Below are 288,358 nucleotides of genomic sequence, written 5' to 3'. Positions count from 1 at the left end.
CCTGCTAAACGAAGTAAAACTCCAGTTCATGTTTGGTGGAAAACACCTCGAGATAGTAGATAGCTATGTTTACCTTGGTATAACATTCCATAGAAATCGAAGGATGATAAGCGCTATCAATCTATTGCCTCTGTTGCCAAGAAAGCTATGTTCTGTCTCCTGAAGAGAGCACGAAATATTAATCTACCTCTCGATTGCCTTATATCGGCGTTTGATTCTATGGTATCACCTATCTTGTTATATGGTTCAGAAATATGGGGATACGAAAATTTACAAATTATTGAGCGTGTACATTTAACATTTTTAAAAATTGCTTAAGAGCATCAACTCTAAACTTTATGGTTTAAGGCGAATAAGGCAGGGAACCTCTACGCATAACTATCTCAAAACGTGTAATTAAATTCTGGCAGAACATCGCAACACCTATGTGTGATAAGAAACTGTCACAAATGATTTATCACATTGTTGAAAGGAATCATGATGTAAGCAATCCCTGGCTAGAACGGATTAAAACTATATTAGATAACTGTGGCCTAACACACATATTCTATAACCCTAATACCAATAATACCACATGGCTGGTTGCAAAGGTAGGCTAGATACTACAGGATCAATTCCTACAAGAATGGAGATGCAATATGGCATCTGACGACAGAAAACCAAAATTTGAAAGATACCTTTTAATGACAAAAAAATATGCATATTCCAATCTTAAAATTCAGAACATATAACAATAATTTACCTATTGAAATCGGCCGTTGGAATAATGTAAAGAAAGAGGATCGTGTATGTGAACTGTGCAACTCTCCTTCAGTTGCAGACGAATTCCATTATCTGTTTAGATGCCAGGCTCTGTCAAAACATAGAGTTGTATACTGACCAACTGCTTACCAAAATAAATGGTCTAATTTGTATGCATTTAAGAGGTTATTGTCCAGTCAAAACATTAGAAATCTTAAGAGCCTATCGAGATTTATTGATGAAATATTTAAAGCAGTAAGAAAATACAAAACAGAAAAGATATTTTAACATATCCATGCATGACGTACTGTCATCTTGTCACATTGATATATTGTTTACATGCTTGCTCTTTTGTACTCTTTTGTACCACCGCCGGTGGTTTGGAGAGAAATAAACTGTTCAAAGTGTTTGAGATCACCTTACGACATGCACGGCATGCTGGAGACCCACTCGACCAGGAATCCCCTGGTGATGTTCGTACGTAGATACTCTTGCGGTAGGTGGGTGGCCCTACGACGCCGTTATTCGCTGTACAGAGTTCCATTCCTTAGCTGCGCCAGGATCCACTATACGTTCACCTATGTCATGATCCTTGGTTCCTCGGCAACTTAACCGCGTCAGTATCCCACACGAGCTTCAGGAAACACTTTATTCCTTGACTCTTGGGCATTTTGACTAAATGTGGTGACCACTAATCTACTAGTATTGTTTGTTTGTTGTTTAATGCCGCACTCAGCAATATTCCAGCTATATGACGGCGGTCTGTAAATAATCAAGTCTTGACCCATCTTCCCGAGGCAAGTGAGTTAACTGACTATAAAAGTCCAGTTTCCTCCCTTGCCGAACTAGGCTGGTATTATTGAGTTAAGCTTTTGCTGGACTAAAGAGTCTTTGCATCGTCCAATCAAAATCGCGCACCGAAATCGAAATCCGGTTCGTAAACTTTCGTGCAGATTTCGGTCGATTGCAAGATTTGCAAAGCATGTGCACCGCCAACTCGTTGCCAAATTTTCCAAATCTTTTCATAATTTAAATCAAGGTTTTTACGTGATTTGATGCACTTCGCGATGTAAGACCCGTTTTATCACAATATAGATCTTGATTATCGAGCAGATCGACCTGACTCGCCGCCGCCATTTTGTTTGAAACAAATGCAAGGGATACGAGAGGTGGAATCTGATTGGTCCATAGGAGAAGCTTGGAAAGGAAATAACTCGGTGGAAACTGGACTTTTAAAGTCAGTTAACTCTCTTGCTCGGGAAGATGGTCTGGACCAGACAATCCAGTGATTGACAACATGAGCATCGATCCACGCAATTGGGACCGATGACATGCATCAACCAAGTCAGTGAGCCCCCCCCCCCCCGTCGCGTTAAAGATTATATAGCGCCGTGGGGCGGACGTAAAATCTCTTACTTAGGCCACGTGTTGGGCCGGTCATTTTGTTTACCCGGGAAGAGCTTTTTCACGTACAAATGTACTGAAAACAATTATCCTTCCTTATACTTGTCATACTTAAAAATAGGATCATAATATAGCGGACACTATTTTCATGACCCTCTCTGAAACGATAATTTGCAAAAGCAATATTAAAAAATACCACTATGACGAAATACCAAGATCTCGATTGAGATTTTTTTTTCAGGTTGATCACTTTAATTCAAATTGGTAAATTCTATTTGCACTATGCTTGGTTTGTTGTATTCCAGCTATATGACGGCGGTCTGTAATTAATCGAGTCTGGACCAGACAATCTAGTGATTGACTCCATGAGCATCGATCTACGCAATTGGGATAACTGACCACCCGATCCCGCTAGTCGCCTCTTACGACAAACATTGTCGCCTTTTACGGCAAGCATGGGTTGCTGATGACCTAGTCTATCCCGGATCTTCACAAAGTAGAGCTAGTTTTATATAAACTTTAGCGATTTGGCAGCAACAAAATAGGACCGGGATATAAAATATTCTATATTGTGTATGCATAGTATTCAATGTTCTAAACAACATGACATGTATGGACTGAAAAGCATTTATTACATTGCATATACAAACCAAACACAAGATGAGCTGCCATTCTATTTTATAGTAATTTTGAAAAACAAATCCACAAGACTGAATTTCATGTAAATCGAAATTCTCTTCACAGGTAAAACTATTGAAAGAATAACACTTCGTCTTTGTAATATGTGTGGATCTGAGAGTGATGATCCAACGTTCCATATATATAATACATTATTCAAGAACATCGGTGATTTTCTTAATGAATCTGTAATAATATGTGGGGACTGGGATCTAGTTCTTGACCCGTCACAAGACTTTGAAAGTTATAAAAACAGTAATGATAAAAAGCTAGAAATACAGTACTGAACAAATAGAAAACATGACATGATAGATGTATGACGAGAACTAAATGAAAGTGCTCCAATATTCATCTTGTCGATTAATGTCCAAACGACAGTCTCGACATGATTTTTAGATGATTTTTTTTTTTAAAAATACAAGAATTCTTCGCGTAAAGGCTCTGGAATCCGAATCTCGGAAGCGTGAAAATATTCCGGATTTTATCAACTCCGGCAAATGAAAGTATGGTCTTAGAAACTTATTTCTATGATGAAACTTCGGGGAACGTTTTTAAGAAAAGTACCGATATGCAATCCCTGCACCGACGAGGCTATTCCAAAGGGGAAATGATAAAAATAATCCAGAGAAATCACAACATTGATCATCGAAAGTCTGCCGCTATTTATGAAATCTTTATAATACTTTTTTATATACTTCAGTGTGAAAGACCGAGTTTTCAGAAGTTGAGAAAAGTGATGTTTCCATTGCTGTGAAAAATAACAATTGGTATGTCACTGCAGTGAACATCACACTTCGACGGAACTATTGACAACAATGAATAATAAATGATATCTGGCACACAGTATGCGCCAATATCTGCCGAATATGTGGAATCTGCCATACACTTGAGAATCCGCCACGGATCAGGGTCCTACACATGTAATTTAACTTATGAATCATTCATTCTACCGGGTTGTGAATCAGGTCAGTGTCGCCATGTTAACATTGTCTAATGCCAACAGCCAAACTAGGGGCAAAGGTTACTGGAAACTGAATACTTCACTGCTCCGAAACGAAGGTTATATGAACCCTGTACCTAAAATATCAGAAGAAACAAAGAATATGCTGATGAAAACAACAACTAAACATCCGAAATACGAAAAATTCACCAATGGAAATCACAGAGGAAAAAAGAGAAAATACAAAACAGTTTGAAACAAAAAATATGTACTAGAAAATAAGTATTCAACGTATTGATGAAGAATCTTTTGCTGTATATCAAAATACAAAGCAGATTTAGAAATCAATAAGTGTGGAAGAATCTAGAACGATACAAATTTGAAATAAAATCCAGTGGTATGAAGAGGGTGAACAACATCTAGTTAAAAACTTTGAAAACAGAAATGACACAAGTAAACTCATAAATGTGCTAATTATTGACAATGGAGAGGTAATAATTCAAGGAGACGTGCAAGAGAATAACCAGTTAAGATTATCCGCCGAAACAGATTAATATTTGGCGTAAGGCGCAAAATAGCTGTGAAATAGGTGTTCTCGAAAAGGATAAACATGTCCTTCCCCACAGGTATAAAGCACCCGCCATTCTCACAATTTGCATTAAACAGTAGGCACTTATCGCCAGGCGCCGCACAGCAGTGCTTTTACTGATAGTGTTGAAGCCCATAAAAACGATGTGTTAATTGTGAAGTTACGTTTGTTGTGAACAAGTGAATAGATTTTCTTATGAATAAGGAAAAAAACAACAGAATTTCAAGAAATATCAAAAGGAGTAAAAACATAAAAAATACAAATACAAATAGCCCGGGTAATCATGGCTTCCGTGTCAATCTCTTACAACTTCTTTAGAAAAGATTTAGACATTTGTGTCTACAGATTTTTCAAACACAAAATTAATAACAATAAATTAACCACAATGATTAGTAGGAGTGTTATCACACGTATCCCATATCAAACAAGGACAGACACACTTTGAAGAATTGGCGGTCAATATCTCGACTTAAGCTACTTTATAAAATACCAAGTACGTGTACAGCCAACAGTATGCATCTAACTCTAAATACTATTAATTCATGGAAACCAGACAAGTTTCATTCCAGGAAGGTCACAAAATCACCAGTTACCAGTGATAACATCAGACTGTTTGAAGCAAAAAAACGAGAAACCAGCTATTATCTGTTTTGAAAAAGTGTGTCCCAAAAGTAATGATGAAATAATTTGAAAAATATGGTTTTGGCCCTCAGATGTATTCACATATTAACTAATAATACTACGTCATGTGTAATATCAAATGGTCATTTGTCATCTATTTTTTAAAATGAAAAGGTCTGTAGACAGGGTGACCCAATATCACCCTATCTTTTCATCCTGACACTTCGGATAATGAGAAGAAAGGATAGGACTAAAACAGAAGAAATATAAATAAGCACAATATCCAGGTAACACAGTATGGCCACCGACCTGCTCACGCCTCATTGAACACAGTGTCCACACAGGGAATTGCTTAATCCCTCATGATAGAGACTCTAAAACTCTTTTGTATCATTCGGCAAAAGTGGTTATTCCCAATGTGGCGCTTCTCTGTGTGACCCTTTGTCGAATTGCACAGAAGGGAGCTTAGAGCCTCTCGTACCAGGGTTGAATCAATTCCCAGTGTGGGCACTGTGTTCAGTGAGGCGGGCGGGGACCGCAGATCGGCAAACAGGTTAAATAAAGCGGAGGTCATTTCATAGTGGATGTGTTGAAACGAAGGCGGCCATTGCCCCTAACACCCCCTCACGTGACATCCCCGTCTACCTGTTCAAACGAGTACAAGAGGAAAGAAAGCCGAGAGCATTTCAAATATGGACCGTGGATAAAAAAGGATTGATTACTAAAACAAGGTAACTCTATGCCTCCTTGCAGTGATGTTTACAGAACTGTAACAAACTGTTTTCCATTTTGAAAGTATCACAAATGTTTGAATGTGTTATTGCATGACATTTTGACCAAAAAATGGCAATGCGCTCTCCAAGGTGATCGCATAAAGCAATTAACTGATATTAACTGATATTAACTGAGTGGAACCGCGCATATATCACCCGTCTTCACCCGTCCTATCCTCAAGGTCACACGCCTGTCTCTATCGATCTCTACATCAGTCGCAGGCACGGACCATTTGATAATCTCAGAGGATGAAGGCCAGGTATTTTATCAAAAACAATATATTGTCCCTGAAATTGCTTGAACAAATATGCTTCAGACTGTTAAAAGAAATGAAATTGTCTGGCAACGTTGGTAAATGTTCAATGTTCTAATTTTGCTTCACTGTGCCAGTCTGTCGCGCATGTTTGTCAGTCGACCGATACATACGATGCACAAAGCAATATCACATACTACCCCTGCTTTGATTACGAATTATGACCCCGTTCTTACCTTGACTTTGGGCATAAAGTAGGGAGTTCGAGTATTATTTATTAAGTACTATACAGGCCACAGACCCTTTGTACAAACTGTATGACACATATTTATGGCGACAATCACAATGATAAAATACGTGTTCTTTCTTCTTTACTATGATACTGATATTTAGCGATATTAATAATGAGCTTTGTGTTAGTTGTAGATAAAAGAATATTAAACTAATGGACATTTGGGTGTAGATAATATTTTGAAGGAACATAGAGATGGCGCAGGTGAGTATATGCAGGGCACACTAGCAGGAAATGAAACTCGTCTTCTATGAGGCCAACTTGACATAGTTTGCCAAATCTTTCTTCACGAAGGATGTTAAGTTTTCTACCGGCTACTATTTCCAGCAAGTGTGCACTGCATCAAGACCTTGACCTACATGACCGGAATTTACTCACGGTTACACAAATAGACATATTCTTCACACTTCAACGTTAATTTAAAATGAGAATAGGACATTTTAGAGCTATTACATAAACTTCTGTGTCCTGGTTGTTGGAAATTGTCGTTCAAACATTGCAAAAACATCGAAGTAAATTCCTGTACATTACCGGGTGATTGTGATAACCAAAAATGACCGAATCCGAGAGAAAATAACGTTGTTCTGATATTAGTAACCCAGTTCTTCTTTCCTTGACTATAGTATAGATACATCATTTCATAACACTTTTGGGGTAAACGGGTACCCGGCATACACATTAAATGTAGCCAATATTTAAAAGCTCTAATCTTTGCATTGATATGTAAATTGAATTTGCCACATTCAGCCAATACACCGCTACTTGATGTACACTGTTTAACATTCAATAACCATTTACACGCATATAAATGAACTTTCTCAACTTCTTCTATTTTATGAAATGCCCATATTTCTGACCCATACAATAACATAGGTGATATCTTAGAATCAAATAATCTGACACGAAATTTTGGGGAATAAGACTGTTAACAATTAATGCTTCTTAATAGGTTAATTAATACAATTGTAGCTTGAACTGCCTTGTTACTTAAAGCTTGTGTCCGTGACAGCCTGCTGCCTAAAACAAACCTAAATATTTATACCCTTGTGTGAGTTCCACAAGTTGTCGATTCAAATATCATTTTTTACTAAAGTACTGTCGGAAATGCTAGAAAACTGCTTTTCTGGCTTCTTTTAATAAATACGAGTCATAGGACTATAAAAAGAGCATATATCAAAATAACGCAAATTGCCCTAATCTGGCCTATCCTAACTGACACTGTGATTACCCTTCAAATGTACTTTTACAGGTAAAATGATGATAAACTTAGAAAATATTCGTGTGTTGTCATGCATGTATGAAATGGCCTATAACCTGAGGTAAATTACCTAATACCTGTCCCGAGGTGATGACCTCACACAGTCCCGTGCATTCTCCCAGGTGCAAATGTCACCGAGTTGGGGGTGGTCTCAAAATATTGCTGTTATTGTACTTAATTGACATGCGTTGATGAGGTAGCAATTTAGGATATGTACTGCATTATATTTGCTTGGAAACATGATGGACCAGTTAAGAGCTATGAAACTGGATGAGTATTGGAAGGTTGCGGTTTTGGAATCCAGAAGTAGTTGTTGTTCTACAGATGGTTTCTTGAGGTAGCATTTATCTCCGCTGATGACGTATGTGAATCTGTACTTTTGAATGTTGTGTTATGTCTTGCCACGAAACCTGTACATTTAGCCAAGATAAACACAACAGGGTTGAGCTCACAATGTCTGACTGCCGTACGTAAGACAACGTAACCGTGTTGTGCCGCCAGCACATATGTCTTGTACTTTACTGGTTTCTTATTCAGCCGAATTTTCTCCATGAGTTGAACTTTCGGTTTCATATGGTCTGAAGTCGAGCAAAGTCATATGTTCCTGTATGGTCGCCTTCAGACTACTCATGGTTTGGGCGACAGTATCTGATTCCCAGACGTTATATTAACTGGCGTTATCCATGACAATCACACTGGCGTTGTTTAAAATGGGCAGTAGCTGAAGTTCCAACCAGTCTATGAACACATCACCTCCTATGAAAATCACCAGTGTTTTTCTTCGCCTCGAAAACATCCATCAATAAGCCCCATATCATGGGTTGCAGCGTGCACAACAATGACACGATTACATTTACCTGATGGTCTATGGGTGCCTTTTGTCCATCTGCCAATAGCCACATGTAGTCAGTGGAATGATTCACCAAGGTAAATTATCTGGACGCCCTGACTGTGATAGTTATGAATGGTTCGGAGATAATGTGACCTCACAGACAGGATGGAATATTTTCCCCTGAAAAGTGCTCGGTCATCGCCACGCGCAGTGTATCGAAATCCCAAGCAATAGTTAGTGCAGTCCGGGAAACATTACTTGTATCTTTAATTCCTTCCAAATTTTACTACAAGGGTTACCTTCTGCTCATAAAGCTTGTACACTATACGCCTAATCACCCTCTATCAAAGCTGTCTAATATCCTTTTACGGCCCAGTTTTGTTTTTGAGACCACCCCTATACCTGTTTAGTTTTCTTATCATACCGTAGACTTGATGGTATGAATAGAAAACCCCATAGCTTGGGCAGTTCGGTATTTCATCCTATCTCAATTAATAAATGGTTTCCCTCTATCACTCTAAAGTGTAAAGACCTTGTATGCATATCCAAGTACAGATTCCATATCGTGTACCTTGGTTATGGCTATGCAAGTGTAACGTAACATGCATCATGGGAGCAATGTTAACCAAAAAAAACGCAGCGTCATTTGTCATTTTAAAAGCTGCACTTCTAAAATTTTCTCAAAATGATTTTTGTTTGTGGAGTAGATGTTTTATGAAGACTACATTATTATCATTGTAACGGAGTCACGTGCGCATATTTCTATAGTCCGTTTCAGTCTGCCATCATTGGACTTTGAATAAATGTAAAGTTCCTGTTTTCGTTAGAATGTGTCTCCTGTAAACTTGTCGATCGGACTCCTTGTGACTAAAATACTTCAAGCCACAGGTAGGGCGATCGGCAGTTACTCGATATTTCAATAACAACAGTCTGTGAAAAATTATATCCCTTTTCAACAGGCAAAAAGCAGTTTTCTAGCATTTCCGACAGTACTTTATTATTCAGCCGCCCAGAACAATTTTAGTTTTTTCAATATTAACTGAAACAATATTAACCAACATACTCCAGTCCACACAATACTTATAATCCCCTAATAGTGTCTGAAATTAAAATCAAATCATCTGCAAAGAGCAATAAAAAAAACCTTATATAATATCAGGATGTAGTACTTCAGATAACTGCTCCTGTTCTATTGTGTGTAAACATTCGTTTATGAAATTGTTCACACAATGTGGAATATGGAAATCATCTCTACAGACTTGTAATACGGTTCCCTATGTGTGTTTTGTCAATGAATAACGCTCCATACAGTCTTGGAATCATATTATGACATATGAGGAGCTTTTTAGAAATATAAAAATATGAATATGTTCCACATATATTGAAACGGTTCACATGACTACGACATGGAGCTAACATTTTTCTTTGGTTTTGCGGAATTTAGGTTCGATAACCTACCAAGAGTTGTAAAATGTATTAAAGAATTTGAACCAATCATCAGTTTCAAAATAGTATTATACCCTCATTTATACATATTGTGTTCCGGACATTTAAGTTGATATGTTTTTTCTAACTGATCAAGCAAGCTGATGTTTCAGTACAGAATATTAAAAAAAACCCATGTCGGTTTCATGCCTGAGAATGTGAAAAAAATATCTTGTACTGAAATATAAGAATTTACACACTTTCATAAAAAAAAAAATATTCATGATCAATGATATTTTGTTCAGGATATTATTATTGAATTTTCTGATTACATTCATATTTTTCCAGGTATTCGTCGATCATTTAAAAAAACGTATGTACCAAATGATTATCAACTCACCTTGACATGACTTTGTGATGTATTAATTAAATATCTACAGGCTGTCACAACAGCACTGTTATGTGAAGACAATTCGTTTTTTCACAACCAGTACTGTTTTCACAAACAGTGATACCAGTTTTAAATTGATGCGTTGTTAGGTATTCACGGGGGGTGTTGATGGATTATACATACCAAGAGTATATCTACTATCTAGTGCGGGTCTAACTGTGAATATGTACCGGGGATGGAGGGTTGGGGGGTTAGGGGGTATGATCTGGTTCTCCGGGTTATCCGTACATACACGCATCTATCTGATGTCAAAGAGATGACTGACAAATACTGTTCCTAAGACTGGCTATTGGATATTCGGTATGGAGATGGGATATTTTATTTCGATTATAACTTAGTTATACTAATGAGCCTTGATTTTTATTGTTTGTTATTTTAGACAAAAATATAACCATTTTCGATTTCGATGATCGATTTCGGTTTCTATATTAAAGTGAGCATTTTACTTTGTAAACGAAACCAAACGTGTCTCGTCAGAAATAAGATTTTCAAATACAGCTATTTCAGATGGAAACAAGTAGTGAGCACCAACGTAGCGGTGCTTAAGTATGTACTAGGTGTACATATAATATTTGCCTGACATAAAACAAACACAAGGGCGGTGGGGTAGCCTAGTGGTTAAAGCGTTCGCTAGTCATTCCAAAGACCCATGTTCGATTCTCCACATGGGTACAATGTGTGAAGCCTATTTCTGGTGACCCCCGCTATGATTTACTTAGAATAGAATGTACCACTGAAAATCAGTGATGACACCAGGTGTTCGCAAAGAGGAAAATCAGTGATGACAGCTGTATATGTATTTGTTCTTTTGTCAAATTGCGTTGTCGTCAATGTACCCTAATAGCCTTTTGGGCTCGATAGGTGCATGTGAACAAGGTCGTAGTTAACTTTATTTGACTAAGATTTAAGATTATTAATTTCTTAATCAAGTTAACTTTCACAAGGAAAAATGTTTTCCATAAAATATCCAGGGGGGGCAACTGACCCCCGACCCCACCCCACCCCGGCTACGGCACTGGTGAACTAATCTGTAGCACACATTGCACGGGTTTTGAAATACAGTCTGTTGTTCACAGGCGACAATAGGGTCGTGACAGGCGACAATTTGGGCCGTATGGTGACGCTCGGTGGCTTGGTTTGTTGCATGTCCTCGAACCCTGACGGAGCTCCCTAGGACGTTATCGGATATCTAATACTGGTATGAGTGGTCCTGACCCGACTATGTCCAGACTGCACTTGGTGTTAGCATACTGAGTTCATCAACCTAAATCCTCTCTATTTGAAGCCAGGATTGACATCTGAAGTTATGATTATCGCAAAATATTTGCCAGGGTATTCATTTCATAGATATTATCTTTACGCATCCAATAGGACAAAACAAGACAAGACAAGACAAGACAATATATTCAGTATGGAGGCCAATGGCCCAAAATACAGACACATAAAGGTTTCATTTCTTAGCGTTATTACATCCACACACACACACACTGTATGTATGTATGTCTGTGCATGTTTTTGACAACCTGGTACAAAGAACACTACTATATATATATACACACACACATACACATACACGCATGTATATAGGAGAAGTACTTAAGGGTGCAATTAGTAGTGTTCTTTGTACCAGGTTGTCAAAAACATGCACAGACATATATACATCTAGCACAGACACACATATCGTATGTTGCATTATTGGAAAATGGGTGTGGTATTGAATATGTTTCTTATTAGAAATAGGCGTGCTAGAAACCTGTAATAGCTTGTTGGGATCCCCGTGACGACGTGTCGGGTTGTGCCAGCACGATTCCTTTGCTCGTGGCTTTCACAAAAGCGGTAAACGTTTAAAGCGATCATTACTTCGAGCTGTTCAAATAAATAACTGCGACAAAACATTTCCACATTCATAAGATATCTCTGCCGAGTCCATTGTGCGAATCCGATTATATCATGAATAAATGATTAGGAATCTCTATAATATCGTGATGATAGGAGATCTCAGCACCCAGTCAGCAGCGAGTGCCCCGGAAATCCCCCCGAGGTACCGGGACACAACTGAGATCACACTCACGACCGGCTAGCTCCGGGGTGGGGCCAGACTGAATAGGGGTGTGGCCAGACTGAATAGGGGTAGGGCAAGGGCAAAGGTGTGAATGGTGTCCAGGTAAATTTTACGACACTTCACAGTGACTGAAAGTCACCAGGACTGTGATGACACAGCCAGTGTTAGTTTCAATTTTTGGAACGTTTCAGGACTTGTATATAGGTTAATGGACAATGACCTACATCAGTATGATATAATTGGCCCCACAGAATTTGGGTCACTGACCATGATTTATCAGAAATATTTACTGAATATGAGTATGTGTACAAATGTGCAGACAAATTAGCAGACCATGGAAGACTCCCCGGTGGAATTACAATTTTGATTAAAAGGATGTCTTTTAAGTATCTCATCTCTATTAAGATAACAGAAAATGCTATTTTCTTTGTATTTGACAGGTCTATGTTTGGTTTTATCACAATTTCTTATATGCATGTGCTTACATCCATCCAGAAGGTTCCACATGTTACACTAAGATGTCAGCAGATTGTGAAAATGGAATCGATATATTTCACGAGAATCTGTATAATATTTTAACATCTGAAAATTACATGTATATTCTCTGTGGCGGAGACTTTAATGCCCGCACAGGAACAAAGGCTGACTTTATTGAAGATGTCATAGTTGAACAAACAGAAAAGCCTTGCCAGTCGCGTTACGACTTCATACTAGATTATTTTAAAGAAACACGTTACTCTGTGGATAAGAACATTAATGCCTTTGGTAAATCTTTACTAGATTTGTGTTCAATTTTCAACGTACATATCATGAATGGGAGATGTGGATCAGACTCAGGACGTGGAGATTACACATTTATTGGATCACTCTGTGCCAGTCTTGTGGACTATGTAATTGCATCATCTTTCGAGATTTCATCACGTGCTGACTCTCCACATCTTCCAGTTTCTGTGACTTTACGGACGCTTCATCCTCACCCATGTAGCAACAATAGTTCTCGTAGTGATAGCGTTCCTGATTCTAAGTTTGTTTGGGATGTTCAGCACTGTGAAACTGTCAGAGTAAATTAACTTACAGATGAGGCACAGACTGTGCTAAACATGTCACAGGAAGAAGTGTCCGTCAATATTAATAAGAGTATCGATTATATCGAATTGAAACGACAGAGGTGTAAGTACCTAAATAAGTTTAGACAACTTAAAGACAGGGATTCATTACAACTTTATAATGCAGCAAGAAATAAGTACAATGCCATTTGTAGACAAAAACCGAAATAACTACTTCCCAAAATAAAGGATACTCTTAGCAAACAGTATAGATGACTCAACCCAGTTCTGGTCAATATTAAGAAAACTTAGAGGAAAATATTCCCAAGGCAATGATATCAGCTCAGGAGAATGGGTTTCTCACTTTAAAACTCTTTTCGAATCAAATAGTAATGATATGGGTATAGACCATGTACATACTACAGAGTGTGACCGAAATCGTGAAACTGATGATGTCGTAACTGACATTTTAGATTCTCCAATTTCTTTTCAGGAAATAATGAATAGCATAGATAATTTGAAAAAACAATAAATCGCCTGGAATTTACAAAATGCTACCGGAATTATTCAAACACTGTGCAGATATCATAATACCATATTTATCACTTGTTTTTTATCATATTCTACAGAGTGGGAATTTCCCCGAATCATGGACGGTTGGCATAATTGTCCCCATCCATAAACATGGTGATATTAACAATACCATTAACTACCGAGGTATAACACTTTTAAGCATCTTTAGTAAATTGTTCATATACATTATAAATAAAAGATTACAGAATTGGGCAGATATAATGGGAAAATTAGTGAAGCACAAGCTGGTTTTCGACAGGGATATTCTACCATCGATAATATTTTTACACTACAGAGTCTAATAGAGAAATGTCTTAGTAAAAGAGGTGGAAAATGTTATGCACTTTTCGTTGATTTTTAAAAGGCGTTTGACAGAGTAGATAGAACAAAACTATGGACACTGTTAGAATCGCACGGGATTAGCTTGAAAATGAGTAATCTTTTGAGAAGTATATACACCAATGTTAAAGCCTGCGTAAGAAATAATAACGAACTGTCAGAAAGTTTTACTATTGATTTAGGTGTTAGACAAAGCTGTATAATGAGTCCGTTTCTATTTTCTTTTTTCATTAATGAATTAGCTACTCAAATACAAGAAACTTGCTCCCATGGTATACAGTTACATCCAGATCTTACGGAATTATTTCTGTTGCTGTTCGCAGATGATGTCATACATTGCTCCACGAAAGTGATTGGTTTGCAAAGGCAAATTAATGAACTTGAAAAATTCTGTAAAGAATAAAACTAAGTTGTAAATACAGAAAAAAACAAAAGTTATAGTCTTTAAAAATGGGGGAAAACTAGCATCAAATGAAAAATGGTTTCACAATGGAGAAATTTTGGAAACCACATCTTCCTATAAATATCTGGGTGTTTATTTCACAAATCAACTTTCATGGTCTTTTCACGTCAGTCAAGCTGCTATACAAGCTAGAATGGTTTTGACTGGTATATTAAGACAGTCTCCATTTCTAAGAGTCATCTCATTTAGACCATATTTTAAAATTTAAAAGATAATTCCAATACTACACTATGGTGCTGAAATCTGGGGTATAAAAATTCATGATCAAATTGAAAAAGTACATTTGTTTGTGTGCAAGAAATATTTAGGAGTTAAAAATAGTACGTCCAGCATAATGGTATATGGAGAAACGGGACGATATCCGCTGTATATTCAATCCTACTTAAAAGTTATTAAATACTGGCTTCGCTTGATAAACATGAATAATGATAGAAACCCCAGGAAGTGCTATGATATGTTATAACTCTACGACAGTACTGGAAAACGAAATTGGGTAACGAACGTAAAAGAATTATGATTTATCACGGGTTTTAATTATGTGTGGTGTAATCAGTGTGTAGAATTAGAACCGCTCTTTTTAATGTCCTTCACCCAGAGACTAAAAGATATGTATTTGCAGAAATAGCTAGACTTAATGTCCAAATCAAATAAATGTTTATATTATAGAATCATGAAAAGTAATATTGAAATTGAGGCGTACCTCTGTAAACTTGAGTTTAAAAAATTTAGCACGATTTAGATGTTCCTCTCACAACCTGTATATAGAGACTGGTAGATATAATCACACTGATAGAAGAGACAGAATATGCACGTTGTGTAACACAAATTCAATTGAAGATGAGTTTCACTTTCTCCTGGTATGTCAAGCTTACAAACATTTACGTGATGAATATTTGCCATCTTTCTACTCTGTAAACCCGAATGTTCATAAGTTTGTAGATCTTTTAACTTCATCTAATGATACTATGTTATGTAACCTGTCAACATATGTTTATCACGCTATGTCACATAGAAACAGAATTGTTAGTTAACAACCACGTCACCTACATGTAAATACGCATTGTACTATAGACCTGTGGCATTTTAAGTACTGAATAAACTGATTGACAAGATAGGAGATCCTACGAACCATCGATATTGTGCCACTCACTCACTCACTCACTCACTCACTCACCATAATATAAGCCTGTCCTTCAAACTGTGTAACGTAATACCTTTGAACGACCATCTTTATGGTCCAATATTATTTTTTATTTTTTTTATTGAAATTTATTATTATAATTGTCTTTGCTTTTTCTTACTTCACTGAAAACGGTACGTTTCACTGTGTCTATGTCTCATTCTGGTGTTGTCTACTTTACAGGCATCAGCTGTAACGACAGATCAAGTCAGCCTCAACCAATGATGACGATGCAGCGCCGGAAGCCTTTTGTCCTTATGATGCTCACTGGCGCGTGCATCCTGCTGATCCTAGAACACGTTGTGCTGCCGCCTTTCACGAGTATGATGGGAGGTGATACTACGTCCAGTCCTAGAAAGACGTGGGAGAAAATTGACTGGGCCCAGCCCCGCTCAAGTTCTGGCAAGACGCAGGTGTACAGATTCAACGGTAGTCAGATGCAGAAACTCCACGAGTTCTGTACGTGGACCGTTCACCTGGACTGCGTTCCTCTGAGGACGTCGTCGGGCGCGATACCGATACATATACACGACGTCGTGGTCGACAGGTTTGTGTCCAAAACTTTAAAGGAGGTTGGGACATGGGAACCAGAAAATATAGATCTTATTGGCTCAGAATTGAACAAGGACCCTGAGCTTGGCTTCATGGATCTAGGATCTCATGTTGGCGCCTACTCCCTGTCTGTGGCCAAGTTCGGGAGGAAGGTGGTATCTGTGGATCCGCTCATAGAGAATGTCCAGCGACTGTGTAAGTCCATTCAGAAGAGTGGCTTCACAGACAGGATGACCATCATATTCAACCCTCTCGGGGCAAACAATAGCCTTGTCAATTTCAAACGGGAAGTGGACAACGTTGGCGGTACAAACGTTGTGGCGTCGTCGGGTTCGTCCCCTGCATCACCGTGCGAGGAATCAGCAGACTCGTATACAATAACTCTTGACGACATCTTGCCCTATCTGCCTTTCAAGAAGGCAGTTATAAAAATGGACATACAAGAGTACGAATACTATGTTATCTCAGGTGCCAAGAGGTTTTTCAAGGAGATAGATGTTCCAGCAATTCTTATGGAATGGGTGCTTATGAAATCAGATGTCAATGGAAACAGACTGGTAGATTTATTATTAAGTTTAAATTATTCTGCCTACGAGCCACGTATTGGGGGCGAAAAGCTCGACCCGAAGCTATTTAAAACTTGGCCATATGATGTTATATGGAAAAAATAGATTTTTTTACCATTAATCTTCTGCCACGACCACTACTAATACTAACGCATGACCATCAATGGTGTATACACTCATGTGCCACGTGCTTGTCACCTAGCCATACATTCCCAGAGTTTTCTGTGTTATTTCAGTGTAGAATAAGTAGATACAGTATCACCACATAAAATAGTCAATCAATATGTATATAGTAAATGGAAAATAATTATTGCCAGTTAAGTACGAATGATTTTTGTTACGTATTTCAAAGCATATTCTATACAGTTAAAATAAGAAAAAAATACACATTTTCCTAGATTGTTGGTGGCTCAGTCGTCTAAGGCCAGGTTTACACAGTGCCGACTATGGCTCCGAATTCAGATCAGACAGTGCTACGACACGGAAAGAGAAAAAGTCGGATTACTATCCACAATGATCTGGAATGTCCTATCATCGTCTAAACGCAGTCGTATACATTCGTAACAGAGTCCTACGGATCGGGAAAGGTTCCGAGAGGTCGGCCAAGCACTCCCGACAGTATGTTGCGTCCCGTAATATTCGGGAAACGATTTTGTCTAGTCGGAATACAATCGTGACTATGTCGTGACAGATTCTGCTGAATCGGATCAAAATCGTAACAATGTCCTGTGTTGTCCAGACTACCTCCTGTGAGCGGGGCGCTGTCGTGATGAACGGGTATGAATTGTTCATTGCCGTTTCTTGTCGCTTGAGTCAGATTGCGTCCAGATCTTGCCGAATGGCGGTTCACTGTCCGGTCACTGTCTGATCTCTGTCGGATCGCATCGGGAGAATCGGGACGCTGTCGGGACAGATTCGGTCGTTTTTGACCATGCGGAAGATACAATTCGGGTCGGATTGAGAATCGGTACGAATTCGGGACTCTTCCTGAACCATATCTGATTGTTTGTGAATTTCCCGCCACGAATCACAGGATCTTGATCAGACCTTAGACAAATTTTAATCGGGAATGGTCCTATCAAGGACCAGTAAAAATCCTGAAAGTGTGACTGAGGCCCTAGGCACTGCAACACCCTGTGCAGAGTAGCGTCCCCGATTATGTTTCTAGGTTTGTCAGCACCATACCCGTGCTCGTCGGTTTCACCGAAACGGTAAACGTCTGAGACCTGCATCACTTCAGGCTTTCCTCTCACATTAAGCTGACACGTTGTGATATAACTGGAATATTCTTCAAAGCGGCATTAAATTCAACTCACTAACTCAAAGAAAATATATTTATTTCGCATCGGCAATATTTGGGACAACGCGACGGTTGGGTACTGTGCTTCTTTAAGTCTCATTATGATAACCATGATCATCATCCATCATCATGTATAACATAAGTTCCAAATATGTTCGAATGAAAATCAATTCAACATCGCAAAATATGAATGCACTGAGCGTCTTAACTTGTACACAAAACATAATCTATCAACAAGGATGAAAAGTAAGCATATTTAATATAGACTGGTATGAGAATCCATGATATCTATAAATATATTTACTTTTCATGACGAATGTATTAAACATACTTACTGTTCATCCGTTTATAAATATTATGTAACTTGTGTATAGTGCTACGTGTCGATTCCCAAATTGAAACAATATGTTAATCCAGGAATCTACGTAAAATAACTTAATGTGATGTGATCTAAATGCCTGTCGTACTAATTGTGCGGGAGATGCGGACACACACGCTACTCTCCCCTTATATACAGTCCGACTCACTTCCAAAAAACAAGGGGGCACGCGATTCGCTGTGCAGAGTTGCTCACTTGGGCACGCCAGAAACCTATGATTGTGGGTTCGAATCCCGGTTCGCCCCGATTATGTTTCTAGGTTTGTCAGCATCATACCCGTGCTCGTGGGTTTCACCGAAGTGATAAACGTCTGAAACCTGCATCACTTCGGGCTTTCCTCCCACATTAAGCAGACACGCCGCGATATGACTGGAATACTGTTAAAAGCGGCGTTAAACCCAACTCACTCACTCACTCCAAAAAACAACAGAATATTCGATACCACCCCGCGGTATACCGGAAGTTAACACACCACACTGGTCTCTAAATATACTTACTTCCTGACGACTGCTAAGATTAAATGGCACTTATTCCCGACGACTAATCACTGCCCAAACACAATGCAATGAGCGTCTACCGGTTCTCAACAGAAACAATATAAACACAGTTACAATCATTGTTCGACAATAAAATACACTGCCATGTAACAAGAGATTGCCAGTTATTAACACTGACCCTTTATTCACTAATTACACATTTATACATTGTTTAGATTTAAGCCTTGGAAAGCCCAAGTGAAGGCTGATGTTATGTCATTGTAGCTTGGCTATTTGTCACTGCAAACTTCAGTAAACTACATTCATAACGAACACGCTTATACCGAACTGTTTCTTGATGCCGTCCATTTTCTGTATAGATGTTGTACATATAACGTACTACGGTTATAACGAATTAAAATTAGTGTCCCTCTGAGTTCGTTATAACCGTAGTTTACTGTAGATCAAGACAAAGTGGTAAGTTCCCTTCTGGTTGTGAACAAATGTGCCACATATTTGAAACTTAATTGTGTGTGCCATATCGGCAATATGTGAAGTTCGTGCATCAAATGCATTGCAGTGGATTCTGTTCACTGACAAATTTAATTGATCTTGTTGAGACATGAGAGAATATTTCAACATGAAGTAAATGTAATCACTGATACTTGCTCTTTTTGTGTCTAATGTGATGTTTGATTAGTCTGCCAGAATTAAATTATTTATAAATTGCTGTGTGATTTCTCTTTGTTGTGTATGGAGACTGTAGAATGGTCCAGTACATGCATGTTGCGAGTAGCGTTATCGCTGATATGCATGTTATGTTACCCTGAGTATCATCTAGCATTTCGCGAGTGCGTCCGTTCGTTTGACCAGCACTTCAGCTGATAGGGACAACGGTCAAGGAGCATCTTCACGGGAAGCATTCAAACACTGCTAGTACCCTCCATTCGCACTGACAAATTATGCTCTGATATCTCGATATAAGGGTGGAACCCGATGTGTGCTGAGTGCAGTCAGACGTACGGACATGTCTTCCTCTGGGTATAGGACAACAGGCCGACACCCGTGTTACTGAAGTCTCCTCGAGGCCGTTCACAGGGAATTCCCAGCAAGTAAGCACCTAGGTTTTACTTTACAAAGTAATTGTACATGGAAAATTCATTGATGATACTGAAAGGAAATGTTGTCCTCTGGTTAATTGTTCCAGAAGTTTTTGGTATCGTCTTTCCCGAACTACCTTAGAAACTATGCACAAATCATTTATTTTACTCTGAGACCATTATTGTTTATTATCTATATCAATGACATTGTTGAAGGAATAAATAGTAATATAAGACTATCTGCTGATGGCACATCTTTGTATGGGATCATAGAAGATCCCGATATAGCTGCTCGTAATGACTTTGACAGAATTTAAGAATGGGCTGCTAGATGGCAAGTTAAATTTAGTCCCGATAAAACCGAATCTATTTAATTTACCCGTATAGTAAACCCTAGCCCCAAACTGAACTCATATATGAATGGCACAGAAATAAAAGATGTACAAACTGATAAGCACCAAGGTATTAGTTTACAAAGTATCTGTACATAGAAAATGCACATTGATGATATTCAAAGGAAATATTGTCCCCTGGTTAATTGTTTAAGAAGTAATATATATCGTCTATCCCGAACTACCTATCCCGAACTACCTTAAAATCATTTATTTTACCAATTTTGGATTACTGTCGTCATATTTGGGATAACTGAAGTAATGAACAAATTAACTTACTTGAAAAAATAAACTTAGATGCTCTTAGAACCATATGTGGCGTTGTCCGGGGTACGAGTCATCAGAAGATTTACAATGAAACAAATTGTACGAGAAATTGGTAATGTTTTACTAAATGAATAATTATTTCTCCCTGGAATATCCGTGTAGGCTTATTCCTAATACAGTTTCGGAAAACACAAATTATGACTTAGGGGGGTAAAACTAATCTTCAAACAGTGAAGTGTAAAACAAAAGCTTATGCAGATTCATTTATACCGGCTACAACACAACTTTGGAATATGTTACCAGAAAACCTAACGGGGACAGAGACCGTTACACAGTTTAAGAATTTGCTTCATGTAAGGGGAGATAATGGTCTACACTGAGATTTAAATTATGGAGACAAGTTATTCACAGTCGCCTCAGGCTTGGCTGCAGCGATCTTTACGCAGATCAATATGATAGATATATTTTGGATACTAAAACTTGTTCCTGTGGATATCATACCGAAGATGCTTTACACTTCTTTTGTGTATACAAATTACTTTGTTCTCCGAAATGTAATGTATTTTTACCATCACGGCTACTCTTTACAAACAGTGTGCGGAAATTCGCATTTGAGTGAGGAAGTGCAAATCCAAACATTAGATTCTATTCAAAACCTCACATTAAAAACTGGCAGATTTTCTGGCAGAAGTAAGAGGATTGTTCAATGTGAACTGCAAATGTATCTATTATATATTCATGCATGTACAATTCCTGTGTTACATCTAACCTTATTTGATGTATTTATTGTATCATGTCTTCTGTGTAATGGAGCGGTATTAACATAAGGGCTTCCCTTGTTTACCAATCCATTTTCACATTTTTGTGAAAATAAATATGTTAAACTCACTCACTCACCAGTAGAATCTGTTTCGTTATCGAGACTGGCTTTTTTTCTGGCGTTGACGATATATATTTTACACGAATGCATTTTCGGCCGGTTTTGTTTGGATGGGTACATCTAGGACGTTCTCATTATTTTTTTCTTTCCACCCTGGCTGAAGCATGTAGACGTGCAGTTTCACTTTAAACCACATGAAGGAACAGTATTTCCAAAATTTATTGATGCTAGTAAATGAACGTGTAACCCGAGGTCCATATGAAAAACAATTGGAATTTTCGTATCATTTGGCCGCCAAATGTGAACATATTAACGCCGAAGTCTTTGACGGGCATTTAGAAGTTGGAAGATCATTAATAAGGAATACATGACACTCTAAATGGATAGCAACTTCTTTCATTCTTTGTCACGACGTTTCAGAGCTACTTCTTGCTTCCTCATCAGGTGAATGCTGAGTGTATAGAGTTAGAGTATATATATTAGTGTTTCAATATGTATCATATGTTTACACAACACAAAGTGTGATGTTGTACAAGGATAACAATATAGTGACAAACAATCTCATAAATATCAACCAATTGGCAAAGTGAGGGAATATTTAAGGGTCTATCGTGTATCACTTCTACATGCCTTTCAAAGACTTGTTATCGTAAACCTGCCCGATTAAACCTCCTCGTGTGCCCAACAATAGAATGGGGGCCAAGGGTGATTGTCCCATGAAACTGCTTTTTCAAATCCGTTAACCCTGAAAACGCTATAAATAGATTCTTTGTGAGTTACAAGCCTGATTTGATTTTAGATAAAGCGTATGGACAGACAAGTTTAATTTGTTTCACTCGTAGAATACACTTATATAATATAAGATATAATATATCAAAAGAAGTATAAACATAAAGTCCTACAACCAGTCGCTAGACGACTTACAAGAGACAATATGTCATTAAAAATAAAGAATAATTATTTGATATTCGGCTGGGACCTGGGGTTTTGTTTGGAAGACTATATATCTGTTCAGCTACACCTGCAATACCAAATATTCCTTTTTAAAATATGAGCCTACATTTTATTTAAAAGCACCTTTGAACGATGGTTTATTTGTGGCAGACAATTTGATTTTTTTCAGTCTGCGGCATATAACTGTTTTTCAAGCATTTTCGGGGGAAAAATGTACTTTTCTCGATAAAATCCCTGCAACCCATGCTTGTAAGGGGTGACTAACGGGATCGGGCAGTCAGGTTCGATGACTACGTTGATGCACGTCAGCGTATCCCAGGAGCGTATATCGAGGCCCAAACCATTCTTGTATACGTGAATCAGCATAATCGTTAAATGCTACTAAACTTATGTTGAAACTCGTTGACTGCAGTCTACCAGCTGAAACATCGACCCTGTTCAAGTAATACAAGTAGAGATTGTGCAGAGCATCAATTGTTCCCTGCCATATATTGTCATATGCACAGAAAGGAAGTGTAAGCAATGAGAGGAGAGGATTGGTGTAAAGTACAATTTGGTTAAGTAAGGATAAGATTTTATGGATGAACAACTTCTTTATTACATTTAAGAGCGACGTTTCGGGGTAGGTTCTAACACCGTTATCAAGCAAGCAGAACCTACACCGAAACATCGCCCTTAATTGTAATAAAGAAGTTGTTCATCCATAAATACTTATCCTTACTTAGTACTCCAACTTCTAAATGCCTGTCACAGAAGTTACAAATTGGTTGTTATTAATGTAGTTTCTGGCCCTCGAATGGTAGCTCAGGGTGGAGACGGAAGACAAAACTCAGGGGTGAAGTTTAGACGACAGCAGCCATGTTTATTGACGATGGGTGGAATTGGTCGAAAAGGTGGTTATAACTTGACAGACCCCGGGACAGAGTGGCCAGTGTTCCTGGGTGGGTGTTCGCTCTGTCACTTACACGAGTCGATCTTCTGGCTGTCTCCCTGACTGAACATGTCAGTCGGGTTTTGTAGAGCGAGGTATTACGTAACATGTGGCTAGGTCATTGTCCCACGTGTATGTATGGTACCGTATGTATATACGTAAGATCCGGCGACGTAAGGAGGTGTTAATTGAAATTTATAGATAGCGATAGAGATTAAGGGTCCTGCCCGGAGGGGCTTATGACAAGAGGGGATACGCCGAATGTTTGCTGAATATATTAAACAGACAAAGGGCATAGAATTTCAGTGCACTTGGAAACATATTAAACCAATAAGGTATTTAAGACAAATGAAATTTGAATTTTTTTGCACTCTTTTAAATAAAAGTATTGAAATGATTGCACTATACAGTATCTTTGGAATTCACAATAAAAGAAACAGTATCTTTAAATGTTCAAGCACAAGGAAATCCAAGGCAAGAAAACATATAACTGGGCCTGTCAGTCAGAACTTGGTATATACCCACTAGTAGTACCAGTAATATATAAAATAATTGATTACAAGTCCTATATAGATAACATAAGAAATGTCATTCTTAAACATGCTTTAGCAGCAAATATAAATCTTTCTGGTCAAAATGTTGGTTGTGTTAAATAAAACAAACTTTTGAAATAGTAAACACAAACAAATGTATGAATCCTCAGTAGATAAACTTCAGTCCAAATGTAAACATATGTTCACGCATTCATTAAGGGATTCCAATTTATCCAACAACAACTTAAGGTCATACAGGTTTGTCAAGTCATCTATAAATATTGCGAATTATCTTACATATTGTCAAAACAACGCTTATAGGTCACATTTCTCAAAACCTCGCTTAAGTAATCACAAACTAAATTTGAAACTGGTAGATATACAAAAAGATCAACCCCACTGGGACAACGTCTCTGTGAAACATGTGTTGTCTCAGAAGATGAACAACTTCATGCAAGGTCTTGTATAAAATACAACAAAGAAAGAGAATCACAAATAATCCTCAATCATAAAAAAACGACGTTGGTACACTCTATTAAAAGGAACATTTCTTTATAATTTTTACCAACAGTTATACAGAAACAATTTCCACGATCGGTTATCATATCTACAATTATAAACAAATTCCTTGTATGTTCAACATTACCATAGTTTTGCTCAATTCTCACAGTGTTTCCCCTGAACATTTTTACCTCTTTTAAAATTAAAATGAACATATTGCATGGGTTATCTACATTACAAAACAATACTAAATCGCAGCATGAGAAAGGCGATTGGTTAAAACATGTCTCATTTCATTTTAAAAACTCCAACTTGTTTAGAGAAACCAAAATGGCGCTCTCCTTCAGTCAAAATTAAGCTAACCCTTATACTTAACACGTCAAAGCCAGAGAAGAATCAGTCTCAATTATCTGCCGAAACAGATTCCACTCGTGATATTAACACTGTTAGGGAAATGATGACACTGATAGGGAAATGATGACACTGATAGGGAAATGATGACACTGATAGGGAAACAATGACACTGATAGGGAAACAATGACACTGATAGGGAAATGATGACACTGTTAGGGAAATGATGACACTGATAGGGAAATGATGACACTGATAGGGAAATGACGACACTGATAGGGAAATGATGACACTATTAGGGAAACAATGACACTAATAGGGAAATGATGACACTGATAGGGAAACAATGACACTGATAGGGAAACAATGACACTGTTAGGGAAATGATGACACTGTTAGGGAAACAATGACACTGATAGGGAAATGATGACACTGATAGGGAAACAATGACACTGATAGGGAAATGATGACACTAATAGGGAAATGATGACACTGATAGGGAAATGATGACACTGATAGGGAAATGATGACACTAATAGGGAAACAATGACACTAATAGGGAAACAATGACACTGATAGGGAAATGATGACACTGATAGGGAAATGATGACACTGATAGGGAAACAATGACACTGATAGGGAAATGATGACACTGTTAGGGAAATGATGTCACTGATGGGGAAATGATGACACTGATAGGGAAATGATGACACTGATAGGGAAACAATGTCACTATTAGGGAAATGACGACACTGATAGGGAAATGATGACACTGATAGGGAACAATGACACTGATAGGGAAAGGATGACACTGATAGGGAAACAATGACACTGATAGGGAAATGATGACACTGATAGGGAAATGATGACACTGATAGGGAAACAATGACACTGATAGGGAAATGATGACACTAATAGGGAAATGATGACACTGATAGGGAAATGATGACACTGATAGGGAAATGATGACACTAATAGGGAAACAATGACACTAATAGGGAAACAATGACACTGATAGGGAAACAATGACACTGATAGGGAAATGATGACACTGATAGGGAAACAATGACACTGATAGGGAAATGATGACACTGTTAGGGAAATGATGTCACTGATGGGGAAATGATGACACTGATAGGGAAATGATGACTTTGATAGGGAAACAATGTCACTATTAGGGAAATGACGACACTGATAGGGAAATGATGACACTGATAGGGAACAATGACACTGATAGGGAAAGGATGACACTGATAGGGAAACAATGACACTGATAGGGAAATGATGACACTGATAGGGAAATGATGACACTGATAGGGAAACAATGACACTGATAGGGAAATGATGACACTGATAGGGAACAATGACACTGATAGGGAAACAATGACACTATTAGGGAAATGATGACACTGATAGGGAAACAGTGACACTGATAGGGAAATGATGACACTGATAGGGAACAATGACACTGATAGGGAAACAATGACACTATTAGGGAAATGATGACACTGATAGGGAAACAATGACACTGATAGGGAAATGATGACACTGATAGGGAAACAATGATACTGACAGGGAAACAATGACACTATTAGGGAAATGATGACACTGATAGGGAAATGATGACACTGATAGGGAAATGATGACACTGATAGGGAAATGATGACACTGATAGGGAAACAATGACACTGATAGGGAAATGATGACACTGATAGGGAAACAATGACACTGATAGGGAAACGATGACACTGATAGGGAAATGATGACACTGATAGGGAAACAATGACACTGATAGGGAAATGATGATACTGATAGGGAAACAATGACACTGATAGGGAAATGATGACACTGATAGGGAAACAATGACACTGATAGGGAAACAATGACACTGATAGGGAAATGATGACACTGATAGGGAAATGATGACACTGATAGGGAAATGATGACACTGATAGGGAAATGATGACACTAATAGGGAAACAATGACACTGATAGGGAAACAATGACACTAATAGGGAAGATGAAACCCATTTCCTCATTACCCGTGACTTTTATTCTTTTATTCTACTGGAAAAAAAGGATTTGGTACTTATTCAAATAGCCACAAGTTAACTTACATTACTGCTTGAGGCATCACCTGGGTACTCTATAAACAATGAGTGCGCAGTTAATGACCGTGGACCATGTGTGCATTTTACTATATAGGTATATTGAAATGTTTGGCGGGTATTAATATAACTCATATGTTTTAATCATGTTTTAAGAAATGGCTGGATAGTGTACACTTTATTGTTTAAATAACATGTTATACTTTTATCATATACAATATGTGACACTTTATAAAATATGTCTCATGTTATGTTATGATAAACGGTCCCTTGAATGTGTGAGGGCCTGATGGAGAATGTGATCAATCTGCTTCACACTTGCTAATAAACCCTGATCATATGTGTCTATCTTTGTCGCGCACGCGCACTAAGAACATAAAGACTTACTGGAAAAGCAACAATTCCACATGAATGTCAGTTAGCAGTTTATACTAAAGGCTTAATTAGTAATTTTGAAGCGATTCACGTCCATTACAACATTAAAGAAACATAAACCTTCCTTTCTAGAAATATCATACAATTGTAGTTTTATTCAGTGCGTGTGTGTCTGTGTGTCTGTTGTTGTTCAACGTGTGAGTTTTGGTTTTGTCCAGAGTGCTATATTCAATGTGTTTTATTCAGAGTGCGTATGCGTGTGCGTGTGTTAATTCTGTGTGTCTGTGTGTGTGTCTGTGTGCGTGCGTGCGTGTGTGTGTCTGTGTGCGTACGTGTGTGCGTGCGTGCGTGCGTGCGTGTGTGTGTTGTGGTTCAATGCGTGCTTCTCCCTTTGTGCACGGTTTTGTTCATTGGTTTCGTCCAGAGTGCTATGTTCAATGGGTTATATACAACGTGTGTGTGTGTGTGTGTGTGTGTGTGTGTGTGTGTGTGTGTGTGTGTGTAGCGCTAAGAAATGAAATCTTTATGTGTCTGTATTTTGGCCTCCATACTGAATAAATTGTCTTGTCTTGTCTTGTCTCGTATATGTGTGCATGTGTATGTGCGTGTGAAGATGTGTGTGTGTTCGCGCGCGCATGTGTATCCGTCCAGTTCTGATTTTTGTTTTTCCTTTTTCAAGAAACAACAGAAGGCAAAGAAAATGGATATCGCCATCATTGGCGTGGGATGTCGATTTCCGGGGGCTTCCTGTCTGGGGGAATTCTGGGATGTCTTGGTCAAGGGAGAGAACCATGTGATAGAAATACCGCCCGACAGATGGAACAGGGACACTTTCTATGACCCGGATGTAAACGCCAATGGCAAGTTCTACTCCAAAAAGGCGGGGTTCATACAGAAGTAAGTCTGTAGTCGGGTGTGTTTCGTCTCCACATTCCTTCTACCAACCCATACGATACAAACATTGAACATGAACGTAACTCGGGGTTGTCGTCACGTCCTCCTTTGTTTTATTGTTTTATTGTTTTAAACAATTTAACTTTGTTATTCTAGTTATGCTCACTTTGACAACAAACTGTTCGGTATCAATGAAAGCGAGGCTGCCCAGATGGACCCCCAGCAGCGCCAAGTGTTGGAGTGCACGTTCATGGCGCTTGAAGACGCTGGAGTCACCAGGCAACAGGTAGCGGGCCAGAAAGTCGGCGTCTACATAGGTGAGTCATGACGGCGGTTTGTAAATACCCGAGTCCTTTTAGCCGCATCTTACGAGAAGCATAATCGCCTTTGACGACAAGCATGGGTTGCTGAAGACTAACGGTCTCGGGTGGTCAGGCTGGCCGACTTGGTTAATGCATGTCATCGTATCCCAAATAACGTGTATCGATGCTCATGATGTCAATCACTGGACTGTCTGGTCCAGACTCGATTTTCAGACCGCCGTCATATTTCTGGAATATTGCTGAGTGCGGCGTTAAACAACAAACAAACAAAAACAAAACACTTACTCTGTTAAGAACACGTGTGATCACTGATGCCTGCCAATAAAACACAAGCAATCCTCTCTACTCCAGGTGCCATGAACAGCGACTTCACTGTGCGGATGACTGCCAACTCTCACGAGATCGACCACTACTCTGTTGCTGGTCTCGCGGGAAGTGTGTTAGCCAATCGCGTGTCCTACGTCTACAACTTGTCAGGCCCCTCCATGGTACTGGACACTGCCTGTTCCTCTTCCCTCGTGGCCATACATCAGGCAGGCTTGGCCCTCCGAGCAGGTGCGTGGATGTGTATAGCACAGCTCATATAGTCACAGTAATAATCTTGTGATATTTACGGTTGTCTACCCAAAGGTATATTGTATTCTTCTAAGAAAATATATATCATATATTTACCAACATTAAGTATGTTAATATAACCCCCGCAAAAGGAAACACAAACCATAGAATCATAGAGAGAAGTATGTTCGTTAATAAGAGATGTTTTCAATGTGTACCACTTGATGACAAAACTAACAATCTGTCAAGTGTAACCAAGGTGTCTTTATTCTCATCACGATATGCTGCACGTGCTGTCCAAACTTTGTACGCTAATCCTGCACGAGACAAATGGTGCATCTCGAGCCATTGGTCTATGGCATCACATGTGATGCGTTCATGAGAATCGATTCACACAACATACCAGTATGTTCGTTTGTACGTCGAACCAATAAAATATCTTTTGAATATGAGTGATTCTTCTTATAGTAACCAACATAAGGTATATATAAGAATGCAAATACAACGTATTTTGTGATGTAAGGTATATAACTTTTTTCTCAGCGATGGATCGCGTAATACCGTGAATAAATAAAATACATGTTTTGTAAATTAGATTTGTAACTATGGTTAAGAAGTGTTCATAATGACATTATTTCCTGAAGACATTGTATGAATTCAAATATTTTTACTGGTCATATATAGAGGATATTTCATGTGTCGAGTGAAATATCATGTTTCTCTCATCGAGTGGCGGGGGGAAAGGAGATATTTTCACGAGTGACAGTCAGTCGTTAATTTGCCTTGTCAATGTGGACCTAACTTAAAAAGAACGTCAACAGTTTGTGTACGGGCTGGTCACTAACGACAAAGGGAGACTATTTAAGGGGAGGCAACCCTTGTTTGACAATAGTTCCAGAGAAATATCAAGGGTTATGTTCACTGCAATGAAAATATCACTTTTCTCAACTTCGGAGAACTCGGTCTTTCACACTGAAGTGTATAATAAATACATGTACGTGTGTATATAATTGTCCAAGGTAGTAGGGCAATATCTGAACATGCACGTATTCCTCATTTATAACAACCCAATGTCCTGTGTGTCCAGGCGACTGTGAGATGGCGCTGTGTGGGGGAGTGAATCTGCTGCTTCACCCCACAGTGTTTGTCCCCCTTAGCAAGGCCCAGATGTTGTCACCCAGTGGCCAGTGCCACGCCTTCTCTTCTAACGCCGACGGATACACCAGAGGAGAGGGGTGTGGCATCGTCCTCCTCAAACCACTTGCACAGGTGAGTTGGTTTGGTTCCTCGACGCTTTGAACAATACTTCAGGTGTATCACGGCGAATCTGCTTGATGTGGAGGAACTGATATATCTTAGATGTTTACCACCTTGATGAAACCCCGAGCTCGTGTATAGTGCCGACTAACATAGGAACATAATCGTCGTTAAACGGGATTCCAAAACGCGATCATAGTTTACTGCCACATCTAAGATGTAGGGCTGTAACGATTCACTGGTACCTGTGATATCATTTATACTAAGGTACAGACGATACTCGAATACACAGAACAGAAACGGATATAGCTATCCCCCGTTGTTGCGGAAGCAGCAGAGCACAGCTTGTAAACATGGCGGAACACGAGGACGTGGTGATAGAGGACGTGTCTGCTATTAAACTATTACATTTAATAATCTTCCCTTCATTCTTGTTCTTGTTTCTGGGATTATAATAAGTAAATGTATGAATCCAGAGTTTTTAGAGTAACTGTTGTATTTCAGTGATTTCACTTTTATTTACCTATTTTTGGGTGTATAGTGATACCAGTAGTATCGTTAGTCTGTATCGCAAGATACCAGGCGATACTCAGCTCTAGTAAGATGAATACTGAACCTAAAAGCTGAACTGAATCAAAATGTGCGGACAGACACTGTGGCACATGAAGTATATGTTATGTAGAAGCAGGTGAAATAAATAGTGTACGTCCGTGTTCAAGGCACTCCGTGACGGGGACAACATTTGGGCGACGGTCTCTACTGGCGTGAACCAAGATGGTCGAGCAGCCCAGCCCATCACAGCGCCATCTGGTGGCCAACAGCTGCAGCTGCTCCAAGACCTCTATCGGGCGTATTGTGTGGACCCTCACACTGTTGAATACATTGAAGCTCATGGTGGGTCTCTGACTTTTTGTTACACTTTACTCTAATGGCGTCCATTGTCCTGCCAAGGATTAATATATAGATACACCATGAATACATAATATGTACTCCCGAAAATTACAGTTAGTTAAAGGTTTAGGGTCACTGATTTTAATATTTTCGGAGGTTCAAATATTCAGCTTTGAATCTATCTGATCTGATTATCATTCGCAGGTACTGGCACGAAGCTGGGTGACCCTATCGAGGTCAACACATTTGGAGAATTCTTTTCATCTCCTGGGAACCAAAGGAAACGTTACATGGGTTCTGTGAAGACCAACATCGGCCATCTGGAACCGGCAGCAGGGGTAGCAGGTCTCATCAAGGTCCTGCTGATGATGAAATACAACACCATCGTGCCATCTCTACACTTTGACAAGCCAAACGAACATATAGACTTTGACAAGTTTCAGTTCATCATCCCACAGCATCCTCTACAATGGACATCAGTTTCGAAAGTAGCTTGTCTCAATTCATTCGGTTTTGGTGGAACTAACAGTCATGCTATTTTACACAATTACAATAAACCACCATATGCTAGCAGGTCCAACTTGCGTTCTTCGCATATCGTTTGTTTTTCAGGCAGCTCTTTAGAGACACTAAAGAAAAGTCTTGAGAATTTCCTCTCTTGTGATCATCTCACACACGATGACCTGCCAGCAATGGCCTACACATCGACAGTTAGAAGGGAACATTTTACGTGCAGAAAGGCTTTTGTTGTGAAGAGTGTTAATGATCTGAAACAGCAAGCACAGATAGTAATGAAGAGCAGAAACATTGTTGACATTAACACAAGCCCTTTAAAGATCATCTTCGTCTTTTGTGGGATGGGCACTGCTTGGTCAGGAATGTGTGATGGCTTCATGAAAATGAACAAAACTTTCAGCAAAACAATCAACATGATTGATGTGTCCTTGAAAAGGTTCGTGTCCTGGTCATTGACCAAAAGGCTGAGAAGCGGTTATGACGTAGAAGACCCTCTGTTTGGTCCAATCGCCATATTTGCTTGTCAGGTTGCGCTGGCCAAACAGTGGGAAGCTTGGGGAGTGGTGCCAGCAGTTGTTGTGGGCCAGTCAGTGGGAGAGGTGGCTGCAGCACACATGGCTGGAATCCTGTCCCTGGGTGAAGCTGTGAGGGTCATCTACCACAGGACTCGAATCCTGGCTGAAGCCACAGGTGGTAAGATGCTTCTTGTCAGAAACCTTAAAACGGACAATGTACAGGAAATTTGTGATGACGTTGCAGGCGTGAACATTGCACTTTCTTACAGTCCTGTGTCGTGTGCAGTTAGTGGTGACTCTGCCGCCGTGGATGATTTGAGGTCACGTCTTCAACTTTCTCACAGCAATCTTACACTGACTGATCTTCATGTTGGTGCTGCGTACCACAGCCACCACATGGATCAGAGCAAGATGCAGTTGGACAGCGTACTAGCCAATCTGAAGTCGTTACCGGCAAGAATACCTATGATATCAACAGCTGATGTTCACCTCACAGAGAAGGACGTTAATTCATCAGAATACTGGGGTAAGAATGTTCGAAACCCTGTTCAGTTCGCATCAGCAATAGCAAGATCTACCTCTGACAATCATCTCAATGTATTTATAGAGATTGGCCCTCAGCCAGTATTGAAAGCTCACATGGGTGATATTTTTACAAAAGGATCGCCATCATGTCTATGCCTTCCTTCCTTGACAGTTAAGTTTAGTGAGAACACAATGCTCGTGACCCTCTCTGAGCTGTACCAGCTGAAGGTGAACATAAACTGGCAGGAAATATTCACGCACACAGAACCTCCAACACCAATGCCGTGTTATGCTTTCTCGCACAAGCACCTAATGATCCTGCCTGTAATTACAGAAGAAGAAGTGTTTGGATCCAATGGAAACTCTGGCAATCATCTCTTTGTAAGACTGTCATCTTCCACAGACAAATGCATGCTGAACATCCGCCCATCTACGTTTGGAACTGTCTATGAACACAAGATCAAGGACATTATTGTTGTCCCAGGTGCAACCTACGTCGAGGCAGGGTTTGGAATCGCAAGGTCAATGAATACTGCCAATGTTAGAAATCTGATCATATCAGTCAGCTTTCTGAATCCAGTTATTTTAAAAAAAGAAATGTCTGTTCAACTAGATGTTGAGGTTGAGGATCACATTGCGAACGACTGTACGAAAACTTTCACCATCCGAAGTACAGGTGTTGCCATTGCGAAGGGGAGAATACTGGTGTGTGACAGTGCACCTGATGAGGAGCGGATGGACATGGAGGCCATACAGGAGAGGTGTACCGAAACAGTCACCGGTGACGAGGTGTATCAAGCTCTGAAGTATTCAGGATTTACATACGGTCCTAACTTTGCAACTATGAACTATGCACTGAGGGGGAAATCTGAAAGTCTTACAAAGTTAACAGTTGGACAAAAGCTGAAAGAGGAGATGACCAACACTGTAATTCATCCGGCAATACTCGATGGAATGCTGCAGTCAGCTGCTGCGTTCAACATGCAAGAAAAAGAATTTCTTCCAGTCGAGCTTAAGAATGTAACTGTCAGACATTCAGTGAAGACTGAAATGTTTGTTTATGCAAGAATGACAGACTCCACCAGATCACACACATCATTTACCTTGACACTTCTTTCGCCTGATGGATCTGTCATAGCACATGTTGAAAGATTCTCAACAAAATTTATAGGATCAGACACTTTTGATATTCACAATGCAACATTCAAAACAAGCTTGGTTCCCTTGGGTTCCTTTCACGTTTCTCAGAACAATGTTGACACTGGATTAGTCATCTTCACCAACGTAGATCTAACCAATGTGGATCTAGCCTGTGTCATACATGAATTGGATCACATGGGAGTTGAAGGCACAAAACGTGCGCTTGACTCTGTCATACATAACATCAAGCAAATCTGCTTTGTCTTTGCAGTAACTGACCTCAAAACAGACACTGGAGAATCGCTGCAAAAAGAACTCACAAGGAGGATCATGTCCTTGCGACTGATTGCCCTTTACGCTGCCAGCAGAGGAGTGTCTGTTCCACTGGTGATTATTTCAGAGATACGAGACGCAGGAGATAATGCTGCCAGTGGCTGTCTTAGTGAAGCTGTCAAAGGTTTCATGAGGTGTGTCTTGAGGGAGTATAGAGCTCTCCACATTCAGCTTGTGGATGTTCTAGTCGACAATGACGAGAAGTTCTTAGCAAGCCTTCCAGGGATATTATCACAAAGCACATCCGAGGACTTCATAAGGTACCCTGAGATGAAATTCCACAATGACAAAATGTACATGCACACAATTCTGCCACACCCAAATCCACAACCTGTGTTTCGGACAGTTACAATGGATGAACACACTGAGGGTTTGCTCTGCTCAAAATCAAAAACATCAATAGTTAATCCATTTTTCTATCCAAAAGAAAAGACAACAACTTCCACAAAAGATATGACTGATATTGTTGTGACTTCTGTGGTGGTGCATAGCCCTTTGTTGCATGGACTTCACAGTGGACGCCCTAGAGCATCCACAACAGATATACACCCAATTCTGTGTCTCGAAGCAATTGGAAAAGTATCAGCCAAATCAAGAAGTAACCATCCTGACAAAATTACCCTCTTTCCTACACACGTTTGCAAGAATATCAAAGTTCCAAAGAGCTGCACCATAGATGCAAGACACGTGCCTGGTTATGTCCCAAGTCAGCTAACCACACTGTATCTGATGTGGTCGATGTCCATTCACACAGCAAAGAACAATGTAGTCATTTTGTATTCAAGCAGCAGTAAAACCTTTGCAAATGCAATGTCACACTTGCTTCTTTCACAGGGGGCAAAACATGTGTCATTAGTCAAACCATATGAAACTGTACTACAAAGAGACGATTTTGTGACATTGATTCCTACAGTTTTACTGACAGAAGTAGAAGCAAAAAGACTTTGGAAAATGTTTACAAATGTAAGGAAAATCATTTGCTTTGAACCAATCACAAAACAGTCTGTCCTCCAGAACCTGTTTGGGGCAGTGCAAGACTTTCAACTTCAGGTCATACGACCATTTGAAATATTTTCTCAGAGAATAATGCTTGAGACAGTACCCAGAATGATTAAATGGATCAAATCCCACAGTGAAACTGTCTTCAAAATATGCGACAGCTTCAATGACTTGCGGGTTTCAAAACTACAGGGAACAGTCATCCCACTAAACATCTCAGAAGTTCTTAATAGCACCGAGTTGTCCTTGTCTTCAGATAGCAACTTTGACATGGAAATCATGATGACACCAAGTACCCACCTGTTCCAGGACACAGGTTCTTATGTGGTTGTGGGGGGACTGACAGGACTAGGATGGGAATGTGTGACATCCCTTGCAGCAGGAGGCGCTGGAAGCGTGATCATTCTGAGTAGACGTAAACCTAACCCTGAAACACAAGTGGATATGGACCATCTATCTCAGCAACATAACTGTCACATAACATCTATTCAAACTGATGTCACAGTCTACAAGGATATAGAAACAGCTATATTAAAGATAAGGAAACACCTGAAACCTCTCAAGGGCGTATTCTACGGGGCAGCTGTTTTACAGGACGCTTCCCTCGCTGAAATGACAGAGGAAAAACTTGTCACAGCCATGGCTCCAAAGGTAACTGGTGCTTGGAATCTTCATATCCTGACCGCAGATCTTCCTCTTGACTTCTTTGTCCTGCATTCTTCTGGGGCAGCTGTTCTGGGGAATGCTGGTCAATCAAACTACGGAGCTGGTAATGGATTCTTGGATGGATTGGCAGTGTACAGAAGACAGCGTGGAATGAGTGGCCAGAGTATCAATTGGGGACCTCTCGATCTTGGGATGCTGGAGAAAAGGGGATCTGTATTGAAGAAGTTGGAGAGTCAAGGGTACATGGTCATTAATAAGAAGGATATCAGTCAGTGTCTTACACACATGCTGATGCTGAACGAGCCCCAAGCCTTGGTGTGCAGAATAGACAGACAGAAAATGGCAGAACAATTACAAAGGGATAAAGAAACAACCTTGATGATGCGATTAAAGACATATTTGGAACCTGCCATGAAGATCCTAAATGAACAGGCAACATCAGAAGAGGGCAAACGATCTTGCGATGTTGACAAACTACGTACCTGCTCAGCGGAAGAAGGGCTGCAGATGCTCCGGGAATATGTAAAACATCTTGTGTGTGATAAGGCTTTGTTGGATATAAACAGTTTTCAGATGGACGCCAATATGAAGGATCAAGGTGTGGACTCGATGTATGCCATGGAAATTACAGGTGGAATCTTGTCAGACATTGGAGTAAAGCTGTCCACTCACGAAATACAGCTTCAATCAACATGCAACATTGCCAAGAGAATACTGGACATCCTGTCAGGTACAGAGAAGGAACAGGCACAGGCCAGTGACATGGAGACTGTGATCAGTAAGCAGGCAATAAGCATGTCAATCGCGAGGTCAGTCTGTGGATTTAGGGCAGACTGTGAACACAACATGGGTTTTGTAATTGTCAGCACTATTTCAGTACCGGATGTGGTAAACGTATCGACATTGATTGCTGTGGCGAAAGAGTGTGTGTCACGTCATCCAATCACTAGAACAACTTACATCTTCAGCCATGAAAATGTCTCCACAAACACGTTGACTTTGGAGAATGCCTTCGACTTTCGTATATTATCTGGAGATGACATGTCTGAGGTCAAGAAACATACAGAAGAGCCAATACATCTTCAACACCAGAGTCCATTACGATTCATATTCCTTGGAAGATCTTTACAGCTCAGAATGGTTTTCCACAGACTTGCATTTGATTTAAAAGCAATTACAATCTTGGTAAAAGAACTTGAAAACATGGCCAATGCAGTACAACAGGGTAAGCCCCTGGTAGATGTTGTAACTGACACAGACAAGGATATAGCAAAGGAAATACAGAAAATTCTTGCTCCAAACTTCAAGAGAGTAAGCCAGTTTTGGAAAACGAAGACAAAGTACATATCATACAACAGCCTTTCGGAAGGTCCCACAAAACACAATGTACAAAATGACCACATCTTCATCACAAGAACAGTCAACAATGACCTGTACACTAAAATATTGAAGTATGCGAGAGATATGGGTCTCACACCCTTTGACTATCTTGCCAGTATCTACCAGCTCTTTCTTGCCTTTGTCAGCAGCAAAACAACATCAACCATCACAACCTCGGTTGACCTTCGGGGCCTGGTTCCTGCTCTGACCAGATCGTTGGGGAGATGCACGAACTTCATCCCTCTAATCTGTCAAGTGCCAGAGGAAACTACCACTGTGCAGGAGTTCCTACAGAGCAACAGCAAGGCTATACAACACTTCACAAAGTATGCAATATATCCATCGGAAGAAATCAAGAAGCTTGTTCCGGAGGTCAAAAATCTTGGTACGAACTACTTCATATATGAGACTGATATCATCACCAGTGCATCCAACCAGCTGACAGTAGACATGCCGGTTATCTTTGATTCTTCCACTGAAACATTCATGTACATCTGGCAGAGGAAGGAGACGAGGCTCATGGAGATCAAGTTTCACCTGAGGAGGGACCTGTTCACAACCTCCAGAGCAGGTGGCCTTGTGGAGGCATTCCTGGGTCTTGTGGCTGATTCTTTGAACAACCCCGTATCAACTGTAGGGCGTCTAAGACATCAGAGGTACATGACCTTGGAAGAGAGGGGTTCCAATAAGAGTTTCTTGTCATCAGTGTGTTCTATGATGTAGCACTGTAATGTTTCTTGTCATCGGTGTGTTCTATGATGTAGCACTGTAACGTTTCTTGTCATAGGTGTGTTCTATGATGTAGCACTGTAACGTTTCTTGTCATCAGTGTGTTCTATGATGTAGCACTGTAACGTTTCTTGTCAAAGGTGTGTTCTATGATGTAGCATTGTAACGTTTCTTGTCATCAGTGTGTTCTATGATGTAGCACTGTAACGTTTCTTGTCATCAGTGTGTTCTATGATGTAGCACTGTAACGTTTCTTGTCATCGGTGTTATATGATTTAGCACAATCACTTTACTTCCAAATAACTTGCATGTATTGGTGTAGATATCTCATTTCTGATCTAAAACGTGAAGTGGAACGTATGACAGTTACACCTGCAATAGATGCTTAACTGTAATCAGTGGCCAGTAACATTATTGGTTGTCAACTTCTCATTAAATACTTCTATTCTGTCTGGTTGAAGAGTCAAGCTTATACTGATTTATACATCCAACAACTACTTCTTTTAGTATCAAACTGGGCATCTAGTCACTGCTGGCAAGTAATCTCTACTGAAATATAGTACAATTGAAGCAGTCCTCATGTTTTCTTACTTTGAATATTGCACACACTGGAAAATTTGGTCCTTCTTTTACACATTTTGTTGGCAGATGTTAATACATAACACTAACTACTTTACAAATGTATATTTTTTTATAATATAATTTTTTTGGTTAAGAGCTAAATTGGGCAAACTGATTTGACAGTCTGCAAGGTCAAAAACTGAAGGAAAGAAAAAACGGGACAGATGTCAAGGTTAGCATGACAAGGCATATAGTATGTACCAGTATTTCAAAGATGACGAATGTTTGCCACTTTAGTAAATACATTCAAAATCTCGATTCTAGAGGGGCCGTCTTGTAACTTGAAGATATCAGTACATTCGCGATAACGGGGTTCAAGATAATGAGGTTTGACTGTAGAACAAAAGCTGTGTATCATTCAGTATTATTAATGATACTAAGCAGTAGTTGGGGTGCTAGGTGTTACCATGGTTATCTTCTGTGTTGTTCTATCAGTAGAGGTTTTTTCCATCCCCAGGAATCCGGAAGCTGTTAGTACATAGACTGCATTCGCTGTTGGTGCAGATATTTGAAATAAATGACAGTTGAAATGTTACTGTCATGAAAATATCCACAGCGCCAAGTCATGTTATATATGACTACAATCCAACAGATACTTGACAATAATGTTCAACAATCCATGGCTCAATAAAATGAATTATTCTGTATCTCATTGTATGGTTCTGCTTAACCTGTATTTCACTCAATATAGCCTGGTTGACCATGTGATAACCAGCAACTCCCTCATATCCAGCCAATCATCTTGTAGAGTTATTCTTAAATGTAGGTGGGGTAGCCCCAAACCTGGCACTGATATAACCTGTTTTGAGTTGATGTGTTCCAGGTGCACTTCAGCTACCACTGCAACTCCAGCTGTCCTTTTGAGGAAGCTGATAGATAAACTATTTGTAGACAAACACAAGTGGTTGAAGGGTTTGCTCGTCATGCCAAAGGCCTGGCTTCGATTCCCTACATGGATACAATGTGTGAAGCCCATTTCTGGCGTTTCCCGTCATGACATTAATGGAATATTGCGTAAAACGTAAAACCAAACTCACTCCCTTAAATCTATGAATTGGCCTGAGATGTATTTCTGATACCTCAACCATGAGACTACCTGAATGCCCCTAGGATGAGTCTTTATTGTTTACCTCTGCATCAGCAATATTTACACATGGATCACTGTGGCTCTACTGTGGTCTTTTAGCACAAGTTGAAGCACTGGTTTTGTGCTAAAACTGATCAAAACAGCATCAGCCCCATGATATGATATGACACCAAGGTGTACAACCAGGTGGGAAGAACACCCTGTTCTGTCTGTGATGAGTGGACACACCAGCGCCCTGCCTACCTCATAGCCTCTCACATACTGGAACATCAACACAACATCAGCCCCATGATATGATATGACACCTAGGTATACAACCAGGTGGGAAGAACACCCTGTTCTGTCTGTGATGAGTGGACACACCAGCGCCCTGCCTACCTCATAGCCTCTCACATACTGGAACATCAACACAACATCAGCCCCATGATATGATATGACACCTAGGTATACAACCAGGTGGGAAGAACACCCTGCTCTGCCTGTGATGAGTGGACACACCAGCGCCCTGCCTACCTCATAGCCTCTCACATACTGAAACATCAACACAATACTCTTTACAAAAACATTCACTTTATTCATCATTCGTACATATCTGAATACAACTCCTGGCCAATACGTATATACTCGTCCTTCTCCGCTGGGGTCATTTGTTCCACCATGTCAGGGGTCACTTCCTGGTAGGGCACCTTGCGGATGCCAATTGTTACCATGGGAACACTCTCTTCTTCATCATCACTGTCCATTTCTTCAACAACTGGGAAACAAAACAAAAAAACGTCTTCAGTAACTTGCATTACAATTTACACTTAGGTATCATACTTATAGATTATGTACACATGCAACACTCATAGAGTAAAATATAGAACAATTAGTTCACAAGTCACACCAAATGGAATCCTGAGAAAGGACCGACATTTGCTTTCAGTGTGGTACCGCAGTTTGAAGAGTCAAGTATTTAGTTCATGAAAAAATAAGACTTCATGTGACGTCATCATGGTGATGTTTAAGTGAACCCATTAAGAGGAGCTAGGTAGATTTTGTTCACACGAGGAAATTTATATGCATGATGAAAAATATTTCACTATTATAATTAATCTTACCCAATCAAATACCATTCAACATATTGCCTGATAGGTCCTACATTATTTGATGTGCTTCATAGACATACAATAAACTATGTTTATAACAAACACGCTTGTAACGAACAGATGGATATAGCCAACTTAATTTTTGGCCCGGCCTTTTGCTGTATATTTGCTGTTTATAAGTTTATAACGAACTATGGTCATAACAAACTAAAATTAGTGATCCCTTCGAGTTCGTTATAACCATAGTTATTCTTTCATAGAGCTATCCAATAAACAGAGATAACCAGGCACCATCAAGTCATGAAATGTTGCAGGGTGATTGCAAAAGTGTATTTTTGTTTCAAATCTCAACGAAAACAATTTACAAAATTACTCCGTGAGGTAAATGTCCGTAAGTTTCAACATTACTCCAACATGAGTAAATGTTGGTAAGTTTCTCTGATACAGTGACACAAACATACATACAACATTACTCCAACGTGAGCGATGTTGGCAATTTCTCTGATAGAGTGACACACAACACACACATACAACATTACTCCAACGTGAGACATGTTGGCAAGTTTCTCTGATACAGTGACACACAACACACACATACAACATTACTCCAACATGAGAGATGTTGGCAAGTTTCTCTGATACAGTGACACACAACACACATACAACAATACTCCAATGTGAGAGATGCTGGCAAGTTTCTCTGATACAGTGACACACAACACACACATACAACATTACTCCAACGTGAATGATGCTGGCAAGTTTCTCTGATACAGTGACACACAACACACACATACAACATTACTCCAACGTGAGAGATGCTGGCAAGTTTCTCTGATACAGTGACACACAACACACACATACAACATTACTCCAACATGAGAGATGTTGGCAAGTTTCTCTGATAGAGTGACACACAACACACATACAACAATACTCCAATGTGAGAGATGCTGGCAAGTTTCTCTGATACAGTGACACACAACACACATACAACATTACTCCAACATGAGAGATGTTGGCAAGTTTCTCTGATACAGTGACACACAACACACATACAACAATACTCCAATGTGAGAAATGTTGGCAAGTTTCTCTGATACAGTGACACACAACACACACATACAACATTACTCCAACATGAGAGATGTTGGCAAGTTTCTCTGATACAGTGACACACAACACACATACAACAATACTCCAATGTCAGAAATGTTGGTAAGTTTCTGATACAGTGACACACAACACACACATACAACATTACTCCAACATGAGAGATGTTGGTAAGTTTCTCTGATACAGTGACACACAACACACACATACAACATTACTCCAACATGAGAGATGTTGGCAAGTTTCTCTGATACAGTGACACACAACACACATACAACAATACTCCAATGTGAGAAATGTTGGCAAGTTTCTCTGATACAGTGACACACAACACACACATACAACATTACTCCAACATGAGAGGTGTTGGCAAGTTTCTCTGATACAGTGACACACAACACACACATACAACATTACTCCAACATGAGAGATGTTGGCAAGTTTCTCTGATACAGTGACACACAACACACACATACAACATTACTCCAACATGAGAGATGTTGGCAAGTTTCTCTGATACAGTGACACACAACACACACATACAACATTACTCCAACGTGAGAGATGTTGGCAAGTTTCTCTGATATAGTAACACACAACACACACATACAACATTACTCCAACGTGAGAGATGCTGGTAAGTTTCCCTGATACAGTGACACACAACACACACATACAACATTACTCCAACGTGAGAGATGCTGGCAAGTTTCTCTGATACAGTGACACACAACACACACATACAACATTACTCCAACATGAGAGATGTTGGTAAGTTTCTCTGATACAGTGACACACACACATACAACATTACTCCAACGTGAGAGATGCTGGCAAGTTTCCCTGATACAGTGACACACAACACACACATACAACATTACTCCAACGTGAGAGATGCTGGCAAGTTTCCCTGATACAGTGACACACAACACACACATACAACATTACTCCAACGTGAGAGATGCTGGTAAGTTTCCCTGATACAGTGACACACAACACACACATACAACATTACTCCAACGTGAGAGATGCTGGCAAGTTTCCCTGATACAGTGACACACAACACACACATACAACATTACTCCAACGTGAGAGATGCTGGCAAGTTTCCCTGATACAGTGACACACAACACACACATACAACATTACTCCAACGTGAGAGATGCTGGCAAGTTTCCCTGATACAGTGACACACAACACACACATACAACATTACTCCCAACGTGAGAGATGCTGGCAAGTTTCCCTGATACAGTGACACACAACACACACATACAACATTACTCCAACGTGAGAGATGCTGGCAAGTTTCCCTGATACAGTGACACACAACACACACATACAACATTACTCCAATGTGAGAGATGCTGGCAAGTTTCCCTGATACAGTGACACACAACACACACATACAACATTACTCCAATGTGAGAGATGCTGGCAAGTTTCCCTGATACAGTGACACACAACACACACATACAACATTACTCCAATGTGAGAGATGCTGGCAAGTTTCCCTGATACAGTGACACACAACACACACATACAACATTACTCCAACGTGAGAGATGCTGGCAAGTTTCCCTGATACAGTGACACACAACACACACATACAACATTACTCCAACGTGAGAGATGTTGGTAAGTTTCTCTGATACAGTGACACACACACATACAACATTACTCCAACGTGAGAGATGCTGGCAAGTTTCCCTGATACAGTGACACACAACACACACATACAACATTACTCCAACGTGAGAGATGCTGGCAAGTTTCCCTGATACAGTGACACACAACACACACATACAACATTACTCCAACGTGAGAGATGCTGGCAAGTTTCCCTGATACAGTGACACACAACACACACATACAACATTACTCCAACGTGAGAGATGCTGGCAAGTTTCCCTGATACGGTGACACACAACACACACATACAACATTACTCCAACGTGAGAGATGCTGGCAAGTTTCCCTGATACAGTGACACACAACACACACATACAACATTACTCCAATGTGAGAGATGCTGGCAAGTTTCCCTGATACAGTGACACACAACACACACATACAACATTACTCCAATGTGAGAGATGCTGGCAAGTTTCCCTGATACAGTGACACACAACACACACATACAACATTACTCCAATGTGAGAGATGCTGGCAAGTTTCCCTGATACAGTGACACACAACACACACATACAACATTACTCCAACGTGAGAGATGCTGGCAAGTTTCCCTGATACAGTGACACACAACACACACATACAACATTACTCCAACGTGAGAGATGTTGGTAAGTTTCTCTGATACAGTGACACACACACATACAACATTACTCCAACGTGAGAGATGCTGGCAAGTTTCCCTGATACAGTGACACACAACACACACATACAACATTACTCCAACGTGAGAGATGCTGGCAAGTTTCCCTGATACAGTGACACACAACACACACATACAACATTACTCCAACGTGAGAGATGCTGGCAAGTTTCCCTGATACAGTGACACACAACACACACATACAACATTACTCCAACGTGAGAGATGCTGGCAAGTTTCCCTGATACGGTGACACACAACACACACATACAACATTACTCCAACGTGAGAGATGCTGGCAAGTTTCCCTGATACAGTGACACACAACACACACATACAACATTACTCCAACGTGAGAGATGCTGGCAAGTTTCCCTGATACAGTGACACACAACACACACATACAACATTACTCCAACGTGAGAGATGCTGGCAAGTTTCCCTGATACAGTGACACACAACACACACATACAACATTACTCCAACGTGAGAGATGCTGGCAAGTTTCCCTGATACAGTGACACACAACACACACATACAACATTACTCCAACGTGAGAGATGCTGGCAAGTTTCCCTGATACAGTGACACACAACACACACATACAACATTACTCCAACGTGAGAGATGCTGGCAAGTTTCCCTGATACAGTGACACACAACACACACATACAACATTACTCCAACGTGAGAGATGCTGGCAAGTTTCCCTGATACAGTGACACACAACACACACATACAACATTACTCCAATGTGAGAGATGCTGGCAAGTTTCCCTGATACAGTGACACACAACACACACATACAACATTACTCCAATGTGAGAGATGCTGGCAAGTTTCCCTGATACAGTGACACACAACACACACATACAACATTACTCCAATGTGAGAGATGCTGGCAAGTTTCCCTGATACAGTGACACACAACACACACATACAACATTACTCCAACGTGAGAGATGCTGGCAAGTTTCCCTGATACAGTGACACACAACACACACATACAACATTACTCCAACGTGAGAGATGCTGGTAAGTTTCCCTGATACAGTGACACACAACACACACATACAACATTACTCCAACGTGAGAGATGCTGGCAAGTTTCTCTGATACAGTGACACACAACACACACATACAACATTACTCCAACATGAGAGATGTTGGTAAGTTTCTCTGATACAGTGACACACACACATACAACATTACTCCAACGTGAGAGATGCTGGCAAGTTTCCCTGATACAGTGACACACAACACACACATACAACATTACTCCAACGTGAGAGATGCTGGCAAGTTTCCCTGATACAGTGACACACAACACACACATACAACATTACTCCAACGTGAGAGATGCTGGTAAGTTTCCCTGATACAGTGACACACAACACACACATACAACATTACTCCAACGTGAGAGATGCTGGCAAGTTTCCCTGATACAGTGACACACAACACACACATACAACATTACTCCAACGTGAGAGATGCTGGCAAGTTTCCCTGATACAGTGACACACAACACACACATACAACATTACTCCAACGTGAGAGATGTTGGTAAGTTTCTCTGATACAGTGACACACACACATACAACATTACTCCAACGTGAGAGATGCTGGCAAGTTTCCCTGATACAGTGACACACAACACACACATACAACATTACTCCAACGTGAGAGATGCTGGCAAGTTTCCCTGATACAGTGACACACAACACACACATACAACATTACTCCAACGTGAGAGATGCTGGCAAGTTTCCCTGATACAGTGACACACAACACACACATACAACATTACTCCAACGTGAGAGATGCTGGCAAGTTTCCCTGATACAGTGACACACAACACACACATACAACATTACTCCAACGTGAGAGATGCTGGCAAGTTTCCCTGATACAGTGACACACAACACACACATACAACATTACTCCAACGTGAGAGATGCTGGCAAGTTTCCCTGATACAGTGACACACAACACACACATACAACATTACTCCAATGTGAGAGATGCTGGCAAGTTTCCCTGATACAGTGACACACAACACACACATACAACATTACTCCAATGTGAGAGATGCTGGCAAGTTTCCCTGATACAGTGACACACAACACACACATACAACATTACTCCAATGTGAGAGATGCTGGCAAGTTTCCCTGATACAGTGACACACAACACACACATACAACATTACTCCAACGTGAGAGATGCTGGCAAGTTTCCCTGATACAGTGACACACAACACACACATACAACATTACTCCAACGTGAGAGATGCTGGTAAGTTTCCCTGATACAGTGACACACAACACACACATACAACATTACTCCAACGTGAGAGATGCTGGCAAGTTTCTCTGATACAGTGACACACAACACACACATACAACATTACTCCAACATGAGAGATGTTGGTAAGTTACTCTGATACAGTGACACACACACATACAACATTACTCCAACGTGAGAGATGCTGGCAAGTTTCCCTGATACAGTGACACACAACACACACATACAACATTACTCCAACGTGAGAGATGCTGGCAAGTTTCCCTGATACAGTGACACACAACACACACATACAACATTACTCCAACGTGAGAGATGCTGGTAAGTTTCCCTGATACAGTGACACACAACACACACATACAACATTACTCCAACGTGAGAGATGCTGGCAAGTTTCCCTGATACAGTGACACACAACACACACATACAACATTACTCCAACGTGAGAGATGCTGGCAAGTTTCCCTGATACAGTGACACACAACACACACATACAACATTACTCCAACGTGAGAGATGTTGGTAAGTTTCTCTGATACAGTGACACACACACATACAACATTACTCCAACGTGAGAGATGCTGGCAAGTTTCCCTGATACAGTGACACACAACACACACATACAACATTACTCCAATGTGAGAGATGCTGGCAAGTTTCCCTGATACAGTGACACACAACACACACATACAACATTACTCCAACGTGAGAGATGCTGGCAAGTTTCCCTGATACAGTGACACACAACACACACATACAACATTACTCCAACGTGAGAGATGCTGGCAAGTTTCCCTGATACAGTGACACACAACACACACATACAACATTACTCCAACGTGAGAGATGCTGGCAAGTTTCCCTGATACAGTGACACACAACACACACATACAACATTACTCCAACGTGAGAGATGCTGGCAAGTTTCCCTGATACAGTGACACACAACACACACATACAACATTACTCCAATGTGAGAGATGCTGGCAAGTTTCCCTGATACAGTGACACACAACACACACATACAACATTACTCCAATGTGAGAGATGCTGGCAAGTTTCCCTGATACAGTGACACACAACACACACATACAACATTACTCCAATGTGAGAGATGCTGGCAAGTTTCCCTGATACAGTGACACACAACACACACATACAACATTACTCCAACGTGAGAGATGCTGGCAAGTTTCCCTGATACAGTGACACACAACACACACATACAACATTACTCCAACGTGAGAGATGCTGGTAAGTTTCCCTGATACAGTGACACACAACACACACATACAACATTACTCCAACGTGAGAGATGCTGGCAAGTTTCTCTGATACAGTGACACACAACACACACATACAACATTACTCCAACATGAGAGATGTTGGTAAGTTACTCTGATACAGTGACACACACACATACAACATTACTCCAACGTGAGAGATGCTGGCAAGTTTCCCTGATACAGTGACACACAACACACACATACAACATTACTCCAACGTGAGAGATGCTGGCAAGTTTCCCTGATACAGTGACACACAACACACACATACAACATTACTCCAACGTGAGAGATGCTGGTAAGTTTCCCTGATACAGTGACACACAACACACACATACAACATTACTCCAACGTGAGAGATGCTGGCAAGTTTCCCTGATACAGTGACACACAACACACACATACAACATTACTCCAACGTGAGAGATGCTGGCAAGTTTCCCTGATACAGTGACACACAACACACACATACAACATTACTCCAACGTGAGAGATGTTGGTAAGTTTCTCTGATACAGTGACACACACACATACAACATTACTCCAACGTGAGAGATGCTGGCAAGTTTCCCTGATACAGTGACACACAACACACACATACAACATTACTCCAACGTGAGAGATGCTGGCAAGTTTCCCTGATACAGTGACACACAACACACACATACAACATTACTCCAACGTGAGAGATGCTGGCAAGTTTCCCTGATACAGTGACACACAACACACACATACAACATTACTCCAACGTGAGAGATGCTGGCAAGTTTCCCTGATACGGTGACACACAACACACACATACAACATTACTCCAACGTGAGAGATGCTGGCAAGTTTCCCTGATACAGTGACACACAACACACACATACAACATTACTCCAACGTGAGAGATGCTGGCAAGTTTCCCTGATACAGTGACACACAACACACACATACAACATTACTCCAACGTGAGAGATGCTGGCAAGTTTCCCTGATACAGTGACACACAACACACACATACAACATTACTCCAATGTGAGAGATGCTGGCAAGTTTCCCTGATACAGTGACACACAACACACACATACAACATTACTCCAATGTGAGAGATGCTGGCAAGTTTCCCTGATACAGTGACACACAACACACACATACAACATTACTCCAATGTGAGAGATGCTGGCAAGTTTCCCTGATACAGTGACACACAACACACACATACAACATTACTCCAACGTGAGAGATGTTGGTAAGTTTCTCTGATACAGTGACACACAACACACACATACAACATTACTCCAACGTGAGAGATGCTGGCAAGTTTCCCTGATACAGTGACACACAACACACACATACAACATTACTCCAACGTGAGAGATGTTGGTAAGTTTCTCTGATACAGTGACACACAACACACACATACAACATTACTCCAACGTGAGAGATGCTGGCAAGTTTCCCTGATACAGTGACACACAACACACACATACAACATTACTCCAATGTGAGAGATGCTGGCAAGTTTCCCTGATACAGTGACACACAACACACACATACAACATTACTCCAATGTGAGAGATGCTGGCAAGTTTCCCTGATACAGTGACACACAACACACACATACAACATTACTCCAATGTGAGAGATGCTGGCAAGTTTCCCTGATACAGTGACACACAACACACACATACAACATTACTCCAACGTGAGAGATGTTGGTAAGTTTCTCTGATACAGTGACACACAACACACACATACAACATTACTCCAACGTGAGAGATGCTGGCAAGTTTCCCTGATACAGTGACACACAACACACACATACAACATTACTCCAACGTGAGAGATGTTGGTAAGTTTCTCTGATACAGTGACACAAACATAACAATACACATACCTCCATGTGAGGGGCCAGGTTTGGGGGCTTCGTCTTCCGATGAACTGCTGGAGTTGTCTTCCACCCTGTCTGTGGGGACCCGGAGCCCAGCTCCCGGCTTGGACTGCTCGTGAACCAGCAGGGCGTTCATCACCTCATCATTGGCATTCAGCTGAGACAAGTCCTGAGATGGACCGGCCTCGTAACTGCTCTCCATCTAAAAACATGGAGGGAAGATGTTGGCATTATTTCTGGTGTATGTTGTGCTGCTCTCAGCAAGATTCCAGCTATTTCCTGACAGCCTTTAACTAATGTGCTCTGGACCAGGCATTCTAGTGATTGATATTGGGAGCAACAATCAACATCATCGGTGGACGATGACATGCTAGTGATTGACATCATGAGCATCGATCCACGCAGTTGGGATATGATGACATGCTACTACAAGCATGGGTTGCTGAAGACATATTCTAACCCGGATCTTCATGGGTCACGATGACATGCAATCAACCAAGTCTCTGAGTTTGACCATGTCACAAGGGACCTATTGTAACCTTGAATCTTTCCTCCATCGTACAGGAGGGCCACAGGGGACCTATTGTAACCTGGAATCTCTCCTCCATCGTACAGGACAAGGGGCCTATTGGAACCTGGAATCTCTACTCCATCGTACAGGAGGGCCACGAGGGACCTATTGTAACCTGGAATCTCTCCTCCATCGTACAGGAGGACAAGGGACCTATTGTAACCTGGAATCTCTCCTCCATCGTACAGGAGGGCCACAGGGGACCTATTGTAACCTGGAATCTCTCCTCCATCGTACAGGACAAGGGGCCTATTGGAACCTGGAATCTCTACTCCATCGTACAGGAGGGCCACGAGGGACCTATTGTAACCTGGAATCTCTCCTCCATCCTACAGGAGGGCCACAGGGGACCTATTGTAACCTGGAATCTCTCCTCCATCCTACAGGAGGGCCACAGGGGACCTATTGTAACCTGGAATCTCTCCTCCATCCTACAGGAGGGCCACAAGGGACCTATTGTAACCTGGAATCTTTCCTCCATCGTACAGGAGGGCCACAAGGGACCTATTGTAACCTGGAATCTTTCCTCCATCGTACAGGAGGGCCACAAGGGACCTATTGTAGCCTAGAATCTTTCCTCCATCAGACAGGAGGGCCACAAGGGACCTATTGTAACCTGGAATCTCTCCTCCATCCTACAGGAGGGCCACAAGGGACCTATTGTAACCTGGAATCTTTCCTCCATCGTACAGGAGGGCCACAAGGGACCTATTGTAGCCGAGAATCTTTCCTCCATCAGACAGGAGGGCCACAAGGGACCTATTGTAGCCTAGAATCTTTCCTCCATCAGACAGGAGGGCCACAAGGGACCTATTGTAGCATGGAATCTTTCCTCCATCAGACAGGAGGGCCACAAGGGACCTATTGTAACCTGGAATCTCTCCTCCATCAGACAGGAGGGCCACAAGGGACCTATTGTAACCTGAAATCTCTCCTCCATCAGACAGGAGGGCCACAAGGGACCTATTGTAACCTGGAATCTCTCCTCCATCGCACAAATAATTCATGTTACATAAACATGATAAAAGGTATGGAATGTTTAAAGGTTAAACTACTACGTAGAGCGTTCAGTGAGACAGTATCTGGTGATGATGTTACCTGTGAGTCAGTGACTGTGGCACCCTCCACCGTGCTCTTGGCCATCCATTCTGGCACCTCCTTCTTCTGCACTGTCGTCTTCTTTTCATCCTCATCCATGCTGATGGTGATGCTGTTGTCTGTGTAGCCGAAGCGGTTGTTCCGAGACAGTTCCCCACTCCAGACCATCTTTTCAGCATCAATGTTTGGCCTGTTCTTGTCACTTGGTGCCCTGCAGGTCATGTAAATTTCCATGAGCATCACAGTAATCCATATATGTTGGATGTTTTCCCAAACCATTTTATATCCTTCAAATCTCAATCTCATTAAAATCAGATCTTACTTCTTACATGTAGTTCTCGCTACCCCTAAACAAAGATCTGCGAACACCCCATTACGGGTCACGTCAGACCAACCTTGCACGAACTATGACCGACCAATGGAATGACGGACAAGAAGTCGACATTAGCCAATCGGAAGGCAATCTCATTAAAATCAGATATATGTTCTCGCTGCCACTAAACAAAGATCTGCGAACACCCCATTACGGGTCACGTCAGACCAACCTTGCACGAACTATGAACGACCAATGGAATGACGGACAAGAAGTCGACATTAGCCAATCGGAAGGCAATCTCATTAAAATCAGATATATGTTCTCGCTGCCACTAAACAAAGATCTGCGAACACCCCATTACGGGTCACGTCAGACCAACCTTGCACGAACTATGACCGACCAATGGAATGACGGACAAGAAGTCGACATTAGCCAATCGGAAGGCAATCTCATTAAAATCAGATATATGTTCTCGCTGCCACTAAACAAAGATCTGCGAACACCCCATTACGGGTCACGTCAGACCAACCTTGCACGAACTATGACCGACCAATGGAATGACGGACAAGAAGTTGACATTAGCCAATCGGAAGGCAATCTCATTAAAATCAGATATATGTTCTCGCTGCCACTAAACAAAGATCTGCGAACACCCCATTACGGGTCACGTCAGACCAACCTTGCACGAACTATGACCGACCAATGGAATGACGGACAAGAAGTCGACATTAGCCAATCGGAAGGCAATCTCATTAAAATCAGATATATGTTCTCGCTGCCACTAAACAAAGATCTGCGAACACCCCATTACGGGTCACGTCAGACCAACCTTGCACGAACTATGACCGACCAATGGAATGACGGACAAGAAGTCGACATTAGCCAATCGGAAGGCAATCTCATTAAAATCAGATATATGTTCTCGCTGCCACTAAACAAAGATCTGCGAACACCCCATTACGGGTCACGTCAGACCAACCTTGCACGAACTATGACCGACCAATGGAATGACGGACAAGAAGTCGACATTAGCCAATCGGAAGGCAATCTCATTAAAATCAGATATATGTTCTCGCTGCCACTAAACAAAGATCTGCGAACACCCCATTACGGGTCACGTCAGACCAACCTTGCACGAACTATGACCGACCAATGGAATGACGGACAAGAAGTCGACATTAGCCAATCGGAAGGCAATCTCATTAAAATCAGATATATGTTCTCGCTGCCACTAAACAAAGATCTGCGAACACCCCATTACGGGTCACGTCAGACCAACCTTGCACGAACTATGACCGACCAATGGAATGACGGACAAGAAGTCGACATTAGCCAATCGGAAGGCAATCTCATTAAAATCAGATATATGTTCTCGCTGCCACTAAACAAAGATCTGCGAACACCCCATTACGGGTCACGTCAGACCAACCTTGCACGAACTATGACCGACCAATGGAATGACGGACAAGAAGTCGACATTGGCCAATCGGAAGGCAATCTCATTAAAATCAGATATATGTTCTCGCTGCCACTAAACAAAGATCTGCGAACACCCCATTACGGGTCACGTCAGACCAACCTTGCACGAACTATGACCGACCAATGGAATGACGGACAAGAAGTCGACATTAGCCAATCGGAAGGCAATCTCATTAAAATCAGATATATGTTCTCGCTGCCACTAAACAAAGATCTGCGAACACCCCATTACGGGTCACGTCAGACCAACCTTGCACGAACTATGACCGACCAATGGAATGACGGACAAGAAGTCGACATTAGCCAATCGGAAGGCAATCTCATTAAAATCAGATATATGTTCTCGCTGCCACTAAACAAAGATCTGCGAACACCCCATTACGGGTCACGTCAGACCAACCTTGCACGAACTATGACCGACCAATGGAATGACGGACAAGAAGTCGACATTAGCCAATCGGAAGGCAATCTCATTAAAATCAGATATATGTTCTCGCTGCCACTAAACAAAGATCTGCGAACACCCCATTACGGGTCACGTCAGACCAACCTTGCACGAACTATGACCGACCAATGGAATGACGGACAAGAAGTCGACATTAGCCAATCGGAAGGCAATCTCATTAAAATCAGATATAAGTTCTCGCTGCCACTAAACAAAGATCTGCGAACACCCCATTACGGGTAACGTCAGACCAACCTTGCACGAACTATGACCGACCAATGGAATGACGGACAAGAAGTCGACATTAGCCAATCGGAAGGCAATCTCATTAAAATCAGATATATGTTCTCGCTGCCACTAAACAAAGATCTGCGAACACCCCATTACGGGTCACGTCAGACCAACCTTGCACGAACTATGACCGACCAATGGAATGACGGACAAGAAGTCGACATTAGCCAATCGGAAGGCAATCTCATTAAAATCAGATATATGTTCTCGCTGCCACTAAACAAAGATCTGCGAACACCCCATTACGGGTCACGTCAGACCAACCTTGCACGAACTATGACCGACCAATGGAATGACGGACAAGAAGTCGACATTAGCCAATCGGAAGGCAATCTCATTAAAATCAGATATATGTTCTCGCTGCCACTAAACAAAGATCTGCGAACACCCCATTACGGGTCACGTCAGACCAACCTTGCACGAACTATGACCGACCAATGGAATGACGGACAAGAAGTCGACATTAGCCAATCGGAAGGCAATCTCATTAAAATCAGATATATGTTCTCGCTGCCACTAAACAAAGATCTGCGAACACCCCATTACGGGTCACGTCAGACCAACCTTGCACGAACTATGACCGACCAATGGAATGACGGACAAGAAGTCGACATTAGCCAATCGGAAGGCAATCTCATTAAAATCAGATATATGTTCTCGCTGCCACTAAACAAAGATCTGCGAACACCCCATTACGGGTCACGTCAGACCAACCTTGCACGAACTATGACCGACCAATGGAATGACGGACAAGAAGTCGACATTAGCCAATCGGAAGGCAATCTCATTAAAATCAGATATATGTTCTCGCTGCCACTAAACAAAGATCTGCGAACACCCCATTACGGGTCACGTCAGACCAACCTTGCACGAACTATGACCGACCAATGGAATGACGGACAAGAAGTCGACATTGGCCAATCGGAAGGCAATCTCATTAAAATCAGATATATGTTCTCGCTGCCACTAAACAAAGATCTGCGAACACCCCATTACGGGTCACGTCAGACCAACCTTGCACGAACTATGACCGACCAATGGAATGACGGACAAGAAGTCGACATTAGCCAATCGGAAGGCAATCTCATTAAAATCAGATATATGTTCTCGCTGCCACTAAACAAAGATCTGCGAACACCCCATTACGGGTCACGTCAGACCAACCTTGCACGAACTATGACCGACCAATGGAATGACGGACAAGAAGTCGACATTAGCCAATCGGAAGGCAATCTCATTAAAATCAGATATATGTTCTCGCTGCCACTAAACAAAGATCTGCGAACACCCCATTACGGGTCACGTCAGACCAACCTTGCACGAACTATGACCGACCAATGGAATGACGGACAAGAAGTCGACATTAGCCAATCGGAAGGCAATCTCATTAAAATCAGATATATGTTCTCGCTGCCACTAAACAAAGATCTGCGAACACCCCATTACGGGTCACGTCAGACCAACCTTGCACGAACTATGACCGACCAATGGAATGACGGACAAGAAGTCGACATTAGCCAATCGGAAGGCAATCTCATTAAAATCAGATATAAGTTCTCGCTGCCACTAAACAAAGATCTGCGAACACCCCATTACGGGTAACGTCAGACCAACCTTGCACGATCTATGACCGACCAATGGAATGACGGACAAGAAGTCGACATAGGCAATCGGAAGGCAATCTCATTAAAATCAGATATAAGTTCTCGCTGCCACTAAACAAAGATCTGAGGACATCCCATTACGGGTCACGTCAGAACGACCTTTCGCGAACTTTGACTGACCACTGAAATGACTAAAAAGAAGTCGACATCAGCCAATTAGAAAGCAGCTTTCTCGAGCTTTACGGCACTCGTTTCAACCTGACGACTTCCATTTCAGACTACGCTTGAAAAATATGTTGACACAGTTCTTGATTAAAATTTTGAAAACAACAAACGAACATTCCGGAATGTCTAATATACGGTTGAGATTGTATGGCAGTGTTTCCCACGAACTGTGCAACGCCTCCTCCGTTCAAATGTTAATCCCACGGCAGCGAAAGATAGACGATAATTTTGACAGAATCAATCGTACGGGCTGTAACAGTCGTTCGGAATACACTGTGTTAACATTTTCGAGTTTGCGTGATTAGAAAACACATTCCGACTGTCACTTTCATGATCTGGTAAGCAACGCTTTGATTGGTCGGATGAAAGGTCGTTCTGACATGACCCGTAATGGGATGTCCTCAGATCTTTGTTTAGCAATAGCTTGAACTGAGATCTGATTTTAATGAGATTGAAACCTATACAAAAGAACATTCTGGAATGACTAATAGATGGTCTAGATTGTATGCGTTCAGTCGTTAAGCCCGCAACTATCGTTCGGAATACCCGAAGTTAAGTTTTTGAGGTTGCATGATTAAAAATCACATTCCGACTGTCACTTTCATGATCTGGTAAGCGACGCTCTGATTGGTTGGATGAAAGGTCGTTCTGACGTGACCTCTAATGGGATGTCCTCAGATCTTTGTTTAGTGGTAGCAAGAACTAAGATCTGATTTTAATGAAATTGTTCAAAACTAAACATGCTAAACACAATACATCATGATAACCAATAATCACAATCTGCAGTCACTATATCATGCATACGGCTGAGATGATGCTGATGCAAAGGTGATTTTAACACAAAATGCTCAAACTACTCACAGGAACCTGAATATATTTATATTTCGTAATCATGGTAATCCCACTGCATCAGTAATTATGGTTCCTCATGTTCATATACCTACCATGAAACCTCTGCCTCTCTACCTCTGCATTAAAGTCATGAAATATTGATTTCAACCTCGTGAGTGAGTGAGTAGGGTTTTACGCCGCTTTGATCAATATTCCAGCAATATCACGGCGGGGGACACCAGAAATGGGCTTCACACATTGTACCCATGTCGGGAATCGAACCCGAGTCTTCCGCATGACGAGCGAATGCTTTAACCACTGGGCTACCCGACCACCCGATTTCATCCTCGATATCATGATTATCATTATGAATATGACCATGATGACAGTAAAACAACACATGCAAAAAGGGATTATTGACACATAACTTACCTTGGTAATAACTTTGTGATGTCAATGGGTTCAGGTTCTAAGATTTCAGGTGCAAGTTTGATATCCTCACAATCCCGTAGTAAGTCATAAATAACCTGAATCTGTTCATTAAATTTGGCCATGGTGGTGCGAGCATCCTTCTTCGGCATGGAGCTCTCATCCTCCTCCACCTCTGTGTGGCAGTAGGTGCACTGTAAGGAGCCTGTCATTGGGTCTACAAGCTGCCCAACCTCCAAGTCAGTAAATGACTTTAAACAGTTCGGACATTTAAACGAGGCACGACTTGTGTTATCGCGTTCCTCAAGTTCAATCTTTCTTCTCATGTGGTCTAGTTTATATTTGACCACATTCACAAACACATTGTAGTTGATGAAATAATAATTGTGTCTTGTGGTTTTTCCTTCTCTATCAGTTTCAACCCTCATCCTCACTTTCAGTATTTTGTCTACTTTCAAGGAGTTGACAATTGCTCGAAGTTGTTTCCTCTCAAACTTGAGCAACTCCAACATATCATCCTCCTTAATGCAGGGATTCCTCACCAGCATGTCTATAACAATGGCTGTTTCAACTGTATAAAATCCCCGCACTATCAGCCGGATCAGTCGCTTGAGGGAGTCCGGAACTTCAGTTGCCACATCAGTATCCATTATGGAATTGTTTGTACTCTACAAAAACATTCAAGTAAAGTTAGATCTTCTCATCCAATTACTCAGAAACACTGACAAGCAAAACATGTGTCTGATTCACAAAAGCCCTTCAGATAAATCACTTGATACTGACCGTTTTAAAGTCAACATGTGGTTATAAAATGCTGGGCAGTATATGCCTGTTATCAGTCACGTGATTATATTGTTTAATGGCAACAATTATCTAGAACTTTATTGTTTCACTATAAGCATGATAAGTGACAAATGTTCACATTCCTTCTGACTTTATACGTTTGCATAAAGATAGAACTTAGTCAATATCAGTGTATGCATGACCAGATCAGTTTACACATGTTCCATCTAAATTTATTTTGAAAGGAGTACAGTCAAACGTTTCCCAATCAGACATTTTGTACCCATCTCTTGAGACCTACAGCGGGTACCGGGTAGTAAATTTGGAATCGTCCCAGCCCTAACTTGTTTAGTGTGTTACAATGTATGATTTCATGACAAGTGTTTTTCAACAAAGATTAAATTGCATTGGATTTAATCGCAAAGATAAGTGTTTTTATGATATATGTATCATTATATTTTGCTTCGGGCGTGTTTGTTTTTGGTAGGTTGTGCCTAACTCTCCACCACAGCAGCCGCCGACAGATAGGAGTTAGCTCCTGAGATAAACTTGGAATGTTTTAAATATCCTGATACTATTTGAATCCAGCCTACTTTTGTGTTTGTTGTCGTGGAAGCTCCAGGGGTGAATCCTTTTTCTACTTTCACGACCTTCGCCTTCGCAGTCGATCACATGTAAATTTAAAAATGGGGTTGTGCTGTATATTCCAGGAGAAGGGTCAAAACAACAAACAATAACTTTATGAAAATATTTCCCGCAAAATAATTTTCGACGCCATTTTGAAATTTGTGTTACCTCCCTTTTGAGGTTTTATCAAAAACCCATCGCCCTGTTTTGGGTGGAGGCTGGGGGAATAACGTGTATTATAGGCTTTGCTGGATTAGCGCTGGTGATAAAATATTAAATATTACATAGATTATTTTAGTTATATGGATGATTCATTCTTATCCACTATAAAGGAAATAATAATTTCCATGGCATTTGCACTTTTCGATAACCCGTCAATTGGATATTCACCACCGACCTTTGGGTATCCATACTAAATCAGCACCACGACCTAAATGACGCATCGCAAATTATTCATAACATCTTTGGCACAGCTCCGCCGTCGGTGAAATAAAGAGTGACGATCTTGTCTGAACCAAAATTTGGTGCAATATAACATAAGTGTCCTTTTATTTCTGAAAAGTAGATCTTTGGAAGTAAAATCCAAAGTTTTGGGCATGCACCAGATTTTAATCAATTACATTTGTTGAACATACCTTTTTGAACGCCACAAAACGATGCGAATTCTATTACCAATTTTAGAAACCTATATATGTTAGCAGTTCAGATTAATGAATCCAAATAGCGACGTTTTAAGCAAATAACACGATGTTAATTTGATTGGTTGCCGTTTTAGGCTACGCCACTCACTTAAACACCCGAAAAGTTACGAGACTTTCCGAATGATGAAGTGAGAGCTCCTCGCACCACGGATACTAACCGAGGCCAGAAACGGGAAGTAGGCAAGATGGCAGCGATAGACAAAGTTAAAGTTGTAGTGGTCGGCGATTCTGGTAAGATGACAATGAACTTGACGGTAGACTCTACATATTCTACTCAAGCTCCAAACCAAACATTACCCAAATTCTGCAAAGCCGTATGTCAACAGAATTTGATTGCCACGTCAGCAAGAAAAGTGAATAGTGATACGTTTGGGGTTATTTCCCTTTGGCTGTCTGCTAAATCGATGCAACTGCGTTTGAGTAAGATAGCTCTGAACAGTATTTCAGTTACAACGGACTATTACAGATTAATCAGAGACGCAGCTGATTGACCTTTAATCGTTTCACTGGATTCTGATCAGAGTGGATTTAGGGTGTGAACCTATGGTCAGCCTGGATTTGGATCCAGACACTGGCAAGGGATGTAACTATACAGAGAGATGGATACAGGTTTTTGTGGAAAAAATACAGTGGGTCACAAATACAAATCTTGAAGTGAACAAAAAATAGTAGGGGAATTGACACAGGTTGTCACATAAGGGCATGCACACACACTCTGATAGAATAGTTTGCAATATTGTTAATTTTTTATCTTATCCCATGCCCATTATCTATGCCAGAGTGAAGATTTTGATGTCTACTTTCCTGCCTTCTAAGACATAACAATTGGGAAAAAACCCACTTTCATCTTGTTCTTACATTGTCACTGTAGCATTGCTCTGTGAGATTTCATACAAATATAAACTTTCTAACTTCCTATCCAGTTAGATTATGCATATCAGAAATCCATCTAAATCAAAACAAAACCAATCCTATTACCTGTAGTGAGTGAGTTTAGCTTATATCGTTGCATCAGCATCACAAATTATTCAAATAAATTCAGGTTACGTCTCAGATTTAATGGAAAACAAACAAAAAATAAAAGTAGGTACCCGGTACACATTTCAGAGTTGTGTGCCTGACAATGAGTTTGAAGAAACAGGATGTGATGGACCTGTGGAATCTAACAATGTACCCAGCACAGCACACCCAAGTCATAACTGTTCTTTATTGCAGGTGTGGGTAAAACATCACTAGTCCATCTGATCTGTCACAATGAACCACAATCAAACCCCTCTGCAACAATTGGCTGCTCAGTGGAAGTAAAGGTAACTCAACTTTTGGGGATGAAAGTATTTTGTTTACCCGGTCTGTTTACTTATTACCAAAGTACAGATACCCAAACTCCAATTGCATTGATGTTTTTCAGTTAGAAATCATCTGTATAATATTATGCCAGGCATGGAGTGTTGGGGATTAAAGACAATCAAATTATATTCCAGTTACAATAATATTCCTTCCGAAGTAGGAATGTAAGGACCTGGATGAGTATTTTGACAGTTGATGACAATGATTGATTACGATTGATCCAGTGATTACTTATGTGGTTAGGCTACCTAAATTTCATCTACAGGAAGAGAGAAAGCAATTATCAAGTCAGGAACATGTCTGTATGTTTTGCATGCCTGGTCTGGTCTGAATTTAAGAACAAAAGAACTGTTTAAAAATCCAAATTTTGAATAAAACAACTATTTTTTCCCAAATTGCCATGGCAAGGGAGTTAACTGACTCTAAAAGTCCAGTCTCCATCCTTGCCGAACTGGAATTTGGATGCTCGATCGTAGCACCACCAGTGGCAATCACAAGTTATGTCCCCTCTATATCCCTCCTATTGACCAATCAGATTCCACATCTCATGCATTTGCGTCAAACAAAATGGCGGCGCCGAGTCAAGACTTTCTGATCAATAATCAAGGTCTATTTTGTCACAAAATTAGCCTTACCTCGCAAAATACATCACATCACTTGAGCACCTTTATTAAAAACATGAAAAGATTTGGAAAAATCTGTCAATGCCCAGTTGACAATACACACACTCTTCAAATTCTGCAATTGACCAAAATCTAAATGGCAGTCGCCATGTTGTTTTTGATACGAGTGTCGTTTTAGCTATCCGATTTTGATTGGACTATGCATAGACTCCTTAGTCTAGCCAGAATATAACTCCATATTTCCAGCCAAGTTGCGCAAGGGTTGAAACTGGACTTTTATAGTCAGTTAACTCCCTTGCCTCAGGAAGATGCCAAATTGCTATGAATCCTAGATAAATCCCTGGCACTGGTCTCCTTCACTGTTTCACTCGCATACACTTTGTCAGGGGTCACATGTGCTTGTTCAAGTGTGCCACAGAGATGTGTATGTGTGTCTTTTATAACGTAAATATACTGACAAGAACAAGAACAGGCCTGTAGTTGTCCTATAACTTTTATATAACTCTTGAGAGGAAATGAACAAATCGCCACAATTGAAAACAAGCAAGTGTTTTTCTCTGGTTAATAAAATTCTGTCAATAATTTAGAATAGCAATGTTACTGATAACGTCAAAAGAAAACTCCATTGATCTTCCCAACATGCATCATTCTGCATACATGTACCGGCTTTTGTTGCTTAATCCTCAGCTTCATGAGTATAGAGCGGGACTGCCCAATGAGAAGACGTACTTTGTAGAACTGTGGGACATCGGGGGGTCTGCCAGTCACCAGAACAGCCGATCCATCTTCTATAACTCAGTAAACGGTATGTTTAGAACGTGATGATTCTATACAGAGTACAAAGTTTATTGCACAAGATACTCCCTTTACAATTTTAGTGGCCGTCTTTAGTCCTTCAAAACAATTGCACTTCTATAGCGATGTGCATGCTGGTATATAGAGCTGACCCACTGAAATACTATGCTGCAGATTTAACATGGATACCACACTCAGAAACAGTGTACTGACTCCGATCCGGCCATCCTTGTTGTATCTCCTTAATGCTGAGTGCAAAGACAGGGAAACAACAAGTACAATCTTTTAACATCTTTTCATTTGACATAGCTGGAGATCGAACTGTTAACCCTCTACAGGGCAGACGCTTCACCCACTAGACCATGGGAGCATTCTTATTTACAGGTGTGAAATTCCCATGGGGGTTTTACCATGACTTACAAAGTGGGGGTCGAGGGGACCCCCAATAATTAATTTTAAGGGTAGTATGAGGGTCCTGTAAAAAATGAAATGCTGTAGTGTAATGTGTGGTTAGGTAATTTTTAGAGCCTGGAAAGAATCACTGATCATGTGGACAGTGGTCCTGACTGATGGATGACAGACACCCAATACAATGAATATTATTTTGCGTCCCTTGGGACACAGTATTTTTTTTTCTGCGTCCATTCTTTACATTTGTGCATCACGTAAAACCAGTCCCATTAGTACCAGGGAGATCTGTAATGAAGGATGTTCTCACGGTTGAGCTGCAGTTCTTCCTTGTTGACGGAAAATAGTTGAACTGTTCTAGAGAACCACTGATTTAAGTCATCAGGTGCAGATTTATGCCCCTTTGAGGTGCCAGGATCTGTAAATTTGCCCTTGAACTGTCAGCACCATACCCCTAGTTTCAGCAAAGTTGTAAACTTCTATGACCTGCATCACTCTGGGCTTCCTGCCACATGATGAGCCCGGTGATATCCAGCTGTATCGTGCGTTATGTCATGGATAAAAAAGGAAAACAGAACACCTCCCCAGGGCTTGATTTAACTATATAAACATGCAACAGTGCAACCTATTATTGCAAAATGCAGCCTAATAGTTACGTCTACATGCACCAAGTGCATGTACAAAAATTTCTGCCCCTTACTTGTCCACACACATAATCAATCGTGGAACACACTCAATGCCTCTAAAATTTATTTACCATACTACATCACTAATTCCTGTGTTATGTGTAATTTGTCATACTTTCAGGGGCTGACAGGGTTAACCTCTTTGGTCATGTGGACAAGGCGTCCGACCTCGGATCAGAAGGTCCGTGGTTCGAATCCCATCACGGGACTTGGAAATGTTATGGCCGCTACAAATGCATCAGTAATTTATGTGATCCTGGCAGCTGACCAGCCTATGTTTCAACTGTGATAAGTTTATGGGACCAGGGTGCAATCTAGTTTGGTTTGGTTTGCTAAGTGTACTAATGTTCACAGCAGTATTAAACCCGACTCACACACTTTCCTATCGATGTTGGCACAGGCATTATTCTGGTCCATGACTTGACAAACAGGAAGTCCCATCAGAACATCAGGAAGTGGCTGGCGGAGGTCCTCAACCGGGACTCATCACAGAAAGGCAACGGGTGAGACATTTAATCCCTGCATGCCTGGCGCGGTGTCATGTGAATGACTGCAGATATCAATACACGTGGGCAAGGACACTAGGAGTGCCAGACGCGGGCTCTTTGCCAGTCCCAGGATGTTTGATTTGAGTCCATTGAAGCCCGTGTTGTTGGTTTGTTCAAAGATTATGAAGGTCAATCTAACAAAAAAAATTGTGTTTTTATTTTTAACTTTTATTGTTCCCAGAGTTCTAGATTAATACAGTATTCCGTCAAAAACATATTTCGGATTGCATAGAATGACACAATACACTGTTTAAAAATTAAAGGGTTGGAAAACACAATCAGACTCAAACATAGCAACAGAGAGCAAAGAATCAAATGCTGAGGATAAAAGTGACCATTTTTTGTTAAAGTTATTTTGTCATGCTTTTTTATAGCAATAAATTTCTCGATTGAATATATGTTTTTAAGTAGTTTTAAAAGTATATATATTCGGTTGTCAATCTAACAGACAATAGGTACTTTAACTACAAAGAGATAATATCTGTTTCACAAATAATTTTGGTTACAACAGGGTCAGAACTTTACCCTAGTCCACTACTTGCCAGGGCTAGTACAACTTCCTGTGGGCTAGTACAACTTCCTGTGGCCTAGTACAACTTCCTGTGGCCTAGTACCAATTTTCCAATTTTCCCATTGTTTTTACATCACAAGGGCATTTTATCGTTACCCGGGCTAGTGAAGCTTTTTAGTTACTTCTAACCCTGTACAATGTCTACAACTTGGGAGAAAAAGGGCCCTAGTCTTTGAGTGGAGTATCCCTTAAGGCTGAGATCAGGTCTTGCTGCGTCCTGGCCAAGGGGTTCAAACTCCCCACAACACAGGAATGATCAGGAACAAACCGGCATGCACAGGTGGCCTGGTTGTTGAAAGTGTCCCAGTTGATGGGTGCCTGTGACAGTAGCTCATGGTGTGTCACTCCCAGTGTCTTGATCAGCAGTGTACATCTTCATTAAGAGTGTATGTGCTTAATGTCACATCCAGTCCTAAGCTATCCAACAATTATTAAGTTCATGTACAAAATATTTCATTGTCCATATAATATACAACACTGCCCTGCACTGGTGGTGGAATGAGCTGTATGGTCGTGTGTTCAGCAGGTGGAACTGACAGTGTAGCCTCCCGTCAGCCTGTCAGTCTCACAGAACATATTTACCGTATTACCGACCTGTTCTAATAAGCGTCCCCTGATCACTTTAAGATCAACCTGTTGGAAATCTTTGTAAGCGCCCTCTATTATGACCTCAAATATACTTGATAGTCTGTACTTATTTAATGTGGATCTTTTTACAGAAAACAGCACCGTAGAAGAAACAAATAACAGCTCAGTGACTGTCATCCAAAAAGTCTGCCAGATTCACTGATGTTTGAACTAACTTTGTTCACTACAATCATTCTCCGAATATTTCTTTAACTCAGTGAGCATGAACACACGCATGCCATTTAGAAAGTGGTCAAATGTTACAAATGGTATATTTGGGATAACACTTTCTGAGTAAAGCACAGATTCTAATACTTTTATTTGGTTGAGTCACATCCGGGACTTTCATTTTTGTGGAAGCCTCGATGGCTGAGTGGGTTAGATTGCTGACTTTGTGTGCTGGCGACTAGGTGCGTCACTCTAGCAATGGGGGTTCGAATCCCATATGGGACTAAACCAAAAAAAGTATGAGTATCTGTACTTTACTATGAAAGTGTTATCCCAAATATAACATTTCTCAATGTGCATGGTTGTCATAAGTGCCCCCACTACACATACACTAGTTACAGCACTCTACATCATAATAAAGTTAACAGATTTATTATAAGTCACAGTAATTACGTATAATAACTATGTTAACTATTTTATCTAGAACTTATTTCAGGTATGAGTTTGACCCTGAGCAGTTTGCAGGGAACCAGATCCCTATCCTGGTGGTGGGCAGCAAGGCCGACCTGGCCCAGAGCCTCCGCGAGGACACACGCACTTACGATAAATACTCCTCCATAGCCGAGGAATGTGGCGCTGATGAGCTGAACCTGGTAGGTGGCGCTGCATGGTCGGGGGTTCACACGAAAAAAACGTCTCATATCCATATTTTTTTGGTTTTTTTGTTTGTTTGTTGTTTAACACTGCACTGAGCAATATTCCAGCTATATGATGGCGGTCAGTAAATAATCGAGTTTGGGCCAGACAATCCAGTGATTAACATCATGAGCGTCGATCCACGCAATGGGGATATGATGACATGGATCAGCCAAGTCAGCGAGCCTTTTACGGCAAGCATGGGTTGCTGAAGACCAATTCTTTCCCAGATCTTCACGGGTGCTCATATCCATCATTACATTACAATGCATGTCTTGCATAACCCATGCTGTTATATAATGAAGAATGTTTGTGGTTTTCAGGATTGTATGCAAGTCAAATATTTAGCCCCAGCCACAACCAATGCAGTGAAGCTGACCAAATTTTTTGATAGGGTAAGTTGAAGCATGCATGGTGCTCCTCCAATACACAGAGTATATATGTTACTCAAAAGAAGTTGAGGAGCATGGCATGACAGATTAACTAGTCATAGGAACAAATTGGATGTTCTTTGACTTCTTTTGAGTAGCATACATAAAACAAGTATGAATATATATTCCATATTCAGTATTTGGTGTGCAAAGATTGACAATGTAGTTATTCTTTCTTTCCCTTATTTGGGTGAAAAGGGTGTCTTTCATATTTAAAAAGTAATCCTTCTTTCTGAAGTGAGGAGGGTCTTTACCAAGGATCTTATCCCTTTCAAAGAATAATTCAAAACATGTTGCTCGACCTTTTTATCATGTATGTGTTGAGAGGGGAGGATTCAGAGGGAGGCAGCAAGGTATCAATAACTAATACTTGCCGGACTTGTCTTCTTAAATAACAATCTAATGTAATTTTTGTTTTATTTTACTAATTTCCAGACGATCGAGCGGCGTGCCGGCAATCAGGTCAGTGGTAACCGCGCTGCCTATGACTTTGCTGAGTGATACATTCAATCTCGTTAACCAGTAACAGTAAGACAGCCATTGAACATGTTGTACCTGGGGCCTGGTGCTGTGTCTCTTAAACCAAGGTGTCTTTTACCTCCCTACACCCCAGGGGAAGCTATCTACTGGCTCTCTAGTATTGGTAGATGTTCAGTTGTCTCCGTTAGGGTCTTGTATAGTGGACTTTTGTTATCTCAAACATCATAGATTTGAAACTTTTCAAATTCAAAGTAACACTTTGCACAATAAGGTTTTAAATTTTGTTACTTTGTAAATGACCAACCCCTTGTTTTCAAAGTGCGGACTACAATTTGATTTTATAGACACTCTTCTTGTCTTTGGACAAAGCCTTTTAAGAAATATCAGTGAAGGATATTCTCTCTGATATAGAACAGGACTGAAGAGCTCCATGACTTGTCATCAAGAAAGGGGGCGGTCGGGTAGCCTAGTGGTTAAAGCGTTCGCTCGTCACGCCGAAGACCCGGGTTCGATTCCCGACATGGGTACAATGTGTGAAGCCCATTTCTGGTGTCCCCCGCCGTGATATTGCTGGAATATTGCTAAAAGCGGCGTAAAACCTTACTCACTCACTCACTCACTCATCAAGAAAGAAATACATGCAGGAATTTGCAATTGTTTTATTGTTCTTCAACCATTCCCTTAAGAAAGAAAAAAAGGATACACAGGACTTGAGACTTAGAATTTGTTTCCCCTTAAATGAAGTAACAAGAAAAATACTTAATGGCCTCATTTATCCTTCTGATGGAGATTTCCAAATCAGACATACAGCGGTCACTAGAATGTTAAAGATTGCCTGTACCAGTATGGCAACACAATCTTGTATGTTAAATGATATTTATACCACAAATAGTATTTGAAGCCACTGCTTGATATTTGAAACCTCAACCTGGTATTTGAAGCCACAACCAGATATTTGAAGCTACAACATGATATTTGAAAAACCACAAATGATATTTGAAGCCACAGCTTGATATTTGAAAGCACAACCTGGTAATTGAAACCTCAACCTGGTATTTGAAACCTCATCTGGTACTTGAAGCCGCAACCAGATATTTGAAACCACAATTTGGTATTTGAAACCTCAACCTGATATTTGCAACATTTGGTTGATAATCTATTGTGGCCTTCATTTAACATGCTAAGGTTTCAGAAAACAAGAGTCGCTGTAGCCAGGAGATTGAAATCCCATTGAAATGTACATTGTGATAAACGTTTGAATCTGTAGATAAATATGTGATGTAGAATTTAGATGGGATAGAATACGCATAATACATATAGTGGCACATATATTAGAGTTGTCACAATTCATTGAGGTATCAATGCATTTACAGCTGCCGATATGATACATGATACACCTACCCATGTATCAGTTTATGTTTTATGTTTGTATCGATTTTAAAACATTAATATTGACATGATTCATGTTTTAGGGCTGAATGGGTTTTCAAAAAGTAATATTTACGTTTTGTGATGTCCTACACGGACAGTTGCTCGGGCATGCATTACTTTACTACACAGTAAAACAAAGTTCTGAATCTGATTGTAGGATATCATAAGTCTAATTTGAGTCATTTTAGTTAAGCTGATAGTAACAATCCCTAGTTAGCAAGGCAACTTGGACCATGGGGAAGTGTTTTCAAAAACAGCTGAAGTTTTGTATCGTGACACGTATCGTACCATGACTCAAGTGTCAAAATACTTATCGTATCATAACTCAAGTATCATTATACATGTCGTAACATGACGCAAGTGTGGTGATATATATCGTATTGCCATGTATATGTATGTGATGTAGACATATTGTGGCCCCTGATATATGTGTAATTAGGAAGCTGGGAACAATGAGCTGATACAATGATAGATGATGTGAAGACAGTGAGTATTGATATGAGAACCTGTGTCTGTGCAGGAGGTGGGCGAGGAGGACCTCGAGGTAATTACGTGAGCGTTGTGTGAGCACCTTGACATCTTCTCACCCCTGGGTTCCGGCATGTTGTCATTGGTCTGCATCCTTATACTTTGTGTACATGTCTGGGGAAAGGTTTACCAATTGGCCATCCTGACGATGGTGCTTCAGTTACAATCTATGTGATTAGTTGTAGGACAAATAGGATTATAGACTGGACCAGTCGCCATTATATTAAAATAGCCTAAGTAATGTGTCATGTTTCCCTTTAAACAAATGAACAAATAAAATGCAGCAATGATAATAAAATCTGAAACATTGTTAAAAAGACAGTTATAAAATTGTGACTGTTTTCCATGTTGAGGTTTTCTTGTTTTTGGAATGTTTCAAATTATATATTCATTTAATCCTTTTATTATTTTTTACATTTATTATGAAACATGTAAACAGACCTGTTCCTAAATTCCAATCACAGCAATCACTATAAACCAGGCAATGCCAATCTAAATATGTACTTGGTGTGTTGAAGAATGCAAGATGCAGTATTCATTGATTGGAAGTCAGTGTGTCAATATGTGTCAATGGTCCAACATCAGTATGTGTCTGTGTGAGTGAGTGAGTGAGTGAGTGAGATGAGTTTAACTGAACAGTATTTCAGTAATATCACAGCGTGTGGGAGGAAAGCCTGAGGTAAAGTAGGTCTCTGATGTTTACCACTTCCGTGAAACCCACGAGCATGTGTATGGTGCTGACAAACCTAGAAACATAATTGGGGCGAAATGGGTATCTGTGTGTATCAGTAAGTGTCACTGATCCGAAGCTAGGGAGTCACTGAGTGTCATTGATCCAAAGTCAGTATGTGTCATTGATCCAAAGTCAGCGAATCAGTAAGTGTCATTGATCCAGTGTCAGTATGTGTCATTGATCCAAAGTCAGCAAATCAGTAAGTGTCATTGATCCAGTGTCAGTATGTGTCATTGATCCAGTGTCAGTATGTGTCATTGATCCAATGTCAGTAAGTGTCATTGATCCAGTGTCAGTAAGTGTCATTGATTCAAAGAGAGCAAATCAGTAAGTGTCATTGATCCAGTGTCAGTAAGTGTCATTGATCCAGTGTCAGTATGTGTCATTGATCCAAAGTCAGCAAATCAGTGTCATTGATCCAGTGTCAGTAAGTGTCATTGATCCAGTGTCAGTATGTGTCATTGATCCAATGTCAGTAAGTGTCATTGATCCAGTGTCAGTATGTGTCATTGATCCAATGTCAGCAAATCAGTGTCATTGATCCAGTGTCAGTATGTGTCATTGATCCAGTGTCAGTAAGTGTCATTGATCCAGTGTCAGTATGTGTCATTGATCCAAAGTCAGCAAATCAGTAAGTGTCATTGATCCAATGTCAGTATGTGTCATTGATCCAGTGTCAGTATGTGTCATTGATCCAATGTCAGTATGTGTCATTGATCCAATGTCAGTATGTCATTGATCCAGTGTCAGTATGTGTCATTGATCCAATGTCAGTATGTGTCAGTGATCCAGTGTCAGTATGTGTCATTGATCCAGTGTCAGTATGTGTCATTGATCCAGTGTCAGTATGTGTCATTGATCCAATGTCAGTATGTGTCATTGATCTCATGTTAGCGAGTCAGTGTCATTGATCCAATGTCAGTATGTGTCATTGATCCAATGTCAGTATGTGTCATTGATCCAATGTCAGTAAGTGTCATTGATCCAATGTCAGTATGTGTCATTGATCCAATGTCAGTATGTGTCATTGATCCAATGTCAGTAAGTGTCATTGATCCAATGTCAGTATGTGTCTTTGATCCATATTCAGTATGTGTCATTGATCCAATGTCAGTATGTGTCAGTGTGTCATTGATCTCATGTTAGCGAGTCAGTGTCATTGATCCAAAGTCAGTATGTGTCATTGATCCGGTGTCAGTATGTGTCATTGATCTGAAGTCTGTATGTGTCGGTGTGTGTCAGTATGTGTTGGTGTGTGTCAGTATGTGTTGGTGTGTGTCAGTATGTGTCGGTGTGTGTCAGTATGTGTCGGTGTGTGTCAGTATGTGTCGGTGTGTGTCAGTGTGTGTCGGTGTGTGCCAGTATGTGTCGGTGTGTGTCAGTGTGTGCCATTGATAACATGGGTATTTTTCCCTTCTCACAATGTTTCACTTTTATAACAGTTTTTGGAGTGAAGGCTGCATTACTAAACTGTGCATCTCTTTGAGACATATTTTTGCCTGTCTTATTGTTTGTGTTAATCTGACAAAGTTGTGAATGTAGTTTCAGTCATTTTTATGTAGATACTGCTTGAAGTATTCACGCCTTAGTTCTTATTTAACACGAATACTCCAGTGCAATTTATTACTTTTTTATTCAATTTTTTTACCCAATATTCCAACTCTCTCCTATGTATTGTCCGAGTCTTTTCCTTGGTGGCAGCATTCTTCTCTTGGCGGGGGTAATGGTCGACATTTGGAGGAAGGTTCCTCATACAAACGTGGGACAACCTATTTCTTTTCTCTTCCTGGAAATCTTGGGATGTAATTTGATAATATAAAATCAAATTAGATATTAAAAATATAAGTTAAGGCCAGACCAGTTTGATTTTTTGTTTTACAAATTTTATTGCAGGAGACATGTTAAAAAATTGAAAGAGAATTGTCAGGCTTCCTTTGAGGTTAAAATTTCTGAAACCAAATCTTGAACTCTAAACTGGAACTAAAATGCATGTTTCAAGTAGACACATTTTTGACCCAATATATCAATTTTTAAACATTGTCTTTCCTTTCACTTTTGGGCTGGCCCATCCATTAAACAAAGAATGAAATTGTCTGGCATAATGAGCTGAGCAGGTGATATAGATATGTCAGCTCACATTCAGCATCAGCAAATCCTATAGCTATTTGATGATCTATGGACAAGACATGGGCACCATGCGAAATATATGATAGATATTTGAAGCTCAGTAAACTGTAATAGTTGTCACTTTCTGTAATTCTAGTCTAGTTTGTGTATATTTCAAACAATTAATGATTTCATATTTCTCTTTTCAGGGCCATATAAGTCCAAATCAGGATCGAAGACGGTTTTGGAAAAATTCCCATGTGGACTGAGAGCTCATCATACCAATAATAAGACTTTATCAGTGTTAGGAGCAGAGACAGTGTCTACTCCAGTCTGTACATTCAGGAGTGATGAAGTCAGCTCGGACCAGCAGACAATGTCTACTCCGGTCTGTACTTGGAGGAGTGATGAAGTCAGCTCGGACCAGCAGACAGTGTCTACTCCGGTCTGTACATTCAGGAGTGATGAAGTCACCAGCAGACAGTGTCTACTCCGGTCTGTACTTGGAGGAGTGATGAAGTCAGCTCGGACCAGCAGACAGTGTCTACTCCGGTCTGTACTTGGAGGAGTGATGAAGTCAGCTCGGACCAGCAGACAGTGTCTACTCCGGTCTGTACTTGGAGGAGTGATGAAGTCAGCTCGGACCAGCAGACAGTGTCTACTCCGGTCTGTACATGCAGGAGTGATGAAGTCAGCTCGGTCAAGCAGACAGTGTCTACTCCGGTCTGTACTTGGAGGAGTGATAAGTCAGCTCGGACCAGCAGACAGTGTCTACTCCGGTCTGTACATTCAGGAGTGATGAAGTCAGCTCGGTCCAGCAAACTTGTCCTGAATGACAACATTCCTCATATCCTCTGTGACACTGAATGGAATATGTCATACAGCATTCTGTGTGAACCGTCCCCATTAGCTGTGTCCCCCTCAGTGTCACACAGAAGCCTGCTCAAGACAGAGTGATCAGTTCCAATGCTTCATAGGTCTGGGAACAACACTCGTTTACTTATCCTCATCTGTTGGTGAAACAGCAACATTGCACAGTTGTTTCAAACATCAATTTGAAATTGTTATGTTTCAATCAAAAACATCATGATGTATTTATTTCATCAATAAATATTTTATTGTTCATGGAACCAAACGTGTTATGTTTTATTTCAACGTCTGCTGATACCCTGCTTGCTGGAATTCAGTGTGAAACAAAAAAACAACAACAATGAAATGGTATACAATTAACAATTTTATTATAAAATTTATTAGGTTTACAAATCAATACAAATTACTGCAGAGTAATTACAATGGCAGTACACCATACAGTGGCGGTACAAAAGTCAATGGCAGTACAATTACAATGACATTATTAACTATAATAGAAGTGGTAATATTCGCCTAGCAGAAACAGTGGGAAAGCTCCCAGACCATGCCTAGGTTGAATATTCAGGGTGAAAACATTGATCTTCAATGATCACTGTTGGTCTTGATGTAATGTCAGGTGCGAGAGGCACATCCTTGTCCCCATACAACAGTCTAAATATCATCCAGAAGGTTCTACACAGTGTTGGCCTAGCCTAGTTGTTCCAGAAGATTCTAGATTACATTTGACATTTGAAAAAGCATTTAAATATAGTAACGTCCACACCACTGCTTACATTAGATAGTAGTACTACATTCCTGACAACTGACCATTGTCAAAACACAATGCTGTGAAGTTCTACTGCATCTCATCAGAAACAATGCAATACATTTACAACGTTGTTTAACAATAAATCACACTGCCACAATCATACAGTGATGCTGAGCTCCAGTATCTAATCTAGCCGCATGTATAGTAGTCGCCACTTGATATAGAATCACAATTATTAATTAACAACTAACTATAACTGCTCGCAGTTCACCAGGATTGAAACCATGGGATCAAACTTGATGTTTTACGCTAGCAAAATCGATATTACTTAAAAAGCGCACTTTACAATTGGTGTCATTACTGTAAGGAATATGGCTGATATGGCTTGTTTATTAGTATTAGCTAATCTCATAAAAATCAGATCTTAGTTCTCGCTCCCGCTAAACAAAGATCTGCGGACATCCCATTACGGGTCACGTCAGAACGACCTTTCATCCAACCAATCAGAGCGTCGCTTACAAGATCATGAACGTGACAGTCGGAATTTTCTAATCATGCAGCCTCAAAATATTTAACAGAGGGTATTCCGAACGACAGTTACGGGTTTTATAATTATATCCATACAATCTAGGCCATCTATAAGCCATTCCAGAATGTTCTTTTGATCAGTTTCGTAGTCACCAGTTTGAAACTAGTGTCGTAAAGCTCGAGAAAGCTGCCTTCTGATTGACTAATGTCGATTTCTTGTCAGTAATTTCATTGGTCGGTCAAAGTTCGCAAAAGATCGTTCTGACGTGACCCGTATTGGGATGTCCTCAGATCTTTGTTTAGCGGTAGCGAAAACTAAGATCTGGTTTCAATGAGATTGAGTATTAGCACACATGCAGCTATCCCCGTTAATTACTCATCCCGATATTTCATGATTCAAGTGACCTGGTTATCCTTACTCCCAAACTTTAACATAGACTTACGACAGTCGTAGTGCTAAGATGGTCGTAACTCCCATACTTTAACATAGACTTACGACAGTCGTAGTGCTAAGGTGGTTGTAACTCCCATATTTTAACATAGACTTACGACAGTCGTAGTGCTAAGATGGTCGTAACTCCCATTCTTTAACATAGACTTACGACAGTCGTAGTGCTAAGGTGATCGTAACTCCCATACTTTAACATAGACTTACGACAGTCGTAGTGCTAAGGTGATCGTAACTCCCATACTTTAACATAGACTTACGACAGTCGTAGTGCTAAGGTGATCGTAACTCCCATACTTTAACATAGACTTACGACAGTCGTAGTGCTAAGGTGATCGTAACTCCCATACTTTAACATAGACTTACAACAGTCGTAGTGCTAAGGTGATCTAACTCCCATACTTTAACATAGACTTGCAACAGTCGTAGTGCTAAGGTGATCTAACTTCCATACTTTAACATAGACTTACGACAGTCGTAGTGCTAAGATGGTCGTAACTCCCATACTTTAACAAAGACTTACAACAGTCGTAGTGCTAAGGTGATCGTAACTCCCATACTTTAACAAAGACTTACAACAGTCGTAGTGCTAAGGTGATCGTAACTCCCATTCTTTAACATAGACTTACAACAGTCGTAACACTACGATCGCTTTGTGGAACGGGGCCCATGACTATCTATAGGTATTGGCATAATTATGTTGAAGAAATATATTAATAACACTCGACCTTCATATAAGAGGTCATCTAAAACGGTGGGAAATGAAAATGAAAGTAAATTGGTGAAATTAACCAAATAGTAAATCGGCATTAGGTCTTCAATAGTCACTGAAGCGTACGTAAACTGCTTTCAATGAAATAATTCCCTCTGGTTGTGGCGAAGTGTCTCATATAAGGGACCGGTCAAGTTAGTTTAATCTGATGAACTCGATAAAGACTTTTTCTAAACAGTATATCTGAAATTTTGGGATATAATTCGACACCCCATCCCACCCACCTCTCCCCATGCCCACCCCAACCTTTGAATAGTTGTACCTAGAGTATCCGTTTTAAATATAAAAAAAAAAAAATTATAAATAGAAACCCGGGCATTATTTGAGACCATAAATATAACAAAATGTATATCAACAGAGACCACATTACATACAGGGGCGACCATGCTAATTAATATTTGCTGGAGGATGTTTGTTATCTGGTGGAGGATTTGACAGTTTGAAATATCTGATAAATGTGTGAGCTGTTTATCATAACAATTCTGTATACATTTACAATATAATAGTTCACATAAATTAAAATCTCCATAGGCATAGACTGACTGCTTTCCTGTTGACAATGTGTTGTGGATGGCTATTCATTTGAACTGTTGAACATGTGTAATTAAAACAAGTTGGAAGCTTGTCACTAACGTTTGGGATTTTTTCATCGGGAAAAACAAGAAGAATCTTCACGTCGTCCCTGAATTTATTATAAGATTCAATCAATGAGACATGTTAGTGCAATGTGAACGGTATGTTTAACTTTGTTCAATTATGTTCAGGATATCAGACAACACAACCAGATAATTATTTTTTTATCTGTGGATAAAATTCCAAAAGTGAACCCCCCTTTACAAATATCTGGGATCCGCCCCTGACACACATATATCTACAAATACCATGTGAAGTTTGATCTTGAAGGGTAATTCAACGGGGAAAACCCATAACCATTCGGCATCATTCGTGAACATTTCGTCCCATTCCGGGACAAGCCGAATGTAGCCTTCATTCGTCACCACTCGCCCCTTTCCGTAAGCTTCAGCGACGAATGATTGGACCGCCCCAAAGCGAGGCGAATGTTAGGAGCGATACGAAAGTAAAAAGGGGAATTCCCACGACCAGTTTCGGTCGAGTCAGTTTACGTCCCTTTCCCAGACCAGGCCTCAGCGCTACGTTTATCGAGAGGTATGCCTGTTGTACACGCGCGTGTAGTTCAACTATACTGTATTTAAGCTTCCGCACGCCAAAACGAAATGCGCGGCTAATAATAGACAAATCCCAGTCAAATTATAACAATTCCATACATTTTTGTCTGAATAAATATTACTCAAAAGCGAACGCCGTATTCTGGGACAAAATTTTCATAACAAATAACGTTAAGGAGAGTATTTTATGATCTAAGCCTTACAATTCGTACTGTGACGTGTTTTATAAATGTACATAAATTTATAACACATTTAAAGCCATTAATTTTCTTATCTGTACTGTTAGTAAGGTGACGATTGAGATCATCTGTAATTTGATTTAGTCTCTTTAGACATCGTGGTAATGTATCACACTACCCTAAACTAATAAATACATGCACGTTTGTAAAATACGCATTATCGCAGTCACAAATATAGCTGACAAACGATAGCCGAACTTTCTTTTCAGAACACAGGCCACTTTATTTTACTCTGATCCCTATTTTTCCTTTTTCTAGAGACAGACGTTGCTATCAAAAGTGGTACGTCATCTGAGAGGAAAACAGATATACTGGTTGGCTCACTTCTTTACACAATATTTTCTGTTAACTATCGGATTTAGATAATTTCTATCAAAGGGGAATCTTGACTTGATATAAGCTTTTCCACTATATCATATATCGTCGAATTCTCATATAGATTATTAAATATATGGAAAAATACATTTTTACAGCTTGGGGATATTCGAAGCCAGTGGCATTGATGCTGACTCACTTTAATCTATTCAACGTTTTTCAGAATGTATTCTTTGTACCCACCCTACACATTATCAAAAAAAGAGCATTGCATATTTTGCCACATTTTATACGGGGCGCGAACGGGCGTCTGGGAAAGGGACAACAACAGAATCTTCATATTGCCTTGTGTATAGCGTGTGCGTAAATCAGCGCCGCAAGCCCGTACAACTAGTTTAATACAATTATCATTTGTATATTCAAGCCACTGATTGGTCACTATATATGTATGACTCCTACTGGTCACTCTACACATTATTATATAATAGTAACATTCTTCTGTATTTCACACATCAATGAAACGGGAGGCTTACGTTGGTCTGGGAAAGTGACAACTACAGACTCTTCATATTGCCTTTTTTGGTGTGTGTAAAAATCCTCGTAGGCTACCCCTACAATGGGTATAATACAATGCCTTTTCTATTCGGTCCACTGACGTGTCACTCTTACACAATATTATGAAAAAAAGAGCATTGAGTGTGTTTCATGTTATTTTATACCGGACGCGAACATTGGTCTGGGAAAGGGAAAACTACACACTGTTCATATTGGCAGGCACAGGTTGTGGTAAAATCATCGCCACTATACCACATAAATAGTATGATACAAATATTATTGTGTACGGGGAACGGGCATTGGTCTAGTAAAGGGACAACTACAGACTGTTCCGATTGCCCTGCATATATATATATATATATGAGACAATCATTGCCTTTACCCCAACCAAGGCTATTTCTTTTCTAATAATGTGTACAGCCATCTGTTAATTGGCGTAAATATAAAAAGAAACAAAAAAAATTATTATACCAAATTATTATATAAAAGAAACATCCCTGTGTGTTTTCCAATATCAATTAAACGGGAGACGGACACTGGTCGCGGAAAGGGACAACTACAGACTTTTCATATTGCTTGTCTATTGAGTGTAGGAAGTAATCGTCGCTACCTCCACAGCTGTCGTAATATATTTATAATTTTTACTATGTATGACTCCAACTGGTCACTCTACAAATTATTATATAAAAGAAACATCCCTGTGTATTTTCCATTGTTAATTAAACGGGAGACGGACACTGGTCGTGGAAAGGGACAAGTACAGACTTTTCATATTCCTTGTCTATTGAGTGTGGGTAATTAATCGTGGCTACCTCCACAGCTGTCGTAATATATTTATTATTTTTACTATGTATGACTCCAACTGGTCACTCTACACATTATTATATAAAAGAAACACCACTGTGTATTTCCAATATCAATTAAACAGGAGACGAACACTGGTCGCGGAAAGGGACAACTACAGACTTTTCATATTGCTTGTATATAGCATGTGGGTAAATAATGGTCACTACCCCCACAGCTGTTGTAATTTATTTATTATTTTTACTATGTGTGACTCCTACTGGACCGTCTACACATTATTATATAAAAGAAACATCCCTGTGTGTTTTCACTTATCAATTAAACAGGAGACGAACACTGGTCTGGGAAAGGGACAACTACAGACTGCACACGGTCCTGTGTCTAAATATAGACACGGACGCGGTGGTGAAGGCTGGCTTACCCACATGCTATATCCAAGCAATATGAAAAGTCTGTAGATGTCCCTTTCCGCGACCAGTGTTCGTCTCCCATTTAATTGATATTGGTAAACACACAGTGGTGTTTCTTTTATATAATAATGTGTAAACGGTTCAGTGGGAGTCATACATACTAAAAATATTAAATATCTTACGACAGTTGTGGGGGTAGCGACGATTATTTACCCACATGCTATATACAAGCAATATGAAAAGTCTGTAATTGTCCCTTTCCGCGACCAGTGTTCGTCTCCTGTTTAATTGATAAGTGAAAACACTCAGGGATGTTTCTTGTATATAATAATGTGTAGACGGTCCAGCAGGAGTCATTCATAGTAAAAATAATATATATATATTACAACAGCTGTGGAGGTAGTGACCACTATTTACCCACACGCTATATCCAAGCAATATGAAAAGTCTGTAGATGTCCCTTTCCGCGACCAGTGTTCGTCTCCCATTTAATTGATATTGGTAAACACACAGTGGTGTTTCTTTTATATAATAATGTGTAGACGGTTCAGTGGGAGTCATACATACTAAAAATATTAAATATCTTACGACAGTTGTGGGGGTAGCGACGATTATTTACCCACATGCTATATACAAGCAATATGAAAAGTCTGTAATTGTCCCTTTCCGCGACCAGTGTTCGTCTCCTGTTTAATTGATAAGTGAAAACACTCAGGGATGTTTCTTGTATATAATAATGTGTAGACGGTCCAGCAGGAGTCATTCATAGTAAAAATAATATATATATATTACAACAGCTGTGGAGGTAGTGACCACTATTTACCCACACGCTATATCCAAGCAATATGAAAAGTCTGTATTTGTCCCTTTCCGCGACCAGCGTTCGTCTCCCATTTAATTGATATTGGTAAACACACAGTGGTGTTTCTTTTATATAATAATGTTTAGACGGTTCAGTGGGAGTCATACATACTAAAAATAATAAATATATTACAACAGCTGTGGGGGTAGTGACCATTATTTACCCACATGCTATATACAAGCAATATGAAAAGTCTGTATTTGTCCCTTTCCGCGACCAGCGTTCGTCTCCCATTTAATTGATATTGGTAAACACACAGTGGTGTTTCTTTTATATAATAATGTGTAGACGGTCCAGCAGGAGTCATTCATAGTAAAAATAATAAATATATTACAACAGCTGTGGGGGTAGTGACCATTATTTACCCACATGCTATATACAAGAAATATGAAAAGTCTGTATTTGTCCCTTTCCGCGACCAGTTTTCGTCTCCCATTTAATTGATATTGGTAAACACACAGGGATGTTTCTTTTATATAATAATATGTAGACTGACCAGTAGGAGTCATAAATAGTAAAAATAATCAAAATATTTCAACAGTTGTGGAGTTAGCGACGATTATTTACCCACGCGCTACATACAAGCAATATGAAAAGTCTGTAGATGTCCCTTTCCGCGACCAGTGTTCGTCTCCCATTTAACTGATATTGGAAATCATACAGGGATGTTTCTTTTATATAATAATGTGTAGATAGACCAGTAGGAGTCATACGTAGTAAAAATATTAAATATCTTACGACAGTTGTGGGGGTAACGACGATTATTTACCCACATGCTATATACAAGCAATATGAAAAGTCTGTAGTTGTCCCTTTCCGCGACCAGTGTTTGTCTCTTGTTTAATTGATATTGGAAAACACATAGCGATGTTTCTTTTATATAATAATTTGTAGACGTTCCAGTAGGAGTCATAAACGATGCGGTTGTACGATGATTCAAAGGATGTGTGGCAAATATTTTCATGCAGAGAACATGACAGAAATCTGCAAAGAGAATGTATTTAAAGCTTTAAGGTCAACAGAGAGGTCGCTATTTAGCACTTTTGTACGACGTTGCATGTGTTTTGCATCACAATGAGCAATATGACATCATAACAGTTGACCCGTGAAGATCCAGGGTAGAATAGGTCTTAAGAAACCCATTCTTGCCCTAAAAGGCGACTATGCTTGTCATAAGAGGCGACTAATGGGATCGGGTGGTCAGGCTCGCTGACTTGGTTGAAGCATGTCATCGATCCCAATTGCGTGGATTGATGCTCATGATATCAATGACAAGAATAGGTTGCTGAAGACCTAATCTACCCCGGGTCTTCACGGGTCTGATAAGTTTGTGTGAAGTATTACAGTGTAAGGGAACTGCTGAACATATAGAGCACCATATTGTGTTTACAGGCTGTTGTCAGGGATTCCGTATATTCAGATCAACAACCCACTCAAAATACTGGACTCAACCCATGCCACTTCACTCAATATGTTTTTGTAATACAAAAGAGTTGGCGTTTTATTTAGTCGTGGTAGAATGGAGATTTGATATTTGAAACCTCATGCTGCGCTTCTGGTTCCAAATTCAATTTAGCATGGTTAAATTTACAGGTAACCTAGCTCTACATTGAAAACACAGTATGTTTATGTCCTAAATATGATGCGCTGCCCTTTTGAAGCTTTTAGGTCAGGGGTATAAAAATATTTCTAAGTTCAAAACATGAAACAAGATACCGGTATATTTTCTGAGAAATTCCACTAAAGTGACTTATCAAACTTTGCACTGCACCTCCTCTATTTTAGTATGGAAACTGTTCCCTAAATTTCAAAAGAATGCATGCAGTGCTTAAAATGTTTAAGTAGAAAAAATATAAGTAACCCAATGAAAAACAGCTGTATTTTTTCAGAAAATCCAAAAATTGAAATCAAACCTCACGCAGCACCTGTCCTATTGATACACAAAGTTTGAGAAGAAGATATGCTGTAGTTTTCAAGTTATAAGTCACAATAGAAAATGTCCTCGGAAAGATTAAATCCCCGACCTTTTATGGTTAAGAAACCATTAATTTCAAGTCGGGCTCATGAAAATAACATTAAGGTTGCCTGACTGGCTTACTTAATTTTCTTGTGAACTATAACACATTATTCAGTTGACAAATATCAAACGAGAATATCCTGTTAAAATTGTCACAAGCTAGATATATTAAATAGCTGAGTTCTGATATTAAGGATGTACTGTAATATTTGTCATGCTTGTTATGATCCATTGTTGTAGTTCTGCAAGTGACAGAAACCCAATTGATATTGACTGTATTTCTAACAAAAGTAACATTCACTGAAACTTGAATACCAGATTTTATTCCTTGTATTTGGAAGTGTAAAAGTGCATTACACTGTCAAACACGCTTTATTTGTAAATTCAAGTTTTAAAGCACAGATGAAATGAAATTAAGACTTAAAACTAAGTACCATACCACAATAAAACTTTTCACAGTTTGCAGTTATTGAGGCATTTATTTCGTGATATATTTGCAGTAGGGCTGGGACGAGTTCAAATTTACTACCCGGTTACCCGATCCCCTATTACCCGGGTACCCACTGCAAGTCTCAAGAGTAGGGAACAAAATGTCAGATTAGTAATTGTTTTACCGCAGCCCTGGCTAAAGTTATTCAGATACATGTATCAAACAATCAGATCATGCGTACACTGAAGGAATGGGTACATCGTCAGAAAATAATGTTAACATTAGCGACTTGTAGTGTAACCACTGAGCTATAGTATGTTTTTGTCTTTAAACAATATATAACGTGACTAACCACGGGTCTGGGTAGTCCTGTGGGTACCCGGGTCCTATTCAGGGCCCACAAGACTCGAGTACCCGAGTCACCCGTCCCAGCCGACCATAACTCACCTAAGAGACTTCCCTGAAGTTATAGTAAGCGATCTGTACGTTAATATAACAACAAGCCGACCTTCGACAGTAAACTGCGTAAACAGATCCGCCATGACAGTAGCACTGAGCGCAAGTAATTAATAGGAACTGTCGCGTCCCTTGCAAGATGTATACCGCTCGATAAACGTAGCGCTGGGAAAGGGTCGTAAACTGACGCGCCCAACAGTTGGTCTTCACAGGTGGAAGGGTATTTCGGTCGTATTTCTTGGGTTACGTCTTATTCCTTTTTCACGATTGGTGAAAATCATTCAGTAAGAAGCACGGGTAAGTAAGGAGTGTGTTGTTACGTGAACCGTCAGTATTGTACTTGTGTCACTGCTTCAAAATACTGTCGTAGTAGTTTCTATATAGTTTCTATATAGTCCGGATAAATGTCAAACGTGAATTGTGATTCGCACCTTAGAGATCTAGTTGACAATCATTTTGATAATCTTCTTACACTATTACCAACATTTAGTAACCGTCATTATTCTTTCTTCGAGTTTGTTTGCTATTATTATTATTATTATTAGTTACAACTTACATGGTCCTGTGTCCCATTATGGGTAGTTTGAGAAGGGAGCTAGGCCTACCTCTTGAGACTGCCAGGGGTTCGTGGGTCTTTTTAGAGGTAATTGGGATACAGCAGTGTTCACGCGGGACGCAAATAACAGGTTCGTAAATTCAACATTTTGAAAAAAACGGTGTACAGAAAATTACCCATTATATCTTTTCCATATTCTGATTGACATCATGAGCATCGATCTACGCAAATGGGATACGATGTTTTGTATGTTTGTTGTTTAACACCGCACTCAGCAATATTCCAACTATTTGATGGAGGTCTGCAGTGATTGACATCATGAGCATCGATCTGCACAAATGGGATACCATGTTTTGTTTGTTTGTTGTTTAATATCGCACCCAACAATATTCAAGCTATATGACGGTGGTCTGAAAACAATCAAGTCTTAACCAGACAATCCAGTGATGGACATCATGAGCATCGATCTACGCAGATGGGATACTATGACATGCATCAACCAAGTCAGTGAGTCTGACACCAAACACCCTTCTCTCCCCCACCCTAATATATGACCAGTCACTAATGCAGTTTTAGCCCCATGTTTCACGTATAACATATGTTTCAGTTATTTCCAATGTGACGTCTACAAGCAGCAACTAAGACTTTTTCTCCACTTCAGTCGAACAAATAATAAATCATCAGCATATTTCTCAACATATTCAAGTGTTGTCATCAAAAGAATGGCATGTCTGCCTACAGGGATGTTTTTCTAGAGGTCACTGCAGTAACTGGGAGTTTCGAATATTGATAGTTAACCTAGCTCTTCACAATGGATAACTCTGGGTATGACATCGGACCACATGACGCGGAATATCAGAATGGATTGGAAATGGATTTGGTAATAGATAATCCTCCTGATGCCGATGACCCAAGTGTTCCCCCTCACTTCCACTCCAGATATACATCAAGTCAGGTGAACAATGTTTCCTCTATGCCCCCCGAATACACCCAACACCGGGTGTATGGAACTGACATGGTGGTATGGCGGATGCATTTCGAGGAACCCATTGACATGACCCCCCCAGACCAGAACCCTCTCAACACAGCTGATGCTTGTCCAGTACCTGTGGACATTGTACATAATGTTTTGTACATTGAAAGTAATCGCTTACAGACATTTGCTGGTAAATGGCCAGCACAGGCAAACGTCACCCCCAAGGCGTTGGCCAGGGAAGGGTTTTACTATGAAGGTCCTGGGGACAGAGTTAGGTGTGTCTACTGTACAGGGGTACTCAAACACTGGGAGAAGGGAGATGTTGTTTCAGAGGAACACAAGAAACACTTCCCCAACTGTGTGGTACACAGGGTACGGGCAGCTGGTCACCGGGGGGCAAACCCCATCATCGACAGCCAGCAGGTAGCAGCACATCTGGACAGGTCGACAACGGCAGACCTGGGCGTGAAGTCGACCGACGACACAACAGCTGACAGTCTGGGCATTGTGAAGAATAAACCTAAATTCCCTCAGTATGGGATTGAGTCTACCCGCCTGGGGACATTCGGAGACTGGCCAGGTCAAATCAAACAGACGCCGGAAGACATGGCGAAGGCTGGGCTGTATTACTTGGGTAAGCAATGAGACAGTTTCTTCTGCCTGTTACAATCAATCACTTCACTATCTGCCTGTCCATCAGTTCATTGCGATTCTTTTCACAGAAAACTTTTCTGACTTCTCGTCCGAGTATGTTTTTCAGCCTGATTTTTCTACCTTCTATCATAAGGGTCTATAGTCATGGTAATAAGCCATGTTCAGGGTTAGAAATGAGTCCACTCTTCTGAAACTAGTGACTTTCAGCAAGGGCTACAGTTCACAGTGAACTATTACTTTGCCATTAAGTAGGATTGCAACTCTTCAGCGTGTCATTTATTTCTTACCTTGATGTTTACTACAGACTCTGTTTCAGGGTAGTCCAGCATCAATCTCATTAAAATCAGACCTCAGTTCTCGCTATTGCTAAACAAAGATCTGAGGACATCCCATTAGGGGTCACGTCAGAACGACCTTTCATCCGACCAATCAGAGCGTCGCTTACCAGATTATGAAAGTGACAATCGGTCAAAGTTCGCGCAAGGTCGTATTGACTTGAGCCGTGATGGGGTGTCCTCAGATCTTTGATTAGTGGTAGCGAGAACTAAGATCTGATTTTAATGAGATAGGGCCAGCATCTGTTAATATCTGTCGATCCATTTGTGGGTCCCATTGGAAAAGTAATCATGTAAAAACCAACTATATCATGAAAACAACATGGACAAGGTGAATACTGTAGTGTCCATTAATGCTGTGTGGATTCATGGCTTGTACTGTGGACACAATATATGTTAACAATTACATGAGGATGTATTGCTGCTGCTTGTACCCTCGTCCAGGCAAAGCTTACCATTCCTTTGTGTACTTTCAGGGAAGGGAGACCAAGTGATGTGTTTCTCCTGCGGTGGTCGCCTGCACACGTGGGACCCGACTGATGACCCCATGGAGGAACACACCAAGTGGTACCCCCAGTGTGCCTTCGTCAAACTCGCCAGGGGAGGCAACTCAAGTTCTAGGGTAGGGAATGTTCCACTTTACCATTTTAATGTTTTTTTCTCTATGTCATCATTATAAGGACTAAGTAGGCACAATTTATGGATGACTACTTCTTTATTTACTGTAAAGGCGACGTTTTGGTATAGATCATTATGTCATTGTAAGGCAAGATCTATACCGTAACGTCGCCTTTACTGTAAGTGAAGAAGTTGTTATCCGTAAATTGTGTCTGCTTTGTCGTCCGTCAACTTCTAATACTGCCAATCAAACAGTTCATTATGAGGTTTAGTGGTTTAGAAATGTTGGTTTCTACTACTGCTGCATAACATCCAGTTTCATCAAACACTTTTCCATAAGCATTGATGAAAGTGAATGTTAACTTGCTGTGGTATTCCATGACTGATACATCCCATTTTGAAATGTTTGTTGATGTCTGTGCTTGACATGCTTAACACTTTCTGTAGTGTATTTGTAATCAAGTACTTAGCATGCTATATTGAACATTATACCGTGACTTTGGGAAGTGCTCAATTCTGATTGGACAATCAGCGGCACCAAATAACCTACCTACTTTCCTTCTTGATGTTGAAGCATTCTACATTGTCACATTATCAGTGAGTGAGTGAAATGATGGGTTGGTTATTTATATTTTCAGAATGGCAGAACTGTAGCAGATTCAGGTAATAATTATGTTTGTTTTTTAAATCTACTTTCACAAGTTAAGAAATCAGAGGACCGTCTTCGTGGTCTGGTGGTAGAGCGTCCGCCCGGAGAGCGGAAGGTCCGGGGTTCGATCCCCGACCGCGTCATACCAAAAGACGTTAAAAGATGGCACTTGTTGTTACCCTGTCTGGCGCTCGGCATTAAGGGGCTAAAACAAGGACTGGTCGGCTCGGAGTCAGTATACTGTGTCTGAGTGGGGTATTCATGTTAAACTGCGACATGGTATCTCAGTGAGCTAGCACTATAAATCGGCATCAGTCCGGACTAGTACAAGCAGCCACACAAACACACACACGTACATGCACGTCGCTATATAAGTGCAATAATCTTGGACGCGACGTTAAACCCCATTTCACCTCACCTCACCTCAGAAATCAGAGAAATTACACATCATTTGTGTGATGGTGGCCTAACAGTTACTGGTGAACTATGATCATGGTGCTTTCTTAATAGCATCCAGGGTGTTATCCGTTGGCCTGTGGCCAGTTAAAATTACGAAAGGCTTGCTGAAACGTAAACTAGATGTTTAATTGTTTAAGTTGGACACTGCTCATGAATCAGGGATGAGGTCGTGTAATTTGTAGATAATCTCAGTAGCATGACACAACATTTTGTAATGTTCTGCACAACAACATTTATTTGCCCACAAAATCACCACGAAATGAGGCAGGTGGAAGCCAGCATCTCAGAGTGCAGGAAAAGATAATTTAGGGTGAGGAGTTCTAAACATTTCAGAGCCCCCTGCATAACTTAGTCGCGACCTCCTTCATTTAGTTCTGGGCCAGTTAGTTTGGAGAAGGACCAGTTACTTTTGAAAGGAGCAAGTCCTGCCTTCTACGTACAATGTGTTGTTAAATCTACCTCAGACTTCTGGGCCCACTTGCACAAAGCGATCTTAGCGCTAAGATGATCGTAACTCCCATACTTTAGCATAGGCTTACAATAGTCGTAGTGCTAAGATTGCTTTGTGCAAGTGGTGTCTGGTCCCAAAGCCCAAGGGAATATCGCGAATATGCCTGGAACAATGTTTCTGATGTAAATTAGAATCTAATTCTTCTTCAGATCGTTTAGAGAAGAACCCCTCTGTCCAGGCCTTGGTGGACAATGGCTGCAAACTTGAGGACATCAGCCATGCCATAGAGCAGCTACACTTGGATGGAGGTAGGTCGAACCTTGCGGCGTTGGCTGCATGTTGTTGTGTTATGCTGCACGCCTTACACTTTATAGACGGCTATATACAGTATCGCTATTCAGACATGTCTTGACCAGAAGGAAGTCAGGAATGTATCTGGTTATGACTATTATTACTTGGGATTAGGATTCAAAGGTAAAATATTGCTGCCTCAGGTTGTAAAACTGAGAACAATGTATGTGTGGTAGATTGGAATGTCCAAGCCTGGACAATGTGGACTGTCCAAGCCTGCCATTACTGCTTTTTATTAGACATTCCAAACAAACCTTCGGGTTTCTCGACGGTGATAAGTTGGGTGGGAAGAGACCTCACCTTCTCCTGGGTGGCCAGAGTCAGTGGCCATGTTCTAAGTACTGAATGTCTAAAGGATATTGATACGCAGTGGAAGTCTTAAAAAATAACTCAACAAAACTTAAAGTTAATGTCTGTTTAATAACTGAAACTCAATTTTAAATCATATTTGATTTAACCCACGATTTCAGAAACAATTTCTAAAATAACTATTTACCACGATTTGTCCTTATTTGACAATGTTTTAGTCCTTATTTGACTATGTTTCAGTCCTTATTTGACAATGAAAAAACCCTTATTTGGTTTTATTAAAGTCCTCATTTGACTTTACAAATACTACAATTGTGCCCTGATTTGACACTGTCAGAGGCAGCAACCGGCAACGTGGCTGCTCTCTACCAAGCATGACTGTAAAAGTGACATGGCTAGGGACAGAGTTCCCCGCCGCACACATTTGCGCATGCAGCCCGTGCGCCACGTGCTGTCCAGAACACCACACTTTAACAAGTGGTGCGTTCACGCAAATGTTTCTGAATGATTTGTCATCCTTCTGTTCATTTCCCCCCACTTTGATAGTCCAATGTCTATCATAATTCTACAATGATCATAATAACACAATTTTCATGCAATAAACATTGAAATTTCACACGTTATAATGTTCAATTTTCTGAAAAATAAACAATTCAAAGTTCAATTAAAGTTCATCCTGAAAAAGAAACACTTTTTCATCGCACAATCACAAATGAAATCTGAAGTCCTTGAAAAGCACAAACATTTTCCTGTAAATGTCAGTAATCAGAATATGTCCTTTTCACTCACGTGTCCTTGTTCCTCTTCTGTATCCGTTTTATTTTGATTTCTTCATCCTCTTCTGTTCAATCCTCTGTATTGTTCATCCGTCCTTTCCATTTCATTGGGGGCACGGGTGGCCCAGTCGTCTAAGGCGCCGTGATTCGCTGTGCAGAGTTGCGTCCCTTGGGCACGCCAGAAATCTATGATTGTGGGTTCGAATCCCGGTTCGCCCCGATTATGTTTCTAGGTTTGTCAGCACCATACCCGTGCTCGTTGGTTTCACCGAAGTGGTAAACGTTTGAGACCTGCATCACTTCGGGCTTTCCTCCCACAATAAGATGACACGCCATGATATAACTGGAATACTGTTAAAAGCGGCGTTAAACCCAACTTACTCACTCACTCACGCACTTTCCATTTCATTCTTTTCTGTTCGTCCCATCTTCTTCATCCTTTTCTGTCTTATGTTCCCGTCTGTCGCCTTGTGTCCATACCAGAGGACAAACTTTTGTGACTGGTCTTGTTATTATAGTTTTGTCTGTTTTAATGTCCACAACTCTCACATGACCATCTGTGCCTGGATATGTCCTCGTGATGATCCCGAGCTTCCAACTTCCCCGAGGTGCTTCTGGTGATATGATGATAACCACGTCATCCACTTGTAGATCCCGGCTGGGTGAAAACCATTTCTTTCTTGTCTGAAGTGAAGGTAACCATTCCTTCATCCAGCGTTTCCAGACATGATGTACGAGTTCCTGTACTCTTCTCCATCTTCTTCTTGGATTAAAAGGTGTAACATCTACAGAATCTGGAGCAAAGATTCCACCCATTTGACCATGTAGAAAATGGTTTGGCGTCAAAGGTTTGGCGTCATTTGGGTGAGCACTTTGATGTCAAAGGGCGGGAATTTATAAGTCCTTCAGCACCAACAAACGATGTCATCAATTCCTCATCTGTTATATCTCCAGATCCAAGAATGGCCTACACGATGTCATCAATTCTTCATCTGTTACATCTCCAGATCCAAGAATGGCCTACACGATGTCATCAATTCTTCATCTGTTATATCTCCAGATCCAAGAATGGCATATATTGCTCGCTTGGCAGCCCGAACCATTGATTCAAAGACTCCACCAAAGTTTGGAGCATGAGGAGAATTAAATTTTTAAAAAAACCTCTGTTCGCCAGAGATGACTTCACAGTATCTGTATCTAGCTTAGCAACAAGTTGCTTCAGCTCATTTGTAGCTCGAACAAAATTAGTGCCATTATCTGATAGGATTTCCTTGGGTAGCCCTCGTCTACTCGCCATTCTGTAGAATGCATTAAGAAACGAATCACTGTCTAGAGCATATGACATCTCCAAATGTACTGCTCTGGCTGCTAAGCAATTGAAGAGGCACAAATAACGTTTTTGTCTGGATTTTCCACGTCCCTGAATCGTTAGAAATGGCCCAGCATTGTCAACACCTGCCTGCTCAATAGCTCTAAGAGAGTACCTCAAACGAATCTTTGGAAGTGGCGCCATTATTTGAGCTGCTGGCTTTGCCTTTTGTCGATGACAATGTGAACACTCTTGTTCCTATTCACGAATCTCTTCACGACCGGCAATTATCCAAAAACGAGAGGATAAAACAGCAAGCACTTGGTTTGTTCCAAGAACATGATTGCCATCTTCATGATGCTTCTTAACAATCAGCTTCGTTACCCAGTGTTTTCTAGGCAAAATAATTGGGAATTTTGTTTGGAAAGGCAAATAATCTGCATGTTTGAGTCTGCCAGCAGACCTAAGGAGACCATCATCATCCAGAACAGGATGAAGATTAATGAGTTTGCTACCTTTGGAAACATGCTTTCCATTTGCTATCGCCAAATAATCTTTTGAGAATGCATCTTTTTGTGCATTACAAATGATGTGCTTTTCAGCATCAGCAATTTCTTCTGTGGTTAAGCAACCCAGCTGTCTTTCATCTGATTTAACAGAAGCATTGTTAAGAAATCTGTACACCCATGCTGTAATGTGTGTAAGCCTTTTCCAATCGGAAAATCTTGTAGGTTCCAGTAACCAAACTGAATCAGAAAATGTCACTAGGGATACAGATTGTTTCGTATCTTTCTTTTTCATTTCAGATTCATGCGATGTCCTGACATTCACGGTTTGTTCAGGCCATTTGCTTTCATCACACTGCAGAAATTCTGGTCCATATTTCCACGATGCAGTGAACAATTTCTGAACTGATGTTGCTCTGGTGATAATATCTGCAGCATTTAGTTCTGATGGAACATGCTTCCATTGAGAGGTATCAGTATGCTCCTGTATGAAAGCAACACGGTTGGCTACAAATGACTTGAAATAACGGCTGTGATGTTTGATCCAACACAGCACATTAAGACTATCAGTCCACAGCACATTAAGACGATCAGTCCACGGCACATTAAGACTATCAGTCCACAGAACTGAAGTGGAAACACTAATTTCAAGGGCATGTGAAACAGCCAACATCAACCGAACTCCTAACACAGCTGCCATTAACTCAAGTCCAGGGATGGTTACACACTGCAAAGGAGCAACCCGACTTTTAGCTGCTACCAGCTGGCTTGAATTGTCACCGTTTTCATTGGTATTGACAGAATACAAGACTGCACCATATGCATCCTCAGATGCATCAACAAATACATGTAGTTTTGTTCTTCTGCCATCAAGCTGCAGTTGTAAACACCTGGGAAACCGTAATCCATCTAACTGACTTCTCTCTGTGAGCCATTGTGATGCTTCCTTTTTCAGATCATGTTCAACCACATCATCCCAGTCCATGCCTGACAACCACAGTTTCTGCATGGTAATTTTTGCCCTGATGTGAAATGAAGCCAGAAAACCAAGGGGATCAAACAATTTTGCTATCTCTCTAAGAAACCCTCCCTTGGTAAGTATCGAGTTCTCTCCTGCACTAGGACTGCGAAAGCAGAAATCATCATCTTGAGCTAGCCAGACAAGACCTAGTGTTTTTGCTGACGGTAACTCATCCTGTGTCAAGTTGACCTCGGATGCTCTATCTTCAACTGGTATGTGTCTGAGGACCTCTGGAGTGTTTGATAACCATTTTCTTGATCGCATTCCCACTTTTCCCCACAAGGCTGTAAGTTGTTTGTACAATTCGATACCATCATCCACTTCTGGAACAGAATCCATACCATCGTCCATGTACGTGGATTTGCAAACAGTGTTTGCAGCTTTTGGGAAGAGATGCTCAAACCTCCTTACTTTTTCCTTAGAAATGTATTGTGCCAGAAAAGGAGAAGCATTCATGCCAAAGACCACTCTCTGGAATTCATATATCTGTGGTATTTCTGATTGCTTTAATCATCTCCACACGAACCTAAAGTATGAACGGTCTTTGGATGGAATTCCTATTTGTAAATACATTTCAGCAATGTCACAAACCAAAGCTATTTTGTATTTGCGGAATCGAAGAAGTATCTCAAACAAATCACCCTGAAGTTTTGGTCCCTGGTGTATGATGTCATTCAATGAAATACCCTGACATTCACATAATGCTTCAACCAACTCCTGTCGTTGAGTTTCAAATATCCATCTTTGGTATTGACTGATCATGGATTCCATCATTTTCTTCAGAATCTGTACATACAAAGATCCATTGCCTAACTCTTCTAACCTATCAGACTCCCTTAGGTTTACAACCACAACATCCAGCATATCAGCAAACCGTTCAAAGTCCTTTGCATTACCAGGTCGCACTGGCTTGAAGGATAAAAATTTCTTCCAATTGGAGTGCAATATGACATCTCACACCTCCAAATTTACGTTCCAGTTTCTCAAGAGCTACACCATAGGCAGCTGCGCTGTGACCTAAGTCTTGAATGACCTTCATTGCATCACCACTAACATACTGGCGCAACTGAAGCAGCTTATATTCTGGTGTGGCAGGTGCTTTGTCTATACAAGCAATAAATGCAGCCTTCCAGGCTTCATATGATTTGACATCTCCAGTAAAGACAGGGATAGACACACGCTTAAAATGTTTCCACATGTCTCTACCGATATCATAACTGTGTGAAAGTGTAGGTGCCCTACGATTGTAACAAGTATCTGAATGCTGCCTCACCATCTGAACTGGTTCATGATGTGGTTCTACTTGATAACCTGATTGCCCACCGACTGATTTCGTATGACAAGAAGCGTTTTCTACAGGAGCATCTTTCACTTCTACCTTCTTTTCAGAATTAAACATTTGTGACAGACAATATTTGGAAGTAGCATCAGACCTATTTCTGAGATAGTCCTGTGCATCATCTTGAGCTTTAGTACCTACCTCTTCTAATAGTTCACCTTCCTGTGTGACCTTGACCATATTGTTTTTATCACCAACAGCTTCAAACAGTTCTGACAGGTTCACAATAACTTCTAAAGCCTTTAGCTGGTAACTGTTTAATTTGTCTATGGCTTCCTGAACCTCCATTCGTAATGGAATATCTTCTTGATCAACTAGCTTCTCCAAAGCATTTTTTGATTTTGTGAAAGCTGATTTAACTATCATATTTTGCCTCTTCAGAGAGTTCATTGTAGATTCATAATCTGTTTTGTTTGAAATACCATCAGACTCAGGCAGAGGTATGTCTGCAATTGTATCAAGTGTAAACTCTGTTTTGTCCATTTTCCCCTTTAAGGGAGAGATTACACTAGTACGGGACATGTTTGTAAGCTAACACGTGATCACGTTTTCTTATCAAAATTCAACATAATACCCAAAGCTAATGTACATGGGTAAACAAACAGTGTATAATTACCATGGTAACGGTTGTTGGATAAACACCACAAATTACCACCTGTGCTTTATCATACAACCAATTTCCAGTTGACTATGCTACATCGAAACTATGTACAATGAAACTAAACTGTCTGTTCAAATCACATCAACATGTGATTTAGCAACTATTGGTATGGTAACCACGCTCTGCTACCATTTTGATACGCAGTGGAAGTCTTAAAAAATAACTCAAGAAAACTTAAAGTTAATGTCTGTTTAATAACTGAAACTCAATTTTAAATCATATTTGATTTAACACACGATTTCAGAAACAATTTCTAAAATAACTATTTACCACGATTTGTCCTTATTTGACTATGTTTTAGTCCTTATTTGACAATGTTTTAGTCCTTATTTGACTATGTTTTAGTCCTTATTTGACAATGTTTTAGTCCTTATTTGACAATGTTTTAGTCCTTATTTGACTATGTTTCAGTCCTTATTTGACAATGAAAAAACCCTTATTTGGTTTTATTAAAGTCCTCGTTTGACTTTACAAATACGACCATTGTGCCCTGATTTGACACTGTCAGAGGCAGCCACCGGCAACGTGGCTGCTCTCTACCAAGCATGACTGTAAAAATGACAAGGCTAGGGACAGAGTTCCCCGCCGCACACATTTGCGCATGCAGCCCGTGCGCCACGTGCTGTCCAGAACACCACACTTTAACAAGTGGTGTGTTCGCGCGAATGTTTCTGAATGATTTGTCATCCTTCTGTTCAGATATTGTATGTTTGAAAAAAAAATCAGCCTTCTGTACATTTATTCTGAACTGGTCTTTCACAGTTGGTGTAAGTACAATCCCATCAGCTGAAGCCATATGGGAGAAGATCGAGGAGAAGTCCCAGACACAGGGCAGGGAGGTTGTGCTTCAGAATGGACACTCACAAAGCAGTGATGGTAAGGAGCTCTATACATGAAGGTGTACTGAAACACCAGTTGATAACATGCTTCATTCAGAAATGATGTTTGTACGGGTTTAGATCTGTTGCCTGCTATTGTCATGAGTTGTAGCTTTACACTTCGTTTGTTTGTCTGTTGTTTATGGCTGCACTCTGCAACATTCCAGCTATAGGATGGCGGTCTGTAAATAATCGAGTCTGATCCAGAAAATCTAATACTTGACATCATGAATATTGATGCGATTGGAATACGATGACATGCATCAACCAAGTCAGCACGACTGACCACCCTATCCCATTAGTCGCCTCCTGCGACAAGCATGGTCGCCTTTTACGGCAAGAATGGGTTGCTGAAGACCTTCACGGGTCATCTTTAATAGAACAAACTGATAACATTACTGTAATCTTTGCTGTAATAATCTTATGAACAATGTCTTGGGTGAAGTCGGCTATGATCACAGCATCCGTTGATTGGTCCGCAGATGTACAAGCGTTGCTGACCGAGAACCGGGAGCTGAAGGAGCAGCGGCTGTGTAAAGTGTGTCTGGAGAATGAGATCAGCATCATCTTCCTGCCCTGCGGCCACCTCACCTGCTGCAGCAAGTGTGCGACAACGCTGTCCGAGTGCCCCATCTGTCGGGGCAAGATCAATGGGTCAGCAAAAGCGTATTGGCCTTGAATGTGTGCTCCTTATGAACGGGAGACCTTACTATTATTATTACATTTTCACCTTAACGAGGCAAAGGAGTAAACTAGTACGTGTTTAAAGTACTGTTTCCATGCTTGCTGAACTACGCTGGAATTATAAAGATATTTTTTATTACAATATACATCTTGATTATCGATCGTCCCGACTCTTAGGACCCTGTAAATAGTGACAAGGCTGTGATTTTTGTTTTTGTTACATGACTTTAAGAGGTCTTTACACTGTTGTTATTATAACTAGTAGAGCCTGCTGTCTGAGGTGTCTAAGCTGTGTGTAGAGGGGGCTAGGACAAATATTGAGTCTATCCCAAGATAACTCAATCCATCCTTGCTGCATTTTTTTATTTTTTATTCTGAACATAATAAAAATAATTACTCACTCACTCAACTCACTCAGAAAGACACCAATCACACACACACACACACACACACACACACACACACACACCAAGTTGTTTGTTAGTGTACAGTACCAGAATATTTAGATGTTAAGCTGTTGTAGTTGCTTCTGTAGTACGTACAGAATTTGTTCATCAGTAATTTTTGTAGTTTGGTGTCGGTATTCCTTTTTTCAAATGTGCATATTATTTTATATCCAAAAAGGGGTCAATATTTACCTATATCACTTATGACACATGTATGTATTTACAACACTTATCAATAAAAGTTTAGGACTCCTCAACAAGCCTCCAAGTTTTAAACTTCTGTCAAACCATGTAGATATATTTGATATTAAATGTAGCACAAGAGTGAGATTCTCTGCATATATACTACGGACAGGAAGTAGCGGAACTGAGGAAATGACAGTGAAGGTCACTTTGGGGCGTGTCGATCTATATCAGGTGTGTCCACCATGTTGGGCCATACATGTACCTCACCTTAATGGCATAAAGTTCATTAACTTGCGATGGTTGCCCTTGGTATTGTACGCCTTTCTGCCTGAAGAGATACTCCAAGGTGGGCCACGTTGGCAGGTGATGGGTCCCTGGGGTACACTCTCCGCCCAAAAACATACGACAGATTTTATTGTTTGTTTGTTTGTTGTTTAACGCTGCACTCAGCAATATTCCAGCTATATGACGGCGGTCTGTAAATAATCAAGTCTTGACCAGACAATCCAGTGATTGACATCATGAGCATTGATCTACGCAATTGGGATATGATGACATACATCAACCAAGTCTGCAGCCTGACAACCCGATCCCATTAGTCGCCTCTTACAAGAATAGTCGCCTCTTACAAGAATAGTTGCCTTTTACGACAAGCATGGGTTGCTGAAACCCATTCTACCCCGGATCTTCAGGGGTCCATCCCACAGATGCGCTATTCCATTGTCTCTGTGCCTTCTGGTCCCAGGTAAGTGATGACGTCCCGGGCAAGTCGTGGTCAATGCAAGTCGACATTTCTGGCATACTTTTAGGGAATGAAAGAAAGACTGGACACAAGATGTTGTCAACATATCACTGGCCAGACAAATGTCCATTCACAATAACCAAAGGAGTTCGCCTGTCATGTGTGATACCACCCCACACCATGCCACTGCCGCTCCCATCATTCCGATCATGCACATTTTTAAACGTTTACACGTAAAAGTAGCTGTATGACAGTAGTATAAATCATATTTTTATGTTATTAATTGTTTGTTTTCTTTGTGGTTTAACGCCGCACACAGCAATATTCCAGCTAAATGACGGCGGTCTGTAAATAATCGAGTCTGGGCCAGACAATCCAGTGATTGACAGCATGAGCATAGATCCACACAATTAGAATAAGGTGACATGCATCAACCAAGTCAGCGAGCTTGACCACCCGATCCGTAAGAGGCCTCTTACGACAAGCGTCGTCACCTTTTACTGCAAGAATGGTTTGCTGAAGACCTATTTTACCCTGAATCTTCAGGGTCTGTTATTAATTGAAACAATGTAATACAATTGTTTGTTTCCTTTTACTTTGTGATTTGTTTTGCATTGTATTCAAATGGTATGCTTTACTGATCCTGCCCGGAGAGCGGAAGGTCCAGGGTTCGATCCCCGGCCGCGTCATACCAAAAGACGTTAAAAGATGGTACTTGTTGTTGCCCAGTCTGGCGCTCGGCATAAAAGGGCTAAAACAAGGACTGGTCGGCTCGGAGTCAGTATACTGTGTCTGAGTGGGGTATTCATGTTAAACTGCGGCATGGTATCTCAGTGTGCTAGCACTATAAATTGGCATCAGTTCGGACTAGTACAAGCAGCCACACACACACGTGCATGCATGTCGCTGTATAAGTGCAATAATCTTGGACGCCACTTAAACCCAATTTCACCTCACCTTATTTGTGTTTTCTCCTACAGGATGGCTTGTATGCAGGCAGTGTTTCATGTACTTGTACTTGAGTGTCACTTGCCCCACAGATTTCACTCCACAATCCCCACTAATTGAGATGTAAAAAGATGGTACTTGTTGTTACCCTGTCTGGCGCAAGGCATTAATGGGGTTAAAACAAGGACTGGTCGGCTCGGAGTCAGTATACTGTGTTTGAGTGGGGTATTCATGTTAAACTGCGGCATGGTATCTCAGTGAGCTAGCACTATAAATCGGCATGAATCCGGACTAGTACAAGCAGCCACACACACACAGACGTGGATGCACGTCGCTATATAAGTGCAAAAATCTTTGATATGTTAAACCCCATTTCAGCTTCACCTCACCCCAATAATAGAGAGACCCAGGAAGATCCGGTTTGGCGACTATGCAACATGCTTGTAACAGGCGACTAACGGGATCAGGTGATCAGGCTCACCGACTCCCCGAAAACCCCAGTTGCGTTGATCGATGCTCATTATGTCAATCACTGGGTTGTCCGGTCCAGACTCGGTTACTAACAGCTCGCCGTGATATAGCTGGAATATTGCTGAGTACGGCGTTTAACAACAAGAAAACACACAAATCAGGGAGTCTCTATATGACTGTAGTACTTGTATCGACTCCTTGGTATGTTGTTATAACAAGTAAACCAGTTCCTCGTTGTCTCTCCCGTTCTTCGACTAATGTTTAACGTGTCCGACATATTATGTTGTTGACAAAACTGACGAGGAAAACGGTGATGCAAACGATCTTAATTCGTAATGGGCACCTGACCTATTTGAGGCAAACGCAAAATGCAGAAAAGATTGGTATTTGTACAAATCCTCCGAGAGCATTTATACAAACAGTGTTGACAGCTTTTCCCTTGAAACAAAACGAAAGCCCAGTGCTCAAAATGTGAAGGCATAAACCAGTTAATCTCACACTGCTTAGAGAAATATTGAAAGGTTATTTATAGTTATTTATACCCTCGGTTGACGTTTCTCCCAGGTTATGAACCTATCACCGTGTTACCCTTTGTTGCAATAGCTTCCTGACAACCTCGGGTAAACCTAGTCACCAGCTCATCTTCCAAACCTAGGTTATGAAGCGGTTCTCTTCCAAACTAGGTTTTGAAATGGGTAACCTCTAAACCTGCTTTGCGGTTTTACATTTCAATGGTAATTCCTACGCCAGACGTTTTGTTAACTGTCCTCTTCATATGAACACAATATTCATTTTTGATTGGTTGAACGTCACAGTTTATATCGCATGGAAATGCGCTGACGTGAATCGAAACTGCAATCCACGGTTTTCCCACTGAGCAACTGAAAACTTGTTCACCTTTACACGTCACTACAATGTATCTCGATGTTTTCTTTTTTTTTCTGGTATTTCTTGCATTTAGACGGTTCTCGGGCTTTTCCCTCGCTAGCGGTTTTACATTTTCAACCAAAACCTCGGAAGCGTGTTTTAAATTCACGAACAGCAAAAGTCAAGAGTTCAGCAGGTTGTTTTTTTGTTGTTGTTTTTTAGATTATTTTTATTTTTTTATTATTTTATTTTAGAATTTATTTTTTACTGTTCTCAGAGTTGGGGATTAATACAGTACTCCGTCAAAAACAGATTTCGGAACGAGTTCAGCAGTTGCCCTACACCCACATTTGATTAATTTTATGTCTGCGAGAGGCGAACCTCAAAATTCTAAATATCATGAACAACAAAAGTCACCAGTTCAGTCTGTCTCGAACATTCGCCGTGTCAACGCACCTTCAGAAATACATCGCGGTCATTAATACAAGCATGACGCTTATACGAAGACGGTGCCAAATCGCTCCCTGTGTGGCATCAAGACAACATCGGGTCAAGCTTGAAGAGATAGAGCCAGAACAATGACTAAAGTGTCGCATATCACATCATTTGCATTGATAACAATACATAATGTAATCACACTGTTGAAAGCGATGCCCGGCCAATGAGACAACTGTACACCTTCAGACTAATTTACAATGAATGTCAACGTTACAAAATGATATAATTCAATCAGACACAATTATACAGATTACCTACAGTCAAGAAAGTTAACTCCACCTAGTACATGTACTTCAATAGTCAGGGCGGCGGGGTAGCCTTGTGGTTAAAGCGTCCACTCTTCACTTCCTCACAGGTGATGGTACAGCGACGACAGGGTAGGAAGTCGAGCCCACGTGTGTTAAAGACAAGACATCCGCCATCAGTGTGCTTCATTAGAGACCTGGAACATGTCACACAAATATATATCACCGCGAACCCATACATTGGTTTGCTAAAACGAAGTAAGAAATCGCACTTTTAAGGGTCGCTGGGCTCGGGTCATTGACACTCCCAGTAGACTGGATTAAAGTCATTCAAACATCACTTAGTTTGACCTCAAACCTAAAGCTAATCAATCTAGCAGCCAAGATTCTCTGCAGAGGCACCTTGACACACGTCTCTAAATGCAGCGTCCAGTCTGGACTGGATCTTTCAAGGACTTCCGGCCTTTGATCAGTTTAGGATGAAAGGTTGGCAATAATTTGCTCTGCGTCATCGAAAATTCATTACGCCCTCGAACAACAGAGATATGCATATCCAATGTAAATAAAAAAATTGGTTCACATGACAATAACATCACAATTTCTGAGGAGTTTCTAAAGATTTCTTTGTTTCCGTGGTACAATGTGTGAAGCCAATTTCTGGTGTCCCCCGCCGTGATATTGCTGGAATATTGATCAAAGCGGCGTAAAACCAAACTCACTCACTCACTTTGTTTCCGTTCTTCGTGGACCACATGGATAGACGCACTGCACTCATCCATTTACTACAAAGACTCGAGGTGTTCGCGAAATGGGTAAGCAGAGAAAAAGTTTATTAAAGCCTCACCTCATTACAACTGATATAAATATCAGGCTAAACAATGAAGCTGTTAGAGTTGTGCTGAGCCGCTCTTTCCTGAGTTATGAGAGACTATTTCTAAAATAATGTACAGAAAATATAGGCCCAAAGGCATAAAGTTAACCAGTGATGAGACCAGGGTGTGGTTGTACAAAGGGATCTTAGCGCTAAGTGATCGTAACTCCTATACTTTAACATAGGCTTGCGATCATCTTAGCGCTAAGTGATCGTTACTCCTATACTTTAACATAGGCTTGCGATCATCTTAGCGCTAAGTGATCGTAACTCCGATACTTTAACATAGGCTTGCGATCATCCCAGCGCTAAGTGATCGTAACTCCTATACTTTAACATAGGCTTGCGAACATCCCAGCGCTAAGTGATCGTAACTCCTATACTTTAACATAAGCTTGCGATCATCCCAGCGCTAAGTGATCGTAACTCCTATACTTTAACATAGGCTTGCGATCATCCCAGCGCTAAGTGATCGTAACTTCTATACTTTAACATAGGCTTGCGATCATCTTAGCGCTAAGTGATCGTAACTCCTATACTTTAACATAGGCTTGCGATCATCTTAGCGCTAAGGTTGTTTTGTACAACGGCACCCAGGTGTTCGCGAATCGGTAAGCATGACCTACCCTACGGTAGCACCCGCCACGCCGACAATTTGCATACGAAAATCAAGTAATGTTGCGTAACCAGAATCGAAACTCATATCCCAGTATTTTCTGGGTTCGATGGTATTTTGAGGGGTTACAGTTCATCGATCTACGCAATTGGGATACGATGACATACATCAACCAGGTCAGCGAGCCCTGATACTCGCCTCTTACATGAATAGTCGACTTTATTTTAGGCAAGCTTGGGTTGCAGAAGACCTATTCTACCCCGGATCTCCCCTGTCACTATAGGACTTGTAACGGCTGACAGGGTGCAGGGCTACAGGCAGGTAATTCACCAAGGCTCTACCAGAACTCAGGGTAGCACCAACTGGTTACCCTAATCACAGAGAAAGTAGACTCTGTCAAATTGGTAGCCTGAACAAGTTCGAACCAAGCCTTCACGCTAACTCACATTTTGTAGCATTTAACATGTCAGAAGAATCAATGAAACATTTGTCATGGGTCTTCGTCACCACTCGCATCTTTCCGAAAACATTCGGCTTGTCCCGGCACGAGTTGGTTACGAATGTTGTCATGGGTCTTTATCCGTCGCCCCACCGTTACAACCGAACGTAAACAATTTTCGTCCAAAACAATTGAACGTATTAACATTTCAACATAACATGTTCTCCAACAAAGTAAATGTATATTCGAAAAATTCTAAATTACTGCTGCCACATGTTTTTAGTGACAATTTGCGCCAATTAATAAAGCCAATAATTTGAGATTCATTGACTGTTTACATGATTGATTATTTTCTCTCTTTTTTTTAAAATACATACAGGAATTACTTGTGTATTAAATTAATGTTATTTTATTAAGTGTAATTACTTTTTTTCATGCTTCCATTCGAAATCCATTAAATATCTAAAATTATTATTTACGCTCGTAATTATTTTTCCGTTTGATAATACCATAGGAAACTCTTACAGCCTCTATTCAAATGTCCAAAACCCTGTGAAATGTGGCATTGGAGATTGTTCCTATCCCGAAACTTCTCGAATTCGAACGATCAAGCTTATCGATCACGACTGTACCCGACATTTTACCAGCTCTTCAATCAGTTGCTGCCACCGAAAATCCCAACACGCAAACATACAACGATCTCTAAAGCCACGTAACACCTGCCTGTAATTTAGGTTATGCATGTTTTTAATTGGCCTATTACCGGGCAATTAATTAATTTATAGATTATTGGGCAGATCCACAATACCCCTTTGCCAAATCATCTAAATAGTTTATTCATTAAATAGCAATGTTTATTGCTTAAATGACTGTGGTCCACCACACATCCGAGCTTAACACCTCGCCCACCCCATCTACTTCCAGGTTTCCCTACTTCAAGGACGCCCCGTCCCAATCCGCAAGGTTGTATTATAATAACCTCCAGACTCCTACCTCCCGACTCTATGTGTCGATCTTTATGATATCAATCACTGCGTATTGTCTGGTCCAGACTCGATTATTTTACAGACCGCCGCCATATAGCTGGAATATGGCTGGGTGCGGCGTTAAACAACAAACAAACATACTTCTATGTACGTGAAATCAAAGAATATATAGATGTTTGTACGTCTTTGGTGAAATAAACTGTGTAACGTTTCAGTTGGATAGATTGGTGAATTATGTCAGCTGCTAGTTATGATAGAAGCATAGATATGTATATCATATTTATACAAGTATTATATTATAACAGGTGCTAAATTACTTGTAATATATTACTGTGGTGGGGTGGGGCGTGTGTGTGTCGTGAAAAATGACTGTTCTACCTTTTTTTAAAATTATTTTTTTAACATAAATTTGAATGTTACTCAGGGACTGGTCATTTACTATATGAAAGGGGAGGAATCACAAAAAGGTCACATGTAAGTGGGGACATGAAAAAATGTTACATAAAATTGGGGGTCGGCAAATGTGATACAGTCCAAAGACCAATCTTCCCGCTCCTGTCCCCTCAATAAATTACCAGTGTCCCTAAAAGAAAAGGTGTACACTGTATTCACGTTTGCATGTTCTTGTGTAACTTTGTTGATCTATTCGATATCACGACAGTCATCAGATCGGCTGAAATTAATACTCTTTTCAGCAGTACGTTAAGTTTAAACGTCCTAAGGGAGGTAACTCTGAATGCGCACCTGCCAGGTGGCGCTAAACCGGAATTAGATAATGATGGCGGAGAGGTGAAGGTCGGTAAGATGAATCAAATATTGAAATGCATGAATAACTGACACCGTCTCCACTGTCGATTAGTGAAAGGAAAATGTGATTATGTGTGGATCGCGTAAGATCTTGAATGGAATTACGTCTTAAGAGAGCGCCAAGTGTAAGTACAGACATGAGGGAAGATCTTACTGAACAAAGCTTTTGACAATCGCTCTCACAAAACTGACCGGTAGCCTACATGTTGCTAATGTTCGTCATCGGTGTATCTGAGTAATGCTGTGGGTTGGGTCCATGTGTCTATACGAGATCTTGGTCTGTGCGAACACGTGTTGTGCCTTCTGATACAAACTTACCAAAATGGCTTGATCTGATTGCAGGCGTAACACAAACATCGTCAATTTCACTGTTTGTAAATTGTCCCTCTGTCAAAACATAACCATGTTGATATTCGTGTATAAATTTTGCATTTTTACAAAATCTACATAGGCCGAGACGACTGATGTGTTGCGATATTTTATGAATATAACATCAATCCTTACAATTATAGCTACAATAGTAGTCAGTTCATGCTTGATTTTATTCCACAGATTTTATTTGGGTTTATATTCAACAAGTTAGTCATAATTATTTGTCTCATAAACTGGCTGTAAGCATGGTAAGACATCGTGTATGGGGGATTTTTCTAAAAAATAAGTATAATCATTATAATAATGTTTTATTTTATGTTTAGATGTTCAGGTATTCAGTACTGTTTCCTGATTCTATATTTCTGAGTACATACTTCAGATACTACCATACAAAGTGCATGCCCCTATATTTCTTTCCAAACATGTTGTGTGCTGAGGAAGCAAAAAAGGAAAAATACCAGACAAATAATTGACATGATTCATTACAAAATTTCTTACTGTGTCATTCTTATCAGAGAGTGTAAAGTATATTTTTAAGCATGTTAAATCAGTTGCTAAGTAATCACAGAAATATGTTTATGTTCAGGAATAAATACAGTTACAAAAGTCACATAACTGATATAAATGTTTGCATTTCTCTACCATCAGGAAGTTTCCACATTTGAAAGTATGTCGTTGACTTGTTTATTTAATATGTTTTGATACTCCCTTAGCCGTGTTGACACTATCAGTTGTAGTTTCTATATATTATCCAAGCCTTTTATTCTGATGTCTTGTAACCCACATGTCTTATTTTTCTCTGTTTAAATTTTTCACTTGTAAAATGCAAAAAATGTTACTGCTAGATTAAGAAACAATCAAAATTATGGCTATGGGACAAGATGGCTGACAAGAAAGGTGTTTGTGTAAAAAGAGAAACTTGAGCTAATTGTCAGGTCTTTGTTTATTGTGATCCGTGTCAATCAATCAACCCAGTCTTTGATGTTGTCAGTTTGTGATGTTTGAAACAATAGCAGGCTACAACATGGGGAGATGTGTGGATACATCCCACATCACTTGTTATTAGCCATTGCCAGCAACCCACAAGACAGGCTTGTACTGGGTTCCACCAGCTCATCTTTCACTAGCGTCCATGGCCATGGTACATTAAAGGGTTACACGACTAACAGTGGTTAAAGGAGGGTACATGTTAACAGTGATGTGGGTAATTGATGTTTGTTTGTGTCTTTTTATACATATATGTCTGCCAGTGTGTCAGGTTAGTGGTGGACATTTAAGGTAGTTAACATAGTCTTTCCATGGTTATATTTTAACATTTTTGCAACAAGGTCATCATTGTTTATGATATAAAATCAGTAGCATTGACATCAAGTTCAGTAAACATGCAGGCTAATAATAATATATTTGTTTTAATACAAGCCATGATGTGGGTTAACTTGATATTTGATTTTGTGTTTTCACCAGTAGCATGCATGTTTAGTAGGAGCTCACTGAGGCGAGTGTTCTGATATTGTTTATGACAAGTACCAGGTTTTACCTTTTTTAAAGGGTAGAAGACTATTTAATGTTTAGCGTTCTAATGAGAGATATGAAATAGGGAATTATGTCCAAACACTCCTTGCATTGAAGTCAAATAGGAATTTCTGTAAGATTGAACACACCTGCAACTAGTCATTTACATTACCAGCCTTTTGAATCTTTAACAAGGATTAATTTCTAACAACAAATTTAGTATGTTCATGTTTTATTTTATTATATTATTATTATTGACACCACCATCTGCACACAACAAATTGTGCTTCTGATCCAGTAGAATGTGGCCAATATGAACTGGACTAATGCATGGCTGTGTTGTGTCAAAACTTGCAGTATTATCAGTGATAGAAACTAAAATTTTTAGTCCACTAGTCCTTATATAATGATGACATATAATAGTAAAACCCTTAAAAATTTGCTAATTACTACTAGTCCTTATGATGCCTTAACTATTGGGCTGTTCGGCAAGGACTATAGGACTAGTGCCAATTTCTATCGCAGATTATAGGCCAGGTTTGTGGTGTATAATGACACTGAAATTTACAGTACTTTTTACAGCTTAGAGATATACAAGTATTACAATGCTTTGAGGACATAAATGCTGCAAACAACGGGTAGAGCATGTAACTGTATCTGGTGTCTATCTAGTGAGTCACACTGTTTGTGTTGGCCCATTCATGACGCACGTAGGGCTAAAGTAGTTGAACTAACCACCTGTGTTAAGACCCGGAGACCTGTACAGGCATATCAACAAGTGGTGAGCCTGCAGGGAGAGGGCTGACATTGTCATTCTGCTTTCCTTGATCTTGTGGGGCAGTGTGTTGACAATGCAGGGTTGATGACTTGATGTCATCCTCAAATTTCTAATGCAGATCCCTTGTTAGTTTAGATCCCTGGTTACTAATTAGTTACACATTTTGGAGGCGACTATGCTTGTTGTAAGAGGCAGATAACAGGATCAGGTGATCAAGACTTGCTGACTTGGTTGATGCATGTCTTCATATCCCAATTATGTGGGTCGATGCTCATGATGTCAATCACTGGATTGTCTGGTCCAGGCTCGATTATTTACAAATCGCTGTCATATAGCTGGAATATTGCTGAGTGCGGCATTAAACAAAAAACAAACAATACAGGCTTAGGAGCTGTTCATTGATCTGATTCGTCTTGAGAATGTTTCCAGGTTTGTCAGCACCGGCCTGTGCGTGTAGCTTTCCTCCCACCATGTCAAGCTGACACACCTTCATATGACTGAAATATTGTTAAGTATTAAACTCAATAGTCTAAATCAATTAACATGTATTTGACAACTAATTTCTCAATGAAATTTTTGAATGTCATTCTTTTGTTGAATTTTTACAATTAAATTAAAAATGAATTTGAAGGGATTTTGTCACAGCATTGTGAGTACCAGATTAGCTTACAAAAGAGGACAAAACCAAAGAACCTGTTTTAATTTCTAACACTGAACTTATCAATAAGGAACTCACTGTAATGAACAAAACAGGACATATTCTGAAAAGTTGGTTTCCAAATCCGTGAAGTGGCTTAGGTTTGTTTGTCTTGCTATGGACCTTTGTCCATTGACCACAGCTTTATCCATGAACTAATTAGATCCAGGTTAGGTTGCCTGACACCCGATATCCTTGCAACACTTTCATTGTCAATCAGATGATAATCTTGTTAAGTCTGGCTCTGCTAATAACTCGCCAATAAATCAGCTAAATTAGGTGGTTAGGACCTTGAGAGGCTACAGAACTGGTGACGGGCATTTAGCTGAACAATTGCTTTGTGTCACAGCCCTACAGTCCATGAATTAAGCCACAGGTCTGTGAAGCCAGGGTCGACATACAGCACTAGACCTCTAGGCAGGGCCAGGTGAGCTCAGTGATGATAAAGATATAACATAGTCTATAAAATCTTATGTTACACAATACACTTTTCTCCTCTAAAATTCCTGGTTCGCCCCGGTTATGTTCCTAGGCTTGTCAGCACCATACCCGTGCTCGTGGGTTTCACCAAAGTGGTAAAAGTCCGAGACCTGCATCACTTCGGGCTTTCCTCCCACAATAAGCTGACATGCTGTGATGTAACTGGAATAATGTTAAAAGCATCGTTTAACCCAACTCACTCACACTCCTCTTAAATTAAGACAAATAATTTTCCTGATGCTGAACAGAGCTAGCTAGTCTTTATTTTGTATTTACATGCAGATTAGTGTTGTATTCATAAAATAGAAATATTTCACAGTCATGGTGCAGGACTAGCTGGTAGAATGCAAACTGGTTTTTGGATCTTATTGTGCAAGGTTTTGAATTAACATAACAAAAACAAGATGGCCACTTTTACAACTTTGTGCAAAATATTATTTGCGTACAGGTGAAAATAAGTAATTTCTAATTCTGTCATGCCCTTTCAATTTGATCTATATTCAGGCTAGTAGATTTAAGATAAATTTCTACTCCTGTAATCATAGTAAAGTAAATTTATTGTTATTTGGTATCTGTTACTTGTGTTTAGTTGTACTTGGACGTTGTAGAATCAGTGAGGACTGGGGTGTCATTATATTTAGTGTCAATGTATTGCTAACAGTGGTAAGGACTGAAAAAATCTTTAAGAAGATTTGCCAGTAAGATATTTCCTTTGTAGAATGAGACTTTAGAAGTTCCCTGTACAGTGAAACTTCTGCAGTAAGAATTAGGGGTGGGACATTACACCAGCTGTGTGATCCGATACTGATCCTAATACCTTGCTCATGATCCGAGTCGTGACCGACTGTTGTAGGAATTAGGGGTGGGACATTACACCAGCTGTGTGATCCGATACTGATCCTAATACCTTGCTCATGATCCGAGTCATGACCAGCTGAAGTAAGAATGAGGGGTGGGACATTACACCAGCTGTGTGATCCGATACTGATCCTAATACCTTGCTCATGATCCGAGTCGTGACCGACTGTAGTAAGAATTAGGGGTGGGACGATACAGAACTTAAACTGTGCAGTCCGATGCGTATCACAATACCATGTAGAGTACCAGTGTCTGAAATAACTGCCTGCCCACCTGCTCGTGGCTGGTAACTATTCTGTCGGGCGGCATGAAATGTTAATTTTAGTACAGCTTATGTTTTCAGTTTTATAATAACTCCTTTCAGATTCTCAAGTACTTTTATGCATTATTTCATCTGAATCAAGACACAATTTGTCTCTTATTTATTTTTCAATTTTTCAATATATATTATGTCTTAATGCGGGCAGGTAACTTTGAAGATGGGCAGGCAACGCTTATGAGTCACCTGCTCGACTGTCTTGTTGGGTTTTAAAATGATTTCAAACACTGGAGAGTACGCAGTAGTCTAATGTTCCTGTGTCCGCTCCTTGTTTCAGTGATGATGAACCCTCGTTAACCTTCGCTACACAGTTATGGCTACCTGCTCCCCTCCCTAGGTCAGACCAACAAGTGGATTACCTCGCCAAACAGTGCTTATAATCTTCAGAACTTGGATATTTGTGGCTGTGCAAGAATGGGCTGAACAAGCATCTAGCTATGTGTGTGGGATACCTTCTGTTTACCATGGATACCGTCTACAGCATTGTCCACATACCAGCTGGCTTAAGACCTTCAGCAACAAGGTAAAAACACTAATTAGACTAATTAGACTGTTGTATTGATGGATGTTTGGATTATTGTGTTGTGTACTGTGGTGACAGTGCTTGAATTGAAGGATGCAAGTCTGGGGTCATTGTCACAGTCATGATGTTAGGACCCATCAGAGGCCCACGGGTCGGTCCCCTTCACTGACTGAGACATAGACTATTGAGTTATATAGCTCTAGGACAGCTCAGGTCGTAAACCAGTTATGTCGATTAAATTATTAATGTCGTTAACAGTGTTTAGTAAAATGTTCAGCTTCACGCATGCAGCAAATTATGTTTTCGTCATAAGCCAAATCATTTTTGGGTGGGGATATTAGTGTTAATAACTCCTGTACAATCCCAACTGAAGTTAAACATTGAAGGTGAATATCACGGACATTGATGACAGCTTAAGGAAAATGAAATGGATGTACGTTTACAAACAACAGTGTTGTTCCTAGCCTCCATCAAGCAAGGGTCCTCAGGGCCCCTTGGTGTCAATTAAGGGGGCCTTCTACAATTTTGGAGGGCCTCATTCCTAATAAAGCAAAATTGATGACGATTTTGAAATGCCATGTTCTGTCTTTTAATTTTATGGTCTTAATTCAATAACGCTGATGTTTGACTGCAATGTTTACTTATAATGCACACCCTTTCGGATTAAAATGACATTGAGGTAAGTGAAGGTGAAAAGCTTAGTGCGCCAGCTGGACGTGTTGTATTTTAATTGCGTCATGCACAGAAATGTTGCGGGAATCCCGCAAGGCCACAGTCACCAAACAATGCTGAACAAGCAGGAACAGGAATGTTATAATTCAAACACATTCAACAAATCAACACAAGAATAATGAATCTGGATAATTAATGAGTTATTAACACCTGTCGGGCTCAGCTGTCAACCTGTCTGTCCGGTGGATAAAACCACACCTTACACACATCATGGCCGACAAATTGCCTCAGAGAAAGTTGGGACGCTTTAATGATGTTCTTATTTTTCAATAGGACAAAAAAAATCTATCCCTCACAAACTATTAGACTTGACAAGTATTTGTGTAACATTGACGATTGTTTGTGTCATGACTTCTACAGCAAGGCCAACTTGTGTTTTCTCTATAGCCTAGTGTGGTGTTGTCATTATTGTTTCATTGTTTGGTTGTAAACATGGACACAAACAGCTATCTAAAGTATCACCGTCTACTAGCCAGAGTCTAGCTTAGTGTGCCGACAACAAGTGAAAATCCAGTGATGGTAGTCCTCATTGACTAGAAGTATTTGGGGGCTATAATCTTGCTACAACTGGAACTGAATGAAACAGACAGAAAATGTAAACATAGTAACAAGTTGTCTCATTCAAACAGGACTAGCTGCAGATTTGGGGGACTACAAAAGAAAATAAGGTTTCCATTAGTCCACGGGACTAGTCTTCAAAGGAATGAATTTCTAAGTCAGTGCATCCCAGTCCTGTCTCAACAGTACTAGCTACAGACTCTGAGGACTAATTAGGTTTCCATTAGTCCACGGGACTAGTCTTAAACATGTTAAAGAAATGAGTTTCTAAGTCAGTGCATCCGAGTGCTACCCCTGTCCCTGGGTCACAGGAACACACAGTGTGAAGTGATGGGCCAGGGGAGGGCAATCTCCTGTTGGAGGAAACACATGGGCACACAGACAGGCTTCAGGCACACATTTACCCGTTATCATAGCGATGGGGTGAGAAGTGTTTGTTCTGAAGGTGTAATGACTGAGTACCACTTGATGGCCCCACTTGGAAATACAGTAGTATTTGTAGTGTTGGTATTATTTCAATATTAACATTGATCATTGGTCTAGTGAGTGATGGGGGCACGGGTGGCCCAGTCGTCTAAGGCACCACAATTTGCTGTGCAGAGTTGTGTCCCTTGAGCACGCCAGAAACCTACGATTGTGGGTTCGAATCCAGGTTCACCTTGATTATGTTTCTAGGTTTAACAGCACTGTACCCGTGCTCGTGGGTTTCACCGAACTGGTAAATGTCTGTGACCTGCATCACTTTGGGCTTTCCTCCCACATTTAGCTGACACACCGTGATATAACTGGAATACTGTTAAAAGCTCCATTAAACCCAACTCACTCACTTTAATGAGTGATTAATCCTGTTCATGACTGATCATGTATTTTAATGGAAACATACACTACTCTCAAAAGAAGCTATAGAGCATTATGGTTACTCTGTCATGACATGACAGATTAACTTTATTCATCGGAAAAAAATTCAAGTCTTCTTTGACTTTGAGTGCTATGTAGTAAGGGCATTCTTTCAAATATCGTTCCTGTAGATAATGAAATATCTTAAAGTAGACACAATTTATGGATAACAACTTCTTTAATACTGTAAAGGCGACATTTTGGTATGCATCCTTATACCATGTATACCATTGTCAAGCAAGACTGAACATGCTGAATGAGGAACAGATTATATATAGTAGATGGAGGATGACCAGTAGAGGATTAACAGTAACAACAATTGCATCCATGAGTGGGATAACATGAGTAAGTGTTGACAACAGAAAGATAATACTGTCATGACACGATGGACAGAGAACACATAGGTGGAAGTCTATGGGACATGAAGCCCATTATATAGGGTAACCTTGTATAGGTGTGGTGATTATTTCTTAATGAGTTCATAGTAGGCAGATGGGATGAAATGGCCTTGATCTCTGTTGATTGATGGCTTGTGGCGGCGAATGTGGACTGCTTCTGTTAGTTTTCTTTTAGTGAAATCATGGAGGTTGTTGGAGAGCATTTGGACGTTGTCCCAGTTGATGTTGTGATTAGGACAGTTGCTGATATGGTCCGAGATGGCTGATTTACTGTCTGATTTGCTGTCTGAGGTTTTGTGCTCTTTGATTCTGGTGTTGATGGGGCGGGATGTTTCACCTACATAAGATTGTCCACAGTTGCAGTCAATTTTATAAACTACACCTTGAGGCTCTTGGGGTTTCGTTGTGTTCCTGCTGTTGGCTCTTAGTGGGGTACTGAGGGAGGTGGAATTTCAAATCGTGTACTGGTAATACCATGCATATCTATTCATCAGTGTGCCCCATTCCGGTAATAATTATGCTAATAATTAACGTGGTGAACAATAATGAACCAGTTATGATACATTACTCATTATTGTAAGGAAATCAGGTATGACCATCAATTATCTATAGGCTTGCTGACACCGTAACTATTGTTACTGACATGGCAATTAGCATGCATATTGATTACTTATGTCAAGGGACTGGTTAGCCAAGTCTATTGGATCAGTTGTACCTAATCGTCATGGCTGTATGCCAGGTGGACTGGATGTGTATATGGTGTACAACAGCCGACAGCTATGGTGATGGAGAAGACGGACTGAGGACTGCATGGGGCCGGTGGGGGAAGGGGGCTGGTACAGTGTCTGAAATAGCTGCTTGCCCCCCTTCCCGTGACAGGCAACATTTCTCTCCTGCATGTCCAGAAGGCAGCGATTGTGACACAAAAAGCTGTATATAGGTCAATGACTTGGACCCAAGAAATGTAATAAATCAATGGCAAAAGGCAATAAGTCAAATTAATAAAAATGGTGGATGAACCAAAACAACAGATCAATGCAATACTGCTCGTGGTCGGATGAATATGTGCAATCTGGCCAATGAATGTCGCAGTAAGAAAAGCGTGTCAGTAAAGCTCCTGACAGTGTTTCCCTATGATACAGAAAGTATGATGTACGCTGCTCAGTATTTCAATTATGAATTTTGATGGTGTGCTCTGTTGTATTAAATCAATACTGTAAGTAGGAATAATCCTAACTATTTAATGAAGCCCAAGTCACTCACTCACTCACTCACTCACTCACTCACTCACTCACTCACTCACTCACTCACTCACTCACTCGATCACTCACCCACCGACTCACTCACTCACTCACTCACTCACTCACTCACCCACCCACCGACTCACCCACTCACTCACTCACCCACTCACTCGTTACATTAATATGAGTCTCCTGCCCGTCAGGCTTGCTGAGCTTGTTTCAGACACTGGGTAGCTAACAGGACACCCACCATGACCCATTGTACTTTTTATTGAAGAGATAGACCCATCAGGGCTGACTCTTGTCTGGTTGACACAGGTGAAATAGTAGATCATCCCATGGAGACAGTGTGGAAGTGGGAGGTGCACCCTGGGAGCTGGATCAAGGGCACCTGTGAAACATGTCACTAACAGTACGCTGGGTATTTATTGAGTGAGTTAGAGGGTGAGAATGGTCTTTATGCCAGGTTTTGTGCCATCGCCACTCTCAGATTCATCACATATTTTTTACCTTTTCACATCCTTTTCACATCCTTTTCAAAGAAAGCACATTCTTTCAAATCGTGACCCAGTCAGGTGATGTAATCATGTTCCGATGATACTAGGCCAGTGTTATACCGATATATAACATCTGTTAAACTACCCCTTTGAAAGTCACCAATCACAATACATAGTATGCATGTTATTTTTAGAACATCAATCCTCAATGGACTATTCTTGGCACATCCATTTTTATTTTTTTCGTTTCCATTTACGACAATACAGCTAACTGACAGAGTATATATTGTAGGTGTCCAAGAATGGTTGAGGCTACACGACAATAAAACACTGCTTCTTCCGGGCATAGAGACAGACAGCCCCTGCAATTACCGACCCAAGCCATAGTCTATCTGGCAATATCAGGCATATACAGGAGAATGGAAATGCTGATGGTCACTTGTTTTATATCATAACCTGTGTTTTCAACAGTACTGGAAGAGAATTTATGGATGTCAACTTCTTTATAATGAGGAGCAACGTTTCGGAGTATGTATTTACTCCTTCACAGTGATAGTAACTGACAGTTTTAGTCCACTAGTCCTTATATTGATAACATAGTAAAACTCTTAAAAAGGGCAAATTTCTAATAGTCCTCATGATACCTAACTATTGTGCATTTTATCAAGGACTACAGGACTAGTGACAATTTCTAACACTGCTTCATCTGATGAAGGAGTAAGCACTCCAAAACGTGTTCCTCATAATAAAGAAGTTGACATCCATATATTCTCTTCCTTAAGTGTATCACTTCTAAATGTCATTCAAAGATTTAGAACTTAAGTTGGTTGTACCTTTGACAAACTGTTAGTAAGAATACTGTACTGCCCATAACTCAAAATGTAAACATTAACAATGTTTCTGCTTCTGTTCAGTGTTTGACAAGACAGCATGGTGAAGGGATCCAGCCACCTAGGCCTGTGTTTAAATGTATCATTCAGAGGATCCTCTAATAGTCTGTGCCAAGACCTTTTAAGGCTAGTAGCTTGGACTCGAATCTAAGTAGAATTTTCAGTCCATCTTAGTGCTATTATGTGTACTGAGCTTTTGCTAGACCGAACAGAATTTTACAAGACAAGGGCTTCGGACCAGTGGTTAAAGTCTCAGACTGCTCAAGGAAAATATAGTGCAGATAATCCTAGGTCCTAGATTGTAGTCCGTGACGGCATCAGGCCTCTTTAGAGAGATTCCATTGTCATGGTGTCATCAGAGGCTGCTGCAAACACTGGGCGGATGTTTTCTACAAACTGAGTTTTTGTAAAGACAACTGGCTCCAGCGCTGTGGCTGAAATGAAGTAAAAGATATGGTTGAGCTATTGATCTCGAGATGATGTGGTATGAGTGTTGGTCTACCATGAGTGGAAGCCTTCAATCAATCTTATATCGCATGAGGTACGGCCTTACCGAGGCAGCACAATGTTTTAGTGGTGGTCCACACTCCAGCTGTCCCATAATTCCTTGTATGGACACACTCGCCAAGCGCACAGCTGATCTGACTGCCCGCCAGTGTTTACCTGATTACAACAGGAGCTATTTATAGCCTGTCAGCAGGTCACATGACTAGCTACCTGTGGGATTGTGTCTCTGTGCACGTATCTGGAACAGAGGCTTCAGTGTTGGGAAAAGGGTATCAGTCGTAGAACAGAAATCCACCTCTTTCACATCACTTTTTCGCATGGGGTATTTAGAGGATATGAATAAGTGAGTAGATTAACAGTGATGAGCAGTGATGAGTTGATTAACAATGATATGTAGATTAGCACTGTTGAGTAGATTAGCACTGTTGAGTAGATTAGCAATAATGAGTAGATTAGCAATGGTGAGTAGATTAACAATGATGAGTAGATTAGCGGTGATGAGTAGATTAGCAATGATGAGTAGATAAACAATGATGAGTAGATTAGCACTGTTGAGTAGATTAGCAATGGTGAGTAGATTAGAACTGTTGAGTAGATAAACAATGATGAGTAGATTAGCAATGGTGAGTAGATTAGAACTGTTGAGTAGATAAACAATGAGTAGATTAGCAATGATGAGTAGATTAGCAATGGTGAGTAGATTTGTGCTGATGAGTAGATAAACAATGATGAGTAGATTAGCAGTGATGAGTAGATTAGCACTGTTGAGTAGATTAGCAGTGATGAGTAGATTAGCAATGGTGAGTAGATAAACAATGATGAGTAGATAAACAATGATGAGTAGATAATGTTAATGTTGACTGTTAGTCTCGACTGCTACATCTGTAAGACATTTAGCCTCACTCCCATGATCACCATTATATGTGACTGTGCACTACTAGACTTGCACAAGTCTCTAAGGCAATAATTGTTCGTTTCAATCATAATTTCTAGATTTTTTAAATAATAAGAACAAGTTGTCCCAGTAAGAGACTGGAGTCTGACTGTCCACATATCTAGACTTGCCTATTAGGAGGCTAGAATTACTACACATCCATGGACTTATCTTTCTGTACAGCCTTGGAGCAAGGCTAGCACACTACTATCACAGCATCTCCTGTGGCAGTGATCACATTAGACTAACATTTAGTCTCTGAAATCTTATATTACACAATATCCTTCTTGACTCTAAAAATAAAAACAATTCTCTATGCTTGAGATGGCTAGACTTGCTTTTGTATGCATTTCTAGATTATTATTTTTTCATAAAATAAATATATTCCACGGTCATGGTGCAGGACTATGATCACATCAACATGCAGTATTATGAATGAGTAGGCAGGTGACTTGGCAGGCAGTGAATGTTAGCATCTGTCATAGTAATACCAACATCATCTGTTGGACACACTGTGGGTATTCAAGGTCGAGGTGACTTGGTTGATTACGTGTCATCGACGTTGCGGATCATTGTTCATGATATGAATCACTGGTTTGTCTGGTCTGGACTGGATTATTTCCCGGTCACCATGGTAATATTGCTGGAATGTTGCCAAGTAGTGTTAGTGTTAGAATCTGGCTGTCAACCTGTCTTCTCGTCTCTGAAATGTTAGTATTTTATTGGAAAGACTTGCTTGGGCTGTTTGGATGTATTTTATTTCAGGGTCTGTGTGACACTGACAGACTTATCCCCTATCTCATGTATCTCAGATCCTTGGCGTAACATCCAACCAAAATGATATTTCTCATGCTTATAATATCTGGGTTCTCTGTCCGAGACTGAATTATTTATAATCTATATGGCCACATGAGATGTGTGTCATTTTGCCAGCCCCGTCATGACCCTGGGACCACAGATATTACCCACACTGTCCAGCTTTATGCAGTACCATAATGACGTTGGACCTTGATCATGCTATCAGCCACTGGTTTGTGTTATTACTTTCAGTCCACCGGCCGGCGCCAGGACATGGCTCTAGTCACTAAGTCCCCCAGGGCCCATCATGCCCTGAGTTCTAGCAGATGTTACCACAGTTTTTAGTGTGGTAAATTACAATACAGTATCATGAGAACCAGTAGCGGCAATAGAAACTCACATGTTTAGTCCACTAGTCCTTATAATGAGAACATATAGCAAAACCATAAAAATGGCAAATTTCTAAGGTATCATAATATTCATAAGGACTAAACCTTAACTATTGGGCAGTTTGGCAAGGACTACAGGACTAGTGCCAATTTCTAACGCTGTAGTAGTTGAGTGAATTAGCATCTACTAATAGTACTAGTGTTTCTGCTATTGCATATTAATCAAATTTTAAAATATTTTGAACTTTTTACACATTTGTATATATTATGTCAGGATTAATATCTAAAACATATACTACTCCCAAGAAAGTCTTTGAAAGGCATTTTGACGTGATACACATAAACATGATAAGGAAGAGAATTTATGGATGTCAACTTCTTTATTATAAGGAACACAAGGTTTCGGAGTATGTACTTCCTCCTTTATCATTCACTTGACGAAGGAGTAAGTACATACTCCGAAATGTTGAGTTCTGCATAGTGAAGAAGCTGACATCAATAAATTCTCTCCCTTACTCAAAAGAAGTCAAATAACATCCATTTCTTACATATGGCTGTAGTTTATCAAATTACAAGTAAAGCAAATGTCTAAACTTGGCTTGTAACATGGTTGAGTTGTCTGGCCGACACTCACCTATATGTGTCATCATAAGCACCTGTGAATATAGTATCACTCACTGACCTACTTATTCCCTATATGTCCACATGCACCCGTGTGTAAGGGACATTGTCTATAAAAGGCAGCCAGGCTTGTTATTGAACAGACTGCTGATTGGTTGTTGAACTGGGGTATATTATCTGCCGTGTCAAGTCTAATCAATGAAGTCTCAATAAGTGTTCCTTATATGGCATTCCATATTCAGTTATCACACGTGGGGGTATATATGATGTGTTGACGGCCGGCAGAGGCAGCAGTTGTAGCTTCTGTAGAATACCCAGCACTTTCTAGCCTTAGTGATGTTTTACTTGGAAGAATTATTTATTGGTGAGTATGACAGACTTTTCAGTGTTTCTGATCAATTCATTTTCTTTGTCATCATGGTCATTGACTGATTGTCATCAAAACTAGGTTTGTTTGTTTGTGGTTTAACACCACACCCAGCAGTATTTCAGCTATATGACGGTGATCTGTAAATAACTGAGTCTGGATCACACAATCCAGTGATTGATATCACGAGCATCGATCCATGCAATTGGGATACGATGACATGCATCAACCAAGTCAGTGAGCCTGATCACCCAATCCTGTCCTGTTTCCTCTTAAGACAAGCATAGCCACCTTTTACGACAAGCATGGATTGCTGAAGACCTATTCTAACCCGGATCAAAACTTAGGGTGAAATGATCAGTGCAATGAGTTTACATGTGACAATATGATTCACAATACTGTTGTTTATCTGTATCAATATAAGACGATACCTTTGCTACAATACATTACTACTTGTTTAATGACTCCCCAGCGTTTGTGTCAGTCAAATATTGCAAAATGTGTTTTATTTAGCGTTTTAAGTTCACTATTAAAACAAGCCAGTACGAACATGTATCTACAGCTAGCTTTTCCTTTTGAACTTGCTCTGAAATATTAATATTCAAGAAGCTTCCATGCGATTTGACTTAAATATGTGTATTGCGACCTATGTCTGGTGATACGTATGGTATCATGACCTTGTTGTACCTTTTCACCCCTAATCAAAATAGCCCTGAGATTTTTATTGATTTTAGTCATTATAAACTAGAATGCCATTTGCCTTCACTGCTATAAATAGATTGTCATTGTTATTTTCCAGATTAACAGATAATAAGTAGAGGGTAACATCCCTTTGTTTAATACTGTCCAACTCCTCACAGCAATAATCTGTTGACACGCCGTGATATAACTAGAATACTCGCTCACTCTATACAAGCTATACTATTGCTGCCACCAGTCACAGCTCCCCACAGTGCTAGGCAGCCTACAGCCATGCCTGGAGTGGAACTCACAACGGACTGACCGTTATGTTTACAAAACATTGATGACTCTTGTGATGCCGAATACTCTAGCTTCCCCCAGCTAAATTGTTTTTTTCAACATGAACATGTGTTGATGAGGGATATTTTAAATTCAGTTTTGCCGACATTTGCTACAGACTTGGGGTCGATTATCGGCCTCAGATGGAGATAAGTCCCCTTGTAGTGTATTCTCTATAATAACACAGGAGGTAGTATTTGTCATGCAGGTGGAGATTGTCGTTTACTTGCCATGTCTTTGACACACCTACAGCAGACGTCAATTGATTCACCTAATATTGATACAGTCCAAGGCTTTAGCCACTAGTCGAAACTCAAGTAAAGTTCTGTTCTGTCTAGTGAGCTCAGCTATAATAGTCCATATGAAAAAACTGAAATCAAACAAAAGTTATGTTATGAGCCGTTTCGGCTAGTATACATAAAATTGTTTTTGCACAAACTATAATAAATATTATCAAAACTGCGATAGGTTGGTTGTTGAGGATATAAGGAAATAGATGATATCATGTTGGAACATTTACTGCTGTATTGTGCAGATGTCTGCTTCTGATATTGAGATTTTCCTGACTTTATCAAGTTGATTGTTGTGTGGTCATAGTTTCAGCACTCCGTCAGTCCTGAGTCCTTGTCTAACTGCCCATTTGTAAAGGTATAAGGACCAGTAGACATTTGCCAACAATTTAGAGTTTTGCTATATGTTATCATTATCAGGACTAGTGGACCAAAAATGTGAGTTTCTACCTTGAGTTTCTACCTTGTCAGTCAGTGTCTGGGGTGATGTATGGGACAAGAGTGACTGGAGTCGGGGATGGTCAGGCTCCAGGCTACCAAGGTCATCGCTTCAGGACTGGATGTGTTTTTAAAAAACACCTGGCCAAATTCCCCGAACACTCCTCTAGAGATGTCCAGACTGCATCTCCCAATATAGTGGGCTGACTATGTGGGTATGATCCATGTAACCTCCATTCTACCCATGCACCCATGAAGATGTCAACAAGAGTGTTCCCATGAATCCACTTGTCAGTGGAAAGACTTGGGACCTATTTAGTTGTCAGTTATGATTTTACTTACTTAGGAAAACTGACATGATTGGGTTTTGTAATTTTATTTTGTCAGTAATGTTTGAACACAGCAGTTTTATTCATATTTTCTTTCATGGAATTCTTATTTTCCCAGTTTTGTTTTGGAATTAGTAATAATAATAGGCCATCTACTTTGAGTAAATTGACATACCACACAGGGGCTGCATGATGCTCAAAGCGCTATTATTACCCCGGTCACTGGATCTGTGTGAACTCAACAATCATTCTCATCTCCTTGTGGAGTATACAACCCAAGCTGCCTGTTGGGCGCGAAGAGGTTTAAAACCACATTGCCATCACAATGCTGGGAGAACAGAAGCACATTTCGAACAAAGTTCCTTGCCCAAGGAGGCACCACAGCTTCAGTGTCTCGGCATCACCAGGATGAGGAGAAAGATCAGGAGCAACATGTGTAAGTCAATTACATATTAAACACACAACAACACAAGCCTCACTGACTGTTGAACTTGTCCCGCCTGCCAGGCACCCTCTCAGCCATACCGATAGAATCAATACACCAGCACTGAACAATGTGACGCGGGACACAGGTATGATGTCAGTCATGCAGGGTGCTTGTTGCGGCACCAGGCACCCCCTCAGCCATACCGATAGAATCAATACACCAGCACTGAACAATGTGACGCAGGACACAGGCATGATGTCAGTCATGCAGGGTGCTTGTTGCGGCGTCAGGCACCCTCTCAGCCATACTGATAGAATCAATACACCAGCACTGAACAATGTGACGCGGGACACATGTATGATGTCAGTCATGCAGGGTGCTTGTTGCGGCGTCAGGCACCCTCTCAGCCATACCGATAGAATCAATACACCAGCACTGAACAATGTGACGCGGGACACATGTATGATGTCAGTCATGCAGGGTGCTTGTTGCGGCGTCAGGCACAGCTGACAAGTTGGCGGGATGACGGTTTCTCTATTTGATCTTTGGCGTATCCCTGATGTCAACTGATCAATTATATTATTCGATCCGATAGCTTTTTATCATTGTTGTTATTCAATCACTGCTAACATTTTATGAGAAATTAAAAGTGTGCAGAGGTCCTCTGAATCGGGGGACCATCCGTATCTGAAACTTTGAACAGGAGACACTTTTATATGGATAGCAACTGCTTTTATTCTTTGTATGACATTTCATAGCAACTATAATCACCTGATGAAGGAGCGAGAAGTAGCTCTGAAATGTCGTACAAAGAATAAAGGAGTTGCTATCCATAAAAGTGTTGTGTATTCACGTTCTTCCAACTTCTAAATGCCTATCAGTGGGGGCGGTCGGGTAGCCTAGTGGTTAAAGCGTTCGCTCGTCACGCCGAAGACCCGGGTTCGATTCCCGACATGGGTACAATGTGTGAAGCCCATTTCTGGTGTCCCCCGCCGTGATTTTGCTGGAATATTGCTAAAAGCGGCGTAAAACCATACTCACTCACTCACTCACCCTATCAGTGACTTCAGAGTTATGACCCTTAAGATTAATAAACTTTACTCCCTGTATAAACAGTTTATACTTTCATCATCATAATCAGCAGGTTTAGAAATTCATTATTATTTTTACTAGGTCACAAAAATGATCTGCTACAAAGATGCTATCTATCTCTAAACGTAGATGCGATAGTCCACAAGGAAATGCCAGGAGTTCTTTCAGAAGTTTACTCATGTTATTTAAGTCTAAGGATTTATGCTAATTTGAACCTTGTGATGTTTTATAATGAATAATATCATTTGCCTCTTTTATCAGTGATGTATTACGACCACTGATATCATTTGTTGTTTTAATCAGTGATATGTGACGACCACTGATATCATTTGTTGTTTTGATCAGTGATATGTGATGACCAATATCATTTGTCTTTTTGATCAGTGATATGTGATGACCAATGTTATCATTTGTCTTTTTGATCAGTGATATGTGCAACCAATGATATCAATTGTCTTTTTGATCAGTGATATGTGCAACCAATGATATCATTTGTCTTTTTGATCAGTGATATGTGCAACCAATGATATCAATTGTCTTTTTGATCAGTGATATGTGCAACCAATGATATCAATTGTCTTTTTGATCAGTGATATGTGATGACCAATGATATCATTTGTCTTTTTGATCAGTGATATGTGATGACCAATGATATCATTTGTCTTTTTGATCAGTGATATATAACGACCAATGATATCATTTGTCTTTTTGATCAGTGATATATAACGACAAATGATATCATTTGACCTCAGTCATCATATCCAGTCCACCAAAACTAATGTCACTTCGTTCGCACAACTCCTTAAATTAGGCCAGTTTGTCCCTAGTGAACATTGACAACATTTTCGAGCCCTACATGTTGTGGAGCTCTGGTCAACAAGGAAACAGACTGGCTCTCCTAACACGGTCACATGGTCATGATGGTGAAGTGTTCACAATAATTATGAAGATGTTAACGAGTAGCCTTGTCATGATAGGTATCTAAAAATTTAAAAGAAAGTATCAGTTTTCTAGTGACCAGGTTCACACACTTTGTAAATTTGAATTCTTTTGCATACTCAGTGTTTTTTATATCATGGAATTTGAAAACTGTAGAATTAATCATAGATGTTAGTAATTATTAAAACTTAATTAGGGAGTATCTATCTGTGGAAGGGGAAAATCCCTCAATAATCATGATAATAGCTTCAATTCATCATCGGATCTGGTAAAAACGGAATGTTTTTCTTGTCAAGACGAGATCACAGAAACTGTTTGCTGAACATGACAAATAGCCTGGAGGATTATTCTCGGTGTCGGCATGAATGTTGGGCCAAGCTTGGCTTTGCTGTGGAGCAGCGTTAACGTGGAAAATACCTCCCGGCCGGCCGGACGCTGGCCCCTCCTCCATCACCACTGGTCAGACCTGGGACCAGTGCGGCTTGACCGATATAGCAGCTCAATTCAGCAACAATGGATGAGAGGGGATTGATGGAGTGAGTCACCCTACTGGAGCATCTCATGCCACTTTATTACAAGAAGATTGACTTATTGATTATTGTTTCCATATTTATTGGATTAAGTGCTAAAGCATATGTGAAAAAAAAATGATGCTAACATATTTATAAAGTTGCAAATGTGAAAGAAATGCTGTGTGTATTGTGTATTGGTAGTGTGCAGTGCTTCCATTGAAGATGTGTAGGCACCGGTGGAGCACATGTAGGCACCCTGGAGCATGGGTAGGCACCCTGGAGCATGTGTAGGCACCGGTGGAGCACATGTAGGCACCGGTGGAGCATGGGTAGGCACCCTGGAGCATGGGTAGGCACCCTGGAGCATGTGTAGGCACCGGTGGAGCACGTGTAGGCACCAGTGGAGTATGTGTAGGCACAGGTGGAGCATGGGTAGGCACAGGTGGAGCACATGTAGGCACCAGTGGAGCAGGGGTAGGCACCGGTGGAGTATGTGTAGGCACTGGTGGAGCACATGTAGGCACCAGTGGAGCATGTGTTGGCACCAGTGGAGCAGGGGTAGGCACCAGTGGAGCACATGTAGGCACCAGTGGAGCCGGGGTAGGCACCAGTGGAGCATGGGTAGGCACCAGTGGAGCACATGTAGGCACCAGTGGAGCCGGGGTAGGCACCAGTGGAGTATGTGTAGGCACCAGTGGAGCATGGGTAGGCACCAGTGGAGCATGTGTTGGCACCAGTGGAGCATGGGTAGGCACCAGTGGAGCAGGGGTAGGCACCAGTGGAGCACATGTAGGCACCATTGGAGCACATGTAGGCACCAGTGGAGCCGGGGTAGGCACCAGTGGAGTATGTGTAGGCACCGGTGGAGCACATGTAGGCACCAGTGGAGCACATGTAGGCACCAGTGGAGCACATGTAGGCACAGGTGGAGCATGTGTAGGCACCGGTGGAGCACATGTAGGCACCAGTGGAGCACATGTAGGCACCAGTGGAGCCGGGGTAGGCACCAGTGGAGTATGTGTAGGCACCGGTGGAGCACATGTAGGCACCAGTGGAGCACATGTAGGCACCGGTGGAGCATATGTAGGCACCAGTGGAGCACATGTAGGCACCGGTGGAGCACATGTAGTCACCAGTGGAGCACATGTAGGCACCAGTGGAGCACATGTAGGCACCGGTGGAGCATGTGTAGGCACCGGTGGAGCACATGTAGGCACCAGTGGAGCACATGTAGGCACCAGTGGAGCACATGTAGGCACCAGTGGAGCACATGTAGGCACAGGTGGAGCATGTGTAGGCACCAGTGGAGCACATGTAGGCACCAGTGGAGCACATGTAGGCACCAGTGGAGCACATGTAGGCACAGGTGGAGCATGTGTAGGCACCAGTGGAGCACATGTAGGCACCAGTGGAGCACATGTAGGCACCGGTGGAGTAGGCACCAGTGGAGCACATGTAGGCACCAGTGGAGCACATGTAGGCACCAGTGGAGCACATGTAGGCACCGGTGGAGCACATGTAGGCACCAGTGGAGCACATGTAGGCACCGGTGGAGCATGTGTAGGCACCGGTGGAGCACATGTAGGCACCAGTGGAGCACATGTAGGCACCAGTGGAGCACATGTAGGCACCAGTGGAGCACATGTAGGCACCAGTGGAGCAGGGGTAGGCACCGGTGGAGCATGTGTTGGCACCAGTGGAGCACATGTAGGCACCAGTGGAGCAGGGGTAGGCACCAGTGGAGTATGTGTAGGCACCGGTGGAGCATGGGTAGGCACCAGTGGAGCATGTGTTGGCACCAGTGGAGCACATGCAGGCACCAGTGGAGCAGGGGTAGGCACCAGTGGAACATGTGTAGGCACCGGTGGAGCACGTCTAGGCACCGGTGGAGCATGTGTTGACACCTGTGGAGCATGGGTAGGTTGGTTGGTTGGTTTGTTGTTTAACACCGCACTCAGCAATATTCCAGCTATATGACGACGGTCTGTAAATAATCGAGTCAGGACCAGACAATCCAGTGATGGATATCATGAGCATCGATCCATGCAATTGGGATCGATGACATGCATCAACCTAGTCAGCGAGCCTGACCACCCAATCCCGTTAGTCGCCTCTTACGACAAGCATAGTCACCTGTTACGGCAAGCATGGGTTGCTGAAGACCTATTCTACCCCGGCAGTGGGGCAGGTGTAGGCACCGGTGGAGCACTTGTAGGCAACTGTGGGGAATGTGTAGGCACCAGTGGAGCACATGTAGGCACCAATGGAGCACGTGTAGGCAACGGTTGAGTGTGTCTGGGTCATGCCACAAGTTTGAGGCTCATTTCTGAAGATTCATTGACCTAATCAATGTTTTCCATGACTAATTCAGTGTCAGTGTGACATTGCTGGCCGTATTACAATGTTTTACCACATTATTTTAATGACATTACCCAGCAGCCCTTGCCATGCTTCCAGTACAGTCAAGTAATGACGATATCAGTCATGTCTGCACATTGCATCATTCAAACTGCTTTTCTATTTTTGGAAGATGAGAAATGACAGAACCAGGAAAATTGGTGAATTCAACAACACATATTAAATTATTCTCAAATGTGGATAATTAAAACAGTTCCTGTCAGCTGAAGGGTTGAGATTCAATAAACTAAAGTCCCACGAATCATGACTAGTGACATTTTATTTTATAATACCATATTTTCCATTTGTGTGGACTAGTGAAAATAGTAAACCTATTCCATTTAGGTTGAGTAAACATGCATTCTGACAGTTGTATCATGTGGTGTACAGGGGTGTCTGTTGTGTAGGAATGTGTCATTGTGTCTCAGGTCTTACAGTTATACATCTTGTCAAATACACAGGTGACATCTCCGTGAATCACTAGGTCGGGTGTACTGGTGTATTTGTTGTGTATGAATCATGTGTCATTGTGTCGGAGACAGTACAGTTGGTTATACAGTCAAATACACAGGTGACACCTCCGTGACTCACTAGGTCTGGTGTACTGGTGTATTTGTTGTGTCTGAATCATGTGTCATTGTAGTTGGTTATACAGTCAAATACACAGGTGACACCTGCGTGAATCACTAGGTCTAGTGTACAGGTGTATTTGTTGTGTCTGAATCATGTGTCATTGTGTCGGAGACAGTACAGTTGCTTATACGGTCAAATACACAGGTGACACCTGCGTGAATCACTAGGTCTGGTGTACTGGTGTATTTGTGTCTGAATCATGTGTCATTGTGTCAGAGACAGTACAGTTAGTTATACAGTCAAATACACAGGTGACACCTGCGTGAATCACTAGGTCTGGTGTACTGGTGTACTTGTTGTGTCTGAATCATGTGTCATTGTGTCGGAGACAGTACAGTTAGTTATACAGTCAAATACACAGGTGACACCTGCGTGAATCACTAGGTCTGGTGTACTGGTGTACTTGTTGTGACTGAATCATGTGTCATTGTGTCGGAGACAGTACAGTTAGTTATACAGTCAAATACACAGGTGACACCTCCGTGAATCACTAGGTCTGGTGTACTGGTGTATTTGTTGTGTCTGAATCATGTGTCATTGTGTCGGAGACAGTACAGTTAGTTATACAGTCAAATACACAGGTGACACCTCCGTGACTCACTAGGTCTGGTGTACTGGTGTACTTGTTGTGTCTGAATCATGTGTCATTGTGTCGGAGACAGTACAGTTAGTTATACAGTCAAATACACAGGTGACACCTCCGTGACTCACTAGGTCTGGTGTACTGGTGTATTTGTTGTGTCTGAATCATGTGTCATTGTGTCGGAGACAGTACAGTTAGTTATTCAGTCAAATACACAGGTGACACCTCCGTGACTCACTAGGTCTGGTGTACTGGTGTACTTGTTGTGTCTGAATCATGTGTCATTGTAGTTGGTTATACAGTCAAATACACAGGTGACACCTGCGTGACTCACTAGGTCTGGTGTACTGGTGTATTTGTTGTGTAGGAATGTGTGTCTTAGACAGTACAGCTTTGCAGTTAAATACACAAGTCACCCCTCCATGAATCTTTGGGCCTGGTCAAGATGAATGAAGCTATGGCTGCCATCAACACTCACTTGATCCTAGAGACAAGTTCCTACAATTTATGTCGTGGTGGTGTGAACTTGGCACATAGAAGGTCGAAGTATTCATGGGTTTTATGTCAGAGCCAACATTTGCAAAAATGATTTATGATGTTGATACTATCACGTTTGAGTTATCAGAAATTTATTTTATTTGCTGGCTATATATTTGTTTCGGGCAGATCCCAGGTGTTGGACCAATAAGGAAAGTGGTCATTTAGATACATGACACACCCATTTCATAGATTTTATAGGTTTTTTTACATACATAGTATATGTAGTTAAAATTTAATTTTGCACATAGATTCTTTTTATAATAAAAAGGGGTTGTTCTCTAATTATCAATTAAGTCCATAATCTGATTGGTCAGGATGTATATTGTGGGTCTAGGAGGTGAAAACAGGGAACATTATGACCGAGCTGACACATTGTGTATTCCTGTATAGAAGGAAGAACAGTTTGTATACATCCTGCAGGCCTTTTTCGTGAGATCTCCGGTGATACCGTGTTCATGTACAATTTTATGTTCAGTATCATGGGGCATTGTAACATAATGGGTTAAATGTATCCACAGTGTATATTCAACATTGCTTATTACTAAGTTGGCAACTTTCACCAGCCTAGACCCCAACTGGTGAAAGCAGCAATCTGTTGGTGCTTCGCCTGCTCAGACACTTTGAGACCATCACGTAGCTGCCTGCATCTCCCTCAGCCTGTCTGGGGGGTGTTTGCTGACTGGAGCAATTATCAGTCAGCGCTGTGTGCTCGTCAAAGTCTGCTGGTCACCCAGGTGCAACTGCACTTATACTCTCAAACCACCAGAGGGAGCCACTCACACGATTCCTACGACAGGGTGAGTGACTGAGTGAACCAGGATTTGAACACACAATCATAGGTTTCTGGCATGCCCAAGGCCCGCAACTCTGCACAGCGAATTGCGATGCCTTAGACGACTGGGCCAACTGTGCCCATGCCACCACAGCCATACCATGATACCAAACTATTCTTGTCTAACAAGTGGACTTACACGTTTATATATATCATGTGGTATCTTGGCAAGTGTGACTTGTTTGACAATATTGCATAGAATGCACTGTCAGAATAACTTTAACAATAAAAGTACAGTTATTCACAAGTTTGGACTAGAACGTTGATACCCCTGGTCAAGGAGTGAGTGAGTGAGTTGGATTTAACGCCGCTTTTAACAGTATTCCAGTTATATCGCGGCGTGTCAGCTTAATGTGGGAGGAAAGCCCGAAGCGATGCAGGTCTCAGACGTTTACCACTTCGGTGAAACCCACGAGCACGGGTATGGTGCTGACAAACCTAGAAACATAATCGGGGCGAACCGGGATTCGAACCCACAATCATAGGTTTCTGGCGTGTCCAAGGGACGCAACTCTGCACAGCGAATCACGGCGCCTTAGACGACTGGGCCACCTGTGCCCCCCTGGTCAAGGAACTCCAGTGTCGTATGTAGGTCATGCACATAATTTGGGGAAGGCTTCCAGTATAGGGCCACCTGGTCAGTGTTGACTTCAGAGTGGATTCATAATCTTCAGTGTCGGCCCTCCAAAATAAAAAAAAAATGAACTGAATAGCTTTGAAACGGATGTTTGCCTTGTCAATTAATTGTTTTTTCACTCATATTGCACACAAAAATGAATCATTTAATTAATGATATCTCCTAAACGGTGATCAACCTTGTGGTCCTTTGCTGATAACCTTCCCCATTTGTCAACTGACCATGGTAGCAAAGAAAACCCACTCCTTGCACTATTCTCTCATGATTTGTTTCTTATGTTATTATATTATTAGGATTGTTCCATCCTAGAAAACACTAATGAAACTATCATTGATCAGTACTGTCCCAGACTGTGGGCGGTAGGTTGTTTAGCACCATGGAAACTCTTCAGCCGAAACTTGTGATTTCCTCTCTGTTGAATCACTTGTAAATATGTCCGTCATTAGTGGTAAACATTCCTGGAGTGCTGTATGGGCGGCAATGTTTTCTAGACTTCTCAAGTATGGGGGTCCAGATGTTGCCATGTGGCCAAGTAGACACGGTCCCCTTGTAGCAAGTGTCACGGTTGACAGTGTGACTGGCTGGCCCGGGGTAAACACTGGACAGTGCATGGGGGCCGTGTTGTTGCCAGTTACATACCTCAGCACTGGAAGTTAAGACTTAGCCTTCAGGGCCCCGTTCCTCAAAGCGATCTTAGCGCTACGATGATCGTAACCCTATGTTAAAGTATGGGACTTACGATCACCTTAGTGCTAAGATCGCTTTGAGGAATGGGGACCTGGATGTTGAGTTAATACCTGTCTGAGATTTTGTTCCCTTTTAGAAAAAACATAATTTCGTTACTTTTTATTTTTCACCATCATGCAGGAAGGGAAGCAATGACGTGATTAAGAGGCCGACCATAGTAGTATGTATTGGATGACTTTATTTTTGAGAGGTTAGTGTCTCGTGAGTTGTTCCCCATGGATGTAGCTTGGCAATGCAGATAAACACGATGGATGAACGATCGCATCCAAAAGTGGGAGAGATATGGTATTGGGAGAAAAGGTTCAGTAATCGACATGAAATACCCACCTGTGTATAAAATGGACTTCTCATTATTTAAATAAGGGTGAATATTATTAAGACTTGTACATTTTATCATCATCCTTATAGAGGCTGTCGCTAATGTTGATATCTCATATAAGAAAGAAACAACGAGTGGGAGTTGTTTATTGTACAATAAAACACTGCAGGGAGAATAAACCACTCTGGGATGCGCCCATCATTGTTTATTCTCCCTGCAGTGTTTTATTGTTTGATAAACAACTCCCACTTGTCGTTTATTCCTTATGTGGTATTGGGGAATTCTTTTGTAATTGAAAGGTCAAAGGTCAAGGTCATGAGAAAAATTTGTGGTTCCACTTTATGAAAACCTATTGATATATTTGTACCTTCTCTAAGATGAGGCCCTTTTATGAAAAGCTTTTGGTTAAGTTTAACCAAAGGTCAAGGTCTTCGTTACGTCAGTTTTGTTGTCAGCTTCAGAGGAATGTTTTTTAATCAACAAATCTCACCACATCACTGGTCAATTGCGTTTATGTCAAAGGTCAAGTTCAGCCCTGAGGTTATTGTGCGTTGTACATGATGCTGTTGATTCATACTACCATTTGAATATGGCACAAAGATTATTGACATTAAGGATATCCTACAATGGATTTATTTACCATGGACCAAGGGAATTATTTTGTCACTTTCTATTAGGTCAAAGGTCAAGGTAACGTCTAATAAATTGATGCATACACTTTCATAAAAAGTATCAATGCATTTATAATTAAACTTGGCATGTAGCTTCTTTAGGATGGGGCCCTGCTTTGGAAAGACTTTGGTCAAAGGACAATGTTAGTTAATTCGGGGGGCACAGGGGGCCCAGTCGTATAAAGTGCAGCGATTGGCTGTGCAGAGTTGCATCCCTTGGGTACGCCAGAAACCTATAATTGCGGGTTCGAATCCTAGTTCGCCCCGATTATGTTTCTAGGTTTGTCAGCACCATACCTGTGCTCTGCGACCTGCATCACTTCGGGCTTTCCTCCCACATTAAGCTGACACGCCACGATATAACTGCAATACTGTTAAAAGCAGCGTTAAACCCAACTCACTCACTCACTCACTCACTCACTCACTCTAGTTCATTCATTTGCAATGACTATTATCGTGCTCTGTTTGTAAGTAAACTGAAGGTTACAAATCACGGTTATAGGTAAAGATAATAAATAAGGTTTTCGTGTATTGATTTGAGATGAAGATAAGCATAAACATTTAAGAAATAGGACTCCACATACTGCATATGTTATACACATGATGTATGCTACACAATACTCATGGGATACTCAGGCCAGTCTTCTGGATGGTTTATATTCAAGCTAGAAAATGTATATCACTTGACGACATGGTTCTGCTGCCTCTGTCATGTTTATCAGTCTCACATGTAGTGGGGGTCAGAACATGCATTTTCCAGTGAATGAAGGAAATAATGTGATATGACAAACTAGCAGAGATTACAATGCCAGTGTTGCCACACAAGCTGGGAACTTGTGAAAGGTGAACCCACAGGGTGCAGGGGTTCCCTGTGCTAGATAAGGCTGGAGACAGGAATCTCTCTGGATGCTTGGAAGACATGGAGATAAGCCTGCTTGAGATTCAGAGATATGTGTAGATCATTGTGACATACATAGGGAGACTGCTGCAGGGGATAGGTACATCATCATCCGTGTCGTGATGACATCATGCAATGCATTGGTGGTATCAGGCAGAGAATGTCAACTTCTTTATTATGAGGAACACAACGTTTTGGAGTATATTCTTACTCCCATCAGGTGAATGAGTGCTTTGAGGCAGAGAGCATATGTGTACATGTGAGAAGTGATATGCCATGCCGTATAGGTTTACTATGGAATATGTTGTACAATCGATGAGTGGTAGGCCGTGCCGTTTAGGTTTACTATTAAGTATGTGGTACAATGTATGTATATATATGGTATGCCATGCCGTATAGGTTTACTATTGAGTATGTGGTACAATGTATATATGATATGCCATGCTGTTTAGGTCTAGTATGGAGTATGTTGTACAATCTATGAGTGGTAGGCCATGCCATTTAGGTTTACTATTGAGTGCGTGGTACAATGTATATATGATATGCCATGCCGTTTAGGTCTACTATGGTGTATGTTTTACAATCTATGAGTGGTAGGCCATGCCGTATAGGTTTACTATTGAGTATGTGGTACAATATATGATATGCCATGCCGTATAGGTTTACTATTGAGTATCTTGTACAATGTATATATATATATATATGGTATGCCATGCCATTTACATGGTTTAGGTTTAATATTGAGTATGTGGTACAATGTATATATATATATATGGTATGCCATGCCGTTTAGGTTAACTATTAAGTATGTGGTACAATGTATATATATATATATATATGGTATGCCATGCCGTTTAGGTTAACTATTAAGTATGTGGTACAATGTATATATATATATGGTATGCCATGCTGTTTAGGTTTACTATTAAGTATGTGGTACAATGTATATATATATATATATATATATATATATATATATATATATATATATATGGTATGCCATGCCGTTTAGGGTTACTATTAAGTATGTTGTACAATGTATATATATATATATATGGTATGCCATGCCGTTTAGGGTTACTATTAAGTATGTGGTACAATGTATATATATATATATATGGTATGCCATGCCGTTTAGGGTTACTATTTAGTATGTGGTACAATGTATATATATATATGGTATGCCATGCCGTTTAGGGTTACTATTTAGTATGTGGTACAATGTATATATATATATGGTATGCCATGCCGTTTAGGGTTACTATTTAGTATGTGGTACAATGTATATATATATATGGTATGCCATGCCGTTTAGGGTTACTATTTAGTATGTGGTACAATGTATATATATATATGGTATGCCATGCCGTTTAGGGTTACTATTTAGTATGTGGTACAATGTATATATATATATGGTATGCCATGCTGTTTAGGGTTACTATTTAGTATGTGGTACAATGTATATATATATATGGTATGCCATGCCGTTTAGGGTTACTATTTAGTATGTGGTACAATGTATATATATATATGGTATGCCATGCCGTTTAGGGTTACTATTTAGTATGTGGTACAATGTATATATATATATATGGTATGCCATGCTGTTTAGGGTTACTATTTAGTATGTGGTACAATGTATATATATATATGGTATGCCATGCTGTTTAGGGTTACTATTTAGTATGTGGTACAATGTATATATATATATGGTATGCCATGCTGTTTAGGGTTACTATTTAGTATGTGGTACAATGTATATATATATATGGTATGCCATGCTGTTTAGGGTTACTATTTAGTATGTGGTACAATGTATATATATATATGGTATGCCATGCTGTTTAGGTTTACTATTAAGTATGTGGTACAATGTATATATATATATGGTATGCCATGCTGTTTAGGGTTACTATTTAGTATGTGGTACAATGTATATATATATATGGTATGCCATGCTGTTTAGGGTTACTATTTAGTATGTGGTACAATGTATATATATATATGGTATGCCATGCTGTTTAGGGTTACTATTTAGTATGTGGTACAATGTATATATATATATGGTATGCCATGCTGTTTAGGGTTACTATTTAGTATGTGGTACAATGTATATATATATATGGTATGCCATGCTGTTTAGGGTTACTATTTAGTATGTGGTACAATGTATATATATATATGGTATGCCATGCTGTTTAGGTTTACTATTAAGTATGTGGTACAATGTATATATATATATGGTATGCCATGCTGTTTAGGGTTACTATTTAGTATGTGGTACAATGTATATATATATATGGTATGCCATGCTGTTTAGGGTTACTATTTAGTATGTGGTACAATGTATATATATATATGGTATGCCATGCTGTTTAGGGTTACTATTTAGTATGTGGTACAATGTATATATATATATGGTATGCCATGCTGTTTAGGGTTACTATTTAGTATGTGGTACAATGTATATATATATATGGTATGCCATGCTGTTTAGGGTTACTATTTAGTATGTGGTACAATGTATATATATATATGGTATGCCATGCTGTTTAGGTTTACTATTAAGTATGTGGTACAATGTATATATATATATGGTATGCCATGCTGTTTAGGGTTACTATTAAGTATGTGGTACAATGTATATATATATATGGTATGCCATGCTGTTTAGGGTTACTTAAAAGTTCCAAATTAGGGTCCTTATTGCCGTGCAGAAAATTTACATCTCGATTTTTGTCATGTAGTAAGCTGCACTTTCTTTCCTCAATGACGGCCGGTAGAGTTTAGGTAGAGTTTAGTCAGGGCCTGCAGCTTCTGAAGCGTGTGGTCCTCATGGCAGCTTGGCATTTTTTTCTATTTTGAACGCTGTATGGAGGTTGTACAAGTTCTGTCGGAGGTATATGTTTACCTGCTGTAAATGACACGAGTGTGTGCACCTGCCTGCCCAGTATACAGGCCTCCGTGGTGTCACCAGACAACTGACTGACAGACGGGTGGCCACATGACCTCAATACAGTGTGGATGGAAGTTAGGGCGTGTGGATATTGTATGTAGGTAGTAACACGAAGTCTGTTGCTCAGTTTGCAGTGTCCACGCACTGTGTATGATGAATGTTAGGATGTTTCATATATGAAGCATGATAATAAGGACGAGTCGTCTGAGTGTGTTCATTCCTTGGTGTATATCCTGGATATTGACCGGTAAGATGTGGAGCGGTAATTTCAAGGGCTTTCTGCACCGGTGTCTGGTGGAAATATGGTGTAACGTGTATGTATACTACACTGCTACATTTGACCCCTACAGTAGACCTTTCAGTTTTGAAATTTTGTAAAACAATTAAAGTGTCACAAGAAATAACTATGAGTGATGTACAACGACAGAGAAACGACATGCAGGAATAGATGTTCTAAAAAATCAGACAGACAGAATGTCACATGTCTGTTTACTTTCATGGGAGTAGTTCTCCGAATCCTGTCGGCTATCGACCCCATGGTCATTCCTGGTTAGAACTGGATTGTTGCTCATAACATCAATCACTGGATTGTCTGGTCCTGACTGGAATATTTACAGGCCACATTCATATTGCTGGAATATTGCTGAGAACAGGAAGTGTGTTATCTTGGGACACCTCATTATTTATATAAGGCTGATACAACGTGGTCCTGATACCAGAACCCGTAAAGATCCGGGGTAGAATAGGTCTTCAGCAACCCATGCATACCGTAAAAGGGGACTATGCTTGTCATAAAAGGCGACTAACGGGATCGGGTGGTCAGGCTCGCTGACTTGGTTGATGCATGTCATTGATCCCAATTGCGTGGATCGATGGTCATGATATTAATCACTGGATTGTCTGGTCCAGACTTGATTATTTACAGACCGCCATCATGTAGCTGGAATATTGCAGAGTGCGGGGTTAAACAACAAACCAACCTGATACCGGAATATGCTGACTTACGCAACTGAGCTACGTGACACAGGAGTTGAGTTCATTGGCAAATTGTCTTTGGGGACAACTATACTTACAATTTGATAAGGATGCGAAAAGTGGAAATGAAACTGAGAGAAATTATTTAGAAACGTCCTGTATTTTCTTGTGCTGTGTTGTGCTGTCGGCCCTGATACCCACAGATGGTTTAACCCTGGCCATGATATATCTGATCCTGAAAATATAATGTAAAGCTGTTGATAAATATATACATAACCTTTAAACTCCTGGTACTCAATCATACAGTTTTGATATGGATTCAAGTGTGTGCCTGCATGGACGTATTGCTATAGCCCGTACTAATGCTATGAATATATTATGACCAAATAGGTGTGTCATGGGAGATTACCCTAGGAATTAATGACCATTAGCTGAGCGTAACGTTACCGGCCTTTGAGAAGCAGTGAACCATGTTTTGCCAGATGTCATCAGTGTTGCACAAGTGACCCTGTTGAATGTTGAAAGGTAATGATATACATGTTTATAACGACCAGGTAATGACATACCTGTGTTTAGTGACCAAGTAATGTGACGTGGTCGGTCTGACACACCTACATTGTTGTATGGGGACTTATAAACCCCACAGTGTAAACAGCATAATAACTGATACACGTGAATGAACAGAGAATAATGTGTACCATTGAACAAGTTAATCACTACTTGAAATAGTTAATCACTGCTTTTACGTGCTTGCAAGTACTGTCGTGTGCTTGAAGGATATTGCTACCTCAGCTTTCTGGGCCAAAAACTTTTGAGACAACTAGTCTGAAAACTGGTCTTGACATAATCTTCAGTTGGATTTAGTGTTATTATATGGATTATTATTAGCTGAGCTTACCAGACCAAACAGAATTTTACCAGACTTGCGCTTGGGATTAGTGGCTAAAGTCGTAGACCGTGAGCACCCTCCTGCAAAAGGATTGGGTTGGACTGAGGGAGTGGTGCAGCTCGTGCTATCGTGCCACACCATCCATGGTCAACACACCGCTATGCACAGTCAGCACCTATTCTGAAACTGACCTTTATTAATTACAAGTCCAAATAGTGATGACAAAATTAAAGGACACAGAAAAAGAAGCCTGAGATTCGACCATGTCTACCTTCCTCACAATCCCCAAACATTACCTAAATGACAATGTCTATCTGTGACTAATGGATTCTGGAGAGACAGTTCTGGCAGTTCAATACCTTGGTTGTGGGGATATGGTTCCAGAATGGATAACACAGTTAAATAATTTAAAAGTCACAGAGTCAAGCGGCTACAGGCCAAGTCTGAGTTTATAGAATAGACTCTTGTTGACTCAGTGAGAAGAAGTCGGAGCAACAATGTGTAACAGACTTTGTGTCGGCCATGTTCCATGATGCTACCTTACTTTGATTGACTGATGACATCACACTATGCCCTTAAAGGGTCAGTAAGCTTGGGATAGTTGGCATTCCCAGTAAATTTGATTCATGTGAATAATAATCCCACTTTCTGTGTTTCCAAATTCAAACTTGTCATTTATATGAATATAACAGTAATGATTACCATATATATAGAGAGATGTTGTCTCATTTATTAATTACGTCTACATTTCGACTCAGGACCATGAACATGTTGAAGCACAGTGCCCCTTTAAGAGGGTTGATCTATGCCAAATCAGGTCCATTTTCTGTCTGGACTTTGTAATTAATGTGAAACAAACATTGTTGCTGTAATTAGGGCTATCATGACCTGCTTGATTATATCGTTATGAATTTACTGAATGTTAGTGAGCAGACAGAGTGGTGTTTGAATGACCTGTGAAGATCTGGGGTAGAATAGGTCTTCAGCAACCCATGCTTGTCATAAGAGGCGACTTACAGGATTGGTAGGTCAGGCTTGCTGACTTGGTTGATGCTTGTCATCGATCGCAATTGCATGGATCGATGCTGAGACATGATGTCATCCACTGGATTGTCTGGTCCAGACTCAATCATTTACCGATCGCCGTTATATAGCTGGAATATTGCTGAGTGCGGCTTTACACAACAAATAAACAAACAAACAAGCGAATAGTGAAATGGCTTGAGCAGAGAGATGTTCTCAATGCAGGAAAATTCAAATATGATTAAAATAATGAAATGTTTCTCTGCCTGTGGTTGTGGAGAGAGGTTGAGGGATGGGAGATTGTCTTCCAGCAGCTACATCATCACCATGATCACAGCGGTGGTTGACGATGACCTCCTCATCCTTGCTGCTGAGCAGCCCCCTGTAATCTGACCAGCAGTTTCTGTCAGTGTAGCACCTGACGGGGGTCGGTGGGACTTCCTCGTCTCCTGACCACAGCTAATCACCATGCCCACTCGCACGGGGTAATCAGTTACCAAACACGCCCACTCACACGGGGTAATCCATTACCAGCCACGCCCACTCACACGGGGTAATCAGTTACCAGCCACGCCCACACACATGGGGTAATCACATATGCCATCATGGGAAGTGCCACTTGCAGCAGATCTGGTGTAGACCCATGCAGTGATGTCATGTTACAACTTGTGTGTGCGACACTGGCAGAGTTACACTAGGGGATGTGTCAGCATGGAATAAGTTTTCTCATCAGGGAGTTGATGTTTCTTACTGATTCAAATAACCATTTACAAGTCAACACAAGATGGTTAACATAGGTCTAGGACGTAAGAACACGGAACAACATCACTGACATGGTCCCAGACAGCCCTGATCTAGCCCAAGGTAGTGTGGTCCCAGATCTGGCCCAAGGTAGTGTGGTCCCAGATCTGGCCCAAGGTAGTGTGGTCCCAGATCTGGCCCAAGGTAGTGTGGTCCCAGATCTGGCCCAAAGTAGTGTGGTCCCAGATCTGGCCCAAGGTAGTGTGGTCCCAGATCTGGCCCAAGGTAGTGTGGTCCCAGATCTGGCCAAAGGTAGTGTGGTCCCAGATCTGGCCCAAAGTAGTGTGATCCCAGATCTAGCTGGTCCCAGATCTAGCCAAGGGTAGTGTGGTCCCAAATCTAGTGTGGTCCCAGATGTAGCCCAAGGTAGTGTGGACCTTGATCTAGCCCAAGGTAGTGTGATCCCTGACAGCACTTCACTGAGTATTTGGGTCACAGTTAACGCTTCACTTAGTAGCTCGGTCACGGCTCGCACTTTATTCAGTAGTGTTTGCCTTCATGTTCAGGAGGGATTTGCCGATAAGATCATTTGAGACAGCAGTATTTATGTAAATACACTTTTATATACCCCTGTCTCTCATACCTATAGTATGAGTGGTGTTTTCTATTTATACATATTGTACATGCCCCACCCCCATGTATTGTTGGTAACACAGCCATTCCAGGGACCTCCCCCTGATAATGTGACACAATGTTTGCATGACATAAACATTTCAGGCCACAGTAGTATTAGCCTGCACTGAAAGAAAAGTCCACGGATGTGTTATAATTCTATCCTCCTAAAAGGCAAGTCTAGATATGTGGACAGACTCCAGTCTCTCATAGGGACAACTTGTTGTTATTTACTTAATCTAGAACTTATGATTTAAACTAATAATTATTTGCCTTTGAGACTTGTGCAAGTCTACAGCAGCATGTGTCTAGAAGGTCAGCAGCTGATCACTGCTGATTGTCCTGCTTGACTGCGTGACTATTGTCCTCCTCCTCTGTACATACACAACTGGTATTTGTAGTTTCCAGTTACACATGCTATTACCTGGAATTACCACCCTAGTTCACTGTCACTGGCCTATTGATTGGTAATGAATTGTCAAATGAATTTCTGAGTGAAATTTTTTTCAAACTACTTACATTTCAAACCTGTATAACAAGTAGCCAGAAGACGGAAAGATTATTGAGCTCTGCTGACATCAGACATCTGCTGGTTTCAGATTTAATAATGCCAGAATGGTATACTATACCAGGGATGTACCCTGTCTTACGAAAGTGGGGGTCCAGAGTACCCCAATAATAGAATTTTAGGGATCCTTGAAGGCAATATAAGGGTCCAATCAAGTAATGAAATGGTGAAGTGCACTGTGCGTTTCGATAATTACGTAAGAATGAATCAATGATCATGTTGACAGTGGTCATTAGACTAACATTTAGTCTCTGAAATCTTATATTACACAATATCCTTCTAGACTCTTAAAATTAAAAAAAAATTCCCTATGCTGATTTCAGAGCTAGCTTGAGCTGGCTAGACTTGCTTTTGTATGTATTTCTAGATTATTTTTTTTTCATAAAATAAACATGGTGCAGGACTAAGTGGTCATGACTGATGGATGAAATAACAGGCACCCATCTCTGCTCTTGATGCGCTGCAGGTACAATGATGCATCGTATTCTTTCCGTCTATTCTCTACATTTGTGTGTCACTTAGAAACTTGGTATACACTGCATTCTGTCCTAGCCATTGTTAACAGACAACGTTTCCTTCCTTTTCCTTACACACACGTTTCTGTGAAGACTGTTGTGTTTTCTCTGGGAGGGAAGGGGTAGCCTCAGTTTTCCCAGGGAGTATGTTTGATGGGGGAAATTCAGACCTGCTACACCATGTCAGGGATTGACAACATTGGTCATTTCCGACTTGTGCTTAATGTAAAATAACTAGATTATTGGAGAAAGCAACTAGTCGTTCACAATCTGAAAGTAACCATGGTCACAAAATGTGGCCATGTCTACCCTGTGTGTACAGGGAGTGAAGTGAAAACATGATTGAAGTGATGTTAACAAAGAGTAAAAGGGGAAGTTAGACATGGCCGTCAATGACAGCTCACAGCAAGCGTGGATCTGGCAGCATATCATTTGTGTTTTTCAAGTTGCTACTTGCCACCACTAATTGAGAGTCCTGCCTTACAGGAATGGAAATCTGCCATCCGTCGAGTTGTTACAAGAAGTGTAACTTAATTACGTTTATGAGTGTATTCATACGTATTATTAGTGCAAAGTCATTACCTGGCCAGAGACTGCGCACTGTGTGGCATCAGGGGACTTGATTGCCCCACTCTCGAACACAGAAAGACGGATGAATGCCCTAACGTTTAGTCTCTGAAAATATATAATTTTGAAAGAAACAAACAAAAGGAGCCCAAGTGAGATGGGAGATTCCTGAACCTGAGGAAATTCTAGACTTGCTTCATTTCGGGGGCTTACAGTAAGGGCTGGGCAGATGGGAAAATAATATGAGACAGACTACCCACCCCTCATATTGATGTGAGTCTTCCCCCCCTATTCTGATGATAAATGCCTACCGCCTCCAATACTGATGTGAGCTTCCCCCAACGCCCATGCTGATGTGAGTTTCCCCCAAACCAAGACTGATGTGAGTTTCCCCCAACCCCTAGACTGATGTGAGTTTCCCCCAAACCAAGACTGATGTGAGTTTCCCCCAACCCCTAGACTGATGTGAGTTTCCCCCAACCCCCAGACTGATGTGAGTTTCCCCCAACCCCCAGACTGATGTGAGTTTCCCCCAACCCCCAGACTGATGTGAGTTCCCCCATCCTCATATTGATGTGAGGTTCCCCTGTCCCCAGACTGATGTGAGTACCCCCCACCCACCCCAGACTGATGTGAGCTTCCCCCACCCCCTAGACTGATGTGAGTTCCTCACACCCCCAGACTGATGTTAGTTTCCCCCACCCCCACCCCCCAGACTGATGTGAGATTCCCCCACCCCCTAGACTGATGTGAGTTCCTCACACCCCCAGACTGATGTTAGTTTCCCCCACCCCCACCCCCCAGACTGATGTGAGCTTCCCCCACCTCCTAGACTGATGTGAGTTCCTCACATCCCCAGACTGATGTTAGTTTCCCCCACCCACTAGACTGATGTGAGTTTCCCCCACCCCCATGCTGATGTGTGTTCCCCCCTTCCCCAGACTGGTGTGAGTTTCCCCTTCCCCTGACTGATGTAAGTTTCCCCTTCCCCTGACTGACGTGAGTATCCCCCACCCCCAGACTGATATGTGTTCCCCCCCCTTCCCCCAGACTGATGTGAGTTCCCCCTTTCCTCATACTGATGTGAATTTCCCCCACCCCCCAGACTGATGTGTGTTCCCCCCCTTTCCCAGACTGATATGAGTTTCCCCCACCCCCAGACTGATGTGAGTTCCCCCCTTCCACAGACTGATGTGAGCTCCCCCACCCCCAGACTGATGTGAGCTCCCCCACCCCCAGACTGATGTGAGCTCCCCCACCCCCAGACTGATGTGAGCTCCCCCACCCCCAGACTGATGTGAGCTCCCCCACCCCCAGACTGATGTGAGTTCCCCCCTTCCCCAGACTGATGTGAGCTCCCCCACTCACAGACTGATGTGAGTCCCCCACCCTCCAGGTCTGCTGGAGGGTGGGTCCTGTAGGGCTACAGGTACAATATGATCACAGACTGATGTGAGTCCCCCACCCTCCAGGTCTGCTGGAGGGTGGGTCCTGTAGGGCTACAGGTACAATATGATCACAGACTGTCTGCCCCACCTTCACACTCCCCTCAGTTTCAGTTCATAATTAAGCAAGAAATGGAAATGGAAACAACATGTTCCTGTCCCGGATGAACTGTGTGTTTCTACGGCAACACAAAGAGTATTGACACTAACACTTGCTTTATTTCACAAGTCATTGATAACAGGAACAGGCACTTGCTGTTTTGCCAGATTTAGATTGAAATACAATGAATGGTGGTGATACGGGCCCTTACAATTATGTGTGTACTTGCAGGTAAGCCGTGAGCCCTGTTGCCTCGACAATGATGAATGGCACGGAGTATGACGCCGACCCCGCTGCCCAGTTGTTTGATCAGTTCATCAGCGCCGTCACATGCAAGAGCATTCTGGGAACCTTCCACGACCTCTGTGACAGCCTTGGCCTCACCAACACTGACCATCGCAACTTCTACAAACAGCTAAAATCCAATCTGACGTCATGGAAGGCCAAATCATTATGGACAAAATTGGACAAGCGGGCATCACATCGCGACTATCGCAAGATGGAGGCATGTCCAAATACAAAGGTAATTTGACTTTGATTGTGTGTCACTGAACCGATGTTTTCTCTTGGCATCAAAATGAAGAACTGGGTTTCTCTTCTCCATACTCAATTATTTACAGGCTGCTGATAGCATCTGTTGTATTGTGGCCTTAAAACAGCATCCGCTCACCTTCTTATAAATGTTTATGCTGGATAAGGGCTGAGGCATAGTCAAGTGGTTAAGGTGTTCGCTCTTAAAGCCAACGGCCCGAGTTCGATTCCCCAATGGGTGAAATGTGTGAAACCCGTTTCTGGTGTTTCCCTGCCATGATAGTGCTGGAATATTACTTAAAGCGGCAGACTGCAAGACCAATACAGCATAGCTTTTGCCTAACTGTGAAGTTAAAAACATGTCTAGTTGTACCATGCTGTACCCAAGCAACCTGTGCTTGTTGTAAGTGTCTTCTAAAAGGATCAGGGTTCCAAGGCTTGGTTACTTGCGTGTCAACATACCTCATTGATATGGATCGTTGCTCATATCAACCACTGGATTGCCTGGTGAGACTCGTATATTTACATGTTGCCATCATATAGCTGGGATATTGCTGAGTACAGCATCAGACGACAACACACCATGTATTGTGGAAGTGGCCACCATTGAAGATCCAGGGTAGAATAGGTCTTCAGCAACCTGTGCTTGCTGTTAAAGGCGACTATGCTTGTCGAAAGAGGTCAGGCTCGCTGACTTGGTGGCAGCATGTCATCGTATCTCAGTTGTGTAGATCGATGCTCATGATATAAATCACTGGATTGTCTGGTCCAGACTTGAATATTTACAGACTGCCATCATATAGCTGGAATATTGCTGAGTGCAGCGTTTAACAACAAACCAACAAGCAGATTGAGGAGTGGTAGAAATGTGTGTGTGTGTTGCAGGTGCTGATTATTGGTGCTGGCCCGTGCGGGATGCGCATGGCCATCGAAGTGGCGCTGATGGGAGGGAAGGCCGTTGTGGTAGAGAAGAGAGACCGGTTCTCTCGGAATAATGTCCTTCACCTTTGGAACTACCTCATCTCTGATCTGAAGAACCTTGGTGCAAAGAAATTCTTTGGCAAATTTTGTGCTGGTTCCATTGAACACATCAGTAGGTATACATGGTATAGCAACTGGTTGCACTGAACACATCAGTAGGTATACATGGTATAGCAACTGGTTGCACTGAACACATCAGTAGGTATACATGCTATAGCAACTGGCTGCACTGAACACATCAGTAGGTACACATGGTATAGCAACTGGTTGCACTGAACACATCAGTAGGTATACATGGTATAGCAACTGGTTGCACTGAACACATCAGCAGGTATACATGGTATAGCAACTGGTTGCACTGAACACATCAGTAGGTAGACATGGTATAGCAACTGGTTGCACTGAACACATCAGTAGTTATACATGGTATAGCAACTGGTTGCACTGAACACATCAGTAGTTATACATGGTATAGCAACTGGTTGCACTGAACACATCAGTAGTTATACATGGTATAGCAATTGGCTGCACTGAACACATCAGTAGGTATACATGGTATAGCAACTGGTTGCACTGAATACATCAGTAGGTAACTAACTGGCTGTAGTCAGAAAATATTGAAATCCTGTAAAGTCACAAATTAATAGGGTCAGAAATTGTTTTTCGTTAGTCGTTGGCTCAAGATATCACGGACCATTTGTCGTCAACAGTGAACAGAAATCAAAACCAATGATGAATCAATACCACTGTATGTGTATTTTGAATGACAATACTTGCCTTGAAAATATATACTTTGTCAAACAATTTGGAAAACTTACATATCCAATATTTCGTTTGTTTCAAACGCACAGCTAATCACATAAACATATGTGATATATCTGTTTAAGTTTAAGCCCTTAGATTCATGAGCCACTGACGTACAGGTTCTTCCTCCCTGATTTACAATGGTTTCACTATGTAGTACGTGCTGTAGCTCTGTTATCCCAGCACTATACAGTGGTGTTTCCGACAGGTATCCGCCAGTTGCAGTGTATCCTCATGAAGGTGGCGCTACTGTTGGGTGTGGAGGTCCATGTCAACGTAGCGTTTGAGGAACTCATCGAACCGCCAGAAGATCAGTCAAGTCGTGAGTAATTAATCTTATTGGTTATTAGCTACTGCAGTGCCTGATTCATACTCCTTTGTGTGAAGATGTCTGTATGATGAGGTTTGGGGTTAGAGGGGTAGTGGGTGGTTGACGTGTTGCCTGGTCAGGCCGAGACTAGCATCAGCACACTCGTACATGTCTGGTATGCCCTTGGGATATGGCAGGAATATGGCTAAAAGCAGATCAAACCCTTCGCGTTCACTCCCTCACTCCCACCCTCACTTTATAAGTCAATTCTTATAAATATATTTGTCAACAATAATAACTTCACAGACTGCATATTTAATCATTAACAGACTAAAAAAAGTAGAAATACAAAATCAGAGACATTGTTCAGAGCAGTAACGCAACGCCAGCCCCACCCATTCTTTTATCAACCAATCAAGAAACAGTAGGCCGAAAATGAGCATGGCCTATGCTTTTCTTTTTGGTGTAGGGGGTGGTTATGGAAACAGAAATCCCTAAAATAATGCTTGGGATAGCCAATCAAATACGATGGAATAACTTGCAGTTTAGTTATGTTTTCATGAAGCAGAATGTACAGCATAAGTGTTCCTAAACAAAATGTAACGTATTCGACATAATAAGCACCCAGGGCGCTCTCAAAATTAGAAATGGGGGGCTCTTATTAGAATATTGGGAGCACGGGTGGCCCAGTCGTCTAAGGCGCCGCGATTCGCTGTGCAGAGTTGCGTCCCTTGGGCACGCCAGAAACCTATGATTGTGGGTTCGAATCTCGGTTCGCCCCGATTATGTTTCTAGGTTTGTCAGCACCATACCCGTGCTCGTGGGTTTCACCGAAGTGGTAAACGTCTGCGACCTGCATCACTTCGGGCTTTCCTCCCACATTAAGCTGACACGCCGCGATATAACTGGAATACTGTTAAAAGCGGCGTTAAACCTAACTCACTCACTCACTCACTATTAGAATATTATTTTGGTGAAAAACAACAGAGTTCAAAGAGCGTAAATTTCGTGGTTTATGCTGAAATGTTTATAAACGACAGATATATTTTTCCAGAATTTAATTGCCCATAATTAAGGGTGCATATAACAAACGTATTATGCACGAATAAATAACCTTGTGTACATTTATCAATCAGAAGGGGTGCTAATTGGGATTGTTCACTAGCCAGTATATTAGCAAATATCGCCGTGGGCGCTTATTAGAGCGGGGCGCTTATTACGTGGAATACGGTATTTGTGTCCAATGTAGAACCTGGGAGTTGGACTGCACGTCACATTGCATCAGTAAAGCAAGGTCCGGGAAACCCTGTGTGTTGGTACACTTGTTAGGTAGCATGCCCTCGTATTTGTCTGGTTTTGTTCCTACTGTAGGACCCTGTACAACAGTCATCAGTGACATGTAACCCGTGAAGATCAGGGGTAAAATAGGTCTTCTGCAACCCATGCTTGCCATAAGAGGCGACTATGCTTGTCGTAAGAGACGACTAACTGGATTGGGTGGTCAGGCTCACTGACTTTGTTGATACATGTCATCGTATCCAAATTGCCTAGATCGATGCTCATGATATCAATCACTGGATTGCCTGGTCCAGACTCAATTATTTACAGACTGCTATCATATAGCTGAAATATTGCAGAGTGTGACGTTAAACAACAAACAAACAGATATGTAACCATGGTAACTAAGTGATGCCTCCTGCTTACAGCGATGGGATGGCGCTGCCGTGTGACCCCTAGCAACCACCCGGTGTCGGAATACCAGTTTGATGTCCTCATTGGCGCCGATGGCAAGAGAAACACAGTGCCAGGTACAGTTATCTCCCCTCTGCTAGATACTGGAGTCCATTTCTCTTTGTGTTCAAACTTATTACTTTAGAATCTCGGTGGAAACACCGTAATCCCCCACATACCACAATCTAGTCAATGTGAACCTCAGTCTTCACTTGTCCAGGGTAGCATGTCCATTATGACAAATACCCTGGACCCATTTGCCAGCAAAGTTTATTTTGAGTTTGAAATGACACTACATTAATAAGAGCCATCCAATAAAATCACTTGATTTTGGTTACAGATTTCTGTTTTAATGTTATGTGTCAAATACACCTGGTAGCATTACCTCCCCTTGTCTAATACTCAGAAAGACATCTTTCTCAGCCAGAATTTCATTCATATTTGTAAAAATGATCAAATAAACTATTAAATGCTTGGTAAAAGGCCAGTAATTTTGAATGTAGATTTATGCTGAACATCTCTTTTGGAAGAATCATTTTGATTGGTTGTCGAGTTCAAGTTCACCAGCAACGGGAATTCTGTGCTAGGTTAGCGATATAGGAGATGGAGCTGGTCATGTCAGTTCCACAACATGGGTCAATGGCGTGTGGATCCATGTACATCCAGATGGAATGGAGACACCATAAGACACTGGACAATCGTGGTTGCGGGGGTTAAGCAGGGACACTGTCTGTTCCAGGTTTCAAGAGGAAAGAGTTTCGTGGAAAGCTGGCTATAGCCATCACCGCCAACTTCATCAACCGCAACTCGAATGCGGAGGCACGGGTGGAGGAGATCAGTGGCGTGGCGTTCATCTTCAACCAAAAGTTCTTCCTGGACCTGAAGGAGAAGACCTCCATCGACCTGGAGAACATCGTGTACTACAAGGACGAGACCCACTACTTTGTGATGACGGCCAAGAAGGCCAGTCTGCTGGAGAAGGGCGTGCTCAAAGAGGTGAGGGGAGTCTCCCAGTTTCCCCATTCTGTTGGATGATGATGAACAAATGAGTTAAATATCACCATAAGGGGACCGAGTCAAGAGAAAAGGGCAGACTCAGCAAATTTGATTTAGCCCTAAAACAGTCGTGTATTTTCAATTTTATGATTTTGGTCAGTTGAGCACTTAACGATAATCTAATTACACAGAGCCAGTGTCTCCATGTTACATCTGGCACCTGGTATTGGAGTTGGGGTTGGTATATTTTTTTTTAAATGTTGTAAATACTCAGTCTAAATTTAGATTTCCAAAACAATTTTATTGCATCAGTTATGACTCTTATCAGAAACTTTTCCTAGTATTTCAGGAAATTATTATGTCGAATTCTCAGGAATTACGCATCATGTAAAACCAGCTGATGACCTACTTCCTCTTGCAGGACTACAATGACACTGTGCAGCTCCTGTCCCGAGAGAACGTAGACCAGGATGCATTGCTGACCTATGCAAAAGAGGCGGCTGACTTCTCCACCAATCACCAGCTTCCATGTCTGGACTACGCTGTCAATCACTACGGCCAGGCCGATATAGCCATGTTTGACTTCACGTCCATGTTTGCGGCAGAAAATGCCTGTCGAGCCCTGGAGAGGCATGGTCACAAACTTGCGATCGCAATTGTCGGGGACAGCTTACTGGAGGTAAAAGTGTTTGATAGACATTACTTAGAAGTTCACGGATGACAAAGTAGACACAATTTGTCAAGTAAGGACAATGGTTTAAGGATCTATACCAAAACGTCGCCTTTACAGTAAATAAACAAGTTGTTGTCCATAAATTGTGTTTACTTTTGTCATAGGAAAAGGTTTTGTTATTGTTGAGGTATGTAATTGGTACTTTGTATGGAGGACTCTCATCTCAAAGCAAACAGTGTGGTGACATAACTATAGGCAGATAACTTTAAACACACTTCAGCCGCATGGTGTGATGTATTTTCACGAATGACACATAATTTGCATTATGAAAGAAACAACGTTACGAAAAAAAAAATCTTTTTATTAGGCTATCAGATTATTAAGGCATTAAAATGTCTTAAAAAAGGTCACATTTTGATGGATTGATGTGTAAAATTGAAGTGAAAGAGGAAAGACACAATTGAGCGTCCAAAATGGTGTTCATGATATAACATCTGATCATATGTCCGTCTCTCACAGCCCTTCTGGCCGACTGGGTCTGGATGTGCAAGGGGCTTCCTTGGTGTGTTTGACGCAGCCTGGATGATCAAGAGCTGGGCGTCAGGCAAGATGTCCCCCATTGAGGTGATCGCAGAGAGGGAGAGTATCTACCAGCTCCTGTCACAGACCACGCCCGAGAATCTCCACAAGAACCATGGCCAGTACTCTATCGATCCAAACACAAGGTCAGTGGGAGGGGAGGAGGTAGATGAATCTTACTTCAGAATCCTACTGGCAATTGACTAGTTGTAGGTTTGAGTTTTCTCATGCTGATGTTTCCATGGAAACTCTATTTCAGGTACCCCAACCTGAACCTGAAGAACCGCCTGAAACTGGCCCAGGTGAAGCACCTGTACGACGGCCCTCTTGACAATCTCCTCATAGAGGAGGCAGTGGATGATGCTGGGCCTGCCAAGCGGTCGCGCATCTGTGGCACAACCGTCAACAGTAAGTCAGATACTCGGGTTAAATAAATCCCTACTCTAGCACTCACTCATTTATTCTTGTTGTATTGATGTTAGAGCTGCGTTCTTTTCATTGTCACGCAAAGTAGGGTCCACTGTAGTATGAACATGCCTTCTTTTTGCCTAACGTCAGGCCATGATCAATAACGTTGCCATATGACATCATAGTTAAATTGCATACTTGTATAAACAAACATGCCATCTGGCTTTTATGCCTTCAATGGCTCACAAAAAATTCTCTCACCGAAGTTGACGGAATCGATGACCAAGGTCAAATGACGTCATACCACCTGCATTGACGTAAGCCATTGTTGATGATATGTTTCTTGGCCAGTGTCACACTGACCTCTGCTGTGTTCCTCGTGTGAATAACAACTGCTTACTGTTCATTGTGTTGATGTCGGGACACTCATGCTGAGGGCAAAGTCTGTCCATCTGGGCCATAATAACGGTAATGCTCGGTTACTTAATAGCACGCCTGATAAATGGCGTTACATTTATAATGGCTGCCCACGAAAGAGCTGTGACATGCTGCCTTTCATTATGTGACTGTCATGGCAAGTGTACCTAATTGTCTACATTTCACCCCCTGTATACTTGATGCTTGCAGATGATCTGATAGACAGCTATTCTCTCCTGCGATGGTGTCAGCGGGTACTCAACACGGGCAGGTTCCGCAACGTTCACGTGGTGGACTTTGCTGGATCGTGGAGGAACGGCCTTGCATTCTGTGCCTTAATACATGCCTTCAGGCCGACACTGCTGTAAGTACCAGCCTGGGAGCAGTCACCAGGGAGGGGTTGTACAAAGCAGTCTTAGCTCTAAGGTGATCCACACCTTAACATAGACTTACGACAGTTGTAGCGCTAAGGTGATCCACACCTTAACATAGACTTACAACAGTCGTAGCGCTAAGGTGATCCACACCTTAACATAGACTTACAACAGTTGTAGCTCTAGGTGATCCATACCTTAACATAGACTTACGACAGTCGTAGCTCTAAGGTGATCCATACCTTAACATAGACTTACGACAGTCGTAGCGCTAAGGTGATCCACACCTTAACATAGACTTACGACAGTCTTAGCTCTAAGGTGATCCACACCTTAACATAGACTTATGACAGTCTTAGCTCTAAGGTGATCCACACCTTAACATAGACTTACGACAGTCGTAGCGCTAAGGTGATCCATACCTTAACATAGACTTACGACAGTTGTAGCTCTGGGGTGATCCATACCTTAACATAGACTTACGACAGTGGTATCTCTAAGGTGATCCATACCTTAACATAGACTTACAACAGTTGTAGCTCTGGGGTGATCCATACCTTAACATAGACTTACAACAGTTGTAGCTCTAAGGTGATCCACACCTTAACATAGACTTACGACAATCGTAGCGCTAAGGTGATCCACACCTTAACATAGACTTACAACAGTCTTAGCTCTAAGGTGATCCACACCTTAACATAGACTTACGACAGTCGTAGCGCTAAGGTGATCCATACCTTAACATAGACTTACGACAGTTGTAGCTCTGGGGTGATCCATACCTTAACATAGACTTACGACAGTTGTAGCTCTGGGGTGATCCATACCTTAACATAGACTTACGACAGTGGTATCTCTAAGGTGATCCATACCTTAACATAGACTTACAACAGTTGTAGCTCTGGGGTGATCCATACCTTAACATAGACTTACGACAGTTGTAGCTCTGGGGTGATCCATACCTTAACATAGACTTACGACAGTGGTATCTCTAAGGTGATCCATACCTTAACATAGACTTACAACAGTTGTAGCTCTGGGGTGATCCATACCTTAACATAGACTTACAACAGTTGTAGCTCTAAGGTGATCCACACCTTAACATAGACTTACAACAGTCGTAGCTCTAAGGTGATCCATACCTTAACATAGACTTATGACAGTCGTAGCTCTAAGGTGATCCATACCTTAACATAGACTTACGACAGTCGTAGCTCTGGGGTGATCCATACCTTAACATAGACTTAAGATAGCCGTAGCGCTAAGGTGATCCATACCTTAACATAGACCTACAACAGTTGTAGCTCTAAAGTGATCCATACCTTAACATAGACTTATGACAGTTGTAGCTCTGGGGTGATCCATACCTTAACATAGACTTATGACAGTTGTAGCTCTAAGGTGATCCATACCTTAACATAGACTTACAACAGTCATAGCTCTAAGGTGATCCATACCTTAACATAGACTTATGACAGTCTTAGCTCTAAGGTGATCCATACCTTAACATAGACTTACGACAGTCGTAGCTCTAAGGTGATCCATACCTTAACATAGACTTACGACAGTGGTATCTCTAAGGTGATCCATACCTTAACATAGACTTACAACAGTCATAGCTCTAAGGTGATCCATACCTTAACATAGACTTATGACAGTCTTAGCTCTAAGGTGATCCATACCTTAACATAGACTTACGACAGTCGTAGCTCTGGGGTGATCCATACCTTAACATAGACTTAAGATAGCTGTAGCGCTAAGGTGATCCATACCTTAACATAGACTTATGACAGTTGTAGCTCTGGGGTGATCCATACCTTAACATAGACTTACAACAGTCGTAGCTCTAAGGTGATCCGTACCTTAACATAGACTTATGACAGTCGTAGCTCTAAGGTGATCCATACCTTAACATAGACTTATGACAGTCGTAGCTCTAAGGTGATCCAGACCTTAACATAGACTTACAACAGTCGTAGCTCTAAGGTGATCCACACCTTAACATTGACTTACAACAGTCGTAGCTCTAAGGTGATCCATACCTTAACATAGACTTATGACAGTCGTAGCTCTAAGGTGATCCATACCTTAACATAGACTTACGACAGTCATAGCTCTAAGGTGATCTATACCTTAACATAGACTTACAACAGTCGTAGCTCTGGGGTGATCCATACCTTAACATAGACTTACGACAGTCGTAGCTCTAAGGTGATCCATACCTTAACATAGACTGACAACAGTCGTAGCTCTGGGGTGATCCATACCTTAACATAGACTTACGACAGTCGTAGCTCTAAGGTGATCCATACCTTAACATAGACTTACAACAGTCATAGCTCTTAGGTGACATTTTTTTCAAGAAATATTTACTTGCATAAAATATCAAATTGTTGATGCACCGGTCATGTGACACAATCTACAGGGAACTAATTGTTGATGCACCGGTCACGTGTCACATTACTCTGTTTCACGTGAAATTGTGCTTCTGTACCCATCAATAACTCCACAGCTTCAGCCCAAGTTGCAATCTGTGTGTGCTGATGTCATTATTCCCTTCAGTTATCCCCATCAATCACCCAAGATTCAGGTAAGCTTGGTGTCCTCACATGTTTCTTTGTGTGTTGCAGGGACTTCAATCTCTTGATGGAGAGTGACGTGGCCAAGAACAATCAACTGGTAAGTTTCAAGTGAATCTGGGGCGGTTGGTAGCCTAGTGGTTAAAGCGTTCGCTCATCATGCCGGGTTCGATTCCCAAGATGGGTACAATGTGTGAAGCCCATTTCTGGTGTCACGTGCTGTGATATTGCTGGAATATTGCTAAAAGCAGCGTAAAACCCTACTCACTCACTCGCTCAAATAAACCTACGACGCTTGTAACATTTTGTTACTGGCAACCGCACTGCAAGTTTATTAATGACCTATTGTTTATCACTGAAAGGTTAAGGATAGTGAATTTCCAATGATCAAACATGACTGAGATAGAGAACTTGTCCTGACTCAGAGTAAGTGGTGGTGCCATGCTTTCATTTGATTGATCGTGTGATCATTTTGATAGAAACACTGATAATACTGTTAATAATATATTATTACATTTTTTTATGATAATACAGATACTCATGCTAATAATACCAAACATATGGATGATAATGAAAAAATATATTAATATTCCAATTATTTAATAATACTTTTGATGATAATAATATGATAAGGCAAATGATAAGGATGATGACAGTTATGATACTGGTTCTGTCTGTAGGCCTTTGATGTAGCTGAGAAGGATCTTGGCGTGCCCCCGGTGATGACTGGCGAGGACATGGCCAAGTCCCAAATCCCTGACAAGCTGACACTGGTGTCCTACATCTCACAGCTCTACGCCATCTTCCGCAAGGAGCCATTGCCCACAGGTCAGTCCCCCACGGCTAGCCTGCTCCCACTGCATGCTGGGATTACTGGCGCAACCTTTATGTCCTGCTTGATATGTCTGAAAAACCCGGTAGGGATTCCGGGTTAGAATTGGTCACCATTTATCCTATGCTGGTCGTAAGAGGTGACCAAAAGAATCAGGTGGTCAGGCTCATGACTTGGTTGACAGCGTGTCCTCCTACCTCCACAGCGTGGAATGTTGCTCACAATGGCTAGCCTGGCCCCATTGCATGCTGGGATTACTAGCGCAACTTTCATGTCTCGGTTGAAAGAGATTGGGGGATTTGCTCTTGTAAGAGAATGGGTTTGGATCATTTTATTTAAAAATATACAATTATAGAAACTTTATGTGTGTGTCTGATCAGATTTTTCATTTGAGGTTTTTGGTATTTCCTTGCTCCAGTTTTTATGCATAGATTGTCCTTTACTAACGAACAGGAGAAACTCAAGGGGGATTCTCATACTAACCTACACCTGCTTTGCAGGGGCACGGGTGGCCCAGTCTTCTAAGGTGCCGTGATTTGCTGTGCGGAGTTGCGTCCCTTGGGCACACCAGAAACCTATGATTGTGGGTTCGAATCCCGGTTCCCCTGATTATGTTTCTAGGATTGTCAGCACCATACCCGTGCTCGTGGGTTTCACTGAAGTGGTAAACGTCTGAGACCTGCATCACTTCGGGTTTTCCTCCCACATTTATCTGACACGCCGTGATATAACTGGAATACTGTTAAAAGCGGCATTAAACCGAACTCACTCACTCACTACACCTGCTTTGCATGAAAACTTGCATGAGCTTTTCTTTTTAACTTTGCCAGTTGACGCAAACTTGATATTCTGTCAGCAAACTGGTTGTTATGTCCGCAAGGCAGAACCAGAAGATGGGGAGGTGAGTACCATCAAAGTGGAAGACAATCCTTTCTACGGCAACCGCTTGGCAGCAGTCAGAACCAGCAACCAGTCAACGCCTGCCATGCTGCGGTCAGACAGTCAGCTGAGCTACGACCGCCCCGGAATACCAGACTGGGTGAGGTACGCTGCCAGTCAGGCCTCCGCGTCCGAAGGTTCAAGTGTCAGTGACACCGAGTCCGACAGCACGACGGCTGACGGCAGCATCACAGTGTGGAAGAAGAGAGGTCGAAGGAAAACATGCAGCTCGGGCAACTCTGATGATGAGGTAAAGAGACCAGCTGACAAAACATTTGTAAAAGATTGGGTGAAGAAAAGTTCCAGAAGGTGGAGTGACAGCTCCGATCACACCAGTACTGATGATGAACAGGATAGACCAATCAGTGTTAAGGCCTTGGCCAAGTTTTATGATGGACCCAGGGGATATTCGGTGTCACATCGGCCTCGAAGCAAGAAGGTTTCAGCTAAGAGAGAGGTAAAACCTGAGTGTGTTGAAACATCATCTGACGTTCTGGCCAACTTATCCGAGACCCAGATAGGGAATGGGGCAGTTATTCTGGATGACAGTGCATTCAAGACGTTCACTCAAGATGATATGGATCAGTCTAACCCACAGTTTACAATGGACGGCACCATACTGACAGGGGATGATTTGTTTAGGACTCTGACACAAGGAGATGACTTGAAAGTTGGGGCTGATGATGACCCATCGGATCCAGCTCCATTTCCTCTCAAAGAGGCAAAACCTGGTGATATAAGTGTCACAAGGACAGAAGAAGACGTACAGGAAGCTAAGACTGAATCTGCAGTCCAATCACTCGATATTGATCTTCTGAAAGAAGAATGTTCTGGGGATGATAAAGCTCTAAAGAGACAAGTAGATGTTGAAATGCAGGATGCTAAGTTTGATAGTGATCCCTCCAAGCTTACCTCGCCATGGGATGACAGTTCATGCAAGGAGGAATGTTCTGGTGAAACTCTTGCTCTGACAAAAGAAGCAACATCTGATGTTGATATGCGGGAGACGAGGACTGATTGTGATCCTTCCAGTGTTGCTCCACTGCCACGTGTCAACCTTCCCAAGGAGGAAGATGTTGAAGCCAGGACCAAATCTTCAGAGGATGAGAAAATGGCAGCAGTGGACATGAAAGGTGGCATGAGGAGGTTCGCGGGTGATGACAGTGCTCCTCCTGAGGATGAGGAAAATGCGGATGTGGACTCCTCCGACGAGGAGACAGTTGTTCCATTGGACTTTAAGTCCCTTAAAAAGAAGTTTTCTGGTGATGCAAGTAGGACCCCTGAAGAAACACTGCGTGGAAAAAGAAGAGCGAAGAGTGGTTCCCAACAGCCAGATGTCAGGAGACAGGTCAAGAATGTGGTTCCTCGTTACAGGCACTCGTACACAGGAGGGAAGGCACCATTGCCAGAACCTGCTTCCAGCTCTGAGTCATCCACAGATGATGCCATTGACATGGCAAGTGCAAAAGAAGCATTAAAACAAGAAAAATATACTGGTTCTGAATTCAAAGGCCATGGAGCCACTCAAGCTACAGAACAGAGCGTAGAGTCACTCTCATCCACCAGTAACACATCATCAACTGACACTGTTTTAGAAAATACAGATGTGGATATGGAACATAAAAGTGACCATGTAGAATCTGCTTCCATTGACTTCAGAGCTTCTAAAAGAAAGTTCCTGGAAGCAGCTGGGAAAGACAGCAAGAAAGTGGATCGCAGGAGTTCTTTCCGATCTCCCCAGTATCCGCAGGGGAATAGCTACATGGACAGGCTGAAGGAAAGCCATCCACAGGCAGCCGACAAGATGGCTCTGGGGCACGGAGAGAGCCATCCACGGGCTGCCGACAAGATGGCTCTGGGGCATGGAGAGAGCCATCCACAGGCTGCTGACAAGATGGCTCTGGGGCATGGAGAGAGCCATCCACAGGCTGCTGACAAGATGGCTCTGGGGCATGGAGAGAGCCATCCACAGGCTGCTGACAAGATGGCTCTGGGGCATGGAGAGAGCCATCCACAGGCTGCCGACAAGATGGCTCTGGGGCACGGAGAGAGCCATCCACGGGCTGCCGACAAGATGGCTCTGGGGCATGGAGAGAGCCATCCACAGGCTGCTGACAAGATGGCTCTGGGGCATGGAGAGAGCCATCCACAGGCTGCTGACAAGATGGCTCTGGGGCATGGAGAGAGCCATCCACAGGCTGCTGACAAGATGGCTCTGGGGCATGGAGAGAGCCATCCACAGGCTGCTGACAAGATGGCTCTGGGGCATGGAGAGAGCCATCCACAGGCTGCTGACAAGATGGCTCTGGGGCATGGAGAGAGGAAGGAAGTTTGTATTAAGGATGACAGGGAGGAAAGCAAGGGTCACAAAGGAATGGAGGTGCACATGGTAGGAGGTGGATCAGAAACACCGGAGAGACGTGTTGAAGCTGGATCAGACACGCAGCCAGATGATGGTGGAGATGAAAGGAAATTAGAGTTTATTATTCCAGGTGAATATCGTAGTCAAGGTGGTGTTCATTTTGATGGAACGTTCTCACAGCTTGAGACAGAATCATCAACTGATATTGTTGTGCCTGTAACGGAGGATTCAGTGGCGGAAATAGATGCACTTGAAAGCCAAGAACCCTGTGTGAAGCAGAGGAATGATGAAGGTGAAAACACAGGGAGTAAGACGGATGCAAGTGATGATGATACAGAGGACAAGTTTTATGATGCTGTAGAGTTGTCAACACAAGACAAGAACAACACGCTGACAGATGCCACGCTCTGCGAGGCGCTGTACCAGACAGCCTATGAAGCACCTCCAGATGACAGTGGGGTGTCAGACAAGGACAACACACTGACTGATGCCACGCTCTGCGAGGCGCTGTACCAGACAGCCTATGAAGCACCTCCAAATGACAGTGGGGTGTCAGACAAGGACAACACACTGACTGATGCCACGCTCTGCGAGGCGCTGTACCAGACAGCCTATGAAGCACCTCCAGATGACAGTGGGGTGTCAAAGTTCAGTCGTGATGCATTGTGTGATGATGATGATGATGATGATGAAGTATTTGCAACAGCTGTAGGTACCCAGCTTGCTTCACGGCTGAATCACGTGTCTGTGTCTGAGGACATGGACTGTTAGAAGAAACAAAGGATCCACTCGGCCGACAGATGATAGCAGAGGGCATCTTATTCACACTCAAGATCATGTCGTGTTGTACCTGTTGCATCGATGCTGTCTCAGTCATGTTATTTGATATAGTGTTAGATATAATGAGGCTTTAATTCGCATATGCCAAAACACTAGAATGGCTTGTGTTGGGTATTGGTTGAATTGTCCGAACACCCCTCTCTTCACTCAGTACCAGTGTTAGTATAAACGGCTGACTTGCGGCACGGTCACATTTTAGCCATCTGTCTAGTTTTTTCTGATTGTTTTTATATTTACAATCAATATTCAACTGACATAATCAGAGAATACAATAATTATAGTTTAAATGTATTTTTATGTGCAAGACTGCTTTATCTTTGTTAGATTAAAAAATATGAAAGAATGACTGCAAACATAGTAAAATCGTAAAAAAGATTGGTAAATATTAACTTTTCAAAATAATAATTAATCAAGTGCATTTTGTTTAGACTCTGGTCACTGCAGGCCTCTAGTAAAGAGGACGAAGCATTCTATAAATACATACATACCCGTTATTATTAACATACGATCCATCATGCTCTTTTAACAATATTTATTTTTGTCAATAACAATGACTGTATGCCATATAGAAAAATAGACATGTTTGGCCCAGTAGTCTCCAAAGTTAAGGCACAGGCTGCTACATTTGTCTTTAACATGAGGATCGGGGTGTTGTCTGGTGCTTGATCGTGAATGTTAGGTGTACTAATGCCAACAGGAAATAATAGCTACGGAGTATATTGTTTTACTGTGGGCATTAATGGACTCCACCGTCGTGAATCAGAATGAATGTTAGGTGTACTAATGCCAACAGGAAATAATAGCTACGGAGTATATTGTTTTACTGTGGGCATTAATGGACTCCACCGTCGTGAATCAGAATGAATGTTAGGTGTACTAATGCCAACAGGAAATAATAGCTACGGAGTATATTGTTTTACTGTGGGCATTAATGGACTCCACCGTCGTGAATCAGAATGAATGTTAGGTGTACTAATGCCTACAGGAAATAATAGCTACGGAGTATATTGTTTTACTGTGGGCATTAATGGACTCCACCGTCGTGAATCAGAATGAATGTTAGGTGTACTAATGCCTACAGGAAATAATAGCTACAGAGTATATTGTTTTACTGTGGGCATTAATGGACTCCACCATCGTGAATCAGAATGAATGTGGGAATCATCCTAACACTGAGCAATTACACCGTAATTGTTGCACAAGAACACTTTCTGTGCCGGTGTCCTACCTGTGACACTGGTTATAATGGAGTGCTGTATGTGTCATGGGTCAGAGACAAACACATGCTGCATGTCCTCCAGGTCAATGAACTTGTGTCAGGTGGGATACACATGTGTGACAATCAGTCGTCACATGTTAGATAGGATTCCTGCGTCATGGTAAACCTTGAAGTCAGGATGTCAGGGGATTCCGGGTTACAAAAGATCTGCAGGTAGTGTTAGAAACTAACAGTTTTAGTCCACTGGTCCTTATAATGAGAACATGTAGCGACAGCCTTTAAAATGACAGTTTACTAGTACTTATGATACCTTAACTACTGGGCAGTTTGGCAAGGACAACAGGACAAGTGCGAATTTGTAACACTGCCAGCATCTGCTGGGAGTAAGAGTGAGTGAGTATGGTTTTACGCCGCTTTTAGCAATATTCCAGCAATATCACGGCAGGGGACACCAGAAATGGGCTTCACACATTGTACCCATGTCGGGAATCGAACCCGGGTCTTCGGTGTGACGAGCGAATGCTTTAACCACTAGGCTACATGACCGCCCCGCTGGGAGTAAGAAGCGACCACATGGATTGGGTGGCTGGCTTGGTGATTGCGTGTCATCGTACCTTGACGGCGTGGATCGTTGTTCACAATATCAATCATTGGATTGTCTGGCCCAGACTTGATTATTCTCAGGCCACCGTCATATAGCTTCAATATTGCTGAGTAAGGGGTTTAACAACAAACAAATATAATGTCATGTCAACTGATGATTGAAGGCAGTTTCTATTGCTTGTACCTACTGTATAGTTGGTTAGTGGTAAGGGGAATGGCTTTGCACAGATATTGTACTTATAGTGTACAAATGGATGATATTGCTTTCAATAAGAATAATTTGCAACATATAATGATTCTTATGAATTTATAGTTAAGTTTTTGGCAATTTTTTATATTTTTGTTTGATAAATTAGATTTGTAGTCATTTTTTTATGTCATCTACTTTTACATCTCTTTTAGTGGTATGGTGTATGCTTAGCCTGCTCACTCTTGCTCTTACAGATATATGCTTAGGCTGAGGTGTTGGCCATTTCCCATGTCACACTACACCAGTGGTATGGTATACATTATACTACACCAGTGATATATGGTATATGTTATACCACACATGTGGTATGTTATATGTTATGCTACACCAGTGGTATGGTATACATTATACTACACCAGTGATATATGGTATATGTTATACCACACATGTGGTATGTTATATGTTATACTACACCAGTGATATATGGTATATGTTATACCACACCAGTGGTATGTTATATGTTATACTACACCAGTGATATATGGTATATGTTATACTACACCAGTGATATATGGTATTTGTTATATGACTGTGGTCAGCAATAAACTGAGTTGTTTGTGACTGTGTGTTGTGTTGTGTGTTGGGATTCATGGCCAGCTGGATACTCAGGAAACAAAACAAGGAACTCAGCGTGCTGGTCCGGGGTGTTCACATGCAGGAGTTGACCTCATCTTCATACTATGTACTTCAATAGAGAGATACGTCTAATGTTGGCTACTCAAGGACCCCAGGCATCAAGTTATCCCTTGCACAAAATACTCAATAACACCTTTGCATGAAATACCCAATAACACCCCTTGCATTAAATACCATGTAACACTCTTGCATAATATACTAAATAACACCCCTTCCATGAAATACCCAATAACACCCCTTGCATGAAATAAACTTGCGTTTAATACTATATAACACCCTTGCATGAAATACTCAATAACACCCCTTGCATGAAATACTCAATAACACCCCTTGCATGAAATACTCAATAACACCCCTTTCATGAAATACTCAATAGCACCCCTTGCATGAAATACTCAATAACACCCCTTGCATGAAATACTCAATAACACCCCTTGCATGAAATACTCAATAACACCCCTTGCATGAAATACTCAATAACATCCCTTGCATGAAATACTCAATAACACCCCTTGCATGAAATACTATATAACACCCTTGCATGAAATGCTACCCCGGTATATAACACCCTTGCATGAAATACTATGTAACACCCCTTGCATGAAATACTCAATAACACTCTTGCATCAAATACTCAATATCACCCTTGCATGAAATACTATATAACTACCCCTTGCATGATATACTCAATAACACTCTTGCATCAAATACTCAATAACACCCCTTGCATGAAATACTCAATAACACTCTTGCATGAAATACTCAATAACATCCTTGCATGAAATACTCAATAGCACCCCTTGCATGAAATAACACCCTGGTATCAAATTGTCAACCCCCTGGTATCAAATACTTTAACACCCTTTCACCAAATGCTCAATAACACCCTGGTATCAATTAATAACACCCTTTCATCAAATAATCAATAAAGCCCTTTCATCAAATACTCAATAACACTTGGCATGAAATGCTCAGTAATGTCTGGTAGACAAGAAACTATAGCAGTGAATACAGATGTACAACTATGACAGCCTGCGGAAAGCAAGCATTCTGACAATGTTGCTAAACCAGAAAACAAAAACTGCATTTGTATCGCATAAACCTTATCTGATAAAATCACTTAAAAAGGTCTAGTTTTGTGCTACATATATTCAGTGTTAAGTACATATATCCCCTATATAAAAGCATACTTCCACATGAATATCTTTCACTGAAGTTACACAAGTTGTACGTCTCATAGAGGGCCATCAGTGTCAGACTGATCAGCCCAGAGATGTGCTTGAAGTCACAGTGTGACACGTCTCATAGAGGGCCATCAGTGTCAGACTGATCAGCCCAGACATGTGCTTGAAGTCACAGCGTGACACGTCTCATAGAGGGCCATCAGTGTCAGACTGATCAGCCCAGAGATGTGCTTGAAGTCACAGCATGACACGTCTCATAGAGGGCCATCAGTGTCAGACTGATCCGCCCAGAGATGTGCTTGAAGTCACAGCGTGACACGTCTCATAGAGGGCCATCAGTGTCAGACTGATCAGCCCAGAGATGTGCTTGAAGTCACTGTGTGACACGTCTCATAGAGGGCCATCAGTGTCAGACTGATCAGCCCAGAGATGTGCTTGAAGTCACAGCATGACACGTCTCATAGAGGGCCATCAGTGTCAGACTGATCCGCCCAGAGATGTGCTTGAAGTCACAGCGTGACACGTCTCATAGAGGGCCATCAGTGTCAGACTGATCAGCCCAGAGATGTGCTTGAAGTCACTGTGTGACACGTCTCATAGAGGGCCATCAGTGTCAGAGTGATCCGCCCAGAGATGTGCTTGAAGTCACAGCGTGACACGTCTCATAGAGGGCCATCAGTGTCAGACTGATCAGCCCAGAGATGTGCTTGAAGTCACAGTGTGACACGTCTCATAGAGGGCCATCAGTGTCAGACTGATCAGCCCAGAGATGTGCTTGAAGTCACAGCATGACACGTCTCATAGAGGGCCATCAGTGTCAGACTGATCCGCCCAGAGATGTGCTTGAAGTCACAGCGTGACACGTCTCATAGAGGGCCATCAGTGTCAGACTGATCAGCCCAGAGATGTGCTTGAAGTCACAGTGTGACACGTCTCATAGAGGGCCATCAGTGTCAGACTGATCAGCCCAGAGATGTGCTTGAAGTCACAGCGTGACACGTCTCATAGAGGGCCATCAGTGTCAGACTGATCAGCACAGAGATGTGCTTGAAGTCACAGCATGACACGTCTCATAGAGGGCCATCAGTGTCAGATTGATCAGCACAGAGATGTGCTTGAAGTCACAGCATGACACGTCTCATAGAGGGCCATCAGTGTCAGACTGATCAGCCCAGAGATGTGCTTGAAGTCACAGTGTGACACGTCTCATAGAGGGCCATCAGTGTCAGACTGATCAGCACAGAGATGTGCTTGAAGTCACAGCATGACACGTCTCATAGAGGGCCATCAGTGTCAGATTGATCAGCACAGAGATGTGCTTGAAGTCACAGCATGACACGTCTCATAGAGGGCCATCAGTGTCAGACTGATCCGCCCAGAGATGTGCTTGAAGTCACAGCGTGACACGTCTCATAGAGGGCCATCAGTGTCAGACTGATCAGCCCAGAGATGTGCTTGAAGTCACAGCGTGACACGTCTCATAGAGGGCCATCAGTGTCAGACTGATCAGCCCAGAGATGTGCTTGAAGTCACAGCGTGACACGTCTCATAGAGGGCCATCAGTGTCAGACTGATCAGCACAGAGATGTGCTTGAAGTCACAGCGTGACACGTCTCATAGAGGGCCATCAGTGTCAGACTGATCAGCCCAGAGATGTACTTGAAGTCACAGCGTGACACGTCTCATAGAGGGCCATCAGTGTCAGACTGATCAGCACAGAGATGTGCTTGAAGTCACAGCATGACATGTCTCATAGAGGGCCATCAGTGTCAGACTGATCAGCCCAGAGATGTGCTTGAAGTCACAGTGTGACACGTCTCATAGAGGGCCATCAGTGTCAGACTGATCAACACAGAGACGTGCTTGAAGTCACAGCGTGACACAATCTCCTGGTCGCGGTGGTATCAGTTGCGTATACAATACATTCCTCTCTGTTGTTGATGTAACACACACTTTGAAATGAGGATCTGTGTGTGGTTACCTGGGGCTACACAGCTATGTTATACGGCTGTATATAACCTGCTTGACTCTCTGTGAAAGAAAGAGTGGATGATATACAGTCGAGCATGTCTGAGATATGATGCTCCTTTGTGAAGGAAGATGACTTTGCTTGTTCGTGACATAGGGCCCCCAATAATAGGAATATGTAGTCATCTTGCATTTAGTAACGCTCAGGGTGTGACAGATAGGGTATCAAGTCATTGTATTGTATGGGGGAGACACTCCCTGTGCTATTTCTTTAAGGGAGAAGCCATTAGAACAAAATGACATACCTGCAGTATTGCACGTCACAACTATGTTGTAATGGGTCATTGATAACCCTGATAGTGACATTGTTCATCAAAGGAAATTGCATTTTGCTCTTCCCCCATGTGGATTCTGGTTTAGTGTGGGTCCCAGCAACAGATGCGTGGATCAATGCTTATACATTGTATGTAGCATCAATCACTGGATTGTCAGCTCCAGACTCAATTACTTACAGGCAACCACCAGTTGTTTGAATATTGCTGAAATAAGCATTAAACAACACACAATCAAAAGCAACAAACTGTTTTGTTGTTACTTGACAACGGTGGTCCGGCCTGCCTTTCAGTACCCTCACACACTTGTGATGAGCAGATGGCTGTGTGTATTCACACCTTGCATTCCTCACACAGACGTCCCCAGGAAGAATATTTGATTTATTCATACGTCCATGTTGGCAAGTGGTACTTTCGAGGGCCAGTTCTGGTCAACAGTAGCTGATCCTAAAGTTCAGTAGATTATTTTTTGTCAGTGGGATTGTAAAGATTTGGTCCCTGGATAGGCCTGCCCCAGGAAGTACTGGTGGGTGGTGGGGGTGGGTCTAGGGGTGGGGGTAGCCTTGAGGTTAAAGTGTTCACTTGTCATTCCAAAGGCCCAAGTTCGATTCCCCTCAATCGTGTGAAGCCTTTTCTGGTGTGTGTGATATTACTGAAATATTGCTAACAGTGGCGTAAAATCCAACTCACTCACTCACCCTTCACTGGGGACTTGTTTCTCCGCTATACATCAGTGTTAGTAGCAAGGTTTGCTTCAGAGCAACTGCTGCCTTGTGTTGCCCGATTTCTGATCACCACACAATCCTATGTGCACAGTACTTACTTCCTTAACCATCCAATAGCAGAATTGAAAAAGTTGTGATGAGATAGGTAATTAAACATATATTTAATCATTTTTTTTTTCTTGAATTGCATGACAATTTTGCATGTGTGAACATTGTTTTTCAGTGAGTCAATGCTAGTCTTTGGTCAGACACACACATATAGTATTCCAGGGCTTGAATCCTTCAAGTCCTCTTTCACCTGAAAGGAAATCTGTAATATTGAAGATTCAGTTTATTTTTACATCATATTTTCCATTCGTTTTACAAACTACTCATGGATAACATGATATGTGATGTAATATATGACCCAATGTGATATGATATGATGTGATATGATATATGACCCAATGTGATATGATATGATATGATGTGATGTGATATGATATATGACCGAATGTGATATGATATGATGTGATATGATATGATATATGACCCAATGTGATACGATATGATGTGATATGATATATGACCCAATGTGATATGATGTAAAATATATTATATATGACATGATGTTATATATGATATCATATGTGATGTGACATGAAATCATGTCATATGATATGTGACATGACATGCTATGGTATGTGACATGACATGACATGATATGGTATGTGACATGACATGATATGGTATATGACATGACATGGTATGGTATATGACATGATATGGTATATGACATGATATGGTATGTGACATGATATGGTATATGACATGATATGGTATGTGACATGATAAGGTATATGACATGACATGATATGTTATGTGACATGACATGATATGGTATATGACATGATATGGTATATGACATGACATGACATGATATGGTATGTGACATGATGTTGTATGTGACATGATGTGGTATGTGACATGACATGATATGATATATGACTTGACATGGTATGTGACATGATATGGTATGTGACATGACATGATATGGTATGTGACATGATATGTTATGTGACATAATGCGGTTTGTGGCATGACATGACGTGATATGGAATGTGACATGATATGGTATCTGACGTGATATGGTATGTGACTTGATATGGTTTGTGACATGACATGATATGGTATGTGACATGATGTCGTTTGTGACATGACATGACGTGATATGGTATATGACGTGATATGTAATGTGACATTATATGGAATGTGACATGATATGGAATGTGACATGACATGGTATCTGACATGATATAGTATCTGACATGCTGTGATATGATTCCCTTCCAGTGACGGTGCAGGTCCAGCGTCGCCACCATCCAGAGCCATCACCGAAGAGCCTGCGTTCTCCGAGTCGCAAGATCTCCCTGCTGCATCGGCTGTCCAACCGTTTCTCCAAGACCAAGAGGGTCAGTGCCGCCACCCCGGGGAAACTGGTCGGTACATCTGCTCATGTGTCATGTGTGCACTGTCCTCCGTCTCGCCGCATGTGCATCGTGTGTCAGATGTCCTCACCTCTCACCGCTTCCTCCAACCACTCTCCCAGGAGGACATACCTCTGTCGACATTAATAGAATATCCCCGTGTTACGGGTTTTAGGACGCTTAAACATTCATAGTTTTCTCGCTAATCCCAAGAACAACTGTAAAACATTTCACTAGCTTATAAAAGACAACTTTTTCTTAAAAGCAAGGCATCATCTGGGTATTTACAATTCTGTGTGACATCACCCTCCTTGTTATAGCGCCAATAATTGTGATAAACATGGCTGTCCAAAAACATATGGAGTCCGAAAACCTATGACACGAGGATATCTGAAGTCGGTGCTCATCTCAGAAGTTTGCTGTGAAAGTTTAGTTTGGGGTTCTTCCCTCTCAGTGAATATCAATTGTTATGACATCAGCAGATAATTATGTTAATTTGATTTAAGGGACTGAAGTCCATTTATATCTGGAGAATGAATATTTATATTTAGCAGGGGAATTTATGTGTTGGTTCATTTACACCTAGCCAGGGTTCAGGAAATAGTGTGAAGATTGTTTAACCCCTGGCACTCCGACAAGTTGACCTTATACAAGAGGTATGTAGGACTTCTGGTGATGGTGAAAGGAGTTTCAATGTGGGGGGAAATAAGTGACAGGACCCAGTGGTGTTCATGAGGGCCAGGGACAGACTTTGGTCAGTCTGTCATGTTGTCAGGTGTATTTGAACTCATTCTTACCATACATGCCATAGAGTATAACATTATATATGACTCCAGTGACTAGCCTGTTGGATTCACTTTATGATTCATCAATGTCTACAGCAACTAACTAAAGCTTTGAAGATGTTGAATCATTGTGCATGTACTTGTGCTTGATCCATCCTGCTACACTGTCCCATCTCTGCTGTGTGTTCTTGTAACGGTACAGACCTTGTCTCCCTCCCCGTATACACCCTCAATAAGCTGATCCACAGTCCCATCTCTGTGTATTCATGTAACAGTACAGACCTTGTCTCCCTGTATACACCCTCAATAAGTTGATCCACAGTCCCATCTCTGCTGTGTGTTCATTTAACGGTACAGACCTTGTCTCCCTCCCTGTATACACCCTCAATAAGCTGATCCACAGTCCCATCTCTGCTGTGTGTTCATGTAATGGTACAGACCTTGTCTCCCTCCCTGTATACACCCTCAATAAGCTGATCCACAGTCCCATCTCTGCTGTGTGTTTATGTAACGGTACAGACCTTGTCTCCCTGTATACACCCTCAATAAGCTGATCCACAGTCCCATCTCTGCTGTGTGTTCATGTAATGGTACAGACCTTGTCTCCCTCCCTGTATACACCCTCAATAAGCTGATCCACTGTCCTATCTCTGCTGTGTGTTCTTGTAATGGTACAGACCTTGTCTCCCTGTATACACCCTCAATAAGCTGATCCACAGTCCAATCTCTGCTGTGTGTTTATGTAACGGTACAGACCTTGTCTCCCCGTATACACCCTCAATAAGCTGATCCAGTCCCATCTCTGCTGTGTGTTCTTGTAACGGTACAGACCTTGTCTCCCCGTATACACCCTCAATAAGCTGATCCACAGTCCCATCTCTGCTGTGTGTTCTTGTAACGGTACAGACCTTGTCTCCCCGTATACACCCTCAATAAGCTGATCCACAGTCCCATCTCTGCTGTGTGTTCATGTAACGGTACAGACCTTGTCTCCCCGTATACACCCTCAATAAGCTGATCCACAGTCCCATCTCTGCTGTGTGTTCTTGTAACGGTACAGACCTTGTCTCCCCGTATACACCCTCAATAAGCTGATCCAGTCCCATCTCTGCTGTGTGTTCATGTAACGGTACAGACCTTGTCTCCACGTATACACCCTCAATAAGCTGATCCACAGTCCCATCTCTGCTGTGTGTTCTTGTAACGGTACAGACCTTGTCTCCCCGTATACACCCTCAATAAGCTGATCCACTGTCCCATCTCTGCTGTGTGTTCTTGTAACGGTACAGACCTTGTCTCCCTGTATACACCCTCAATAAGCTGATCCACAGTCCCATCTCTGCTGTGTGTTCATGTAACGGTACAGACCTTGTCTCCCCATATACACCCTCAATAAGCTGATCCACATTCCCATCTCTGCTGTGTGTTCTTGTAACGGTACAGACCTTGTCTCCCTGTATACACCCTCAATAAGCTGATCCACAGTCCCATCTCTGCTGTGTGTTCATGTAACGGTACAGACCTTGTCTCCCCGTATACACCCTCAATAAGTTGATCCACAGTCCCATCTCTGCTGTGTGTTCATTTAACGGTACAGACCTTGTCTCCCTCCCTGTATACACCCTCAATAAGCTGATCCACAGTCCCATCTCTGCTGTGTGTTCTTGTAATGGTACAGACCTTGTCTCCCTCCCTGTATACACCCTCAATAAGCTGATCCACAGTCCCATCTCTGCTGTGTGTTTATGTAACGGTACAGACCTTGTCTCCCTGTATACACCCTCAATAAGCTGATCCACAGTCCCATCTCTGCTGTGTGTTCATGTAATGGTACAGACCTTGTCTCCCTCCCTGTATACACCCTCAATAAGCTGATCCACTGTCCTATCTCTGCTGTGTGTTCTTGTAATGGTACAGACCTTGTCTCCCTGTATACACCCTCAATAAGCTGATCCACAGTCCAATCTCTGCTGTGTGTTTATGTAACGGTACAGACCTTGTCTCCCCGTATACACCCTCAATAAGCTGATCCAGTCCCATCTCTGCTGTGTGTTCATGTAACGGTACAGACCTTGTCTCCCCGTATACACCCTCAATAAGCTGATCCACAGTCCTATCTCTGCTGTGTGTTCTTGTAACGGTACAGACCTTGTCTCCCCGTATACACCCTCAATAAGCTGATCCAGTCCCATCTCTGCTGTGTGTTCATGTAACGGTACAGACCTTGTCTCCCCGTATACACCCTCAATAAGCTGATCAACAGTCCCATCTCTGCTGTGTGTTCATGTAATGGTACAGACCTTGTCTCCCTCCCTGTATACACCCTCAATAAGCTGATCCACTGTCCTATCTCTGCTGTGTGTTCTTGTAATGGTACAGACCTTGTCTCCCTGTATACACCCTCAATAAGCTGATCCACAGTCCAATCTCTGCTGTGTGTTTATGTAACGGTACAGACCTTGTCTCCCCGTATACACCCTCAATAAGCTGATCCAGTCCCATCTCTGCTGTGTGTTCATGTAACGGTACAGACCTTGTCTCCCCGTATACACCCTCAATAAGCTGATCCACAGTCCTATCTCTGCTGTGTGTTCTTGTAACGGTACAGACCTTGTCTCCCCGTATACACCCTCAATAAGCTGATCCAGTCCCATCTCTGCTGTGTGTTCATGTAACGGTACAGACCTTGTCTCCCCGTATACACCCTCAATAAGCTGATCCAGTCCCATCTCTGCTGTGTGTTCTTGTAACGGTACAGACCTTGTCTCCCCGTATACACCCTCAATAAGCTGATCCACTGTCCCATCTCTGCTGTGTGTTCTTGTAACGGTACAGACCTTGTCTCCCTGTATACACCCTCAATAAGCTGATCCACAGTCCCATCTCTGCTGTGTGTTCATGTAACGGTACAGACCTTGTCTCCCCATATACACCCTCAATAAGCTGATCCACATTCCCATCTCTGCTGTGTGTTCTTGTAACGGTACAGACCTTGTCTCCCTGTATACACCCTCAATAAGCTGATCCACAGTCCCATCTCTGCTGTGTGTTCATGTAACGGTACAGACCTTGTCTCCCCGTATACACCCTCAATAAGCTGATCCACAGTCCCATCTCTGCTGTGTGTTCTTGTAACGGTACAGACCTTGTCTCCCCATATACACCCTCAATAAGCTGATCCACAGTCCCATCTCTGCTGTGTGTTCATGTAATGGTACAGACCTTGTCTCCCTCCCTGTATACACCCTCAATAAGCTGATCCACTGTCCCATCTCTGCTGTGTGTTCTTGTAACGGTACAGACCTTGTCTCCCCGTATACACCCTCAATAAGCTGATCCACAGTCCCATCTCTGCTGTGTGTTCATGTAATGGTACAGACCTTGTCTCCCTCCCTGTATACACCCTCAATAAGCTGATCCACAGTCCCATCTCTGCTGTGTGTTCATGTAACGGTACAGACCTTGTCTCCCTGTATACACCCTCAATAAGCTGATCCACAGTCCCATCTCTGCTGTGTGTTCATGTAATGGTACAGACATTGTCTCCCTCCCTGTATACACCCTCAATAAGCTGATCCACTGTCCCATCTCTGCTGTGTGTTCTTGTAACGGTACAGACCTTGTCTCCCTGTATACACCCTCAATAAGCTGATCCACAGTCCCATCTCTGCTGTGTGTTCATGTAATGGTACAGACCTTGTCTCCCTCCCTGTATACACCCTCAATAAGCTAATCCACTGTCCCATCTCTGCTGTGTGTTCTTGTAACGGTACAGACCTTGTCTCCCTCCCTGTATACACCCTCAATAAGCTGATCCACTGTCCCATCTCTCCTGTGTGTTCTTGTAACGGTACAGACCTTGTCTCCCCGTATACACCCTCAATAAGCTAATCCACAGTCCCATCTCTGCTGTGTGTTCATGTAACGGTACAGACCTTGTATCCCTGTATACACCCTCAATAAGCTGATCCACAGTCCTATCTCTGTGCGTTCATGTAACGGTACAGACCTTGTCTCCCTGTATACACCCTCAATAAGCTGATCCACTGTCCCATCTCTACAGTGTGTTCATGTAATGGTACAGACCTTGTCTCCCTCCCCGTATACACCCTCAATAAGCTGATCCACAGTCCCATCTCTGCTGTGTGTTCTTGTAGCGGTACAGACCTTGTCTCCCTGTATACACCCTCAATAAGCTGATCCAGTCCCATCTCTGCTGTGTGTTCTTGTAACGGTACAGACCTTGTCTCCCTCCCCGTATACACCCTCAATAAGCTGATCCACAGTCCCATCTCTGCTGTGTGTTCTTGTAATGGTACAGACCTTGTCTCCCTCCCTGTATACACCCTCAATAAGCTGATCCACAGTCCCATCTCTGTGTATTCATGTAACAGTACAGACCTTGTCTCCCTGTATACACCCTCAATAAGTTGATCCACAGTCCCATCTCTGCTGTGTGTTCATTTAACGGTACAGACCTTGTCTCCCTCCCTGTATACACCCTCAATAAGCTGATCCACAGTCCCATCTCTGCTGTGTGTTCATGTCATGGTACAGACCTTGTCTCCCTCCCTGTATACACCCTCAATAAGCTGATCCACAGTCCCATCTCTGCTGTGTGTTTATGTAACGGTACAGACCTTGTCTCCCTGTATACACCCTCAATAAGCTGATCCACAGTCCCATCTCTGCTGTGTGTTCATGTAACGGTACAGACCTTGTCTCCCTCCCTGTATACACCCTCAATAAGCTGATCCACTGTCCCATCTCTGCTGTGTGTTCTTGTAACGGTACAGACCTTGTCTCCCCGTATACACCCTCAATAAGCTGATCCACAGTCCCATCTCTGCTGTGTGTTCATGTAATGGTACAGACCTTGTCTCCCTCCCTGTATACACCCTCAATAAGCTGATCCACAGTCCCATCTCTGCTGTGTGTTCATGTAACGGTACAGACCTTGTCTCCCTGTATACACCCTCAATAAGCTGATCCACAGTCCCATCTCTGCTGTGTGTTCATGTAATGGTACAGACATTGTCTCCCTCCCTGTATACACCCTCAATAAGCTGATCCACTGTCCCATCTCTGCTGTGTGTTCTTGTAGCGGTACAGACCTTGTCTCCCTGTATACACCCTCAATAAGCTGATCCACAGTCCCATCTCTGCTGTGTGTTCATGTAATGGTACAGACCTTGTCTCCCTCCCTGTATACACCCTCAATAAGCTAATCCACTGTCCCATCTCTGCTGTGTGTTCTTGTAACGGTACAGACCTTGTCTCCCTCCCTGTATACACCCTCAATAAGCTGATCCACTGTCCCATCTCTCCTGTGTGTTCTTGTAACGGTACAGACCTTGTCTCCCCGTATACACCCTCAATAAGCTAATCCACAGTCCCATCTCTGCTGTGTGTTCATGTAACGGTACAGACCTTGTATCCCTGTATACACCCTCAATAAGCTGATCCACAGTCCCATCTCTGTGTGTTCATGTAACGGTACAGACCTTGTCTCCCTGTATACACCCTCAATAAGCTGATCCACTGTCCCATCTCTACAGTGTGTTCATGTAATGGTACAGACCTTGTCTCCCTCCCCGTATACACCCTCAATAAGCTGATCCACAGTCCCATCTCTGCTGTGTGTTCTTGTAGCGGTACAGACCTTGTCTCCCTGTATACACCCTCAATAAGCTGATCCACAGTCCCATCTCTGCTGTGTGTTCATGTAATGGTACAGACATTGTCTCCCTCCCCGTATACACCCTCAATAAGCTGATCCACTGTCCCATCTCTGCTGTGTGTTTATGTAACGGTACAGACCTTGTCTCCCTCCCTGTATACACCCTCAATAAGCTGATCCACAGTCCCATCTCTGCTGTGTGTTCATGTAACGGTACAGACCTTGTCTCCCTCCCTGTATACACCCTCAATAAGCTGATCCACAGTCCCATCTCTACAGTGTGTTCATGTAAAGGTACAGACCCTGTCTCCCTGTATACACCCTCAATGACTTAAAGCTGCTGCATAAATGCTTTCATTTGTCATTAACATGTTGGATTAGGGGGTGAGCCTCAAGACATTGTTATTATAGCAAAGTTTGAGTAAAACATCCAAACACTCTTTGTCATTTTTGTTTCGGATCAGCAGACATGAACAAATTGCAGGGCTTGAAATTGGTAAACACAGGTTAAAAAATCCAACTGAAAATCTGATTTTCATACCTGAAACATTTACCGTATATCGCTGTGTATAAGGCGAGTTTTTCGAAACTAAAATGAGGGGGTTAAGAAGGGGGGTCGTCTTATACACAGAGTCGAAGATCTCACATTTTTTTCCACTGGCGATGTCAACCGGCGTCCGATAGCCAGCCCAGCATTTGACAATAAAACTTCGCTTTTCGTCCTAAATAACTTTTCCAATAACTATTTCCATACATAAACATGACTTGTATCTCTTTTCCTTGAATAAGTTTTAATAATTTCTGCAAATAAAGTTGAAATGACCCTCGCCTCGATGCAGATTGTCAAACCAGCTGACACAGTAAAACAATCAACATCCGTGAGTAGAGAGCCGGAAGTACCGGTAAGCATTTGCATATTGCACATCTGACCTAACATGTGATAACCGGTGAAGCTGAAATCAATTCCCGCTGTTTTTACAGTTGTATTAACAACTGTTGGAGACGGTGTGTATAAGGGATTGTGGAACAAACACGCTGAATGTGAAGTGAAGCAAACATAAGCCTAGTTAGTTAAAACATAGTTAATTGGCGATTAAATTACTCACCATTCTCTCATATGTAATTACTTCATAAATGAATTTTATTTTACGGGCACCAATTTGGGGTCGTACCGTGTAAACACAAAATGGCAACATGTACTGGAGTTACACACGCGACCAATCATCGTAGAAAAAACAACACAAGATAAACATATTTTTATTGCATATATAAGGTTTTGTGTGCGCACTTGTGATGTGCCTTATTCCAGGTCGCCTTATACACAGAGTATAGGATTTTTGGTTGATTTTGAAGGCGTGTACAGGGGGGTCATCTTATACGTGTGGTCGCCTTATACACAGCGATATACGGTACAGTATTGAGGTTGTGCTGCTGGCCCATATTTACTTTCCCCAGTAGTGTGCAAGTGGTGCTGTATGTAAAGCAATTTTGTTTCAAGCCCTGAATGGCTGTAGAAATATGTGTTCGTAATGAACAGTCAGAAATGGATATGTTATGCTCAGTTACCTTTCTATTCTACATATGCTTGAAAAATGTTCCCTGTAAAGTGAAATCGGGAATCCTCCCTGCCCAGGGTACAGTGGCCATGTTCACACAGGACCAAATTGTCCCGCACAGAAGTATGGTTTACAGGATACTGAAATGGTTTTATCTTGGCTTTTCCAGAAAAAAGAGGTCTGTGATGCTGTGGACAACAAAATGTTTGGCAAGTCTGGCCAGAACATGGACATTATGGACGTAAGTGTTGTGTTGTAGTTGTCATCTGTTGCCAGGCAACAACCATCTTCTCCAGGCAAGGGAGTTAACTGAATTTTAAAGCCCAGTTTCCGTGCTGAACTACGCTGGAATTTCGTGGCTTGATTGTAGCGCCACCAGTGGCTATTACAAGTTTTTGACCAATCAGATTCCACCTCTCATATCACTTTTGCATTAAATTAAATGGCCGTGCCCAGTCAAGACGATCTGATCGATAAACAATATCTATGTTGTAATAAAAGGGGTCTTACCTCGCAAAGTGCATCAAATCATTTGAGCACCTTGATTAAAAACATGGAAAGATTTGGATAATATGTGTCAATGCCCAGTTGACATTCTCTCCAATCCTGCAGTCAACGGAAATCTGCACGTTGAAATCCATGTTGTTTACGAACTGGATGTCTAGTTTGTTGCGGAATTTTGATTGGACTATGCACAGACTCGTTAATCCAGCCAAAATGTAACTCCAGAATTCCAGCCTAGTTCAACAAGGGTGGAAACTGGGCTTTACAGTCCAGTAACTCCCTTGCCTCAGGAAGATGGGCAACAACAGTCCTCAGCTGCAACTTTTTATATTTGAAAGAAAAACCTAAAATGTTTCAAATATTATTTTTAAAAAATTATTTTTGCGAGAGTAAACTGATACTGAATTTGATTTACTGGCGTGATGTCGAGATTCCAGGCCTTGTCTGATATGAGGTGTAATATAACTCAAACTTCATCAACCCTGGGTTGGAATTCTGGTTAGTATAGGTTCCCAGCAACCTTTGCTGGTCGTAAGAGGCTACCAAATGGATTGGGTGATCAGAGGGTCAGACTCAGTGACTTGGTTCATTGCGTGTTATCTTACTCTGATGGCATGGATCTTTGCACACAATATCAATCACTGGATTGTCTGGACCAGACTCAATTATTTACAGGCCGCGATCTTATAGCTGGAATATTGCTGAGTGCAGCATTGAACAACAAACTCCATTAACTCCGAATTAGGACCTGGAACCTTTTGGTCTAGCTTGTTGGTTGCATTAGGATCTCATGTCAGCACTGAACATGTCTAAAACTATGGAGTGTCGAAAAACTGTCAGTGGTCCCCAGAACTAGGTTAGCAAGGTTCAGTATGTTGATCTGATGTTGATGTCGGTTGCAGCGAGAGAGAAGTGTGGAGCTCACCAAGTACAGCAAGCTGCCGATGGAGGAGATCGCCAACAAGCTGTTCGTGGACAAGAAGCCAGAGGATCTGCCCAAGGGCAAGGACAACGTACAGAGCGGTGTCAGCGTGACTGCCATGGCCGAAATCCTCGCGTCCAAGTTCAGGGGGGAAGAACCTGCAGCGCAAAAGAAAATGGTGAGTTTGGTGTAACTGGCGTACAGTAGAAGTCCTTGCTTGGGATCTGGTGCCACACAGGCTACAGGAATGATGTTGGTGTGGTAATGCCCAAGTAGATTTTAAGAATAATTTTGTGACTGGTCATCAGTTACTGGCCATCATTGGCTAGTTCCGGTAAAAACATAACTGTCCCTTCAACAATCTGACTAGGCAGTAGGGCCAGGACAAAATCCTTTCAATTGGTCTTCTCAATCTAAATAAAAGTTTTTAGTCATCAAAACAGATAATATTGTTTCATAAACATCTGTTATCGACGAGACATGATCACAGAAGCAGAAACAGTTAATAATTATCAATATCGTTTATGAGGGGTGAAAGTTTGACTAGACACGTGGGCCCTGCCATGTTTTTACTGGCCATGTTACAGATCCTTTTTGATTTCTAGATCTTGTGATTTAATCACCCTTTTTTTACTACTTTAGCCCTACTGTTTCCTTATATAAATCCAGAACTTGCAGAGAATCGAAAGTCTGTCATATGAACATGTGTGATAATTTTCTCAACAGTATTTTAGCGTTTGTATCAACCTGTACCCAAGATGGCGGACTGTATGTATGTGTGGGTTGTGATGTGTTGCAGAAGACACCTGGTGTGCTGGTAGCGGCCAAGCCGGAGAGTGAGTTCTGTGTGTTCTGTCTCAAGCGGGTGTATATCATGGAGAGGATGAGTGCGGAGGGTGTTTTCTTCCACCGTGGCTGTCTGCGCTGTGACTACTGCAACACCAACCTCCGCCTCAACAACTACTCCTGCGAGAGGGAGATGGATGGAGAAGGTAGGAACCCGTGGCCATGTCATCTCATGTAGGTCCGTGTTTGGGCTGGGATGTGTTGACAATATTCATGTTCTAAATATAGGGATTTGTCCAGGAAACGAAGCACCCTTGGCAGGCAATATGGGGGAAAATTGTTATTGTACTCAAACTGGTCAGTGAAATACAAGTCATGAAGCCATAAGATTAGTCACTACTATATAACATGAATTGGGAAATTTGCAATTCCAGTTTGGGATTTTTGCGGACATTTGCTGCAGATTTGTGGCTGAATAGTGGCCTCTGAGCAGGTCAAGATAAATGCCAGGTTTCCTTTGGTTCCTATATATTGAAGACATCTCCATTGTGTAAGATAGAAAGATCATCTCTGATAAGGAAGACAATTTATGAATGTCAACTTCTTTATTATGAGGAACACAACGTTTCAAAGTATATGCTTACTCCTTCATCAGGTAGATAAATTCACTTCCTTATGTGTATCACTTCTAAATGCCTTTCAAAGACTTAATTCGACATCATCATCTCTGATGCCTGTTTGAACAATGTTTGGTTGTGACGTAGAGTTTAATTCTTTCTGTCATCTGCTGTAGACTTGGGGCAGAGTATTGGCCTCTGAGTGGGTCCAGGTCAACCCCTGAAATGTCCTGATTCATAAGATTGTTCAATATAAGCATCGTTGTGGGTCATTTAGGGACCTGGTACATTATAGGTGGCGGTCTACTTGAGACTAGGGTCCCGCCAGTGTGGTCCTTGTTTCCCTAAGTGTAGAAGACAGATCCCTTATAAAGTATCCACCTCTGTGTCTACCTGTGTTGAGGGTCTGTGTTGAATCTGTGACAACTTGTATTTTCAGTGAAGTTCTACTGTTACCGCCATGCCAATGCTGACCAGAGAATACGCTTGAAGAGAAAGAGAATCATATATGACGATGATGGTTCGAAGGTATGATGCTTCAATCTCGTCTGACACATCGTTAGGTCTGGTCAGGTTGCATCCTCAGGATCTCTTAGTTCCACATTGGGATCCCTGTCAGTTTGTTAAACTGTACTGTCTTATGAACCCAGCTGTTGGTGGCCCTGTCGTCTTAGTCACAGCAGTGTGCTGTGCAGAGTTACGTCTCTTGAGCATGTCAGGAGCCTAGGATTATGGTTTTGAATCCCGGTTCTCCCCAGTTGTATGTCTAGGTCTGTCAGCACCATAGCCATGCTCGTGGGTTTCACCAAAGCGGTAAACGTCTAAGACCTTGCATCACTTTCCTCCCACATTAAGCTCACTCACTCATTGATGCCAGCTGTCATTCAGTTCCTCAAATACTGCTGCCATAAAAAGCCTTAAGCTGATTAATCTCTTTTCAGAAATACATCTTCACTGTGAAAATCAATGTGTGTCAGCGTCTGTTAAACTTTATTTTTTTCAAGCCTTGTCAAGCCTTGCGTTCATGATCACAGTATATTTGTTCCAAGGGTGAGCCCATGCATGACAGTCATCCTCGTTACCCCGCTAATGTTTCCGTGTCTCTATGTGTCTAATGTAGGAGAACATTCCCACCGTAGTCACCATGTCCATGTCCAAGACCGGCAAGGACAACATCATCCTCCCGCCACAGAAGAAAGAAGAAACACCGAAGAAGGGATGTAAGTAGATATCTTCCGCGTAACATGGCTACTATCTTCAGCAACCCATGCTTGCCGTAAAGGGCGACTGTGCTTGTCATAAGAGGCGACTAGCAGGATCGGGTGGTCAGGCTCACTGACTTGGTTGATAAATGTCATCATATTCCAATTTTGTACATCAATGCTCATGGTATCAATCAATGCATTGTCTGGTCCACACTCGATTATTTACAGACTGCCGTCATATGTCTGGAAAATTGCTGAGTGCAGCATTAAACAACATGGAACAGAACATGCTAATTCATACTTTTGATTTGTGCAGTCTGGACAACTGCCCTTCTTCTTAGTCCTCTTATACACCGGGACATGATTTGGTGTCTTGTTAAAAAGAACCTGCAGTCTGCGATTTTATCCACTAGTCAAGCAAAATATATTTAGGTCTAGTAAGATCAACATGTAATAGTCCATATGCTAAGATTATTATCTACTGAAAGTAATACCACAATACAAGTTCGGACTTGTGGACGCAAGTCTGGTACAGACTGATTTGTCTTAATGAAGATCTCCATTTTGTTTGTACAGCAGCCCTCAGCCCACTGATGGTGCCTGAAGACCCGTACGAGAAGGCGAAGAAGACGCCGGAGCGTGTTGAGTTTGAGAACACCTTCGAGGGTCTGGAGGAGGAGTCGGAGGAGGAACAGTTCGAGCACAACCTCCGCGCGTCGTTCTCCTCGGACAAGCTGCTCGACGGGGAGGAGGACTATGACGAGAGCGACACCGACTCGGAGTAAGTACAGCCCTGTGTTGGTTGTAACACTTCAGTTTATCTGAGAAATAACACTCTTGGTAACACTGTTTATTTTATGGATTGTGAATATTCTTCTAATTGGCTAGGTTAGAATCCAGTAAGAATTAACTTAATGTTATTTGGGTTGATTGATTGAGTTGGAAAAAAAATAAATGCTGATTCTCTTTAAAGTTCAGTATGTTTTGTACAGTAAGATGTGCATGTATTCTGTCAGTGAAGGCCTCGGTTCCTGGGCCCCGTTCCACGAAGCAGTTGTAGCACTAAGATGATCGTAAGTCACATTGTTTAGCAGAGGCTTGCGACAGTCATAGCCCTATGATCGTTTTGTGGAATGGGGGCCCTGTTCCACAAAGCTGTATTTGAGCTAAGTTGACCATAACTCCTGTTAGGGCTGTAGAAGAGCATTGAAAATATAGAAGAGATTTAGGAACTCTACTCCAAAGTTCCATTGTTTCTGTGTGGACGTATTAATTCCAATTATTCACTTTTGTCTGTAATAAAGGGAACTTGTATGAGGCAAGGTTTATGCTTGTGATGGATTGTGGGTACACAGGATACAGTCGTGTGATTGGTTATGATGCCAGTAAACATAACTACAGGATCGGCACTTTGTGTTGCAGAAGTGATTACCTAGATGACCAACAAATGGCTCATATTTTGTCTCAATGGTAATTTCACTGTCCTGGCTGCCCATGTTGTTTTGAAACTTTTGATCTCTTTATGTGATGTACGTGTTTGTGCCGCGCCGTGTGATGCCGAACTTCCAGTATTTGAGTGTGCCATATCATATCATATATCTAACCTCCTGCCTAGTCTCACACAATGGGGATTTTCTAATCAACATTTAAGGTTAGGTCATGTAGGTCATGTTATACTTGTATTGTAGTTTGACTTGTGACATGACATTGTGTTGATAATTCATTGCCAGAACAGGAAGCTGGGATACAAGGACTGAAATCACTTGTGTTTCACAATGTACTAAGGCTGAAATAATTCACCCGATTCTCATAACGGTATCTTTATGTCGTAATTATGCATGATAAAATCATTAAATGTCAAACAGTAAAATTTGTGAAACCGTGCTTTTCAATGCATAACAAATCTCATGTGTATATCAGAGGAGGTTTCGAGAGACCCACTTATATAAGGTCCTGGAACTTGCTGTGCAGAGTTGTCTCCCTTAGACAAAACCTCAGGGGTTCGAATCTTGGTTTGCCTTGATAATGTTCCCAGGTTTGTGAGCAACAACTCACCGTGTGAGATCTGATATAAACTCAGTTTGTGTATCAGATGCTGTAGTTTGTTATGACAACGTTCCTGTGAATTGAACCCGTGAAGATCGGGGTTAGAATAGGTCTTCAGCAACTCATGCTTGCCATAAAAGGCGACTACCCTTATGTTTGTCGAAAGTGGCAACTAACGGGATCAGGTGGTCAGGCTTGCTGACTTGGTTGATGCATGTCATCATATCCCAATTACATGGATTGATGCTCATGATGTCAGTCACTGGATTGTCTGGTCCAGACTCGATTATTTCCAGACCGCCGTCATACAGCTGGAATATTGCTGAGTGTGGCGTTTAACAACAAAGAACACAAAAAATCCTGTGAATTGTTTCAGCTTTACTACATAAAAAAAGAATAAACTGTACTATCACGGCCGCAGTATTCTGCATGTTTGACTTGTATCCCGAGTTTCCTGCGTGCGTCACTGACCTGGTCCCAGGCGGTGAGATAACTCATGAGCTTGTGTGGCGTGTGTAGCATGCACGTGTGTTCTGTTTACAGTATGCAGAGAAGCGTGCACATGTGAGTCAGCCAACCCACGTTACACCGACTATTTCAGTTTGCCTTGTTCTGTGATGGTTGTTTATACAAGTTGATTTTCGTTATCATTATTATCATTATTATCATTATTATCATGATTTTAAGAAATTTGGCAAATGAGGCAGTAATTCCAGTCTCATTGCTTACCACGAGTTTGTGATATATTCTTGCATACTGGAATATTTATATCAAATAAACACATTCTTGATTATTTTTTGGTTCTTGGGTTCAGACTGCATCAACAAACAGCATGACAGTTTTATTCTTTTAAAATAGAACTCACTGGTCGTAGTTTACAGTACAAAAGTGCCACACTCTCTGCACTTGTTATCACAGGTCAATGACTGAACAATGATTGATTTTATTGACTTGCTATTGCACACGTTTCATGTAATGAATGTTCATATAATGTTTTTGGTTTTCGTCATGTTCAATTTGAAACAAACAAAAAAAACTTGTAAAATCTGTACTGCGTTTGCCAAACTTCTGTGAAGTCACAACACGTATGTGACGTTAGTTGATCGGCGGTTGCCTGTTCACGTTAACCGTCCTGCCCAGCAGGTCAGCATGATGGTGTTTGCCCCGTGGAGGCCACGTGTACTATATATCAGGATCGGATTTTGTGACCTATTCCATGCTCCATTTGAACATAATCAGTTTGTTAACGGATCCAATAATATAAATCGACCATTTTTGTTGCCCAGTATTCCAACAGACTTTCTTGAGAAAATCGCAAGAGATGAAGTAAACGCACTTTTGTCAATGACTCTTTGCTATGCTATCAGATTGTCTGTAAATTGTGAAGAACATATTGTCTAAATCATCTTTATTGTGGTATGTAGTAGGTGTATGACGTTATACACATAGTTATGTACAGGCAGTAGTTAGGATGTGAGTGGCAGTGGAACTGAAACATACTCCAGTTTCTCTGACCCAAACAATTACCAAATATTTGAGAAATGTTATTTTGGCAAGAAGTGACATATGTACCCACCCGAAACATGATAATACTGGTATATAATATTCAGATATAAATGGTAAAACTGTTTGAATTAAAACTCCAAATTTTAATATTAAAATATTCCAAGTATTCTGCTTGCAATGTTAGGAATAATGGCGGCGCATGGAACGGGTCACTTTCCAAAGTGACAAATGTTACGTGTAATTTGTTCAATACAGGTTCATTATGGTGAAGGTTTTCTTTCTAGTTGCTGCAGAGTTGTGTTTGTGGTGCAGCACAGACTCTAGAACTAGGTCCACAGTCCACTATACTCCTTGTGTTCGTGCTGCGGCACAGACTCTAGAACTAGGTCCACAGTCCACTATACTCCTTGTGTTCGTGCTGCGGCACAGACTCTAGAACTAGGTCCACAGTCCACTATACTCCTTGTGTTTGTGCTGTGGCACAGACTCTAGAACTAGGTCCACAGTCCACTATACTCCTTGTGTTCGTTCTGTGGCACAGACTCTAGAACTAGGTCCACAGTCCACTATACTCCTTGTGTTCGTTCTGCAGCACAGACTCTAGAACTAGGTCCACAGTCCACTATACTCCTTGTGTTCGTTCTGCAGCACAGACTCTAGAACTAGGTCAACAGTCCACTATACTCCTTGTATTCGTACTGCGGCACAGACTCTAGAACTAGGTCCACAGTCCACTATACTCCTTGTGTTTGTGCTGCCGCACAGACTCTAGAACTAGGTCCACAGTCCACTATACTCCTTGTGTTTGTGGTGCAGCACAGACTCTAGAACTAGGTCCACAGTCCACTATACTCCTTGTGTTTGTGCTGTGGCACAGACTCTAGAACTAGGTCCACAGTCCACTATACTCCTTGTGTTTGTACTGCGGCACAGACTCTAGAACTAGGTCCACAGTCCACTATACTCCTTGTGTTTGTGCTGTGGCACAGACTCTAGAACTAGGTCCACAGTCCACTATACTCCTTGTGTTTGTACTGCGGCACAGACTCTAGAACTAGGTCCACAGTCCACTATACTCCTTGTGTTCGTTCTGCAGCACAGACTCTAGAACTAGGTCCACAGTCCACTATACTCCTTGTGTTTGTGCTTCGGCACAGACTCTAGAACTAGGTCCACAGTCCACTATACTCCTTGTGTTCGTGCTGCGGCACAGATTCTAGAACTAGGTCCACAGTCCACTATACTCCTTGTGTTTGTGCTGCGGCACAGACTCTAGAACTAGGTCCACAGTCCACTATACTCCTTGTGTTTGTGGTGCAGCACAGACTCTAGAACTAGGTCCACAGTCCACTATACTCCTTGTGTTCGTGCTGCAGCACAGACTCTAGAACTAGGTCCACAGTCCACTATACTCCTTGTGTTTGTGCTGCGGCACAGACTCTAGAACTAGGTCCACAGTCCACTATACTCCTTGTGTTTGTGGTGCAGCACAGACTCTAGAACTAGGTCCACAGTCCACTTTACTCCTTGTGTTCGTGGTGTTGCATGACTATTGTTAGCCTGTACTTACACTAGATGCTCAGGCTTGTGTTAAACATCGGAGGGCTGACTGTGAAGAAGATCCTAAATTTTCATCAACCAATGTTAAAGATTTCAAATGTGTAAATATATTTATATGTGTAAAATAATAGAAGTACAAGTTTGGTTGCTATGGTTATGAACAGTTTGGTATTGTTAACGATGTTGCCTCCTGTCTGTGCCCTAACACACTGATGTTCTGTCAGGTGGTGCGCAGACTCCGTCGGTCAGTTTTGACAACTTGGGAATAATCCCCGAACTCTGCTTAATGATACGCACTAATGTTTCTTGACCTGTGTGGGGGCTGTGGGGGTAGCCCAGTGGTTAAAGCATTCGCCCGTCATGCCGAAGACCCAAGTTTGATTCCCCACATGGATACAATGTGTGAAGCCCATTTCTGGTGTCCCCCGCCGTGATATTGCTGGAATATTGCTGAAAGCGGTGTAAAACCATACTCACTTACTTACTCACTTGACCTGTATTGTGTCTGTGGATTATATCAGTGAGAGATGCTAACATGGTCCCGTGTTGTAGGTCTGGAGCCGAGGATGAGGTGTTGGTGGATCAGAACGACAGTGACATCAGCAAGTCCATGACGTGGGAGGAGGCGTGCCAGCTGGCTGAGAACTGGAACAAACGCCACTCGCGTGAAAACCTGGCATCTGCCGGCGCGGACGAGGGGGAGGAAGGGGGAGCGGCGTACTCGCGACTGGTAGACGAGGGGGAAGAAGAGGAGGAGGAAGAGGATAGCACCGAGGTGGAAGGTGAGGGTCGTGGAAGGTGTAGTGAAGGTCATTCCTGCAGTTACCGCATCTCTTTTCCTGCTCGTTATTTTATTCTTTCATTATTTTGGCATAATCTTTTCAGAATTTAAGAGTGCTTTAACATATGCACTAATTGATATGCATTTGCTGTCAAAAATGTTCTTTTGGAATAACCTTTTCAAAATTAGTAATTGCTTATAAATACTCACCGCCAAAAGAAACATGAACCATAGAAACATATAGAGAAGTATGTACATTAAGGAGAGATGTTTCCAATATGTACCACGTAATGACAACACTAACAATCAGCCAAGTGTTACCACACCGTGTCTTTATTCTTATCACGATATGCTGCATGTGATTTACAAATGAGACAAATGGTGCATCTTGGGACATTGATCTGTGACGTCACAAGAGATGATTCACAAGTGTCAGTTCACACAACATACCCGTATGTTCGTTTGTGAATCGAAACAATCTAATTTCTCTTGAATATGAGTTATTCTTCATATATTTACCGGGGCGGTCGGGTAGCCTATTGGTTAAAGCGTTCGCTCGTCACGCCGAAACCTGGGTTCGATGCCCGACATGGGTACAATGTGTGAAGCCCATTTCTATTGCTCAAAGCGGCGTAAAACCATACTCACTCACTCATATATTTACCAACATATATGGTATTCATGTTTCTTTTGTCGGTGAGTATCAATGCACTGATTACTAAGCAGGTGTCACTGTGTTCCAGTGTCCGAGTATGAGACAGAGGAGGAGACAACCGATGTTGAAACTGAAGAGGAGAATACAGAGAGCAGGGAGGAGTCTGCCCCCAGGAGTGAGAACACTCGCAGCGATGGAACATTCCAACACACCACGGAGTCAGTCTCCCCTCTCAAGTCCCCCTCTGTGTCAGCAGTGGTGTCAGCAAGGGCCAACTTCTTCGCCACACCCCCGGAGCCAGTGAGGATCGATGCTGTGAGGGCCCTGGGCCTCACTGAGCAGCAGAAGGCACAAGTGTCCCTGGAGGAAGAGCCTTCAGACAGAACACAGACAGACAAGACGGACAATCAGGTATCTGAGATATCTGAGTTTGAACAAAACCCTGAACAAGGTGGAGAAGATGCTGGCACAGATGAGGACGTGCTGGATGTGGATATTGAGGATGAAGATGAGGAGGAAGCCAAGTTGGGCAGTGCAATGTCAAATGATGAGGGGGAGGAGGCAGACGGGGAGGAGGAGATGGAGACGGAGTCCGAGGGGGAGGGGGACCGGGGCCAGAAGGAGGCGGACCTGGACAAGACTGCTGTAAGCAGGGCCATGGAACAGCTTCTCAAGGACATGGACAATCGGGGCTCAGTTGATTCTGAACAGGGGGAGGGAAGGGTGGTGTTGACAGATTCGGGAGAGGAGGAAGAGGAGGTGTTTGGGGAAGGAGAGAGAGATGGTGAGATCGGAGAGGACACTGAGATGGCTGTGTTGAGGAGTGTCCGGGATATGGATGACACTGGGGGTGAGGGGGAGGACGGAGGGACTCTTCAGCAGGTCCTGCAGGAGGTGCTGGACATGGACGAGAAGAAAGAAGATGTTCACCTACGAAACATCGATGATTCATTTGTGACTCGACGGAGGAAGAAGAAGCTGTCAGGAAAATCTTACAATCCACCTGGACATGTGTCCGACTCAGACACTAGTTTTACAATTTCTACTCCTTCACAGAACTCTTCCACCAGCTCTTTAAACGATGAGTTTGAGAATAACAAACACTACTTAGGTGATGACGATGACTTGAAGCCGGATGCTGACATGTTGAGAGACTATACAGTCACACTGAGCACAGCACTGGATGAGAGTTACTCAGAATCAGAGATGCCATTACAGAACCAGCCTGAGGAAGAGGAACTGAACAAGACAATACAAGGAGATAAAACCCTCAACGACTCGACCAGGTCGGGAAACGACAGCGTATACCTCACCCCGACTGTAGGTGCCAGTAATGAAGAGCAGGCTCCGTCCTCGGGGTCTGATGTGTTCCTGACTCCGGAAGTTACCGACACTAAGCCAGACGTACTGGAGACTCCTAAGGCTCCCTCTCAGACTGATAAACTCTCTCCAAAGAAACTCATTAAGATTTCAACACCAACTCCAAAGAAAGCTGTCTCTCCAACTCTTGTGAAGAAAAGTGTCTCCAAACCTAACAATAAGACTTCTCCGCCAACTAAGAGTAAAAGAATCATTCTGTCGCCTGTGAAGATCACAACAGAACCAGAACCGAAGGGAAGGGCACTGCCAAAGCCAGCTCCTCGGAAATCTGATTCAAAACTCACTTCAAAGGTTAAGACTGATACTAAGCCCATTCCTAAAATATCCACATCAAAAACTGATACCAAACTGAGCCCAAGGACTTCTGCCGGGAAAACAGAATCTAAAATCAGTCCCAAACCAGCTCCTCGTAAACTACCCATTCCTCCGAATGTCAAAGGTCAAAGTTCTTCACCTCGTTCTCCAGCGACTAAAGCTCGGGCTAATACATCAACCACGTCGGACTCTTCCCCGTCATTCAGCCGACCAACAGCGTCCTCCAGAGCCAAGAAATGGAGTGACACCGACAGCCGAGAGGGCAGCACTTCACCCGGGTCATCACAAGCCAAGACTCCACGGCAGAACAAAACTAAAATATCCGTGGACAGGAACGTACTTCTGTCAGACTCGTCCTCTGAGATCCTCACATCGGATGGAACTGAGGGCACAAAGAAGAAGATTCCTCTTGACAAGAGCTTGGTGAAAAGCGACAACCTTGCCCAAAAGAGCTTTGATGAAGGGATTGAAGATATTCCTTTTGCGGATGAGAGTGAGTTAGATGAGAGATTCTACACTCCAGCCACATCCGTTAAGGCCCGAGTCCTGCCTGTTCCAAAAGAGGACACAAATGTCCGTAAACGCCTCCTCCCATCACCACCAAAGAACAGCGGAGGTGTTCCTCCTGCCAACCAGATCCTCGAGATTCAGAAGGCGCAGAAGGAGAGGAATAAAATCAAGATCAGAGAAGCCCCTCAGAAGAAGGAGGATGAAGGTAGTGGCGGGCTTCAGTGTGTTAATAAGACCTTTCAGAATCCTGTTGTTCCTCGTCAGGGAAAGAAGTCTGAGAACTCTGAGCGTGACCGACGGAGCACGTCCTACTCCTCAATGGATCCCAGTACGAGTGACATGGTGACGGACAGTGACGACAGCCGTCTGTATGGTTTACACACACCAACATCTAGTGCTCCTGAATCGGAGAACTCATTGCTGGGTAGTAAAGGCAAGAAGAAGAAGAAAGGTGCTGATAAAACATTCATCGATAAGGAAAAGAAACGCAAATCTCTGTTGTCTAAGCTATTGCCAATTAAGTCTCCAGAGAAGACGTTGAAAGACAGGTCGAGCACACCCAACCTCTCGGACTCCAGTAGCAGTGCGACAAAGAAGAAAAAGACACCGAAGTCGGACAAGAAGAAGCGGACCAAGACGAAGGACATCGCAGATTCGAGTCTCAGTGACAATTTGAAGGACCTGCGGATTGGTTCTGTGTTCACCACGGACCTGTCCAAACTGCCTGGCAACAGGCACCACATGGGCTCCACACTACCTATAGCTCCCAAGGCAGAGGGTGAGTATGTCTACTAGTGTCACCCACTGGGCCAGATAGGATTGTTTATGTTATATAGTGCCAAAGCCTTGACTAATACATTTTTTATACCTACCAAATGATATTTACCATACAGAAACTCAATCATCTAAGAATCTTTATTGATTACCTTCCCTGTCTGTTCGTCAACACTGACCTGAAATTCTTATGACTGTAGTGACATGGGGTACCTTCTTTCGTGTATTGTGTTCTATTACTTTTGTCCTTCAGCATACCGGTGGTATACTCTTTTCTGTAATCGACAGAAAGTGCAAAGTGTGTTTTGACAGTTGCTGTACTTTCTTACGAATGTGCACTGCCATTCTTAGGTACAACTTTCAGGAGGGGGGTAGTATAAAACTACATCGCTGAAAGTTTGACAGTTAACTGGTATACTTCATTTTGGCCTGTTAGATGTGATTGTTTATGATGACTGACTTACTGTAGATGATCTTACTTCCTTCAGAGGGTAAACTCTGTTATTCAGTAAACTGTGCGACATTATGACTAGTAAGCCTTGTCAAGGCTTGACTACTTACAGGCCACTGTTGTGTAGATGTTCTATTGCACATGTAAGATCAAAAACATATTTCACTCTCACTGGCTGTATGGCTATAAATGCAATCGCCATACTTATAACACTACTAGGCTGTGTGTTATTAAAGAAACTTGTGTGTTGTCCTTGCAGTGGATGAGTTCTCAGACTCGGGTGAGAGCATGATGTCAACCAGCACGCTACATGGCAGGAAGGTGGGTATTACAAAACCAGTCCCAGCATCACCTCTGCACCTCTCCATCACCCTGTCCACCACCTCTCCATCACCCTGTCCACCACCTCTCCAACACCTCTCCAACACTCTGTCCATCACCTCTCCACCTCTCCATCACCCTGTCCACCACCTCTCCATCACCCTGTCATCACCTCTCCATCACCCTGTCCATCACCTCTCCATCACCCTGTCATCACCTCTCGATCACCCTGTCCATCACCTCTTCATCATTCTATCCATCACCTCTCCATCACCCTGACCATCACCTCTCCATCACCCTGTCCATCACCTCTTCATCACCCTATCCATCACCTCTTCATCACCTCTCCATCACCTCTCCACCTCTCCATCACCTCTCCACCTCTCCATCACCCTGTCCATCACCTCTTCATCACTCTATCCATCACCTCTCCATCACCCTATCCATCAACTCTCCGCCTCTCCATCACCCTGTCCATCACCCTGTCCATCACCTCTCCATCACCTCTCCATCACCCTGACCATCACCTCTCCACCTCTCCATCACCCTATCCATCATCTCTCCATCACCCTGACCATCACCTCTTCATCACTCTATCCATCACCTCTTCATCACTCTATCCATCATCTCTCCATCACCCTGTCCATCACCTCTCCATCACCCTGACCATCACCTCTCCACCTCTCCATCACCCTGTCCATCACCTCTCCATCACCCTGACCATCACCTCTCCGCCTCTCCATCACCCTATCCATCATCTCTCCATCACCCTGACCATCACCTCTTCATCACTCTATCCATCACCTCTCCATCACCCTATCCATCAACTCTCCGCCTCTCCATCACCCTGTCCATCACCTCTCCATCACCCTGTCCGTCATCTCTCCATCACCCTGACCATCAACTCTCCACCTCTCCATCACCCTGACCATCACCTCTCCACCTCTCCATCACCCTGTCCATCATCTCTCCATCACCCTGACCATCAACTCTCCGCCTCTCCATCACCCTGTCCATCACCTCTCCACCTCTCCATCACCCTGTCCATCATCTCTCCATCACCCTGACCATCAACTCTCCGCCTCTCCATCACCCTGTCCATCACCTCTCCACCTCTCCATCACCCTGTCCATCATCTCTCCATCACCCTGACCATCAACTCTCCCCCTCTCCATCACCCTGACCATCACCTCTCCACCTCTCCATCACCCTGTCCATCATCTCTCCATCACCCTGACCATCACCTCTCCACCGATCACCTCTCCATCACCTCTCCACCTCTCCATCACCCTGACCATCACCTCTCCACCTCTCCATCACCCTGTCCATCACCTCTCCATCGAATCTCCATCACCTCTCCACCTCTCCATCACCCTGTCCATCACCTCTCCATCACCCTGACCATCACCTCTCCGCCTCTCCATCACCCTATCCATCACCCTATCCATCACCCTGTCCATCACCTCTCCATCACCCTATCCATCACCCTATCCATCACCTCTCCGCCTCTCCATCACCCTGACAATCACCTCTCCACCTCTCCATCAACCTGACCATCACCTCTCCATCACCTCTCCACCTCTCCATCACCCTGACCATCACCTCTCCATCACCTCTCCATCACCCTATCCATCACCTCTCCACCTCTCCATCACCCTGACCATCACCTCTCCGCCTCTCCATCACTCTATCCATCACCCTATCCATCACCCTATCCATCACCTCTCCACCTCTTCATCACCTCTCCAATCAACTCTCCACCTCTCCATCACCTCTCCATCACCCTATCCATCATCTCTCCATCACCCTGACCATCACCTCTCCGCCTCTCCATCACCCTGTCCATCACCTCTTCATCACCTCTTCATCACCTCTCCATCACCTCACGATCACCTCTCGACGTCGCTATATAAGTGCAATAATCTTGGACGCGACGTTAAACCCCATTTCACCTCACCTCACTCGATCACCTCTCCACCTTTCCATCACCTCTCCATCACCCTATCCATCATCTCTCCATCACCCTGTCCATCACCCTGTCCATCACCCTATCCATCACCTCTCCGCCTCCCCATCACCCTGTCCATCACCTCTCCACCTCTTCATCACCTCTCCACCTTTCCATCACCTCTCCATCACCCTATCCATCATCTCTCCATCACCCTGACCATCACCTCTCCACCTCTCCAACACCTCTCCACCTATCCATCATCTCTCCACCTATCCATCATCTCACCATCACCCTGTCCATCACCCTGTCCATCACCTGGTCCTCTAGATGCTAAGATGATTTTTGTTTCATCCATTGACACAATCCTGTTGTTCAGTTTCACGTATGTAACAAAGCAACTATGGTGTGTGTATTGGAAATGTTGACCTTACTTCGGGTTCTGTTACGTTTACTAATGTGACTTCTTTGGGCCAAAATCAGTTTTGATATTGTATGGTCGTTGTGCTGATGGTTTCAGCAATTCAGTTGTGATATACGTTTTTGACTGTTTTATATTTCATGTTTCTTTGTATTTATTTTTCAGAGTTTCAACTTAACAGACAAACCAGATGACAAAGTTTCCCGTCGCATCCAGAAAGCAGCTGTGAAGCAGCACAAACAGGCGGAACAGAAGCGGCTTCGTATGGCGCAGGAGATTCAGCGGAAGCTGGAGGAAGTCGATGTCAAACAACGGGAACTTGAACAACGCGGCATTATTGTGGAGAAGGCATTACGAGGGGAGGGACCAGGTAGGTGGAACAACGGGGCATTATTGTGGAGAAGGCATTACGAGGGGAGGGACCAGGTAGGTGGAACAGTAGGGCATTATTGTGGAGAAGGCATTACGAGGGGAGGGACCAGGTAGGTGGAACAGTAGGGCATTATTGTGGAGAAGGCATTACGAGGGGAGGGACCAGGTAGGTGGAACAGCGGGGCATTATTGTGGAGAAGGCATTACGTTTTGTGTTTGTGTGTTGTTTAACGCCGCACTCAGCAATATCGAGCCATATGATGGCGGTCTGTAAAATAATCGAGTCTGGACCAGACAATCCAGTGATTGACATCATGAGCATCAATCAACGCAATTGGCAAGTACGGCAAGTATGGGTTGCTGAAGACCTATTCTACCCCAGAATCTTCACGGGTCAGAATGCATTACGAGGGGAGGGACCAGGTAGGTGGAACAGTAGGGCATTATTGTGGAGAAGGCATTACGAGGGGAGGGACCAGGTAGGTGGAACAACAGAGCATTTTTGCGGAGAATGCATTACGAGGGGAGGGACCAGGTAGGTGGAACAGTAGGGCATTATTGTGGAGAAGGCATTACGAGGGGAGGGACCAGGTAGGTGGAACAGCGGGGCATTATTGTGGAGAAGGCATTACGTTTTGTGTTTGTGTGTTGTTTAACGCCGCACTCAGCAATATCGAGCCATATGATGGCGGTTTGTAAAATAATCGAGTCTGGACCAGACAATCCAGTGATTGACATCATGAGCATCGATCCACGCAGGGAGGGTCCAGGTAGGTGGAACGAGGCATTATTGTGGAGAAGGCATTACGAGGGGAGGGACCAGGTAGGTGGAACAATGGGGCATTATTGTGGAGAAGGCATTACGAGGGGAGGGACCAGGTAGGTGGAACAACAGAGCATTTTTGTGGAGAAGGCATTACGAGGGGAGGGACCAGGTAGGTGGAACAACGGAGCATTTTTGCGGAGAAGGCATTACAAGGGGAGGGATCAGGTTGGTGGAACAGCAGGGCATTATTGTGGAGAAGGAATTATGACTGACGGTTGTTCAGTGGCTTGTGTGTGTGACCTCATACTCTTTCTGACTCCAGACGCAGACAAGGAGGAGGCCGGGCTGATGCAGGAATGGTTTAACCTGGTTCACGACAAGAACAGCCTGGTCCGATACGAGTCCGAACTCATGGTGCGGTGAGTATCAGCAATCGCGGCAGACCTTGTGATGATGTTGCTGGTTGTGATGATGTTGCTGGTTGTGACGATGTTGATGTTGTGATGATGTTGCTGGTTGTGACAATGTTGATGGTTGTGATGATGTTGCTAGCTGTGATGATGTTAATGGTTGTGGTGATGTTGCTGGTTGTGAAGATGTTGTTGGTTGTGATGATGTTGATGGTTGTGACGATGTTGATGTTGCTGGTTGTGACAATGTTGCTGGTTGTGAAGATGTTGATGGTTGTGACGATGTTGATGGTTGTGACGATGTTGATGGTTGCGACGATGTTGATGGTTGTGATGATGTTGATGGTTGCGACGATGTTGATGATGCTGGTTGTGATGATGTTGATGGTTGTGATGAAGTTGATGTTGCTGGTTGTGACAATGTCGCTGGTTGTGACGATGTTGCTGGTTGTGATGATGTTGCCCGGTTGCGACGATGTTGATGGTTGTGATGATGTTGATGGTTGCGACGATGTTGATGATGCTGGTTGTGATGATGTTGATGGTTGTGATGAAGTTGATGTTGCTGGTTGTGACAATGTCGCTGGTTGTGACGATGTTGCTGGTTGTGATGATGTTGATGTTGTGACGATGTTGCTGGTTGTGACAATGTTGCTGATTGTGATGATGTTGCTGGTTGTGATGATGTTGATGTTGTGACGATGTTGCTGGTTGTGATGATGTTGCTGGTTGTGGTGATGTTGATGTTGTGACGATGTTGCTGGTTGTGACGATTTTGCTGGTTGTGATGATGTTGATGGTTGTGACGATGTTGATGTTTGTTGTAGGGCCAAAGAGCTGGAACTGGAGGACCGCCAGGCGCGTCTGGAGAACCAGCTCCGGGAGAGGATGAACTCAGGAGGTACAGTGACATACAGTTGTATTCATACCCTAGCTTCCCTCTACATGTAGTCCACATAGGAAAAGAAACTGTGCGGCAGGGCTTATGTATCAAACTCATAATTCATACAAACACATTTATTCAATCCAAGATCGTAACTGTATTGTGTTTCTTCGGATGAATACAAGCCTCGTAAAGAAGGTTTTGGTTTAAACAAAACCAGATTTACATATCCTGCCTTGCCAGTTTTGTGTTGTGTACACAAGATTGTTAAATGATTGGCTGTTGTCAATTGATTGTATGATACAGCAAACTTCAGGGTACAGGAACCTGTGACTGTTCCATGTCACTGTTTAGGAATATGATATCTGGAGACCTTTCACAGATGCGACCAACCATCAGATGAGGGACCTTATGGGTGAAAAATCACAGTTTGACTTTTCATTATAGTGTGAAACTACAGCATCTTTGGAGTGAGTGAGTGAGTGAGTTGGGTTTAACCCCGCTTTTAACAATATTCCAGTTATATCGCGGCGTGTCAGCTTAATGTGGGAGGAAAGCCCGAAGTGATGCAGGTCTCAGACGTTTACCACTTCGGTGAAACCCACGAGCACGAGTATGGTGCTGACAAACCTAGAAACATAATCGGAGCGAACCGGGATTCGAACCCACAATCATAGGTTTCTGGCATGCCCAAGGGACACAACTCTGCACAGCGAATCGCGGCGCCTTAGACGACTGGGCCACCCGTGGCCCCCAGCATCTTTGGAACACAAAACTACAATTCACAAGCTTCAATTCATACATACTACACAGATACATGACATCACACATGCTAACTAAGTAAGTTGACGTCAAACATCTTTATGACGTCACAGCTCAGTTGTGTCCTAGCACTCATAAGGTCCTTTTTCTACTGAGGTTAAAATGATGTTTTATATAGGACCATCCAAATCTTTGATATTACTATAAATATTAGTATTACTAATAATATGAAAGAATAGGGTGGTCCTTAACTCTTTTGAGTAGTATATATCAGCACAGTTACTTTTCTACTCTTAAGCCTTGATATGTAATCCGTAGGGCTAGGAGGACTGGCTAGAGGACCTTGGCTGATATCTCCACCAGGGTCAATAAGAGCATGATCTTGTAGCTGTCTCTCTCTACTGAATAACTCTTCCTGCTAAGAATAGCTACACGCACTGGAGAACAATATCTGTAGGCAAAGTTGTGTCATGAAACAGAAAGTTAATTTATATGAAATTAGTTGTCCATTTGTTAGTACTGTGTAGGGTTTATACTAAAACTATGTTGTCTGTGATTAAATACTCCACTTCTATTGTGAATGTAGAGCACTGTTTTTACTAATGGGCAGATTTGTCCAGAGTGTTTGATCCTGTGGTCCAACTCCTCCCAGTGCAGGTCAGGAGAAGGTATAGAGCAGAGGCATGTTCCCCCTTTCTTTCCTGAGGCATGCTCTTGCACCATGTTGAGTTCCCCGTAGTTGCTTTGTTGCTGTAGCACCAGACACACTTGTAGAGGACTCGGTGTTCAGGGTAACCATGGGATTACCCACGGTAACCACGGTATTGCACTAAGCAAACACAAAATCCGTGTTCACACACTCACAATGGTACAATAGGGGAATCCTTTACTGGTGTCGAAGTACATGGTATCAGTCCCTTCCAGATATCTATATACACAAGGTCGGTACCTTACCGATGTCCATATACACGAGGTTGGTACCTTACCGATGTCCATATACACGATGTCAGTCCCTTCCTCGTGTCTACATACACGATGTCAGTCCCTCCCCGGTGTCCACATACACGATGTCAGTCCCTTCCCCGTGTCCACATACACGATGTCAGTCCCTTCCCCGTGTCTACATACACCATGTCAGTCCCTTCCCCGTGTCCACATACACAATGTCAGTCCCTTCCCCGTGTCCACATACACGATGTCAGTCCCTTCCCCGTGTCCACATACACAATGTCAGTCCCTTCCAGATGTCCATATACACAATGTCAGTCCCTTCCCGGTGTCCACATACACAATGTCAGTCCCTTCCCGGTGTCTACATACACAATGTCAGTCCCTTCCCGGTGTCTACATACACGATGTCAGTCCCTTCCCGGTGTCCACATACACGATGTCAGTCCCTTCCCCGTGTCCACATACACGATGTCAGTCCCTTCCCCGTGTCCACATACACGATGTCAGTCCCTTCCCCGTGTCCACATACACAATGTCAGTCCCTTCCAGATGTCCACATACACAATGTCAGTCCCTTCCAGATGTCCATATACACGATGTCAGTCCCTTCCCCGTGTCCACATACACGATGTCAGTCCCTTGTGTTGTTCTCAGAACAATAGGGATCTTATACATTTCTAAAATCAGTTATGAGTCCAGTGTGTGTGTGCGTGCATCTGTGGAGAATTATCAACACCTGAGGCAGGCATCACCAGGCCCTGTCTCCGTTTCCCAGATTGAGTGTAGTCATGTAGCATGTTGTGTGTACTAACTGCAGATCTGGACAAGTCTGATGCAGAGATCATTGATGAGAAGAACATCCTTGACGAGCTGCTGGAAGTGGTGGAGCAGCGAGACAGCCTGGTGGCCATGTTGGAGGAAGACAGGCTCAGGTACACACAGGAGAGCTGGGCAGGGGAGATAACTCACCAGGCAAACAGCCTGAGACTCACTGTGATCATTTTATGTTTCGAAAACATAAAATGACAATGGATATATATATAATATCTGAGGTTTACTGTTCATTTAAGTCATACTGCCCATTGTCAACTGGTAATGAATCATTTTGCTTTTCCCTTCCGCTAATTCTGTGCATGGCATGGTGGTTTGTGCATGATGTGTCGTCACTCTGACTGACACTAGATTCAACCAGGAATAGAACATACTGAACCCGCCTGTACTCAGGGGTCATGTGACTTATTGTGTTTCCCGTGTCTGCTCTACACATAATAGCTTTTATGTTTTTAGCTCACCTGACTGAAAGTCAAGTGAGCTTATGTCAGGGCCTGTTTATCTGGTGTCTGACATGTGTCGCAAGCATCTTCTTTCTCAAAACCTTCAGGGCCAATAAAGATTCACTTGCGTGTTCCCACCGTTGATGACACCCTGATCTGTTTAAGCAGTTCAAATCCGCAACAGCAGCCTTAATGTTTTGTATATTTGTAGTCACTTATAGGGCTCAACATATATGTTCCGCTTTCCATGACCTTTTTTTTTTACCTTTGCTCTTGGACCACACTCCAAAATGTTGCCAGATTGCATTTCCTTGCACTGTAGACCGTCGACTGAAGAAGCTGAAACCTCACTTACTTGTTATGATAGCAGCTGAATCTATTCAAGAGGTTCAAATCCGATTTTCAATATGGCCACCATGGCAGTTATTTTAAGAAAACTATTTATGGATGCTATTCAGCTACGTCTGTAGTTAGTCTCCAAAATGTTCTGACAATATTCTGATTTAATTCTGAAAATTGTTGTAAATATGACTTCTTTTTTTCTCTTATCTAAATTTGAATGTGTCAGAAATATATCAGGTGAGCTACAGAGCCCCTGCTCTCTTTTCTGTTAAGTTGATTCATAGAATAACCTATAACTAACCTGTCATACATCAGTATAACAGCAGTTTGCTTTTCTTCATTTTTTGTGTGGCAATTAGATCACATGCCTCCATTTCATTCTTAGAATTTCTTTGACCAAAAAGATGTGCATGTGCAAAGCTGACGTTGAGTTGTCTCTTGACTTGCTTGAGGAGATACGTCCAGAGCAAATAACCACAGAGTTACATCAATCATAACAAATAATCAATCACTCATCATCATGGACCTGTTATGTGGAGAGGTCTTGGGAATAACAGGGCGTTATTACACATGCAACATGGGTAGTATCACTGGTTATCAGAGGTCTAGGGAATAACAGGGCATTATTACACATGCAACATGGATAGTATCACTGGTTATCAGAGGTCTAGGGAATAACAGGGCATTATTACACATGCAACATGGGTAGTATCACTGGTTATCAGAGGTCTAGGGAATAACAGGGCATTATTACACATGCAACATGGGTAGTATCACTGGTTATCAGAGGTCTAGGGAATAACAGGGCATTATTACACATGCAACATGGATAGTATCATTGGTTATCAGAGGTCTAGGGAATAACAGGGCATTATTACACATGCAACATGGGTAGTATCACTGGTTATCAGAGGTCTAGGGAATAACAGGGCATTATTACACATGCAACATGGGTAGTATCACTGGTTATCAGAGGTCTAGGGAATAACAGGGCATTATTACACATGCAACATGGGTAGTATCACTGGTTATCAGAGGTCTAGGGAATAACAGGGCATTATTACACATGCAACATGGGTAGTATCACTGGTTATCAGAGGTCTAGGGAATAACAGGGCATTATTACACATGCAACATGGGTAGTATCACTGGTTATCAGAGGTCTAGGGAATAACAGGGCATTATTACACATGCAACATGGGTAGTATCACTGGTTATCAGAGGTCTAGGGAATAACAGGACATTATTACACATGCAACATGGGTAGTATCACTGGTTATCAGAGGTCTAGGGAATAACAGGGCATTATTACACATGCAACATGGGTAGTATCACTGGTTATCAGAGGTCTAGGGAATAACAGGGCATTATTACACATGCAACATGGATAGTATCACTGGTTATCAGAGGTCTAGGGAATAACAGGGCATTATTACACATGCAACATGGGTAGTATCACTGGTTATCAGAGGTCTAGGGAATAACAGGGCATTATTACACATGCAACATGGGTAGTATCACTGGTTATCAGAGGTCTAGGGAATAACAGGGCATTATTACACATGCAACATGGGTAGTATCACTGGTTATCAGAGGTCTAGGGAATAACAGGGCATTATTACACATGCAACATGGGTAGTATCACTGGTTATCAGAGGTCTAGGGAATAACAGGGCATTATTACACATGCAACATGGATAGTATCATTGGTTATCAGAGGTCTGGGGAATAACAGGGCATTATGACACATGCAACATGGATAGTACCATTAGTTATCAGAGGTCTGGGGAATAACATGGCATTATTACTTGTTACATCAACACATGTAACATGGACAGTATCATTGGTTATCAGGGGTCTAGGGAATAACACGGCATTATTACTGGTTACATCAACACATGTAACATGGATAGTATCATTGGTTCTCAGGGGTCTAGGGAATAACACGGCATTATTACTGGTTACATCAACACATGTAACATGGATAGTACCATTGGTTATCAAAGTCTAGGGAATAACACGGCATTATTACTGGTTACAACAACACATGTAACATGGATAGTACCATTGGTTATCAGAGGTCTGGGGAATAACACTGCATTATTACTGGTTACAACAACACATGTAACATGGATAGTACCATTGGTTATCAGAGGTCTGGGAAATAACACGCCAATATTACTGGTTACATCAACACATGTAACATGGACAGTAACATTGGTTATCAAAGTCTAGGGGAATAACACGGCATTATTACTGGTTACATCAACACATGTAACATGGATAGTAACATTGGTTATCGAAGTCTAGGGAATAACAGGGCATTATTACTGGTTACATCAACACATGTAACATGGATAGTACCATTGGTTATCAGAGGTCTGGGAAATAACACGCCATTATTACTGGTTACATCAACACATGTAACATTGATAGTACCATTGGTTATCAGAGGTCTGGGAATAACATGGCATTTTTACTGGTTACATCAACACATGTAACGTGGATAGTACCATTGGTTATCAGAGGTCTGGGAAATAACACGCCAATATTACTGGTTACATCAACACATGTAACATGGACAGTAACATTGGTTATCAAAGTCTAGGGGAATAACACGGCATTATTACTGGTTACATCAACACATGTAACATGGATAGTACCATTGGTTATCAAAGTCTAGGGAATAACACGGCGTTATTACTGGTTACATCAACACATGTAACATGGATAGTACCATTGGTTATCAAAGTCTAGGGAATAACACGGCATTATTACTGGTTACATCAACACATGTAACATGGATAGTACCATTGGTTATCAAAGTCTAGGGAATAACACGGCATTATTAGTGGTTACATCAACACATGTAACATGGATAGTACCATTGGTTATCAAAGTCTAGGGTATAACACGGCATTATTACTGGTTACATCAACACATGTAACATGGATAGTACCATTGGTTATCAAAGTCTAGGGAGTAACACGGCATTATTACTGGTTACATCAACACATGTAACATGGATAGTACCATTGGTTATCAGAAGTCTAGGGAATAACACTGCATTATTACTGAATAAATCAACACATGGAACTGAGGGTGGTTATAAGCAATTAGCCACAGTCTCTGAACTAAGACAATACTGAGGTTTGTATGTCATGACTTTTGAAAGGCAAGGTTTGCTAGTGTATGGTTGTATAGTTTAATAATCTTCCTTCTAAAAGAAACAGAGTGATTAGGGAATACTGTGAACATGCTGTTTGAATTGTAAACCTCATCAGAGCTTAGGGTTTTAAATAACTATTCACTCAGGTTGGTTTATATGTCAGTATAAGCAATATGTTTTTCCAGATAGTAATGTAGTCTTTAAGTGATGTTGTCTGTCAAGCCTGTCAGAGACACATGGTTGAACTCTCTCACTTCTTTCGGTTTCAGAGAGCAAGAAGAAGACAAAGACCTAGAGGAAGTAATGTTGAAGAAGGGCTTCGCGTTGTCCCCCATCTGTGTGCCGGAGAGTGAGAAGTTGGAAGTCTCCTGATCCACGTTATAGCTCCCTATAGCCTGCCTCAAGTCCCACAGGGCAACCCAGCCAGTTGTACTCATAACTCATTGAAGTCCTCCTAGTTCAGTAGAACACTACAATACAACCCACAGTTGTTGTACTCATGGCACGACTCAGTGCTTAACTCCTGATGCCAGACTGGCATTACAAACGTAGTCTGGAGAGCCGCTTGCTTTACAAACGATAGTGGTCAGGAGAGCCGCTTGCTTTACAAACGATAGTGGTGCTGTATGGACGCTTGTGTAGATGTTCAAGCAGCGATCTATAAGCAACGCCGTCATCGATGCATTTATCTTCTATATGCAGTTGTACCACTAGACTAGCTGTCCTCACTCCAGGACTGATGTGAGGTGTTTTCTACCTACATGTGATATTGCTGTTTATCCCCCGATTCCTTGTATCATATGTGGATCATGCATTCCCCGTGTTCAGGTGGTGACGAAAGGGTTAATTATTGTAATTATTGTATTTTGTTACCATGGTAACATGCATTGTTAGAACCCCTTGCTTCAGCATTAGCATGTGTGTTTAAAGTTAGATGTGTCAATAATCACATGCCGTTATGAAGCAACAGTCAGCATGAATCTCTTGTAAGCCGACACTGAACTCCAGCATCGTGTGTGTCCAGCTAGATCCATCATTACCAATGTGAAACACAGGTCTCTATACCACGAATCTCTTGTGCGGTATACATCTGGGCTATTGCCCCAGACTTAAATGTTTGAGTTGTCATGGGTGTGTCAACACACTCTCTCCATGTTGTTAGGAACTTAGGAACGTATTTCTTTGCCGATCTCCCTGAGATTGGTAACCTAACAGTGATTTAGCTACATCAACACTGCTCTAAATAGCCTGACTGTACTGCCTGTATCAACACAAGTTCCTCATGTTAATGTTGTCTTCAACACATCAATTATTACTGATTCTTGTACCGACACTAGGCTCTACCAGGTTCCACAAGACACAAGATTGATGCTGAACCCTGAGCAGCTGTTGAAGCAGAAGAAAGATTGTCTACCGCTGGGATATGGAAGCACCTTTTTTTGCCCTGAACTTGTACAAGATTTATTTTGGGGTACACGAACCATTGTTCACATTGTTCACATTAACAGAGCTACAGATAATCTGCGTATCTGCGTATCTGCGTATCTGCGTAAAATACCCCCCCAAAATGTTCAAAACCCAATTACTTTCAATCAACTTTTGTACAGAAACGCATGCATTAAATGAAAAACTCAAATGTATAAAAACACCATGTGTAAATACCCGATAAAGCTTTTTCAACATGTGTACAACCGGGCTAATTTATTTTCCGAGTCAAGCCTATAAAGTTAGAACTGTTATATACATCTAAAACATTATTATTATTTTTTTTAATCATAAAATATTTACTTATTTTGGGAAAAAACAAATAGAGTGATGAATAGATGAGGGAAAAAATCATGGTTACCCAATGAAAAATGTAATAACCAAATTAAAATAGAAACCTTTGAGTAAAAAACTCAATTGCTCAGAAAGTTATCAGGAGCTCTGCATTAATATGAGGAAGTAAAAGCATGTGTACTGTTCATGTTTCTGCTATGAAGACCCACTGCGCTATACAGCTTGTATGTAGCCTGGCTGTGGTCCACCATGTATATCCCTGAGGCATTCTTGTTACTTACAGCATGTGTACTGTTCATGTTTCTGCTATGAAGACCCACTGCGCTATACAGCTTGTACGTAGCCTGGCTGTGGTCCACCATGTCTATCCCTGAGGCATTCTTGTTACTTACAGCATGTGTACTGTTCATGTTTCTGCTATGAAGACCCACTGCGCTATACAGCTTGGACGTAGCCTGGCTGTGGTCCACCATGTCTATCCCTGAGGCATTCTTGTTACTTACAGCATGTGTACTGTTCATGTTTCTGCTATGAAGACCCTCTACGCTATACAGCTTGGACGTAGCCTGGCTGTGGTCCACCATGTATATCCCTGAGGCATTCTTGTTCCTTACAGCATGATGTAACACAGATCAGAAGATTGGAGAACAGGAATATTGACAGGAAGGTCTCCTTGCCCTGTAAAATTATCTTCAGTGGACTGTTGCTTGTATGCAGGTGCTCCGCCCGGCCCCACCCCACGCTGGGGGCTGGCAGGCTGGTCTCTCATATGGCTTCAGCATTTTTTGATGAACTTGCACAAGAGACCTTCTGTTTGCTAAATGGAACTTGTTTCTTTTCTCAGCATTAAACTGAATACCGTGAGGATGAATCTCAGATTGTGTCATGTAAATGACATGTGAGTTCCTATGTGATGACCACTCTTGAAGTTTGCTGACATTGCACATTGTCGATGTGGGTGAAGTTTACTTTGCACATGGCATGTTAATTTGGATTTGATAGATATTTGAAATACATGTAAACTCTATCTGTGTCAGTTGTAGCTGGAGTATGATGACTGGTTGTAGTATTTCATATTGGTTGTTCCCTTGCTCATCTGAGATGACAGCTGTTTAACTTTAAGTTAACACCAAAGATATTTCCTATCGCATCATTGACCTCAATCTCATATCATTTTAGTATTTAAAGTTTTAACAGCAGAATTTTTAATTTATGTGCATAAAGGATTTATTTACAAGTAGATCACATACATGCTTCAATGTCACATGAAGTGCATCGATGTGTATTTATTCACACATGTATTCAAGATGTCCATCAACTGTAACCATGGTAACTGGTCTGGTCACAACTTCATCCAACCAGGACCACTCATGTCACACTAATTACACACTTGATTTATTCAGCAACTTAGAAAAGTATTCAAGTAAAAGAACCAATGTTAAGAACAAAGAATGTGTATTCTAGATATTGTCAAGACCAATTGTTGGCCCTGTTGATTGTGTGTCTGTGCCGATGGAGTGTGTGTGTCCTATGGTGTGGCCCTGTGACTGGTGCTACTATCTCCACACCTCACGCTGCGTGTGCAACGTTATTATCACCATCTTGGCGAGGCAAGGGCGTTAACTGACTGTAAAAGTCCTGTTTCCACCCTTGCTGAACTAGGCTGGAATTTCTGTACTCAATCGGAGCACCACCAGTGGCTGTTACGAGTTATGTTCCTTCTATGTCCTTCCTCTTGACAAATCAGATTCCACCTCTCACATCACTTTTATTTGCTTTAAACAAAATGGTGGCGCCCAGGTAAGACGATCTGATCGATAATCAAAATGTATGTTGTGATAAAATTTGTCTTTCTTCCCAAAGTGCAACATGAAAAGATTTGGAAAATACCTGTTGATGCCGAATTGGCAGTACACATGCTTTGCAAATCCTGCAAGGGACCAAATTCTGTATGACAGTTTACTAACCGGATGTTGACTTCGTAACGCAATTTTGATTGGACATAGACTCGTTAGTCCAGACAAAATAAGACTCCATAATTGCAGCCTAGTTCAGCAAGGGTGGAAACTGGACTTTTGGTATTTGACATTGTGTACATTGATGTGGCCCCACTCTATAGAAGTTGACAGTGGTTCATCGTTGCCATCACCTGTGTTTGTAGGTTGACACTGTGTACATCGTTGCCATCACCTGTGTTTGTAGGTTGACACTGTGTACATCGTTGCCATCACCTGTGTTTGTAGATTGACACTGTGTACATCGTTGCCATCACCTGTGTTTGTAGATTGACACTATGTACATCGTTGCCATCACCTGTGTTTGTAGGTTGACAGTGTGTACATCGATGCCATCACCTGTGTTTGTAGGTTGACACTGTGTACATCGTTGCCATCACCTGTGTTTGTAGATTGACACTGTGTACATCGTTGCCATCACCTGTGTTTGTAGATTGACACTATGTACATCGTTGCCATCACCTGTGTTTGTAGATTGACACTATGTACATCGTTGCCATCACCTGTGTTTGTAGATTGACACTATGTACATCGTTGCCATCACCTGTGTTTGTAGATTGACACTATGTATGCCTCTAGCAAAATTAATGTTGTGCTGTCCCTTTTTTTCTGAGGAATTTCACATGCAATTTCTGTGATGCAAAGCTTCAATGATATTAGGTCATCCCTGTAAATGTACTGTTATATGAACTGGTTCAGACTAACAGCCAATGGTTCCTTTTGAACATGTTACTTTGTGGTTATTTTTTAAGGGTATTTATCTCATATGTTTGGTTGTATTTCAGAATATTATTTTGAGCGAGACTCCGAGGTACGAGAGCCTCAATGCTTGTTGTGTGTATAAACCTGTGTACATATACGTCCCGGACTGCGTCCACTCGTGTATAGCCTGCTTCCTTGTTCAGTGTATATATACAAGCATATTGTTGTCAGCTATTATTTATGTTGTTGTTGAAAGAATCAAGATTCCTGTCCATTTGTCTGTCCATATTACAGTGTCCCACTACCGTGGTTACATAGATCTCATGTCAGCACAATCATTAATCCAGCTGCTGCTTCACGCGACTCCAGTCTGTCCCTCCCATGCTATTCTCTACACGTCCACCTCTTCTCATCACGTGAGGGGCGGTCGGGTAGCCTAGTGGTTAAAGCGTTTGCTCGTCACGCCGAAGACCCGGGTTCGATTCCCGACATGGGTTCAATGTGTGAAGCCCATTTCTGGTGTCCCCTGCCGTGATATTGCTGGAATATTGCTAAAAGCGGCGTAAAGCCATACTCACTCACTCACTCACTCATCACGTGACTCGAGTCTGTCCCTGCCATGCTATTCTCTACACGTCCACCTCTTCTCATCACGTGACTCCAGTCTGTCCCTGCCATGCTATTCTCTACACGTCCACCTCTTCTCATCACGTGACTCGAGTCTGTCCCTGCCATGCTATTCTCTACACGTCCACCTCTTCTCATCACGTGACTCCAGTCTGTCCCTGCCATGCTATTCTCTACACGTCCACCTCTTCTCATCACGTGACTCCAGTCTGTCCCTGCCATGCTATTCTCTACACGTCCACCTCTTCTCATCACGTGACTCCAGTCTGTCCTTGCCATGCTATTCTCTACACGTCCACCTCTTCTCATCACGTGACTCCAGTCTGTCCCTGCCATGCTATTCTCTACACGTCCACCTCTTCTCATCACGTGACTCGAGTCTGTCCCTCCCATGCTATTCTCTACACGTCCACCTCTTCTCATCACGTGACTCCAGTCTGTCCCTGCCATGCTATTCTCTACACGTCCACCTCTTCTCATCACGTGACTCCAGTCTGTCCCTGCCATGCTATTCTCTACACGTCCACCTCTTCTTATCACGTGACTCTAGTCTGTCCCTGCCATGCTATTCTCTACATGTCCACCTCTTCTCATCATGTGACTCGAGTCTGTCCCTGCCATGCTATTCTCTACACGTCCACCTCTTCTCATCATGGGACTCGAGTCTGTCCCTGCCATGCTATTCTCTACACGTCCACCTCTTCTCATCACGTGACTCCAGTCTGTCCCTGCCATGCTATTCTCTACACGTCCACCTCTTCTCATCACGTGACTCGAGTCTGTCCCTGCCATGCTATTCTCTACACGTCCACCTCTTCTCATCACGTGACTCCAGTCTGTCCCTGCCATGCTATTCTCTACACGTCCACCTCTTCTCATCATGGGACTCGAGTCTGTCCCTGCCATGCTATTCTCTACACGTCCACCTCTTCTCATCACGTGACTCCAGTCTGTCCCTGCCATGCTATTCTCTACACGTCCACCTCTTCTCATCACTTGACTCGAGTCTGTCATTGTGCTGCTGGTGTCTGCGAGTCTCTCTCACAAACCTAGCCACCTAGGACCAATGCACTGATGACCAGTAAACTGCTCAACCTCCTATGCTTTACCGCTTTCTAAGTGCATCAATCTCTTTTAACTAACTCTCAGGCTCATGCTTTAAACATTTGCCATGATCTATGTGCAATTCATGAAACACTCACTTGTTGTCCCGCGCTGCATGAAGTGGTGTCAAAACGTTCTTTTTGTCACTAAGCACATTCATCCATCCTTAAGGTTCTTCCTAGTTACATTCAGTGTGAACAAATGATAGGCATCTTCCATAAGATCTTGGTAAGGATATGGCATTAATTCCATGTTCATCAATTTATGTTGGTATCACTTCTTTTTTATCAATGTAATATGGCCAGTATTTGTGAAGAACTGAATTAGTTCTATTGTAATTATATTACCACTTCTTACCACTTTGTAGAAATGTAAACATACACATCGATATTTATGTGTTATTTTCAGGTTTCAAAATAATTGTTATTTGCATCAAATTCTCAATGTCCAAGATGCTTGAAATGAGTAACAGATCCCATACAGGTTGAGTGAGAGTTGTCTCCCCTTTGATCTACAGGCCGCATTATGACTGGTCCTGCTAGTCTGTTCTGTGTGTGTGTGATGTGTCTGTAGATACTCCAGCCAGTGATGTCACAAGGAAGATATTGACAAGTATTCACTGGTCATGCAGGAACTCACATTGAGCTCACGTAAAGAGAGGATATATGTTTTGTTTGTGTTTTGTCAACCACTTTGTTACGTGATACAATGTAATTGAGCGACTTCCCTTCGAAGGTCTACTGTCTCTGTAAGTTACTCCTATGTTAAGCTGTAGTTAGAAAGTGAAAGCAATAATTGTATTATTACTGATGTGAGTGAATGTTGTTTTGTTGTATCACGACAAGTGTTATCCGGGCAAACAAATCATGTGTCAGTCCTCCGCCACATGTTGTGATGGGATTTCCCGTATTCTGCTTCTGTGGCGACTTGTGCACTGAGTGCAACATACACCATGTGTGCTGGGCTCCTCATATGCACTTACATGCATTGTCACTGCACTCCCTGATGACGTAGTCCACACCGGAAACGTCATGGGTGTCCTGTTACTAAGTAAGCTAGCTGAAGGTTGCACAGTGTCATGTTGTTGCTGCCATCGTGTCATGTCATGCTGGTTGCTACCCTCGTGTCGTGTCATGCTGGTTACTGCCATCGTGTCGTGTCGTGTCATGCTGGTTGCTACCCTTGTGTCATGTCATGCTGGTTGCTGCCATCGTGTCGTGTCATGCTGGTTGCTACCCTCGTGTCATGTCATGGTGGTTGCTGCCATCGTGTCGTGTCATGCTGGTTGCTGCACAAGACCCTGTGTGTTGATTAAGGGGAACATTTGTGTTCGTAAACTATGCCAGAACAAGTAGTGTGATCAAATCCCAGATTTTCCCCAAATATAATCCTTGATTCTGACCGCCACACCAATACTCCATGTTTCCTCCAAATTGGGCTGTTGGCCCACATAAGCTGACACACCATTTGGATGTTCCAAGCTGCATTAAGCCCAACTCATTTGCCAGATGTCAACAGTCTTTATGTGGGATGTCAGTTTATTATTAGAACTAATATATTGTTAACATTTTTCACTCCTTGAATAAGAACGCTTTTTCTGTTCCGTTGACATGATACAGCTGTGAATGTGGTTCTCACCCTAATTGGCTGCACTGACGTCAGTTTAGATGAATACAGCGAGGAAATGTGTTGTGCAAGATGGCCATTGGTCCTGCGAACAGTGGTTGAATTGCACACCGCAGTCTGTCATTGATCAACTGTTGGTTGACTGGTTGAATTGTACACTGCAGTCTGTCATTGATCAACTATTGGTTGAATTGCACACTGCAGTCTGTCATTGATCAACTGTTGGTTGAATTGTACACTGCAGTCTGTCATTGATCAGCTATTGGTTGAATTGCACACTGCAGTCTGTCATTGATCAACTATTGGTTGACAGTGGTTGAATTGTACACTGCTCTTGGTGAGAGAGTGGTTGTACCGTGTTTTGTTGGTGATTGTGGAGTGTGGCTGGCTTTGTTGTTGGGTTTTCTCCAGCCAGTAGCAGCGCTGTTCATGTAGGGCACCATGTTGTTGAGTTGTTCATGTTTTCAGTGTTCTGAAGTTGATAAAAGTTGTTAATATTCTCAAATATTTTATTAATACCAAATCCTAAGCCTACTTTGTTTAGAATACTATCAGATATATTTCTGACAGTGGCTAGTAATGGACATGTACACCAGCAGCAATAGGGATATTTTTGTATATTAACTTTTGTAAAATATTGGCAGTGTTCATGTCATATCATTTTGAGCAAGTGTTCACTCATAGTTGGTTGCTTAATAGCCTGCAGACATGAACCTCCTTTCTTTGACAATGAGTTCTTCCCAGAACAATCTGCCAGCATTATTGTAGAGCTTTGTTGTTGGTAGTGGGGTAATTATTACCTATTGTTTTGAGACATATACAAGCTTTGTATCCAATAGATAGATGTTTAGTCTGAAGTCTAGCTATATGTTTGTATAGCACCTAGACATTGGTTCTGGATGGTAATGTATTGTTGAAAGTAGGATCGAATCAAAAATGAAAAAGATGTGTAAATTATCAACTGAAATCGATTCCAACACATCCTCAGCAATGACATACGTAACAAATAGAACCTCCCTTAGTCATTTTTCAGTTTACGCCATTTCTATTCATTCATATTTATTTTGAAAACATGAAGATCAACCCAGTACCTTCATGTCTCCCTGAGACAGTGTTGTCCGCGTTGGACTGCAAACATCTACCTGGACTTCAGCCAGTGTGAGTACTGTAGGATAATGTGTGTCAAGTTTTGTACAGGTCTTCACAACAAGGCGCCATATAACCATTTGCCTGCATATCACCCTTGAGATTAATTGTTTCTAGTCATTTGCCCTGCTTTGCCTCTTGCTGAGCAGCAGTAACTTAGCATTGCTGTGGCCTTGACCTACAGGTGTTAGTAACCTAGAAACGCTGTGGCTTTGACCTACAGGTGTTAGTTACCAAGCAATGCTATGGCCTTGACCTACAGCTATCAGTAACCTAGCAACGCCATGGCCTTGACCCACAGCTGTCAGTGTTGCTCTTTGTGGGATATGACTGTTCTCTGCTTCATGGCTGGTGTCATTTGACTAAAATTATTTTGTTTCTTTGTTTGGATAATGTGAGGCTGGGTGATGACCAAGGAGATATTGGACTGCTTCTCTGCAGGTCACAGTATTGGGACACTAGTATCTCTTACCAAAGTGGGGCGGTCGGGTAGCCTAGTGGTTAAAGCGTTCACTCGCCACGCCGAAGACCCGGGTTCGATTCCTGACATGGGTACAATGTGTGAAGCCCATTTCAGGTGTCCCCCACCGTGATATTGCTGGAAATATTGCTAAAAGCGGCGTAAAACCATACTCACTCACTCACTCTTACCAAAGTAGGGTTTTGGATACAAACAGTAACAATTATACATTCTCAATAAGACTCAATAAGAAAAGAAAATTCACGCCAGAACTAACTGAAAGGACTGATAAGCAAGAACAGTTATAAACCTTGACTGTGATAAGATAACTCTATACATATAATGATGGGTATGTACATTCTTCACATTTCTTGTACAAAGCTGAGTTTGAGTTCAAAACAATTTCTTGAAAATTCAAGAAAATAATTATCGTGTTTCCTGTCATATTTTTTTCCCATGATAATGAAGCCGTGGCTGGTGCATTGTAAAACATTTCCTTTTTCAAGTGAATAGCAGAATTATTTACACATTACATCGTAATATTTGATACATTAAGTGAATGTTCTCCATCCTCCGTCATACATGTGCTCAGTACCTCAGATTGTCAATTGTCCAGTCTCCAAGTTTACATCATTTCCTGCCTGTTTAAATGTTGAAGATGACACTGCCTCAAAGTGTACGGCAACAATCTCATTTTTAAACTGTTTTCTGTGTTTCTCACTGTCTGTGTGAATTGTGATTATTTCGTGGGGTAAGTGGACGAGGTCAAGGATAGCCTGTGTCCACGAGTACATCGAGGAAACTCCAGCTCTTGCGGAATATATCAATAAAACTAAGTACTCAGTTGGTTGTTTGTCCTTTATACCTGAGCCATCATTAGCAACGAGCACAGGTGCCCCAGCAGCGTACGAACCTGGGCAGGGTTGCATCCCTTAGTTTCCAGGACCAATGAAGATCCGGGGTAGAATAGGTCATGCTTGTCGTAAAAGGCAACTTACAGGATCAGGTGGTTAGGCTCACTCACTTGGTTGATGCATGTCATCGTATCCCAATTGCGATCGATGCTCATGATGTCAATCACTCGATTGTCTGGTCAAGACCGCCATATAGCTGGAATATTGCTGAGTGTGGGGTTAATCAACAAACAAACAAAGTTTCCAGGATCCGCTGATCATGAGGTTGAACCTGAGATGACTGCCTTGGTTTGTAGGAGTGGTCCAAGTGGTCCATGGTTCCTCAACACATGCACAGTAGCCCTGACAACGCCGCCTCCATGGTCCAGTGGGAATTCTGCCCGGAGAATGAGAGGTCGGGGGTTCGATCTCCAGCAGTATAATACAAAAAGATGTTAAAAGATGGTACTTGTTGTTACCCTGTCTGGCGCAGTAAGGGGCTAAAACAAGGATTGGCTGGCCCTGAGTCAGTACTCTGTGTCTGAGTTGGGTATCCATGTTAAATTGTGACATGGTATCTCAGTGGGGTAGCACTTGTTATTGTAAGTGCAATAATCCTGAACACGACCTCCAATATCCCTGCCATAGTTCCAAATTCCTGGGATTCCAGGTTAGAATATGTTCTTCCGCAACATGCACTTTTGTAAGAGGTGACTAAATAAATCGGGTGGTCAGGCTTGATGACTGAGTTCATTGACTGATTATGCTTCAAGGTTTGTCGACACCAAAGCTGTGCTTGCAGGTTTCACCAAAACGGTAAATGTCAGAGACCTGCATCATTTCCAGCTTTCCTCCCACATCAAACTGACACAGCGTGATACCTCAAATCTTCAAATACCTCCACACAACACATAACAGACACACTGATGCCTTTAGCTCATTAACAATATATTACTTTGTGTTTGTTGTTTTCACAGACCACCCCATGGATACGATGTGACAGTTTCTACCGGGAATACCACAGTGGGGAAGAAAAGTGACATTGATCAACGTATAAGATAACAGCACATGTTCACTAACAAAAGCAATACAAATCCCTCTTTAACTATAATCGTGTAGAAATCTTCCATAACCCATTGTTTCTATATTTAAAAGTCTCGGTGACAAAATGCATAACTCAGAAAATAGTGATTTTTGCTTCCTCATACAAACTGTCATACGTATGGGAAATGTGACCCGCGAGGGGACCACATGGTCGATCATCGTTTAGGAAATAAAATTGAATGATTAATTTTTGTGTCCAATATGAGTGAAAAAACAATTAAATGACAATGCACAACATTGTCCGATTTGAAGCTATTCAGTTCATTTCTTGGAGGGATGATTTCGGTGTGATGACATTGTAGATTATGAATCCACTCTGAAGTCAATACCGACCAGGTGGCCCCTTTACTAAAAGCTTTCCCCATATCTAAAGTGCCATGTGACAACAGTGTGGGATGGTCGCTATAGTATCCAAGTAGGCTGGACTATCCGTAGACTGTGTGAAGGTGACCAACAATTCTGAACCAGAGATATTTAGAAGGAAACATACAATACAAAACAAATAAATAGAACTTGTATCACAAAACCTAATCGTTTGGTCCCCCTCAGTGCCATAACGTCTCAGTATTGACTTGGTCCTGTCTTGGATGTTGCAAGCACCCATCTGGTCTCCACCCCTCCATTCAAGTAAGAACATGAGGTTCTGTGATCTCTGGCTTCACCTTTGACCTAGCTGAACTCTCGATGAGGTTGACGACGTCAGCAGCGACTGTCTGCAGCCCGTGTACCTCGATCCTCTTCACTATAAATCCTGTCCATGCACAAACAGCGATGGCAATGATTAGCAGCAGCTTGACGAGAGAGAGGAGGAGCGGGGCCGAGGGTACAAGCCCTCCCGACGTCTCCAGGAGATACAGGAGGACGCTCAGCACCAACACCTGGACCTGGCAGACAGAGAGACACTGACCTGTACATAAATGTTTACCCCAGGGGGATTCCAGTAACCTATGCTTGGCATTCCACACACAGCTGTTTACTGACCTGTACATAAACGTTTACCCCATGGGAATTCCAGTAACCTATGCTTGGCATTCCACACACAGCTGTTTACTGACCTGTACATAAACGTTTACCCCATGGGAATTCCAGTAACCTATGCTTGGCATTCCACACACAGCTGTTTACTGACCTGTACATAAACGTTTACCCCAGGGGAATTCCAGTAACCTATGCTTGGCATTCCACACACAGCTGTTTACTGACCTGTACATAAACGTTACCCCCATGGGAATTCCAGTAACCTATGCTTGGCATTCCACACACAGCTGTTTACTGACCTGTACATAAACGTTTACCCCATGGGAATTGCAGTAACCTATGCTTGGCATTCCACACACAGCTGTTTACTGACCTGTACATAAACGTTTACCCCAGGGGAATTGCAGTAACCTATGCTTGGCATTCCACACACAGCTGTTTACTGACCTGTACATAAACGTTTACCCCAGGGGAATTCCAGTAACCTATGCTTGGCATTCCACACACAGCTGTTTACTGACCTGTACATAAACGTTACCCCCATGGGAATTCCAGTAACCTATGCTTGGCATTCCACACACAGCTGTTTACTGACCTGTACATAAACGTTTACCCCAGGGGAATTCCAGTAACCTATGCTTGGCATTCCACACACAGCTGTTTACTGACCTGTACATAAACGTTTACCCCATGGGAATTCCAGTAACCTATGCTTGGCATTCCACACACAGCTGTTTACTGACCTGTACATAAACGTTACCCCCATGGGAATTGCAGTAACCTATGCTTGGCATTCCACACACAGCTGTTTACTGACCTGTACATAAACGTTTACCCCATGGGAATTCCAGTAACCTATGCTTGGCATTCCACACACAGCTGTTTACTGACCTGTACATAAACGTTTACCCCATGGGAATTCCAGTAACCTATGCTTGGCATTCCACACACAGCTGTTTACTGAGCTTATATAAACGTTTACCCCAGGGGAATTGCAGTAACCTATGCTTGGCATTCCACACACAGCTGTTTACTGACCTGTACATAAACGTTTACCCCATGGGAATTCCAGTAACCTATGCTTGGCATTCCACACACAGCTGTTTACTGACCTGTACATAAACGTTTACCCCATGGGAATTCCAGTAACCTATGCTTGGCATTCCACACACAGCTGTTTACTGAGCTTATATAAAAGTTTACCCCATGGGAATTTCCACACACAGCTGTTTACTGACCTGTACATAAACGTTTACCCCATGGGAATTCCAGTAACCTATGCTTGGCATTCCACACACAGCTGTTTACTGACCTGTACATAAACGTTTACCCCATGGGAATTCCAGTAACCTATGCTTGGCATTCCACACACAGCTGTTTACTGAGCTTATATAAACGTTTACCCCAGGGGAATTGCAGTAACCTATGCTTGGCATTCCACACACAGCTGTTTACTGACCTGTACATAAACGTTTACCCCATGGGAATTCCAGTAACCTATGCTTGGCATTCCACACACAGCTGTTTACTGACCTGTACATAAACGTTTACCCCATGGGAATTCCAGTAACCTATGCTTGGCATTCCACACACAGCTGTTTACTGACCTGTACATAAACGTTTACCCCATGGGAATTCCAGTAACCTATGCTTGGCATTCCACACACAGCTGTTTACTGACCTGTACATAAATGTTTACCCCATGGGAATTGCAGTAACCTATGCTTGGCATTCCACACACAGCTGTTTACTGACCTGTACATAAACGTTTACCCCAGGGGAATTGCAGTAACCTATGCTTGGCATTCCACACACAGCTGTTTACTGACCTGTACATAAACGTTTACCCCATGGGAATTCCAGTAACCTATGCTTGGCATTCCACACACAGCTGTTTACTGACCTGTACATAAACGTTTACCCCATGGGAATTCCAGTAACCTATGCTTGGCATTCCACACACAGCTGTTTACTGACCTGTACATAAACGTTTACCCCAGGGGAATTCCAGTAACCTATGCTTGGCATTCCACACACAGCTGTTTACTGACCTGTACATAAACGTTTACCCCATGGGAATTCCAGTAACCTATGCTTGGCATTCCACACACAGCTGTTTACTGACCTGTACATAAACGTTTACCCCAGGGGAATTCCAGTAACCTATGCTTGGCATTCCACACACAGCTGTTTACTGACCTGTACATAAACGTTTACCCCATGGGAATTCCAGTAACCTATGCTTGGCATTCCACACACAGCTGTTTACTGAGCTTATATAAAAGTTTACCCCATGGGAATTTCCACACACAGCTGTTTACTGACCTGTACATAAACGTTTACCCCAAGGGAATTCCAGTAACCTGTGCTTGGCATTCTACACACAGCTGTTTACTGAGCTTTTATAAAAGTTTACCCCATGGGAATTCCAGTAACCTATGCTTGGCATTCCACACACAGCTGTTTACTGAGCTTATATAAAAGTTTACCCCATGGGAATTTCCACACACAGCTGTTTACTGACCTGTACATAAACGTTTACCCCAAGGGAATTCCAGTAACCTGTGCTTGGCATTCTACACACAGCTGTTTACTGAGCTTTTAAAAAAGTTTACCCCATGGGAATTCCAGTAACCTATGCTTGGCATTCCACACACAGCTGTTTACTGAGCTTATATAAAAGTTTACCCCATGGGAATTTCCACACACAGCTGTTTACTGACCTGTACATAAACGTTTACCCCAAGGGAATTCCAGTAACCTGTGCTTGGCATTCTACACACAGCTGTTTACTGAGCTTTTAAAAAAGTTTACCCCATGGGAATTCCAGTAACCTATGCTTGGCATTCCACACACAGCTGTTTACTGAGCTTATATAAAAGTTTACCCCATGGGAATTTCCACACACAGCTGTTTACTGACCTGTACATAAACGTTTACCCCAAGGGAATTCCAGTAACCTGTGCTTGGCATTCTACACACAGCTGTTTACTGAGCTTTTATAAAAGTTTACCCCATGGGAATTCCAGTAACCTATGCTTGGCATTCCACACACAGCTGTTTACTGAGCTTATATAAAAGTTTACCCCATGGGAATTTCCACACACAGCTGTTTACTGACCTGTACATAAACGTTTACCCCAAGGGAATTCCAGTAACCTGTGCTTGGCATTCTACACACAGCTGTTTACTGAGCTTTTAAAAAAGTTTACCCCATGGGAATTCCAGTAACCTATGCTTGGCATTCCACACACAGCTGTTTACTGAGCTTATATAAAAGTTTACCCCATGGGAATTGCAGTAACCTATGCTTGGCATTCCACACACAGCTGTTTACTGAGCTATATATAAACGTTTACCCCATGGGAATTCCAGTAACCTAAGCTTGGCATTCCACACACAGCTGTTTACTGAGCTTATATAAAAGTTTACCCCATGGGAACTTCCACACACAGCTGTTTACTGACCTGTACATAAACGTTTACCCCAAGGGAATTCCAGTAACCTGTGCTTGGCATTCTACACACAGCTGTTTACTGACCTGTACATAAACGTTTACCCCAGGGGAATTCCAGTAACCTATGCTTGGCATTCCACACACAGCTGTTTACTGAGCTTATATAAAAGTTTACCCCATGGGAATTTCCACACACAGCTGTTTACTGACCTGTACATAAACGTTTACCCCAGGGGAATTCCAGTAACCTATGCTTGGCATTCCACACACAGCTGTTTACTGAGCTTATATAAAAGTTTACCCAAGGGGAATTCCAGTAACCTATGCTTGGCATTCCACACACAGCTGTTTACTGAGCTTATATAAAAGTTTACCCCATGGGAATTTCCACACACAGCTGTTTACTGACCTGTACATAAACGTTTACCCCAGGGGAATTCCAGTAACCTGTGCTTGGCATTCCACACACAGCTGTTTACTGAGCTTATATAAAAGTTTACCCCATGGGAATTCCAGTAACCTATGCTTGGTATTCCATACACAGCTGTTTACTGAGCTTTATATAAACGTTTACCCCATGGGAATTCCAGTAACCTATGCTTGGCAAACGAGGCTGATGATGGCATTGTACCATGACCGAGTATGATGTTGCTCATAATGTCAATCACTGGTTCGTGTGGTCCAGACTACTATTATTTATATTATTTAAAAGTTGCCATGATGGAGCTGGAATTTATCTGACTGGTTTTAAACAACAAACTGGCTTGGGTGTCACTGTTTACAAATCTGGATACAAAGGTTTATTGGCCAGGATAAAAAGGTTTATTGACCTGGGTATAAAGATTTACAGGCAAGGTTATATAGAATTACTGGCCAGGATATAAAGGTTTACTGGCCAGGATATAAAGGTTTACTGACCTGGATATAAAGGTTTACTGGCAAGGATATAAAGATTTATAGGCCAGGATATAAGTGTTTACTGGGCAGGATATACAGATCTACTGACCAGGACATATAAAGGTTGACTGACCAGGACATATAAAGGTTGACTGACAAGGACATGTAAAGATCTACTGACCAGGACATATAAAGGTTTACTGACCAGGACATATAAAGATCTACTGACCAGGACATATAAAGGTTTACTGACCAGGACATATAAAGGTCTACTGACCAGGACATATAAAGGTTTACTGACCAGGACATATAAAGATTTACTGACCAGGACATATAAAGATCTACTGACCAGGACATATAAAGATCTACTGACCAGGACATATAAAGGTCTACTGACCAGGACATATAAAGGTCTACTGACCAGGACATATAAAGGTCTACTGACCAGGACATATAAAGGTTTACTGACCAGGACATATAAAGGTCTACTGACCAGGACATATAAAGGTTTACTGACCAGGACATATAAAGGTCTACTGACCAGGACATATAAAGATTTACTGACAAGGACATATAAAGATCTACTGACCAGGACATATAAAGGTTTACTGACCAGGACATATAAAGGTCTACTGACCAGGACATATAAAGATCTACTGACCAGGACATATAAAGATCTACTGACCAGGACATATAAAGGTTTACTGACCAGGACATATAAAGGTCTACTGACCAGGACATATAAAGATTTACTGACCAGGACATATAAAGATTTACTGACCAGGACATATAAAGATTTACTGACCAGGACATATAAAGATTTACTGACCAGGACATATAAAGGTTTACTGACCAGGACATATAAAGATCTACTGACCAGGACATATAAAGATTTACTGACCAGGACATATAAAGGTTTACTGACCAGGACATACAAAGATTTACTGACCAGGACATATAAAGGTCTACTGACCAGGACATATAAAGATCTACTGACCAGGACATATAAAGGTCTACTGACCAGGACATATAAAGGTCTACTGACCAGGACATATAAAGATCTACTGACCAGGAGATATAAAGATTTACTGACCAGGACATATAAAGATTTACTGACCAGGACATATAAAGATTTACTGACCAGGACATATAAAGATCTACTGACCAGGACATATAAAGATTTACTGACCAGGACATATAAAGGTTCACTGACCAGGACATATAAAGATTTACTGACCAGGACATATAAAGATTTACTGACCAGGACATATAAAGATCTACTGACCAGGACATATAAAGATTTACTGACCAGGACATATAAAGGTCTACTGACAAGGACATATAAAGATTTACTGACCAGGACATATAAAGATCTACTGACCAGGACATATAAAGATTTACTGACCAGGACATATAAAGATTTACTGACCAGGACATATAAAGATCTACTGACCAGGACGTATAAAGGTTTACTGACCAGGACATATAAAGATTTACTGACCAGGATGTATAAAGATTTACTGACCAGGACATATAAAGATTTACTGACCAGGACATATAAAGATTTACTGACCAGGACATATAAAGATCTACTGACCAGGACATATAAAGATTTACTGACCAGGACATATAAAGATTTACTGACCAGGACATATAAAGATCTACTGACCAGGACATATAAAGATTTACTGACCAGGACATATAAAGATTTACTGACCAGGACATATAAAGATTTACTGACCAGGACATATAAAGGTCTACTGACCAGGAGATAAAGGTTTATTGGCCAGGATACAAAGGTTTACCTGGAAGAAACTCTTGTCACTCTCTGTCTGTTTCTGTCCACGCTCTAGTTCTGTCAATGCTATCCCCAGAAGATTGTCTCTCTCTGACAACCTGGCATCCCGTGATTCTGCAGACTCTGTGATTTAATATGATATAAAATAAAAAAGTGGTTAATTAGCATTTTCATGAAGAAAACTTATTTAGTCTTAACAATAACAACTTCAAATTCTCTTTAATTCAGATCTATCTCATCCACTTGTACTGAAGGCATCAACATGGAGCTACCTGCGGAGTCGCCCGTCTCTAGGCGCAGCACGGCCAGCACGGCCTCGTGGTCGGAGAAGTTGTAGCTGCGCCCGGGGATCTTGTTCATGATGACGCTGCACTCCTCCACACTCACACTTTTGTCTGTACGGGATACAAAACTCCCATGAGTATTAGGAATCTGTATGATATAGTCGTAAAGAGGTGAAAAACAACTTGGCTTCTATTAGTCTCTGGGGACTAGTACACTGTACTTAGTACCCAGCAGTGTACAGCAGGGTGAATTTCAGCTTTAAAATAGTACTCCATGCTCATCATAAAACTGGAATATCGTTTACTGATGCAGTTTTGAGTATACAAAGATTATCACAAACTATCAGCAACCGGGACTGGAAACTTGTATTCAGTGGTAGAGTAGGTCCAAATCATTCCAAACTTTTTGTAGGATCTGCCTGATGGATCATACAGTTAACATGATGTGACCTGGCTGGGTGTGTGCAAGGAGGCCCTGACAGTATGGATCAGCACTCATTTGTGGGAATTTATACTCTGGATGGCATGACATGGCTGGAATAGATTGCTGACTTCAGCTCTAAATATTCACTTCACCTCATATCCTTTGTGTTGGCCAAAACAGGTATATTCTGATGGGTATTAATTGGGTTGCCCTTTTGTTCTCTGTCAGTGACTCAAGACACTTGAAGCCATCAGCCTAATTTGCTGTGGTCTGCAGAGTGCTCATCAGGGATTGATTTTGTTTGTATGTTGTCCCAGGTGCTACACCCGGTCAGCTTCATCAAGTTTACATCAAACATCACGTGTAGTAGTATATCAATCTAACAGCTGACAATTACCGTAATTGCATAATGTTTCTGAGGTCCCCCCGGGAACTGCCTCTAGACCTACGCTGATAACACTGCCTCTGTGGTCAAGAGGACACAGCGTCTGCCTTGGGAGGTTGGTTGCTTGATCCTGTTGCTGCGTCACACCGAAAGATGTGAAAAGATACTTTTTCTTTCCCTGCCTGGTGATCAGCAGTAAGGGGCTAAAACAAGGACTGGTCGGCTCGGGAGTCAGTATACTGTGTCTGAGTGGGGTATTCATGTTAAACTGTGGCATGGTATCTCAGTGGACTAAAACAAGGACTGGTCGGCTCGGGAGTCAGTATACTGTGTCTGAGTGGGGTATTCATGTTAAACTGTGGCATGGTATCTCAGTGGACTAAAACAAGGACTGGTCGGCTCGGAGTCTGTATACTGGGTCTGAGTGGGGTATTCATGTTAAACTGCAGCATGGTATCTCAGTGGGTCAGCACTATAAGTCTGGACGAGTACAAGCAATGACGCTAAAGTCCATTTCACCTCACCTACACTGAACATGGACCAGACTGTAGAGCACAGCCCCACTTTAAGCCGAAGTGTGTTCAACGTATATAGTGACAATTTGTTTAAAGGCCTACTTGGACTAGGTCTGTAGAGCCAGTAGTCGATGCGCTTCCCATCGGGGTAGCCCGGCTGTGGGCTGGAGAAGCTGTTGCTGGGGACCTCATCTGTGTTGCCATGCTCATATCCTGACGTCCGCTTCTGTAAAACAAAGGGAGATAATCACCATGACAATAATTGACAAGCTGCATCACCAAACACTATAGTTACGTAATAGTCACACAAACTTAAACCACAGCAATAAAGCTAAATCCTGCTCTAACTTTACTTTTTCCATATTTTTTTCACTTTGGAAATGGAAGTCAATACTCCATGCTGCACCCTGCTGCAGTCATTAAAAGTTGCCAGAGCAAATATGTTGGCTTGAACTAAAGGTATTTCAGTTATGCTGTGTCAGCATAATGTGGGAGGAAAACCCCAGCTGCTTGAGAAACAACATTTGACTTTAGTCTTTGACTCTCCTCCCACAATAAACATGTGTGAAACAATGTACACCATCAGTTCCATGAATAATTAACAACATATCCTGATTTTACATCAAGGATCATATATTTCCTCATATTACAGCTGACAGGTAATACCTGTTTGGTGGTCAGTAGCGTAGCGATCATTCACTTGTCAAATAGACAGGACGATTCTCTACATGGGTACAAGGTGTGAAGCCCATTCCTGGTTGCACAGTCAAGCTATTACCAAACTTGGATTAAATTTTCTAAAAAAAATAAAACTATCATTTTAAGTTTGGGTGGTGGGTAGCATAGTGGTTAAAGCGTTCGCTCATTACGCCGAAGACCCGTGTTCGATTCCCCACATGGGCAAAATGTGGCGTAAAACCATACTTACTCACTCATTTAAAGTTCAGCCAATCCATGTCAGTGCTGAATTCATAGACATGCATGAATATTCTTTATTCTTACCAAACAAAAATCAACAATCACGATTCCAAAAAATGAATGAATGCTATGATTCACCAGATGAAGGAGTAAGTATATTACTCCAAAACATTGTGTTCCCATAATAAAGAAGTTGACATCCATAAATTCTCTTCCTTATGTGAATCACTTCTAAATGCCTTTGAAAGACTTGACTTATTTCAAGTTTGTGTGGATTCATGATCAGATCCACTGTTGATTCTGTCAGGGTAAAGTAGGGGCGAGGCATTGCATCACCTTCTTAAAAAACAAATACCAAAAAAACAAATCTAACATATATATATAAATGTTTCTTGTTTTAACAATCACATACAAATATGGTTGGTAAAGTTAAATAATAAAAACTTTAAAGGGTTTCATTTCAGTGAAATGCTATTTCCCTCCCTGTCCTGACCTACTTTGAAGTTTCTTATGTTACTGAAATTCCTTCACAGACCCAAAATACTTTCCAAATTTATTATATACTGGGAAATAAAAAAATGGTAAAAATATCAAATGAAATGAAAATGAAAGAACACAGAAGACTTCCAAATTTATTATTTTACTCCAAACTCTGAAATTTAGGTCTGTCAATCTGTGAACACCTCAGTCCCCCAGACAGGAAGAGATGTACCACCCACCTTGTCCAGCCAGCAGTCCAGCAAGTGGGCATTGGTCCGGATCAGCTTATACCCCAAGTCCACTGGCTCCACGTTCAGGTCCCCCCCAAGCAGCACGAGGTCACACGCCTCCGACGTCAGTCTCACAAACTGGCTGATCTGGAAGGCCTGGGCGACGCGGTGAGCCAGGTACTCGTCATGGTCACGTCTGTACTCGGCATGGAACTGGTCGGTATCAACATGTGTAATGGAACATTAATATCAAACTGTCATCAATGAATTAATGTTAATTTAAAAAGTGACTTCATTTTTTTTTTTCATTAATATGTAAATCTGTGTACTGTGTACTGTGTAATAATAGTATTATGACTTAGCTTCACTTACTGAATCAATAACACCAAAACACTACAAAGAATACAAAATGATCAACAGCACCATGATGCAACAAAAGTGCCGCCAGTTCTATTATCAGCAATTCAGGGAAATAGCAGTCCATTAGTGGCCATGGTCTATTTTGGGGAGTGAGTGAGTGAGTTGGGTTTAACGCCGCTTTTAACAGTATCCCAGTTATATCACGGCGGGACAGCTTAATGTGGGAGGAAAGACCAAAGTCATGCAGGTCTCAGACGTTTAACACTTTGGTGAAATCCATGAGCCCGGGTATGGTGCTGAAAAACCTAGAAACATAATTGGGGCAAACCGGGATTCGAACCCACAATCATAGGTTTCTGGCGTGCCCAAGGGATGCAACTCTGCACAGCAAATCGCGGCGCATAAGACGATTGGGCCACCCATGCCCCCCTATTTTGTGGGTGGGGGTGGTAATTGAGAAAAGTGTCAAATCAGTGTCCCGTTTGATGCATTGTTACAGTAATGCACTGTTTCTCAAAGTCCCCTACAGATGCATGTAATGAGAGATCACTGTGTCATATTTAGTACACCTGAATAATAGCACTGACATCATCCAACAGTCCCTTACATGTGATCCATACACATTGACCGTCAAGCCGTTGACGTTGAACTTGCAGAGTCCGACACCTTTGCCCCCGAACCAGTCCCCGTGGTAGGGCTTGTGTGCAAATCCATTGAGAGAAAACTGGTGGAAGACGGTCTCAATCATTGGGTGGACGGAGAACATACACACGCCGCTGCCAATGGCGCCACTGTAACAGACAAGATGCCAAGCATGGTCAGGGACGGTTGTTTCTACAAAATGTACAGACACTAGTGTCAGTTTGTTTGTTGTTTAATGCCCCACCCAACAATATTCTAGCTGTGTGATGGCGGCCTGTAAATAAACATGCTGGAGCAGAAAATCTAGTGAAAGAAATTATGAGCATCTACACAATCAGGATACAATGACATGCATGTGCGAAGTCAGCAAGTCTGACCACCTGATTCTGTTAGTCGCCTCTTACGACAAGCACGGGTTGCTGAAGACCAATTCTAAATCTTCAATTGATATCTTCGGAGAGTTTCTGTTCCCGAAAATACTAGGGAAAAATACTTTGTTCTCAGGTTTTACAAACTAAAGAAGAGTGAATAGATCCAATGAAATGAAAATGAAATTACCACATTAGTGGAAGAAAACATGTTAAATACCAGAGGCAGTCTAAGATAGCACGTATATCTTCATATTCAAACATAGGGCTCTGAGGCAAACTGTAGGGTTAACAAGAAACACATCTGGAGTTGTGACTGTAAGAAATCATGACATGGCTTGAGATGACGATGAATACTGACAGGGTCGGGACAGTGGGAGTCTTGTGCATCACCACTCAGACCCTCACATTGAATCATTCGCACAATCGTCTGCCTTTGAAACTGACTTACCTGTAGAAATAGTGGGAATGTGGCATTCTGGGTATAAGTTTTTTACACAGGCGTTGGTAATCACTCTTCAACCATACCTGCAGCATAATATCACACTTGGGAGTAAACATGAATTTGCAAAGTGAGTAATTTTGTTTGTTTGTTATGTTACGACAGTTAGCAATACTCCATAGCACTGTGGCCTGTAAATAGTTGATTCCGGGACAGATAAACCACTGGCTGATACTATGAGCAACATAGTTGTGGTACAATGACACGCAATCAACCAAATCACCAAATCTAATTACCAGATCCAACTTAGACAAGCAAAAGACTGGGCACCTACTCCCACTCCGGTGCGGAGACCAGCAATAGAAGTCTGGAGACTTACTGCCACCCCTGTGTCCCATGTGGAGACCAGCAATAGAGGTCTGGAGACCTACTGCCACCCCAGTGTCCCATGTGGAGACCAGCAATAGAGGTCTGGAGACCTACTGCCACCCCGTAGTGGAGACCAGCAATAGAGGTCTGGAGACCTACTGCCACCCCAGTGTGGAGACCAGCAATAGAAGTCTGGAGACTTACTGCCACCCCTGTGTCCCATGTGAAGACCAGCAATAGAGGTCTGGAGACCTACTGCCACCCCGGTGTCCCATGTGGAGACCAGCAATAGAGGTCTGGAGACCTACTGTCACCCCGGTGTCCCATGTGGAGACCAGCAATAGAGGTCTGGAGACCTACTGCCACCCCGTTCTCCCATGTGGAGACCGGCAATAGAGGTCTGGAGACTTACTGCCACCCCGGTGTGGAGACCAACCACAGAGGTCTGGAGACTACTGCCACCCCTGTGTGGAGACCAGCAATAGAGGTCTGGAGACCTATTGCCACCCCGGTGTCCCATGTGGAGACCAGCAAGAGGTCTGGAGACCTACTGCCACCCCGGTGTGGAGACCTACTGCCACCCCGTTGTGGAGACCAGCAATAGAGGTCTGGAGACCTACTGCCACCCTGGTGTCCCATGTGGAGACCAGCAATAGAGGTCTGGAGACCTACTGTCACCCCCGTGTAGAAACCAGCAATAGAGGTCTGGAGACTTACTGCCACCCCGTTATGGAGACCAGCAATAGAGGTCTGGAGACCTACTGCCACCCCGGTGTCCCATGTGGAGACCAGCAATAGAGGTCTGGAGACCTACTGTCACCTCCGTGTGGAGACCAGCAATAGAGGTCTGGAGACTTACTGCCACCCCGGTGTGGAGACCAGCAATAGAGGTCTGGAGACTACTGCCACCCCTGTGTGGAGACCAGCAATAGAGGTCTGGAGACCTATTGCCACCCCGGTGTCCCATGTGGAGACCAGCAAGAGGTCTGGAGACCTACTGCCACCCCGGTGTGGAGACCTACTGCCACCCCGTTGTGGAGACCAGCAATAGAGGTCTGGAGACCTACTGCCACCCCGGTGTCCCATGTGGAGACCAGCAATAGAGGTCTGGAGACCTACTGTCACCCCCGTGTAGAAACCAGCAATAGAGGTCTGGAGACTTACTGCCACCCCGTTATGGAGACCAGCAATAGAGGTCTGGAGACCTACTGCCACCCCGGTGTCCCATGTGGAGACCAGCAATAGAGGTCTGGAGACCTACTGTCACCTCCGTGTGGAGACCAGCAATAGAGGTCTGGAGACTTACTGCCACCCCGGTGTGGAGACCAGCAATAGAGGTCTGGAGAACTACAGCGACCCCGGTGTCCCATGTGGAGACCAGCAATAGAGGTCTGGAGACCTACTGCCACCCCGGTGTCCCATGTGGAGACCAGCAATAGAGGTCTGGAGACCTACTGCCACCCCGTAGTGGAGACCAGCAATAGAGGTCTGGAGACCTACTGCCACCCTGGTGTCCCATGTGGAGACCAGCAATAGAGGTCTGGAGACCTACTGCCACCCCGTAGTGGAGACCAGCAATAGAGGTCTGGAGACCTACCGCCTCCCTGGTGTAGAGACCAGCAACAGAGGTCTGGAGACCTACTGCCACCCTGGTGTAGAGACCAGCAATAGAGGTCTGGAGACCTACTGCCACCCTGGTCTCCCATGCCCTTCTTTCACTATGACAGTCAAAGAATTTCAGAGTGAATGTGTTTAACTGTCACTCATAAGACATCATGTCACCTTGACGATTGTGGAAAGCCTGACGTGATGCAGGTCTCAGACATGTCACACTTTGATGAAACCAATGAGAACAAGTACAGTGTTGACACACCCTGAAACATAATCAGTGGGATTCAAACTCCCATTGTTGGATGTAACTCTTCACAGCAAGATGCGGTTTGCTGGACAACTGGGCCACCCCTGCCTCCCTTATAGTATTCATGCATAAAACGGTTGTAATTTGATTGTGTATCATGTGAACACTGATGCTTTTCTGATTCTAAACAGTCTCCGCTTACCTCACATAATACGACAATGTCATAATGCTGCTGAGAGATATCCTCTGCAATCGCCTCAATACGTTCACGTCGATACTTGACTGTACCCGGGATAAACACACCCCTAAACAGAACACAATGTCATGAACATCACAGTGAGTGAGTGAGTGAGTGAGTGAGTGAGTGAGTGAGTGAGTTTATTATCATGATTATATGCAAGCAACTCAAAATTAATTGGGCTGTGATGATATATTTTTCGTAGTTTACGCAAATATGCAATTTATCTGGAGCTTCAAAGGCACTCAGCCACAATTTCTAAACACAGAGGGGATAAGCTCCCGGAAGACATTATTATTCAAGACAATCAACTGATTGTCTCTCCCGAAAAATAAGCACGTGTTGGGAGAACGATGAAACCCAATTATGAATGAGACTGATACAAAGCAACAAATTATGGAAGTAAAGGTCAATCCCTCTATCAATGTACTTGAACATGTATTTCATTAGATATTACTATTAGAAATTATATTAAATACCACAGTAACTTCTTTTTGTAAAATATTTATAGAACGTATTCGTCAAGGGAGTCTTGTTGTCTTACCAGCAGTTGAGGGTGAGAACTCTCAGTGTCGTCATCACTGTCTAATCTTCACTGAAAATATCTTGTTTCCTTCCAGGTAATTGAGGGAAATTCTGAAATAATTCAGTTTTCATGAATAAACATTCATCTGTTCAAACCACATAAATTCTACTTTTTCTGTCAAAGAAAATACTAGATGTGAAATGACACATCGGTGCACCTGTGTATTCACGTGATGATACGATATGCGTTACCACTTTGTCTGTACAAGACGATAAATTTGGTACAAGTAAATTACTTACTACTCATTAGGGTTGTTACGATTCACTCGCGTATTTGGTGAATCGAACCGTAACCATTCATAAATTGAATTCATTATTCATGGCCACTAGAATCGAATATTTATGAATTTGCTATCATGTATATTTACATACCCTGTACCTAAAAATATCCATAAGAACATATTATATGCATAGATTTCTTTCAATGACAACACTCTAATAATATTTAATTTGACAGTATTGTTGTCACTGGTCATTGAGCAGATACTAGTACCTGGATAAGTGCAGTATATAAATGTATAATTTATTAAGAATTAACAAACCATGTCAAATAATTTATGTTATTGTTTCACTGAATATAATAAATAATACATAAACTGCTGACTTGTTATTGTAATTGTTAATTGATATTCGTATTCGTTACCCTATATTCGTGATATGAATTGTATTCGCCTCACAGTGTATTCGTTGCAGCCCTACTACTCATCTAATGACACCCACTAACACACCCACCCCAAGCCTTTATATCAGTTAAATATGGCAAAAATGGGTTGTAATTAGCAATTAAAGTTCACTAATAAAAATAGCCACTACGAACACGTGTCTATAGGTTTTCTATTTGAAGCTGCTCTGAAATATTTATAGTCAAGAAGTTTCCATGCGACTATATATGTCTGATGTTTTTTTAAATATGTGTTTATGTTTGAGGGGCAGTGTGAAAAACTGACCTGCGCTCACCGGGCTTAGTTGCATCTCCTAATCTGAACCGTGTTCATTTAGAATTGATTTCTGGACTTCACTTCATTCACCTTACCTATTTCTGAGTTGTTTGTTTGTAGTTTAACGCTGCACTCAGCAATATTCCAGCTAAATGAAGTCGGTCTGTAAATAATCAAATCGCCTCTTATGACAAGCATGGTCACCTATTACGGCAAGCATGGGTTGCTGAAGACCAATTCTAACCCGGATCTTAATCATCGAAGTCATAGCTATATTGTTATAATTTGATGAAGTTCTCTGCATAACATTCGAGGTGGCAAATGCACAGCTAGATTTCAAATGTCTTCCCACGTGCTGGGGGACAGATATTTGTGTGTTGGTGGTGTATCATGTTTGAAAATTAGTTTAATGTGTCTGTGATTTTAAATGATATATTATAAATATTACATTTATAAACTATGATTTTTAAAATTTATCATTTGCATCTAGTGTGGTATATCTTCATTTTATCATCCAAAACTGGCTCCTACAGGAGATATTGCTTGGATGAGATCAAGCGATATCTACACTGTAGATATCGCTGCAATGAAATTACATCACAATGCTTTGCAGACCATTGTGACATCACTGGTTACCATGACGTCACAATCAAATGACATCACTAATGGCTCTGCTACTGAAGCTGTTAGCAGTACTTTTTACACTGAAGACACTATTAATTACTGTCTCCAAATTGAAAAAGTTGGAAGAATGATGTTGGATGATAAATAAAATCTCACCCTCGTTTCTTTTGACATCAAATATATCAACACTCGTTGATAAAAGTGGCAAAAATCCGCGGCAAGCCTCAGAATTTTTCCACTTTTATCAACTCGTGTTGATATATTTGATATCAAAAGACCCTCGGGTGAGATTCTCTTTGTCACATATCATGTAGCGGGTAAATAAAACAACGGGAATGAAATATCGGCTGTTGTCTACTTTTGATATGACTCTACCCAGATGCTACTCTCATTGTTTAAGTCAATTGGAAGGGGAAGGTGACTATAGCCACCAGGTACAATGTTGTCCCACACTATAAAAAGTCGCCTGCATGCAAATGAACCGGTCATGTAGCTATGAAATGTAGCTATTTGACGAGGTGGTCACATGTGGGGAATGGGGGCTGGAATTGCCCCCAGCAACCTGTGCTGGTTGTAAGAGTGATCTAACTGATCGGGAGGTCAGGCTCTTTGACTTGGTTCATTACACAGCATTGTTTCATAACAATGGGAGAAAATAGCTAAACAGGGTTTTAGAACTGTATTATTTTTAAGAAATGACAGACAGGTAGTAAGCAATGACAAAACAAAATGTGCATCATCATGTTGTTGTGATATATGGACTATATTGCAAGACTCACCACTACCCCACTAGTCATATCACCGGCGTAGGGATGTCGATACGTTCTCTTGTACCGCCATTGCTATACAGTAAACATGTAGACTGAACACGCTCTCGTTATCTATGCATAGACTCACGACCTTAGAAGCCTCGATAGCATAGAAATATTACATGGTGGCAGCTAGCGAAACGATCTACGCCAGATGGGAGACGAAACATGTCAAGAAACGGCGAATTCAAGCTTTGAGTGCAAAATATCAAACGGCAAACCGTGAGTGCGAACTATTCAGTCTGATGTAGAAAACGGGACAATCTAAAGATTTCGTCACTCTGTGCTTCGGCTTAGGAAAGTGTCGGCATCAAATCAACCGTTCATTCTATTCAAAATACGAATCTGCATCGCCAATAAGCTCAGCAAAACGAACTATATATATACGGGAAGATAGAGGGACACCGTAACCTTATCACACACCACGTGCGATCCAAGATGGCGGCGCCCATAATGTAAACATCCGCTACATAGCGGCAAGCATCTATACCCACCTGTAAGCAAGGCTAGCGGTATTTAAACAGGGAAATGGATTCGGTGGCCCTTCCCAAGCTCAACTGGTCAAGTGACGAAATAGCAAACGACTTTAGGCTTTTCAAACAACGATGTAAACTGTACTTCTCGGTGAAAAACATCAAGAATGACAAACAGGTCGACCACATTCTTCTGTTCACCGGAGACGACGGACTCAAGGCCTTCAACTCATGGACACTAACTGAAGAGGAAGCGAAGGACCCGCAAGTAATTTTCAAGAAATTTGAAGCCCACTTGGAGCCAAGAAGTAACTTCAGAGTGCAGAGATTCTACTTACAAAGATACAGGCAAGACACATTGGAATCAGTCGACAACTATATGACTAGATGCAAACTACAGGCCTTTAAATGTCGTTTTGGGGAAGCCGAATTAAAAGAGAGATTAATTGAACAATTAATCATTGGGACAAGGATTCCGGAGTTGCAGAAGGAATTATTAGGCAAAGATGAACAGATGTCATTGGATCAAGCCATGGATATAGCTAGAGTGCATGAGGCATCCATCAACAACATGGCCCAACTGCAAGGGGTACAGACAACGAAGACTGACATTCACCAAGTAAGGAAAGAGCAGCCATGCAAATACTGTGGACGGCAACACCCACCGAATCGCTGTCCAGCTTATGGCAGTGAATGTGAAAACTGTGGCATAAGAAACCACTGGAAAGTGATGTGTAGAAGGAACGCCACACAGCACACACCATACAGGGGCAGAGCAAGAGGCAACAGTCGAGGCAGAGGTCGTGGTCAGCCTCACACTAGAAGGCCACACAGAGGTAGAAGTAGGTCACGACAAGGACAACGTTCAGTGAATAGCATGACAGGAAATGATGACCTGGATTTCGAAACAGCTTTCGAAACACTAACATTCGAGTCACTTTCAATTGATGCTATACTCAACGACAGAGACACTAGAGACGAGGTTTTCGTGACCCTCAATATCAGTCTAGAAGACAGACCACAGCAAGCAGCCACCCTCAAAGCCAAAGTCGACACAGGAGCCCAAGGTAACCTCCTACCCCTGCGCATATACCAACGTATGTACCCAAATACACTGGACAGCAATGGGAAGCCCAATGCAAACTCAACTAAGCAGAGCAGCACCATACTGAGAGCCTACAACGGCACACGAATAGCCCAGTATGGTAAAATATCCTTACCCTGCACCTTCAATGGCCACACATCTCAAGCAGACTTCTTCATCTCAGGCGAAGAAGGACCGGCCATCCTTGGACTCCCTACGTGTAGGCAGCTGAGAGTCGTAACCCTCAATTGCGAAATAAAAGACTCACCTCCAAAGCAGAAGGTTGACGGGAAAGAAGACCTAATAAGAAGCTACCCAGACAGATTTCAAGGCATTGGCCAGTTCAAGAAAGAGTGTCATATTACAGTCGACCCCTCAGTACCGCCAATGACACATGCGCCAAGAAGATGCCCCATCCACCTCAAAGACGAGATAAAAGCTGAACTCGACGAGATGGAAAAAATCAAGGTCATCGCCAAAGTTACGGAACCAACTGACTGGGTGTCAAGCCTGGCATACAGCAGGAAAGCTAGCGGCAAGCTCAGGGTATGCCTGGACCCGAAAGACTTAAACACAGCCATTAAGAGGCCCCATTATAAAACCCCTACCCTTGAGGAGATAACCCACAAATTCTCAGGAGCGACAGTATTCTCCAAACTGGACGCAAGGCATGGCTATTGGTCTGTCAAACTCGACGAGGAATCCAGCATGCTGACGACCTTTAACAGCCCATTTGGCCGCTACAGATTCCTAAGACTCCCCTTTGGATTGAATCTGAGCCAAGATGTGTTCCAAAAGAGTATGGACATGATCCTAGAAAAGTGCCCAGGCACAGTTGGCATAGCAGACGACATCGCGGTATTCGGCAAAAATAAAAAGGAGCATGACAACAACTTGATCAACCTCATGGAGGTCGCCCAACAAAGCGGCCTGGTATTCAACCCTGGGAAATGCGAAATCAAGACCGACCAGATCAAATTCTTTGGACTTGTATTCGATGCAGAAGGTGTCCACGCCGACCCAGACAAGGTAAAGGCCATCAGGGAAATAGGATACCCAAGCGACGCCAAACAGCTCCAAGAATTCTTAGGCATCGCAACATACATGGGACCATTTATTCCCCACCTTTCCCAGATAACCGCACCACTCAGGGAACTGATCAAGAAGGACGTGGAATACAAGTGGTCAGAGTCCCACCAATCGTCGTTCAACAAGATCAAAGAGACCATCTGCAAGGAAGTAACGCTGACTTACTTCAACCCCACACTGGACTCCACTCTCAGAGTGGACGCTTCCATGAAAGGTCTCGGAGCAGTCCTGCTGCAAAACGAAAAGCCGATAGCATTCGCCTCAAAATCTCTAAGCGAGACAGAGCAAAGGTACGCAAACATAGAGAGGGAGATGCTCGCTGTTGTATTCGGGTGTGAACGCTTCCATACATATTTATACGGGAAACAGTTCATCGTGGAAACAGACCACAAACCATTGGAGATGATCCACCTCAAAAACCTGTCAGCAGCGCCCCAACGACTTCAAAGAATGCTACTACGGGTACAGCCTTACGACGTGACCATCAAATACAGACCAGGAAGTATGATGGAGGTGGCAGACGCCCTCTCCCGATCACCCGGCAAGACCAGCAAGACAATCGACTTGGACATCCGTGTAGACCTGACACAGTTCTCCGACAAAAAGATACAGTCCCTAAAAGAAGAGACCAGTAAGGACGCTACACTACAAGCTCTAAAAGAGATCATCTTGGAAGGCTGGCCTGAAAGACCAAAGCAACTACCAGCCCCCATCAGGCCCTACTGGGCATACAGGGACGAACTATCCATTGAGGATGGATTACTGCTGAAGGGGGATTGTGTCATCATCCCAACAAGTATGAAGCAAGAGATACTAGGAAAACTACACGAAGCACATCAGGGGATAGAAAAGACCAAACTCAGAGCGAAGACATGTGTCTTTTGGTGCGGCATCGGGACCGACATTGAAAACATGGTAAAAAGCTGCCATGTGTGCCAAGAGTTCCAGAAATGCCAACCTGCAGAACCCCTGCTCCAACATGAACTTCCCACACGACCGTGGCAAGTGCTGGGAACCGATCTATTTTACATGGAGGGAGAAGAATACATCATAGTAAGTGACTACTATTCTAAATTTCCCATAATCAGGAAGATGTCCGGAGGCAGCAGAGGTACCATCTCAACACTGAAAGCCATATTTGCAGAACAAGGCATACCAGAGAAAGTCATTAGCGACAACGGGCCACATTTTTCAGCTGAACGATTTCAAGAATTTGCCAAAGCCTGGGGATTTACCCATATAACATCCAGCCCACACTATCCCCAGTCGAACGGCTTCATAGAGCGGCAAATCCAAACAACAAAACGAACACTGCAAAAAGCCAAGCTCTCCAACATCGACCCCAACATGGCTATGCTCATATTACGTGCAACCCCAATCGATCATAACCTTCCATCACCAGCTGAACTCCTAAACACCCGGAAAATGAAATCGAACTTACCAATGAGGGTCAAAAACCACAACACCATGCGGGAAGACGTTAGACGCCATCTAGAAGAACGACAACTTCAGCAAAAGGAACACTTTGACAACAGGGCAGGTGAGGAGCTTCCGCCACTTATCCCTAACCAGCCTATCAGTGTCAGAGACCAACAATCTGGAAGGTGGAAGAATGCCACTATAGTAGGAAAATCACCAGAGCCAAGGTCATACATAGTGGAAACCACAGAAGGCTCCATCCTACGTCGCAATCGACGTGATCTCAGGGAGATCACTGAGGAAAAGAGAAACACCAGCGCTGCCCCACTCGAACCACTGAGACAGGGAAACCAATCTACCTCGCCCCACCAAAACCAGCGGCGGGTCTCCTTCAACCCTAAGGACAACAAACCATCAACCAACAAACAGCTAGACAAGTTCGAGAAGCGCCCAACCACCACAACATCGCAGGGCCATTGTGATCCCAGCTCAGAGACAGTTGTATGTCGAACAAGAGCCGGAAGAGAAGTGCGACGACCAAAGCACTTGAATGAGTGACTCTAAATATAAATGTGAAATATAAAAGCAGACTAGTTACTCCTAGTGTGCCAAATAGGGTAGCAGACTAGAATAGCTCAGCCAACAGTTATGTTATGTTATGTTATGTTATGTTATGTACAAAGTGATCTACCTCAACCTACTGTGTCATGAACTGCTCAAGAATACCAAAGAACTTTAAAAGTGCAATTAGTTGAAAGTGCATTTATCTTGCACAGTGAGACCATCCGTCAACTTTCTCATCAATCATAATGTAATCAATTCCATGTTGTCCATCATATACTACTGATATCCACACGCCGTAAGTACCTTATCAAAAGAAGGGGGATGTGATATATGGACTATATTGCAAGACTCACCACTACCCCACTAGTCATATCACCGGCGTAGGGATGTCGATACGTTCTCTTGTACCGCCATTGCTATACAGTAAACATGTAGACTGAACACGCTCTCGTTATCTATGCATAGACTCACGACCTTAGAAGCCTCGATAGCATAGAAATATTACAGTTGTTAGATTTCTGTTCACGCGAGGAAGTCATGAGACAGAACCCGCACATATTCTAAAGTCGTATTTGAGCAAGGTACTTCTGTAGTGTTCGTTTCTTATATTTCCTTTCAAGTATCAGTTTTGGTTCATCATTTATTTCTCTCTTCTAATGAAAACGAGTGCAAGTAAAACAAGATGTGATCACATGTGCACTATAATCAAGAGGTTGGAGATAACCGGTCCTCGGGGATAACTGGTCGCTAACCAGTACTAAATTTAATCTGCACAGTTCTTAAAGTTAACTTACACATACAGGTACAGTTACAGCTGTATGTATAGTTCTTTTATAATAGTTACACCCATAGCTCTGCAGTTAATGTACTACACCTGCACAGTTAATTAATTACACCTGTACAGTTAATGTACTACACCTGCACAGTTAATGTACTACACCTGGACAGTTAATTAATTACACCTGCACAGTTAATGAACTACACCTGGACAGTTAATTAATTACACCTACACAGTTAATGTACTACACCTGCACAGTTAATTAATTACACCTGTACAGTTAATTAATTACACCTGTACAGTTAATTAATGACACCTGTACAGTTTATGGAGCCCACCATGCAGTCTCATTCACAATGACTCAATAAAGAGACAGGTAGGCAAGAAATGCACTCCCGCATTACAGCCCCGTGGTTTTGACGCTGACAGTGTGATTGTCACTATACATGTTGGTGGGCGAGAGAATACGAACCTTCATACGTTACACTGATCACGTGGAGTGGGATAGATGGATCGTATATCAGCTGGTTGTATACCAAACTGGATAATGCACCGGTAAAACGCGACGCTTCCGTCACAACTTGTGACACAAGACAAGGCTGAGGGATAAAATACGAAAATCGATTCACTTTTTTTAATTAATAACGAGTAGTACTAGAACTCGACATTATTCATCTCCTTCAGTATTTTATCAATAAACTTCGCGAGTGATGTTTCCTTATTTCGGTAATGTTATCAAATTGATCAAATACCTTTTTGGTCGTCCGCGATCTTCCTCCAAATTTGTTTACATTTATGCCGATTCCTTCAGATCTGTTAGGAGCTTTTGTTTATTAACTCCTCACAGCGATAGTCCGTTCGCGGAGTTTCAACCGGTAAGGGTAACGAAGGTGTCGGTCGCGGGCTGGGAAGGAGCTTGTTAGTTTATTTTCCAGGGGTAGATAACTCGGATATTACTAGTCGGGTTGTATGCTCTGATTTATGGCCTGGACGTGTTCCGACTGCCCCGTGGAATCCCGCCCCTGTGTTGCAGGCAGTAAACTCGACTGAGAGAGGATTTCGATATTTTGGTCCCCTCCCTTTCAAAATTGCTGGATCTGCCCTTGGGGTTAATGGGGAAAATATAATACTGGCTTCAATGTGATATCAAGTTTATCTCCCGATTAAAAAAAAGTATTATCACTCAGGACATAAACTTGATATTAAATTGAAGCTCGTGGACTATCCTGTAAGTCGTCTTTGCCTCCAGTTTGCGCACCGGACCTAGAACCGATATACACTTAAATATGTCATGAAGTGAACTAAACATACGATGTGACAAATGTTTGACCAAAGTTACAAAAACAGCATTTAGTGAGAGGTGATTGAATCAGTTTATGTGAAAATGGAAACAAAAGGGGACTGAAAAGTCCCAAATAAACACAGGACATAGCCCATGCACTGGACTCATGGAGTTAAGATGAAAACGTGACGTATACCTTATTCATAAGTTTGATAAAACATGATTCATTTCGTGGAGTGAGGTGTCCCATAGCAACCACTATAGATCTAGATTAGATAAAACTGGATATAATATTATATGTCCGTCATGGAAACATACTTATATCACTTCGTTCCGGCTGAAGATGATTTGGATGACAACAACCATCAGGTGTATTTCCAAATGACGACATCCGATGAGCTCCGCCGTTCTTTTTGTCTGTTTGTTTAGGCTGAAGAAATTAATTAACATGTGCCCTTTGTCGAAATCTTTATAGATGACAGTTAACCAATCAGTGTTCAAAAATGCGTAAAACAAATATTGCCTCCAGCCTCCAAGTTTATTTAGCTGTCCTTGCAGACGGTAGCCCAGTCTCTGGTCACGCTCAGCTGCGTAGCGTATCATCCGGGTACTCACGGGGAATAAAACAATAACAAAGGCAACAACCAGTCCGGAGAATTGCGTTAGATCAGTGCCCCTTTAAGATGGATGACTCAGAAAGGATGATGTCACCTATTTCCTGTTTAAACAGCTAGGTGGATGAGAGTGACGATAGAAGTGTCTAAGGCGTGGAAATAGATTTTTTGAAAAAGAATGGTGCATTGTAATTTCGCAATCCACGTTTAGTTATTGTTTCATTTTGTTGAAAATACATCACTATGTAGTATTAAGTATACTCTATCACCTTTTACAAACGTAGATGTATAATTTGTTTAGTGACTTTCAAGGTGTGTGCGTTGGGGGTGGGGTGTGTGTGTGTGTGTGTGTGTGCGGCGGGGGGGGGCTGCTATATGTCCTATATTGTTACCAATAAACGACCGAAAGGTTCAAAAGACAACACATGTGGCTAATCACCCGCTTGTGAACACCTATAGTTATATACTACTCAAAAGAAGTTAAGACCACCCGATTCGTCCATATTACTTTTGTTCATTTGTCAATAGTGTCCACGACAGAATAACTACAGTGAAATGTAGGAATCGGGTGTGTACATGTATGTATATGTACTACGTATAGGTAATTGGTAACTATCAGTGTGACTATAGTCACATATTTCACCTGTGGCGTTAGGAGAATACATAATTTCTCTATTATTGAAACAAGATAACCCAACACATTCGAACCAGAATTAGGTCACCTTAACTTGAGTAAGTCTTTTGGCTATAACTCATGTCATGTAATTGATAGCGTTATCACTGCGCTAAATCAATATGATAAACACGGGGCGATAAATATGCAAATGAGGTCAACAAGCAGGAACTACGATTAAGCCTCTACGTCGCTGCAATGTCTACATGATCAACAAAGTATTGACTACGTTCCCGGTACAGTACAGATATAGGGTCTCCCGACGCGTGGGCGCGTACTTCTGCAGATAACCTTTTGGTACTATATACCGAATGGGACGGTTCACTCAATCATGGTATTCAAGAGCAGTTTCTAAAGTCACTTCCTCATAATTCTCAGAAATCTCGTAAGTCTACATGTCACAAATCATTCACTTCGATTGGTGGACAATTTTGTCGGACAAGCCAGGCACAAGAACCTCCATGGCAGACAAAGCACTCGCTGCAGCAGCTACAACTCTGTAGAATATGCTCTCAATTTCCATCTGGACAATCTCCGCAGATTTAGAGAGGCCACTAAAACACATCAATTCAAGGATGCTGTCTTCCAGAACATTATATATAATTATGTTTCACTGCATGTCTGTTATACTTGGGATAACACTTCCTTAGTAAAGTACAAATTCTAGCACTTTGGGGGGTTTAGTCCCATCCGGGATTCGAACCCACACTGTCAGAGTGAGGCACCAAATCGCCAGCCTTGGGTAGATTGCTGACTTTGTGTGCTAGCGATGAGACAGGTAATGTCATGGAGATGTATGATTCATGTAACTATTTATACACGAACTCACAATGTGGGTTTCAGTTATAACAACATCTGCAGTGATCTAGTTCGTCATAAAATAATATTACAAAAATGTAACTATTACTTTGAAAAGATTAATTATGAAAAATATTAATAACTTAATTTACCAATGTAGATATACAAAACATTTGTTAGATGCGATTCCGTCCAGCCTTCTGTCACCGCCAATCTTGTTCGTTCAAGTCTAGACAATGCGACATATGTGGCTGACAGATGATGTGCCAGCAACAGTTTGTCATGCCATCCCATCCAGTTAAAATTTTAAATATATATCATGTATATCACTATCATTGTGTGAAAGGTAATAACTCTTGTTCCTTGAAAACAATAACAAAGGTTTCAAGAAGTCATTGTTGTGAAAACATATATGTAGTTTTGTTTTCTATTTTCTATTACATATGTATTTAAACCCCGAAGGTACCACATGCCAATTACAATGTGTTTTACCTCCTGTGACAATGTGCACTTTATGACAGTACAGGTACTTGCATCAAGAGGCAGGAAGGCTACAAAATGTCTTCGCGCCTTGTTGATCCTCTGGATCCAAGTTATCTTTACAATACATTATAGGACCGTGAAAATCTGGGGTAGAATAGGTCTTCAGCAACCCTAATTGCCGTAATAGGCGACTGTGCGTGTCGTAAGAGGCGATAAACGGGATCGGGTGGTCAGGCTCGCTGACTTGGTTGATGCATGTCATCGTGTCCCAATTGCGTGGATCGATGCTCATGATGTCAATCACTGACTTGTCTGGTCCAGACTCGATTATTTACAGACCGCCGTCATATAGCTGGAATATTGCTGAGTGCGGCGTTAAACAACAAACAAACAAACAATAAATTATGGCTGTATGATTTGTCAGACACTGGCTGACACTGAGCGCGGTGTCTGTGTTGAAGGACCGTCTGTGACTTGATCATAAAGTGGTATATTACCCTTATCACTTTCCTCCTTTCTGCTAAGGAAGACCGCATCCGCACCTCTGACCGTGCGTTCAACCATTGTCCCTGTCTTTGTTTATCATGGACTCGACAATGTATTACCTCTATCAAAGGGATGACTTCCTATACAAACTATATTATCATGCTTTAACGCGAATTTAAAATCAGATATTTTATTCGGATACCGGGGAATCAATAGGCCTACTAGGCTGTCATACAGACCATGAAACAAATATACCCAAAACAACCCATGCAAGTCTATAATGTTTGACAAGTCTAGATTACTAGTATCTGAAAATGAAGAAAGTCTCTGGGCTCCATTTAATTATATTTTATGACTATAGTGAAACAACTGTTTTTTTCTGTAAAATATGTTCATTTCAGAGACTAGATGTTAGGCATACATACCATCTTATATAGACTAGCTACTTGTCACAATTAAGTGTGTTGCCTCTCTGAGAATAGCTTTAAACACAATGTCATCCATTTCCAAGCAATGAAATGAATTACTTTATAACTTAAAGTGAATTAGAAATTTAGAAATTAATATTCCAGCAATATCACGGCGTGAGACGTACATTTTGGTCATGTAGGGATTCGAACCCGGGTCTTCCGCGTATATATATATATGCACTCTTACCACTAGCTGTAGGTAGTAGGCCACCCCATCGCCCCTTATCAGTAAGAAAAGAAAAAATAACGAGAAAGTAATTTGTAGAAATAGCGAAATGGATTTATACATAAATATATTTACCAGATAATGTAATGAACTTTTTGCAGTTTTAATAATACGCACATTTATGTAAACCCGCCCAATTCTGTTAGCAACTGTATAAGTTTTGCTACAGATCTCTTCTATTCCGACGTGGAACAGGTCGGACGCCTACAGCTGTAACACGATGAGACAATTTATTTTTATTGGTTGGGTTAACATATCAGTGTGAGCGTTGTTTAAAATCTGTTTTTAATTGTTACGAACATATGACATGCCCACACGGGCGAAAGTTGATCTGTGCTGTGTCTATCTTTAGTACGCTACCAGGAAGTAACTCGCGAAGCATGCTGGGAGACCAATGGCGATTGCAAGCAGCTCCTTGGGATTGAGAGCAGTCGTCCACACACAGCCGTGTCAAAGCATAATATGACATCGAATATTATTCTATATTATGGCAGAGGATGAGGTCTCAATTCATGGATCCAAGTTGAGCGCTGTTGAAAGATGTAAGGAGCGGGTGTCACGGCTGTTTGGGGTAGCCACCCATACGTCGTTCATTGCTTTGAAAGACGATGGGCCGTGCAAAATTCGCTTGTGTGCAATCGGTCCAAAACCACAGGAAAGTTTGGAAAAGGCGAAAGTAAGTATTGTTAGAGAGGCCATTTGTCAATAGAACAGTTAAGAATAAGCGGTCGAGTTGACACCAACAGAATCAGCCTGTCGGCCATAACAACCAACTGCGCAATTTCTGTTTCCGGGTTGCAGGAAAGGTGACGACAGGACAGGTAGCGCGAGCCATGCAGGCTCTATTTATAATTTTAACATGTGGGCATTAATCAGCTAGGAAGTAAACTCGCATAGTCACGAGCGTAAGGAGACTGTTCCTGCAGTAAAGGCACGAGGACAGAAGTGTAAGCATGGGTGTTCAAGAAAGGGTAGGTCATTTTGAAACTAATAATCATGCTAATATCTGTATCAGCTGGTAGAATGAAGTTAGAGAATCAACAGCTGATAACCATTGATAGAGTGTGTGTGATAATAGAGTGTGTGTGTGTGTGTGTGTGTGTGTGTGTGTTATAGTGTGTGATATAGAGTGTGTGTGTGATATAGTGTGTGTGTGATATAGTGTGTGTGTGTGTTAGATATAGTGAGTGTGTGTGATGTAGTGTGTGTGTGTGGGGGGGGGGGGGGGGGGAGATTATGACTTTCACTTTCACTGTTACCCTTATATAGATTTTGAATTATTGTAATGTTGTAGATGAACTACAGAAAGCGAAAGTCAATTCTTATAAAAGAAATTCAGGATTATACAGTCCACTAATCTGAGACCAGTGAAAATATGTAGGACACATTTCTCCCAACATGTTGTAAACAGTTTTATTACCCATAGGTAGGTTGTAGAAATGAAGATTTTATGAATAGTGTACCGGTATGTGCACGAGTGGAAATATGACTTCACGTGCACCAGTGTATTGTTAACGTCATCCGGACATTATTGTTGACATAATTTGAATCTTATTGTGACGTAAGGTCAGAATGACGTCACATTAGAAACGATTTCATAGCTGAAGATTGTTGATGTCGTTTGACAATTGACAGTGATCATGATAACTGCATTTTCACAAGGGGAGCTAAAAAGATTTAAGAAATAATGGGTAATATAGAAATTATTACATTTGCATGTGTGTCACTGTATACTGATTTAACAAAGCTTGTGTAATTCATGTATTACCCTCGCTCTCGCAGATTGCAAGAATTCTGACACACAAGCAGGGTAAAGTATAGGTAGACCTGCTCCAATGCTCATCTTCGGCCTCAAGTCTGCAGCAAATGTCAGTAAAAATTATCAAATTGGAATTAAAAGTTTCCCAATTCATGTTAATATCATTATAAGAAATGTTACAACTTTGTAGAGCTAACTTGTATATCACTGAGACAGGGAAGAGGCATTAGAGATTAGTTTCACATTAACCCACTGAATGCAATGCTAAAGTACCTCAGAATTTAGGAAAACAGACACTTTTTAAAGATCCCAATTTTGAAAATAAAAATGATTTTTTTTCTCAGTTTGCCTTAGTATAGATAAATCCCTGTCATACTGATGTAGACATCTATATATAGACATTATCAGTTATACCTATCTGGTCCACAGTGTAAGTATCTATATATAGACACCATCAGCCACACCCGATCCGGGGTAGAATAGGTCTTCAGCAACTATCGGGATCTTCAAATGCTGATAATAATATTGAAATGTTGTCTCAACAGATCTACTTGGAGGCCGTACTCGGTGAAGACCCATCTGTCGTCAGCGACACTTTAACTTTCTCTCCGCAAGACTTCGACATGGTGCAGAAATATCATGATAAGATTGAATTTCTTTCACAAGCATTTGTTGACATCCTCCCAAAGTGTACTTTAAGAATACAAGGCAAACAGACAAGTGTCAACTTAGTAAGAGACTGTATCAGTCAAGTTCTTAACCGCGACAGTGTCTTGCCTGTTCCTTCAAACAGAAAGAACATTTCTTCTTTATTAGTTAGATGTGTAGACTCCTCTTTTCTGGGGGATCGCTTGAGTCCAGAGCACTTTACTGACGGAGCTCCATTGTCGCCAGCAGTGTCCGATCATCTCCGGTCTGATGAAGTTGGTACTGATAACACAGAATCCAGTCATTCGTCTCAGAGTGGGAACTACCGCCCTGATTTGGGGCTCATTGAAAGGGGGACATTTGTTGCAGACATAGCAAAGTCACCTGTGTCAGTCACAGGAAGTGAAGTTTTTCGTGACAATAGTATCAGTTCAAGTTCTCGGAGCGACTCTAGCGAGTCTGACCTTGACATGGACAGGTTCAGCTCGGCAGAGTACAAGGCCAAGTTGGAGAAGGCTGTAAAGTTGGGCTACTCTGAAGAGCAGTTGATACAGGCATTGCAGAAATTGGGATTTGATGCGGACCAGAACCAGGTCTTGTCTGAGATGATCAAGCTGGGGTCGTCTTCCAAGGGAACCCAAGAGGAAGCCAGGGGGTTTGATGAAAGGATTGACAGCTTTGAAGATGTAGATGGGCTCATCGAGAGGAGGAAACGAGACGTGGTTGATGACAGCAGCAACCTTCGACATATCGTCATTGATGGCAGCAATGTTGCCATGAGGTAAGGCTATTTGGTTTCTATGGTTACTGTCAAGTATATCCTGGAGCTTTTTAGCTATTTGTGTCAATCATTTCATTTCCACATGTACAGTCTAGTAGCAGTGTGTTGAAGCGTGACATGAAGTCAAGGGGTGCCTGTCGTGACCCCAGTGTTGAGACAGATTGAGAGGGACTTGACGTAAATATGTGTATTGCAATACTGTCTTATCATGACCTATGTATCGTGATACTTATCGTGGTGTGACTTTGCTCCCCAAGCTAGGAAAGAACCCCAGGACCCCCATTAGTTTACACAACTGTAGCAGTAGGGTGAGTGAGTGAGTGCATATAGAGAATCTCACCCTCGTGTCTTTTGATATCAAATATATCAACACAAGTTGATAAAAGTGGAAAAATTCCGAGGCTTGCCGAGGATTTTTGCCACAATTATCAACGAGTGTTGATATATTTGATATCAAAAGACACGAGGGTGAGATTTTATTTATCATCCAACATCATTCTTTCAACTTTTCAATTTGTAGACAGTAATTAGCAGTGTCTTCAGTGTAAAAAGTACTGCAAACAGCTTCAGTAGCAGAGCCATTATTGATGTCTTTTGATTGTGACATCATGGTAACCAGTGATGTCACAATGGTCTGCAAAGCCATGTGGGAGCCAGTTTGGGATGATAAGTTATGTTGCTCAGCATCAAAGCTCCAGAAAACGTTTTGAGCAATTGAGTTTTTGCTCTAGGGTTTCTATTTTAATTGGGTTATTACACTATTCATTGGGTAACTAACATTCTTTCACTCGTCTATTTATCACTCTTTTGGGTTTTTCCAAAAATAAATGAATATTTTAAGATTTGAAAAAAAAATGAAATAATGATTTAGATGTACAGATGTATGTAACTGTTCTAAATATATAGACTTGACTCGGAAAGAAAATTAGCTCGTAATTGTGTGTCGGAAATTAGCTCCTTTGTTTATATGCATGCTGAAAAGCTTCTATGGGTATTTACGCGTGGTGTTTTTATACATTTAAGTAAATCATTTAATGCATGCATTTCTGTACGCAAGTTAATTGAAAGTAATTGGGTTTTGAATATTTTGTGTGTGTGTGTGTGGGGAGCTTATCTGTAGCTCTGTCAGCATTCACTTATATTACTCAACAGTGGGGTACCATCTTATCAGGTTTGGTCACCTTCTGTAAGACCCAAAACAAGAAATGTGTGATTTCTATATCACCCCATCCAGAGTTAGCAAAGGCACATTGTTCAGTTCATCTGATCAGCAATCTGTCCCCACCTATCCTCAGAAACTACTGGACCAAGTAAGCTCACACTTCAAATACTTGTTCCCACAAATTTGTTCAAGAGGTTCGAATCCGATTTTCAATGTGTCCGCCATGGCAGCCATATTGATAAACCTAGTTTGATTCCTCACTAAGCTGTTTTTGTTGACAAAGGAATGAACTATGGTTCACATCACATGTGTAGTTAGTTGTGAAACTTAACATTTATCTTCTGCTTTTTGTGATACCGTATTCTACGTAATAAGCGCCCCGCTCTAATAAGCGCCCACAGCGATATTTGCTACTATATTGGCTAGTGAACAATCCCAATTAGCACCCCTTCCGATTGATCAATGTACACAAGACATTTATTCGCATATAATACGCACTCATGTGTTATATGCACCCTTAATTATGGGCAATTCAATTCTGGAAAAATATATCTGTCGTATATAAACATTTCAGGCTGTAAGCATAAACCACAATATTTATCTTTCAACTCGGTTTTTTCCACCAAAATAATGTTCTAATAAGACCCCCCTATTTCTATTTTTGAGAGTGCCCTGGGCGCTTATTACGTCGAATACGGTATTTTGAATTTTGACCTTGAACAGACCTTAGCAAGATCATGCTAGAAGTTGTATATCATGACATTTCTACACCATTTTTGTTTAAAATGTCATGAAATTTCACGAAATTGATAATGGGACTCCACACATATGTCACATTTGTTGTGATATTTTAAGTTTGGACATTTATTTGACCTTTCCACTTTGACACAACTCCTAAATTATCTTAAAATGCATTTTCTTGCACTGTAAACATCGTCTCCTCAGAAACCACTTTGACAATGAAGCTGAAACTTGACGTGCTTGTTCCTGCCGTTGATGATAGCCCAGTAGCGTAGTGCTCACTACAGTTACAGGCTGCAGATACGAAGGTGGCGAGTTCGATCCACTGAATTATGAAGAAGACATTTGTCGTTTGATTTTATATCATTCCGCACATACGCAGATTGTGTTAAGTGCAATATCAATTTCCAGAGAGAGACATTCTTTTAAATATCCACGGAACAGAGGGACTTTCTGTAGAATATGCCTGAGACAGAATGATTTGCTGTAGAATATCCACGGAACAGAGGGACTTTCTGTAGAATATGCCTGAGACAGAATGATTTGCTGTAGAATATCCACGGGACAGAGGAACTTTCTGTAGAATATGCCTGAGACAGAATGATTTGCTGTAGAATATCCACGGAACAGAGGGACTTTCTGTAGAATATGCCTGAGACAGAATGATTTGCTGTAGAATATCCACGGGACAGAGGAACTTTCTGTAGAATATGCCTGAGACAGAATGATTTGCTGTAGAATATCCACGGAACAGAGGGACTTTCTGTAGAATATGCCTGAGACAGAATGATTTGCTGTAGAATATCCACGGGACAGAGGAACTTTCTGTAGAATATGCCTGAGACAGAATGATTTGCTGTAGAATATCCACGGAACAGAGGGACTTTCTGTAGAATATGCCTGAGACAGAATGATTTGCTGTAGAATATCCACGGAACAGAGGGACTTTCTGTAGAATATGCCTGAGACAGAATGATTTGCTGTAGAATATCCACGGGACAGAGGAACTTTCTGTAGAATATGCCTGAGACAGAATGATTTGCTGTAGAATATCCACGGAACAGAGGGACTTTCTGTAGAATATGCCTGAGACAGAATGATTTGCTGTAGAATATCCACGGGACAGAGGAACTTTCTGTAGAATATGCCTGAGACAGAATGATTTGCTGTAGAATATCCACGGAACAGAGGGACTTTCTGTAGAATATGCCTGAGACAGAATGATTTGCTGTAGAATATCCACGGGACAGAGGAACTTTCTGTAGAATATGCCTGAGACAGAATGATTTGCTGTAGAATATCCACGGAACAGAGGGACTTTCTGTAGAATATGCCTGAGACAGAATGATTTGCTGTAGAATATCCACGGGACAGAGGAACTTTCTGTAGAATATGCCTGAGACAGAATGATTTGCTGTAGAATATCCACGGGACAGAGGGACTTTCTGTAGAATATGCCTGAGACAGAATGATTTGCTGTAGAATATCCACGGGACAGAGGGACTTTCTGTAGAATATGCCTGAGACAGAATGATTTGCTGTAGAATATCCACGGGACAGAGGAACTTTCTGTAGAATATGCCTGAGACAGAATGATTTGCTGTAGAATATCCACGGGACAGAGGGACTTTCTATAGAATATGCCTGAGACAGAATGATTTGCTGTAGAATATCCACGGGACAGAGGGACTTTCTATAGAATATGCCTGAGACAGAATGATTTGCTGTAGAATATCCACGGGACAGAGGGACTTTCTATAGAATATGCCTGAGACAGAATGATTTGCTGTAGAATATCCACGGGACAGAGGGACTTTCTGTAGAATATGCCTGAGACAGAATGATTTGCTGTAGAATATCCACGGGACAGAGGGACTTTCTGTAGAATATGCCTGAGACAGAATGATTTGCTGTAGAATATCCACGGAACAGAGGGACTTTCTGTAGAATATGCCTGAGACAGAATGATTTGCTGTAGAATATCCGCGGGACAGAGGGATATTTTGAAGAAAGGCCCTGCCAGAACAATAGGCAATAGAGTATGTGCTGAGAGCTGCTGTCTGACATGGCGAGCACTGCTTGTTTGTATCTTGATATATTATATGACCACTCATGTACAGTCAAGTCCCATTAATCCGACATGGTTGGTTGCATATGATTATGTCGGAAATTAGGTAGTTTAAACGTTTGTGATAAAAAATTGGACAACTACACAATAGATAACGATACGAACACATAGGAAAAGGAAAAAAGAAATATTCATATTGTTGTGTTACCTTGTCAGCGGAATATGTTTTCTAATCATGCAACTACTAAAGTTTAACACAAAACTACTGTTACGGGCTGTATGACTGATTTTTAAAACATAGTCTGGAATGGAAGTCGCTAATTTAAAACTAGTGCTGCAATGTTTAAGAAAGCTGCTTTCTTAGTGGCTAATGTCGACTTCCTGTTAGTTATTTCATTGCTTGGTCAAAGTTTGCGAAAGGTCGTTCTGACGTGACCTGTAATGGGATGTCCTCAGTGGTAGCGAGAACTTGTATCCGATTTTAATGAGATTGAGGTAATTTAGGCATATGATTAATCCTGTTTTGTTTATTTAAAGCAGTAATTGTTTATTGTTAAGCAAATCAATCTCTGCAGCCGTTGAAATATGCAGCTACTCGCTGACTCGTCTCGCATCAAAACACTGGGCTGTGTACTCTTGGGCAGATGACCACGGAGTAGGATGATCACTGTGTCGGATTAACGAGACTGATTGAGTGATTTCAGCATTTCGTTGCAAATTAGTTGTGTCGGAGTCGGAGTGTGAGACTGTCGGACTAACGGGTCTAAATAGCACTGATTTAATCGGTCCCATCATTTGTGTTGGATAAAGCCGATTGTCGGATTAACGAGACTTGACTGTATTGTGGGGTAGCCCAGTGGTTAAAGCGTTCACTCGTCACGCCAAAGATCCAGGTTTGATTCCCCACACGGGATATTGCAGAAATATTACGAAAAGCAGCGTAAAACCATACTCACTCACTAACTCATGTAAAGTGATATATATCATATTGGCACCATGTATTATGATATATATCAATATCATATCTGCACCATATCTGCACCATGTATTGTTATATTCATCATATTGGCACCATTTATTGTGATATATATCATATCGGCACCATGTATTGTGATATATATCATATCGGAACCATGTATTGTGATATAGATCATCTCGGCACCATGTATTGTTATACCTATCAGTTCATCATGATGTAGGGCGGTCGGGTAGCCTAGTGGTTAAAGCGTTCCCTCGTCACACCAAAGACCCGGGTTCGATTCCCGACATGGGTACGATGTGTGAAGCCCATTTCTGGTGTCCCCCGCCGTGATATTGCTGGAATATTGCTAAAAGCAGCGTAAAACCATACTCACTCACTCACTCATCATGATGTATATTCATGATATTGCATCAAACCTTGGATGAAGGTACACAGTCCTAGATGAGGCAACTCTCAAAGCTCTGATGACAATAAAGACAAGCTCTTTCCCAGTGCATGGCATGTGCATTACCTCCCGATATCATCGCTGCCACTCACCCCAAAATGTAGTGACAATTATGTTTGTGTGTGTCTTTGGGAAAGCCGTATGGTAAATACGGAAACGGTTTACGACTAACTTTCCCAGATGAATTTATGATAGTTTGTATAATCAGATTTGCAGACAAACAGAAAGCACCCAACTTACATTTTAACCGTAGTTGAAATGACATAGAATTTCAAATTTACAAAGAAAAGAATTAAGCTGGGTGAAGAGCACTCAGCATTTTGACAGTTGTCTCTTGTTTGTTAACATAATGGTCAGTCAGTTGTGAGTTAAACTCCAGGCATGGCTGTAGGCTGCCTAGCACTGTAGGGAGCTGGGACTGGTGACAGTGATAGCATAGAAAGCTCCATGAACAGGCTTTCCCTGTGAGGAGTTTCAGTGCACATACCTAAGGGAGGCCACTCTCATGACTTGGGGGTATTGTGTGTCCACCTTGTTATCATCAGCTGACATGCCTGCTCCAGTCTTTATTACGTCATACAATTCAAAGTTATACATAGCTGTAATGTGTGGGATTCTAATGTAAAACATCCTCACTCACTCTGACTTAGATGTAACCAGCTTTCGCTCACTCACTCTATGATGTAACCAGCTTTCGCTCACTAACTCTATGATGTAACCAGCTTTCACTTACTCTGATGTAACCAGCTTTCACTCACTCACTCACTCTATGATGTAACCAGCTTTCACTTACTCTGATGTAACCAGCTTTCACTCACTCACTCTATGATGTAACCAGCTTTCACTCGCTCACTCACTCTATGATGTAACCAGCTTTCACTTACTCTGATGTAACCAGCTTTCACTCACTCACTCTATGATGTAACCAGCTTTCACTCACTCACTCACTCTATGATGTAACCAGCTTTCACTCACTCACTCACTCACTCTATGATGTAACCAGCTTTCACTTACTCTGATGTAACCAGCTTTCACTCACTCACTCTATGATGTAACCAGCTTTCACTTACTCTGATGCAACCAGCTTTCACTCACTCACTCTATGATATAACCAGCTTTCACTCACTCACTCTATGATGTAACCAGCTTTCACTTACTCTGATGCAACCAGCTTTCACTCACTCACTCTATGATGTAACCAGCTTTCACTTACTCTGATGTAACCAGCTTTCACTCACTCACTCTATGATGTAACCAGCTTTCACTCACTTACTCTATGATGTAACCAGCTTTCACTTACTCTGATGTAACCAGCTTTCACTCACTCACTCACTCACTCTATGATGTAACCAGCTTTCACTTACTCTGATGTAACCAGCTTTCACTCACTCACTCACTCACTCTATGATGTAACCAGCCTTCACTCACTCACTCACTCTGATGTAACCAGCTTTCACTCACACACTCTGATGTAACCAGCTTTCACTCACCCTGTTGTAACCAGCTTTCACTCACTCACTCACCCTGATGTAACCAGCTTTCACTCACTCACTCTGATGTAACCAACTTTCACTCACACACTCTGATGTAACCAGCTTTCACTCACCCTGTTGTAACCAGCTTTCACTCACTCACTCACCCTGATGTAACCAGCTTTCACTCACTCACTCTGATGTAACCAACTTTCACTCAATCTGATGTAACCAGCTTTCACTCACTCACTCTGATGTAACCAGCTTTCACTCACTCACTCTGATGTAACCAGCTTTCACTCACTCACTCTGATGTTACCAGCTTTCACTCACTCACTCAGCATGCTCCCTGTTATTATTGAAAGAGAAGCTAAGTCTTGTGATGAGAGTAAACCTATTTGAGAACAGCTGATATGTTGGCAATATTACAGACTTCATCTCAATGTTATTTGTTTGTCTTACAGTCATGGCAAAGAAGTGTTTTCTTGTCACGGTATTCACCTTGCAGTGGATTGGTTCCGACAGCGCGGACATGAGAACATTACGGTGTTCGTACCGCAGTGGAGGAAGGAGACGTCGCGGCCCGATGCCCCGATAACAGGTCAGTCACGAGCAATATCAATCAGGGTGGGAGAGGTTATTTGTTTCAGAAATCGTTGAATGATTGATCATGAATGTGTGTACCAATATCTTACACATTTTAAGATTTAAAAAAAATAAAAAATGTTTATATTGTATACAACTGTTCTCAATATATAGGAAAGTCGATTAGCTTGTACATTGTAATTGTGTTTCAGAAATTAGCTCCTTTGTACGCATGCTGAAAAAGCTTTATTGGGTATTTATCGCTAGCTGTTTTTAAACATTTGAGTTTTTCATTTAAGACATGTGTATCTGCACGCAAGTTAATTGAAAGTGATTGGGTTTTGAATATTTTTGGCAGTTGTTTTACGCAAATACGCTGTTTATCTGTACCTCTGATTTAACAATTCTCTGACACACAAACATGCCAGCTAGGAAACATTATGTTATGAAACGTTTGTGTTTATTAAGGTCAAGGTCAGTTTTGTTATCTCCAACAAATTGATTACATTGAGCTAATGTGATCATATGAGGAAGAGAATTTATAGATGTCAACTTATTACGAGGAACACGTTTCGGAGTAAATGCTTACTCGTTCATCAGGTATACTCCAAACCTTGTGTTCCTCATAATAAGAAGTTGACATCCATGAATTCTCTTCCTTATGTGTATTACTTCTCAGTGTCTTTCAAAGACTTAAAATGATCATAATATTTAGAAATTCTACCATGATTTCATCATGTTTATAATCCAGTCAATTCTTAACGGTCAGTCCGAGGTTTCATGTCACAATAACCATGTTTGATTGAAACAGCTGATTTGACATCATGGAAACTAATATTTGTATAAGAGTATTTCTTTCTGAATTGCAATGAACATGGTCAACAAGGAAATAGTGATATTTTCACACAAAAGCAAACCATCATTATAATCGCATCTCTGCCCGTCGTCGTTGTTCCCAGATCAGGACATCCTGCTGCAGCTGGAGAGGGACGGCATACTCAGCTTCACCCCCGCCCGGCGCGTGGGGGGGCGGCGCGTGGTCTGCTACGACGACCGCTACATTCTGAAGCTGGCGGCGGAGGTGGACGGGATAGTGGTTTCCAATGACAATTACCGTGACCTTGTCAATGAAAAGCCAGAGTTCAAGAAGGTCGTAGAAGAGAGGCTTCTTTTGTACACCTTTGCATCCAACAGGCGAGTTGACCTTGACACAAATAGTAACATGTTCTGGATAGTGGCAGGAGACATTGACAAGACGTTACTATTAGAGCCAGTGGGGACCTGTGAAGATCCGAGATAGAATAGGTCTTCAGCAACCCATGCTCGCCGTAAAAGGCTACTATGCTTGTCGTAAGAGCCGACTAATGGGATCAGGTGGTCAGGCTCGCTGACTTGGTTGATGCATGTCACCGTATACCAATGGCATGCTCATGATGTCAATCACTGGATTGTCTAGTCCAGACTCAATTATTTACTGACAACCGTCATATAGCTGGAATATTGCTGAGTGCTGCATTAAACAACAAACAAACAAGAACCAGTTGGATAACGTGTTGCCCTGAGCGTCAGGGAAGTGTACATCTGGTTGTGGTCATTAAGCGTTATGAGCGTGCATCTTGTTGTTTCTATGTTCGTGATTATGGTCTGCCAATAATGTGTAGAAATCTAGGAAAAGTTAGTCATGTTTGACTTCATCAGCCCAAGTGGTCTTTGGCCTTGTTGGCGGTCAGGAAGCCTTGTGGTTATAGCGTTTGCTCGTCACACCGAAGAACCTGGTTTAATTCCCCACTTAGGTGCAATGTCTGAAGCCCATTTCTGGTTTGCTGTGATATTGCTGGAAAAGTGCTACAAACGGCATAAAACCATAATCACTCACTCACTTTGGCCTCGTTTCAGAAGATTTTGGTCTTGAATATGGATAGTTATTAGCTAGTGATTAGGTATTCTATTCTGAGGGGCAGTTCGGTAGCCTAGTGGTTAATGTATTTGCTCATAACGATAAGGCGCTGGTTCGATTCCCCACATGGGTACAATTTGTTGAGCCCAATTCTGGTGTTATTACTAGAATACTGCTGGAAGCACAACTCGCTCACTCCCTCTGGTCTTTTAGCTACTGATTAGTTCTAATCCACAGATGTTGGGACTAAGATATTGCATGAAGAGACCACGAATCAATGCCATTTTGTAGAACTTCCTGTGTTTGTGTTCAACCAGGTTTATGCCCCCGGATGACCCCCTTGGAAGGCGGGGCCCAACTCTGGACAACTTCTTACGTAAAGAGCCGACCGTTCCCGAACCTCTGCCCCCTGAATGTCCGTATGGTAAGAAGTGTACGTACGGCAGCAAGTGCCGCTACCATCACCCAGAGAGGAAGAATCAGCCACACCAGCTTGTGACGGACAAGCTCAAGGAACAGGCCAAGCAGAAGATGCAGGAGTGGGCCTCCAAAGGTGTTGATGGTAAGTGATGGGGATTCTGGGTCAGAAGTGACCCCCAGCAACCATATGAAACAGGTTGTCACGTGATTTGTTGATTGCCTGTCACCTTGAACCAATGCTCATGATATCAATCTCTGGATGGTCTAGCCCAGACTTGATTAATTACAGGCTGCCATCGCTTCACTGGAATATTGCTAGAGCCTACAGGTCTTCAGCAACCCATGCTGGCCGTAAGAGGTGACTAACGGGATCGGGTGATCAGGTTCGCTGACATGGTTGATGCATGTCATCCTATCCCTGGATTGTCTGGACTGGACTCAATTATTTACAGACCACCGTCATATAGCTGGAATATTGCTGAGTGCAGCTTTAAACAACAAACAAACAAATCTTGTTAAGTGTCATGAAACAACAAACAAACATAAACTGTGAGCTTGGGTGGCTACACTGTTACTTGACATCTTAGGACAGAAGGGGGCATAAGTGGTCCAATGGCCTAAGATGCCACATTTTTGGGGTCTCAGGTGGTCCATTGGTCTAAGGTACCACTAACTAATAAGTTGTCCTCTTCATTTGCCAGACAAGAAGAAGCCGAGGGACGTGGGGAAGAAGGTCCCCAGGAAGCAGCCTCTGTCCCGCACTCAGTCTGTGTTCCCCGCGGGCCTCTCCGATGAATTCATGGCCCCGGCAAGTATAACCAGCACAGATCTCTCAGATATGGCAAAGCCAGACAAGCCGGACTACAATGACAAATTAGATAAGTTACGAAAGAACCTTGAACGAGCTGAGAAGGACCGTAAGGTGTATACTGATGACCGTGAACCATCTCCATCGATCGTTGGCCGACGCACTCCGAACTATGACTTTCCTGGTCTGGCCCAGCAGGACAACCAGCTCAAGGTGCCGCTGTCTCAACCAAAAGAAGGCCTTGTGAGTGGACATCTCCTTCTGGCCAAGAAGTTGTCCGATGAAGCTCAGGATTCCAAATTCTTCCGTAAGGACGGTGATCATTCTCCTGATGATGTGAGCAGTGCATCGCCACATCAGTTCACATACCCTCCAAGTCCTCAAAGACCCGCATCTCAGTCATCTGGTCTGGGAGACAGTCCGTACCACCACAGGGTTTCCCCGCACCATATGCTTCCTCCCCAACCAGAACCCGGTGTCTGTCTGTCCGGCCCCAGCGCGCTCATGAGGCAGGATGGTTCGTCTGTAGGGTCATTCGAGTATGACCAGCAATGCCAGAGTTTCCCGCTCCCGCCGACCAGCTTCCTCCCTCAACACCATGCTGGCAGCGGCGGCGGCAGCAAGAAGGGGCAGATGATGTACTGGGGCTACCCGGACGAGGTGTATGGACATTCCTCCCTGCATCACGCTCCCAGTGCGCCCAGCCATTCCGGACATGTGTCTCTCAGTCGGTCGATGCAGCGACAGAATAGCACATCCGACCCTCAACTGCATATGGTGGGTGCAGACGGGGAAAGAATGAAATATGACAGTGACAAAGGAATGCCTCATGCATATTCATCTTCAATACACCAGTACTCACCATTCCATCAGCCTGTGCAGCATCAAGCAGGTGAGGCAGGATATCCTCAAGGAGCAGGTTACATGCATGGCTGGGGGGAGGTGTCAGGGGACATGATCTCCCATCCCGTACAGCGCACGTACCACCCCTCCCCACAGGATCAATATTCTCCTGCTGGTCAGGAGAGAAAGGTCAGCTCGGATTATGGGGTGTGGAACCGACCAGGCAGCATCCCCCAGTCCCCCGTCAACCCCTACAGCCCACAGGCAAACATGTCGCATGTCCCCTTCCAACAATCAGTGCAGCAACCCATGCACTTGCACATGCAAAGCTCCTCTCAGATACCGTTCTCTGCCCCGTCATCCATGCCGCAGCGTGTTGACGCCCCCATTGAAGTCAGTGACAGCCGCTACGCGCTGTACTACCACCTGTGTGGGTTGTTCCCGCGAGCCAAAGTAACCGCGGTGATGAACCAACACCCAGAGGAAAGGGACCCTAAGATTCTCTGTACCTACATCATGAGCTTAGGGGAACGCTTATTCTAATGGCTAGAATGCACAATACCGGATTCCGCCATGTTAGTAAGGAATGTGCCTGACTTCCTTCCCTAGTTAAGCTTTTTTAGCTGCCTCGTTAGAATAACAGGGTTGGGGGATTGCCCCGAACATAACACTTAAAACAAATGCGATCACAATAAATGTCATTTTTAGTTTCCAAAGTTAATGAAGCATACCCTGTGTTTGTTGAAATGTGGCCAGATAGTTGTAATGGATGAGGTTGCCGCACACTCAAAGAACGTCAAGTTTTTTATGTTAATGTCCAATTTTAGATGTTGATGAATTGCTTTGATATTCAATTTTAAGATTTAATCATACTAAAACATAAAATATATTTTTCTGCATATTTGGAGCTTGATCCCCTGTTTTAACAATAGTCAAGGTGTTGCCTGCTTCTATAATAGAAGCATGAAACCAACATGGCAGATAGGTATCCGGTATTCTCTAGGTGCACAGTGCAGTGATTAAACCAGATTGCCTGCTAGTCACAGACTCCTACTGAGATCCACCATGTTGTATAACACTTATAACCTGCTCTATACACACATAACCACCACAGTAGACTTCGTAGCAGATTTTGCCATTGTCTAAAGCCAAAGAAAGTTGAGCAGGTGACCGACATATTTTACCTGTTCCAAGTCCAACAGGACAACTTGGAAGATTAACATAAATTATACCTTTCTGAAATGACAAGACGTCAATGGATACTTCATAATTTAGGAGTTTCAGCAGCCTGACAACACAAACAGGTGTTGTCGGAATACAGGAATTGAGTGGCCATTCACTTCTGCGATGTGTAGACGTTTTTAAGCATGACTACAAGTTGATATAATTTGATATTATCTTGTTCTTCAAAGTCAACATTTATGAAAATTACTGTAGTTGTGTATTGAAGAAAGAGACAAGTTCTTCAATGTTCCTGCAAGAAAATGTAATTATGTGTCCTGGAATGCTTCTTGGACTGTATTATGATTATATCACTGTCAACATGGACATTATACATCCTACTGCTCTTAGATTGCTGACCTCAGTTTCTACAATTTATTTCTGATTAGTGAAAAAGCCAAATCAGTCCTAGAGTGTGAACTTGATTGTCGTTTGTCATGGCTGTAATCTTTATTTCTTGTGACTAATGCTCACGAGTGTAGTTTAGTTGGACGTCAATCTCTGACATAATTAAAATCAGGAACAGAATGAAGCCATTGTGTCAAATGGGTCCAGGGATTTATCAGAATAGAATGGAGATGCAATACATGGGACAATGTTTGGCTGACCGTGGTGTAAGGACTGTATGTAACGACCTAGTTGTCCCTTGCCACGAGGTAGAATGGGGATATAGGAACGCCACGAGGTAGAATGGGGATATAGGAACGCCACGAGGTAGAATGGGGATATAGGAACGCCACGAGGTAGAATGGGGATATAGGAACGCCACGAGGTAGAATGGGGATATAGGAACGCCACAAGGTAGAATAGGGATATAGGAACGCCACGAGGTAGAATGGGGATATAGGAACGCCACGAGGTAGAATGGGGATATAGGAATGGGTGCTGTCTGTCAGTCCTCCCGTTCGTCTGTCACGTTTCGTTTCCAGAGCAGAGCTAAAAAAAACATGAGAGATATCGTAACCAAACTTGGCACATAGATAGGTCTAGTGGTGAACTGGTGGCTTTTGATAGCTTGAGTTTCCATGGCAAGGACTTTGACTGAAAATGGCGGTATTGGAGAGGATATGAGTATTTCATGCTTGTTTATTCTATGAAACCCCTGTAACTATTGGTGACAGGACATCTGCAGTTGCTACGTAACAGTGGCTTATTATGAACTGTAGGTGGCGTGTGAAATTACGGCTCGACAGTCGTAGATAGATGACCTTAACTTAAGAGGTAGCCATCTATCAGTTTGCCCAAGCGAGGTTTTACTCTGAAATGACAATATTATTGTGCTATTTATATGGTTGCAGGGTTTTTCTACACAATCGTTGTTGTGTAAAGTGTTCATTTACGGTCCCCATTTAGCAGATGAAATGTTGTCTTCATCTCCAGGTTATTTTTTCCTGTGTATCATTCATGCTGTTTTCAGTTTTAGCTTGCATAAGCTGAATTTGTTTCATCAATTTATCTTCAAAATTTTATTCAATATATTGTGAATATTCATTTTGGTTCAATCATTGCTCCAACTGGCAGCTCGCTGTTGCTTCCTGCTACCATGATCAGATTACTGCCACCCACTCCTTTAAATGGACCTTAGTTGTCGAAGAATGAATTAATAAACGTCATAATTTGATTTTAATATAGTCATAAATGTCATAACTTGAGTTAAAATAAGTCATGATTGTTGTTGTTAGGCTATTGTACACCAGTGTGTGCATTTTGTTTTGTGAGATGTTCACTCAAGATGCTGAGCTGGTAGTGAAGACACTGGGTTTGTACACTGTACAGGAATTCCATTGTGACATTTAGGTTGTCATGGTTACTGTAGGGCTTCCAGCCTTGGGGAACTGATAGATGGCATACTAGGGATAGGCAGTTGTCTTTAGAAAAGCCTACAAAATGATTTTGTCATTAAATTGGGTGTTCTGGCCTCGTGTGAAGTTTGTCTTTCTGCTCATCATATCTAGTATATGCAATCAAAACTATAATTTCTAATTGTATTCTAATTCACTTTTGTTTAATGAAGGTTTTACGCAAATTTATGAATGGGCATTGAGTCACTTTCCTGCTGCTTTCCTCTCTGTACAAGGTCCTAGACTTTGTGATGTGAAAATAGCATTGATTGCTGACAGGTAGTCTATCTCAACATGATAATGTATGGAAATCATGCTTTAATGTTACCGTGGTTACAGCTTTAACATGTTCAAACAAGTTCAAGTTTTGCAGATGTAAAACGTTATCACCCGAAAATGAAGAACTGGCTCAGAATCTGCAAAGGTTTATTTCTGTGTACAATGATGCAAGACGTCTTGATGTTTTTCATAGAACACGTGTGTTGGATGTCATCGTGGACATTATGCAGTTTGTCCTTGGAGAAAACCAGTGAGTTAGTGTGATACTTCTGTGGATAGGAAATGTCATGGTTCTGAGGCACCAGTGCAGCAAGAAAACCACAACTTCAAGTCTCTGTGCCTCAAGTGCTCAAGAAGCACAATTTGTCTTAAAAAAACATGTAGTCTGCCTCAAGAACAAATCTATTTTCTGAGAACTGATTGCTTTGCAGTTTATACTTGAGGTCAACAGGACAGTGCTCTGGTTTCCGAGGTATCCCGGAGACAGGAAGTGTTATTTGTCATGTTGTACTGTAACAAGTGAGACATGAGAAGAGTGATAATATGTAAGAATGTGGACCTTTAAAAAAAACCTTGGGAAAGCCTGTTCATCTTGGTCTCTGTCCTCAGATGTGCTGTGACTTCCTTGTCAGTTTGTACAGACATTGAAGGATTATCCTACAGTTGCTTAATACACTTCAGACCTCACCATATCCTCTGTAAGGGTTACCATGCCTGCATCATGGAATGGCAGCCATTTTGATTATTGAAGTCATCTGTTGCTAAGAGTATGTTTGTGAGGAACAGCGTGGCAGGTAAGCCCAAGTGTGGCAGAAAAGTTGAGTGTCGTATTTAGGTCATGTGTGATAGATTTATGTCCTGTTGAGCATGGGAGGAAGTACAGCTCAATATCAGGTGGTCAGGGGAATCTGGTGGTAGGGTAGGGAGGTCTTATGCACTGGGGAAGTCTAATGCAGGGTAGGGGGAGGGGGGGTGGTGGGTGGGGATTTGGATGTCTGGTACAGTTGGCAGTGAGGGTAGTCGGGCAGACTGGTACAAATATGGCATCAATTCCAGTTAAAGTAAATCAGGCTGCTAAAAGCTCCCATGTGAGTGAAAAGGTACTACTTCCCCACAGACTGGTCCACAATTACTCTGAGAAAACTACTTCCCAAAAGCCTGATTAGCAATTGTGTTGACAGAATTGTTGCCAACAAATTTTGAAAAGAATTTTGAGAGCAAATGTGAGATAGGGAGAATGAAATACTCCTCTGTTTTGGATCCTTTGGGATGTAGTTCGTAACTCTGCTCATCAGCTTCTTGACATGACAGATATCAGCAGCATGGCCGAGTTAAATGCAGGGTTCTACAATGCTGGGGCCCTTCAGGTACATCAAGCACATCAACTCATCCTGTAGTTGCTCCAAGCACAAGAGGCCTCTCACATGGGTACAATGTGTGAAGCCCATGTCTGGTGTCCCCCCATCGTGATATTGCTGGAATATTGCTAAAAGGGGCGTAAAACCTCACTCACTCACTCACTAAATCACTCGCACACAAAAGGCCTGATGGAGCTCCCAATGGCCAGTGATACTTTGAAGGACGACATTCTTCGTGATACAGGGGCAAGGTATATGTTGGGGTTTGTTGAAGCTATGTCCTGGTGATCTCACACAATCCTAGTTCATGTGTCCTTTGTTATATATGCTTATTGACTGTGTATTAAAGAGAAGTAAAAGGCAGATTCTGTGCAACATTTAATATTCTGTACAGTTGCAATGTTCTTCAGTCCTTGGTTAGCGCTGTCTGTGGGAATGTATCGGACTGTATGTACAGTGTATATTCAGATGCATGTTTCTGTGTGCATACCTACTACGTTAGTGCTAGTAATGATGAAAGGTCATGCACTACAGTATGTTCGTCAGAGTTGAGATCATGTTGTTTAATGTCTTCCTCTGTTCATGGAAAGTTTGGTCAGAATGTTTGTTTTCTTGTTTTCCAGGATGTCTTGGTTTATGTGCCAAGGATCAGAAAGTACAATGAAAGAAATGTTAAATTGTGATTATGTTCATGAAAATACTTAAAGCTTTAACATAGACCTAACAAAACATATTTTAAAAGAGCATAATTTTCAAACATTTGGAATGACTATTATTTTTATGGTAGACATATTTCTAAAACAAGAAAATAAAATATCTGACTTAATTATTAAAATTTTTTTTGCCAGACCCAGTCTTACAATAAAATATGCCATAAACTTTGACCAATCTGTAGCAGAAAGTAGATGTGGCATTGGCATGTAAGCAGTTTGTATGTCCTAACTTTCAAGTAGGACATCGTGTGTCTGTGGTCAATATTATTCATGTTTAGGAAATAGAAGCTGTTGCTGCAAATTTGGTAGAAATTCTGATTTCAAATCAAAAGTTTGTGTTCAGTTTCTTTTATCTAACCGTTAATGTTTGTCTGATGTTATTGTATGTCATTGACTTGATCATATCTAAGGGAGAGAATAAGATTAATCATAAATCATGGAGTTATCTCCCATACCTGAAATGTACAACGCTTTGTTCATCAGCAGTTGTCTTGATTCCCACAATCGAGCGGTTGCGAAACTCGTCTCGTCTGTGGCATCAAGCAGTATGTCACCTGTCAGGTGATCGTCGTGAGTACCTCGATTTGAGGCGTTTTAACATTGCCATGGTGTTGTGGTTGGTTAGGTGTTTTCTGCCTTGAATGTCTAAAAATGTACTCAAATGTCTCAATTTTGCAATATTTGACACTTTTCAACATTGAAACTATTGAAGACAGGCTGTTATCATGTTTTTACAGAAGCTCGAAGTACGAACTGTAGAGTTGATTATCTTGCTTCAGTAACCAGCTTGGCTTGTGTGTATATCATATTCTATTGCAGTCCTGAACTGGTCACGTGAACCATGTGGTCAAAAACATTGTTTTGAAATTTGCCCAATATTTCATTTGCTTTGATGTGGATAAATAATTTTCAGGAAATATGCAAACGCCAGCCAAACATGTGGCCTCTGTTGACCCAAACATTCAATGTTGTCCATTGTTATTTTATTTTATGTATCGTATTTTACATCCACAGTGAAACATTTTTCTTTTGAAATCCCCACAATAACATTACCAGCTCTCATGCAGGGGAAGTTATTTAATTGGATAATAGCTCTTGGAACGATAAAATGTTGTAAGTGATAAATATTTAACATTGAAACTGTTTGGGTGCTTTATGTAGATGTTGTTAGACTGCCTTGTGGTATGAACCCATGCTCTCAAGAGGAGGTGTTATCTGTACCCTTACCTTGTGTGAAGTCATCCTCTTGATGGAAGAGAAATATATATACTGATAGCAATAAATAGGGGAACACGAAGAAGTGTCGCAGAATATTTACTGCTGTATTTAATTTTGTTACCTATCCACACAAATAAGAGATCTGTTTGTATTTGTTGTTTTTTTAACTAAAATGCCGACAATATTTTTTACCTTCACACCAGAAACAAAATTTCAAACGAAACACTTCCCTTTATTGCTTTCTACTTATTTCTTACAATCAGTACTTATAAATCTTTCTCTTTCTGCATAATTCCTATGAGCCAGACAGAATGTTTTTCATGGTGAGGTTACTTTCACCCAGGGCCAATGGTACAGTGTATCACAAGGCTGTAGTTGTACTACGTCTTTTCATTGGTTATTCCAAGTCAGTGTCAGAAGGCTGCTGAAGTTAGCCTGCAGCGATGGCTATTCTTTGTACCCCTTGTACAACCTGATGTACATGTGCAGTAGAACTGTTTGTTACAGTGTGGCTGCCACTAATCAGAATACTTGGGCAAGAAACTTCCTAATATCAACTACATACTATATGTATGCTTGATGGAGTGAGTTCACATTGACCCTATTGTGAACACCACAGGATGTCAGCATGATGTGGATGAAACAGCCAAAGTGATGCTGGCCTCAGATGTTTATCACTTCAGTGAAACCCATGAGCCGGCATGGTGGGCGCAACTTCAGTGAAACCCATGAGCTGGCATGGTGGGCGCCACTTCAGTGAAACCCATGAGCCGGCATGGTGGGCGCAACTTCAGTGAAACCCATGAGCTGGCATGGTGGGCGCCACTTCAGTGAAACCCATGAGCCGGCATGGTGGGCGCCACTTCAGTGAAACCCATGAGCCGGCATGGTGGGCGCCACTTCAGTGAAACCCATGAGCCAGCATGGTGGGCGCCACTTCAGTGAAACCCATGAGCCGGCATGGTGGGCGCCACTTCAGTGAAACCCATGAGCCAGCATGGTGGGCAAAACTAGTTGTGTGGAGAAGATATATGTATGTTTTCATGTTAGGAAGTTTATATGTTTTTTTTATGACAGTCCATCAAGAAATGGCTTACATGTTGCATGTTACAGAAATTCTCAAATTTGTAATAAATGAAGTTCTAGTTATATGCTTTGTTGTGTTTTGTGTGAAACTTCACATGCTTCAGACCCGTGAAGATCTGGGGTAGAACAGGTCTCTGCAACCCATGCTTGTCCCCCGTGAAGATCTGGGGTAGAATAGGTCTCAGCAACCCATGCTTGTCTCCCGTGAAGATCTGGGGTAGAATAGGTCTCAGCAACCCATGCTTGTCGTAAGGGGCAACTAACGGGATCGGGTGGTCAAGCTCGCTGACTTGGTTGATGCATGTCAATGTATCCCAATTGGGTGGATCGATGCTCATGATGTCAATCACTGGATTGTCTGGTCCAGACTCGATTATTTACCGACTGCCGTCATATAGCTGGAATATTGCTCTGTGCAGTGGTAAACAAACAAAAATCACATACTACTTCCCACCAATGACACTTTAATATTTTCAAGAGGCTTGAATCTGATTTTTAAAATGCTGGAACGGCAGCAAAAATTGAAAACCCATATGATTTTGGCCATTACTCTGACATCTTTTTTAAAAAAAAGAAAATATTGAAATTTGGGCGATGTATCAATAGTACACAGTATTTGTTGTAATAAGTGCCCTGTGAAATTAGGAAATTGACAAAGGGTGTGTACTCCATTGACACTCCATTTGAACAAGAAAATATGGAATGTCAAATGTTAAGTTTTGGTCTTGGCATCAATCTTTCATAAGATTGGTGTAGATAGATTGGTCAGTGGGATAGTTTCTGGAGGAGTGCTTATCTGCAAACTACTTTGGCAGTGTCAGACTGTCAATTAATCAATAATACGGCTAGTTCTATTACTTACAATATTTCACTTAATAACGTGGCTGAAAAGAACTAGAAAGTGTCAACAGGAAAGTACACACACCAACATGGGGCGTGTTCATCATTGGAGGGTGCCATTTGTACTTTTCACAGACGGAGGTTGAGGTTACATTTCTAATTCCCGGTTCCTACGGAAATGCGTCGGCCGGGAATCGAACCCGGATCGACTGCTTGGAAGGCAACCATGCTAACCTTTACACCACCGACGCTGTCCGTTTTGTGTAGAGTCGGTAAAGGCATCTTAATGAATTTCTCTGATTGATTGGCCACGCCTGGAGGCACGCCTTCAAACGAAATTGCTTACGTCACAAAATGATTTTTATTCTGTTTTTAAAATGTATTCTTGACTCCATATGCGTCACGGGTCTGCAATGTACAATGTAGTGGAAACAAATAATTCTATTTAAATGCATATGACACTGCAGTTGTATCCGTATGGAGCAAATGTACACGTGACTTGAACACTTCCTTCTTTTCATCTCCTTTCTTAACTAAGGAGCGAGAAGCCTAGAAAAGACACAGACAGCGTGAAGCATCGGTGGTCTAGTGGTAGAATACTCGCCTGCCACGCGGGTGACCCGGGTTCGATTCCCGGTCGATGCACATAGTTTTTGCGCCTCTTCTCGGCAAAAAGAAAAGACAGTCTCCGAAAGCGCGTCTCCAGAAACCAGTAGTGAGTCTGTGACGCAATGCGATTGTTGTCAGTGATGTCACGTTTCTATGACGTCGTGCCATTGTGAGGTCACAAACGGGTCTCAATATAGTCATCTGCCCGTTGGAATGATAATGCATATGCATTTACATGACTCTATTTGAAGGACTTCCACGGGTGGGATGTGCTGCGAATTTTAGCATTGTTCTGTACATGAATCTGTGCTTATCTGCAAACTACTTTGACAGTGTCAGACTGTCAATTAATCAATAATACAGCTAGTTCTATTACTTACAATATTTCACTTAATAACGTGGCTGAAAAGAACTAGAAAGTGTCAACAGGAAAGTACACACACCAACATGGGGCGTGTTCATCATTGGAGGGTGCCATTTGTACTTTTCACAGACGGAGGTTGAGGTTACATTTCTAATTCCCGGTTCCTACGGAAATAAAAATATGCGTCGGCCGGGAATCGAACCCGGATCGACTGCTTGGAAGGCAACCATGCTAACCTTTACACCACCGACGCTGTCCGTTTTGTGTAGAGTCGGTAAAGGCATCTTAATGAATTTCTCTGATTGATTGGCCACGCCTGGAGGCACGCCTTCAAACGAAATTGCTTACGTCACAAAATGATTTTTATTCTGTTTTTAAAATGTATTCTTGACTCCATATGCGTCACGGGTCTGCAATGTACAATGTAGTGGAAACAAATAATTCTATTTAAATGCATATGACACTGCAGTTGTATCCGTATGGAGCAAATGTACACGTGACTTGAACACTTCCTTCTTTTCATCTCCTTTCGTAACTAAGGAGCGAGAAGCCTAGAAAAGACACATACAGCGTGAAGCATCGGTGGTCTAGTGGTAGAATACTCGCCTGCCACGCGGGTGACCCGGGTTCGATTCCCGGTCGATGCACATAGTTTTTGCGCCTCTTCTCGGCAAAAAGAAAAGACAGTCTCCGAAAGCGCGTCTCCAGAAACCAGTAGTGAGTCTGTGACGCAATGCGATTGTTGTCAGTGATGTCACGTTTCTATGACGTCGTGCCATTGTGAGGTCACAAACGGGTCTCAATATAGTCATCTGCCCGTTGGAATGATAATGCATATGCATTTACATGACTCTATTTGAAGGACTTCCACGGGTGGGATGTGCTGCGAATTTTAGCATTGTTCTGTACATGAATCTGTGCTTATCTGCAAACTACTTTGACAGTGTCAGACTGTCAATTAATCAATAATACAGCTAGTTCTATTACTTACAATATTTCACTTAATAACGTGGCTGAAAAGAACTAGAAAGTGTCAACAGGAAAGTACACACACCAACATGGGGCGTGTTCATCATTGGAGGGTGCCATTTGTACTTTTCACAGACGGAGGTTGAGGTTACATTTCTAATTCCCGGTTCCTACGGAAATAAAAAGATGCGTCGGCCGGGAATCGAACCCTGATCGACTGCTTGGAAGGCAACCATGCTAACCTTTACACCACCGACGCTGTCCGTTTTGTGTAGAGTCGGTAAAGGCATCTTAATGAATTTCTCTGATTGATTGGCCACGCCTGGAGGCACGCCTTCAAACGAAATTGCTTACGTCACAAAATGATTTTTATTCTGTTTTTAAAATGTATTCTTGACTCCATATGCGTCACGGGTCTGCAATGTACAATGTAGTGGAAACAAATAATTCTATTTAAATGCATATGACACTGCAGTTGTATCCGTATGGAGCAAATGTACACGTGACTTGAACACTTCCTTCTTTTCATCTCCTTTCTTAACTAAGGAGCGAGAAGCCTAGAAAAGACACAGACAGCGTGAAGCATCGGTGGTCTAGTGGTAGAATACTCGCCTGCCACGCGGGTGACCCGGGTTCGATTCCCGGTCGATGCACATAGTTTTTGCGCCTCTTCTCGGCAAAAAGAAAAGACAGTCTCCGAAAGCGCGTCTCCAGAAACCAGTAGTGAGTCTGTGACGCAATGCGATTGTTGTCAGTGATGTCACGTTTCTATGACGTCGTGCCATTGTGAGGTCACAAACGGGTCTCAATATAGTCATCTGCCCGTTGGAATGATAATGCATATGCATTTACATGACTCTATTTGAAGGACTTCCACGGGTGGGATGTGCTGCGAATTTTAGCATTGTTCTGTACATGAATCTGTGCTTATCTGCAAACTACTTTGACAGTGTCAGACTGTCAATTAATCAATAATACAGCTAGTTCTATTACTTACAATATTTCACTTAATAACGTGGCTGAAAAGAACTAGAAAGTGTCAACAGGAAAGTACACACACCAACATGGGGCGTGTTCATCATTGGAGGGTGCCATTTGTACTTTTCACAGACGGAGGTTGAGGTTACATTTCTAATTCCCGGTTCCTACGGAAATAAAAAGATGCGTCGGCCGGGAATCGAACCCGGATCGACTGCTTGGAAGGCAACCATGCTAACCTTTACACCACCGACGCTGTCCGTTTTGTGTAGAGTCGGTAAAGGCATCTTAATGAATTTCTCTGATTGATTGGCCACGCCTGGAGGCACGCCTTCAAACGAAATTGCTTACGTCACAAAATGATTTTTATTCTGTTTTTAAAATGTATTCTTGACTCCATATGCGTCACGGGTCTGCAATGTACAATGTAGTGGAAACAAATAATTCTATTTAAATGCATATGACACTGCAGTTGTATCCGTATGGAGCAAATGTACACGTGACTTGAACACTTCCTTCTTTTCATCTCCTTTCGTAACTAAGGAGCGAGAAGCCTAGAAAAGACACATACAGCGTGAAGCATCGGTGGTCTAGTGGTAGAATACTCGCCTGCCACGCGGGTGACCCGGGTTCGATTCCCGGTCGATGCACATAGTTTTTGCGCCTCTTCTCGGCAAAAAGAAAAGACAGTCTCCGAAAGCGCGTCTCCAGAAACCAGTAGTGAGTCTGTGACGCAATGCGATTGTTGTCAGTGATGTCACGTTTCTATGACGTCGTGCCATTGTGAGGTCACAAACGGGTCTCAATATAGTCATCTGCCCGTTGGAATGATAATGCATATGCATTTACATGACTCTATTTGAAGGACTTCCACGGGTGGGATGTGCTGCGAATTTTAGCATTGTTCTGTACATGAATCTGTGCTTATCTGCAAACTACTTTGACAGTGTCAGACTGTCAATTAATCAATAATACAGCTAGTTCTATTACTTACAATATTTCACTTAATAACGTGGCTGAAAAGAACTAGAAAGTGTCAACAGGAAAGTACACACACCAACATGGGGCGTGTTCATCATTGGAGGGTGCCATTTGTACTTTTCACAGACGGAGGTTGAGGTTACATTTCTAATTCCCGGTTCCTACGGAAATAAAAAGATGCGTCGGCCGGGAATCGAACCCGGATCGACTGCTTGGAAGGCAACCATGCTAACCTTTACACCACCGACGCTGTCCGTTTTGTGTAGAGTCGGTAAAGGCATCTTAATGAATTTCTCTGATTGATTGGCCACGCCTGGAGGCACGCCTTCAAACGAAATTGCTTACGTCACAAAATGATTTTTATTCTGTTTTTAAAATGTATTCTTGACTCCATATGCGTCACGGGTCTGCAATGTACAATGTAGTGGAAACAAATAATTCTATTTAAATGCATATGACACTGCAGTTGTATCCGTATGGAGCAAATGTACACGTGACTTGAACACTTCCTTCTTTTCATCTCCTTTCTTAACTAAGGAGCGAGAAGCCTAGAAAAGACACAGACAGCGTGAAGCATCGGTGGTCTAGTGGTAGAATACTCGCCTGCCACGCGGGTGACCCGGGTTCGATTCCCGGTCGATGCACATAGATTTTGCGCCTCTTCTCGGCAAAAAAAAAAAAACAGTCTCCGAAAGCGCGTCTCCAGAAACCAGTAGTGAGTCTGTGACGCAATGCGATTGTTGTCAGTGATGTCACGTTTCTATGACGTCGTGCCATTGTGAGGTCACAAACGGGTCTCAATATAGTCATCTGCCCGTTGGAATGATAATGCATATGCACTTACATGACTCTATTTGAAGGACTTCCACGGGTGGGATGTGCTGCGAATTTTAGCATTGTTCTGTACATGAATCTGTGCTTATCTGCAAACTACTTTGACAGTGTCAGACTGTCAATTAATCAATAATACGGCTAGTTCTATTACTTACAATATTTCACTTAATAACGTGGCTGAAAAGAACTAGAAAGTGTCAACAGGAAAGTACACACACCAACATGGGGCGTGTTCATCATTGGAGGGTGCCATTTGTACTTTTCACAGACGGAGGTTGAGGTTACATTTCTAATTCCCGGTCCCTACGGAAATAAAAATATGCGTCGGCCGGGAATCGAACCCTGATCGACTGCTTGGAAGGCAACCATGCTAACCTTTACACCACCGACGCTGTCCGTTTTGTGTAGAGTCGGTAAAGGCATCTTAATGAATTTCTCTGATTGATTGGCCACGCCTGGAGGCACGCCTTCAAACGAAATTGCTTACGTCACAAAATGATTTTTATTCTGTTTTTAAAATGTATTCTTGACTCCATATGCGTCACGGGTCTGCAATGTACAATGTAGTGGAAACAAATAATTCTATTTAAATGCATATGACACTGCAGTTGTATCCGTATGGAGCAAATGTACACGTGACTTGAACACTTCCTTCTTTTCATCTCCTTTCTTAACTAAGGAGCGAGAAGCCTAGAAAAGACACAGACAGCGTGAAGCATCGGTGGTCTAGTGGTAGAATACTCGCCTGCCACGCGGGTGACCCGGGTTCGATTCCCGGTCGATGCACATAGTTTTTGCGCCTCTTCTCGGCAAAAAGAAAAGACAGTCTCCGAAAGCGCGTCTCCAGAAACCAGTAGTGAGTCTGTGACGCAATGCGATTGTTGTCAGTGATGTCACGTTTCTATGACGTCGTGCCATTGTGAGGTCACAAACGGGTCTCAATATAGTCATCTGCCCGTTGGAATGATAATGCATATGCACTTACATGACTCTATTTGAAGGACTTCCACGGGTGGGATGTGCTGCGAATTTTAGCATTGTTCTGTACATGAATCTGTGCTTATCTGCAAACTACTTTGACAGTGTCAGACTGTCAATTAATCAATAATACAGCTAGTTCTATTACTTACAATATTTCACTTAATAACGTGGCTGAAAAGAACTAGAAAGTGTCAACAGGAAAGTACACACACCAACATGGGGCGTGTTCATCATTGGAGGGTGCCATTTGTACTTTTCACAGACGGAGGTTGAGGTTACATTTCTAATTCCCGGTTCCTACGGAAATAAAAAGATGCGTCGGCCGGGAATCGAACCCGGATCGACTGCTTGGAAGGCAACCATGCTAACCTTTACACCACCGACGCTGTCCGTTTTGTGTAGAGTCGGTAAAGGCATCTTAATGAATTTCTCTGATTGATTGGCCACGCCTGGAGGCACGCCTTCAAACGAAATTGCTTACGTCACAAAATGATTTTTATTCTGTTTTTAAAATGTATTCTTGACTCCATATGCGTCACGGGTCTGCAATGTACAATGTAGTGGAAACAAATAATTCTATTTAAATGCATATGACACTGCAGTTGTATCCGTATGGAGCAAATGTACACGTGACTTGAACACTTCCTTCTTTTCATCTCCTTTCTTAACTAAGGAGCGAGAAGCCTAGAAAAGACACATACAGCGTGAAGCATCGGTGGTCTAGTGGTAGAATACTCGCCTGCCACGCGGGTGACCCGGGTTCGATTCCCGGTCGATGCACATAGTTTTTGCGCCTCTTCTCGGCAAAAAGAAAAGACAGTCTCCGAAAGCGCGTCTCCAGAAACCAGTAGTGAGTCTGTGACGCAATGCGATTGTTGTCAGTGATGTCACGTTTCTATGACGTCGTGCCATTGTGAGGTCACAAACGGGTCTCAATATAGTCATCTGCCCGTTGGAATGATAATGCATATGCATTTACATGACTCTATTTGAAGGACTTCCACGGGTGGGATGTGCTGCGAATTTTAGCATTGTTCTGTACATGAATCTGTGCTTATCTGCAAACTACTTTGACAGTGTCAGACTGTCAATTAATCAATAATACAGCTAGTTCTATTACTTACAATATTTCACTTAATAACGTGGCTGAAAAGAACTAGAAAGTGTCAACAGGAAAGTACACACACCAACATGGGGCGTGTTCATCATTGGAGGGTGCCATTTGTACTTTTCACAGACGGAGGTTGAGGTTACATTTCTAATTCCCGGTTCCTACGGAAATAAAAAGATGCGTCGGCCGGGAATCGAACCCGGATCGACTGCTTGGAAGGCAACCATGCTAACCTTTACACCACCGACGCTGTCCGTTTTGTGTAGAGTCGGTAAAGGCATCTTAATGAATTTCTCTGATTGATTGGCCACGCCTGGAGGCACGCCTTCAAACGAAATTGCTTACGTCACAAAATGATTTTTATTCTGTTTTTAAAATGTATTCTTGACTCCATATGCGTCACGGGTCTGCAATGTACAATGTAGTGGAAACAAATAATTCTATTTAAATGCATATGACACTGCAGTTGTATCCGTATGGAGCAAATGTACACGTGACTTGAACACTTCCTTCTTTTCATCTCCTTTCGTAACTAAGGAGCGAGAAGCCTAGAAAAGACACATACAGCGTGAAGCATCGGTGGTCTAGTGGTAGAATACTCGCCTGCCACGCGGGTGACCCGGGTTCGATTCCCGGTCGATGCACATAGTTTTTGCGCCTCTTCTCGGCAAAAAGAAAAGACAGTCTCCGAAAGCGCGTCTCCAGAAACCAGTAGTGAGTCTGTGACGCAATGCGATTGTTGTCAGTGATGTCACGTTTCTATGACGTCGTGCCATTGTGAGGTCACAAACGGGTCTCAATATAGTCATCTGCCCGTTGGAATGATAATGCATATGCATTTACATGACTCTATTTGAAGGACTTCCACGGGTGGGATGTGCTGCGAATTTTAGCATTGTTCTGTACATGAATCTGTGCTTATCTGCAAACTACTTTGACAGTGTCAGACTGTCAATTAATCAATAATACAGCTAGTTCTATTACTTACAATATTTCACTTAATAACGTGGCTGAAAAGAACTAGAAAGTGTCAACAGGAAAGTACACACACCAACATGGGGCGTGTTCATCATTGGAGGGTGCCATTTGTACTTTTCACAGACGGAGGTTGAGGTTACATTTCTAATTCCCGGTTCCTACGGAAATAAAAAGATGCGTCGGCCGGGAATCGAACCCGGATCGACTGCTTGGAAGGCAACCATGCTAACCTTTACACCACCGACGCTGTCCGTTTTGTGTAGAGTCGGTAAAGGCATCTTAATGAATTTCTCTGATTGATTGGCCACGCCTGGAGGCACGCCTTCAAACGAAATTGCTTACGTCACAAAATGATTTTTATTCTGTTTTTAAAATGTATTCTTGACTCCATATGCGTCACGGGTCTGCAATGTACAATGTAGTGGAAACAAATAATTCTATTTAAATGCATATGACACTGCAGTTGTATCCGTATGGAGCAAATGTACACGTGACTTGAACACTTCCTTCTTTTCATCTCCTTTCTTAACTAAGGAGCGAGAAGCCTAGAAAAGACACAGACAGCGTGAAGCATCGGTGGTCTAGTGGTAGAATACTCGCCTGCCACGCGGGTGACCCGGGTTCGATTCCCGGTCGATGCACATAGATTTTGCGCCTCTTCTCGGCAAAAAAAAAAAAACAGTCTCCGAAAGCGCGTCTCCAGAAACCAGTAGTGAGTCTGTGACGCAATGCGATTGTTGTCAGTGATGTCACGTTTCTATGACGTCGTGCCATTGTGAGGTCACAAACGGGTCTCAATATAGTCATCTGCCCGTTGGAATGATAATGCATATGCACTTACATGACTCTATTTGAAGGACTTCCACGGGTGGGATGTGCTGCGAATTTTAGCATTGTTCTGTACATGAATCTGTGCTTATCTGCAAACTACTTTGACAGTGTCAGACTGTCAATTAATCAATAATACGGCTAGTTCTATTACTTACAATATTTCACTTAATAACGTGGCTGAAAAGAACTAGAAAGTGTCAACAGGAAAGTACACACACCAACATGGGGCGTGTTCATCATTGGAGGGTGCCATTTGTACTTTTCACAGACGGAGGTTGAGGTTACATTTCTAATTCCCGGTCCCTACGGAAATAAAAATATGCGTCGGCCGGGAATCGAACCCTGATCGACTGCTTGGAAGGCAACCATGCTAACCTTTACACCACCGACGCTGTCCGTTTTGTGTAGAGTCGGTAAAGGCATCTTAATGAATTTCTCTGATTGATTGGCCACGCCTGGAGGCACGCCTTCAAACGAAATTGCTTACGTCACAAAATGATTTTTATTCTGTTTTTAAAATGTATTCTTGACTCCATATGCGTCACGGGTCTGCAATGTACAATGTAGTGGAAACAAATAATTCTATTTAAATGCATATGACACTGCAGTTGTATCCGTATGGAGCAAATGTACACGTGACTTGAACACTTCCTTCTTTTCATCTCCTTTCTTAACTAAGGAGCGAGAAGCCTAGAAAAGACACAGACAGCGTGAAGCATCGGTGGTCTAGTGGTAGAATACTCGCCTGCCACGCGGGTGACCCGGGTTCGATTCCCGGTCGATGCACATAGTTTTTGCGCCTCTTCTCGGCAAAAAGAAAAGACAGTCTCCGAAAGCGCGTCTCCAGAAACCAGTAGTGAGTCTGTGACGCAATGCGATTGTTGTCAGTGATGTCACGTTTCTATGACGTCGTGCCATTGTGAGGTCACAAACGGGTCTCAATATAGTCATCTGCCCGTTGGAATGATAATGCATATGCACTTACATGACTCTATTTGAAGGACTTCCACGGGTGGGATGTGCTGCGAATTTTAGCATTGTTCTGTACATGAATCTGTGCTTATCTGCAAACTACTTTGACAGTGTCAGACTGTCAATTAATCAATAATACAGCTAGTTCTATTACTTACAATATTTCACTTAATAACGTGGCTGAAAAGAACTAGAAAGTGTCAACAGGAAAGTACACACACCAACATGGGGCGTGTTCATCATTGGAGGGTGCCATTTGTACTTTTCACAGACGGAGGTTGAGGTTACATTTCTAATTCCCGGTTCCTACGGAAATAAAAAGATGCGTCGGCCGGGAATCGAACCCGGATCGACTGCTTGGAAGGCAACCATGCTAACCTTTACACCACCGACGCTGTCCGTTTTGTGTAGAGTCGGTAAAGGCATCTTAATGAATTTCTCTGATTGATTGGCCACGCCTGGAGGCACGCCTTCAAACGAAATTGCTTACGTCACAAAATGATTTTTATTCTGTTTTTAAAATGTATTCTTGACTCCATATGCGTCACGGGTCTGCAATGTACAATGTAGTGGAAACAAATAATTCTATTTAAATGCATATGACACTGCAGTTGTATCCGTATGGAGCAAATGTACACGTGACTTGAACACTTCCTTCTTTTCATCTCCTTTCTTAACTAAGGAGCGAGAAGCCTAGAAAAGACACATACAGCGTGAAGCATCGGTGGTCTAGTGGTAGAATACTCGCCTGCCACGCGGGTGACCCGGGTTCGATTCCCGGTCGATGCACATAGTTTTTGCGCCTCTTCTCGGCAAAAAGAAAAGACAGTCTCCGAAAGCGCGTCTCCAGAAACCAGTAGTGAGTCTGTGACGCAATGCGATTGTTGTCAGTGATGTCACGTTTCTATGACGTCGTGCCATTGTGAGGTCACAAACGGGTCTCAATATAGTCATCTGCCCGTTGGAATGATAATGCATATGCATTTACATGACTCTATTTGAAGGACTTCCACGGGTGGGATGTGCTGCGAATTTTAGCATTGTTCTGTACATGAATCTGTGCTTATCTGCAAACTACTTTGACAGTGTCAGACTGTCAATTAATCAATAATACAGCTAGTTCTATTACTTACAATATTTCACTTAATAACGTGGCTGAAAAGAACTAGAAAGTGTCAACAGGAAAGTACACACACCAACATGGGGCGTGTTCATCATTGGAGGGTGCCATTTGTACTTTTCACAGACGGAGGTTGAGGTTACATTTCTAATTCCCGGTTCCTACGGAAATAAAAAGATGCGTCGGCCGGGAATCGAACCCGCATCGACTGCTTCGAAGGCAACCATGCTAACCTTTACACCACCGACGCTGTCCGTTTTGTGTAGAGTCGGTAAAGGCATCTTAATGAATTTCTCTGATTGATTGGCCACGCCTGGAGGCACGCCTTCAAACGAAATTGCTTACGTCACAAAATGATTTTTATTCTGTTTTTAAAATGTATTCTTGACTCCATATGCGTCACGGGTCTGCAATGTACAATGTAGTGGAAACAAATAATTCTATTTAAATGCATATGACACTGCAGTTGTATCCGTATGGAGCAAATGTACACGTGACTTGAACACTTCCTTCTTTTCATCTCCTTTCTTAACTAAGGAGCGAGAAGCCTAGAAAAGACACATACAGCGTGAAGCATCGGTGGTCTAGTGGTAGAATACTCGCCTGCCACGCGGGTGACCCGGGTTCGATTCCCGGTCGATGCACATAGTTTTTGCGCCTCTTCTCGGCAAAAAGAAAAGACAGTCTCCGAAAGCGCGTCTCCAGAAACCAGTAGTGAGTCTGTGACGCAATGCGATTGTTGTCAGTGATGTCACGTTTCTATGACGTCGTGCCATTGTGAGGTCACAAACGGGTCTCAATATAGTCATCTGCCCGTTGGAATGATAATGCATATGCATTTACATGACTCTATTTGAAGGACTTCCACGGGTGGGATGTGCTGCGAATTTTAGCATTGTTCTGTACATGAATCTGTGCTTATCTGCAAACTACTTTGACAGTGTCAGACTGTCAATTAATCAATAATACAGCTAGTTCTATTACTTACAATATTTCACTTAATAACGTGGCTGAAAAGAACTAGAAAGTGTCAACAGGAAAGTACACACACCAACATGGGGCGTGTTCATCATTGGAGGGTGCTATTTGTACTTTTCACAGACGGAGGTTGAGGTTACATTTCTAATTCCCGGTTCCTACGGAAATAAAAAGATGCGTCGGCCGGGAATCGAACCCGAATCGACTGCTTGGAAGGCAACCATGCTAACCTTTACACCACCGACGCTGTCCGTTTTGTGTAGAGTCGGTAAAGGCATCTTAATGAATTTCTCTGATTGATTGGCCACGCCTGGAGGCACGCCTTCAAACGAAATTGCTTACGTCACAAAATGATTTTTATTGTTTTTAAAATGTATTCTTGACTCCATATGCGTCACGGGTCTGCAATGTACAATGTAGTGGAAACAAATAATTCTATTTAAATGCATATGACACTGCAGTTGTATCCGTATGGAGCAAATGTACACGTGACTTGAACACTTCCTTCTTTTCAGGGGCGGTCGGGTAGCCTAGTGGTTAAAGCGTTCGCTCGTCACGCCGAAGACCCGGGTTCGATTCCCGACATGGGTACAATGTGTGAAGCCCATTTCTGGTGTCCCCCGCCGTGATATTGCTGAAATAATGCTAAAAGCGGCGTAAAACCATACTCTCTCTCTCTCTCTCCTTCTTTTCATCTCCTTTCTTAACTAAGGAGCGAGAAGCCTAGAAAAGACACAGATAGCGTGAAGCATCGGTGGTCTAGTGGTAGAATACTCGCCTGCCACGCGGGTGACCCGGGTTCGATTCCCGGTCGATGCACATAGTTTTTGCGCCTCTTCTCGGCAAAAAGAAGAGACAGTCTCCGAAAGCGCGTCTCCAGAAACCAGTAGTGAGTCTGTGACGCAATGCGATTGTTGTCAGTGATGTCACGTTTCTATGACGTCGTGCCATTGTGAGGTCACAAACGGGTCTCAATATAGTCATCTGCCCGTTGGAATGATAATGCATATGCATTTACATGACTCTATTTGAAGGACTTCCACGGGTGGGATGTGCTGCGAATTTTAGCATTGTTCTGTACATGAATCTGTGCTTATCTGCAAACTACTTTGACAGTGTCAGACTGTCAATTAATCAATAATACGGCTAGTTCTATTACTTACAATATTTCACTTAATAACGTGGCTGTAAAGAACTAGAAAGTGTCAACAGGAAAGTACACACACCAACATGGGGCGTGTTCATCATTGGAGGGTGCTATTTGTACTTTTCACAGACGGAGGTTGAGGTTACATTTCTAATTCCCGGTTCCTACGGAAATAAAAAGATGCGTCGGCCGGGAATCGAACCCGGATCGACTGCTTGGAAGGCAACCATGCTAACCTTTACACCACCGTAGCTGTCCGTTTTGTGTAGAGTCGGTAAAGGCATCTTAATGAATTTCTCTGATTGATTGGCCACGCCTGGAGGCACGCCTTCAAACGAAATTGCTTACGTCACAAAATGATTTTTATTCTGTTTTTAAAATGTATTCTTGACTCCATATGCGTCACGGGTCTGCAATGTACAATGTAGTGGAAACAAATAATTCTATTTAAATGCATATGACACTGCAGTTGTATCCGTATGGAGCAAATGTACACGTGACTTGAACACTTCCTTCTTTTCATCTCCTTTCTTAACTAAGGAGCGAGAAGCCTAGAAAAGACACAGACAGCGTGAAGCATCGGTGGTCTAGTGGTAGAATACTCGCCTGCCACGCGGGTGACCCGGGTTCGATTCCCGGTCGATGCACATAGTTTTTGCGCCTCTTCTCGGCAAAAAGAAAAGACAGTCTCCGAAAGCGCGTCTCCAGAAACCAGTAGTGAGTCTGTGACGCAATGCGATTGTTGTCAGTGATGTCACGTTTCTATGACGTCGTACCATTGTGAGGTCACAAACGGGTCTCAATATAGTCATCTGCCCGTTGGAATGATAATGCATATGCATTTACATGACTCTATTTGAAGGACTTCCACGGGTGGGATGTGCTGCGAATTTTAGCATTGTTCTGTACATGAATCTGTGCTTATCTGCAAACTACTTTGACAGTGTCAGACTGTCAATTAATCAATAATACAGCTAGTTCTATTACTTACAATATTTCACTTAATAACGTGGCTGAAAAGAACTAGAAAGTGTCAACAGGAAAGTACACACACCAACATAGGGCGTGTTCATCATTGGAGGGTGCCATTTGTACTTTTCACAGACGGAGGTTGAGGTTACATTTCTAATTCCCGGTTCCTACGGAAATAAAAAGATGCGTCGGCCGGGAATCGAACCCGGATCGACTGCTTGGAAGGCAACCATGCTAACCTTTACACCACCGACGCTGTCCGTTTTGTGTAGAGTCGGTAAAGGCATCTTAATGAATTTCTCTGATTGATTGGCCACGCCTGGAGGCACGCCTTCAAACGAAATTGCTTACGTCACAAAATGATTTTTATTCTGTTTTTAAAATGTATTCTTGACTCCATATGCGTCACGGGTCTGCAATGTACAATGTAGTGGAAACAAATAATTCTATTTAAATGCATATGACACTGCAGTTGTATCCGTATGGAGCAAATGTACTCGTGACTTGAACACTTCCTTCTTTTCATCTCCTTTCTTAACTAAGGAGCGAGAAGCCTAGAAAAGACACAGACAGCGTGAAGCATCGGTGGTCTAGTGGTAGAATACTCGCCTGCCACGCGGGTGACCCGGGTTCGATTCCCGGTCGATGCACATAGTTTTTGCGCCTCTTCTCGGCAAAAAGAAAAGACAGTCTCCGAAAGCGCGTCTCCAGAAACCAGTAGTGAGTCTGTGACGCAATGCGATTGTTGTCAGTGATGTCACGTTTCTATGACGTCGTACCATTGTGAGGTCACAAACGGGTCTCAATATAGTCATCTGCCCGTTGGAATGATAATGCATATGCATTTACATGACTCTATTTGAAGGACTTCCACGGGTGGGATGTGCTGCGAATTTTAGCATTGTTCTGTACATGAATCTGTGCTTATCTGCAAACTACTTTGACAGTGTCAGACTGTCAATTAATCAATAATACAGCTAGTTCTATTACTTACAATATTTCACTTAATAACGTGGCTGAAAAGAACTAGAAAGTGTCAACAGGAAAGTACACACACCAACATGGGGCGTGTTCATCATTGGAGGGTGCTATTTGTACTTTTCACAGGCGGAGGTTGAGGTTACATTTCTAATTCCCGGTTCCTACGGAAATAAAAAGATGCGTCGGCCGGGAATCGAACCCGGATCGACTGCTTGGAAGGCAACCATGCTAACCTTTACACCACCGACGCTGTCCGTTTTGTGTAGAGTCGGTAAAGGCATCTTAATGAATTTCTCTGATTGATTGGCCACGCCTGGAGGCACGCCTTCAAACGAAATTGCTTACGTCACAAAATGATTTTTATTCTGTTTTTAAAATGTATTCTTGACTCCATATGCGTCACGGGTCTGCAATGTACAATGTAGTGGAAATAAATAATTCTATTTAAATGCATATGACACTGCAGTTGTTTCCGTATGGAGCAAATGTACACGTGACTTGAACACTTCCTTCTTTTCATCTCCTTTCTTAACTAAGGAGCGAGAAGCCTAGAAAAGACACAGACAGCGTGAAGCATCGGTGGTCTAGTGGTAGAATACTCGCCTGCCACGCGGGTGACCCGGGTTCGATTCCCGGTCGATGCACATAGTTTTTGCGCCTCTTCTCGGCAAAAAGAAAAGACAGTCTCCGAAAGCGCGTCTCCAGAAACCAGTAGTGAGTCTGTGACGCAATGCGATTGTTGTCAGTGATGTCACGTTTCTATGACGTCGTGCCATTGTGAGGTCACAAACGGGTCTCAATATAGTCATCTGCCCGTTGGAATGATAATGCATATGCATTTACATGACTCTATTTGAAGGACTTCCACGGGTGGGATGTGCTGCGAATTTTAGCATTGTTCTGTACATGAATCTGTGCTTATCTGCAAACTACTTTGACAGTGTCAGACTGTCAATTAATCAATAATACGGCTAGTTCTATTACTTACAATATTTCACTTAATAACGTGGCTGAAAAGAACTAGAAAGTGTCAACAGGAAAGTACACACACCAACATGGGGCGTGTTCATCATTGGAGGGTGCCATTTGTACTTTTCACAGACGGAGGTTGAGGTTACATTTCTAATTCCCGGTTCCTACGGAAATAAAAAGATGCGTCGGCCGGGAATCGAACCCGGATCGACTGCTTGGAAGGCAACCATGCTAACCTTTACACCACCGACGCTGTCCGTTTTGTGTAGAGTCGGTAAAGGCATCTTAATGAATTTCTCTGATTGATTGGCCACGCCTGGAGGCACGCCTTCAAACGAAATTGCTTACGTCACAAAATGATTTTTATTCTGTTTTTAAAATGTATTCTTGACTCCATATGCGTCACGGGTCTGCAATGTACAATGTAGTGGAAACAAATAATTCTATTTAAATGCATATGACACTGCAGTTGTATCCGTATGGAGCAAATGTACACGTGACTTGAACACTTCCTTCTTTTCATCTCCTTTCTTAACTAAGGAGCGAGAAGCCTAGAAAAGACACAGACAGCGTGAAGCATCGGTGGTCTAGTGGTAGAATACTCGCCTGCCACGCGGGTGACCCGGGTTCGATTCCCGGTCGATGCACATAGTTTTTGCGCCTCTTCTCGGCAAAAAGAAAAGACAGTCTCCGAAAGCGCGTCTCCAGAAACCAGTAGTGAGTCTGTGACGCAATGCGATTGTTGTCAGTGATGTCACGTTTCTATGACGTCGTACCATTGTGAGGTCACAAACGGGTCTCAATATAGTCATCTGCCCGTTGGAATGATAATGCATATGCATTTACATGACTCTATTTGAAGGACTTCCACGGGTGGGATGTGCTGCGAATTTTAGCATTGTTCTGTACATGAATCTGTGCTTATCTGCAAACTACTTTGACAGTGTCAGACTGTCAATTAATCAATAATACAGCTAGTTCTATTACTTACAATATTTCACTTAATAACGTGGCTGAAAAGAACTAGAAAGTGTCAACAGGAAAGTACACACACCAACATGGGGCGTGTTCATCATTGGAGGGTGCTATTTGTACTTTTCACAGGCGGAGGTTGAGGTTACATTTCTAATTCCCGGTTCCTACGGAAATAAAAAGATGCGTCGGCCGGGAATCGAACCCGGATCGACTGCTTGGAAGGCAACCATGCTAACCTTTACACCACCGACGCTGTCCGTTTTGTGTAGAGTCGGTAAAGGCATCTTAATGAATTTCTCTGATTGATTGGCCACGCCTGGAGGCACGCCTTCAAACGAAATTGCTTACGTCACAAAATGATTTTTATTCTGTTTTTAAAATGTATTCTTGACTCCATATGCGTCACGGGTCTGCAATGTACAATGTAGTGGAAACAAATAATTCTATTTAAATGCATATGACACTGCAGTTGTTTCCGTATGGAGCAAATGTACACGTGACTTGAACACTTCCTTCTTTTCATCTCCTTTCTTAACTAAGGAGCGAGAAGCCTAGAAAAGACACAGACAGCGTGAAGCATCGGTGGTCTAGTGGTAGAATACTCGCCTGCCACGCGGGTGACCCGGGTTCGATTCCCGGTCGATGCACATAGTTTTTGCGCCTCTTCTCGGCAAAAAGAAAAGACAGTCTCCGAAAGCGCGTCTCCAGAAACCAGTAGTGAGTCTGTGACGCAATGCGATTGTTGTCAGTGATGTCACGTTTCTATGACGTCGTGCCATTGTGAGGTCACAAACGGGTCTCAATATAGTCATCTGCCCGTTGGAATGATAATGCATATGCATTTACATGACTCTATTTGAAGGACTTCCACGGGTGGGATGTGCTGCGAATTTTAGCATTGTTCTGTACATGAATCTGTGCTTATCTGCAAACTACTTTGACAGTGTCAGACTGTCAATTAATCAATAATACGGCTAGTTCTATTACTTACAATATTTCACTTAATAACGTGGCTGAAAAGAACTAGAAAGTGTCAACAGGAAAGTACACACACCAACATAGGGCGTGTTCATCATTGGAGGGTGCCATTTGTACTTTTCACAGACGGAGGTTGAGGTTACATTTCTAATTCCCGGTTCCAACGGAAATAAAAAGATGCGTCGGCCGGGAATCGAACCCGGATCGACTGCTTGGAAGGCAACCATGCTAACCTTTACACCACCGACGCTGTCCGTTTTGTGTAGAGTCGGTAAAGGCATCTTAATGAATTTCTCTGATTGATTGGCCACGCCTGGAGGCACGCCTTCAAACGAAATTGCTTACGTCACAAAATGATTTTTATTCTGTTTTTAAAATGTATTCTTGACTCCATATGCGTCACGGGTCTGCAATGTACAATGTAGTGGAAATAAATAATTCTATTTAAATGCATATGACACTGCAGTTGTATCCGTATGGAGCAAATGTACACGTGACTTGATCACTTCCTTCTTTTCATCTTCTTTCTTAACTAAGGAGCGAGAAGCCTAGAAAAGACACAGATAGCGTGAAGCATCGGTGGTCTAGTGGTAGAATACTCGCCTGCCACGCGGGTGACCCGGGTTCGATTCCCGGTCGATGCACATAGTTTTTGCGCCTCTTCTCGGCAAAAAGAAAAGACAGTCTCCGAAAGCGCGTCTCCAGAAACCAGTAGTGAGTCTGTGACGCAATGCGATTGTTGTCAGTGATGTCACGTTTCTATGACGTCGTGCCATTGTGAGGTCACAAACGGGTCTCAATATAGTCATCTGCCCGTTGGAATGATAATGCATATGCATTTACATGACTCTATTTGAAGGACTTCCACGGGTGGGATGTGCTGCGAATTTTAGCATTGTTCTGTACATGAATCTGTGCTTATCTGCAAACTACTTTGACAGTGTCAGACTGTCAATTAATCAATAATACGGCTAGTTCTATTACTTACAATATTTCACTTAATAACGTGGCTGAAAAGAACTAGAAAGTGTCAACAGGAAAGTACACACACCAACATGGGGCGTGTTCATCATTGGAGGGTGCCATTTGTACTTTTCACAGACGGAGGTTGAGGTTACATTTCTAATTCCCGGTTCCTACGGAAATAAAAAGATGCGTCGGCCGGGAATCGAACCCGGATCGACTGCTTGGAAGGCAACCATGCTAACCTTTACACCACCGACGCTGTCCGTTTTGTGTAGAGTCGGTAAAGGCATCTTAATGAATTTCTCTGATTGATTGGCCACGCCTGGAGGCACGCCTTCAAACGAAATTGCTTACGTCACAAAATGATTTTTATTCTGTTTTTAAAATGTATTCTTGACTCCATATGCGTCACGGGTCTGCAATGTACAATGTAGTGGAAATAAATAATTCTATTTAAATGCATATGACACTGCAGTTGTATCCGTATGGAGCAAATGTACACGTGACTTGATCACTTCCTTCTTTTCATCTTCTTTCTTAACTAAGGAGCGAGAAGCCTAGAAAAGACACAGATAGCGTGAAGCATCGGTGGTCTAGTGGTAGAATACTCGCCTGCCACGCGGGTGACCCGGGTTCGATTCCCGGTCGATGCACATAGTTTTTGCGCCTCTTCTCGGCAAAAAGAAAAGACAGTCTCCGAAAGCGCGTCTCCAGAAACCAGTAGTGAGTCTGTGACGCAATGCGATTGTTGTCAGTGATGTCACGTTTCTATGACGTCGTGCCATTGTGAGGTCACAAACGGGTCTCAATATAGTCATCTGCCCGTTGGAATGATAATGCATATGCATTTACATGACTCTATTTGAAGGACTTCCACGGGTGGGATGTGCTGCGAATTTTAGCATTGTTCTGTACATGAATCTGTGCTTATCTGCAAACTACTTTGACAGTGTCAGACTGTCAATTAATCAATAATACGGCTAGTTCTATTACTTACAATATTTCACTTAATAACGTGGCTGAAAAGAACTAGAAAGTGTCAACAGGAAAGTACACACACCAACATAGGGCGTGTTCATCATTGGAGGGTGCCATTTGTACTTTTCACAGACGGAGGTTGAGGTTACATTTCTAATTCCCGGTTCCTACGGAAATAAAAAGATGCGTCGGCCGGGAATCGAACCCGGATCGACTGCTTGGAAGGCAACCATGCTAACCTTTACACCACCGACGCTGTCCGTTTTGTGTAGAGTCGGTAAAGGCATCTTAATGAATTTCTCTGATTGATTGGCCACGCCTGGAGGCACGCCTTCAAACGAAATTGCTTACGTCACAAAATGATTTTTATTCTGTTTTTAAAATGTATTCTTGACTCCATATGCGTCACGGGTCTGCAATGTACAATGTAGTGGAAATAAATAATTCTATTTAAATGCATATGACACTGCAGTTGTATCCGTATGGAGCAAATGTACACGTGACTTGATCACTTCCTTCTTTTCATCTTCTTTCTTAACTAAGGAGCGAGAAGCCTAGAAAAGACACAGATAGCGTGAAGCATCGGTGGTCTAGTGGTAGAATACTCGCCTGCCACGCGGGTGACCCGGGTTCGATTCCCGGTCGATGCACATAGTTTTTGCGCCTCTTCTCGGCAAAAAGAAAAGACAGTCTCCGAAAGCGCGTCTCCAGAAACCAGTAGTGAGTCTGTGACGCAATGCGATTGTTGTCAGTGATGTCACGTTTCTATGACGTCGTGCCATTGTGAGGTCACAAACGGGTCTCAATATAGTCATCTGCCCGTTGGAATGATAATGCATATGCATTTACATGACTCTATTTGAAGGACTTCCACGGGTGGGATGTGCTGCGAATTTTAGCATTGTTCTGTACATGAATCTGTGCTTATCTGCAAACTACTTTGACAGTGTCAGACTGTCAATTAATCAATAATACGGCTAGTTCTATTACTTACAATATTTCACTTAATAACGTGGCTGAAAAGAACTAGAAAGTGTCAACAGGAAAGTACACACACCAACATGGGGCGTGTTCATCATTGGAGGGTGCCATTTGTACTTTTCACAGACGGAGGTTGAGGTTACATTTCTAATTCCCGGTTCCTACGGAAATAAAAAGATGCGTCGGCCGGGAATCGAACCCGGATCGACTGCTTGGAAGGCAACCATGCTAACCTTTACACCACCGACGCTGTCCGTTTTGTGTAGAGTCGGTAAAGGCATCTTAATGAATTTCTCTGATTGATTGGCCACGCCTGGAGGCACGCCTTCAAACGAAATTGCTTACGTCACAAAATGATTTTTATTCTGTTTTTAAAATGTATTCTTGACTCCATATGCGTCACGGGTCTGCAATGTACAATGTAGTGGAAATAAATAATTCTATTTAAATGCATATGACACTGCAGTTGTATCCGTATGGAGCAAATGTACACGTGACTTGATCACTTCCTTCTTTTCATCTTCTTTCTTAACTAAGGAGCGAGAAGCCTAGAAAAGACACAGATAGCGTGAAGCATCGGTGGTCTAGTGGTAGAATACTCGCCTGCCACGCGGGTGACCCGGGTTCGATTCCCGGTCGATGCACATAGTTTTTGCGCCTCTTCTCGGCAAAAAGAAAAGACAGTCTCCGAAAGCGCGTCTCCAGAAACCAGTAGTGAGTCTGTGACGCAATGCGATTGTTGTCAGTGATGTCACGTTTCTATGACGTCGTGCCATTGTGAGGTCACAAACGGGTCTCAATATAGTCATCTGCCCGTTGGAATGATAATGCATATGCATTTACATGACTCTATTTGAAGGACTTCCACGGGTGGGATGTGCTGCGAATTTTAGCATTGTTCTGTACATGAATCTGTGCTTATCTGCAAACTACTTTGACAGTGTCAGACTGTCAATTAATCAATAATACGGCTAGTTCTATTACTTACAATATTTCACTTAATAACGTGGCTGAAAAGAACTAGAAAGTGTCAACAGGAAAGTACACACACCAACATAGGGCGTGTTCATCATTGGAGGGTGCCATTTGTACTTTTCACAGACGGAGGTTGAGGTTACATTTCTAATTCCCGGTTCCTACGGAAATAAAAAGATGCGTCGGCCGGGAATCGAACCCGGATCGACTGCTTGGAAGGCAACCATGCTAACCTTTACACCACCGACGCTGTCCGTTTTGTGTAGAGTCGGTAAAGGCATCTTAATGAATTTCTCTGATTGATTGGCCACGCCTGGAGGCACGCCTTCAAACGAAATTGCTTACGTCACAAAATGATTTTTATTCTGTTTTTAAAATGTATTCTTGACTCCATATGCGTCACGGGTCTGCAATGTACAATGTAGTGGAAATAAATAATTCTATTTAAATGCATATGACACTGCAGTTGTATCCGTATGGAGCAAATGTACACGTGACTTGATCACTTCCTTCTTTTCATCTCCTTTCTTAACTAAGGAGCGAGAAGCCTAGAAAAGACACAGATAGCGTGAAGCATCGGTGGTCTAGTGGTAGAATACTCGCCTGCCACGCGGGTGACCCGGGTTCGATTCCCGGTCGATGCACATAGTTTTTGCGCCTCTTCTCGGCAAAAAGAAAAGACAGTCTCCGAAAGCGCGTCTCCAGAAACCAGTAGTGAGTCTGTGACGCAATGAGATTGTTGTCAGTGATGTCACGTTTCTATGACGTCGTGCCATTGTGAGGTCACAAACGGGTCTCAATATAGTCATCTGCCCGTTGGAATGATAATGCATATGCATTTACATGACTCTATTTGAAGGACTTCCACGGGTGGGATGTGCTGCGAATTTTAGCATTGTTCTGTACATGAATCTGTGCTTATCTGCAAACTACTTTGACAGTGTCAGACTGTCAATTAATCAATAATACGGCTAGTTCTATTACTTACAATATTTCACTTAATAACGTGGCTGAAAAGAACTAGAAAGTGTCAACAGGAAAGTACACACACCAACATGGGGCGTGTTCATCATTGGAGGGTGCCATTTGTACTTTTCACAGACGGAGGTTGAGGTTACATTTCTAATTCCCGGTTCCTACGGAAATAAAAAGATGCGTCGGCCGGGAATCGAACCCGGATCGACTGCTTGGAAGGCAACCATGCTAACCTTTACACCACCGACGCTGTCCGTTTTGTGTAGAGTCGGTAAAGGCATCTTAATGAATTTCTCTGATTGATTGGCCACGCCTGGAGGCACGCCTTCAAACGAAATTGCTTACGTCACAAAATGATTTTTATTCTGTTTTTAAAATGTATTCTTGACTCCATATGCGTCACGGGTCTGCAATGTACAATGTAGTGGAAATAAATAATTCTATTTAAATGCATATGACACTGCAGTTGTATCCGTATGGAGCAAATGTACACGTGACTTGATCACTTCCTTCTTTTCATCTTCTTTCTTAACTAAGGAGCGAGAAGCCTAGAAAAGACACAGATAGCGTGAAGCATCGGTGGTCTAGTGGTAGAATACTCGCCTGCCACGCGGGTGACCCGGGTTCGATTCCCGGTCGATGCACATAGTTTTTGCGCCTCTTCTCGGCAAAAAGAAAAGACAGTCTCCGAAAGCGCGTCTCCAGAAACCAGTAGTGAGTCTGTGACGCAATGCGATTGTTGTCAGTGATGTCACGTTTCTATGACGTCGTGCCATTGTGAGGTCACAAACGGGTCTCAATATAGTCATCTGCCCGTTGGAATGATAATGCATATGCATTTACATGACTCTATTTGAAGGACTTCCACGGGTGGGATGTGCTGCGAATTTTAGCATTGTTCTGTACATGAATCTGTGCTTATCTGCAAACTACTTTGACAGTGTCAGACTGTCAATTAATCAATAATACGGCTAGTTCTATTACTTACAATATTTCACTTAATAACGTGGCTGAAAAGAACTAGAAAGTGTCAACAGGAAAGTACACACACCAACATGGGGCGTGTTCATCATTGGAGGGTGCCATTTGTACTTTTCACAGACGGAGGTTGAGGTTACATTTCTAATTCCCGGTTCCTACGGAAATAAAAATATGCGTCGGCCGGGAATCGAACCCGGATCGACTGCTTGGAAGGCAACCATGCTAACCTTTACACCACCGACGCTGTCCGTTTTGTGTAGAGTCGGTAAAGGCATCTTAATGAATTTCTCTGATTGATTGGCCACGCCTGGAGGCACGCCTTCAAACGAAATTGCTTACGTCACAAAATGATTTTTATTCTGTTTTTAAAATGTATTCTTGACTCCATATGCGTCACGGGTCTGCAATGTACAATGTAGTGGAAATAAATAATTCTATTTAAATGCATATGACACTGCAGTTGTATCCGTATGGAGCAAATGTACACGTGACTTGATCACTTCCTTCTTTTCATCTTCTTTCTTAACTAAGGAGCGAGAAGCCTAGAAAAGACACAGACAGCGTGAAGCATCGGTGGTCTAGTGGTAGAATACTCGCCTGCCACGCGGGTGACCCGGGTTCGATTCCCGGTCGATGCACATAGTTTTTGCGCCTCTTCTCGGCAAAAAGAAAAGACAGTCTCCGAAAGCGCGTCTCCAGAAACCAGTAGTGAGTCTGTGACGCAATGAGATTGTTGTCAGTGATGTCACGTTTCTATGACGTCGTGCCATTGTGAGGTCACAAACGGGTCTCAATATAGTCATCTGCCCGTTGGAATGATAATGCATATGCACTTACATGACTCTATTTGAAGGACTTCCACGGGTGGGATGTGCTGCGAATTTTAGCATTGTTCTGTACATGAATCTGTGCTTATCTGCAAACTACTTTGACAGTGTCAGACTGTCAATTAATCAATAATACGGCTAGTTCTATTACTTACAATATTTCACTTAATAACGTGGCTGAAAAGAACTAGAAAGTGTCAACAGGAAAGTACACACACCAACATGGGGCGTGTTCATCATTGGAGGGTGCCATTTGTACTTTTCACAGACGGAGGTTGAGGTTACATTTCTAATTCCCGGTTCCTACGGAAATAAAAAGATGCGTCGGCCGGGAATCGAACCCGGATCGACTGCTTGGAAGGCAACCATGCTAACCTTTACACCACCGACGCTGTCCGTTTTGTGTAGAGTCGGTAAAGGCATCTTAATGAATTTCTCTGATTGATTGGCCACGCCTGGAGGCACGCCTTCAAACGAAATTGCTTACGTCACAAAATGATTTTTATTCTGTTTTTAAAATGTATTCTTGACTCCATATGCGTCACGGGTCTGCAATGTACAATGTAGTGGAAACAAATAATTCTATTTAAATGCATATGACACTGCAGTTGTATCCGTATGGAGCAAATGTACACGTGACTTGAACACTTCCTTCTTTTCATCTCCTTTCTTAACTAAGGAGCGAGAAGCCTAGAAAAGACACAGATAGCGTGAAGCATCGGTGGTCTAGTGGTAGAATACTCGCCTGCCACGCGGGTGACCCGGGTTCGATTCCCGGTCGATGCACATAGTTTTTGCGCCTCTTCTCGGCAAAAAGAAAAGACAGTCTCCGAAAGCGCGTCTCCAGAAACCAGTAGTGAGTCTGTGACGCAATGCGATTGTTGTCAGTGATGTCACGTTTCTATGACGTCGTGCCATTGTGAGGGCACAAACGGGTCTCAATATAGTCATCTCCCCTTTGGAATGATAATGCATATGCACTTACATGACTCTATTTGAAGGACTTCCACGGTTGGGATGTGCTGCGAATTTTAGCATTGTTCTGTACATGAATCTGTGCTTATCTGCAAAATGCTTTGACAGTGTCAGACTGTCAATTAATCAATAATACGGCTAGTTCTATTACTTACAATATTTCACTTAATAACGTGGCTGAAAAGAACTAGAAAGTGTCAACAGGAAAGTACACACACCAACATGGGGCGTGTTCATCATTGGAGGGTGCCATTTGCACTTTTCACAGACGGAGGTTGAGGTTACATTTCTAATTCCCGGTTCCTACGGAAATAAAAAGATGCGTCGGCCGGGAATCGAACCCGGATCGACTGCTTAGAAGGCAACCATGCTTTTTTTTTTTTCTTTAATAAAATTTTATTACAGGAAATATGTTACATGAAGCATTTATATTTTACAGATAAATGTTTAAAAGGTATCACAGATGTTGATATTATGTCATATTCTATTTAAACATTTCATTCATGAAAAGGTGGCTTAAATATCAGCTTATTTCATCTAATTTCATGAAGTTAACTGGCATAATATAACGCTGTATAAAAATATCAGCACGTTTTTTAGATTGGTAATGTGCCCACAAAAGATTTAAGTGACGTTTTACATAAGAATGAAACAGTTTTTCCAGATTGAGGTTGCATTGCTGTAAAGATAGGATTGCTCTTTTCTTAAAAACAGAAATTCTATATACAGACAGCAATATGTTTATATTATCTTGAAATCTTACTATCAAAGAGAAGCCAGGAAACTAGCTGATTAAATGAAAATCCAGTGTCTAGGAACAGGTCTGTGAACAGAGATTTAAAAACAGAAATTGTGTCATATAATTCATCACAGAATACAAACATGTGAAACAAATCTTCGACTTCATTTTTACAAACCGGACAAAGGTTTGTGTCTGTTTTGCCATATTTGAATTTTTTTTCATAAGTGAAGATAATATTGTGGCTTAATCTGAAATCCAAATCTATTTGTTCAGATGATTTATCGTTGAAGAATACATTTTTCCACACTTTATTCCAATTGATATTAACAGCAAATTTATCCCAGAAGGAAATGACTGTTGGTTCACAAAATAATTCTTTTACAAATAAGGAATAACTAAATTTGACTGTAAGTTCTTTAGAAGCAATATTTCCATCATCTGTGCAAATAAAAGCATCTGTATGGTGTCCATTGTTATGATTTATCGTTTTATTGTACAAAATGGGCAACCATTCATGTGGTAGAGATTGAATAATAATATAATATGCAGTTTGTATCGTTGACACAGAGATATCATGTCGGTTGTCGTTTACTATCTCTATTATTGCCGAAAGTGGTAGGAAGCCAGGGATAAACTCATAACAAATATCTGCAACAGTAACAAGACCTGAATCAATCAAAAATGAAAACAGCAGCGTTTTTCCTTGATAGCAAATGTGTGGATTATGAAATAATGGTTGAGACATGTTATCCCCGTGCTCCGTGACAAGTAGTCGCCTGCTGCACGTGATTTCGTCCCATGCTTTCCGAACCTCAGCATAGAACGGGTTGATACGGCTCAAACCAGGACGACTGTAAACAATGCTAAAAATATTTTTAGTTAAACACATATTCATGTATTGGGATATAAATATGGAACACGTTTGTTTCCATACTTCATAAAAATTGCGATCCATGAATTTTCTAATCAACTTTAATCTGAATGCATATATTTTGTATTTAAAACTTGGAATTGATAATCCTCCTTGTAAAAAATTACCCAAACATGTTGAATGTTTGATAAGAGGAGTTTTACCACACCAGATAAAATGTGAAATGATTGAATCAATCTCTTTCCTTGCCCACTCCGGGACAGGCACTACATGCACAGTATACCACAAC

General features: G+C 42.1%; 11 protein-coding genes, 1 long non-coding RNA gene and 49 other non-coding genes across 83 annotated transcripts in view; 34 read left to right on the top strand and 27 right to left on the bottom strand.

The window, feature by feature from the left end:
- LOC124126967 overlaps positions 1–19,007 on the top strand; it is a 21,925-nt gene extending 2,918 nt beyond the window's left edge. Inside the window, exons 1-2 of one of the 2 annotated variants that reach the window (XM_046490492.2) lie at positions 5,459–5,704; positions 16,105–19,007. In XM_046490492.2, the coding sequence (XP_046346448.2) occupies positions 16,143–17,144 (1,002 nt within the window). In that variant the 5' untranslated portion in view covers positions 5,459–5,704; positions 16,105–16,142 and the 3' untranslated portion in view covers positions 17,145–19,007. Of the gene's footprint in view, positions 1–5,458; positions 5,705–16,104 lie in introns of those variants that run through there. The other variant, XM_046490493.2, reaches the window with a different exon arrangement.
- Positions 19,008–28,286: 9,279 nt separating this feature from the next.
- LOC124122399 (mycolipanoate synthase-like) lies at positions 28,287–39,810 on the top strand. The gene is made up of 8 exons (XM_046485465.2): positions 28,287–28,483; positions 28,637–28,797; positions 29,155–29,358; positions 30,446–30,627; positions 31,335–31,509; positions 31,711–34,795; positions 35,669–38,213; positions 39,754–39,810. The coding sequence occupies exons 1-8, from the start codon at positions 28,287–28,289 to the stop codon at positions 39,808–39,810; spliced, it is 6,606 nt and encodes a 2,201-aa protein (XP_046341421.2).
- A 757-nt stretch (positions 39,811–40,567) lies between these two features.
- LOC124122403 (general transcription factor IIE subunit 1-like) lies at positions 40,568–58,892 on the bottom strand. Of its 2 annotated transcripts, XM_046485473.2 has the most exons (5): positions 58,685–58,892; positions 57,312–57,976; positions 51,689–51,899; positions 50,026–50,221; positions 40,568–40,771 (listed from the first exon to the last, which is right to left on the bottom strand). In XM_046485473.2, the coding sequence occupies exons 2-5, from the start codon at positions 57,956–57,958 to the stop codon at positions 40,596–40,598; spliced, it is 1,230 nt and encodes a 409-aa protein (XP_046341429.1). In that variant the 5' UTR covers positions 57,959–57,976; positions 58,685–58,892; the 3' UTR covers positions 40,568–40,595. The 2 variants fall into 2 exon arrangements, with proteins under 2 accessions (XP_046341429.1, XP_046341430.1); XM_046485474.2 differs by lacking the exon at positions 58,685–58,892 and having other exon boundaries at positions 57,312–58,675.
- A 630-nt stretch (positions 58,893–59,522) lies between these two features.
- Positions 59,523–72,727, top strand: LOC124122395 (rab-like protein 3). 6 transcript variants are annotated; one of them, XR_006859151.2, is made up of 10 exons: positions 59,523–59,650; positions 60,635–60,726; positions 62,077–62,194; positions 63,679–63,781; positions 65,677–65,845; positions 66,212–66,283; positions 66,755–66,781; positions 68,751–68,774; positions 71,807–71,936; positions 71,994–72,727. XR_006859151.2 is itself a non-coding variant. In XM_046485459.2 (9 exons), exons 1-9 carry the CDS (start codon positions 59,605–59,607, stop codon positions 71,864–71,866), a joined length of 699 nt encoding a protein of 232 aa, XP_046341415.1. In that variant the 5' UTR covers positions 59,523–59,604; the 3' UTR covers positions 71,867–72,727. The 6 variants fall into 6 exon arrangements, 5 of the variants coding, with proteins under 5 accessions (XP_046341415.1, XP_046341414.1, XP_046341418.1 ...); XM_046485459.2 differs by having other exon boundaries at positions 65,689–65,845; positions 71,807–72,727; XM_046485458.2 differs by having other exon boundaries at positions 71,807–72,727.
- On the top strand, positions 71,944–72,727 carry LOC125383714. The gene is made up of 2 exons (XM_048402489.1): positions 71,944–72,050; positions 72,101–72,727. The coding sequence occupies exons 1-2, from the start codon at positions 71,974–71,976 to the stop codon at positions 72,552–72,554; spliced, it is 531 nt and encodes a 176-aa protein (XP_048258446.1). The 5' UTR covers positions 71,944–71,973; the 3' UTR covers positions 72,555–72,727.
- Positions 72,728–82,382: 9,655 nt separating this feature from the next.
- On the top strand, positions 82,383–95,540 carry LOC124122398 (E3 ubiquitin-protein ligase XIAP-like). Its single transcript, XM_046485464.2, has 7 exons — positions 82,383–82,535; positions 83,402–84,404; positions 85,236–85,381; positions 86,016–86,040; positions 87,146–87,244; positions 93,971–94,084; positions 94,569–95,540. Exons 2-7 carry the CDS (start codon positions 83,606–83,608, stop codon positions 94,763–94,765), a joined length of 1,380 nt encoding a protein of 459 aa, XP_046341420.2. The 5' UTR covers positions 82,383–82,535; positions 83,402–83,605; the 3' UTR covers positions 94,766–95,540.
- Positions 95,541–102,824: 7,284 nt separating this feature from the next.
- Positions 102,825–208,708, top strand: LOC124122405 (F-actin-monooxygenase MICAL3-like). 11 transcript variants are annotated; one of them, XM_048402479.1, is made up of 29 exons: positions 102,825–102,880; positions 108,186–108,431; positions 141,247–141,538; positions 142,432–142,639; positions 143,540–143,653; positions 145,348–145,449; positions 146,112–146,368; positions 146,790–147,047; positions 147,561–147,766; positions 147,880–148,028; positions 148,656–148,809; positions 151,450–151,498; positions 152,079–152,226; positions 164,621–164,766; positions 172,945–173,016; positions 174,182–174,379; positions 175,001–175,193; positions 176,044–176,132; positions 176,725–176,824; positions 177,386–177,590; positions 178,232–178,279; positions 182,474–182,703; positions 183,446–186,340; positions 187,047–187,108; positions 189,643–189,847; positions 190,938–191,034; positions 191,853–191,926; positions 194,439–194,553; positions 198,676–208,708. In XM_048402479.1, exons 3-29 carry the CDS (start codon positions 141,275–141,277, stop codon positions 198,776–198,778), a joined length of 6,741 nt encoding a protein of 2,246 aa, XP_048258436.1. In that variant the 5' UTR covers positions 102,825–102,880; positions 108,186–108,431; positions 141,247–141,274; the 3' UTR covers positions 198,779–208,708. The 11 variants fall into 11 exon arrangements, with proteins under 11 accessions (XP_048258436.1, XP_048258443.1, XP_048258444.1 ...); XM_048402486.1 differs by having other exon boundaries at positions 102,862–103,017; positions 164,621–164,739; XM_048402487.1 differs by lacking the exon at positions 178,232–178,279 and adding an exon at positions 179,399–179,419 and having other exon boundaries at positions 102,862–103,017.
- Positions 112,971–114,382, bottom strand: LOC125383713. The gene is made up of 2 exons (XR_007222876.1): positions 114,198–114,382; positions 112,971–114,078 (listed from the first exon to the last, which is right to left on the bottom strand). It is a non-coding gene; the product is annotated as an uncharacterized LOC125383713 (long non-coding RNA).
- LOC125383673 (fibrillin-2-like) lies at positions 119,813–124,611 on the bottom strand. The gene is made up of 3 exons (XM_048402376.1): positions 124,480–124,611; positions 122,665–124,182; positions 119,813–119,884 (listed from the first exon to the last, which is right to left on the bottom strand). The coding sequence occupies exons 1-3, from the start codon at positions 124,609–124,611 to the stop codon at positions 119,813–119,815; spliced, it is 1,722 nt and encodes a 573-aa protein (XP_048258333.1).
- Positions 208,709–210,319: 1,611 nt separating the features above from the next.
- Positions 210,320–233,789, bottom strand: LOC124122401 (sphingomyelin phosphodiesterase 2-like). Of its 3 annotated transcripts, XM_046485469.2 has the most exons (11): positions 233,621–233,789; positions 233,341–233,467; positions 225,050–225,141; positions 224,470–224,572; positions 222,050–222,126; positions 221,196–221,379; positions 220,238–220,441; positions 218,703–218,826; positions 217,265–217,387; positions 217,000–217,115; positions 210,320–210,746 (listed from the first exon to the last, which is right to left on the bottom strand). In XM_046485469.2, the coding sequence occupies exons 3-11, from the start codon at positions 225,082–225,084 to the stop codon at positions 210,486–210,488; spliced, it is 1,227 nt and encodes a 408-aa protein (XP_046341425.2). In that variant the 5' UTR covers positions 225,085–225,141; positions 233,341–233,467; positions 233,621–233,789; the 3' UTR covers positions 210,320–210,485. The 3 variants fall into 3 exon arrangements, with proteins under 3 accessions (XP_046341425.2, XP_048258433.1, XP_048258434.1); XM_048402476.1 differs by lacking the exon at positions 233,341–233,467; XM_048402477.1 differs by lacking the exons at positions 233,341–233,467; positions 233,621–233,789 and adding an exon at positions 226,124–226,142.
- On the top strand, positions 227,990–232,084 carry LOC124110799 (uncharacterized protein K02A2.6-like). Its single transcript, XM_046470220.2, has one exon. It carries the CDS (start codon positions 227,990–227,992, stop codon positions 232,082–232,084), a length of 4,095 nt encoding a protein of 1,364 aa, XP_046326176.2.
- Positions 233,790–238,265: 4,476 nt separating the features above from the next.
- Positions 238,266–254,265, top strand: LOC124122407 (probable ribonuclease ZC3H12C). 4 transcript variants are annotated; one of them, XM_046485489.2, is made up of 7 exons: positions 238,440–238,576; positions 239,683–239,768; positions 240,205–241,088; positions 248,423–248,559; positions 249,503–249,737; positions 250,758–251,002; positions 251,562–254,265. In XM_046485489.2, the coding sequence occupies exons 2-7, from the start codon at positions 239,736–239,738 to the stop codon at positions 253,052–253,054; spliced, it is 3,027 nt and encodes a 1,008-aa protein (XP_046341445.2). In that variant the 5' UTR covers positions 238,440–238,576; positions 239,683–239,735; the 3' UTR covers positions 253,055–254,265. The 4 variants fall into 4 exon arrangements, with proteins under 4 accessions (XP_046341444.2, XP_046341445.2, XP_046341446.2 ...); XM_046485490.2 differs by lacking the exon at positions 238,440–238,576 and adding an exon at positions 238,637–238,871; XM_046485488.2 differs by lacking the exon at positions 239,683–239,768 and having other exon boundaries at positions 238,266–238,576.
- A 6,981-nt stretch (positions 254,266–261,246) lies between these two features.
- Positions 261,247–261,318, bottom strand: Trnag-ucc. Its single transcript has one exon. It is a non-coding gene; the product is annotated as a tRNA-Gly (tRNA).
- A 323-nt stretch (positions 261,319–261,641) lies between these two features.
- On the top strand, positions 261,642–261,712 carry Trnag-gcc. Its single transcript has one exon. It is a non-coding gene; the product is annotated as a tRNA-Gly (tRNA).
- A 509-nt stretch (positions 261,713–262,221) lies between these two features.
- Positions 262,222–262,293, bottom strand: Trnag-ucc. The gene has a single exon. It is a non-coding gene; the product is annotated as a tRNA-Gly (tRNA).
- Positions 262,294–262,616: 323 nt separating this feature from the next.
- Positions 262,617–262,687, top strand: Trnag-gcc. Its single transcript has one exon. It is a non-coding gene; the product is annotated as a tRNA-Gly (tRNA).
- A 509-nt stretch (positions 262,688–263,196) lies between these two features.
- Positions 263,197–263,268, bottom strand: Trnag-ucc. The gene has a single exon. It is a non-coding gene; the product is annotated as a tRNA-Gly (tRNA).
- A 323-nt stretch (positions 263,269–263,591) lies between these two features.
- On the top strand, positions 263,592–263,662 carry Trnag-gcc. Its single transcript has one exon. It is a non-coding gene; the product is annotated as a tRNA-Gly (tRNA).
- A 509-nt stretch (positions 263,663–264,171) lies between these two features.
- On the bottom strand, positions 264,172–264,243 carry Trnag-ucc. The gene has a single exon. It is a non-coding gene; the product is annotated as a tRNA-Gly (tRNA).
- Positions 264,244–264,566: 323 nt separating this feature from the next.
- Positions 264,567–264,637, top strand: Trnag-gcc. The gene has a single exon. It is a non-coding gene; the product is annotated as a tRNA-Gly (tRNA).
- A 509-nt stretch (positions 264,638–265,146) lies between these two features.
- On the bottom strand, positions 265,147–265,218 carry Trnag-ucc. Its single transcript has one exon. It is a non-coding gene; the product is annotated as a tRNA-Gly (tRNA).
- A 323-nt stretch (positions 265,219–265,541) lies between these two features.
- Trnag-gcc lies at positions 265,542–265,612 on the top strand. Its single transcript has one exon. It is a non-coding gene; the product is annotated as a tRNA-Gly (tRNA).
- A 510-nt stretch (positions 265,613–266,122) lies between these two features.
- On the bottom strand, positions 266,123–266,194 carry Trnag-ucc. The gene has a single exon. It is a non-coding gene; the product is annotated as a tRNA-Gly (tRNA).
- Positions 266,195–266,517: 323 nt separating this feature from the next.
- Positions 266,518–266,588, top strand: Trnag-gcc. Its single transcript has one exon. It is a non-coding gene; the product is annotated as a tRNA-Gly (tRNA).
- Positions 266,589–267,097: 509 nt separating this feature from the next.
- Trnag-ucc lies at positions 267,098–267,169 on the bottom strand. The gene has a single exon. It is a non-coding gene; the product is annotated as a tRNA-Gly (tRNA).
- Positions 267,170–267,492: 323 nt separating this feature from the next.
- On the top strand, positions 267,493–267,563 carry Trnag-gcc. The gene has a single exon. It is a non-coding gene; the product is annotated as a tRNA-Gly (tRNA).
- Positions 267,564–268,072: 509 nt separating this feature from the next.
- Trnag-ucc lies at positions 268,073–268,144 on the bottom strand. The gene has a single exon. It is a non-coding gene; the product is annotated as a tRNA-Gly (tRNA).
- A 323-nt stretch (positions 268,145–268,467) lies between these two features.
- Trnag-gcc lies at positions 268,468–268,538 on the top strand. The gene has a single exon. It is a non-coding gene; the product is annotated as a tRNA-Gly (tRNA).
- A 509-nt stretch (positions 268,539–269,047) lies between these two features.
- On the bottom strand, positions 269,048–269,119 carry Trnag-ucc. The gene has a single exon. It is a non-coding gene; the product is annotated as a tRNA-Gly (tRNA).
- Positions 269,120–269,442: 323 nt separating this feature from the next.
- On the top strand, positions 269,443–269,513 carry Trnag-gcc. Its single transcript has one exon. It is a non-coding gene; the product is annotated as a tRNA-Gly (tRNA).
- Positions 269,514–270,023: 510 nt separating this feature from the next.
- On the bottom strand, positions 270,024–270,095 carry Trnag-ucc. Its single transcript has one exon. It is a non-coding gene; the product is annotated as a tRNA-Gly (tRNA).
- Positions 270,096–270,418: 323 nt separating this feature from the next.
- Trnag-gcc lies at positions 270,419–270,489 on the top strand. The gene has a single exon. It is a non-coding gene; the product is annotated as a tRNA-Gly (tRNA).
- A 509-nt stretch (positions 270,490–270,998) lies between these two features.
- Positions 270,999–271,070, bottom strand: Trnag-ucc. The gene has a single exon. It is a non-coding gene; the product is annotated as a tRNA-Gly (tRNA).
- A 323-nt stretch (positions 271,071–271,393) lies between these two features.
- Positions 271,394–271,464, top strand: Trnag-gcc. Its single transcript has one exon. It is a non-coding gene; the product is annotated as a tRNA-Gly (tRNA).
- Positions 271,465–272,368: 904 nt separating this feature from the next.
- Trnag-gcc lies at positions 272,369–272,439 on the top strand. The gene has a single exon. It is a non-coding gene; the product is annotated as a tRNA-Gly (tRNA).
- Positions 272,440–273,521: 1,082 nt separating this feature from the next.
- Trnag-gcc lies at positions 273,522–273,592 on the top strand. The gene has a single exon. It is a non-coding gene; the product is annotated as a tRNA-Gly (tRNA).
- Positions 273,593–274,496: 904 nt separating this feature from the next.
- Trnag-gcc lies at positions 274,497–274,567 on the top strand. The gene has a single exon. It is a non-coding gene; the product is annotated as a tRNA-Gly (tRNA).
- Positions 274,568–275,076: 509 nt separating this feature from the next.
- Trnag-ucc lies at positions 275,077–275,148 on the bottom strand. Its single transcript has one exon. It is a non-coding gene; the product is annotated as a tRNA-Gly (tRNA).
- A 323-nt stretch (positions 275,149–275,471) lies between these two features.
- Trnag-gcc lies at positions 275,472–275,542 on the top strand. Its single transcript has one exon. It is a non-coding gene; the product is annotated as a tRNA-Gly (tRNA).
- Positions 275,543–276,051: 509 nt separating this feature from the next.
- Positions 276,052–276,123, bottom strand: Trnag-ucc. Its single transcript has one exon. It is a non-coding gene; the product is annotated as a tRNA-Gly (tRNA).
- A 323-nt stretch (positions 276,124–276,446) lies between these two features.
- Trnag-gcc lies at positions 276,447–276,517 on the top strand. The gene has a single exon. It is a non-coding gene; the product is annotated as a tRNA-Gly (tRNA).
- Positions 276,518–277,026: 509 nt separating this feature from the next.
- Positions 277,027–277,098, bottom strand: Trnag-ucc. Its single transcript has one exon. It is a non-coding gene; the product is annotated as a tRNA-Gly (tRNA).
- A 323-nt stretch (positions 277,099–277,421) lies between these two features.
- Positions 277,422–277,492, top strand: Trnag-gcc. Its single transcript has one exon. It is a non-coding gene; the product is annotated as a tRNA-Gly (tRNA).
- A 509-nt stretch (positions 277,493–278,001) lies between these two features.
- Trnag-ucc lies at positions 278,002–278,073 on the bottom strand. The gene has a single exon. It is a non-coding gene; the product is annotated as a tRNA-Gly (tRNA).
- A 323-nt stretch (positions 278,074–278,396) lies between these two features.
- Trnag-gcc lies at positions 278,397–278,467 on the top strand. The gene has a single exon. It is a non-coding gene; the product is annotated as a tRNA-Gly (tRNA).
- A 509-nt stretch (positions 278,468–278,976) lies between these two features.
- Trnag-ucc lies at positions 278,977–279,048 on the bottom strand. Its single transcript has one exon. It is a non-coding gene; the product is annotated as a tRNA-Gly (tRNA).
- Positions 279,049–279,371: 323 nt separating this feature from the next.
- On the top strand, positions 279,372–279,442 carry Trnag-gcc. Its single transcript has one exon. It is a non-coding gene; the product is annotated as a tRNA-Gly (tRNA).
- A 509-nt stretch (positions 279,443–279,951) lies between these two features.
- Positions 279,952–280,023, bottom strand: Trnag-ucc. Its single transcript has one exon. It is a non-coding gene; the product is annotated as a tRNA-Gly (tRNA).
- A 323-nt stretch (positions 280,024–280,346) lies between these two features.
- Trnag-gcc lies at positions 280,347–280,417 on the top strand. Its single transcript has one exon. It is a non-coding gene; the product is annotated as a tRNA-Gly (tRNA).
- A 509-nt stretch (positions 280,418–280,926) lies between these two features.
- Trnag-ucc lies at positions 280,927–280,998 on the bottom strand. Its single transcript has one exon. It is a non-coding gene; the product is annotated as a tRNA-Gly (tRNA).
- Positions 280,999–281,321: 323 nt separating this feature from the next.
- On the top strand, positions 281,322–281,392 carry Trnag-gcc. The gene has a single exon. It is a non-coding gene; the product is annotated as a tRNA-Gly (tRNA).
- Positions 281,393–281,901: 509 nt separating this feature from the next.
- Positions 281,902–281,973, bottom strand: Trnag-ucc. Its single transcript has one exon. It is a non-coding gene; the product is annotated as a tRNA-Gly (tRNA).
- Positions 281,974–282,296: 323 nt separating this feature from the next.
- Positions 282,297–282,367, top strand: Trnag-gcc. Its single transcript has one exon. It is a non-coding gene; the product is annotated as a tRNA-Gly (tRNA).
- Positions 282,368–282,876: 509 nt separating this feature from the next.
- Positions 282,877–282,948, bottom strand: Trnag-ucc. The gene has a single exon. It is a non-coding gene; the product is annotated as a tRNA-Gly (tRNA).
- Positions 282,949–283,271: 323 nt separating this feature from the next.
- On the top strand, positions 283,272–283,342 carry Trnag-gcc. The gene has a single exon. It is a non-coding gene; the product is annotated as a tRNA-Gly (tRNA).
- Positions 283,343–283,851: 509 nt separating this feature from the next.
- Trnag-ucc lies at positions 283,852–283,923 on the bottom strand. The gene has a single exon. It is a non-coding gene; the product is annotated as a tRNA-Gly (tRNA).
- Positions 283,924–284,246: 323 nt separating this feature from the next.
- Trnag-gcc lies at positions 284,247–284,317 on the top strand. Its single transcript has one exon. It is a non-coding gene; the product is annotated as a tRNA-Gly (tRNA).
- Positions 284,318–284,826: 509 nt separating this feature from the next.
- Trnag-ucc lies at positions 284,827–284,898 on the bottom strand. The gene has a single exon. It is a non-coding gene; the product is annotated as a tRNA-Gly (tRNA).
- A 323-nt stretch (positions 284,899–285,221) lies between these two features.
- Trnag-gcc lies at positions 285,222–285,292 on the top strand. Its single transcript has one exon. It is a non-coding gene; the product is annotated as a tRNA-Gly (tRNA).
- A 509-nt stretch (positions 285,293–285,801) lies between these two features.
- On the bottom strand, positions 285,802–285,873 carry Trnag-ucc. The gene has a single exon. It is a non-coding gene; the product is annotated as a tRNA-Gly (tRNA).
- A 323-nt stretch (positions 285,874–286,196) lies between these two features.
- Positions 286,197–286,267, top strand: Trnag-gcc. Its single transcript has one exon. It is a non-coding gene; the product is annotated as a tRNA-Gly (tRNA).
- The last annotated feature ends 2,091 nt before the right edge of the window (positions 286,268–288,358 follow it).

The sequence above is a fragment of the Haliotis rufescens genome, unplaced genomic scaffold, assembly GCF_023055435.1.
Source record: "Haliotis rufescens isolate VD_foot unplaced genomic scaffold, xgHalRufe1.0.p SCAF_26, whole genome shotgun sequence".
In the NCBI taxonomy this organism is placed as follows: Eukaryota; Metazoa; Mollusca; class Gastropoda; order Lepetellida; family Haliotidae; genus Haliotis; species Haliotis rufescens.
Note: the sequence above shows the minus strand (reverse complement) of the source record. Positions and strands in the feature narration are given on the sequence as shown.

Coding starts and splice junctions, on each gene's coding strand:
- LOC125383714 (XM_048402489.1), top strand. CDS start 71,974: ATGTCTACTCCGGTCTGTACTTGGAGGAGTGATGAAGTCAGCTCGGAC. Junction 72,051..72,100: donor GTGTCTACTCCGGTCTGTAC/ATTCAGGAGTGA, acceptor TCCGGTCTGTAC/TTGGAGGAGTGATGAAGTCA.
- LOC124122405 (XM_048402479.1), top strand. CDS start 141,275: ATGATGAATGGCACGGAGTATGACGCCGACCCCGCTGCCCAGTTGTTT. Junction 143,654..145,347: donor GCCAGAAGATCAGTCAAGTC/GTGAGTAATTAA, acceptor TCCTGCTTACAG/CGATGGGATGGCGCTGCCGT. Junction 174,380..175,000: donor CTGCAGCGCAAAAGAAAATG/GTGAGTTTGGTG, acceptor GATGTGTTGCAG/AAGACACCTGGTGTGCTGGT.
- LOC124122401 (XM_046485469.2), bottom strand. CDS start 225,084: ATGACGACACTGAGAGTTCTCACCCTCAACTGCTG. Junction 224,573..225,049: donor GTTCTCACCCTCAACTGCTG/GTAAGACAACAA, acceptor TGTTCTGTTTAG/GGGTGTGTTTATCCCGGGTA. Junction 222,127..224,469: donor ACATTGTCGTATTATGTGAG/GTAAGCGGAGAC, acceptor ATTATGCTGCAG/GTATGGTTGAAGAGTGATTA.
- LOC125383673 (XM_048402376.1), bottom strand. CDS start 124,611: ATGACCCAGACACACTCAACCGTTGCCTACACGTGCTCCATTGGTGCC. Junction 124,183..124,479: donor ACACCTGCCCCACTGCCGGG/GTAGAATAGGTC, acceptor ACCGGTGCCTAG/ACGTGCTCCACCGGTGCCTA. Junction 119,885..122,664: donor GTGCCTACACATGCTCCAGG/GTGCCTACCCAT, acceptor CACATTGTTCAG/TGCTGGTGTATTGATTCTAT.
- LOC124122398 (XM_046485464.2), top strand. CDS start 83,606: ATGGATAACTCTGGGTATGACATCGGACCACATGACGCGGAATATCAG. Junction 85,382..86,015: donor GAGGCAACTCAAGTTCTAGG/GTAGGGAATGTT, acceptor TTATATTTTCAG/AATGGCAGAACTGTAGCAGA. Junction 94,085..94,568: donor ACACTCACAAAGCAGTGATG/GTAAGGAGCTCT, acceptor ATTGGTCCGCAG/ATGTACAAGCGTTGCTGACC.
- LOC124122399 (XM_046485465.2), top strand. CDS start 28,287: ATGGATATCGCCATCATTGGCGTGGGATGTCGATTTCCGGGGGCTTCC. Junction 28,484..28,636: donor AAGGCGGGGTTCATACAGAA/GTAAGTCTGTAG, acceptor TTGTTATTCTAG/TTATGCTCACTTTGACAACA. Junction 31,510..31,710: donor TGAATACATTGAAGCTCATG/GTGGGTCTCTGA, acceptor TATCATTCGCAG/GTACTGGCACGAAGCTGGGT.
- LOC124122395 (XM_046485458.2), top strand. CDS start 59,605: ATGGCAGCGATAGACAAAGTTAAAGTTGTAGTGGTCGGCGATTCTG. Junction 60,727..62,076: donor GCTGCTCAGTGGAAGTAAAG/GTAACTCAACTT, acceptor CTTAATCCTCAG/CTTCATGAGTATAGAGCGGG. Junction 66,782..68,750: donor AGCGGCGTGCCGGCAATCAG/GTCAGTGGTAAC, acceptor GTGTCTGTGCAG/GAGGTGGGCGAGGAGGACCT.
- LOC124110799 (XM_046470220.2), top strand. CDS start 227,990: ATGGATTCGGTGGCCCTTCCCAAGCTCAACTGGTCAAGTGACGAAATA.
- LOC124122407 (XM_046485488.2), top strand. CDS start 238,388: ATGGCAGAGGATGAGGTCTCAATTCATGGATCCAAGTTGAGCGCTGTT. Junction 248,560..249,502: donor GCCCGATGCCCCGATAACAG/GTCAGTCACGAG, acceptor CGTTGTTCCCAG/ATCAGGACATCCTGCTGCAG. Junction 249,738..250,757: donor TACACCTTTGCATCCAACAG/GCGAGTTGACCT, acceptor GTGTTCAACCAG/GTTTATGCCCCCGGATGACC.
- LOC124122403 (XM_046485473.2), bottom strand. CDS start 57,958: ATGGATACTGATGTGGCAACTGAAGTTCCGGACTCCCTCAAGCGACTG. Junction 51,900..57,311: donor ATCACAAAGTTATTACCAAG/GTAAGTTATGTG, acceptor CATGACCTGCAG/GGCACCAAGTGACAAGAACA. Junction 40,772..50,025: donor ACCTGGCCCCTCACATGGAG/GTATGTGTATTG, acceptor TTTGTTTCCCAG/TTGTTGAAGAAATGGACAGT.